Below are 288,358 nucleotides of genomic sequence, written 5' to 3' on the forward strand. Positions count from 1 at the left end.
ACTGTATTATCCTCAAAGCGAGAGAAGGAAGCAAGATGTCGGTGTCCGCGATGTGGCTGGTTTTCCTTTTATAATCCGTGATTGTCTGTAGACCCTGCCACATACGCCACATACGTCTCGTGTCTGAGCCGCTGAACTGGGACTTAACTTTGTCCCTATACCGACTTTTAGCCTGCTTGATTGCTTTACGAAGGGAATAACAACACTGTTTGTATTCTTCCATATTCCCAGTCTTCTTGCCCTGGTTAAATGCGATGGTTCACACTTTCAGTTTTGCGTGAATGCTCCCATCTACCCACAGTTTCTGGTTGGGGTAGATGTTAATAGTCACAGTGGGTACAACATCTCCTATGCACTTCCTGATAAACTCATTCACCGTATTGGTATACGTGTTGATATTATTTTCTGAAGCTACTTTGAACATATCCCAGTCCGCGTGATCAATAATGTAAATCATTATTTGAATATTTTGATAACCCATTGTATAAAAGTGATAATGCCCTCGGAGCCAGTGTTTGGGCTTAGTAACACCTGTGCCAACAAATCCTCCAAACACCAGCTTCTCGGGCATTATCACTTAAATAGCTCAACCTATTGGCTACAGCTGAAAATAGTGTATAGTCTTGCTGAACCTACAGCCCTGTCACTTTGATTCAGACATTGTTCAGGAATCTCATGTCATGGCTTTGTTGGTGATGAATTGATTTCATGCGCCATGTCATTTTTAAAGCGACAAGTCATTTACATTTTCCCCTTTTCAATTTCTGAACATGAATGTGCATCTTAGAACTTGCTCTTGTTTTCAGTGCAGTGCAATAAAGATGTTTTCATTTTTAATAAGCAGCAATGATACACTCTTAGAAAAAAGGTGCTATTTAGAACCTTAAAGGGTTCTTTGGCTATCCCCATAGGATAACCCTTTGAGGAACTCTTTTGGTTCCAGAGAGAACCCTTTTGGGTTCCATGTAGAACCCGTTCTACAGAGGGTTCTACATGGAACCCAAAAGGGTTCTACTTGGAACCCAAAAGGGTTTTACCTGGAACCAAAAAGGGTTCTCTAATGGGAACCTTTTTTTCTAAGAGTGTACTGAGCTCAGGTGCGAACAGTATAGTATTGAGTGGCTGTCGGGAAAATGAATAGATAGCAGATGATGATCACTCAGATAAGAGATACAGATGTTCTTCTAAATTGTATTCAATTCCATATGCAGAAGATATGACAGCAAATTCCTTGAACTGAAGAAGAAACTAAAGTAGTGCAAATACAGAGAGTCACTTCAGATCCATGATATCGCCATCTTTACAGAAGATAGTGCTACAGTTCAAACTTGCTAAGCGGGTTCATACATGATGCACCTTTGAGTTGGAATAGTACTGTTTGGGAAGTGTGGATATGGAGATATGAATATACTGTATTTCCTCAAGAGTGATAGATAAAAGGGTTCAACCATGGGTTGAATTGGAGAACAATAGATCATACTTCCTGTTCTAATTCAAGTAGACAGTGACTACCTCACACACACGGTCATTACCAGTGGCAGTTGGTGACATTTATATTCACTGTTTATCCCCGTTTGTTCCATTTGTTTCCTCTTACAGCTCCTTAAGGATAGGGGGCAGTATTGACAATTTCGGAAAAAATATGTGCCCATATTAAACTGCTTCCTACTCAAACTCAGAAGCTAGGATATGCATATTATTAGGAGATTTGGATAGAAAATACTCTGAAGTTTCTAAAACCGTTTGAATGGTGTCTGTGAGTATAACAGAACTCATATGGCAAGCAAAAACCTGAGAGAAATCCTACCAGGAAGTGGAAATCTGGATGCATGGGCTCTCTTCAAGTTGTTTCTTATTGAATACACAGTGACGTAGTAATAATTGTGCACTTCCTACGGCTTCCACTAGATGTCAACAATCTTTACAAAGTTGTTTGAAGCGTCTACGATGAACAGAGACCGAATGAGAAGGTGGGGAAGTTGTTGAGGCAAGGAATGACATCACTTCTTGGCGCGGGGGGTGGATCCTCCGTTCCAAAACGTTTTTCAAGACACAGGAACCGTCCGGTTGAAATATTACTGAATCTTCACGTTCTGAAGGCCCTAAAGATTGATGTTTTACAACGTTTGAACGAACGTAAATACAACTTTTTTTAACTTTTCGTCGTGACATCGTCCGCGCGCTTCCTACATTTGGAGTAGCTTACTGAACGCGCGAACAACAAGGAGTTATTTGGACATAAATTATGGACTTTATCGAACAAAACAACATTTGTTGTGGACCTGGGATTCCTGGAAGTGCCTTCTGATGAAGATCATCAAAGGTAAGGGAATATTTCTAATGCAATTTATGATTTTAGATGACTCCAAGATGGCGGCTATCTGTATAGCCTAGTGTATTTTTCTGAGCTCAGTACTCAGATTATTGCAAAGAGTGCTTTCCTCGTGAAGCTTTTTTGAAATCTTTCATAGCGTTTGCATAAAGGAAATGTTCATCTATAATTCTTTGAATGACAGTTTAATTTTGTATCAACGTTTATGACAAGTATTTTTGTAAATTGTGGTGCTGATTCACCGGCAGTATTTGAGGGAAAATATTTTCTGAACGTCACGCGCCGATGTAAAATGCTGTTTTTATATATAAATATGAACTTTATCAAACAAAAAATGCATGTATTGTGTAACATGATGTCCTAGGAGTGTCATCTGATGAAGATCGTCAAAGGTTAGTGCTGCATTTAGCTTTGTTTTGGGTATTTGTGATGCATGCTAGTTGCTTGGAAAATGGCTGTGTGGTTATTTTTGTCGATGTACTCTCCTAACATAATCTAATGTTTTGCTTTCGCTGTAAAGCCTTTTTGAAATCGGACAACGTGGTTCGATTCAGGAGAAGTGTATCTATAAAATGGTGTAAAATAGTCCTATGTTTGAGAAATAGATATTATTAGATTTGGTTTTGAATATGGCGCTCTGATTTTTCACTGGCTGTTGATCCCGCTAACGGGATCGAAGCTGTAAGAGGTTTTTTAAGAAAGGTTGTTCAACAGAATCGGCGGAATGAATACACCACTGATCACACTTACACCCCTGAACACACGTTCATAGCAGCCACATACAAACAGCAGGAACATTTTGCTTGTTGTATCACGTTTCAGGTAAGACCCAGATGCAGACAATGCCGAAGTAACAACAGTTTATTAATCGAACAGAGGCAGGCAAAAAGCAGGTCAAGGGCAGGCAGAGGTCAGTAATCCAGATAGGTGGGGCAAAGGTGCAGGATGGCAGACAATCACAAAGACAGATGAAACTGATTAGGGTGTGACACGTTGTATAATTCCTTCTATATTCTATGCACTCTCCTCCTATCACCTTTTCTCTTCGCTTCTGGACTTTATTGCACAACACATCAGCTCTCTGTAACCAGGCGGGAAAAAAACAGGAAAAAATCAAAATATATTTTATATTTGAGAGTCTTCAAAGTAGCCACCGTTTGCCTTGATGACAGTTTTGCACATTCTTGGCATTCTCTCAACCAGCTTCATGAGGTAGTCACCTGGAATGCATTTCAATTAACAGGTGTGCCTTGTTAAAAGTTAATTTGTGGAATTTCTTTCCTTCTTAACTTCTTAATGCGATGTGTTGTGACAAGGTGGTATACAGAAAATAGCCCTATTTGGTAAAATACCAAGTCCATATTATGGCAAGAACAGCTCAAATAACCAAAGAGAAATGACTGTTCATCATTACTTTAAGACATGCAGGTCAGTCAATTTCCAGAACTTTGAAAGTTCTTCAAGTGCAGTCGCAAAACCTTCAAGCTTTATGATGAAACTGGCTCTCATGAGGAACATTCGAGTTAACTGCACCTCAGATTGCAGCCCAAATAAATGCTTCACAGAGTTCAAGTAACAGACACATCTCAACATCAACTGTTCAGAGGAGACTGCATGAATCAGGCCTTCATGGTCGAATTGCTGTTAAGAAACCACTACTGAAGGACACCAATAATAAGAAGAGACTTGCTTTGGCCAAGAATCACAAGCAATGGACATTAGACTGTTGGAAATCTGTGCTTTGGTCTGATGAGTCCAAATTAGAGATTTTTGGTTCCAATTGCTGTGTCTTTGTTAGACGCAGAGTAGGTGAACGGATGATCTCCGCATGTGTGGTTCCCACCGTGAAGCATGGAGGAGGTATGATGGTGTGGGGCTGCTTTGCTGGTGACACTGTCTGTGATTTATTTAGAATTCAAGGCACACTTAACCAGCTTGGCTACCACAGCATTCTCCAGCGATACGCCATCCCATCTGGTTTGTGCTTAGTGGGACTATCATTTGTTTTTCAACAGGACAATGACCCAACACACCTCCAAGCTGTGTAAGGGCTATATGACCAAGAAGGAGAGTGATGGAGTGCTGCATCAGATGACCTGGCCTCCAAAATCACCCGACCTCAACCCAATTGAGATGGTTTGGGATGAGTTGGACCGCAGAGTGAAGGAAAAGCAGCCAACAAGTGCTCAGCATATGTGGGAACTCCTGCAAGACGTTTGGAAAAGCATTCCAGGTGAAGCTGGTTGAGAGAATGCCAAGAGTGTGCAAAGCTGTCATCAAGGCAAAGGATAGCTACTTCACCCTTCACTCATTTCGCTTCGTAGCACCTCAACATTATTCTCTCAGAAACTGGCCTGTAGTGTTTAAATATGTTTCCTAGTAAATTACAGAGTAGAAGTAAAACAAATCAGGTAAGTAAGCAGTGTGCTACTGAAGCACACCTGCCCATAATTTGTAGCTTCATGCATAATGGATTTATAATAGCCCCAAACCAGAGAGCAGAGATAAAGAGCTGTAGAGCTTGATATAAGAATAATGCTTGTCTGTTTGTCTTCCAAAATGTCATGAGAAATAGAGCTAACATAATTGAGCCAAGGGCATTCAGATTCATTCAAGATGCAGCTAACTACAGCTTATTCATATCAAACCACAGTACCTTTGACCTTTTTGTACCCCAGGGAACAACACTGCACCCTAACCGAACCCTAATTTTGAGTGTGTTGATATACAGTGCCAATAGAAAATCTACACCCCCTTGAACTTTTTCACATTTTGCTGCCTTAAATTTTTATCGAAAAAGGGATTCAATAAGATCATATTTCCTACAGATCTACATAATCTACTCCACATTTTCAAAGTGAAATTTATAGAACATTTTCCAAATTAAGAAAGAAAATAACTGAAATATCATAATTGGATAAGTGTCCACCCCCTTGGTGGAAGCACCTTTGGCAGCCATTACAGCTGTGAATCATTTCTACCAACTTTGCACTCTTAGGGCAACATATATCCATTGCTTTTATCAAAATTGCTCAGGCTCAGTATATTTGCTTGGGGATCATTGATATTTAAACCACTCATGAACACTCAATACCTCTTGGAAAGCCATTCTGGTGTGTCTTTGGCATGCAATTTCTTTGTAATTGTCTCTCTGAAAAACAACTATCCCATGATTAGGATTTCAGAAGACTGAGGCAGGTTTTCCTCAAACATTTTACCGGGACTATGCTCCTTTCAAATTTATTTTGACAAACTCCCTAGTCCCTGCCGATGACAAGCATAACCATAACATGATGCACCACAATTAAAATTATCAATGAAATCACCATTGTTCTAGCAAAGATGCGTCTGTAGCAGATTGCTGAACTGTATTTTATATGGATAATAATGTAGGCTACTCTGTTAATTCCAGGCAAAACTGGAAAAATTAAACAAGTGCTTTTGGTCATTAATCTGGATATGTGTGCCCGCCTTTGCGTGCCAGTGAAGATGCACAACGTTTTGGTTCTGAAGCACAGAATAGATGTTTTTGAAACAAGAATTTGGTGCAATGCTGTAGGCCTATGTTAGTGACCAAATCGGATAAGCAAAGGTATAAATATAAAATACAAATGGTAGGGCAACAAATGGTAGGGCATATGTAGCCTATTAAAATATGTATGAAAAAAACGACCCCCAAAACCTTCTTGTGACCCCCACTTAGAAAACCACCGTGCTAGCCATATGACCTGTGTTGATTGACAGTTTGCTGGTCCAATTAAAGGGCAGAGTGTGAGTTTCACTAGCCAATCGCTTGCACGTTTATTTTTTTGCAAGTGCGATGCTGCTGCTACTGTCTCTGGCTGCGTGGAGAGTAATCCACAGAGACTCTGTGCAACATAATGAGTAACAAAATGTTAAAACCTTGCCAGATAATTTCAAGTCTCAAGTCAATGTCGAATCCCAAGTCTTGAGGCTACAAGTCCAAGTCAAGTCTCAAGTTATTTTATTTTCTATCAAGTCGAGTTTCAAGTCATCAAATTTGTGACTTGAGTGAGAATCAGAAAAGTATAGTATAGTCCAGTACAGTACAGTACAGCAGGGGTTCCAAAACTGTGGGTCGGAACCCACAGGGTCACGGCAGGGGTCTAGGTGGGTCAAGGGATGACATGTTTTGTGCATTGCAAAAGTACAGTAGAGTAAAGTAATGAAAAGCTAATTTAGTGTTCTGTATTATACCCTATTTTAATGTACTCTACAGAACTAAACTGTACTTTACTCTACTGAATTAAACTATACTGCCGACGGTATTACCTCCCAAGAGATTCTCTTCGGTTATAGTCACAGCCGTGTATATTTTCCCTCAAGCCGATACCACGACGACCCTCAAAGAACTTCACTGGACTGTATGCAAACTGGAAACCACATATCCTGAGGCCGCATTTATTGTAGCTGGGGATTTTAACAAAGAACATTTTAGAAAAACGCTACTGAAGTTCTATCAACACGTTGACTGTCGTACTCGACCACTGCTACTCCAACTTCCGGGATGCCTACAAAGCCCTCCCCCACCCTCCCTTCGGCAAATCTGATCACAACTCCATTTTGCTCCTCCCTTCCTATAGGAAGAAACTCAAACAGGAAGTACCCGTGCTAAGGACTATTCAACACTGGTCTGACCAATCAGAATCCATGCTTCAAGATTGTTTTGATCACGCGGACTGGGATATGTTCCGGGTAGCCTCCGAGAATAACATTGATGAATACGCTGATACGGTGACTGAGTTTATTAGGAAGTGTATAGGAGATGTTGTACCCACTGTGACTGTTAAAACCTACCCTAACCAGAAACCGTAGATCGATGGCAGCATTCACGCAAAACTGAAAGCGCGAACCATCACATTTAACCATGGCAAGGTGACTGGGAAAATGGCCGAATACAAACAGTATAGTTATTCCCTCTGTAAGGCAACCAAGCAGGCAAAACGTCAGTATAGAGATAAAGTGGAGACGCAATTCATTGACTCAGACATGAGACGTATGTGGCAGGGTCTACAGACAATCATGGACTACAAAGGGAAAACCAGAAAATGCCTCCAGACGTCTTGCTTCCGGACAAGCTAAACACCTTCTTTGCCCGCTTTGAGGATAACACAGTGCCACCGACGTGGCCCGCTATCAAGGACTGTGGGCTCTCCTTCTCCGTGACCGACATGAGTAAGACATTTAAGTGTGTTAGCACTCGCAAGGCTACTGGCCCAGACGGCATCCCTAGCCGCGTCCTCAGAGCATGCGCAGACCAGCTGGCTGGAGTGTTTACGGACATAATCAATCTCTCCCTATCCCAGTCTGCTGTCCCCACATGCTTCAAGATGTCCACCATTGTTCCTATACCCAAGAAAGCAAAGGTAACTGAACTAAATGACTATCTCCCTGTAGCACTCACTTCTGTCATCATGAAGTGCTTTGAGAGGACTAGTCAAGAATCATATCACCTCTACCTTACCTGACACCCTAGACCCACTTCAATTTGCTTACGCCCCAAAAGATCCACAGACGATACAATTGCCATCGCACTGAACATTGCCCTATCCCATCTGGACAAGAGGAATACCTATGTAAGAAAGCTGTTCATTGATTATAGCTCAGCATTCAACACCATAGTACCTTTCAAGCTCATCATTAAGCTCGAGGCCCTGGGTTTGAACCCCGCCCTGTGCAACTGTGTCCTGGACATCCTGACGGGCCACCCCCAGGTGGTGAAGGTAGGAAACAACACCTTCACTTCGCTGATCCTCAACACTAGGGCCCCACAAGGACGTGTGCTCAGCCCCCTCCTGTACTCCCTGTTCACCCATGACTGCGTGGCCAAGCATGCCTCCAACTCAATCATCAAGTTTGCAGACAACACAACAGTAGTAGGCCTGATTACCAGCAATGATGAGACCGCCTTCAGGGAGGAGCTGAGGGCCCTGGAAGTGTGGTGCCTGGAAAATAACCTCTCACACAATGTTAAAAAAAACAAAGGAGCTGATTGCGGACTTCAGGAAACAGCAGAGTGAGCCCCCCCATCCACATCAACGGGACCGCAGTGGGGAAGGTGGAAAGATTCAAGTTCCTCGGCGTACACATCACTGACAAACTGAAATGGTCCACCCAAACAGACAGTGTGGTGAAGAAGGCACAACAGCGCCTCTTCAACCTCAGGAGGCTGAAGAAATGTGGCTTGGCACCTAAAACCCTGACAAACCTTTACAGATACACAATTGAGAGGATCCTGTCGGGCTGTATCATCTCTTGGTACGGCAACTGCACCGCCCGCAACCGCATGGCTCTCCAGCGGGTGGTGCGGTCTGCCCAACGCATCACTGGGGGCAAACTTCCTGTCACAGGAAAGCCAGAAAGACCATCAAGGACAACAACCACTGCCTATTCACCCCGCCATCATCCAGAAGGCAAGGTCAGTTTAGGTGCATCAAAGCTGGGACCGAGAGGCTGAAAAACAGCTTCTATTTCAAGGCCATCAGACTGTTAAATAGCCATCACTAGCACATTAGAGGCTGCTGCCCTATATAGACTTGAAATCACTGGCCACTTTAATAATGGAACACTAGTCACTTTAATGATGTTTACATATTTTGCATTACTCATCTCATATGTATGTACTGTATTCTACTCAATCTTAGTCTATGCCGGTCTGACATTGCTCACCCAAATATTTATATATTGTTATTTCCATTGCTTTACTTTAGATCTATGTGTATTGTTGTGAAATTGGTAGATATTACTTGTTAGATATTACTGTACTGTTGGAGCTAGAAACACAAGCATTTCACTACATCCGCAATAACATCTGCTAAACACGTGTATGTGACAAATAAAATTTGATTTGATTTTTACTGTACTGTACTCAATTGTACTGTACTCTACTCTATTAAATTGTACTGTACCGTACTGTACTGTACTAAACTGTGCCGTACTGTACTGTGATTTTCAAACTTGTGAAACATAGAGTAGACGTCTATGATTCGTTCAGATTTGGATCTGGTCTGTAAATAACTAAATACTATCCAGCATGCTTTACATTTATATTTTGGTCATTCAGCAGATGCTCTTATCAAGAGCTACTTACAGTCAGTGCATTCAACTAAGGTAGATAAACAACAACATATCACCGTCATATCAAGAAAAAAATTTTTAACCGTTAATGAGAATGTTATTGTAGTTGAAGTGTTCTGTGGGTTTATTCTCTCGGTTGGACGACTTTGAACATTATCGCTGCCAGTTTTAAAGCTTTTTAAAAAGCTAACATAAGTACATTTGACAGATGGGAGTAACTCTAAATGTTCTGTTGCAATCTTCAGCTGGCTCCTCTTTCCTATATTAAGAGGCTTGAAAAATGACGCTTACTTAATTGAGAATGTATGTGCAGTTGAAATTTGTATGTACAGACCTATTTTCAACGTCCGAAAATACTTATTTTCAACTTCCAGTAAATACGGATTTTAACCTTTTAATTCAGCACCTAAAATGCATCTAATGTTAGCTGGATATCTACAATACATCTCCATTACTGGAAAAAATTTATGGAAAAGGCGGATGCCACAGTTCAAAAGAAACTATCACCCCATTACAGCCTACGAAACACATATGAAGAATTAATGATAACTATCCATCCCCATCGAGCCATTCCAATACCAGACATTATCTGAGAATCACGTCTCCAGATTAATGGTGAAATAATGCAGTCTGGTGCTGCAGACACTTGCCTGCTGTCTGCATTGTCTCTATCCAGCACTAACCATCACTGTATTCCCAGGCCCAGCTGATACCTTTTTGATTCTGTCTGTATCAAAATATAATTATGGCAGCCACGCAGTGACATTATTGCTACCCGGCTTTCTATTTTACCCAAACAACATGATCCCTGGAATATAAATAATAAACAAAAAAAGCAAACTATATTTGTACTGGAGGTAATGAATAATTGAATCCAAGACAGAGGTAAAGTTCAGACTAGACAGGCTTCTCTTCTGAGCCTGCAGTGCTATCTAGAGGCCAACTGGGGAATAGTCTCATAGAACTCATTGCTGCATATGTATGTGCATGTGTACATGTTTTCCTACACTATCAGGACCAGAATGTCCTGATAAGTCACCAGAATGTCGTGACAAGGTAGGACATTTTTTTGAAGGATTTGGTTAGGGTTGGGTTATGGAAAATAGGATTTTGAATGGGAATACATTCTTACTCCCCAAAAAGTCCTGAAATTTAAATGTAAAAAAGCTGTATGTGTGCATGTGTGTGAGCATGCGCACTAGCCTACGTCCATATCTGAATGGGAAAAAAACTACCTCTTAAAAAGAAAGTGGTTAAACGGGCCGATGGAAAGATCAGAGTCCCGGGGTTGATTTTCATTCCAGGGGAATGTAGCCTAGATAATGTTATGTTATGCCTGGTGCCACAGAAGGTCTGGTTGGTGCACAGGCTGTCTACCAGGCTGCCTGGCCCAAAGGTGCCCCAATGCCCACTACGGGCCTCTACATCTGGCAGCTGCACCGCCGTCCAGATGGTCCTCTGAATAATGAGTAGAGATGAGTAGAGACACACAAACAAACAGAGAAACACATTCACACACACTCTCACTCACACACTGTATATGCACACAGACACACAAACATACGCACACACACATGCACATGCACACACACACACACACCGGCCTGCCAGCCTGACAAGGCGAGAAGCCATGCACAAAGTTTTATCAGCTTGTCGACACCAGCAGAGTGATTATCCCTCAGCACATTGGAGAGGCACTGCAGATAGATTTTTATTTGGTATCAACTCAAAGGGCAGTATGTTTCAGGCCTCCCTAGGTACGCTGTTGTCTCTCTCCTGTCTGTATCTGTGAACCTCCCTGTCCCTTACACATTTAAGACTTCCATCCTCCCTCTCTCCCCTGATGTTTTGTTGCCAAGCTGGGCACAAGGAACCTTTCCTGTATTGTTAACTAAAATTACCACCCCAGCCTGCTTTCCCTCCCTCCCTCCCTCCCTCACAGACACATACAGGCACACAGACACACCATCAACGCCACTTTCCTCTCTCCTGAGTCTTTGTGTACAGGTAGTAGGAGTTGTTCTGTATTGTTAACCACAAGCCTGCCCTACCTGACACACGTACAAGCATGCACATACACACACATACTCTTATACAAACACACAGCCTCTTCCACCCTCCCCTCTCCCTCCCCTAGGCACCAGCTTTTAGAGCCGGTTGTTGTTCCCGTAGACTCCATAATGGTTGTTGGTGTTTATTGCTGCCAAGGCTTGAGATTTCACTGACTGGCCACATTCCCAGATAGTGGGCAAAACTCCAGGGAAATGGCAGCCATTTTAACTTCCCTCCTCCCTATCTATCTCTTCCACTCTGCATTCAGTGCTTGGTTGGTCTGTTTTCTTTTCTTTTATGACAGTGGTGACATACATGCTGTTAAGAGTGACAGAACAAGAGTTTCCCCTCTCTCTGCTGGGATTCTCTGCCTCTAACTCTATTACAGGGGCTGAGTCACTGGCTTACTGGTGCTCTTCCATGCCGTCCCTAGGAGGGGTGCGTCACTTGAGTGGGTTGAGTCACTGACGTGATCTTCCTGTCTGGGTTGGCGCCCCACCTTGGGTTGTGCCGTGGCGCAGATCTTTGTGTGTAATACTCGGCCTTGTCTCAGGATGGTAAGTTGGTAGTTGAAGATATCCCTCTAGTGGTGTGGGGGCTGTGCTTTGGCAAAGTGGGTCGGGTTATATCCTGCCTGTTTGGCCCTGTCCGGGGGTATCGTTGGATGGGGCCACAGTGTCTCCCGACCCCTCCTGTCTCAGCCTCCAGTATTTATGCTGCAGTAGTTTACGTGTCGGGGGGCTAGGGTCAGTCTGTTATAGCTGGATGATTTCTCGTGTCTTATCCGGTGTCCTGTGTGAATTGAAGTATGCTCTCTCTAATTCTCTCTCTCTTGGAGGACCTGAGCCCTAGGACCATGCCTCAGGACTACCTGGCCTGATGACTCCTTGCTGTCCCCAGTCCACCTGGCCGTGCTGCTGCTCCAGTTTCAACTGTTCTGCCTGCGGCTATGGAACCCTGACCTGTTCACCGGACGTGCTACCTGTCCCAGACCTGCTGTTTTCAACTCTCTAGAGACAGCAGGAGCGGTAGAGATACTCTGAATGATCGGCTATGAAAAGCCAACTGACATTTACTCCTGAGGTGCTGACCTGTTGCACCCTCTACAACCACTGTGATTATTATTATTTGACCCTGCTGGTCATCTATGAACATCTGAACATCTTGGTCATGTTCTGTTATAATCTCCACCCGGCACAGCCAGAAGAGGACAGGCCACCCCTCATAGCCTGGTTCCTCTCTTGGTTTCTCCCTAGGTTCTGGCCTTTCTAGGGAGTTTTTCCTAGCCACCGTGCTTCTACACCTGCATTTCTTGCTGTTTTGGGTTTTAGGCTGGGTTTCTGTACAGCACTGTGAGATATCAGCTGATGTAAGAAGGGCTTTATAAATAAATGTGATTTGATGTATAAGATTGCAGGTTTGTTAAAAAGTCACTGATGCTGGGCTTTAGCCACTCTCCTCTATCCTCTTTGATCCTCTCCTGTCCTGTATCATAGCAGGGGTTTGGAGTGTTTGTGAGAGAGAGTGGCCGCCGCACCACACAGCACAGTACAGTACAGCAAAGCATCGACAGAAAGGGAAAGTTTTAATTGGCTACATGGAACACAGCTATGTTTGTTTTTTCTCTGAAAAAAACATATTTGTCAGAACTACAGACTGCAGTAATACTGAGGCAACACCTGAAACTAATACCAAAACAGTAAGCAGAAAAACTGGGGATACATCCCAAATGGTACCTTATTCTTTATATAGTGCACTACTTTTGACCAGGGACCATAGGGTTCTATATAGGGAATACCCACTGGGCAAAAACTGGTTGAATCAACGTTATTTCCACGTCATTCAACCCCAAAATTCATTGTGATGACGTTGAATCAATGTGGAAAACTGATTGGATTTGCAAAAACTCACCCAACTGTTAACCTAAGTCCAATGACAGGGTGACATATTTTGTTGAATTTACGTTAGTTGGCAACTCAACCAAATGTAAATCAAAACTAGACGTTGAACTGACATCTGTGCCCAGTGGGTAGGGTGCCATTTGTAGCTATTATTGAGTTATCAATCAGATTATATCTGTAGCACAGGGGACAATTTGTCTGTAAACTTGGGAGAGAAAGTTGGAGTAGGAACCCTCCCTCCTCTAAATAAAATCAGCATCATAATCATCTGTTCTGAGATAGGGCTTCTTTATAAATACGCTTATTCATTCAGTGTGACGGTGGTCATACAGAGGGTGGAATGTTGAACAGATTCCTGTTTCAATCAGTCAACTGTAGATACATCCCAAATGTCACTCTATTCCCTATATTACCAGGGCCCATAGAACTAGTATATGGGATAGGGTAGGGTGCCATTTGGGACGTACCCTGTGTGTTGCACCATTTCACTAATAATTATTCCGATGAAATTGATTTTATTCACCCTCCTTCTGAGCTTTCCTGTATTTTTACAACAGGGAGTTGGGAGGCTTTTTGTTATTTTGTATTATGCAGCCCCCCTGGGTATACTTGAACAGCTCTAAATCCTCCACAATAGCCTTATGAATGCAGAGGTAGTGGTATTTTCTTTCTTTGGCTCTCTGGAATTCACTGTCATAAAGAAAATGAAATCTACTTGATACAGGGCCTTTTGGATCATTTGCTCTGTAATAAAATGAAATATGACACGCCAATTTAATTACGGCTTCAGGAGGGCTTGTCTTCCCTTATAGTATAAATATTGAATCAGGGCTTCACTCTGCCTCTTTTTAAAGCTCCTCTCCCTCTCACACACACACTCTCGCTCTCCCTTCTTCTCACTTTCTCTCGCTACCCTTCTCTCCAAGCACTTGGTCTATCCCTCTCTCTTCTCACTCTCCCTTCTCTCTCTCTATCCCTCCTCGCTGTCTCGCTCTCCCTCCATCTCTCCTTATTTTATCTCTCTGTCTTTCCATCACTCCACTTCATTCCCCAGTCACTCACTTCACTCAGTATTCAGTAAACACCAGGTGATGGTGATGCATATCGTGCTGTGTGTGTGGGGGCCAGCTCATGGGTCTGCTTTGTAAAATCTCACATTCATAAGATTCCACCAAGGTTCTGGCCAAGCTGAATGTGATGATACCACAAGTCAGTATGCACGCACCGTGCTGCCCATCGTAAAATACGCACCATACCCTGAAAATACACACCATTTCCATAGCAATATGCTTTAGAAAATGTAAATGGTGCCACACAGGGCATAGGCACACCTTTAGAGGGGAGTCAGAATAACCGGTGGGGAGGAGAGCTAGGATGGCTCTACAGTAGTGTGTTCTGTGTGTGTGTGTTTGAGAGACTTCACACACAGCCTCTCTTCATCCCTCAGCAGTGTGTCTGGACTTCCATAAACTCCTTGACCCCTCCGCTCTGCCATTACCTCCTGAGTGTACAGTGGGTCAGACTCATAGTAGACCTCACCTGTCGGAGAGTCTCTGTGAGAGCTTCCCCGTTAAGAGGTATAGACCTCCTTATGCATTCACTGCCCATGTATGCGGGCGGCTGCCTAACCACCAGCGCCATTCAGAGAAGAAGAAGAAGCTTGCACAAAGGAAGGTTGTGGACGGAATGAAACACAATGAGCTGGAGGATGGATGCCCTTTTAATCATTTAAATAACGACACTACACACAGACACACACATACCACAGGCATGCTATTAGGGTACTTCCTCTCTAAACCTGTCAACCCGTTCGCTCTCAGGGTACTCAAACTTTCATTTTATAATGACTCACATGTGAATCATTACAATATAGCCTTAAGAAAGGGTGACAGAGCTTGCCAGCTTGACACATTGTTAACACCATGTCGCAGAGCGAGCAGAGACAGGGGTTTCATCCCAAATGGCACCACCCTATTCCCTACATAGTGCACTACTTTTGACCAGGGCCCATAGTCAAAAGACTCTGGTCAACAGTAGTGCACTTTGTAGGTAATAGGGTTCCATTTGGGACGTATCCAGGACCTGCCAGAGGATTAAACTGCCAAACATGGAAGGTCAGGGGCTGTCGATGTCGCGCTACAATCCTATTCAGATGCCTACCAACTCTGACTGTCAGTACAGGCAAATGTAAATGTGCAATTGGAGTGTACATGAATTCAAGCATACTTCTCTTACAGGGTGGCATGAGTCTTTCATAGCAGTAGCAGTTCTTTTTTTCAATTACTCGTTAGATCTCATTTATGGTTAGCGTCCCCTTTTAGGGACAGAGTCTAGGAAGATCCAATCACACTTCTGCCGTAGAAAGACAGGAGCAATGGCCAATAGTGGACCACTCCACTTCCCATATAAGGGGCTGTAGTCCACTCCTCTCTTAAATTTTTTCATCTTCCTTTACTAATTCGATTAAGATCCTCTACTCTCCTCACCTATCGACTTGGGCCTGATTTCCCGATAGCGATGGAACCAGCCTTCCCTATAGCTCAGTTGGTAGAGCATGGTGTTTGCAACGCCAGGGTTGTGGGTTCGATTCCCACGGGGGGCCAGCACAGAAAAAAAAAATGATGAAATTGTATGAAATGTATGCATTCACTACTGTAAGTCGCTCTGGATAAGAGCGTCTGCTAAATATGTAAAATGTAAACTTAGACTTACGAGTGTTTTAACAATGCATCGTTCCTACAACGGCCGAAGATGTAACATTAGTTTCCCAAAACACCACGCAGAGAGAAGGGTCACGAAGTGCATCTTAGGAGCATGTATCGATACTGATAGGATTGGAAGAAAGGGAGTGCTGCTCTCAGATCAGCTTTTTCGATTCAAATCTTTCCTTAACATAATTATTTCCCAATACTGATGTGAAATATCTCCTAGAGAGATATTACCACCTACAGCTGCAAATATTGAGGTGGCTTATTCTAATGTTTACCCAATAAAAATGCACTAAATCACCGATTGTGCACGTTAGGCTACACAAGTTAGGCTACACATCATGAAATATATTGAGACAAATTACAGACAGTAGCCTACAAGTGGCAAAACAGAACTCAAGTGATTGAACATGAATGTATTTCAATATGATTGAAATAGGCCTATAGTCTGTTTATATTTTAATATAGTCATCTCGGGTTTTTGTTTGTATCAATTACAAAGACATTGGCAACTTTGTATTTTGTAGTCAACTTTGTTCTGAAGTTATCGGTGGTCACAGAGAGATGGATAAACCATGTGATTCTATGTTTAGCAGAGTTCTTCTGTGTATAACAATGCACTTAGCTGTTTGCACTTACAATTGGTCCTAGGCCGGCGTTAGATTAGGAGCGGTTTCAAGTGCAACGTAAGAGATTTAACGATGCTCCTACAAAGGTTCTAACAATGAGCTTAGCCTTAAGATGCTTTTGGGAAACTGGGCCCTGGACCTCTGCTCTCCTGCTTACCTGTTCACAGGTAGAGCGTCAAGGACTCCACCACCGAGCGTAGGACAGCAGCTTCTCATTGAGAAGATTGAGCTCACACTCTGGCTCAGCTAACGCTACACAGCTAGCTCTCGTGAAATGTTTATGTGTCTAGCTCCAACAATATCTAGCAATACAATGACAATACACACATAATCCAAAGTTTAAAAAAAAAAAAAAGAAATTAAGACGTACTGAATCAGAACAAGCAATATCAGAACGAGCAATGTCAGAGTCCGGAATATAAATATATTTGTATGTGAATGGTGTGTATAGACAGTATATTAATAGAAAAGGTATGTATAGCAGTAGTTATATAGGATGAGCATTGACTCTAATACAGTATATACTGTACATACAAAGTGGGTAAAACAGTAAGTAAACATTATTTAGGTGACCAGTGTTCAATGACTATGTACAGTGCATTTGGAAAGTATTCAGCCCCCTTGACCTTTTCCACATTTTGTTACCTTCACAGACTTATTTTAAAATGTATTAGAAATAAATAAATCCCCTCATCAACCTACACATAATACCCCATAATGACAAAGCAAAAACAGGTTCAGACATTTTTGCAAATGTATTAAAAATAAAAATATCAAATTTACATAAGTATTCAGACCTTTTACTCAGTACTCAGTGTTGAAGCACCTTTGGCAGTGATTACAGCCTCGAGTCTTCTTGGGTATGAAGCTACAAGCTTGGCACAACAGTATTTGGGGAGTTTCTCCCATTCTTCTCTGCAGATCCTCTCAAGCTCTGGCAGGTTGGATGGTGAGCGTCACCGCACAGCCATTTTCAGGTCAGGTTCAAGTCCGGACTCTGGATGGGCCACTCAAGGACATTCAGAGACTAGTCCAGAAGCCACTCCTGCGTTGTCTTGGCTGTGTGCTTCGGGTCGTTGTCCTGTTGGAAGTTGAACCTTCTCCCCAGTCTGAGGTCCTGAGCGCTCTGAAGCAGGTTTTCATCAAGGATCTCTCTGTACTTTGCTCCGTTCATCTTTCCCTCGATCCTGACTGGTCTCCCAGTCCCTGCCGCTGAAAAATATCCTCACAGCATGATGCTGTCACCACCATGCTTTGCCGTAGGGATGGTGCCAGGTTTCCTCTAGATGAGACGCTTGGCATTCAGGCCAAAGAGTTCAATCTGGGTTTCATCAGACCAGAGAATATTGTTTCTTATGGACTGAGAGTCCTTTAGGTGCCTTTTGGCAAACTCCAAACTGGCTGTCATGTGCCTTTTACTGATGAGTGGTTTCTGTCGGGCCACTCTACCATAAAGGCTTGTTTGGTGGAGTGCTGCAGAGGGTTGTCCTTCTGGAAGGTTCTCCCATTTCCACAGAGGAACTTTGGAGCTCTGCCCTTCTCACCCGATTGCTCAGTTTGGCCAGGAGGCCAGCTCAGGAAGAGTCTTGGTGGTTGCAAACTTCTTCCATTTAAGAATGATGGAGGCCACTGTGTTCTTGGGGACCTTCAATGCTTCAGATATTTTTTGGTACCCTTCCCCAGATCTGTGCCTCGACACAACCCTGTCTCGGAGATCTAGAGACAATTCCTTCGACCTCATGGCTTGGTTTTTGCTCTGACATGCACTGTCAACTGTGGGACCTTATATAGACAGGTGTGTGCCTTTCCAAATCATTTCAAGTCAATATAATTTACCACAAATGGTCTCCAAGTTGTAGAAACATCTCAAGGATGATCAATGGAAACAGGATGCACCTGAGCTCAATTTCGAGTCTCATAGAAATGGGTCTGAATACTTATGTAAATAAGGTATTTATGTTGTTTATTTTTAATACATTTGCAAAAATTTCGAAAAAACTGTTTTTGCTTCATCATTATGGGGTATTGTGTGTAGATTGATAAGGAAAAAAAGAATGTAATCAATTTTACAATAAGGTTGTAACGTAACAAAATGTGTAAAAGGTCAAGGGGTCTGAATAATTTCCGAATGCACTGTACATAGGGCAGCAATCTCAAAGATGCAGGGTGGAGTACTGGGTGGTAGCCGAATAGTTGTCTAACTTAGCTACCTGATTCATGCTGCTTATTCCCACCAAGGTGGAGGAAAGGAAAGAGACTTCTGAGATTTGGTTAGCCACACTAAGCTAACCTAGCTAGCTGACGAAGAATGCACAGTGTGCTTGCTGTGTGCTTGCTATAGCTAGGCTATTAACCCTTGAGGTGAACTCTAGCTAGCTAAACGCCAGGACTAGCCGGCTACACAGCTAAGCATCAGCGAAAGCACACGACTAGAACTAGCTCCTTCACTAGCTCTCTCTACCTACATGCTAGTATTCTTCTCTCACCTAGCTTACCAGCGCCCTTGCTGGCCAGGCTGACTGGTCCTACCTTCCAGTACTGTGGTCTTGAAAGCCCTCTATGCTGTACAGCAACTCCACCTTGCGGTGCTCTCTGACTTACTGCGTGCCATTTATGACAGGTTTGGAGCCCACTCCACAGAGTCATGGCTACCACTTCCCCTTGTGAGGATGACCCAAGCCAGGCACCGGAGCCCCATCTCTGCCCCTGTGGCCTTCGCATCCCAGAGAAAGGCTTCCACCCTCTCTGCTTTGCCTGTTTGGGACGAGAGCATTCTCGAGAGGCAGTCGACTACCCAGAGTCTTGTCTGCACTGCAGCACACTGTCTAAGGTTAGCAGGAGAAGGATACTAAAAAAGACAACTCCTGCTCCACTGGCACCCCCGCCTCTGAGCCACCCCACAGGGTAGGGGACAAGAGCTCATCTGTACCCAGCTGGGCAGAGGTGATGCATAACCTTGATTATCTTCCTTCATTTACTGAAGACATGATCTCGTGAGAGGGGAGATAGGAGATGACAAGGCTCATGTTAATAGCAGCCTCTCCAACTTTGAGCCAGAGGATGGAGGGGGTGCCACCGCTTCCTCTTTCACAAGCACCTGCATCTGTCTCCAGGCGCCTCACCAAGCGCAAAGCTGGTGAAGAGGTAGCAAATCCCCTCCGGGATTACAAGCTCATCGACATCTGCAAGCAAGCTGCGGCCAAACTCGGAATTGAATTGCCCAATGTCTCTCTGACCAAGGGGGAGGCAGGGATTTGTACGATGGGAGAAGACTCCCACCAAAAACGACCACGACCAAACCTAACATTCCGGTGGTAGCATCTTGCCTAATGGAGGAAAAATGTTCCTGGGAAAAGCCTTTTTCCAGTAGACTAACCCCCAGTGGTGCCCCTACCCTGAACATGCAGGGTATGGATAAGTCCGGTTTCCATAAGTCCGGTGAGGCCCCCTTTGGCTAACTACCTTAACACTTTTCCGCCACCATTTGTCATAACCGCAGCCCATTCGGTCAGAGCACTTATTAACATGTCCACCTTACTTATGGCTTATCAAGCAGAGCTGTTGGAAAACATGGCAAGTCAATGCACAGCTGACCCTGCTATGTATATGGGAGGAAATCTGTGTCATCACAGATCTCAACCTCTGCTCCTCTCGGGACGCTGTACAGAGTTATGGCCGTACCATGAGCCTTGCGGTAGTAGGAGACAGGGCCCTTTGGCTGGACATAGCCAGTCTTACGGTCACGGTCAAATCTGGCTTTCTGAAATGCCCCTATTACACATAGTGGGTTGTTTGGAAAACATGTCAGAAACGTGAAATCCGTAGGACGGAGGACAACGTCTGCATACCCCGCAGTCCCGGGCCCTGTGGCGGATCACCAATGCCCCATGGGGGTGTTTGGAAAGGGACAACGGATAAGCCTCAAGAGCCCTAAAATCCTGGCCTCGCAGCGAAATATTAGTACCCAGGCGAAGCCCGACACCCAGGGCCGACCCGGACACAAACAGTCCTTCGATCCAATCACTACGAAATTCTGACCTCTCAAGCAGGTTAGCGTTTTTCGTCATGAATCTTGTTCTGGATGCAGCTCTACAGTCATAAAATCTGATTTTAAATCAAACCCTAACCTTAACCACACTGCTAACCCTAATGCATAACCCTAACCTTAAATGTAGACTAAAAAGCACATTTTTACAAAATAGCCAATTTTGACTTTGCAGCTGGCCTATCTAAAGGGAAATCGCTCAGTTCTGCCTCCAGGACAAGACTCAATACAATAAACGTCAACATGCACCTCTTTAGGTGCTCCCTGCCCTCCCCACTCGTTGATATGGAGAATTCCTCTACGTTTGTTCTATCTTTCCACTATACAGAAGCTCTTATTTTTGAACTAGCTACTCACTCATTCACTAGTTCTCCACCCACTTGGTTAACTTTCCTGCAGCATCAATTCCACTCTATTCTATGAACGAGGGTTTTTGGAATGCACTGATGACCCACAACCACTAAGGCGAGTTTGCTCCCTACGGACTCCCAGACTGTAAGACGCAGCAGGCACCTGTCACTTTTTCCCGAGAAAACTTTAGCGATAGCCACCACTAGTGTTGTACTAATATGGCATGGTGGCTATAGGACCATCTTATATGTGTTTCCAAGGGTTATGCCTCTGTTACAGATCTTCAGCTCTGCTCCCTGGTACAGTGCCTTCAGAAAGTATTCACACCCTTTTACTTTTTCCACATTTTGTTGCGCTACAGCCTGAAATTTTAATTTTGTGTCCCTTGATCTACACACAATACACCATAATGTCAAAATGGAATTTTGTTTGTGGAACATTTTTTAAATTAACTAATTAAAAGCTGAAATGTCTTGAGTCAATAATTATTCAACCCCTTTGTTGTCGCAAGCGTAAATAATTCATTAGTAACCAGTGCCCTTGTGCTTAACAAATTGCATAATAAGTTGCATGGACCCATTCCATGTTCATTAAGTTAATTAATTTAAGTGCAGGTGTTTGTTTACACGCAAGCACATATGTACGCACGCACGGTTGCACACACACAGATGCACAAGGACAGACACAAAAATGTCTGTAAGGTGCTTGTCAGCAGGTGGTAGCCTACTAGTATGAGTTCAGTAAACATACTACTTGATGAATTGTGCATGTGGTGCTCCCAGGTAAATATGGTTAGACAGCACTGTAACCGTTTCCTACAGCCGCTTGTTTCCATCCCAAACACAGCCCCTGCTCTGCTGCAACTTTACAGCACGATAAACACAAAAGGCTGATAATAGATTTCATTGGTCCTCCTTCTGTTACTGATCTGGGAGGATGAGAATGTATAAGAACAAAGTGACAGGAGAGGAAGAGAAAAGGTGGCATTATTGCAGTCTATTGTGAATTTTGCCTCAATGTCCTAGATTTAGTGGTTGATCTTTGATTCTAAATTCAAACCTTGTGAGTTGATTGTTGACTGCCTATAACAACATAACATGTATGATTTCAGTCCATGACATTCATGAAAAACTCATATACCATATTTGTTCAGTATATACCCCTGTCTGTGTGGACTTTGTGTGTGTGCGAGCTTTGTGGAGACATGTCTTATCATGTTATGAGAACATGGCCATGTCAGACCTCACGGCAGGTATTGAATTGATGTATTACGGGGCGGCACGGAAAAATAAAACCTTGGGCTTTTCCTCTGCCTGGCTAGCGTTATTGCATTTGACAGGACAGTGACCACATAACTCAATGCTGTCAACACTCAAATTGAGGCCCTTGAGAAAGTGTTCTGCCATTGACCTGCAAATTCTTTCTGAGCCTTGTGGCCAAGACCATGTTTGCTCACTTCACAGTTGTGGGTTGTGTGCAGATTTGGGTTCAAATAGTATTCGTTCTCTTTTCAAATACTTTGATTGTTTGATTGAGCCTGCCTGAGAATGGCAGATTTGACTGACTTTGCACTGTTGTGTCTATGTCAGTGTCTCAATCACACAAGGCAATCTCAATCAAGTGCAGCTGAAGTATTTCAAAGGACACAAATACTATTTGAAACACAGGTCTGGTTGTGTGTGTGTCAGGAGGGTGGGATGTGGGCTCTAGCCCTTCTAGTGTGATGCAGAATCAGGATGCTGAAAATAAGTGACAAAGCCCTGGTGATACTCGCTCAGTCTTCAGTTTTACTTTTTGCCAATCATTGGAGTAGAGCAGAATTAATCACTCTTAGAGCTGTCAGTTCCCGTCAGCCAGAAGCAATCCATCTCTGAACCGGCATCTGTAATTTGGCAATAACTGTTCTTTTGATTAATTTGCTGACTGAAACGGTTCCAGGACTTCCAGGAGATCAGCGACAATGACAGATTGATGATGCGTATCCTTTAAGTCAATGCCCCCAAACTTCGCAATGATTGGGCTATATAAAAGATATTACAGATATATGTTGTAACCCCTTAAATGTGATGATTTATGGATCACTGTGTTGGATGCTCCTTTGTAGCGTGGGGGCCTATACTTCATATGCACTTTGTCAGCGGAAGGAAGCTTCAAGCTTGTTGCTTCTTCAACAGGCACACTTTATCATTAGCCTATAGCTGTGACTGAGGGCTGAGCTGCTGAGTGTCTCAAATCACATCCTATTCCCTACATAGTGCACTACTTTGACTGGTCAGAAGTAGTGCACTATAAGGAATAGGGTGCCATTTGGGACACACATTTGGTGGTACTGGAGATACTTTACAGCGTTAGCTTGTTGTGTCCCGTTTTCAGACTTTGCGTTCTTGTTGCTGCTGGAGAAGCACATTTGGTGACATTCCTCAAGCTAACCACGTCCCTCCTGTCTTCCCAAAAGTACGGTATCAAAATATTTGAGCTATCCCACAGTGTTTATCAAAAGAAAAAGCAGATTCACCATGTGTTGTTCACATATTTTCTCTTCACCTTGATTATTTTTTTTTTTTTACAAAATTCATGTTCACTTTAACTTTCAATGTTGCTCATTGAAAGTTCAGAAATTTCTCTTTGAAATAATGCGCAGGTAAGATTTCGGTAGCTTAGTATCTCTAATGCAGACAATGGGACAATAGTCACTGAGCTCGTTAGCAAAGATTCCATTGGCTGTATACTTATGAGGTGTGTTTGTCAGAATGATATACAAAAGAGTAGATTTTTCAGGGTGTTTCAAGTTGATTTAGATATCAGTTGAGTTAAATTTAGCTCAGTACAAATATATTTCAATCTATGATACTGGTGTCAACCAATCCAGGTTAATATTAATAATTCAGATTTAGCATAGTTAGACAGCAAGTCAAACAATTTTCTATGAGCAATTAGGGGGGCGATAAACTCTCACTAACGTTAGTTGGGCATTATACAAAAAAAAAATGGTAGTATACCCAATGAAGAACACAGCATCATGAAAAGAGAAGAGGTTCAAAAGGCTACATCAGAGCCACCGACTGACACCGCTGTGAGATACACTGTGTAGGTAGAGGATGTCGGAAGGTAAGGAGAGAAAAAGGAAATCTCTCTCCAGGGGCAAGAGATTACCACACCACTACACCAAAGGAATGGCTGGTGGTTATGTTTTTATTCACACACCTCCAGTTTCAATCACCTTCAAAGGATCCTGGGAAAAAAAATTGTTCAAACAATATCTCAGAGGTTTCAATAGAATGTCGAAGTACTGTTAGATCCCTCTGAATTTTCCAGATGCACCAGAAGCCTGCTGCTCTGCCAATCGTTAAATAAAATCTGACCCGGAGCTCCCATAGGGAATACACACTCTTCAGAGGAAAGAGTTACTGTGATAGTCACCACTCCAGCTATTTGATACTTGTTATTATTGAATTTGCAGTGCCCATTTTGTTAGGGATCGATTTAGGTACAGCCTGAATTTCATCAGATCTTTCTATTGATTGGAATGCAACGCACCCACAGTCACCTTGTGATCATTTCTAATAGAGGGAGAGAGAGAACCAGGATGTTTTTCTGTAAACCGAAAGTATCCTAGTATTTATGATGTGAAGATACAATGTCACCAAGACGGTGTTAGGTGCCTGCATGCCACTTTGCTTCCTACCACAGCATCAAAGGCCTTTAATTGGTGCTGTCTACATCAAGTAGTAATTCAATATGATTTCAGGAGGAACACATAGGAGATTTTGGAAGGGCAATTGCCTAACAACTGGTTTTTGGAGGGTGATTACACATTCTGGGAAGGCAAGGATTTAGAAATGAAGTGACAGGGCCTGAGTCACAGAGCAAACACACACACAGTGTTTTCCAACTGTTAACGTGTTCAACCTGATTACTCTGAAAGGAACCACCAGCCTGCTGCAGTGAGAGTCTCTCTCCTCCCCCAGGAATGCACTCCTCACAAAGACACAGCCTGCAGTGTACAAAGGGGCCTGATTGTGCTGTATGTACAATATGAATGTGTTTTAAATGGGAAGAAATAACCCCTTGACAGCCTTCATATTTGTATTTATTATGGATCCCCATTATCTGCTGCCAAGGCAGCAGCTACTCTTACTGGGATCCAGCAAAATGAAGGCAGCCATACAACTTTAAAAACATTACAATACATTCACAACACACTGTATGCCCTCAGGCCCCTACTTCACCACTGCCACATATCTACAATACTATGTGTACGTGTGTGTATAGTGTGTATGTTATCAGGAGTGAAATTGCATGTGTCTTTGCCTATGTTTGTGTTTCTTCACAGTCCGCGTTGTTCCAGAAGGTGTATTGTTTTCTGTTTTTTAAATCTAATTTTACTGCTTGCATCAGTTACTTGATGTGGAATCGAGTTCCATGTAGTCATGGCTCTATGTAGTACTGTGCGCCTCCCACAGTCTGTTCTGGACTTGGGGACTGTGAAGAGACCTCTTGTGGCCTGTCTTGTGGGGTATGCATGGGCGTCCGAGCTGTGCGCCAGTTGTTCAAACAGACAGCTCGGTGCATTCAACATGGCAATACCTCTCATAAATACAAGTAGTGATGAAGTCAATCTCTCCTCCACTTAGAGCCAGGAGAGATTAACAAATCAAATCATATCAAATGTTATTTGTCACATACACATGTTTAGCAGATGTTATTGCGGGTGTTGTGAAATGCTTGTTATTATTGTTAGCTCTCTGTGTGCATCCAAGGGCCAGCCGTACTGCCCTATTCTGAGCCAATTGCAATTTTCCTAAATCCCTTTTTGTGGCACCTGACCACACGACTGAACAGTAGTCCAGGTGTGACAAAACTAGGGCCTGTGGGACTTGCCTTGTTGATAGTGCTGTTAAGAAGGTAGAGCAGCACTTTATTATGGACAGACTTATCCCCATCTTAGCTACTGTTGAATCAATATGGTTTACCGTGACAGTTTACAATCCAAGGTTACTCTAAGCAGTTTAGTCACCTCAATTTGCTCAATTTCCACATTATTTATTACAATATTTAGTTGAGGTTTAGGGTTTAGTGAATGATTTGTCCCAAATACAATGCTTTTAGTTAAAAAAAATATTTAGGACTAATTTATTCCTTGCCACCCACTCTGAAACTAACTGCAGCTCTTTGTTAAGTGTTTCAGTCACTGTAGTAGCTGACATGTACAGTGGTTGCTCCACTAAAAGTTTTGCGATTATGCTGCGGAATTTAGAGGTAATTTGTGGTTTAGTACGGTACCCTGCATCACCACTTCATTGCTCCAGACCAGCGCAAGGGGGAGTTAGAGCACTGATTATGCTTTTGGGTCCTACTGTGTCTCTAACTGACAATGAATGGGCGACATAAACCTAAATAGAAACTGATAATTGTGCACGACTTCAGTACTACCTACTAAAACTGTTGTTACACTAAGGTTTTATTATTTTATTTTGCTCTTACTGTAGTACTGTAGACCACTCCCGGCCGGTCATGTTACACAGCACCTGGGTGGCACAACGGTCTAAGACACTGCATAGCAGTGCAAGCTGTGTTGCTACAGATGCTGGTTCAATACACGCCCACACCCACGACTGGAAGACCCATGAGATGATTGTAGGTTTTTGGTTTCTCTCCCTCTAAAAACATAAACAAATCATTCCAAATAACAAACTGTCTTTATTTACAAATTAGTAACAATGTCTCACCACATGTTCAAGAACGGCCTTTTTCCTCGCTCATTTTACATTATTTGAAAACAAAATCTCCAAAATATTATTTTTTTAAACAAAGCAATTATTATTATTATTAATTTAGAATTATATAGAAGCCCGTTGGATATTCTCACAGATATATTATTAACCCTGTTATTAGCAGGACAATATATATTGTTCATATTGGTCATGGCTCCCGAGTGGCGCACAATGGGATTGCCTTTCAGTTCTCCAGCTATATCCACTGCGCGCGAGGTTCAAGGCACGAGGGCAGGGGGCATGGGATGGGCCACAGAGCCGTGCACAGAAGGCTGACCTAGCCCATGGTCAACACTTTTAAGGGGCATTGCACTAATAATGGCGCTGACTAGGGAAACGTTCCCGCTGTTCTGTTCTTAGTGCCAGTCTGCACGTTCAAACTATAACAATGTAACTAATAATGGCATCTTTATGCTTTCGTTAATAAAATAATGATAAATACTCTTTCAAAATGCCCATGTTTAGTTATGGATGCATAACGAATTACTATGGGAATAAATATCACTGAATTACAGAAATATCCTCCAATCCTCTATATGTAATTATTGGCGGAGAGTCACGTCATATTTTTCGATATACTGTCGGCCTACCATAGGCGACATGAGTCTCACTAGTGTTGAGTAATGTGCTGTTAAAAGTGGTGTAGGTCTTGTTTATTTAAAGAGCATATTGAAGTTAGAAGCAATAGGATTTGAAGCAATAGCCTACAACTATTTTAGCATCGTTTCGTGCTGCTCTGAGACAAGCATGGGGACTGGTCTTGATAAATCAATGAGATTTTTATTTTCACTGAATGTCTGTTTGGGTATTGGTTAGACTAGAATTAGAAAATTAGGATGTCGAAATGTTATGCTCTTAGTGTAACATTTATTTAACTAGGCAAGTCAATTAAGAACAAATTCTTATTTACAAAGACAGCCTGCTCCTTCCTCCCTGTTGGGGAATTGAACCCCAGTCTCCCGCGTGCCCGCACAACACAGGGATTCTTTAGCTAAATAACCCAGTACTTTACTCCCGACTGTCACGTTGTATAGCTCCATATTTTTATGTTCCATCCTAACGGAAACCCAAATTCTTATTTACAAGGACAGCCTACTCCTTCCTCCCCATCGAGGAATTGAACCCTGGTCTCCCATGTGCCTGCATTCTCTAGTACAGCCACTATTGAAGGCTATCAAATGCTTCTCAAAGATGCCCTCTGGTGGTCAAACTAGCACTAACTAGCATTAATGGTACCAGTGGTTCACACTTAAATAACATGCCATAGAATTCTGCGGCACCATGCAAGCTGCGCCGCAGTACGCTGCAACTTTTAAAGGACAAACCACTCTATAGTGTTGAGTCATCCACATACATAGACACACAAGCTTTACTCAAAGCCATAGAAAAAAGTAAGGGGCCTAGACAGCTGCCCTGGGGAATTCCTGACTTTACCTGGATTATGTTGGAGAAGCTTCCATCGGTTATGCAGCCAGATTTATTTGCCATTCCTTTTGCCTCATCCCTCTCAGCCATACAATTTTTTAATTCCTCATAAATCCACAGGGATTTAATCGTTTTTACAGTCATTTTCTTAATGGGTGCATGCTTATTAGTAAATGGAATAAACAATTTCATAAAAGTGCAGCGTCTGTTTGCTCCTCATTACACACCATGGACCAACAAATATTCTTTACATCAACAACATAGGAATCACTACAAACTTATTGTATGACCTCTTATACACTATATTAGGCCCAGTCTTTGGAACTTTGGTTTTCCTAGATATGGCTACTATATTGTGACCACTACATCTGATGGATCTGGATACTGCTTTCAAGCAAATTTCTGCAGCATTAATAAAGATGTGATCAATACATGTTGATGATTTCATTCCTGTGCTGTTTGTAACTACCCTGGTAGGTTGACTGATAACCTGAGCCAGGTTGCAGGCACTGGTTACAGTTTTAAGCTTTTTCTTGAGTAGGCAGCTTGATGAAAGCCAGTCAATATTGAAATCACCCAGAAAATATACCTCTCTGTTGATCTCACATACATTATCAAGCATTTCACACATGCTATCCAGATACTGACTGTTAGCACTTGGTGGTCTATAGCAGCTTCCCACAAGAACGGGCTTTAGGTGAGGCAGATGAACCTGTAGCCATATTACTTCAACAGTATTTAACATGAGGTCCTCTCTAAGCTTTATAGAAATGTGGTTCTGAATATAAACAGCAACACCTCCACCATTGGCTTTTCAGTCATTTAAAACCTTGTATTTCTACCACTGTATCAAAGCTATTATCTAAGTGAGTTTCAGAGATAGTCAGAATATGAATGGCATCTGTTACTAGCAAATTATTGATTAAGCTACATATGTTAACGTGGGCTATTTTGAGCACTTTTCTTCTGGGATGCTTACTTGTTTTCATTGTTTTACTGGCAAGCTTAGCAGAAGTAGATATGCTCATGTTATTTATGTTAGTGCAGGGTGAGCTGCACAAAGTGGACTTCCTACTAGGGCACACTGCCTCAGTGCTAACAGCATAAATCTGGTTCATAGGCACATGATTACTGCATGCAATAGCTGTAGGATCAGCAGAGGCATTCAGGGTAGTTAGAGGGACATACAATTGGGTTACTTACATTGTGTCTACCAAAGCCCCAGGTATCATGTACATTTGCTGAAGCATTATGATAACTCACCGTCACAATGGTAGGGATTAACGGAGCTGGGTTTGGCTCATTGATAAGTCCTTGTCTCAACGCAGCCTTATAATGTTGTGAAAGGATCCATGAACCCAAATTATTTGGGTGGATCCCATCCTACTAATAAAATATGTTTTGTTTCCAAAAGGTATCAAAATTGTCAATAAAAAAGTTACACCCATTGAGCTGCAATAATCACATAGCCAGTTGTGAAGAGACAGAATCCTGCTAAAGCGTTCAATTCCACGATTCATAGAGGGCACAGGGCCAAATATGTGTATTTTATTAGTGTCTATCAGAGAGTAAATCAGTGCTTTAAAATCCAGTTTCAACTGTTCAGAGCTGCCTTTCATAATGTCATTAAAACTCACATGGACTACGATAGAATCGATTTCCATGTCCTGAAGTAGTACATTCGGGAGCAGCTTAGTAATGTAATGTAATCGAACTCCAGGATAGGACATTGTTTTTGCACCAGGAACGGTCACATTTCTTACAATGGAGATGCCCAAAATCTCTGGGCCTCTCATTGGGAGTGTAGACTGCTTTGGGGAAGGCCGCTGCCTTCGGCTTCCCCAGCACATGACATGCGACCATCGTTGATTGCCTTGCTCCTCTTGCTGTGCTCCTTCGACTCCGCTATCAGATGGGGGAGCTCCGGGCAACACTGGCCAGATGGATAACGACAAGGCAGAGAACGCCAACAAGTGCGAACGCCGTCCAGCCACCGGCATAGAAAAGGTAAACATTCCACTCTGCGTTTTCCCCTGTTTCTTACGTAGGCTGGCGACCTGCGTGATTAAGGAAGCCACCTCAAGTCTATAATCCTTGGCAAGCAAACAATTGCCGCATTGGAACTCTGAGTGATCCGGTTTGTCCCGAAACAAAGCGTAGTAGATACAGCTCTTACAGCGCTGGAACCATTGATTTATTTCTCCAGACAAAGAGGGCTCCATTGCAAAACTCCTCTGGGACTAATGTTGTCAGCTTGATGGCTATCAGTTTAGCGGCTCTGTCAAGCAGGCTTCAACTTGTCTGTTAAGCGGGATTCCGGAACAAAAAATGCCAGTTCTAGCTGTTAAAAGCTAACCGCGTCGTGGAATCCACACAAAAATAAGTTTGGTATTTATATTTAACGAATATTGGTTATGTTTAGGTCAAAAATAACAAACCGAGTGTTTCCAGCATACAGTGTTCAGCTGCGCACCCTCACAGACTTGAGATCCTCAGTCTACAAGGGAATGGAACAGCAGGATAGGGGCAACGGCTCGAGTCACAACAACAAAATAAAATATAACATTGCGGATAAAGTTCGGAATGACACATTTCATGTGTACAACATTTAAAGACCTGTATCACTACACTGAGAGCTTTGTAGTTTCTAAAAGGACATATTTGTGTTTTTGGAGCCTTGGTTCATGTTATTTCAGGGCCCTCATACTACACAACGATGAGGTGGTGATTTTTGTTTCTCAAAAACAAGTAAAATCACTAAAAAGTCTATAACATACCATTTACATAAAAAAATTAAGATTTGCTTGTAGAAAAGAAAACTTTAATTTAACACCAAAATGCAAATTTTTCTTTCATGACTTTTTACGATATAACCAATTTTCACTTTGCAGCTGGCTCATCTAGCGGAAAGATTCATTACAATAAACGTCAACCTGTGAGCCTGGTCCCCTTCACGTTGAAAACAGACCCGGACAGTGTTTTTTTTTTTTTTTACACAAAATAAAAAACATAACTGCAGCCAGATACAATAGAGAATGAAATAGAACGCCTGTGGTCATGTAAAAAAATACTGTAATTGGAAAAACAACCCCACAACAAATGGTGAACATGAGTTGTATCTAAATGCGTTTGGCTCAGATTCAGATCGCCTATCATATATCACTGCATGTCAATGTTTACAAGCTTCCTATGCCTACAGGGCACAATTTTGATGGCACTGGTAGTACAAATTATGTACTGACAAACCACTTATTAATCTTATGCAATGATCCTATCATCCCACTGCCATCACAAGTTATTAGTCACAACTTCCTATCTGTGTTTAATGTTCCACATTAGAGGGAAAGTGGCATAGAGTATAAATAGCTCAAAATATGTTCAAAATGTTGTTTGTAAACAACAACAAGGTCAGGGTCAACAGAACAGACGCACTACAGCTTGAGTCCAGTCTAGTGCTGGCAGGAGTTCACTTTGGCCTAACACTATGTTGGGGTCCAGGGCCTCATGGCTAGAACCGGGATGGGTGGAATAACAAAGAGGACATATATGCACTCAGTAAGAGGTAATGCCATATTCATGAGAAGAACATAACAGTGAGGGAGGCCATGTAGTGCCATATTCAAGAAAATAACAACAGAAACTGATATGATAATAGGTTGGAGGCAGCATAGAACCTTTAACAATGGCAGATTATGTAAGGGATAAAAGCCAACTTTCTGTACATTACCTTAGAAACAATGGACAACGCAGTGGGATGAGGTGGATCCGGGTCCCTTCCCTTCGATGTGGTGGAGCCGGGTCCCTTGCCCGAGTACACATTCACCGGTAGAAATTACATGTTTTCATTGATATTTTTATTTTTTTAAGTAAATTCAAACTTTTCCATCCTCCCACCAAACCTGATTGATAGTCCATTGCCAAAGACGTGACCCAGTTGTTCATTATTTCTCTTCTACATCTATGGGTGCAACCCAGTGGTTTGTTATTTTTATTTGGTTGCCATGCTGTCAGGCAACGTTCTTATCCATTGCTAGCTGGCTAGCCAACTACGGCTTACACAGTCAAGTCAACCTCTGCAGCCAGAATAACAGCAAAGTAGCTGCATTTGCGTTTATTTAAGCTGTTTTCTTGTGACATTCATTTGGATGCATCTATAACAATGAGCTGATGATGCACAAATTTGCCTGGCATAGAAAGATTTTCCTTCTCGTCAGGACACTGTTCATTACGAGATCACATTGTATATCAAACCCTAGGCTAGAAGCTAGCTAAATAGTTTGTAGCTAGCAAACATGCCAATTTGAAAACACACACAAAATTTAAAAAAAACACACAAACATGCTGTGTAGCTAAGGTAACAGATATCCCAGCTGTTAAATCAGAGACTGATGAAGATAGACTATTACCTGATAATAAGACTGGTGGTGTTCTGTGAGGAACCAACCACACAGCTACATTCACACTTATGAGTCAAAGGACCAAATTCATTCTCCATTGGTCCAGACCTTAATCATAGGATTTTCTTGTACCTACTGTACTTAACCACCAAATACTAGTCCCCAAAAGGAGCAGCAGTGACAGCTAGAGTTATATGAGTGAATATGATCATTTTACATTCCTTGTTCTGCCACCATTTCCAATATCAGACGGTGAGCCACACTGGCAGAATCTGTATTTTTGGGTCCAGGCTGATAATTGGCTGTTTCACCTTTGGTTTCTGTCACTTTTGTGAGAAACTTACCATCGTTTTTTTTGTTGTTGTATCACTTTCAGTTATAACCCTCAGCTTGCCTGTAGCAGAACCAAGGAACTGACTAGAACCAAGGAACTGATTAGATAGACAAGCAAACAGTCCCGAAATTTTTTCACTTTCCAAGTCCAGGTGCCAATAAAGCAGCAGGAAAACATTTGATATTTTTACTCCATTTTCCTTTCCCACTCACTGCCACTAGCTAAGCCTACCTTTCTTAATCTAAAGCCACATGCACCTAGTTCATTCCACCATGCATTCCCATCCAAGTCAATTTTGCTCCACCCCCCCTCCCTTTTCTTTCAAATTACATTTCAAAGAGTCCTTGGAGACAGCAGTGGCCTGAGAGTTGGTCAATCACATTTTCTCATTAATATAGTGGCGCCGTAGATGCCTTCTGATTACAGCATGAATAATAAATAGGCCACTGCTGAGTCTCCCTCCAGTGGGTTAAGCCCTACTGTTTAATTCACAGTCAATCCAACAGTATTAGGGAAACTGCTTCTCCACAGTGGCAAATGGAACACATGACATTGTTGTTCCAGGCTTAATAAACAACCAGTCAAGTCCTGTAACTGTAGGGAAGGATATTCTCAGAGAATCACAGTCAGGGCTCATGAGAATAGTCCTGTGGCGTTTAACATGCTGTTTCGGTTTGACATAGATTTGAGAAAGTAAACTGTGTTCCTTAATAGCAGTTTCAGATTGTATGTTGAATGTCATTACATTCACAAATGAATTGGTCGCTATATCTTTATGGTTCTGGTTCTAATAGTTGCTTGAGTGCCTGTGTGCCATTCCTAAACTAGTCCATTTTCCATTTAGTCTGACAAATCACGTAACAAGATCTGTATTCACGTGGAGTTCCATAAAAGCAGAAATAAACAAAAGGGAATACATTTAAGCTTGATTTTCCACACTTCAATCCACTGCAGATGAAAAAACAACAAATGCAAAACAAGTGTCTGGGAGTGGTCCCTAAGCGATGGCTTCACTGGCTCAACATACAGTTCTTCATGAACTAACAATTACACGGAAATCTGAGGGCTTCTGAACATGCAGCTAATCTTTATTTATGTCTGATTAACATAATATTAATGGTATATGCTTTATTAGTCAAAAGTTTGGACACACCTACTCATTCAAGGGTTTTTCTTTATTTGTACTATGTTCTACATTGTAGAATAATAGTGAAGATATCAAAACTATGAAATAACAAATATGGAACCAAAAAAAAGTGTTAAACAAATCAAAATAGATTTTAGATTTTAGATTCAAAGAAGCCATCCTTTGCCTTGATGACAGCTTTCTCTCAGCCAGTGTCACCTGGAATGCTTTTCCAACAGTCTTGAAGGAGTTCACATATATGTTGAGCACTTGTTGGCTGCTTTTCCTTTACTCTGCGGTCCAACTCATCCCAAACCATCTCAATTGGGTTGAGGTCGGGTGATTGTGGAGGCCATGTCATCTGATGCAGCATTCCATCACTCTCTCCTTCTTGGTCATATAGCCCTTACACAGCCTGGAGGTCTGTTGATTCATTGTCCTGTTGAAAAACAAATGATAGTCCCACTAAGCGCAAAACCAGATGGGATGGTGTATCGCTGCAGAATGCTTTGGTAGCCATGCTGATTAAGTGTGCCTTGAATTCTAAATAAATCACTGACACTGTCACCAACAAAGCACCCCCAGACCATCACAGCTTGTCCTCCATGCTTCACGGTGGGAACCACACATGTGGAGATCATCTGTTCACCTACTCTGCGTCTCACAAAGACACGGAGGTTGGAACCAAAAATCTCACATTTGGACTCATCAGACCAAAGGACAGATTTCCACCAGTCTAATGTCCATTGCTCGTGTTTCTTGGCCCAAGCAAGTCTCTTCTTCTTCTTGGTGTCCTTTAGTAGTTGTTTCTTTACAGCAATTCAACCATGAAGGCCTAATTCACACAGTCTCCTCTGAACTGTTGATGGTGTGATGTGTCTGTTACTTGAACTCTGTGAAGCATTTATTTGGGTTGTAGTTTCTGAGGCTGGTAAATGCTAATGAATTTATCCTCTGCAGCAGAGGTAACTCTGGGTCTTCCTTTCCTGTGGCGGTCCTCATGAAAGCCAGTTTCATCATAGCATCATAGCGCTTGTTGATTTTTGCCACTACACTTGAAGAAACTTTCAACGTTTTTGACATTTTCCGGATTGACTGACCTTCATGTCTTAAAGTAATGATGGACTGTCGTTTCTCTTTGCTTATTTGAGCTGTTCTTGCCATAATATGGACTTGGTCTTTTACCAAATAAGGTTATCTTCTGTATACCTGTATACCACCCCTACCATGGCACAACACAACTGATTGGCTCAAAAGCATTAATTCCACAAATTGACTTTTAATAAGGCACACCTGTTATTGAAATGCATTCCAGGTGACTACCTCATGGAGCTGGTTGAGAGAATGCCAAGAGTGTGCAAAGCTGTCACAAAACAAAGAGTGGCTACTTTGAGGAATCTCAAATATATTTTGATTTGTTTAACACTTTTTTGGTTACTACTTGATTCCATGTGTTATTTCATAGTTTTGATGTCTTCACTATTATTCTACAATGTAGAAAATAGTAAAAATAAAGAAACCCCCTTGAATGAGTAGGTGTGTCCAAACTTTTGACTGGTACTGTATATGCGGCATACATAATCTTTCTAATTATGTGAAGGGCATCCTTTTGGTTCAGGCAGAGAAATGTATGTGCTGCTATTCTTCCTCCAGTATATTCAAGGAAGTATGTCTCCCGCTACAGGTTACAAGGGGTATATTCTCAACTCGCATCACTCCGTGTGACTCAACAACAGGCCGTAATAACAAACGCTATACTGATAGGCAAGATAATCATATGTAAACTTTGTGACTGTGCAGCATTTAAATCACTGACAATTACGTGTCTGTTTGTCATAGTAAATGATGCATTTAATTTTAAAGAGATTCTCTGGTACTTTTGTATAATTTTTAGTCAGTAGTTCTGAAAGTAGCACTCACAATCCAAAAGTGGTCCCACATCATTGCTCTCTCTCTATCCCTCTCTGCTGTGTCCACTGAGCCGTTGGGCCCACCCTGCAACCTCATTGGATAACGCTGGGTAGGCCTCTTGCTAGCTGTCACTCAAATGCGAGGGGCTGAAGCTCATTGGCTAAAATTCTAATTGCTAGGGGCTGGCCAACGTGGGGAGAAATGTAGGGAAAAAGGCACGGCACAATTTAAGAAAACAGTCGCTTCCCAAAGTGGGAGGTTTAAAAATACTTTCTTAGTCACCAAGTACCAGAGCATGAATTTTACTACACCAGCTTAACCCTCCAATGTTGTTACTGTATTCTTTACGGACACATCTATTGCGCAGGAGATAGTTGAGTTAAAAGCTTTTCATATAATATAATATTTTTAACATACTCAATAATTGACTTTTGAATTGATCCATCACACAAAAATTATGGCAATGTGTAACCTATTAATGTTTGACATTTATTAGTATACCTGAAACTTTAACAAATACTGTACATAATAAATAAATACTAATTTTATTATTAGAATTATTGAAGACATTCAAAACAACTTTAAAAAGACCCAAGAAGTATCAAAACAAAGTCAACAAAGTTTACATTAGCTCTGAAAGTTTTTCCTTCACCTTGTCTTCGATGTTCGCAAAGTATTTCATTTGGGCGAGAAGTGCTTTGGCAGCTTGAAGCTCTCCTGTTGAAAAGAAAAATACTGTATGTGGAGCAAAAGCAAAAAGAAAGTTGAACCATGTGACTCACAAGCACATCTGAAAGCATCTGAATTAACACCATAAGACTGAACAGTGAGTAGGAGGGAGAGAAACATAACACTCTAGTATCTGAGGGCAACATACCTTTGTGCAGCGATGCATCTATTTGTTCAGTCAAGTCTTTCAATTTCTCTGCAAGTAAATGGGGAGAAAAAAGTTGAAATACATTTTGTATTTAAATGCAATATGGTACAATTTCCAAAAATCATATCCGTGAGCATATCAAAGCCATTACTGGAAAAAAATAAACAATACACTGATTAATTTTGTTGAACTCACTTCCTGCAGATTCAAATCAACATATTCATGAAGAAAAGTAAGTAGGCTGAGTAAAATTACTTTTTTAACCCACACCTTTCATAGAGGCACCTATCTTGTCCGTTTCTTCTTTGCTCTGTGCCTCATCCAGTGCTTCGTTATCTCCATCAACTCCATAAGAAACATTATCCGTCCCCTCCTTTATGTGCATGATCTTCAGCTACAGCTGAAATAGAAGCAGGAAGTCACTTACAATGACTGATTCAACCTTTTCATTTTATGACATGGAAGGGAAGACAACATTCCACCGGTTGTCACAGATAGCATGCAGTCACATAAAAAGACAGGATTCAAACTGTTCATTTTCCGACATTGAAGGAAACAACACTCCACGACTGTCTAGGATGCTACAAAAACAACCAATTAAAAGTCTAGATGGACTGATGGAGGCATTGTGCTGCTGAATGCTATTTAGTGGGTCAAGGCTGGGTAAATGTAAAATACGTTGTGGCAAATAATGCTGTTAAAATGGTTAGGCTACATAAATACTATTTGATTAAATTGACTTAAGTGAAATGTTGCTAACATTAATTCAAAATGGGTCTATTTTAGGGCTCTCCAACCCTGTTCCTGGAGAGCTACCGTTCTGCAGGTTTTCCATCCAACCCAAGTTATTAGAATCAGGTGTGCTAGATTAGGAGGGTTGGAGTGAAAATCTACAGGACCGTAGCTCTCCAGGAACAGGGTTGGAGAGCCCAGGGCCTCATTTATCAACTGTGTGTAGGCACAAATGTGTGCATAAACCATGTGTGGGATCATTTCCATGCAGAGTGCACATATGAACGTTTGCTTGACAGTGTGAGTGAATTTATGCTCAGCCATGAGCATGCGTAAGCACAGTGCCAAATGGTAGAATAATCTGAAATAGCAGAATCCACAAATTTGAAGGGGTGTCCACACTTTTGTATGTATAGATAGATGTATAGATGGATAGATAGAATACAGTTGAAGTCGGAAGTTTACATACACCTTAGCCAAATACATTTAAAATCAGTTTCACATTTCCTGACATTTAATCCTAGTAAAAAGTCCCTGTTTTAGTCAGTTAGGATCACCACTTTATGTTAAGAATGTGAAATGTCAGAATAATAGTAGACATCAAATGATGTCAATTAGCCTATCAGAAGCTTCTAAAGCCATGACATTTTCTGGAACTTTCCAAGCTGTTTAAAGGCACAGTCAACTTAGTGTATGTAAACTTTTGACCCACTGGAATTGTGATACAGTGAATTAAGTGAAATAATCTGGCTGTAAACAATTGTTGGAAAAATTACTTGTGTCATGAACAAAGTAGATGTCCTAACCGACTTGCCAAAACTATAGTTTGTTAACAAGAAATGTGTGGTGTGGTTGAAAAAAAGAGTATTAATGACTTCTACCTAAGTGTATGTAAACTTCTGACTTCAACTGTATGAATTGCACCCCCAACTCTTTAACCTGTCTCCTCCCCTTCATCTACACTGTTTTAAGTGAATTTAACAAGTGACATCAATAAGGGATAATAGCCCTCACCTGGATTCACCTGGTCAGTCTGTCATGGAACGAGCAGGTGTTCATAATGTTTTGTACACTCAGTGTATATTCTTTTATCAGATCAAATTTTATTCGTCACATTCTTCATTAACAACAGGTGCAGAATACAGTGAAATGCTTACAATAATGCAGAGAGAGAGAAAATAGGGATATTTGAAAAGTAATAACATGTAATAATAAAAGTTATAATAAATACACAAGTAATGCTACCTTGGCTAATATATACACAGGGTACCAGTACTGAGCCATTGTGCAAGGGTACGAGGTAATTGAGCTAGATTTGTACATATAACTAGAAATAAAGTGACTAGGCAACAGGATAGATAATAAACATTATCTAACAAAGCAGCAGCATATGTGAAGAGTCAAAACATTTTAGTGCAAAAAGGTCAATGCAGATAGTCCGGGAAGCTATTTAGTTAAATAGTTAACCAAATAGCTACCCGGACTAACTATTTAGCAGTCTTATGGCTTGGGGGTAGAAGCCGTTCCGGGTTCTGTTGTTTCCAGACTTGGTGCATCGGTACTGCTTGCCGTGCGGTAGCAGAGAGAACCGTCTATGACTAGGGCAGCTGGAGTATTTGACCATTTTTAGGGCCTTCCTCTGACACTGCCTGGTATAGAAGTCCTGGATGGCAGGGAGCTCGTTCCCAGTGATGTACTGCACCTTACGCACTACCCTCTGTCGTGCCTTGCGGTCGCCTTGCGGTCGGGTGCCAAGCAGTTGCCGTACCAAGCGGTGATGCAGCCAGTCAAGATGCTCACAATTGTGCAGCTGTAGAACTTTGAGGATCTGAGGGCCCATGCCAAATCATTTCAGCCTCACTACAGCCCCGCGGTGTGAATAGGGGAGTGCTTGGCCCTCCATTTCCTGTAGTCCACAATCAGCTCCTTTTTCTTTCTGACGTTGAGGGAGAAGTTGTTGCCCTGGCACCACATTGCCAGGTCTCTGACCACCTCCCTATAGGCTGTCTCATCGTTATCGGTGATCAAGCCTACCACCGCCATGTCGTCACGAAACTTAACGATGGTGTTGGAGTCGTGCATGGTCATGCAGTCGTGGGTGAACATGGAGTACAGGAGGGGACTAAGCACAAACACCTGAGGGGCCCCTGTGTTGAGGATCAACGTGGCAGATGTGTTGTTATTCAATCATTTCATCCAAACTGCTAGCATGCATCAACGAGCGTCTGCGTAGCCAGGCGCTAAAATAGAACTTGGTTTTTCGTGATTGAAAGATGAACGAGGGCCACACTCCAGTCCATCTGGTGGTGGTAATACACTTTAAAGCTAGCTAAATGTCTATGAATGTTTCATGTGTGTTTCAACCTGTCCCCAAATTAATATAGCTGGTTCACAGTTGGTTTTGGTATTTTAACCTGCATGTCATGAACGCATCTGGTGTGACTAGACAAAATCAACACGCAGACGCATGGAGCCGGTTTGGTCAGCATGTAAAGGTGAGAACCCAACAGTTCACCTGACAAGACTGAATCCAAACATTACACTGTTGAATGTATGTGCATTTTACATTGACTGTACTTTTCACAGCATTTGTTGAAAAAAATCTGAAAATACTCTGGATACGTTCAGTAACATAATAATAATACAACATGTGGGGTAGGTGCAACATAAGACCAAACGATTACAAGGGTTTGAGTAAGAGGACTAACTGTTGTCTCCAAGGCCACACACCTCTCCAAAGTGTGCACAGTTCCAAAGCAATTTCAATGCACTTTGATGACTCAAGAAAGAGCCTTCAGCTATTAGTTGCCTTTTTTTTTTAGCTCTCCTAGCTGTGCCATTAGGGAACTAAAGCAAGGACACGTTTTGTTTTGAACACAGCCCTGCATCCCCACCATCACATAATTACTGTTGTTGTTTACGCAAGTCAAAAACGGTTCCTTATAAATTGTCATCTGGGTCCGTTGGACATCATTTGGAAGCATATTCTATTGCCAACATGACAAGCTAAGTTATAAAATAACATTTTACAGTGTTAGGCTTTCACAAGGCACTTCAGAGAAACAGATGGTAATTTTGGTGTGCATAGAATAAAGTTTTTCCGCAGCTAATTTTATTCATAATACAACAAACAGGCCAATTCTGTTCAGGACAACCCAAGGTTTGACACCATGTCATCATTGAACCTGTACATCAAACATAGCTATAATAAATGTTGATACCGTAAATAGCATGAGTTTTATCATATGGAAATGTTAAGTGCATATTTGGACTCACAGGTGTGTGGTTTTCTTGTATGACATCAAAATGGTATTTATTATAGTCCTCAACATCTCATGTTTCAGAACATATCGAGTCCTCTTGATTTACACCATCTCCTTCACTCAGACAACAAAACATTTGCATAAGTATCCCAATTAGCAGGAGGGATGGGAGCATCTTCCTTTTGAGGGTGGTCCTCACATGTGGGTCGTTCCATTTGAATTTGATTACTTTATGATCGTACCCCTTTTGATTTGAATGAAACCTATACATATTTGCCCATGGTAGAAGTGGTCAGAATGTGACTTTTTGGACCTGAATGCCAAAACATTCAGGATATAGAGGTGCTCAATGTTGCATTCCCCACAATACTGTGAGACAAGTCTTCATCAATGGAAAAGATGAACTGCTATTGTTAGCGGAGATGTTGAGGAGTGAGCTGAGGTAGAGGGGGGACTTGCCTATGAGGGACTTGTAAATAAATTGGTACCAGTGGGTCTGGTGTCGTGTATGTAACAAGGGCCAGTTGACCAGGGTGGAAATGTCACAGTGATGAGTGTTGAAGGGGGCACTGGTAACAAAGTGGATGCACAGCAAATTCTCCAGTGTTAAATTTATACTGACAGTATTCAATTTAAACCAAATCAAAAGTGGTGGGTCTGATTGAAAATTGCTGGGGCAAATGCTAGCTCGCCACACGCTTGCTGGCGACCCTGCTGTGCTGATCTTTGTAATGTGGATAGATGGAAAATTGCCACACAATTCTATAAATGAAGAAACATATCGTATATGTACGATCTACCATCTCAAGTTAGCATCTCAAAATGTTGATTTCTGTATATCGAAATATCAACTAGTATCTCCAAACATCAAGACAGTATTGAATAAAAATATACACTGCTCAAAAAAATAAAGGGTACACTTAAACAACACAATGTAACTCCAAGTCAATCACACTTCTGTGAAATCAAACTGTCCACTTAGGAAGCAACACTGATTGACAATACATTTCACATGCTGTTGTGCAAATGGAATAGAAAACAGGTGGAAATTATAGGCAATTAGCAAGACACCCCCGATAAAGGAGTGGTTCTGCAGGTGGGGACCACAGACCACTTCTCAGTTCCTATGCTTCCTGGCTGATGTTTTGGTCACTTTTGAATGCTGGCGGTGCTTTCACTCTAGTGGTAGCATGAGACGGAGTCTACAACCCACACAAGTGGCTCAGGTAGTGCAGCTCATCCAGGATGGCACATCAATGCGAGCTGTGGCAAGAAGGTTTGCTGTGTCTGTCAGCGTAGTGTCCAGAGCATGGAGGCGCTACCAGGAGACAGGCCAGTACATCAGGAGACGTGGAGGAGGCCGTAGGAGGGCAACAACCCAGCAGCAGGACCGCTACCTCTGCCTTTGTGCAAGGAGGAGCAGGAGAAGCACTGCCAGAGCCCTGCAAAATGACCTCCAGCAGGCCACAAATGTGCATGTGTCTGCTCAAACGGTCAGAAACAGACTCCATGAGGGTGGTATGAGGGCCCGACGTCCACAGGTGGGGGTTGTGCTTACAGCCCAACACCGTGCAGGACGTTTGGCATTTGCCAGAGAACACCAAGATTGGCAAATTCGCCACTGGCGCCCTGTGCTCTTCACAGATGAAAGCAGGTTCACACTGAGCACATGTGACAGACGTGACAGAGTCTGGAGACGCCGTGGAGAACGTTCTGCTGCCTGCAACATCCTCCAGCATGACCGGTTTGGCGGTGTGTCAGTCATGGTGTGGGGTGGCATTTCTTTGGGGGGCCGCACAGCCCTCCATGTGCTCGCCAGAGGTAGCCTGACTGCCATTAGGTACCGAGATGAGATCCTCAGACCCCTTGTGAGACCATATGCTGGTGCGGTTGGCCCTGGGTTCCTCCTAATGCAAGACAATGCTAGACCTCATGTGGCTGGAGTGTGTCAGCAGTTCCTGCAAAAGGAAGGCATTGATGCTATGGACTGGCCCGCCCGTTCCCCAGACCTGAATCCAATTGAGCACATCTGGGATATCATGTCTCTCTCCATCCACCAACGCCACGTTGCACCACAGACTGTCCAGGAGTTGGCGGATGCTTTAGTCCAGGTCTGGGAGGAGATCCCTCAGGAGACCATCCGCCACCTCATCAGGAGCATGCCCAGGCGTTGTAGGGAGGTCATACAGGCACGTGGATGCTACACACACTATTGAGCCTCATTTTGACTTGTTTTAAGGACATTACATCAAAGTTGAATCAGCCTGTAGTGTGGTTTTCCACTTTAATTTTGAGTGTGACTCCAAATCCAGACCTCCATGGGTTGATAAATTGGATTTCCATTGATTATTTGTGTGATTTTGTTGTCAGCACATTCAACTATGTAAAGAAAAAAGTAATTAATAAGATTGTTTCTTACATTCAGATCTAGGATGTGTTGTTTAAGTGTTCCCTTTATTTTTTTGAGCAGTATATATATAAAGAATAGTGGTGGAAATGGGCTTCCACACCATATTGTATAATATAATATGTGATATTTAGATTTGATTATTTCTCCGTTACTGGATCTAAAATAGGTTTCAGTGTCTGAAATGAAAACCCTTGCCTAACTTGTTCAAAACTTTTATCTACTTAAAATCATGGCCTTTATGCAAGTCCTATTGGAAACCCTAGCACTAGCCTCAAAACTCAAAGATTTACCAAAACCCCAACCCAAGTACTCCCAGCCTTACTTCTGGCAACTGACAAGACCTCAGCCCTCCATTCCTACCATAGTTTTCTGGCTGAAGTTGTCAGGGTGTAGAGACCGCTGGCGCTTCAGGTATGTTTTCTGCAGCCTTTGGGTATCCATTGCAAAGGTCTTGTCACTGAAGAAGCAATGGCAGTACAGGTTAAGCATCCATTGTACTACCTTTGGGTTATTTAGGTTGTGTCGAATTAAATGCCATGTTTTTCAACTGACCTCGACAACATGTGAATGCAATGAGTGTGAGCAAACTAAAGGGATGCCTTCCCTGTAGCTCAGTTGGTAGAGCATGGTGTTTGCAACACCAGGGTTGTGGGTTCGATTCCCACGGGGGGCCAGCAAAAAAAAATTATGAAATTGTATGAAATGTATGCATTCACTACTGTAAGTCGCTCTGGATAAGAGCGTCTGCTAAATGACAAAAATGTTTAAAAAAAATGGATAGGAATAGGCAACCTGGTGTTAGAGCACTTCGTATTATGTATGTAAATCCGAGATGCTCCATTTAGTATGATACGTTAAATTTTGTATGGTATGTATTAATTTGTGGATGTCCTTCATCCATTTTTTTGTATGATATGTTACGAATTTGCAAAATATACAATATGTTATGAATACTTTTTTTTTAAATTATAATAATTTGCAAAACGTATGATATGTTACAAATTCCAATTTTTGTGGCTAATGTTAGCTAGGTGGCTAATGCTAACGTTAGCTCGTTGGTTCAGGTTAGGAGTTAGATTAAAGGGTTAAGGTTAGGGAAAGGGTTAGCTAAAGGGGTTAAAATTAGGGGAAGGGTTAGGTAACATTCTAAGTAGTTGCAAAGTAGCTAAAAAGTAGTAAGTAGGTGAAAAATTCCTAATTAGCTAAAATGCTAAAGTTGTCTGTGATGAGATTCGAAAACACGCAACCTTTGTTTGCTTGACATTGGCGTTATACGCCCACCCATCCACCCTCCTTTCATTTTAGATTAAGTAACCTTCATTTTTATGTAACTATACCAAACATAACATATCATACTAATGTGAGTGTCCTGGATTTAAATGTACTAAATTACGTCTAGTCTATGAGACCAGGCTGGGATAGGTTGTGTGTGTGTGCACAAACATAGTTTATGCGTTAGAAATGCGATATGATCACTCACCAATCCATAATCTGGAAGAAGGATGCTCCCTCATCTGGAGGCTGGACAAAATTACAATATAAACAGAAGAAGGTTGGAGTTTGTTCAACAGACTACAGTTCAGTTTTACAGACGCTGTGCAGAAAGTCCTTTCCAGTGAATTGACATGTTTCACCTTACTTTCATTCTGTGATCTATCAGAAATCTATGCCGTTGTTGTGCCTTGTGTCCTTACTGCTAGTGAAGGTGATCGAGTTGTTGCATAGTTTTGCATAAAAAGAGGAAGCCTTAGATACGCATTGTCTGTTCACCAATAATTTAGGTGAATGCTGAAGTGCACATAATCCGCAAATTGTTCAGTGACAGCATTGTTAGCAGCTAAAAACGTGGATTAGCTCGCTGGTTATGATAATCTAAAAACATAGCCATTGAACATTTCCTGGAGAAGCACATGTTTCTTCTTCTATGGTGTGACAGGCGACAAAAAGCGTACTAGTGCCACCTATTGGAAACTGGTATAGATGCAGACGGCAGAATTCAGTTAAAGACAACAGATGAACAGAAGACAAGCTAGCCACACACCAAAATGTATTTCTGCTAGCAGTTAGCCTGTGGGGAGCCAAACTGAGTAAGTTTTCTAATAACTAGACTCTGGTTAGCTAAAACGATATTCAACACAGGCCTTAATTCTCTGGAGTTATTTGTACTTATGCTGGTCGATTGAACGTTCGCGTGCTGGCTATGCTAGCTAACAAACATGCTGACAAATGTCAGCTAGAAAGCTAAGTTAGCCAACTAGATAGCTATCTATCCATCTTAGCTATTTTAGCTACGGTAGTAAAGTAATGTAATGCACGCTATCACTGATATGACATCAAACACTGGCTAATTACCAGTCGATTGTAGCTAGCTAGCAGTTGAACTTCACAATCGTCTGCGCACCATAGACCCCACAGATAGAACAATGCGAGAGACCGGTTTTATCTGGCATGACTTGGCCAGCTAACATGGTGATGCTAGCTTTGCCACTAATTTAATAACAAGACAAAGGATAGCTATCTATTTACCGTAGAAATTGCATTTGTCGTTAGAATTTTTATTAGAGTATAATATTACTTGTATCATTTTTGTCCGATTTTGCAAACTTCATCTCACATCATCAGACTGCTGAATAAACTGTTAGTTATGTCAACGTTATGGTGTCACCCTTCAAGTGCTTAACATGTTTTCTTAAGGAATGGGATGTTAGACTTATGTAAGCTTAAGTTATTCGTGTTATACAAAAATATAATATTTTGAAAGTCTGACTGATATTAACTTACATACGGTAACTAACCCCAGTGCTACCAGACATCATGAAAGAGTTGCTTGCTAGGCCTAATTATTATTCACTTCTCTTTTTCTTTTGTTTTCAGATCAGCCAACCACCCATTCCTATGAAGATAAAAGAAACCTGGGCTCATGAGGTTTGCTGGGCACACACCGAGTGGGATATCCACCAAGCACTGGAGTACAGATAACACCGCACTACCACCACTGTGGTAAGAGCATCAGATGTCTCGATACCTGCCCAGTTCACATAAATCAAGCTAATCCCACAGAGATGTTGTCTAGACATATTTATTTACTCAGTTTTCTATTGTCTCTACAGTACTCTTATCAGCATGCTTGTGTACTTTGTATTACACAAGAATAGGAAGTTGAGTCATACATTTGGATACAGTCCCTTGCCGAGTGCTAATTTAATTGTGGTAATAATGGCCCTGTAGAAAGAAGTCTTACCACTAAATGCTTTTTATCAGCACTCTAATGGGATGTCTGGTCTCATAATAGGGTGAATTGGGCTGAATTGTGGTGACATTGTGTGTGGGAGTAGACTTATATGGGAGGTCTGAATGGGCTGAATTGGGCTGTGGTGGGGCCAGGCAGGCGACAGACTTCTCATCTCCACAGGAAGTCTGTTCTGTCTGTCTTCCTCGCTGAACAGATGAGGGGCCGGAATGGTACCCTACATTCTCAGGAATTTGGTCTTTAGATAATGTTCCAAAAACTTTGCAAATAACAGAGTTGGCAATAAAGAAAGCACATGTGGATTCTTCAATCCTACCGCATTGTATGTACTTTATTCTTTATTGGCATAGTTGCAGCAGTGTTTTTGGAACTGGTTTTAAACCACTAAATAACATGTTCCTGAAAATATAACCTAGTCTAATGACCATCCCGAGAGGAGAAGGGCCATTAGGTGAGGGCCGGGGCACAGCCAATGTTCCTCCCAGCAGGGAGACATCCAAGGGTAGGAGACACGGGGTACAGTGTTAGAGGAGGAGGCAGCGCTGGCTGTCTCCAGCCCCTAAGGTAAACAGGATCTTGTCCTGAAGGTCGCTGGGGTGCTTATTTATTTTAAAAAATGTGATACTGGACATATAGGATAGACTAGCTAGACTACAAAATAAATGTACTCATACGTGTTATTCGATTATTTCAACCAAACTGCTCGCATGCGTCAACAGGCCAGGCGCTAAAATAGAACTTGGTTCTATTTGAGATGCTTGATGTGCTGCAAGTCCCGCTTCTCCCATCTACTCATTGGTTTTCATGAGCATACTAACCCACGTGGATGATTGGAATATGAACGAGGAGAGACTAATCAAAGAAAACGAACTAACTAGGTTTCTCAAATAGGGTCATCTAAAAAGGATCCGCCTAAAAAGGACCTGATGTGTTTCAGGTAAAATAACAACCCAATGTTTATCTCCCAGGACAAATTACCTAGCTAAATGTCAATGAATGTTTCATGTGTGTTTTGATCTCTCACCAAATTAATATAGTTTTTTATTTTAACCTCTGTCATTCATGAGTCTGGTGGGGAAAGACTAAATCAACATGCGCACGATGGCACATGCGGTGTCAGTGTTTCTTTCTTTATAATTGAAGTGATTTAACAAGGTGGACCACACACTTAAATGACTAATCTAACCACTTATAAATTAGATTACTACTAAAGTGACTTTGGTCTTCTGAAACAACGTGTGTGTTTGCCGGGGTAATAAAAATGCTGTCCAATACCTTCCCTATGGGAGTTAGATTAATTGGACCTGCTTGACAATGGTGAAATCAATAGCAAAGCAAACTCCAGTGTAATGCATCAGAGATTCAGGTGTTAGACCATGCATGTGATTGTCAGTCTTTTTTTCATTTCATTGCTACACCTTTCAAATTAATAATTTGGTATTTTCTGATGGATGACCTATCATGATGCCATTGATTTATGTTGCTGCCAGTACATGCTATGTAGTACACATCATTCATTCAACGTAGAATGCTTATCTTTTTTTTTCTTATAATGCCAGAGGCAAGCTATGGTAGACTTCATTGATTTGAGTGTTAAATGGCTTAAAGAATGTAGCCTGTTATTAATTGCAGTATCTAATCTGTGTTCCATATGGCATACCATTTTTTATGGCATAATAGAGGCTTTCCATATTTTTGTTATTGTATTTCAAATTGGAGGTGGAGCCCACCATTATAAATGGCAAGTATTTCAGAAAATGTCTTGCTATTCTGTAATATGATCATAAGAACTTTAACAGATCATGAAACAGGCTGTGTTTCAAAATGCATACTTATGTTCTATCTAGAACGTTAGGCGAGTACGGACGTCAACTGTCATTTTTCAAGTGCGATTCCAAACGTAAGTACGTGAAAAGGCAAGTATATACTAAGTTTACGGGAAGTTCCATAAGCGTACTTGGGAGGTCTGGAAAACAAAGCACGCATGGGAGCATACTTTTTCGTTCCCTTCGCGAGGAGGCTATCCCATAACACCTTACGGCGCAGCAAACATTTTAAAAATTCCTAATTAATGGCAGACTAAAGTCCCGCTTGGAAGATCAATTTCCAGAGGATTAAGAAATACTTTTGTAAAATGTAAGTCTTGTGTTTTTATTCAACAAAATGTTAAAATTACTTTCATATGAATTTTGAATTCAAATGTTGAGTCTGGTGTTTATCAGCCTGATAGCCACGCAAGTTAGCTCGTCGGACGTCATAGGTAGCTAGCAGGCGATCTTGTCCTGCTAATCAGCTGTTTTAGAGATTAGCAACTAAACTAACTAATCGTAAAGTCGGCAATATGTCGATTGTGAAGACCCAGACAGTTTAAAAATCCTACATTTTTATACTTGCTAGCCAGCTAATGACAAATTGAAATTGTTTTTTGTCCATTTGTTTTCAGGGACAGATAGCAACTGATGCGTTCATTTTACTCCACGGCATTGGCTTGGCAGGACAAAAGTCATGCCCGATGGTTTGGAGGTAAGACATTTTAACAACAACTGATTAAAAACTTGGAAAATGCAGCTATATGTGTTTTGTTGCCAGCCAGCCAAGCTATTTTTGCTTTTTTTCATGATTGTTCAATACATGCATGTAGTGTCTGTTAACCTAACCTTAGTTAACTTTATTCTTGTTACTTTCCCCTCCCCTCTTGTGTTGCATCATTTGCCTATTAAGAAAATGGGTTGAATTATCATCTAAAAGTAAATCGGTGACCACTTGATCAAGCCTATGAATATTCAAAACTTTTTACAAACCATTGCACATTTGTAAAGGTAGTTGTTTCTCAGCATCTTGAAGCAGGGGTGTGATCATGAGTCCAAGCTAAAACGAGAGATTCTATTGGACAAATTCAGGTATGTTCCGCCCATTTAAGAAACGTTAAGAATCGTCAGAACGAATTCACCCCAGCACAAAAATTTGAGCAGTGAGGTTAATTTCTCCCCCCCTTATGTTTCTGCTCTGTTCTCCTCAGGTTGAAGCACATCCCACCCTAACACCTAGACACATGTAAAGAACTTGGAAACCTGCCGTCCACCAGGAAAATCATCCTATCCCAGGAGTTTATTAAGCCGTGTGCAACATCACTACAGTAGATCCATACATGTTATTTTCTATCATGTTACTTATGAAGCTCATTCTAAAATACAATGAGTTCTCTTGTAGGGGAACTTCACCGTGTGCAAGTTATTCCTGCACAAACACCTTGTTCAACTATTTGTGGTCTACAATTTACAGGAAAACAAATAAAAGCGATCATATTTATTAAAGATGACAAGTGTTGATGTCTCCCAACAGTTCTGGTTTTGAGGCTTGGCATCTGGGGGCTGCAGTTAATCTGTCTAATTCCCTACAAGGAGAGAGAAAAGCATTCATAATTTTACAATGGTGTAATTATTTAATGTAATTCCTGTTTGATATGTTTGCATATACTTAAAGTGGACATTGTCCTTTAATATGCCAGTGTTTGTTTTCTATCCAATGCAATTAGCTTACACTAGGATGAAGTGGCCTTCTAGTTATATTGTGTATCGCCTATCAATGTATAAAGTGAATGTAAAACCAAGCTATCTTGAACATCATATGCATGGGTGTTATAGTTGTATGAATTTAGCACTGAAAGCCTGCTCATTAGAAATGTAATGTTACATTCACAGTGAAACACAAAATGACAGAATATTGATCATTCTTAAACAGTAAGCAAAATAGTTTATTTAGCTTCTATTTTTTTTTGTTGCTTCAAGCTTACCTGTCATACGTCCACAACGATGTAGCAGCAGACCAAGTAATGTGCGAGAGGAGGACCCCACATAAAATATTGATTCTGGTCGGTGTCAGCTTAATTCACTAACCTGTACTGAGAACGATTCTGTGTAAACAAATGTAGCTAGCTGGCTGCATGGTGATGCGGTTTCCTGTTTAGGTCAGTCACATCGAAGTACATTTCAAATTGAATGGATTTTAAGCACTGTGCGTTCTCCATTCTAGACAGTATGCTCTCTCAGGTGTTCTTGGAAGTTTACCCTTGAAAGAACTGGTGAACGCAGGTGTGTATTTTGAAACATAGCCATACTGTATGTCATACTACTCTCCTCTTCCCAGGTAAACCATGATCCCCATCACTGAGCTGCGTTACTTTGTAGACTGTCAGCCTGCCTACCGTATCCTGAAGCCATGGTGGGACGTCTTCACTGACTACATCTCTATTGTCATGCTCATGATCGCCGTGTTCGGGGGCACGCTGCAGGTCCGTGAGCGGATATTCCCTTTTTTCAGTGTACTTGATCTTATTTTTGTCCAGTTCCTGTTACATTTGAAATTAAACTTGATTTGTTATGTGCACAGTAATGAAATGCTTTATTTAGCTGTTTTCGATGTATCTAAAATCCTCTCGTTTCATTCTGCAGGTCACTCAGGACAAGATGATCTGCCTGCCCTGCAAGTGGGTGGTCAACCAGACCTGCAGGAGGTATTTCAATGCCACCCTGTCGGCCCCGCCGATGTTGGAGCCCAAAGGGATCCAATACAACCTGGACCGCCACCAGTACAACTACGTAGACGCCGTCTGCTACGAGAATCGCCTGCACTGGTTCGCCAAGTACTTCCCCTACCTGGTGCTACTGCACACGCTCATCTTCCTGGCTTGCAGTAACTTCTGGTTCAAGTTCCCCCGGACTAGCTCCAAACTGGAGCACTTTGTGTCGATTCTCCTGAAGTGTTTTGACTCTCCCTGGACCACCAGGGCTCTGTCTGAGACGGTGGTGGAGGAGAGCGACCCCAAGCCGATAAAGATGAATGGCTCAATGGATAAGAAAGTGTCGTGTATCAGCGAGGATGTGGAGGCTAGCGTCCCCATGCTCCAAAGGACAAAGTCTCGCCTGGAGCAGGGTATTGTGGATCGCACAGAGACAGGCGTCCTGGATAAGAAAGAAGGTGAACAGGCGAAGGCCTTGTTCGAAAAAGTGAAGAAGTTCCGCATACACGTGGAAGAGGGAGACATTGTGTACAGGCTCTACATCCGACAGACTATTATCAAAGTCATTAAGTTCATTTTTATTATCTGCTATACAGGGTATTATGTGCACAATATTCAGTTCAGCGTGGACTGTAGTGTGGATATAGAGAACCTCACGGGGTACAGCATGTATCGTTGTGCTCATCCTCTGGCCACCCTGTTTAAGATCCTAGCTTGTGTCTACATCAGCTTAGTGGGGGTATACGGATTAATTTGCATGTATACCCTCTGTTGGATGCTGCGGCGCTCGCTGAAGAAATACTCCTTTGAGTCGATACGAGAGGAGAGCAGTTACAGCGACATACCGGACGTAAAGAACGACTTTGCTTTCATGCTGCACATGATCGACCAGTACGATCCACTGTACTCCAAACGCTTTGCCGTCTTCCTGTCTGAAGTGAGCGAGAACAAGCTGCGGCAGCTCAACCTGAACAATGAGTGGACTCTGGACAAACTGAGGCAGAGGATCACCAAGAACTCCCAGGAGAAGCTGGAGCTGCACCTGTTCATGCTGAGCGGCATCCCAGACACCGTGTTTGATCTGATAGAGCTGGAGGTAGTTTGTGTAGAATTACCAGTGTTCCTTGTTGGCTGTGCCTTGTTTTTGTCTATTTTTTTTTTTCAATGTCCACACTGTAGCAACTTTGACTTGTTGTACAGTTTAGGAAAGCACTCGCACATATGAGTCAGCTTGTTGAAGGTGTGTGGGAATAATTAGGTGATAGAAACAGAAACTCGCACATTGCTCTTGCCTGTGTGTGTCACTTCAGTTTATTGGGCTTTCGGCCCAAATTTATTATTTGTGTTATTATTGATGATATTCTAGGTGCTGAAGCTGGAGCTCATCCCAGACATCACCATCCCTCCCATCATTGCCCAGCTGGTCAACCTGAAGGAGATGTGGCTATACCACACCCCGGCTAAGATCGAGGCTCCGGCCCTGGCCTTCCTCAGGGAGAACCTCAAATCCCTCCACATCAAGTTCACAGACATCAAGGAGATCCCTCTGTGGATCTATAGTTTGAAGAACCTGAGCGAGCTGCACCTGACGGGGAACCTGAGCGCAGAGAACAATCGATATATTGTTATTGATGGGCTACGGGAGCTGAAGAGGCTCAAGGTAAAATTCACTTTTACAGACTAGCACACTCATCGATAGTCCTTATCAGTGAGGCATTTTTTAGCACCTACTATTGTTATTTTAACTGCCTTGTATTTTTTTCACTCTACGTACATAGAGCTTTGAGTTTTTGCTAACACTATAAAAATGCTACATACATTTAAATGCATTTATTATTAAGGTCCTCCGGTTGAAGAGCAACTTGACCAAGCTACCTCAGGTGGTGACGGATGTGGGGGTGCACCTCCAGAAGCTCTCAGTTAACAACGAGGGCACCAAGCTGATGGTTCTCAACAGCCTGAAGAAGATGGTGAACCTGACTGAACTGGAGCTGATACGCTGTGATCTGGAACGCATCCCACACTCCATCTTCAGCCTGCACAACCTGCAGGAGATTGACCTCAAGGTAAGTTTGTCATTGCTGTTTGTTACGTTCAGTGAACTTTTATGTGTTCTCGCAAATATTATGTGATTTTCTTGTTTTTAATTCATCTTGCTGATTTTATTATGTAAAGTGACTTTGGTTTCCCAGACACATTTAATTATAGTCCTGGACTAAAAACCATGCTCAATGGAGATTCTCATTTGGAATATTTTTTGTTGTTGTCCAGGGCTAAGCTTAATCTGTGTCTGGGAAACTGGCACTGGGTGTTTTGAAAAGTATGAATAAAATGTATTATTATTGTCATCATTGAAGGACAATAATCTGAAGACGATCGAGGAGATCATCAGCTTCCAGCACCTGCACCGTCTGGTCTGCCTTAAACTCTGGTACAACCAGATTGCCTACATTCCCATCCAGATCGGGACCCTCAACAACATGGAGAGGCTCTATCTGAACAGGAACAAGATCGATAACATCCCCAGTCAACTTTTCTATTGTCGTAAGCTACGCTTCCTGGACCTGAGCCATAACAATCTCACCTACATCCCAGCAGACGTGGGGTACCTGCAGAACCTCCAGTACCTGGCAGTCACAGCCAACAGAGTTAGTGCTTTCGTTTTCAGCTTTGGTTTGTTGTACTAGACATTTCTGATGGGTTTTAAATACAATTTATTCTGGTTTCATTATTTATGAGGAATGTGTTGTCTGTACTGTAGTTGTGTTTACTTATCTGACAATTGTGAATCAAATCGCATTAACACAGTGATTTGTTTCATTTATTTGTTTGGGTTTTCTTAATCTGTTATAACTAGGTTTAACTCCAGATGTTTTGTCTGATAATTACAGTTTTACACATTGCATTGTTTGTCACATGTCCACCTGATATTATCTCTCTATCCGACTTCTCCCTTTTTTTCTACCTCTACCGCGTTTAGATCGAGACCCTGCCCAATGAGCTGTTCCAGTGTAAGAAGCTCCGTACTCTGAACCTGGGGAATAACTGCCTGACGTCTCTGCCATCGCGCTTCGGGGAGCTGACGGGGCTGACCCAGCTGGAACTGAGGGGGAACAGGCTGGAATGTCTGCCCGTAGAGCTGGGGGAGTGCAAGCAGCTGAAGAGGACGGGCCTGGTGGTGGAGGAGGACCTCTTCAACACCCTGCCCACCGAGGTGAAGGAGCAGCTGTGGAAGGTGGACAAGGAGACGGCCTGAACAGATAGGGGTTGGAGGTGGATGTTAACTCCGTTGAAACAGCCAGGGCCCCTGGAGGACTGGGGAGGACTACACAGACCCAGACAGCACGCTAACCAAGCAGGACCTGCTCACTTTGACTGTACTCTACTGCAGGGCTGCTTTTCAAGGGAATTTATGCTAATGTCCCACCGCCATGCTACTTTTTTCCTGCTGTAACAGTTGTGAAATGCAGTTTTAAAAGGGACATTGGTAAGGAAAAGTGTTAAGTTTTACAACATGTGTGTGCATTGAATGAGATCAGATGTGTTGCATATGAGATTGCAAAATGCAAATGCAATTTTCCTGTAAGAGAAAGGACTTAAATAATTAGCCAGCAGATGCATTTTCTGGTGGGCAGTGTTATTGTCATTCAGACAGGGTATATTATCCTGTCATATCGTAACCCATTTATATAACACAATGCAGTAGACTACCCTTGATCCAGATTCTCTAGGGTGCTAAGGGATGGTTAGAGATTTACGGAACGGGGACATGGGGGAAGGCCTCAGGGCCATGCTTTTTACATTTCAGTCACGGGGAGGGTTTAGTATTTTTATTTTTTTCGAGTCCTGTAATTGATCAAGTTATGTTTTAGAATGAGTTGCTTACTATATAACGATGTGTGCCCGATGCCGCCCCAAAACCCTTATTCTCCTCTGGGCACCCAATTTCAAGTGACCTATAGTCTATTTGCTGTGATCCCAATCAAATGATCCATTGCTTATAGGCCTAGACTATACGAAGTGCATGCTTGGAGAAGCACAGGGCAAAGTTATATTTGTAAAAAAATGAACTTCCTGGATGTTTTGCGCTGCTCTGATGGTGTAAATAAAACTACACTACATTACACACTGCAATGGATATTCCAATCAAGAACCCTGCTCTTGCTGATCAAAACCTTTTTGTGCTGTCTAACCAATGGCTGTGCTGTGCAAGTTGGCAGTTCAGGAGGCGAGTCAGATTTCTTCTCAAAATAATTTAATTCCGGCTAATTTGAGTAGGCCTAATTCATTTCAAGTCTTCATTTTAATTTGACTTTATTAACAAGAGGGCTTTGTGTTGGAGCCTATTTCTTCCTATTTATGAAAAGAGGTAGGCGTACCTGTTTGACAGACGAAATCATAGGATGTTATAAATAGATTTTCTCGGCCAGTTCCTCCACCAACCATGCACTCTTTAAAAACCTCTGTCAGTGAAGGGCTTAGTGTGTTAAGTGAAAACCTTGGCTCGAATTGAGGGGGTATGTGAGAGTACGCCATACCTTTTGTTAAAGAAAATGGCAAAAAGCATAGAAAATAAAATAAAACGGACCCTATTATATAAAGCAATCTATAATGGTGCTTTAGTCCGTGATGCTTTATGCTAGAAACAAGCTGTAAAATACATGGGAAAGCCGAGACTCCGATGCATATGGGGATATATTTGGTTTGTCTATGACATTGAGGCTGAGCTACAACCTTCTATAGCCGACGAGACAAAAAATTGACTTTGCTTGGGAAGTAATCTAATATGTGTGATTCTGTCGCTATCAATTGAGCTATTAATTTTCTGTAAAATGTTTAAACTCCAACAGCTTTTAGGGAAGTATGCAAGGTCAACGCATTCCTCTGACACAGCAAAACACATGAATAAGAGGAGCCTGCTTGTCATCAGAAACGAGGATTATAACACAGCTGCAATGAGCATTACTATGGATGAAGACAAGATTAACAAAATATGGTCTTATGACAAAAGTACAACAAATACATCATAGGAATGATAGCTGGCTATCGCTATGTAAACCTGGCATTGTATGTCAATCACTAACTGCTACAGTGTGCAATACTACCTTTGCTCCTTCTAGCCAAAGGTTAATACAGTATGATCCCCCAAAAAGGGGATTCTTTTAAATAGGCAGTGCATGGACATTTTCACATTTCAGTTAATGGGAGGAGAGATGTGAATAAGAAGTCAAGAAGATTTAAAGGGATTTCTTTAAAAAAAATATATTGCACCAGATGGATGAAATCATCTTATCTACAGTAAGAGCATAGTCTCGTATTACACAGTCGAACAAATGCACAAAAAGCACAGTGTAGGCTATTTATGTTATTGGAGGTTATTATGAAATGCAAATGTCCTCAGCAATGCTGGCGTAGACAATCAACTCTAATTTCATGGTGTATTTTCAGTGACATTATGCATGTTATAATGGATTTATGTACATATTAATGCTAGATTACATAGAAAGTGAGACAAGACTAACAGTAAGGACCAGATTAAGCCTAGTCCAGGACTAAAAAGCATTCTCCGTCTCAATGGAAATTCTAATTTGAAAGAGGTTTTTATTCCAGGACGAGGCTGAATCTGTCTAGGAAACCGACCCTAGATGAGTCCTGCCCATCAAGTGTGGGGTGTCTTGAAGAAACTGTCCCCTTATGTCCTGTGCAATGCAGTTTTCAATATGGAAACTGCATTCAGTGCGCGGGGTGTTTGTTGAAGTCTGTGAATCAATGTGTCATCCCATAGAAACCCATTTAAATCTTTTTTTAATCTACTCTCACTCACTAGCCTAACTCACTAAATCAATCTTATTGGAGCCACTATTTTTAGGTAGGTTTATTGAGTGGTAAATGAAATGCAAGCAATACTTTATGATATTAATTTGAAAAACAGTCACACTTAGACATTCCATTTTTCTTCAGTGTTGACAGCTATTAGTACAGTACACCAAAACCTTCTCAGGAAATTGCCATTCAATTTTATCCTTGCATCCTTCTTTTGTTGCCATTTTTTTTATTCCACTCAGTATTTTGATGTTAATTTAACAGTTGTTATACCACACATTTTTATATTTCTATACTTTTTGAAATGTTGTTTTCTGGTTTTTATTAGCATTTAATATAATAAGAATTGCTGGTTCGAAATTGTCGAACTTTGAATAAAATAAATCTGAAATCATACATCACATGGGGCAATTCATTTCTATGTCTTCTGTTATATTCTGAAACAATACCGATTTAACAGTGTTAGAGGTTTCTTTTGGTTCTCACTTAAATTAAGAGTATGGAAGGAATGTATGTTTCATGTAGTTCTGTCTTTAATCTTAATTGTCATCCTTTCCAACATGTCATTTTGACACTATTGTTATTAAATCTCATTACTTTGTTGAAGACTGACAACCCCAGTTTTACTTTTCATTCAGACACAGTGACTAGCAGTCAGTAGTGTAGCAGCAGTATTACATTTATTATTTAAAAAAATAATTCAGCACTTTTGGAAAATAACTTTAAATGACATGAATGTTGTGAACTGTGTGTTATCCTAATTATCCCCTTAAGCATTATCACCATTCCCCTCCTCCTTTACTCTTTCATTCCTGTTATGAAATTATAGTATAATAAATGTAATTATGCACATACTGGTCTCATTTCACCATTTGTTTCCTGAATCAATTTGTTTTGATAAATTAGCAAAAATCAAGAGACTTTATATGGTTATGAAATTACTTTTTTGAAAAAGAGATTTCAGATTTTCTAATAGACATTTGAACAATTTGTACTTTGTGTACAGAGAGAACCAAAGGTCTCAGCACATCTAAGGAACTTGACAAAAACATTATTTTCATGGTGTTTCATTACTTTAACAACGTTTCCTTTAATTTTCCCAAATTTTTTGGTAATGTTTTTGGAACCTTCGCCAAGTGCTTTGACATGTATTCATATAGTTTGAGAATGTTAAAAAACAATATTCTTCTGTGAGAATTTCAGTACTTCAGAATGTTTTCTGCTGGTTTCGTTATGGTTCTATTTGAAGTCGTGTTTTCAGAACATTAAGAAAACTTTCGATAAAACCCACAACACAGTAACATTCAGAGAACATTCGAAGAATGTTATTTAAAAACATTTGCATTCGGTTCTCAGCGTCAACACAACTCTATCCTTGATCTTGTTAAATGTGTTCAGGTGTTTTGGCTGCACCCACTAATTGGTCACACCTGACCTTAATGAGTGCTTGTTTCCTTTGAAATGGGGTCTGTTTGAATATACTGAAATTAACAGCTTTGCATGAGTAAAAAAAACATTGCATGCTAGCTCCATACTGGTGGCACAGTGGACTAATTCCATGGCTAGAGAGCAAAATATCATAGGTTTGGAATCTCACTGACACCAATGCCACAATAAATAAGGAATGTGTTTGCATAATTAATGCCTAAGCAAATTACTTTCCATATGTCCTGTCTGTGCTTGGAGTTCAAAACAGTTAAGCTAGCAGCGTTATTAAAAGTCTTATTATAACATTTAGTGAAAGTTTTAAGGAAGTTATTTAAAAAACTCCAAATAACCTTTACATTTGGTTCCCAAAGATTCTCAGAACGTTATTTAATTACCTTCAAATAACCTATAATTTCCATTCTCAGAACGTTAATAAAATCTCCCAGAAAACGTTTAGGGGACCAGAGTAAAATGTTCTCAGAACCTTCCTGCAACCAAAAAAGTGTCGTTCCCAGAACATTCAGATGTACCGGTCAGGAAAGTTATGGATTTGTTACCAAAAGCAGTAGGAAACCAAACATGTACACTCCCACAACCAAATGTGCTAGCTGCGAGAGCTTGAGACATATGTTCCAAATGTGTATTTATATTCCTTTATCTGTGAATCAGTTTGAGTTGCAGCAGTAGTAGTCTTTGCATCATAGCACCATTGGTTCAGCTCTGAACTCCAAAACAGGGTGTAGTCCAAGGTTACTGTCACAGAGCTACTGGCAGTGCCAGGCTAAATATAACATAGTAAAACAAGGTATTGATTAAAACGGTTTACTTCAAAGATGTTTAGTAAATGCAGCAATGGTTCTCAGCAATATAAAAACATTTGATCACCTGTAAAAAGAAAAGAACACATGAGAGTTTGTGGTCTCGCGCCTATTCATTTGATTTAAAACTCAGACACTGGTAGGATTGTCAAACTTTTGCCTGCTGACAGTACTTGGCACCTCTGAACAGTGTCGGCAGTCAATCTCTTTGGTGTTCACACAGCAAAGACCCAATAATGTATATAAACCCTTGATTGCTAATGCTATGTATTGGCCATTGAGAAGCTTTGAAGCCACCGGTTGGCCATAATGGTACACCCCAGTAGGAGCAGTCATCCATAGGAATCAAGGGTCGGAACCGGTTCCGGGAACAGAACCGAAAACTGGAAAATAACTAAATTATTTGAGGAACTGAAAATGAAAGTGATCTATACTGTTCTGGAACAGAACCATTATTTTAAAAGCATGGAAACCGGTTAATAACGTTCTTTTACATTCCAGAATTTTTTTCCAGTCCCACAAAAATCACAAAAAAGCACCTATGCAAAGCCCTCACTCTGTCACTCAAAAACTTATTCCAGCATCTCCCTGCCAGCTAGAAATCTTTGCCTATGGGTGTGCGTGTGTGTAGGCTAACTGCCCCTCCCCTCTGAAGCATAGGTTACTGTAGCCTACTGATGATGTTACAAGCATAATTCAGAAATTAGGGAGAGATGTTTAATTAGAGAAGAATGTTTTGACTTTTTCAATGCTAGTTAAGGATACTTTAGTTATCACGTTTCACATTGGATTTATTAACTACAAAAAGGTAAGACGTGTTTTTAATTCTAGTGCTACTCTGCACACACAAGCTTGTTAGCCTCTCTAGGGTAGGGGGCAGTATTTTCACATCCGGATAAAAAACGTATCCGATTTAATCTGGTTATTACTACTGCCCAGAAACTAGAATATGCATATAATTGTTTGCTTTGGATAGAAAACACCCTAAAATTTCTAAAACTGTTTGAATGGTGTCTGTGAGTATAACAGAACTCATATGGCAGGCAAAAACCTAAGAAGATTCTGTACAGGAAGTGCCCTCTCTGACCATTTCTTGGCCTTCTACACTCTTTATTGAAAACTGAGGATCTCTGCTGTAACGTGACACTTCCTACGGCTCTCAGAGGGCGCCAGAACGTTGAATGATGACTTTGCAGCCCATGGCTGAAAAACAGTAGCGCATTTGGTAAGTGGTCGATCTGAGAACAATGAGACGGGTGCGCGCGTGCACGTGAAGAGGCCATTTTCAACTTTGAGTTTACCGGTCGGAATATTATCGCTTTTTTACGAGAAAAATCGCATAAAAATTTATTTTAAACAGCGTTTGACATGCTTCGAAGTACGGTAATGGAATATTTAGACATTTTTTGTCACGATACGCGTCCGCGCGTCACTCTTCGGATAGTGTCTTGAACGCAAGAACAAAACAGAGGATATTTGAACATAACATAATATGGATTATTTTGAACCAAAACAACATTTGTGGATGAAGTAGAAGTCCTGGGAGTGCATTCTGACGAAGAACAGCAAAGGTAATCCAATTTTTTTTGGTGAGTGCCAAAATAGCTAGCCCGTGATGGCGAGCTATCTACTCAGAATATTGCAAAATGTGCTTTTGCCGAAAAGCTATTTTAAAATCGGACACCGCGATTGCATAAAGGAGTTCTGTATCTATAATTCTTAAAATAATTGTTATGTTTTTTGTGAACGTTTATCGTGAGTAATTTAGTAAATTCACCGGAAGTTTGAGGTGGGTATGCTAGTTCTGAACGTCACATACTAATGTAAAAAGCTGGTTTTTGATATAAATATGAACTTGATTGAACAAAACATGCATGTATTGTATAACATAATGTCCAAGGAGTGTCATCTGATGAAGATCATCAAAGGTTAGTGCTGCATTTAGCTGTGGTTTTGGTTTTTGTGACATTATATGCTAGCTTGAAAAATGGGTGTCTGATTATTTCTGGCTGGGTACTCTGCTGACATAATCTAATGTTTTGCTTTCGTTGTAAAGCCTTTTTGAAATCGGACAGTGTGGTTAGATTAACGAGAGTCTTGTCTTTAAAATGGTGTAAAATAGTCATATGTTTGAGTACGATTTCGTCCCACATACCCTAGAGAGGTTTTAACTGTCTTGCTAAAGTTTGCTCTGGTCCAACGTTAAACCAACTCGGAAGTTCAAAGATTCTACAATCTAGAATCAGTAGGTTCGTTACCACTGGGTCAGTACCAATGATTTATATATACACTAGTTCTCTGATAGGGGGTGTTGTGTTGAAGCCACGGTGCCTCCATCTTGGCACTCCCACACCATTGTAAAAAATATACAAATGCATTTATTAAAGTCTACATTAGTTTTTGCCACATTTATTATATTACAGACACCTTTATGTATACTTTGAAATTATATTATGTGATCTAAACATACAAATACAAAAAATATATTATAACATTTTCCTTAAAGTATATATTATTTAGATTATTACTACACCAATACAATAACAAAAAATATTTAAATACATGTAATTTTGTCCTTGAAACATTTAATGTAAATGCTGTAGAATTCCATTCTTTCCTATGGAGGACTGCTCCTACTGGTGAATGCCAATATGGCCTACCGGTGGCTTCAAAGCCTCTCAATACATAGCATTAGCATTCCAGGGTTTGTATACATCATTGGTCGGCACCCAGCAGGTACCGCTTTTGTTTTAACAAGAGAAGGAACGGCTTGCCACTGTGATAAGTACCTGTTGGCAGTGAGATTCTCACGTGCATTTCATGCTTTATGCTCCAAACTTTTGTTTGCGGCTCCACTAGATACCCAGCTAGCACATTTGGTTCCTTGGAAGTTGTAGGAATGTACATGTTTTGTTTTCCATTGGTTCTGGGAATGAAGCCATACGTTTCCTGACCAGTAAAACTGCACATTTTTTTTTACATTCTGAGAACAGAAGTGAATTCTGGGAAGTAAATTTTTAGGTTTCAGGGAGGTTCTGAGACAGTTTTACTATGGTTCCCTGAAAGTTTTCCTGGGAGGTTTTATTAACGTTCTGAGAATGGAAATGATAGGTTATTTGAATTTTATTAAATAATGTTCTGAGTACGTTCTCTAAACGTTGTGAATGTTTTGAACAAAATGTAAAGGTTATAGGGAGGTTTTTTAAGAACTTCCTTAAAATGTTCACTGAATGTTTCAATCATACTTTTAATAACACTGCTAGCTAAGGTTAACTGTTTTGAACTCCCAAGCACAGACAGGACACATGGAAAGTAATTTGCTTAGGCATCTATAATCTTCTGTTCTCTATCCATGGAAATAATTAGTCCACTGCGCCACAAGGATGGAGCTAGCATACCATGTTTCCTTTTTACTAATACAAAGCTGTTCATTTTAGTCTATTCAAACAGATCCCATTTCAAAGGAAATAAGCACTCATTAAGATCAGGTGTGGCCAAGACACCTGATCCAAGGCCAAGACACCTGATCCGACTTAACAAGATAGAGAAAGTTTTGTTGAAGCTGAGAACGGAATGTATATGTTTTTAAACAACATTCTTAGAACGTACTTTGAACATCACTAGTGTTTTCTTGTGGTTTTTCTTGAAAGTTGTATTAATGTTCTGAGAATATGACTTTAAATAAAACCATGAGGAAACCTGTAGAAAATGTTATGCTGAAGTACTGAAATTCCCACAGAAGAATGTTGTTTCTTAACATCCTCTGAACTATTTGAGAACATTCCCAATGTCAAACCAGTTGGAGAACATTGCTAGAACGTTAAATGTTATTCAATGTAACCATGTTTGAACTTTTAGGAAACATTCTGTTGAAAGTAATGAAATACAAAGAAAATAAAGTTGTTTTTGTTTTCTTGGAAATGTTTATCATTATGAAACTGTTATTTTACAAATAAAAGCCCTCATCTCTGGCAGAAAAACTATACTATGCTTGTCTGCTTCCACCACAGATGACTAATGAAACTCACATCACAAATTGTCCACTGAGGGGTTATGGTGGAGGGAAGGAAAGGAAAGGAATTTGTTGGTCAGAAGACAAAACTGTTGACAGTCAAATTTTCTGATCCCTTGCCTGTAACTTGTCTAGTATCATCATCTGCTGTAGAGGGCCTCTCACCATCACCATAAAACAGAACCAACCAGTGAGAAAGATTAGATAACCCATGCATGCAGTCAGTATAAAGACTTACATACAATCAAATGTATTCATTAAGATATTTTTACATTAGCAGGTGTCACATGAACACTTCTACAATCCACATACACACATACATTTTACTGTCATACTTGTGTCTCAGCAAAGATAAGCATAAGAGAATAGATAAGGAGAGAAAGAGGACAGACAATCATGCCGTGACATAAACTGAGCATCCACCTACTCGAAGGAGCAGCTGGGCAAAGAGAGAAAGAGATACAGAAGGGGAGTCTCAATTGGTCTGTTTTTGTCCTCGACTCCTCCATCCTCCTCCCCTCGGTGACCCAGAAAGTGGACTCTATATGTAGTAGAGTGTAATGTACATTTGTTAATATGTGAGCATAGGAGTTTCATCCTCTCCTCGATTGCCTCCTTTGGCGGAGGATACTGAAGTGCATCCTTCTTGTATTGTTTTGAAATCTGCCACACCCACTTTGAATCAGCTGTTTACATGGAGGGAAAAAACATGCACACATTTAAAAACGGTATGCTACTTATCCTTTTATCTATAAAACGTCTAGCACAACTAGCTATATTTCTTTTGACCACTTTCAGTGGTTGAAAAAGTACCCAATTGTCATACCTGAGTAAAAGTAAAGATAACTTATAGAAAATTACTTAAGTAGAAGTGAAAGTCACCCAGTAAAATACTAGTTGAGTAAAAGTCTAAAAGTATTTTGTTTTAAATATACTTAAGTATCAAAAGTAAATGTAATTTTTTTAATGTACTTAAATAAAAAGTACAAGTATAAATCATTTCAAATTCCTTATATTAAGCAAACCAGACGGCATCATTTTCTTGTTTTATTAATTTACGGATAGCCGGGGGCACACTTCAACACGCAGACATAATTTACAAACAAAGCATGTGTTTTTTGTGAGTCCGCCAGATCAGAGGCAGTAGGGGTGACCAGGGATGTTCTCTAAGTGTGCGAATTGAACGATCTTCCTGTCGTGCTAAGCATTCAAAATGTAACGAGAACTTTTGGATGTCAGGGAAAATGTATGGAGAAAACAAGACTACAAGCAAGTTGAAAGAGCGTGCTTCTACTTGGAGTAGCTGTCCCAGCTAGCACATTTGGTTCCTTGGAAGTTGTGGAGTTGGTTTCACACTGGTGGTGGGAACGAAGCCATATATTCCTGACCGGTACCAGAAGTGAACATTTAGCCTGTTCTGGGAATGTTTATTTTTAAGTTGCAAGAAGGTTCTGAGAACATTTGACTCTGGTTCCTTGAAAGTTTTCCTGGGAGGTTTTATTAACGATCTCAGAATGGATCTCAGAGTTTTTTAATTACATCAAGATGGCAAGATGCAGTAGATGGTATAGCGTACAGTATATACATATGGGATGAGTAATGTAGGGTATGTAAACATTATATAAAGTGGCTAGTGATAAATTGATTACATACATTTTTCCATTATTAAAGTGGCTAGAGTTGAGTCAGTATGTCGGCAGCAGCCACTCAATGTTAGTGATGGCTGTTTAACAGTCAAATAGCCTTGAGATAGAAGCTGTTTTTCAGTCTCTCGGTCCCCGCTTTGATCCACCTGTACTGACCTCGCCTTCTGGATGATAGCGGGGTGAACAGGCAGTGGCTCGGGTGGTTGTTGTCCTTGATGATCTTTTTGGCCTTCCTGTGACATCGGGTGGTGCAGGTAGTTTGCACCCAGTGATGCGTTGTGCAGACCTCACTACCCTCTGGAGAGCCTTCCGGTTATGGGCGGAGCAGCTGCCGTAAAAGGCGGTGATACAGCCCAACAGGATGCTCTCGATTGTGCATCTGTAAAAGTTTGTGAGTGTTTTTGGTGACAAGCCAAATTTCTTCAGCCTCCTGAGGTTGAAGACGCGCTGCTACGCCTTCTTCACCACGCTGTCTGTGTGGGTGGACCATTTCAGTTTGTCCGTGATGTGTACACCGAGGAACTTAAAACTCTCCACTCTCTCCACTACTGTCCCGTCAATGTAGATAGGGGGCTGCTCCCTCTGCTGTTTCCTGAAGTCCCCGATCATCTCCTTTGTTTTGTAGACGTTGAGTGTGAGGTTATTTTCCTGACACCACACTCCGAGGGCCCTCCCCTCCTCCCTGTAGACCGTCTCGTCGTTGTTGGTAAGCAAGCCTATCACTGTAGTGTCATCTGCAAACTTGATGATTGAGTTGGAGGCGTGCATGGCCACGCGGTCGTGGGTGACCAGGGAGTGCGCACCCTTGTGGGAACCCAGTGTTGAGGATCAGCAGGGTGGAGATGTTGTTACCTACCCTCACCACCTGGGGGCGGCCCGTCAGGAAGACCAGTACCCAGTTACACAGGGCGGGGTCGAGACCCAGGGTCTCGAGCTTAATGACGAGTTTGGAGGGTACTATGGTGTTTAATGCTGAGCTGTAATCGATGAACAGTATTCTTACATAGGTATTCCTCTTGTCCAGATGGGTTAGGGCAGTGTGCAGTGTGATGGCGATTGTGTCGTCTGTGGACCTATTGGGGCGGTAAGCATATTGGAGTGGGTCTAGGGTGTCAGGTAGGGTGGAGGTGATATGGTCCTTGACTAGTCTCTCAAAGCACTTCATGATGACGGAAGTGAGTGTTACAGGGCGGTAGTCATTTAGCTCAGTTACCTTAGCTTTCTTGGGAACAGGAACAATGGTGGCCCTCTTGAAGCATGTGGGGACAGCAGACTGGGATAAGGATTGATTGAATATGTCTGTAAACACACCAGCCAGCTGGTCTGTGCATGCTCTGAGGATGCCGTCTGGGCCTGCAGCCTTGCGAGGGTTAACACATTTAAATGTTTTACTCATGTTGGCTGCAGTGAAGGAGAGCCCGCACGTTTTGGTAGCGGGCCGTGTCAGTGGCACTGTATTGTCTTCAAAGCGAGCAAAAAAGTTGTTTAGTCTGTCTGGGAGCAAGGCATCGTGAACCACGACGGGGCTGGTTTTCCTTTTGTAGTCCGTGATTGACTGTAGACCCTGCCACATACCTCTCGTGTTTGAGCCGTTGAATTGCGACTCCACTTTGTCTCTATACTGACGCTTAGCTTGTTTGATTGCCTTGCGGAGGGAATAGCTACACTGTTTGTATTCGGTCATGTTTCCGGTCACCTTGCCCTGATTAAAAGCAGTGGTTTGCACGTTCAGTTTTGAATGCTGCCATCAATCCACGGCTTCTGGTTGGGGAATGTTTTAATAGACGCTGTGGGTACAACATCACCGATGCACTTGTTAATAAACTCGCACAACGAATCAGTGTATTCGTCAATGTTGTTGTTCGCCGCAATGTGGAACATATCCCAGTCCATGTGATCGAAGCAATCTCGAAGCGTTAATAATTACAGGATGATGTATGGTGAGATGCCGGGGGAAGCTTTTTGTTATTTATTCATTCTTTATTTATTCAGGGAAAACCCATTGAGATCAGGGTCTCATTCACAAGGGTGCCCTGATCACAGCAACACAACAATCAAACACAAGACGAAACAAGACAGCAAACAAATGACAGCAAATTACCTTTGAATAATTGATTTATAAAGCCCTTTTTACATGAGCAGATGTAGAAAAACCCAAACAGCAAGCAATGCAGATGTAGAAGCACAGAGTAATATGAGAAGAATGCAATTGCTGAATTTATGTAGATATTCTAAACTAAGTGGTTTTAGTTTTCAAATGTAGTAACAAATCCATGTAGAATAAACAACCCTTTACATAATACTATAGGCACAGTATCTGTATCGGCTGGGATTGACAAGGAAAAATGAAAGGTGCACATTGTTATATTAGCAGAACACTGCTTCTATCTAAATTTTGTCTGGTGGCTCCATATACACTACCGTTCAAAAGTTTGGGGTCACTTGGAACTTTCCTTGTTTTTGAAAGAAAAGAAAAAGAAAAATCCATTAAAATAACATCAAATTGATCAGAAATACAGTGTAGACATTGTTAATGTTGTAAATTACTATTGTAGGTGGAAACTGCAGGTTTTTTATGGAATATCTACATAGGCGTACAGAGGCCCATTATCAGCAACCATCACTCCTGTGTTCCAATGGCATGTGGTGTTAGCTAATCCAAGTTTATTATTTTAAAATGCTAATAGATCAATAGAAAATAATTTTGCAATTATGTTAGCACAGCTGAAAACTGTTGTCCTGATTTAAAGAAGCAATACAACTGGCATTCTTTAGACTAGTTGAGTATCTGGAGCATCAGCATTTGTGGTTTCGATTACATGCTCAAAATGGCCAGAAAAAAATGACTTTCTTCTGAAACTCGTCAGTCTATTCTTGATCTGAGAAATTATAGCTTTTCTATGTGAGAAATTGCCAAGAAACTGAAGATATCGTACAACGCTGTGTACTACTCCCTTCACAGAACAGCACAAACTGGCCCTAACCAGAATAGAAAGAGGAGTGGGAGGCCCCGGTGCATAACTGAGGAAGAGGATAAGTACATTAGAGTGTCTAGTTTGAGAAACAGGCACCTCACAAGTCCTCAACTGGCAACTTCATTAAATAGTACCCGCAAAACACCAGTGTCATTGTCAACAGTAAAGAGGTGACTCTGGGATGCTGGCCTTCTAGGCATCAAAGCATCACCCAGGTGAGTGCTACACTGTCAGCAACGGATGATCGGCTACTATGGAGGAACTGGGAACGTCGGACAAAGAAATGGGCCCTGATGGCCTTGATAAAGAGCTCCTGGCTTGTCTGACTTTCTCATTGGCTGTACTGTACCATCGATGCGCCGTCTGCTCAGTCCATTTTGACTTTTCCGAACTGCCTCAACTCCATTCGATTTCCATCTTTAATTTGTTGTTCATTTATGAATAATGCATTCTGTTAACAAGAAGACCACAATGGAAAGAAGTTTAAAAATGTTTTTGTGTTATCCTCTATGATTTTTAAATGCATTGTATCCACATGAGGTTGTATTGTTTTTTTCTTTCGTCAAATAAATCAAATCGTACATATCCCGCGTCCGAAGCTACATCCATAATCAGTAGACCGTTCTGATTGGAGAATGAACAAGAAACTATGAAAATCAGTTTTTTTAGCTTCTATGTTTTGTGCTAAAGGTCTGCTATTGGGCCAACACACATGCTATGATTCTAAACACATTCGGTAATACAATGATTGCAGCTTTGTTAGTCCAATAATATTATTTTGGTTTGAAATATTACTTTGTATTTTACATTTTGTACCAAATAAAGTATTTTTAATAAGTGTGTGTTTTAATTTTTCCATCATGATGATACACTTGAATCGCCTTCGTTTGTGAAATCCACAAAGAAAACTGCATTCTGCCATTTATGGTCTCATTTTGATGACGTCAGAAATTTGCGTAAATAACTTGGGACGGAGTTGCTAAACACTGCCACGAGTGAACTTGACCGATTTCACTGGATTTAAACCTGGTTGTAGTAATTTAAAAGCAGTTATGGCTTCAGAGGAAGGATTTAAGGTGAGTCAGAATTATTTGTGCATGCTCATGTTAGATTAGCACGCTGTCAAACGCTGCCTATTGCCTTATCTGTCTGCTTAAATCTGTTGTAAACTCGCAGCAAGCAGCCTATCCAAATGGAATCTTCACTGGACCTTAATGTATTTGTTTACATTCATTTTTGTCTCTTTAGGTATCATCTTTGAAAGGCAAAGTGACTCTGATCACAGGTGCTAGCTCGGGCATCGGGGCAGGGACAAGCATGATGTTCGCTAAACTTGGTGCCTTGCTCGCATTGAACGGGCGCGACGTCGAAAACCTCACCCACATAGCCAAACAGTGCACGGACCTGGGTGCTGCCGAGGTACAGTCCAGTGTGCAATTCATGTCATTGTCATGTTGATACAAAGTAACAGATCGTTTACGCTGACATGGTGTAGTATTTGTTACAGAGTAGCTAACAATAACGTTCTACATTCAGTCCTTCTGCCCAGGTGGGTGGGTTGTCACTATAATAAAATTGTCTAAATTAAAATGTGCAAAATCCGCACCGAGGTAAAGACTCCGGTTGGATATTCGCCTGTAGCTTTCCTTACGTCCACCAACAGCAGTTAGGGACTGTCAACATAGTGACAAATACATTTTTTCAAATTTCAATAGCTCTTTAACCATTGCTCCTAAAACTTTAAAAACTGGTTCTAGCTAACCAGATGGCACACATTGCACAATTTTTTTTTTTTGTCGATTTACATCTCGCACTATTTTAAATTATTTATTTACATTTTTGAATTTCAATAGATCCTTGGTCATGTGACCTACTGACCTCAAACAAGGTTCAGAATTTCCACTGACTACCCTTCTATATTGCACACCCTTAAGTTTGTCCCTTTTCATCTCACACATTTTAAATGAATTTTTAAAAATGTAACATTTCAATAGTTCCTTGGTCATGTGACCTACTGACTTCAAACAGGGTTCAGAATGTACACTCAGTGGACCTACACATTGCACACCCTTTAGTTCGTCCATTTTCATCTCACACGATTTTACATTAATTTTGTAAACATTCTAATTTCAATAGCTCTTTGGTCATGTGACCTACTGGACTCAAACTACTTTCAGAATGTCAATGGACTGGCGGCGACGGGCGCCGCGAGGCATCCAGTGCGGTAACGCGACCGATCCCGGAGAAGCTGGCGGAGCACCGGGAGAGTAATCTTTTATTTGTGACGTGCAGGGTGCCCTGGAATAGGTTCGCCCCGAGAGAGGGGCCCAAGCCCTGGAAAGCGTTGCGGTTTCGGTGTCGTCCAGTGAGCTCTCCCTGGCCCTTGAAAATCCAGGGGAGAGGGTGTAAATCTTACGCCAGGCCGTACCCATATCCGCAGCAGGTCTCCAAGGTGAACAGTCTCTGGCAGGTGGGGAGTTTGACAGGTGCACCTCCCAGTCAAACGGTAATGCAGGTGTCCTAAGGTGAGCTTAGGAAGGACATAAACTTCCCGTGGAGCAGAAGGTCAAAAGCTCACTTGATCTTGATTTTCAGTATGAATACAGACAGTGAAAGCGGGGCCTCACGATCCTTCTGAATTTTTGGCTTTTAAGCAGGAAGTATTACATTTACATTTAAGTCATTTAGCAGACGCTCTTATCCAGAGCGACTTACAAATTGGTGCATTCACCTTATGATATCCAGTGGAACAACCACTTTACAATAGTGCATCTAAATCTTTTATGGGGGGGGGTTAGAAGGATTACTTTATCCTATCCTAGGTATTCCTTAAAGAGGTGGGGTTTCAGGTGTCTCCGGAAGGTGGTGATTGACTCCGCTGTCCTGGCGTCGTGAGGGAGCTTGTTCCACCATTGGGGTGCCAGAGCAGCGAACAGTTTTGACTGGGCTGAGCGGGAACTGTGCTTCCTCAGAGGTAGGGAGGCAAGCAGGCCAGAGGTGGATGAACGCAGTGCCCTTGTTTGGGTGTAGGGCCTGATCAGAGCCTGAAGGTACGGAGGTGCCGTTCCCCTCACAGCTCCGTAGGCAAGCACCATGGTCTTGTAGCGGATGCAGTGATAACTGGCTTGTGGCGGCCTAGCGTTCATAGTGACGTGGCTTTTTGATCCTTCGATGTCGGCTCTTCCTATCATTGTGAAGCAGAATTCACCAAGCGTTGGATTGTTCACCCACTAATAGGGAACGTGAGCTGGGTTTAGACCGTCGTGAGACAGGTTAGTTTTACCCTACTGATGATGTGTTGTTGCAATAGTAATCCTGCTCAGTACGTGAGGAACAGCAGGTTCAGACATTTTGTGTATTTGCTTGGCTGAGGAGCCAATGGTGCGAAGCTACCATCTGTGGGATTATGACTGAACGCCTCTAAGTCAGAATCCCCCCTAAACGTTACGATACCATAGTGCCGCGGATCTTCGGTTGGCCCGGGATAGCCTGCCTCTTTTGGCAGGTGAGTAGAGCCGTTCTTGACGGGGTTGGGGTGCAGCCAGATGAGTTGCTGCCCCTCTCCTAATGCGCACCGCATGTTTGTGGGGAACCTGGTGCTAAATCACTTGTAGACGACCTGATTCTGGGTCAGGGTTTCATACGTAGCAGAGCAGCTCACTTGCTGCAATCTATTGAAAGTCAGCCCTCGATCCAAGCATTTGTCAGGGACGGAAGGCGTCTTCCTCCACCATCCTCCTTTACTTACGGCTTACCAGGTCCACGGAGAAGGGCCAGAGGCCAGACACAGAGTGGGAGAGAGCCCAGGCAGGTGGGTAGAAGGCATAAGACATTGACATCGGGCTCTGGATAGGTAGGGGGCTAGGTGGTGGCCGCCCATCCGCCCGGGTCCGTCCTCTGGTGGGACTGTGAGTCAGGTTGGGACTCGCTGTGGAAGTCAAAAGGTCACCAGGTGCACGAGGAGGCCTCCCCCAAGGCGGAGGGCACTCAGAGTCCAAGCAGGGGCGGCCGGACTCGGGCTGGAGGCAGCACTCTGGCTGTGGAGGTTGGGTTGGGGACTTAGTCTCTGAGCGGATAAGAGCGGGCAGGTCACCAGGTGCACAGAGCTTATCTCAGGTTACCAGGTGCACAAGGAGGCCTCCATCAAGGCGGGGGGCAGTCAGAGTCCAAGCAGGGGCGGCCGGACTCAGGGGCTGGGGGCAGCCCTCAGGCCATGGAGGTTGGAGTGGGAACTTAGTCTGTGAGCAGAAAAAAGTGGGCGGCTTACCAGGAGCACATAGCCTGTTTCAAATTACCAGGTGCCAAGAGCCTGTTTCGGGTTACCAGGTGCACGTGGTTCCTGACAGCGGGACTATAGACAGCCAAGGGAAAGGGGTGTTGACCGGGTAGGGAGAGTAGGTGTGGAGGTCTGTAGTTCCAGGGAGTAAGCTATACATTCTCAGGCCCAGGGAGAGGGCAGGCAGGGAGTGTAGGCCTAGAGGCCAAGAGTCAGAGGTTACCAGGTCAATGTCTGCCTGGAGGTCAATAAGGCCAAAGTGAATAGGTGTGTAAGTGACACGGTCCTTCAGGGGGGCAGAGCAGGCAAATTAATGTAAAAACATATGTGAAATGAAAATGGACAAACTAAAGGGTGTGCAATATAGAAGGTTAGTCAGTGGACATTCTGAACCTTGTTTGAGTCCTGTAGGTCACATGTCCAAGGAGCTATTGAAATTCAAATGTAAAAAACGTTTGTACTTTGTTTGCGCTGCCTAACTAATTCAACTAGGAATACAAAATTCTGCTCACATTTCCTCGTTTATTGGCTTTGCAAAGCAAATTAATGTCCAAATCGTGAAAGTAAGACCTGTACAATGTTGTGCGCAATTTTTCCAACATCATGACACTTATTTGGAGTCTGTGGCTCAAGTGGTTTGAAAGCGTGAATATCCGTCAAATATCCAACCTGAAACTCTTTTCCTTGGTAAAATCCGCCCACTAGTTCCCGTGGCGAGCTATATCGAATGCTCCTAATTGCAATACCTGTATTATGACAGTACCACACTAACAAAAGTGATGAATGAGTAACATGATCTTGTCCATTGCTGCCCACCAGCCCTTGCTTGTACCAGGGGACCTGACTAATGAGGACACCGTAAAGAAGACAGTGGAACTGACCATTGCCCACTTTGGCCGGCTGGATGTGCTGATCAACAGCGCTGGCATTCTGGCCATGGGCAGCATTGAGACAGGTGACCTGGCTCAGTATGACAAGGTCATGAACGTCAACGTCAGGTAGGATTAGCAGACCTATAATACCCTGAAGAATAGACTTCATGATAGACTGAAGATTATATGTAATGTAGGGCGTTTGAATGACGTATCTAGGGCACCACAAACTACAAAGAAGCTTTCATTGGATGAAGCCTGAAATCCATGTTCTGTATTTATTAATTGCAGTGCATTGTTATGCAAAATCATGTACGAGAAGATCATGTCAATATTTTTCAGACACTAACATCTCTATTTGAACTGTTTCCCCCCCCTCCGCCCTTTTCTTTCTGAATGTATTTGTTATTCCACAGATCAGTGTACCATCTGACTCAGCTGTGTGTGCCTCACCTCATCAGGACTAAGGGTTCTATTGTCAATGTGTCCAGTGTCAACGGGCAACGATCAGTAAGTATTACCAGACCATCGGGGTGTGTGTGTGTGTTTCGTTGGCATTCTTTTGTAGCGGAGGCAAGTCAGACTCATGCTCTCATGATGAGGTAGCCCTGCCTTTGATAAAAAATAAATAATCAGTGTCACCTGCCCGAAATGGAAATGTACTCCTAGCCTTATGGTTAAGATGTTGGATTCCCAAACAGGAGACTGAGCTTCGGATCCCACCTGTGACACTATTCCAGTATGATTTCTGATGCACACAATTGTACATTTGTTTCTAGTTCCCAGGTGTCCTTGCCTATTGTATGTCCAAGTCCGCTATTGACCAATTCACACGATGCATAGCACTCGGTAAGAACGATTTGTTTTTCTCCCATTCACTTTTCATTCTATTTTCTGTAATATGTATTGTTATAGTGGGTGAAAACACTGGAGATACTCATACGACTCATATTTCTCCCAGAGCTAGCGTCGAAGCAAGTGCGAGTGAACTCTGTCTGGTATGTCAAGTCTATGTTTTGCTACTTAATTATTATTTGTTATGTAGTTATTACGACCATATTGATCTCTCTCTCTCTGTTGTCTTTCTCCTTCCAGTCCTGGTGTGATCATAACAGATGTCCACAGGAGAGCGGGGCTGGATGAGGAGCAGTATGCTCAGGTAACCTACTATGTTATACAGGGACCTAACACATTGTTTTACAAGGTTGTGTTCACTGGCTGGGGTTCCAAAATGTATGTACTGTATATTGTAAAATGTCAATGTTTTAGAGAGCTCATGGCTTACTATATGACAGAGAATGTTGTCAGTCACCTAGTTATAATGCAATATTTTTCTGTCTCACCGAACTCACTCACTTGCTCCCTCCTACCCCATCTCTCTTTCTCTCCATTTTCCTCTCTCCTCCCCCCTTCAGTTCCTTGAGAAGTGTAAGCAGACCCACGCCCTGGGGAGACCAGGTGAGGTGGAGGAGGTGGCCCATGCCATAGCCTTCCTGGCGTCAGATGCTGCCACCTTCATTACCGGGGTCAACCTACCTGTGGATGGGGGGCGCCACGCCATGTGTCCAAGATAATATCCTGTGACATGATCATTGACTGGCAGCCAATACAAACCTGAACTGCCTCACTTGGTTTGTGTCATTTGAAAAAATATATTTTGAGTCTAGACAGACAGAATATAATGAAATGTAGAGTATGGCCTAGTCTAGGGCTATAAAAGTGAAATCATGTCAAGATCCTTTAGTTCTTCTGTGTTCAACTAAATGACTGTACGCTTAGATGGGAGATTTGGGTTTCAAACTGGAACGTGAGTGCCCTCGTGGTGAAGGTGTGAAGTGTAAGAGTTTTTACACTTTAAAAGGGAACTTTTCATATTTCAGTTGCAATAATACGTTAGCTATTTTACAACGACAAAAAAGCCTCGGTGTATGCACTATGATAATAATGAATTCAATATTTTATTGACAACTTTTATTGAAAACTAACTCCGTTCAAGGTGTCTTTGTAGCTTACAATTTTAAATGTTAAAACACAATGATCTTCTTCGGTTTCAAATATTTATTGAACACCTGAATGTTGAAGTAAAGGAAAGTGAACTAGAAGCTGCAATATTTTGAAGCAGACAGAGGATCTGCAAAGATGAATGAATGAGCATTATAACCACTAACATCTATCCCTTCCCCTAAACAAAAATCTGCTGTCTCACTCAGATGTGTTAAAGTAATGAAATAAATGCAAATGGTGGGCTCTGAGTTGTGTGATGAGAGGTATTCTGAGTTTATGGTTGGTGTGATGAGAGGTATTCTGAGTTTATGGTTGGTTGGTCTGTAGAGTATCACAAACATGGTCAACAATAAGGTGGAAAACAGTAAGTGTAAAAGCATTGAAAACGGTCCAAATACAGTACAGTTAAAAAAATTAAAATAAAAAAAAACACAACGAAATCCATGAAGCCCCAAATGTATGGAAAATAAAAAATGCTCTGATGATGGGAAGTGTGATGGATGACAAAGTCGCAAAACCCATGGACATTAAATAACATAAATTAGCATGTTGGGATCCACTGTATACAACAAAAAGCTTTGCATAATTATATACATTTCAACAAGTAATAAAAACAAGACCTAAATCTTCAATAATAGCTTCAGACTCGTACAAAGGGGATACAATAATGATGCAGGGGGAAAACGCTGTTTTGCTAGCTTGAAAAGTGAATTTGATCAAAAAAATCTTTGCATTCATAATGTATAAAAAAATATTCCCTTTTGAAGTATAAAAGGCATGTAGATATATTCTGTCAAGATTAAACAAGACCCACCACAGGAGTCAGTTAATTATTTTAGCACCAGGTATCAGGTGTCATCTCTGTTTCTCTTTTAGTTGAAAGCACCATAGCTAGATGAGAGATGGGAGGTAGACAGACTGACACTCTTCTGGATCCACTCTCTTACAAGCTTCAATTCACTTGACTAGGGAAACGCCCATCAGAAATGTTTGTGTGTGAACGCAATCGTGTTTCGTAGACTGGTGGGCATTTCTTCTGCACCAAGTCACAAGTACAAGTAGATTCATACCTCATCTGCAGACTAGGCAGGAGAAGATGGCTGGAAAGCATACACCTGTGGATGTATGCTATGATCTATTCCTACACCTGAATGTTATGATACTATTATATCCAATGTTTTGAGATCACTGTAAACCTGAATTGCTTTGAAAAATTGCAGAACGAGATGTCTATTGCACTTTTATATTAAGATATACATATAACATGTATAAATAATATATGTGTATGTATGACATTTAACAAGATAAGATGTACTGCATAATATGCTAATACATGTATAATCGTTCCCTATTACTTTATACATCTTTCATTAAATGTTGAGTGCAGACCATGAAAAGGAATAATTTAAAAACGTTGTCCAAGTGTGATGTCAGAAGAGAGATTGTCATATTATTTTCTCTCACTCTGGCATTCAGGGCTCATACTGTGCAACAGTAAAACAAGTCCCTGAAAGAAGCCAAAGCTTAATATCTTCTCCTCGGGCAGGCGGTAGGAACTATAGTGCGAGATGCCCCAGTATCTCTGCAGTTTCTCCTGGTCAGTCCCTCAATGGCGCCCCCTTTCTGTTTCTGCAGTCCGAGCATATGCTGCAGGGTAAGGGACCTGACCTGCCCTGCATCTCCTGACGGGCCCCAGTATATGGGGACAGGGAGCCCCTCCTAACCTCCACCATCCCCCTTAAGTCACTCCTATGAGGAGGCTGTGTATGTAATGTATTTTGGGCTTCTATAACAACAGGCCTCTATAGGAAGCACACAGGACCCACCTCTAGGTGGTAGTGCGACCCAGGCTCTGTGGCTGGTAGGTTATACACGTCCAGGATGGGGAGTAAGTTGGGGTCCTGGGTCTGGAAGATGAAATGGGTCTGGTGCCAGTGGCCATCTTTGATCTGAAAGACAAGGAAGTTCTGCTGGTTAGAAAATCTTGGAGATAAGATATCAAACAATTTGAATATTGGAGCACAGAGTATAAAACATAAAATGCAGAGACTGAATAGTATTTGGTCATGCTTTGCACTATTTGCAGATTGATATGAAATACAGTGCCTTCAGAAAGTATTCAGTCGCATCTCTTGACTTTTTCCCGATTTTTTTGTTGTTACAGCCTTAATTTAAAATGGATTTAATTCAGATTTTTGTCACCATTTCAAAGTGGAAATATGTTTTAAATTTTTTTTTTAACATATTAATAGAAAATGAAAAGCTGAAATATCTTGACTCAATAAGTATTCAAACCCTTTGTTATGGCAAGCCTAAATATGTTCAGGAGTAAAAATGTGCTTAACAAGTCACAAGTTGCAGACTCACTCTGTGTGCAATAGTGTTTAAAAAGATTTTTGAATGGCTACCTCATCTCTGTTTTTCCCCAATGCCTCAGAAAGAAGGGCACCTATTGGTAGATGGGTAAAAAATGATTTACAAAAAAAGTAGACATTGACCATCCCTTTGAGCGTGGTGAAGTTATTATTAGTTACACTTTGGATGGTGTATCAATACATCCGGTTACAGAAATAATACAGGTGTCCTTCCTAACTCAGTTGCCGGAGAGGAAAGACACCGCTCAGGGATTTCACTATGAGGCCAATGGTCACTTTAAAACAGTTAGAGTTTAATGGCTGTGATAGGAGAAAACTGATGGATCAACAACATTGTAGTTACTCCATTATACTAATGTAATTGACAGAGTGAAATAGAAGCCTGACAAAACAAATATTCCAAAACATACATCCTGTTTGCAACAAGGCGCTAAAGTAATACTGTCAAAAATATATCAAATCCAATTCAACACATTACTGAGTACCACTCTCCATATTTTCAAGCATAGTGATGGCTGTATCATGTTACGGGTATGCTTGGAATCATTAAGGACTGGGGAGTTTTTCAGGATGAAAATTAAACAAAATACAGCTAAGCACAGGCAAAATCCTAGAGGAAAACCTGGTTCAGTCTGCTTTCCACGAGACACAGATGAATTCACCTTTCAGCATGACAATAACCTAAAACACAAGGCCAAATATACACTGGAGTGGCCGAGTTACAGTTTTGACTAAAATCTACTAGAAAATCTATGGTAAGACCTGAAAATGGGTGTCCAACAATGACCAACAACCAATTTGACAGAGCTTAACATTTTTGAAAATAATATTGGGCAAATGTTGCACAATCCAGTTGTGGAAAGCTCTTAGAGACTTACCCAGAAAGACTCCGGTCTAATCAGTGCCAAAGCTGCTTCTACAAAGTATTGACTTGGGAATGGAAATACTTATATGAATGAGATATCTTCAAAACATTTGCAAAAATGACAAAAAAACATGATTTCATTTTGTCATTATGGGGGTATTGTGTGTAGATGGGTGAAACATTATTATTATTTTTTAATTCAGGCTGTAACACAACAAATTGCGAAATAAGTCAAAGGGTATGAATCATTTCTGAAGGCACTGTACAACTGGGTAAATACATTCTGGTTAGATAAGTAATAATAGAGTATCCTTATTACATGGTATATTGGTGCATTTATGCAAAGTGTTGCAGAGCAATCTTTGACTGGTCAACATACCCAGCAGTTATCCCTCACTATGTGGGGCTCTAAGAGTCCTCCAGCCTGGATCATGTCTCCGCTCCAGGCCTTGAAGCGCACAGCGGTGGGGGAGGGCTCCAGGGAGGAACTGTTGGCCCACACAGGGACGTTCAGGCAGTGGATGGTGACGTGTTGCACTGCCTCAGAGCTCAGGAGGTGGAGGAAGTTCATTTGGATGCGACCTACACCAATCTCCAGCTGCAGACAGAGACAAACATCAACTACCATTACAATTCCATCCGTAGTCTCTTGTGACAGACGAAACACCAGCAGGCATGCAAGATTTGGTTCTAGGTGCCGAGATTACTAAATCCCCCCCAAATCCTATTTGAATTTAAAGGTTAGGGCTTGTCAGAAAACCACAAAAGACAGGAAATTCAAATGAGCCAGATAGTGAGAGCAATAGAAGTTGATGCTGACCTTGGATACTGTGATGGGTTTCAGACAGGTCTGACCGCCGCTGCTGAAGTTACACGTCACTTCGATTGTGTCAGCAGAGCAGCCGAGGTTTGGGTCGATCCAGTAAGTGCCTTAAGGGAGGAAAAATAAACTGAGTGAAAAGGGAGTTTGGATACAGGAGTAGTGTAATTTCACTAGAGTGGACACATATTGACAGCTGAGTTCTGAGGGGCTATGGCAAGGATGTGGTGCTTTTGGAAGAGGTGTCACTAGCTTCGTCAGATATATAGACTTATTGTTTATGCCGTAGTTATAGCACATATGAGCCCAGACTTTTTCCTTGTCAAGTCACATGCAGGTTAAACTATTGGACCTAGTAACTGAATAAATTAACTTTATATTTTTCTGTGGAAATAATGTCACAGCTTTTCATGTCTTTCAGTCGACATTAGTTCCAACTTCCTTACCATCGTTCATCCTCTGTTCACAGTCCTTGAGGTCTCGGCAGATGCGTGCTGGGTTGTCGTGGGTGCCTAGCGGGTTCTTCAGGCTCTGGATCAGTGTGCTGAGGTAGTGGAGGGTCTTGAAGATCTCTGTACCCTGGTGGTCCAACATGGGCAGGTCCATGTCATGGTAACTCTAGAATGGAACGAGGACAACGGTCACACAGCACCAATAGGAGATAAATTGCCTCTGTATAAGGCAGACACGATAATGTGCTAAAATGTATGAAGACAAAGTCAACATATGGGGAGCCTACAGAAGCCCATAATCATTGATTTGTAAGAGACTTCAGTTTTGTACATCTAACTCCATATAACGGCACCATGTTTGATGTGCACCACATTTTACACACCAACATTAACACACACAATTATCCTCTGGCCACATTGATGAATTCCCAAGGGATAATCTCACAGAGTACTCACCTCTGACCTCAGTGCAGCATGGGAATCAATAATGACTTGGAAAGCAGCTCCAATAGCCTCCTTTCTCTGGAAGAGATGACAAAATTACACAGTAAGACCACCCTGGAACACTTACTTTCACGCCTCCTCTTAATCCTTCCTGAGACAGTCAAGTTTTAACATAAGGGTAAAGCAGACTTACAAATGTCAGAGAACCAGGGAGACCCTAGAAACCAAAGGAAATAGAAAGGGGGTTTTAATGTATTGTACAGTCATAGTACAGTATACAAAATAATTTATATTCAAATTAGGTTAACACTGCCACAGAGTAACATAAATAACACAAAGGACTTACTGGGGGCCCAGGTGGTCCACGTGGACCAGGAAGGCCCCTTGGTCCTTGCACCCCCTGTTTATGAAAAGAAACAGAAACACGATTGGATTAATAAACCCCCAATACACTAGACAATAATACTCCTACTGGGGACTGGTCTTGACCAATCAATATCATGGATTTCATCATTTAAACTCCTTTACCAGGAGAAGCAAAAGCAGCAGCCCAACAGTCATCTCTCACTGTCTGAAATTTTTCTACAACAGAGGAGCACTAAGGGAAATGATAAGGGCTTTGGGCGTCGAAGCTAAATGTACTTTAAGTAGTGTGCTCTCCATACTAAGCATGGGTTGTGTCCAAAATGGTACCCACTATATAGGGAATAGAGTGCCATTTAAGACGCAACCTCGGTCTATAGGGGATAGGATTAATCAAAGATATGGACACGCACCATCTCCCCTCGACTCCCTTTGTCACCTTGGGGTCCCTGATGGAGAGAGAGAAAAGAAAGAGGGGAAATCCCTCCATTATTGCCAAATAAGAGAAAGGGTTAACATGCTTTGCATATCAGAAGGTATGAGATATAATGATGTACATACTGGACTACCACTGGGTCCGATGATACCAACTGGGCCTATGGCACCAACATTGCCCTGGAGAGAGAGAAAAACCATGGTGATAAAGTAGAAGTATAGGTAGATATCTGACAAGGCAGTGACAATAGACAGAGAATCATTTTTACCTGGCCTAACCAGGGGGAAAAAATGGCTTTGTAGTTACAGCTACGGCCCAGAGTTTTCCTTGTTCAGGTAAAAACTCAGGATCATAATGTCCACATTTTTTCTTTTCTCTTCTTACCATCAATCCATGTGGCCCTTTTGGTCCTTGTATCCCAGCTGGGCCCAGATCTCCTGGAGGTCCCTATGGAGATACAACAGCCAGGTCACTCATTATACAAGTCAGTATTCAACGTCCATCCATGTCTGAGGATGTCAGGAGATGTGGAAATCGGCCACCAGAGGCAACAATGAGCGCTTTTACCTTCAAGCATGTTTCGATTTTGCTAGGGTGTTTGAGAAACATGGATTAAGGTCTAATTCTGACATGAGACTGAGAACTTGTTGGATACAAATACATGTGTTGACAAACATACATGTTGATAATGCACACTGAATGTGAAGTATGATGATATGGGCCAAATGAGTGGAAGGTTGCACCATATGGGTATATCATCTGTTTAGCATCCTCTGTTGTGTGAATGTGCGTACACTGTATATCAAACTGAAACACTAGGAAAATCTCCAAGTGGAGCACTGGCAGTCATACGACACACTAAATTACTGCCTAAAAGTTCAGTAAAGCCTGCTAACGTCTCTGTTTTCTCAGCTGGCCAGCACCTGCAGAGCAACATCACTACAGAGTAGCAGAGTAACAAAAGTTATGGCGTGTTAAGTGATGTTATGTGTGGGTGCGTTAAACTTATTGTGGACCGTTCTGTCCCAATGCAGCAGTCTTTAATTCTGATTGATCCCTTTCAGAGCAAAAACAAAAAATGCTACCAAATGGTTTGAGGCTTTAAATTCCTCTCAAGCTCTCTAATAATCTCCAGACAATCTCTGATTTAACACTGAAAATGGGTTATGCTTTTTGGTGTTGTTTTATCAGAACCATATTTTTGGCCAACTGAGAAGGAGAGGGTCCTTCACTAGAGACATTTAACTATTTTAAATGTTTATGCAAGTATTAATTCAAGAGCATGATGTGTTTGTTGTGTTTCATTCATTCACCATTGCAGGATTTTTTCTGGATCAAAAAAGGGCTTAGGTGGTGGGTGTGACAGGGGGCGTGGTAGGAGGCGTGGCAATGAGCGTGGTCGGCCATTGCGTGGCTACATTTGAAAGAACATTTTAGAGGCCCCTTTCTTGGCGCTGCAGAGAAAATGTCCAAATTTTAAGCCAATTTCCTGCAATTCTACAAATTTCTCCCTGAAGCTGAGAATTTGTTTTGCAGTTTAAAAGCTAACTTCCTCCAACTCGACACATTTTGCCATGCAACTGAGAGAAAATGCTGCTGTTTTAAAGCTAATTTCCTGCGATTCAATATAATGTGCCATGGAGTTGAGATAACATTTTGCAGTTTTAAAGCTAGTTTCCTGCACTTCTATGCATTTTGCCATGTTATCCAGTTTTGCTGTGTTCTTTTGCTCGAACATAACACAATTAATACTGCTAAATTAATTGTTTTTGGAATTTTCAATTCTCCCTGACTGTCTAGCTTTTATTTTGGTGATTGTTAGTTGTCACTAGATTATATTCTAAAAAATATATATATACGTCCATTATCTTCTCTACACACTTTATATCTGGTTTTAGTCGTTTAAGTTTATATTTAAAACATTTTTCCATCCCGAAAATGAATATGAGAGAGAAAGAGAGAGAGAAAAAGAGAGAGAAAGAAAGAGAAAAATAGAGAGAGAAAAAGAGAAAGAGAGAGCAAAAGAGAGAGAGAAAGAGAGAGAAAGAGAACAACCACAATTAGTGAAAGAGAGAGAAGCTTCCATTAAAGAAAACCCTCTGAGTTATATTAGATAGATAGCTCTGAATCCACAATATGGCAGAGGTTGTAAAGCCATAATACATACTTTTTTCAACAACAGGCTATGGCCAATAATATCAAAGGCTGGACTGAAATCTAACATTACAGTTCCCACTATCTTCTTATTATCAATTTCTTTCAACCAATCAGTAATTTGTGTGAGTGAATGCCCTTCTCTACAAGCATGCTGAATGTCTGTTGATAATTCGTTTACAGAGAAATAACATTGTATTTGATCAAATACATTTTATTCCAACAATTTGCTAAGAACTGGCAGCAAGCTTATAGGTCTGCTGTTAGAACCAGTAAAGGCCGCTTTCCAACTCTTGGGTAGCGGAAATACTTTGGCTTCTCTCCAGGTCTGAGGACAAAGACTTTCCTCTAGGCTCAGATTAAAGATATGACAGATAGGAGTGGCTATAGAGTCAGCTACCATCCTAAGTACCTTTCCATATAAGTTGTCAATGCCAGGAGGTTTGTCATTATTGATTGATATCAATAATTTTCCCACCTCTCCCACACTAACTTTACAAAATTCCAACTTGCAATGCTTTTCTTTCATTATTTCCTTTTGTGTGCATGAATATGATGGCTTACTGTTCGTTGTTGGTATTTCCTGGCCAAGTTAGCCCACATTGCCAATAAAGTAATCATTCAAATAATTGGCAACATCAAATGGTTTTGTGATGAATAAGCCATATGATTCGATGAACGATGAGGTTGAATTTGTCTTTCTGCCCATAATTTCTTAGCCAAGAGAGACTGGCATGCATAGTATTTATATCAGCCCGCTTCTTGGTCACAGACACCTTAAAAAAAAAAGGTAGGGGTGTGGAGCAGAAAACCCGTCAGTATCTGGTGTGACCAGCATTTGCCTCATGCAGCACGACACATCTCCTTCGCATAGAGTTGATCAGGCTGTTGATTGTGGCCTGTGGAATGTTGTCCCTCTCAGCGAAGTTGCTGAATATTGGCGGGAACTGGACCCCACTGTCGTACACGTCGATCCAGAGCGTCCCAAACGTGCTCAATGGGTGACATGTCTGGTGAGTAAGCAACCCATGGAATAACTTTTTGTGTACAGAACCTTACAACATGGGGCTGTGCATTATCATGCTGAAAAATAGGACGATGGCGGTGGATGAATGGCATGGCAATGGACCTCAGGATCTCGTCACGGTATTTGTTCTACTGTAAATACATTTGTACACAACATTTGAGAGAAATAAGCTTTTTGTGCGTATGGAACATTTCTGGGATCTTTTATTTTAGTTAATGAAACATAGGACCAACATTTTACGTGTTACATTTATATTTTATTGCTTTCCACACCTGGATTGTAGAACATTTGCCCATTATTCTTTTCAAAATTCAACAAGCTACGTCAAATCGGTTGTTGATCATTGCTAGACAACCATTTTCAGGTCTTGCCATAGATTTTCAAGTAGATTTAAGTCAAAACTGTAACTCCGCCACTCAGGAACAGTGCTGTTGCGGTGACCGTATTACCGCCACATCGGCGGTCACAATCCACGAAGGCAGTCAAATTCCATATGACCATTTAGTCTCAGTAATTAGGAATCCAAAGTTCTGATGCTGCTGATGGTCATTAGTAGCCTGCCAAACTTGCTTAACTGCCTGGTACTCAGCACTCTGTTGTCCCTCTAATCACTCTGACATCAATGCAAATGTAATCGAAAATCTAATCAAAGACTTCATGAGAACCCATGAGCTCATGTTGCGCAACATTTCTATAGGCTATGCAATTGTGTGAGAAAACAGAGTGATGGCCTCTATTAAAAAGAGGTTCCCATCAGCTTTCTATAGGCTCGGCCTACTATATTTAGTTCTCAACTTTCCTACTATAAAGCATATTGTTTATCTTTACAACAGGAGTATAGCCTACCTGGCTGGCATGAAAATGAACCGCGGGAAAAGTCATTTTTTTGCGACTTTTTTGAATCATAGTTGCACACCTCATGTAGCCTAGCCCATAGTCCTATATGTTTTGATAAGGTTTATATCACAACTAAAGTGGCCAAATAACTTCTTAAAATTAAGCACATTTATCTGCTTTACAAGGTCTGTAGAGCCTAACTGTCATACAGAAGCAGCACGTGTGTTTATAGCCTACTGCCGTGTGCGCATTGCTGCGCTTATAATGTGAAGAAATACCATAAAAATGGATTAACATTTTAAGCTAAACGTTCTGCTCTGTTGCGTAAGCCTCATTGCGTAAAACAGTTTTTTTTAATGCCAATGGTTGTATTAATTTTGGATCTATCGCATTCCACAACTGTCCTAGACTATGTTTGGAATATTTATTTTTATCACACAGAATAAGTCAACTTTTGTACTATGGGAATAGTAGATTGACATAGGCTAGTGCTTTTGCTGTTCGTTAGGCCTACTCATCTTGTTGGCTGATTTGCCCAAAATATAACGCTTCAGGACAAAAATGTAATTGCTATGCCACATTTTTTGCAGTATTACTTTAATGTCTTGTTGCAAACAGGATACATGTTTTGGAATATTTATATTCTGTACAGGCTTCCTTCTTTTTACTCTGTCAATTGGGTTAGTATTGTGGAGTAACTACAATGTTGTTGATCCATCCTCAGTTTTCTCCTATCACAGCCATCAAACCATGTAACTGTTTTAAAGTCACCATTTGCCTCATAGTAAAATCCCTGAGCGGTTTCCTTCCTCTCCGGCAACTGAGTTTGTAGTGACTGGGTGTATTGATACACCATCCAAAGTGTAATTAATAACTTCACCATGCTAAAATGGATATTTAATTTATTTTTTATTTTTACCCATCTAGCAATAGGTGCCGTTTCTTTGCAAAGCATTTGGGGCTTGTAACGCCCTGGCCATAGAGGTTTTTTTTGTTCTCTATTTTGGTTAGGCCAGGGTGTTACATGGGTGGGCGTTCTATGTTTATTTTTCTATGTTGGTTTGTTTCTTTGGTTTGGCCGTGTGTGGCTCTCAATCAGGAACAGCTGTAGATCGTTGTTGCTGATTGAGAGTCATACATAGGCAGCCTGTTTTTCCTTTGGGGTTTGTGGGTGATTGTTTTCTGTTTAGTGTTAATCCTGACAGGACTGTTTGGCTGTCGTTTCTTTTCGTGGTTCATTTGTAGTGTTCATTCATTTATTAAAATTCCTAATGATGAACACATCCTCCGCTGCACCTTGGTCTCATTGCGACGACGGCCGTTACAGGGCTCCCGATTAGCGCAGCCGTCTAAGGCACTGCATCTCAGTGCAAGAGGCGTCACTACAGTTCCTGATTTGATTCCAGGCTGTATCACATCCGACCGTGATTGGGAGTCCCATGGGGCGGCGCACAGGGTTTGGCTGGGGTAGGCCGCCATTGTAAATAAGAATTTGTTAACTGACTTGCCTAGTTAAATAAAGGTTACATAAAAATAATAATAATTGAAATCCTCCCTGGTCTTTGTGTTTGAAATTCACAGCTCGACTGAGGGACCTTACACATAATTGTATGAGTGGCGTACAGAGATGAGGTAGTCATTCAAAAATCATGTTAAACACTATTATTGCACACAAAGTGAGTCCATGCAACTTATGTGATTTATTAAGCACTTTTTTACTCCTGAACTTATTTAGGCTTTTCATAACAAAGGGGTTGAATACTTATTGACTCAAGACCTTCCAGCTTTTCATTTGTAATTAATTTGTCAGGCTGTAAATTCAGGCTGTAACACAACAAAATGTGTAAAAAGTCAATGGGTGTGAATACTTTTTGATGGGACTGTAATTAGATTATTGCTCATGCCACAGCATAAAACAGGTGTGTTCCGAATGTTCTAGAGTCCATGTCTGAAAGGGGAGCTGTTGTTTTAGCACCTGATAATGCCAAGCTGTTATTGTTTTATCTTGCACAATAAATCAAGTTTTATTCTCAGTGTACGTTTTAAGCCTTTAAGCGCACAAGGTGACAGCCAGCCTTGTCACACCCATGTTTACGGCTCAGGTCATTCTTGTGGGGGAAACTTTCTGGATGATTAATGAATTGTTTCATTTGATCATGTGACTCAGGTGGGAGATGAAAACAGAGGGAAGTGTAGCGTACCTTTGGTCCGAACATTCCGAGAACCCCTGGGTACCCTGATTCACCTGTGTCACCCTGAGGAGAGGAGAGAGACGGAAACATCTTCATCACCAGCATCATCACATATTCTAGTCATTACCATAAGTCTATGGTCATTACTCATTACCAACCAAATAACCTTTGAGTTACAGATGCAAACGATGACAAATCGGTTTGGTGACCAAGAATTTTCAGTCAAGTGAGACTGAATAGGGCTACATAATGAGCAACTTCTTCTCTGACTCCTCACTATTGCTATGTTACTCACAGGCTGTCCTTTGGGCCCCTGGTGACCCTGTTTCCCTGGCAACCCCATTCCACCAATGTGGCCTCTTTTCCCTGAAGGTCCAGTTTGGCCTGGGAGACCCCTCTCACCCTGTGACACACACACACATGGACAGAAAACAGTTTTAATGGAATAACAAGCAAAGTGCATATTCCTTTTTCTTAACACCTTAAACAATGTCTAACATGGTAAACATGATGGGTCTCTATAGTTCATTGGAGCATGTTCTCTTCTCTCACACCTTCGATCCAAAGAGGCCCTGATCGCCTGGAAGCCCTGGCACGCCCGTTTTACCGTCGTTTCCAGTTTTGCCGATAATACCAAACTCTCCGTCGTCCCCTTGCTCCCCCTGAGGAGTGAACACACAGAGCTGATGATGACTGAAGCCTTACAGAAAACATAACTTGAGCATTAAGATGCATTGATATTTACGAGCCAACTTTTTAAGAGTGTTTCTCAAACAAGCACGTAGAGAGAACGTTCGCTATACGTTTTTTGTTAGACCATGTTTTGATACTGATAGGATCGAAAGAAAGGAGTGCTGCTCTCGGTGTCAGAAGGTGGGTGTAGCTGGTGCATGAAGTCAGGCGCAGGAGAGCAAAATGAGTGAGCGACGTACTTTACTCAAAAAATAAAGGCACAAGGTAAACAAATACACTTGACCAATAACCAACGGTAAACATTACGCACGGGTGAACACAGCACCCGTCCAAAAACCAGCCATCATGAACCGAACTGAACATATAAATAATCACCCACAACAAACATGGGGGAAACAGAGGGTTAAATACATGAACATGGAATTGGATAATGAAAAACAGGTGTGTAGAAAATAAAGAGAAAACCAATGGAAAATGAAAGATGGATCAGCGATGGCTAGAAGACCGGTGACGTCGACCGCCGAACGCCGCCCGAACAAGGAGAGGGACCGACCTCGGCGGAAGTCGTGACACTCGGATCAGCTTTCTCCATTTAAATCTTACCATAACATTAAAACTATTCCACAATACTGACAACGAATCAGCTCCTAGAGAGATATGACCACCTATGGCTGCAAATAGGCTATTGAAGCAGCTTATTGTGCTTACCCAATAATAGTGCACTAAATCATTGCACACATGTTATCACACATCATGAAACACATTGAGGCAAACCTTTTTTGTGAGTACATACCGTGCATAATGGCAATAATGACTATAGTTGCTCTGCGAAACTCCATATTTTGGTGAGTACCAAATGTATTTTGATGCTATAACATCTGCAGAGTAGGTTAATGGGACTTTGAATTGAAGGATCCTGGGTGTCAGAGGAGATCTCATCTCCGCAAGCCCAGGTACTGGTTCATTGTAGCCTACGTATTTATTAATGCTGTCATCTCGGTTTTCATTTGAAGCATCATTTTATCCTTCACTTGTTTGTAGCAATTGCAAATACTTTGTATTTTTAGTCAACTTCGTTCTGAAGTTATCCGCAGTCACAGTCAGATGGATAGCTTAAATATTTAGATTCTATATTCAGCGTAGATCTTCTGTGAACAAAATGATGTGTAAGGGCAAAAAAGCATCTAACGATGCACTTTGCACTATGAGTGTTCTGGATCACTCGTAGATGTACACCGGTTTTTAAGAGCCATGTTACCAAAGAAAGGCTCTGGGAAACACCTTGGCTACTAAAGATACATTCGTGTGGCTCAGTTGGTAGAGCATGGTATTTGCAACGCCAGGGTTGTGGGTTCGATTCCCATGGGGGACCGGTATGGAGAAAAAAATGTATGAAATGTATGCATTCACTACTGTAAGTCGCTCTGGATAAGAGCGTCTGCTAAATGACTTAAATGTAAATGTAAGAAGGTTCTAACGATGATCTTAATGCTACAAAGGCTCTGGGAAATGAGGCCCTGGTCATTTCAGTCAGTGAGGAGAACACAGTTATTGTCTGTTCTTACCTTTACTCCTTTGTCTCCGTCTTTCCCAGGATGGCCGTCCATTCCAGGCTGGCCCTCAAGGCCTTCTCTGCCCACAACTCCCTTTGGGCCAGGATGACCCTCTGGACCCTAGGAAATACACATAAATAAGCATATATACTGTATAATAACCTGCATTCTAGTACATAAGAAATCCCGCTATGCCCTCCGACGAACCATCAAACAGGCAAAGCGTTAATACAGGACTAAGACTGAATCCTACTACAAAGGGAAACACAGCCATGAGCTGCCCAGTGACACAAGCCTACCAGACAAACTAAATGACTTCTATGCGTGCTTTGAGGCAAGCAACACTGAAGCATGCATGAGAGCACCAGCTGTTCCGGACAACTGTGTGATCACGCTCTCCGTAGCCGATGTAAGACCTTTAAACAGGTCAACATTCACAAGGCCGCGATGCCAGACGGATTACCAAGACGTGTACTCCGAGCATGCACTGACCAACTGGCATGTGTTTTCACTGACGTTTTCAACCTGTCCCTGACCGAGTCTGTAATACCAACGCGTTTCAAGCAGACCACAATAGTCCCTGTGCCCAAGAACACCAAGGTAACCTGCCTAAATGACTACCGACACGTAGCACTCACATCTGTAGTCATGAAGTGCTTTGAAAGGCTGGTCATCGCTCACATCAACACCATTATCCCAGAAACCCTAGACCCACTCCAATTTGCATACCGCCCAAACAGATCCACAGATGATGCAATCTCTATTGCACTCCACTCTGCCCTTTCCCACCTGGATAAAAGGAACACTTACGTGAGAATGCTATTCATTGACTACAGCTCAGCATTCAACACCCTAGTGCCCTCAAAGCTCATCACTAAGTTAAGGACCCTGGGACTAAACACCTCCCTGTGCAACTGGATCCTGGACTTCCTTACGGCTGCCCCCAGGTGGTAAGGGTAGGTAACAACACATCTGCCACACTGATCCTCAACATGGGGGCCCCTCAGGGGTGTGTGCTCAGTCCCCTCTTGTACTCCCCGTTCACTCCAACACCATCATTAAGTTTGCCGACAACACAACAGTCTTAGGCCTGATCAGCGACAACGATGAGACAGCCTATAGGGAGGAGGTCAGACACCTGGCAGTGTGGTGCCAGGATAACAACCTCTCCCTCAACGTGATCAAGACAAAGGAGATGATCGTGGACTATAGGAAAAGGAGGACCGAGCACGCCCCCATTCTCAATGATGGGACTGTAGTGGAGCAGGTTGAGAGCTTCCAAGTTCCTTGGTGTCCACATCACCAACGAACTGTCATTGTCCAAACAAACCAGACAGTCGTGAAGAGGGCACGACACCGCCTATTCTCCCTCAGGAGACTGAAAAGATTTTGCATGGTCCTCAGATCCTCAGAAAGTTCTACAGCTGCACCATCGAGAGCATCCTGACTGGTTGCATCACTGCGTGGTATAGCAACTGCTCGGCCTCTGACCGCAAGGCACTACAGAGGGTAGTGCGTACGGCCCAGTACATCACTGGGGCCAAGCTTCCTGCCAACCAGTACCTCTATACCAGGCGGTGTCAGAGGAAGGCCCTAAAAATTGCCAAAGACTCCAGCCACCCTAATCATAGACTGTTCTCTCTGCTACTGCATGGTAAGCGGTACCGGAGTGCCAAGTCTAGGTCCAAAAGGCTTCTTAACAGCTTCTACCCCCAAGCCATAAGACTCCTGAAGAGCTAACCAAATGGCTACCCAGACTATTTTTATTTATTTATTGTTTACTTCAGTTTATTTAGTAAATACTTTCTTAACACTTATTTTCTTTCTTAAAACTGCATTGGTGGTTAAGGGCTTGTAAGTAAGCATTTCACTGTAAGGTCTACTACACCTGTTGTATTCGGTGCATGTGACAAATACAATTTGATTTGATTCAATCAGTGAATCAATCAATTAAATTAGGTACATTTTGCATTGCTTTACAAAGTAGGTGTCCCACTTACCAGTGGTCCTTTGGTCCCAGATTCACCTCGCTTCCCCCATTTGCCTTTCTGACCCTGGAGTAGATCAGCGTAAACAACAGTCAACAACCAACTGTGACATGATGTCATCATACCATAGGTTAAATCAATCACACTGTGTCATAGAGGTATAACAGTGGTTCAAACAGATGTCATGATGTAAAATGAACAGTTGTTATGGTATACAATGACACTGGATACTACAGATATGTTGTTACTTGTCAAGGTCTGTTGTCCTTACTTGATCACCTTTGGATCCTTTTGGCCCCTGTATTCCCCTTGATCCAGGATGTCCCTACAATAGAAATGCATACATGATGAATAGCTGGATACTGTATTTATGTGGATACTGTCAGTGTAAGTAATGACATATTAGCAAGTCATAAACATAACCATTGGCTCACAGGTAGTCCAGTTGCTCCAGCCTTGCCTCTTTCTCCATCCACTCCTGGCTGGCCCTGAGAAGTAGACGTGTGTTAACATTTCCACGCATGAAGCAAGTTTATTCAAGTAAAGTAACTTTCTTACTAGATTGGTTATTACCCCTGTTTTATACAGTATATCCTGGCCAATGAAAGAATAACATCAAACGACGTCCCACTCACTAAGTATCCGAGGTCACCTGGTTCTCCTCGGTCTCCCCTGTCTCCAGTTGGACCCTTGATTCAGATGAGAAACATACACAATGAAGCATATAGATAATTAGCTACAGCAGCACACCAACACCAAACACTGCTGTAGGCGGAGGGATACATGATGTGAGGAACTCACTCTGTCACCTTGTGGACCAGGAGGGCCTTCCACCTTACTGTCTTCCCCCTGTTCCCCCTGGAAAAAATTATACAGGAAAACAAATGTAGTTTTTTATGCATTTTATGTATGATCATTGCAGCAAAACCAATTTGCCTCCAGAATAATACGTTTAAACTTCAAACTTGAACTTGAGACTGTGTAAGGTGAAATTTAATTGGATTCCAAAACAATGGAGTATTCAAATAAATCGAGGGCTTTTGTTGACAGTAACCGGCAGCTTCCAATTAAATGGAATCAAGATTGCATTAAACGTTCCAGTGACTTTACAGGGACTGATGAATGATGTGGGATGCTTGTAGTATTATATAGTGCATGTGCTGTGATTGTTCTTGGTGATATAGAAGAGGAAACAGGGGAGAAGGGATCCAAAACTTAACGATTTATGAGCAGTGGCACAATTTGGGTCTCATTAGAAAGTAAGCAAGGTTGTCAAATGTCATTATGAGTTCATCATTATCGGTAAACAGGAAACTGCTTAATATCGAAGTCCTATTTATCACAACTGAACCATGATTGATCTGCTGAATAATGATGACATGGTGTATTCCAAAGCAGTTTGTGGCCAATGAGCTACGTTTGATAGCATGTCCCCTGAGTTAATGAGATGTGCCTTGGTGCATGCCATCAAACAATTATATTTGATCACTTCTTGCAGGATTATCAAACTATAACAGCAACACAGGCAGTGAGATTGACTCTCTCAGTGTATGCACACATGCAGCTATTACCAATGGGTAGGGCTAGGAGTTTTCCTGACCACCTGACCTGACCAGGAGAAACTCTGGGCCCTAAAGTTTTGTACCTACCAAGTCAAGAAAGACTAGCCATACCAATTTGTTAAACAGGATATGTGGGACATAATGTGGATTGACCATAGGACAGACAGACGAAATAACAGACAGTGTTGGGTCAGTCATCACTAAACCCAAACCTTTATAGGCCATGAGTCCAGACTCACTTGGATAGTAGAATTTGAGAGAGCTATTACAAACAGACAGGACTGTGGGAAGTGTACCTTTTCACCTTTTGGTCCAGGAGGTCCCAGTGGGCCCTGTCGTCCTGTGTGGCCCTAAAATAACAGATAGTGTAAGTCATCACGGAGCACAACTCAATACTTTTGACTTAGTTTGGGCAACCTATTGTGCAAAACATCACAGACGACAACGCTCTCTATTGATCAATCATCTGACTATCTTTAGTTTTTCTAGATTCTACAAAAATCTCAGTAATATTCAGTCAAAGACACCTAATTCAATGATATAAGAGTCATTCTTACCTCATATCCTGGCATGCCTGGTTCGCCTTGTTGGCCCATTCTACCCGGGGAACCCTGTGAACATCAGATGATCAGTCTTAGTGACCTACAGCACTAAGAAACCTCCACATCAGAGTCAGATCTGTAGAAGAGCCTTACCACTGGTCCAATGGTTCCTCTCGATCCTTTCGGCCCGACAAATCCTGCCTCTCCTTGTTCACCGATTGGCCCAGTCTCTCCCAGGTGACCCATATGACCCTTGCTGCCCTGGAGAAGGGTCGCCATAGAGCAGGCATACAAAATTAGCAAGGTCACCTTTCAGTCACTAGGAAGTGGCGTGTGGATAGTTTTACTATGTCAACTGTCCATTTTAAAACTGCCCATTGGCTGAGCACTTTAATCATAGTGTGGTGGCTTGGAAGGCCATTGACCCTTATGTCTGTTGACCACAATCACAAGCGGTCATCAAACTTTCTTTACAAAACAAGACTATGGTAAAACGACTAACAGGTTTCAGGGAATTAAACGAGTGTTAGACGGAGGCCTATTGAATAACTGCAGGCACTGAGCAGACATACAGTACATACCTTCTCCCCTGGTTTCCCTCTTTCACCAAACTTGCCAGGTTTACCCTCCTGACCCTGGAAGACATGAGTCAATAAACCATTACTTGAACTGCAATAAACATATAATAGCATATGACGAAGACAAGGCAATGGTCAGAACATTGTCAAAAGCAGTTTGCTTTCTACTCAAAGAAAGTAAAACAATAGTTTGTTGGAGAGACAAAGAAGTGTTATGAATCGTACAGTATTTGGCACATAGTAGATGACATTGTTCATCCCACAACCAGTGAGTTAAGTCATCAGTCTGACTTAAGTGAACCTGGGAGTCAACTACAGGAAATGTAAGGTTACATTTCGGAATGTAATAATCCTACATTTGGACACTCACCCTCAAGCCCACTAAGCCAGGAGGTCCAGGAGATCCTTCCTTTCCTTTCAGTCCGATCTCACCCCTCTCTCCTTTACCCCCCTCAGGTCCCATGTCACCCTTCTCGCCCTGAGCACAGAACCATAGGGAAGATGCACTCAGACGTGACCAGATACAATACTTCACTGGTGTAGATCTTGGTGGTAGCAACAAATATTCAAATAACTTTGAAGGCTGACGTGGAGAAGTGTTCCATGTGAACAGCAGTTGAATATGGTACAGACTTGCATCTGTGAGTTTTAAGGCGTTAATCCACTGCACTCATAGTAGAGTTGTCCAGCATCGTTTGACTGACAATTGGTAATATGTCGATTGCTGGAGAGAGGATGATGATGCGCGTGTGTGCGAGCAAGTGCTTCTGTATGTGTGTGTGTTCATGCACAACACAACACTTACTATCCAGCAGCTTGGCTCAGATGGATATGAAAGCTCCTTGTGCTTCTCTGAATCACCACTGTATTTCTATAAGAACTCCTGACAGACGGAAGAGCTCACAATAGGCCAGCTGCCTATTTATTTTCACTCAGTGTCAACAGCATACAGTACATATACAGTACTTGAGTCTGACTGAAAATAACTGTCATTCCAGCTAAGTGTACAGTACAGTTCATTAGCTTCATATGAATATAGCTTTGATGATCTGATAAAGGTTTGAATCGCCTTCTCTTGTGAATGGCTGATTGAAATAGTGAAAGTTATCATAAAAACACCCTCTTTGGATTTACAAATCATTGGCTATCAGACGGCTGAATCCTACTTGGAGATACAAGGGTGTAAGGCACTGCATCACAGTGGTAGCTGTGGCACTGCATCTAAGGCACTGCATCGCAGTGGTAGCTGTGCCACTAGAGATTCTGGGTTCGAGTCCAGGCTCTGTCGCAGCCTGCCACATCCGGGAGACCCATGGGACGGTGCACAATTGGCCCAGCGTCGTCCGGGTTAGGGGAGGGTTTGGCGGCCAGGGATGTCCTTGTCCCATCGCGCACTAGCGACTCCTGTGGCGGGCTTGGGGCAGTGCTGACACGGTTGCCAGGTGCACGGTGTTTCCGCCGACACATTGGTGCGGCTGGCTTCTGGGTTAAGTGGGCATTGTGGCAAGAAGCAGTGCGGCTTGGTTGGGTTGCGTTTCGGAGGACGCACGGCTCTCGACCTTCGCCTCTCCCGAGTCCTTACGGGAGTTACAGCGATGATACAAGACTGTAACTACCCATTGGGGAGAAAAAGGGGTGGCGCCAAAATTGTCCACTGATGTCAAAGTTTATACAGGCAGCCCAATTCACATCTTTTGCCAATTATCTGTATATCTGATACCTATCTGATTTTTTCCAGAATCTTTCCAGAAACATCAAAAAACACATGGAATCTGGTCTTTTGACTTCCGATTTATATCACCTTCTTAGGGTGGCTGTGAAAACACAGCCAAAGAGACAATGACTGTCAACTCTTGGCCGAGACTTTCAACTCAAGTTAGTCATTGTGATGGATCCTATTACCATAGTGTTATCTCTTACCTTAGGTCCATCCGGTCCACTCTGTCCAGCCTCCCCATCGATCCCCATCTCACCCTGAAGAAGAGGAGGGTTCAGCACAAGTTAATAAGGTCAAAGTTACTACTAGAAGAATCACCAACATGGGTACAAGTGAACTTTGGGGTACCCACCCTCTGTCCGATGAGGCCCTGCTCTCCGAGGTTACCTGCTGGTCCAAGGGCACCCTGTCACACAGATCAATAACACACTAAGCACATGGACACTTAACACAGGTCAATACTACACTAAACACATGGATTGTGTGGCCTATGGACATGCATACAGTAGATTGATATACAGACTATTACTGGTTCTGTAAGTTATGGCATTGGAAGTGAGATGTTGAGTGACCCTTGATAGAAGTGTTGTTGAATACATCAACTATTTTTCTGAGCAGTTGAGGGTATTATCTTACCTTCTCTCCTGGTTCTCCTGGCAATCCCCACTCCCCAACCTTTCCAGGGGGACCCTGTCATAGAAAAATCCCCATTGACAATCAAATTAGACAGATAGTGTTCAGGCTCCAGTGACCAATGCCTATGTGAATGGCACAGTACACGAGCAATTACAATAACCTTTAGAAGCCACAATACTACCGTTTGGCATGTTTATGGAGTGTGGTGAAACTTACCTTGAGGCCCATCTGTCCCAGGGGACCCATTGTTCCTGGTGGCCCAGTTGGTCCCTAAGATGATAAGACAGAGGCAGTGTAGTGATGACTGAACACAAAAATACATAGGCCTATGCAGCCCTTATATCATAGTAACTACACTTGAATAACTAAGTACATTGCGGATAAAAACTACACTAGAATAACTAAGTACATTGTAGATAATAAGCAAATGTAAGGGAACACAGCGAGGATAGAAATGTGAAACAGGCAGCAAGGATTATAACGTGAAAGGGGCAGCGAGGATGAAAATGTGAAAGAGACGTTGAGGGTAAAACATGGAGTGGTGGAGATAAATGAATCTAGACTTGAGATCCATATAAGCTCTTACTGCTAGAGACTTAGAACACAGAGCCAAAGCTTTTGTAGGCTATGTGGTGGAAAAAACCCAATGTTCACATAAAGCTGCTTCTCTGCCTCTGCAGGAAGCTCTGAGTAAATCATCTTATCTTACAGTATCACTGTATCTCTCTCTCTCTCCATAATGCAGGATTAGGCTTCCCTGGGCTACTCAACCAGCAGATGCTGCACCATTTGAGGTGTCGGAATGAAGACGTACTGTAGACGCACACCGAAGTTTACAACACATGGCGATGCAGATATTTTGGGAAAATTCCCCTAGTCACTTCCTCTCTAAGATGTTGGTTGGATCCAATAACCCCTGATTTCAAGTAGAGCAGTAGAGAGAAACCCAAGGAAGCGTATTTGTATGGAGACAATACAGTAAACAAAGTTAGGGGAAGTAATGAAATCAAAGACAGCTTTCTGGCTTGAAGGTGAAATATAATGCTAACCTGATGTGGCATTAAGTGTTGAGCTCTATAGGAATTTAAACACAGGATATAACTCCCATATCCCTGGCTGGGCCAGAGACACTTAGGACTGACAAGGATTTGGCAGATAAACCCTACAAATATTTAGACATAAAAGGACTTACCAGCTCTCCTGCTATTCCTTTGGCACCTGGAGGTCCTGAGAGTCCTTGGCGACCCTGAAATAATATAAACCGAGTTGTTATAAACACAGATAGCATTTAACTAAGGGCACAGGAAGACAGACCATTTCCACTATACACATCCCACCCCTTTTTATCCCCAATTTCATGTTATCCAATTGGTAGTTACAGTCTTGCCCCATCGCTGCAACTCCCGTACGGACTTGGAGAGACAAGGGTCGAGAGCCATGCGTCCTCCAAAAGACTACCCTGCCAAGCCGCAATGCTTCTTGACACACTGCTTGCTTAACCCGGAAGCCAGCCACACCAATGTGTCGGAGGAAACACTGTCCAAATGCCAACCGTGTCCTGTGCATGCACCCAGCCTGCCACAGGAGCCGCTAGAGCATGATGGGACAAGGACATCCCAGGCCAACCAAACCCTCCCTTAACCCAAGATTACGCTGGGCCAATTGTGCACCGCCTCAAGGGTCTCCCGGTCGTGGCCGGCTGCGACACAGCCCGGGATTGTACACGGATCTGTAGTGACGCCTTAGACCGCTGCGCCACTCGGGAGGCCTACTCATACACAGCTTTAATGTACTAAGTGCTACTCACAAGCCTCCCTTTTCCCATAGCTAATGTTTGTCCACAAACCCATAGCAACTCTCAACTTCATATTCTTTATATATATTTTTCCCGATATTCTTTATATATTTTCCCCCATATTTTACCAGGTAAGTTGACTGAGAAAACATTCTCATTTACAGCAACGACCTGGAGAATAGTTATACAACTGCATGCCCTACATGCTACACACAAGCCTCTCTTTTTCCATTGCTAATGGTTGCCCCTCCAACCTGTGTCCACCCTAAAGGCATGATTAACCTAAAAGAGCACTTTGTTAGCCCCAATCACTTACTGGAAATCCTTTAGGCCCAGCTTCCCCAGGCTCCCCAATATTTCCCTGGAGCAAAATAACATGGAGAGAAATAAGGGTTGAAATTAATATCAAGCACATAATATGGTCATTAAGCAGAAACATTATGGTTGTTTAGCAGACATATTTATCCAAAGTGACACACGGTTAACATTCAATTCATGTATTTAGTATGTGTGAATGTCCCATACAAGAATTAAACCCACAACCTTAGCGTTGTAACTTTAAAGCATCACACTCTAACTAAATGAGCCATTGGGCCATTGGAACCTCTAATGAAAATGTGTTAACAAGTTGAACATGATATGAATGTGCACTCATAGTCCTACATTATTCATTATCAGCCAGGAAATTATGTGAACACTAAATGAGGGGTAAAGCATGCAAAGTAAACATGCATAGTAAGGTAGAAAAGACTATACCCAAAAGCCCATGAGTTGGACATAGCCAGGAGTAGGAGGGTATGAGCAAAAAGTTATTAAAACATAGTGATCTTGAAATTGCCTCTACGTACCATCTCCCCTGGGAAGCCAAATTTTCCTGGTGGACCATCAGGACCCTGTAAGAAAACACTTGTCAATCTCCCTTACAGCTTCACACACTTTACACCCAAGAGCTCTTGTCTTAGATTCCCCCCTTGTGTAAAAAGTGTCCTTCAGATGTTGAAAATAATCAAACTATTTCAAAACGTGTGAACAAAGCCAATTGAAAAACTCTTATATGTACATATTTAAGTATCAATTTAAAACCTAAACCAATGCTGCATTGCAGTCCATAGCCATGTGAACTAGGGGTGCTGAAGGTACTGCAGCACCCCCTGATAAATTGAAATAATTCTGCCAAATTATACTGTATAATTACTCTTGTCTGAACACTGACTGAATTTGGGCAGCATGCTCGCCAAATATCAAACAGCTTGTTGTGTTGCAGCCATAGAAATATAATCCATAGAAGGGTTTTGGCTCACCCTGGCAATTTGACTGGTACATTCAAAATGGCTGCCAGTCCTGACTTGAAGGGGAACTTTCGTTCTATGGATTTTTTCTATGTATTCTATTTCTCTTTGCACTTTCAGTGAATAGCAATAGGCCTTTCACAAATTTCTAAATACAATTTTGGTAGAGCAAATGCCTACTGCTGAAAAGAGAAGACTAATCTGTCAGTCGAAGCTACCATTTTCTTTCACAACAACTCACTGATTTTGAAAGTAGCTCAGGCCCATCTTGAGACCATCACCAGTCAGAAGCCTACGCATTTTCATGCTATCTTCATCATTGGGTGAGTCAGTGCCCCTGGAAAGCTGATTAAGTAGCCTATAATATATAGTATATTTTCTTCTAATATTGTACAATCTGTGTCTCCCTTTTTTTCATCAGCCCCGGGCCAGGTCAAGACCAGTTCATTTGTATTGATCTGTTTGACAGTGTTAGAGAAGCCACTCATTTCAGTCATTTGTGTAGTATAAAAAAATATTCTGATAATGTCTGTTGTCACATAGGCCTAAATGACAAAGAATTGCATGATATGCGTTTATAAAGGCACTCCCAACTCAAAACATCTTCCCGCAGCTGTGGCAGTATCCATGTTTTCCATTGGCTGTGGCTAGTGTGTTCCGTAAAGGAATGATGAAGTCGTAGCATTCAGTAAGTGAGTCAGGTCAGATGAAGTGGAGCTATGGAGCAGAAATACTGTATTAATAGTGTAGCCTTTGACATATGAGCTTTGAACTTCATCCTCACCTTTCCACCAACTGACCCCTTCTCCCCAGCTGGACCATCAGGACCCCTCGGACCCTGTAGGAGAGAGAGGGAGGGAGGGAGAGGGGGGGAGGGAGAGAGAGACAGAAAGTGAGATTAATTCATGAAATATGAAGTATTCTCTTTTCCATGAAGGGCTCTTCAATCAGAAAGGCTTTAACAAACATCTAAATGTTCACACTTAAATGTTCCCATCCTAATGGCAGTGTTCATTTGGGAAATTGCTTAAAAACACAAATCCGTGGTTACTGAGAAGAAAGAGTTATTATTGGAGACAGAGGGAGATGTGACTGTGGTTGGTTCCGTAAACGCTAGTGGTTTTCCCTATACAATGCACACTGATGTCTATGTTCTTTTTTCCAAGACCAGCTATTGTATGACCATGGTATTCAACTGAACATTCGGAACAGTGCCACACAGAGAACACATGACCTTACAAGACTAGAGTCTTACTGCTGACTAATCCTGTCATGACCTTTTCCATCTGACTGCTGACTAATCCCGTCATGACCTTTCCATCTGACCCTACCAATTAGATGTGAATGCATATACGGCTCCATACTAGGATCACTGTGGAAAAACGTAGTCATATAATTGAATGGTTTCACAAATTCCTATTCATTTTGATAAAGAATTTAAGAAATTCTATCCATGTGCTTCAGGCATCTAGCATGAGTACATAGGAGATTAGATACTATTCTGAAACTTGGAAAAGTTGATAGATGGATAACCACAGGGGAAATAGGAGGTCTGGGAGCCATATCCAACAGTGAATTGGATTCAGAGTAGATAGTACTGCTAGAACAGCCCTGATATCCCCAAAGACATTTCAGTGATCTTGGGAGTGGTACTGTACTGCATGGCACAGGAACAGACAAGAATGTAAATACAGTGTGCTGAGTGCTCCCATCTCTCTCTCTCTCTTTCCTCTCCTGGAGGACCTGAGCCCTAGGACCATGCCTCAGGACTACAAGTACTGGCTGTCCCCATTCCCAATCCACCTTCATGCTGCTGATCCAGTTTCTGTGGTTCTGCCTGGGGCTATGGAATCCTAACCTTTCCCCCGGTCTTGCTACCATTTCCCGGACATACTGTTTCGACCCCCCCCCCCTCTCTTTACCACACCTGCTGTCTCGACCTCTGAATGCTCAGCTATGAAAAGCAAACTGATGTTTACTCCTGATGTGCTGACCTGTTACACCCTCCATAACCACTGTGATTATTGTTTGACCCTGCTGGTCATCTACGAACGTTTGAACATCTTGAAGAATGATCTAGACTTAATGGCCATGTACTCATATAATCTTCAGCCAGCACAACCAGAAGAGGACTAGCCTCCCCTCAGAGCCTGGTTCCTCTTTAGTTTTCTTCCTAGGTTCCAGCCTTTCTAGGGAGTCTTTCCTAGCCACCGTGCTTCTACATCTGCATTGCTTGCTCTCTGGGATTATAGGTTTGGTTTCTGTATAAGCACTTTGTGACAACTGCTGATATAAAAAGGGCTTTAGAAATACATTTGATTGATGGGAAATGGCCGGTCCTGTTTCTTTTGGAGCAGAGATGATCATGATGCTGACGATTCTTCCCTCACTACACTGGTCCATTCTCTCCACTAACAGGGAATGACATGATTCGTTCTGCATCGTATCTAGTCAACCAGACCATGTGTTACTGCTAGACTGTGTCCCTCGTTCATTTTCATCTCTGTGAATGCTACGGCTCTTGGTCTTAGAGACTGGATGTATGGTGGAGGTCAAAGATTCAAGGTGGCCAACATGTGCTTGGTAATTGCACACATAGGATTCAACGAAATGCATCCCTTGAGGATTGAAGAGTCATGAAGATAACTCACACCAGAGGGGGTTAGAGTCCACGACAGAGCTGAATGTATAACCTACTTGTTCCTCTCTAACCTAATTTAAAGCCTCACTGGCTTCGTCTGTCCAACCTCAACATACGCAGCAAACACACAATTAACAAAGGAGGACTTGGAATGACGCTATTGAGTAAACAGTACTATCTGTTGTTGGGACAGAAATGGTATGTCTCATCTCTCTCCCCAGTGCTGCTGTGGTATTATCTGGCAGGGTCTGAGTCAGGGCAGATCTTTGTTTGTGGTACTTCCCTGCCGTATATAACATATGATTGTTTCACTTCGTTCTTTCTCAGACACATACCGAATCTATCATCTCTCTCCCCAGGCTGTTGTGGTAGTGGCTTCCGGAGTCATTGCAGATCTTTGTTGGTGATGCTTTGCTGATCTAAAGGATATCACTGTCTGGCAGGGTTTGGGTAAATCTGTATTGGAGGTACTTTATGAATACTGATCTACGTATATACTGTAAGAAGATTGTTTCACCACTAAAGAATCTCTGCCCCTTTTCCATCGCTTAATGTGCCACATCTGAGTTTAATTGCATTGATATTCTATGGTTCATTTTTATAGACCTTTTTATAATTAACTGCTATTATAAGTTATTAAGTATTCAATCTGTGAATGCTTAGAATATTAAACAAGTTATGCAAAATTATTAAAGAATATCCCCAAATTATACCACTTCTGCATATTAGAGAGATCAGTCACACAGTTGAGCAGTCCTACAGTGAAATAAATGGTGAGGTAACCCTTTACCCAGGCAGTATATTGTACTTTGTTGTACTATATTGGTTCTCTCACACTAGCATATCTACAGTATAATGTTCTATGAATGGTGTGTCCAGATTTCCATCTAAATCAGTGGTTGCTAACTGGCCGATCACAATTGTTGGCGGCAGATGCACTTGATTCAGAAGCCCTGCGCACCGGGTAAGCAAATTGTACCCATTTTGAACAATTTATTTTGTCTGAAAAGACAAACTCTGCCTACCCGGTGGACCGGGAGATCTGTGGCTAAATCTTGGGTGCCTACTGCGCTGGTCAATTGGATAGCTCACATCACCATTCCTACAGAGCTTCCAGGACCCCGGCCACAGGTAAGTTTGATGCTAGCCTACGTAAGATTTGATAACTTTTAAAACCATGACCATGGAGAGAGACTGTCAAATAATACAGCAAAGAGCTGCTGTTTTTATGAGTAAGTTCATGTTAAAGTTTTTATTCAGCACTTTTAACAATGTTTTTATTCAACACTATTCCAAAACATAAAACGTGCTTCTCCGTACTTACACTCACACTGCAGCTGCAATTAATTAGTAGCCAAGTGTATCGATAGGCCTGCATTTGTATTATTATCAGCAGCTCGTCGTGTCTATTTTAATATTGAGGAATACTTCACTTTCTCTGGTCATAGGAACAACATGAAATTGTGCATGAGGCAGATACGGTGCGACTCGAGTTTCGCCATTAGGTGGAAGACGATATCCCATCTCTCTGGTCAGTATCACCGGAGGAAAGGAAGGACAGAGCAGGGACCGTGAGAGGCAGACCCTCTGCTGCTCTCTCCCTCCACTGAGACTAATGCCGTGTTCAAAACAACTGGGAACTCAGAACTCTCCGACTTCCGACTTCAGTGCGTTCAAGACAACTGAGAACTCGGAAATAATGAGATTAGACTGAGAAAAATAGTTTTGAACAGTCATCCAACTCGGAATTCCAAGTCGGAAACTCTGGCATCTTTCTAGAACTCCGACTTTCCGACCTGAAGATCACGGACATCATGATTTGACCTTGTTTTGTTCGGATTTCCCAGTTGTCTTGAAAGCACCATCACCATTATATGCAGATACCATCAGTCCAGTAAAATAAAAAAGCTAATTATTTCAATTTAAGCTCTGCAGTGCCTCGCAAGTGCTACACCAACTGATCTATTTTGTTATCAAAGCTCGAGCATTTAACACAAAATCCGTCAAGTGGCCAGCTGAGTATGAGACTGTATAAGATTGAGCCTTAGGGTACTCCCTTGGTGACAGGCAGTGGCTGAGACAGCAGCTTTTTTGACTTTATACACTGCACTCTTTGAGAGAGGTAGTTAGCAAACCAGGCCAAAGACCCCTCAGAGACACCTATACTCCTGAGCCAGCCCACAAGAATGGAATGGTCTACCATATCAAAAGCTTTGGCCAAATCAATACAAAAAGCAGCACAACATTGCTTAGAATCAAGGGCAATGGTGACATCATTGAGGATCTTTAAGGTTGCAGTGACACATCCATAACCTGAGCGGAAACCAGATTGCATACCAGAGAGAATACTATAGACATCAAGAAAGCCAGTCAGTTGATTATTGACAAGTTTTTCCAACACTTTTGATAAACAGGGCAAAATAGAAATAGGCAAATAACAGTTAAGATCATCTTGATCTCCCCCTTTAAATAAAGGATGACCTGTGGCAGCCTTCCAAGCAATGGGAACCTCCCCAGAAAGGAGAGACGGGTTAAAGAGTTTGAAGATAGGCTTGGCGATGATCGGGGCAGTCACCTTGAAGAAAGGGTCTAAATCATCTGACCTATATGTTTTTTGGGGGTCAAGTTTCAGGAGCTCCTTTAGCACCTCAGACTCAGTGACTGCCTGCAGGAAGAAACTTTGTAGCGGGGCAAGGGAAGAAGAGGGAGAAACATCGGGGATAGTCGCATTAGAAGGGGTGGGAGATGAGGAAATGTTGGACAGGCAAGGAGGCATGGCTGAGTCAAATAGGAATCCTGGCTTAAATGAAGTGGTGATTAGAGAGCTCAGCCCTGTGCTTCTTGTCAGTAACAACCACATCAACTTTATAGGACATGGGCAGCTGTGAGGAGGAGGGTTTATTCTCCAGGTCTTTAACAGTTTTCCAGAAATTCTTGGGGTTAGACCCACAGAGAGAGAACTGCTCCTTAAAGTGACTAACTTTGGCCTTCCGGATAGCCTAAATGCACTTATTTCTCATTTGCCTGAACGAGTGCCAGAGTATGCATGTGCTGAGCCTTTCGCCAAATGGAATTCTTGAGGTGGAGTAACTCTGAAAGATCACAGTCGAACCAGGGGCTGAACCTGCTTTTAATTCTAATTTTCTTTATGGGGGCGTGTTTGTTAACAATACCACTGAAAATATAAAAAAAGAAGGTCCAAGTATCTTCGACAGAGGGGATCAAGCTGATTCTATACCATTTTACAGAGGCCAGTTCATGAAAGAAAGCTTGCTCATTCAAGTTTTTTAGTACGCGTCTATGACAAATCAGGACAGGTCGTTTCACTGAGCAGCCATTACGAACACTGGCTGTAAAGCAGTGATCACCAAGGTCATAACAGAAAACACCAGACATATACCTATCAGGATTATTTGTGAGGATAACATCAAGAAGATTAGCCTTTTCTGGGTGTTTGGAGTCATACCTTGTGGGATTGGTAATAATCTGAGAAAGATTTTGGGATTTCCATTGCTTTAGGACTTGGTCAGTTTAGGTCACCTAGCAGGACAAATTCAGACTTGGTGTAAGGGGCCAAGAGAGAACTTAGGGCAGGTAGGGTACAGGCCGGTGCTGATGGAGGACGATAGCACCCAGCAACATTCAACAAAGAGCTATTTGAAAGTTGAATACATAAAACCAGCAAATCAAATTGTTTGGGGACAGATTTCGTGGCGACAACCCAGCACTGAAGGTGATCCTTGGTAAAGATTGCCACTCCCCCAACTTTGGAAGATATGTCTTGGCGAAAAAGGTTATAACGAGAAAGGTTAACATCAGTAATCAAAACAATCTTCCTTAGCCACGTCTCAGTAATGACCAACACATCTGGATTGAAGCTGTGAACCCACACTTTCAATTGATACATTTTAGTTAATAAGCTTCTAGTGTTAAGGTGCAGAAAACCCAGGCTTTTACGGGAGCAGAAATCAGTGAAGCAGATATTAGAGCATAAGTCAGAATTGGGGCTAGCAACAGTAGATTGGCCAGAGTGTACATGCACATTTCCAGATTTCATCAACAGTAATACAATCAAGGCACGGCAGAGTACAGGGAGAGCTCTGCAGTGCTGATTTATGACATCTGAATGTGCATCAGATGGCAACAAGATCATATTGTACAGCAATTTCATCAGGTAACATGAATACAAAGCCGGAGAGAGGTGGTTAGAATGGGATGGGAGGCCAAAAGTATGTGTAACCAATAGAGAGTCAGAGTCCCGAGTCCCGAGAGTCCCGACACTCTGAACTTAACAATATTGACAGGCCAGGCATATAGCCAATATGCTGTGATAATGTATTAAGCCTACTGCTTAAACCTCATTCCTACAGAACTGTTTTATTAGGTTAATGTTACATTTTTTTAAGTCATGTTAAAAAAAACTATCTGAGCGGTAGATTTCGGCTTGCTTTTTGACTGCGAAAGTGATCTTGGCTCCGAAAAGGTTGGTGACCACTGATCCACATCAATGCCACCTTGTGTTACACAGCAAGTTCATAACAACCATAGCAATTCATAGCAGAAAATACAGATGCTTTAAAAGGAAACCTTATTCCTTACCCTCCTTCCTTTGAGTCCTCTGATCCCACCGAGACCCCTTGATCCGGCTTGGCCCTGCAGGAGGAAGAACATACAACACAATTATATGACGGAAGGCAATAACGTTACAACACTCACTGAGACGAGTTATAGGACTGACTAATGAGAGTTGGACTGGGTCTCCAGGATGCTAGTGAATGCCATTCATCCCTATCATGACCAAAGAGCTGAGATCATGCACTTGAAGGACATGTGTTTAGTCATGCTTGTAAAAGAGATTCTATTGAGATGAAGCATTATTTTCAAAGAACACCTGTCACTCTCACTCCCCATCAACAGAGGTATGTGCTAGGAGGAATTTCTCCCAACCGCCCCTTGCGTGAAAAACTCTGTCTTTGGTCTCCAAATGAGCGAAGAGTAAAAGGACTTAGCAGTGTCACTACGTGGGCCTCATTACAGACCTTTATTGGCTATGTTTACGTAGCTGGATTCCAAACAAGGAAGGCAACAGACCTTTGAGGAGCCAGAATGGGTAGTAGACTTAGAGTTCTAGTCTGACCTTGAAAGACACTTTAATAAACTACACTCACTCTATGCCAAGCTGATGTGCCAAATAGGACACAAGTTCTAACTTGAAGTCTCATTCAGTTTGTGATTCAGTTTCTGTTTACAGCAGTGATGTCTTACTTCTGAGTTCATTCTGCCGTGCTGTATTTTATTTTATTTAACCTTTATTTAACTAGGCAAGTCAACAAATTCTTATTTAAAATGACGGCCTACTCCGGCCAAACCCGAACGACGCTGGGCCAATTGTGTGCCGCCCTATGGGACTCCCAATCACAGCCAGATGTGATAGAGCCTGGATTCGAACCAGGTACTATAATGACACCTCTTGCACTGAGATGCAGTGCCTTAGACCGCCAAACGCAAATTACAAAGGATGGTATTTTAGAGTAGTGTTGGTGTGATGGGGTTTGTTGTAAATCTAGAGGGCAGAGGACGTTTAAAATGGTACCATAACCTTATGGGCCGGTTTCAAAGACCCAATTTAAGACTACTCCATGGACAACAAAAACATCTCCATTGAAAGTTGTTTTTAGTCCAGGATTAGGCTTAATCTGGATCCGGGGAACCGGTCCTACAAAGGCAAAGTGAGCAGGCTTTACTTACTGGTATCCCTAGAGGTCCAGAGGGGCCACACTCTCCAGGAGTTCCAGGATGACCCTGATAGACAGACAGAACACCACAACACCATGAAGACATCCATCATACTTCAAACCCATTTAACCCCTTTTTTACATACTCTAAATAATACTGAAAGTGAACTGGTGACTATTGACAATATGTTGTCTGTTCAACAATTTTGATGTAATGTATCTTATCTTAGCCTGCATGAAGTGGCTGACTGGACAGTTTGTTAGTTTAGGTACTGAGACATACTGTATCTGGCCTACTCTAGTTCTCCTCAATAGCCGCATCATTATGTTTGTTGTCATACAATAAACAGCTTGAGTAAAAACAACTAAGTTGACTGAGAACACATTCTCCTTTACAGCAACGACCGCGGGAATAGTTACAGGGGATAGGAGGGGGGATGAATGAGCCAATTGGAAGCTGGGGATCATTAGTTGGCCATGACGGTATTTGGGCCAGATTGGGAATTTAGCCAGGACACTGGAAACACTTATCTCCCTCACTAGCTTTAAGCACCAGAAATCAGAGCAGCTCCCAGATCACTGCACCTGTACATAGCCCATCTATAATTTAGCCCAAACTACTACCCCTTCCCCTACTGTATTTATTTATTTTATTTATTTTGCTCCTTTGCACCATATCATTTATATTTTAACTTTGAACTTTCTTCAAACTACAAATCTACCATTCCAGTGTTTTACTTGCTATACTTTATTTACTTTGCCACCATGGCCTTTTTTGCCTTTACCTCCCTTATCTCACATCATTTGCTCACATTGTATATAGTCTTATTTTTTTCTACTGCATCATTGATTGTATGTTGTTTTACTCCATGTGTAACTCTGTGTTTTTGTATGTTGTCGAACTGCTTTGCTTTATCTTGGCCAGGTCGCAATTGTAAATGAGAACTTGTTCTCAACTTGCCTACCTGGTTAAATAAAGGTGAAATAAATAAATAAATAAATAAACACCGGGGTTAACACCCCTACACTTACAATACGTGCCATGGAATCTTTAGTGACCACAGAGAGTCAGACCTGTTTTACGTCCGATCCGAAATAATATATGATTTGAATATGTTGTGAAGATATATACAAGTAATTGCCAAAATAAAGGAAACACCAACATAAAGTGTTTTAATTGGGCTTGGGCCACCACAAGCCAAAACAGCTTCAATGCACCTTGGCATAGATTCTACTGGAGGGATGCGACACCATTCCTCCACGAGAAATTCCATAATTTGGTGTTTCGTTGATAGTGGTGGAAAGCACTGTCTTAGGCACCACCCCAGAATTTCCCATAAGTGTTAAATTGGTTTGAGATCTGGTGACTTATCAAACGATTCACTGGCCAATCGTGCCCTGTGGATGGGGGCATTGTTATACTATGGGGGCATAGCCATGGTAGTCAAAATAATGGCCAGCCCAAAATGTTTATACATGACCCTAAGCATGATGGGATGTTAATTGCTTTTAATTAACTCAGGAAACACACCTGTGTGGAAGAACCTGCTTTCAATATACTTTGTATCACTCATAAACTCAAGTGTTTCCATTATTTTGGCAGTTACCTGAAGACGCAAACAATATGGCACCTCCAGCTGTCTTTCTGCTGTGTAAGCAAATGTTTCTGCTTTTACCATACTGGGTATTGAGTTGAGAGGCTTGTATTGAGAGTAGATATAAAAATAACTTATTTGGAAACTTCTGCACACTTAGATCCAACATAAATACTATTCTCGCTACAGTTCATCTCAACATGAAGTCGGCCAGCATGACCTAACAAAAATGTAATTTCATACAAGATATACAAGCTCAAAACATAACTCTTTTTCAATGATACCTATCTTAGTACCCCATTCCTTATCGCCAAGCCATGACACCCTGTCCTAACCCTAGACCCCCACATGGAACATTACCCTACCCATATAGAGTTGAATGCCCCTGGGAAGAGAGACGGGGTCCAGACTTACTCCTTACCATCGCCCCCTTTTCCCCTGGCGGTCCAGGCAAGCCCATCTCCCCACGGTCCCCCTGGGAAAACAAACATAACTATAAGGACCCTGTATTACATAGGTAAGGCCAGGAGTTTTTCCTGACCACATGACCTGACCAGGAAAAACTCTGGGCCTGGAGTTAGTCCTAGTCAGGTCACAAGGTCAGGGGAAACCCAGGGTAATAGTTACAGTGCCTTCAGAATGTATTCATAACCCTTGACTTATTCCACACCTTGTTATGTTACAGCCTGAATTCAAAATTGATTACATCTTTTTTTTCTCACCCATTGACACACAATAGCCCAAAAAGACAAAGTGAAAAAATGCTTTCAGAATTATTTGCACATTTATTGAAAATTAAATACAGAAATATTCAATTTACATAAGTATTCACACCCCTGAGTCATGTTAGAATCACCTTTGCCAGTGAATACAGCTGTGAATCTTTCTGGGTAAGTCTAAGATCTTTGCACACCTGAATTGTACAATATTTGCACATTATTATTTTTAGAACTCTTCAAGCTCTGTCAAGTTGGTAGTTGATCATTGCTAGACAGCCATTTTCAAATCTTGACAGATTTTTAAGCCTATTTAAGTCAAAACTGTAACTATGCCACTCAGGAGCATTCAATGTCATCTTGGTAAGCAACTCCAGTGTATATTTGGCCTAGGTTATTGTCCAGCTGAAATGTTAATTTGTCTCCCAGTGTCTGTTGGAAAGCAGACTGAACCAGGTTTTCCTCTAAGATTTTGCCTATGCTTAGCTATATTCCATTTCTTTTTACTCCCTAGTCCTTGCCGATGACAAGCATACCCATAACATGATGCTGCCACCACCATGCTTGAAAATATGAAGAGTGATACTCAAGGATGTGTTGTTAGATTTGCCCCAAACATAACGCTTTGTTATCAGGTTCAAGTTCTTACTTTGCCACATTTATTGCAGTTTTACTTTAGTGCCTTGTTGGATGTTTTTGAATATTTTAATTCTGTACAGGCATCCTTCTTTTTTCTGTCATTTAGGTTAGTATTGTGCAGTAACTACAATGTTGTTGATCCATCCTCAGTGTTCTCCTTTCACAGCCATTAAACTCTGTAACTGTTTTAAAGTCAACATTGGCCTAAAGGCAAAATCTCTGAGTGTTTTCCTTCCTCTCCTGCAACTGAGTTAAGAAGGACGTTTGTATCTTTGTAGTGGCTGGATGTATTGATACACCAAAGTGTAATTAATAACTTCCCTATACTCAAAGGGATACTCAATGTCTGCTTTTTTCAAATGTATTTTTATTTAAAAAAATCACATTTAACACTATTATTGCACAGTGAGTTCCTGCAACGTATTATGTGACTAGTTAAGCACATTTGTACTTCTGAAGTTGTTTAGGCTTGCAATAATAAAGGGGTTGAACACTTTGACTCAAGACATTTCAGCTTTACATTTTTTATACATTTCTAAACATTTTGAAAAACATAATTCCACTTTGACATTATGGGGTATTGTGTGTAGGACAGTAACCCCAAAATCTCAATTTAACAAAATGTGAAAAAAGTCAAAGGGCTTTCTGAAGGCACTGTATTAACTCAAGACATCAACAGGAATCAATCCCAGCAAGCAAAACTAGTTGAAATTACTTAATTAGAACCAGATTACAACTGTCTGTAATAACATAATCTCAACCAGTTCAGCCCGCTGGGATAGTAGAACAATAACATATATGAATCAGAGTCTCTTTCAATATGACAACATAAGATATATGACATGAGAAGTCTTCCTGTAATGTCTAACGTAAAGATCTAACCTTTTCTCCTGCTAGACCTGTCTCCCCAATAGGCCCGATAAAACCCACAAGTCCCTGAAGAGAGCAACACAGGAAAAGACAGTCAAAGTCCTGTACTTACACCATTGCCTTTGGAGCAGTGGGGCAAAAGAAAAACACAAACTCACACACACACACACACAGTACACACACACAGAGTAAAGTAAACAAACAGAGAGAGACAGAGAGAGAGAGAAGCCTTTACCCTCTCTCCAAGCTTTCCGACCTCTCCAGTTATTCCCGTCTCACCCTATAGCAGAAGACTGAATTACCATTTCATAAACAGATTCAGACCTTTTTAAAGTCCAGATCAGCCAGAGAGAATGTGGTGAGAGGCCAGTTCACCTGGTAGTAGAAAATGTATGTCAAATTTACACAGTTAAATAAGACTTTACAGGTTGGGATAAAGAGAGACAGAAAGAGAGAAACAGGCCAAGAGAGAAAAAGAGAAACAGGCAGAGAGAGCATGGGAGACCATGTTTAACGACAGATGACAGTGATAGTGATAGACTCAGGCGGATGGCGAGAGAGAGACACAGCCAGTTGAATGGTGCATCATTTTAATAGGATCTGACCTTCAATCCTTCGGTTCCTGTTTCCCCCGGGAATCCATGCCTTCCAGGTCTGCCCTGAACAGAAAATAAACATGAACCATAGTACAGTACTTCATCAGATTCAGAGTGATTAATAGTCACATGTACAGGGTTGCAGGTGTGATTGCAGGGTACAGTGAAAATCTTAGGCTCCGAGCTCCAACATGCAGGACTAATTTTAATAAAATAATAAAAATGGCAATAAGAAAAACAATCTAAATAGAAATAGCAGTATATACACATAACAACTGTAGCAGTGATTAATAAATAAATGTCCATTGAGGGGAGGCAGAGTAATGACTGTTAAGGGGATGGGGGAGAATATCCATATGGGGAGTAGTAGGGGGAGGGGGGAGCAGGTAGCTGACTAGTGGTGGCTATTCAGCAGCCTGATGGTCTGAGGGTATAAACTATTGGCCAGTCTTCCAGTTTTTGCGATGATGCTCCTGTACTGCCCGTGTCAGATTGATTGAAGTGGGGAGAACAGGGCATGGTAGCTGGGGTCCCTGATGATTTTCTTGGCCTTCCTGCAACACCTGGTGTTGTAGGTGTCCTGTAGGGCAGGCAGTGTGCACCCAATGGTGCGTTCGGCTGCACGCATCACACTGAAGCGCATTGCGGTCCACAGTGGTGGAGTTGCCACACTAGGCTGTGATGCAGCCCAACAGTATGCTCTCGATGGTGCTCCTGTAGAACACTGAGGGCCCTCAGGGACAAGCTGAATTTCTTTAGAATCCTGAGCTTGAAGAGTCGCTGTCGTGACTTCTTCACCACGGTGTCCATGTGGTTACATAATTCATTGTAACGATGTGCGCTGAGAGTCGGGAAGCAAGTTCAAGGAGTGAGTTTTAATAAAATAAACAGAACATAATACAAACAAGAAACACTAACAGCACACAGACATGAAACTGAAACAGAAACAATGACACCTGGGGAAGGAACCAAAGGGAGTGACATATATAAGGCAGGTAATCAAGGAGGTGATGCAGTCCAGGTGAGTCTGATGATGCACAGGTGCGCATAACGATGGTGACAGGTGTGCTCCATAACGAGCAGCCCGGTGACCTAGAGGCCGGAGAGGGAGCACACGTGACAGTACCCCCTCCCCGACGCACGTTTCCGGCCGCAGGACACCAACCAAAGGGACAATCCCGGGGATCCGGCATGGACCGGTCGCCTCCGCTTAGTCGCAGAAACCTGACAAACCGGCTGAGGCGTGAGAGCCTGATAAACCGGCTGAGACCTCCCCGGTTGCCTCAGTCAAGGCACGGTAACCTGTTCACCAACTGAGGCATGGGAGCCTATCGAGCCAGCTGAGGCATGGGAGCCTATCGTGCCAGCTGAGGTATGGAAACCTGTCGAGCCAGTTGAGGCAGGGGAACCCAACAAACCAGCTGAGGCCTCCCAGGTAGCTCTGGTTCAGACACCCGGACCCGACATCACCTCCAAAACAAAATAAACCAAATAAAAATCACCACCTGATGCTTCCCTTTGGTGAGGTGTCATTCTGTAATGATGTGCGCTGAGAGTCGGGAAGCAAGTTCAGGGAGTGAGTGTTTTAATAAAATAAACAGAACCAAAGGGAGTGACACACAGTTGAAGTCGAAAGTTTACATACACTTAGGTTGGACTCATTAAAACTTGTTTTTCAACCACTCCACAAATTTCTTGTTAACAAACTATAGTTTTGGCAAGTCAGTTAGGATATCTACTTCGTGCATGACACAAGTAATTTTTACAACAATTGTTTAGACCTCCACAAGTCTGGTTCATCCTTGGGAGCAATTTCCAAACACCTGAAGGTACCACGTTCATCTGTACAAACAATAGTACGCAAGTATAAACGCCACGGGACCACGCAGCCATCATGCCGCTAAGGAAGGAGACGCGTTGTGTCTCTTAGAGATGAATTTACTTTGGTGCGAAAAGAGCAAATCAATCCCAGAACAACAGCAAAGGACCTTGTGAAGATGCTAGAGGAAACATGTACAAAAGGTTCTATATCCACAGTAAAACGAGTCCTATATCGACATAACCTGAAAGGCCGCTCAGCAAGGAAGAAGCCACTGCTCCAAAACCGCCATAAAAAAAGCCAGACTACGGTTTGCAACTGCACATGGGGACAAAGATCGTACTTTTTGGAGAAATGTCCTCTGGTCTGATGAAACAAAAATAGAACTGTCTGGCCATAATGACCATCATTATGTTTGGAAGAAAAAGGGGGAGGCTTGCATGCTGAAGAACACCATCCCAACTGTGAAGCACGGGGTTGGCAGCATCATGTTGTGGGTGTGCTTTGCTGCAGGAGGGACTGGTGCACTTCACAAACTAGATGGCATCATGAGGCAGGAGAATTATGTGGATATATTGAAGCAACATCTCAAGACATCAGTCAAGAAGTTAAAGCTTGGTCGCAAATGGGTCTTCCAAATGGACAATGACCCCAAGCATACTTCCAAAGTTGTTGCAAAATGGCTTAAGGACAACAAAGTCAAGGTATCTGAGTGGCCATCACAAAGCCCTGACCTCAATCCCATAGAAAATCTGTGGGCAGAACTGAAAAAGTGTGTGCGAGCAAGGAGGCCTACAAACCTGACTCAGTTACACCAGCTCTGTCAGGAGGAATGGGACAAAATTCACCCAACTTATTGTGGGAAGGTTGTTGAAGGCTACCCTAAACATTTGACCCAAGTTAAACAATTTAAAGGCAATGCTACCAAATACTAATTGAGTGTATGTAAACCTCTGACCCACTGGGAATGTGATGAAATAAATAAAAGTTGAAATAAATCATTCTCTCTACTATTATTCTGACATTTCACATTCTTAAAATAAAGTGGTGATCCTAACTGACCTAAGACAGGGAATTCTTACTAGGATTAAATGTCAGGAATTGTGAAAAAGTGAGTTTAAATGTATTTCGCTAAGGTGTATGAAAACTTCCGACTTCAATTGTATTTAGGGCAGGTAATCAAGGAGGTGATGCATTCCAGGTGAGTCTGATGACACGCAGGTGCGCGTAATGATGGTGACAGGTGTGCGCCATAACGAGCAGCCTTTTGACCTAGAGGCCGGAGAGGGAGCACATGTAACATTAATCTTCTCTGAGATATGTACGCCATGGCGGCCCGTTGTTGAGGATGGGGGCGTGTCCAGCCTGGTTCCTCCTGAAATCCACAATTAGCTCCTTTGTTTTGCTAACATTGAGAGAGAGTTTACTTGGCACCACACCTGGCTCGTCCTTGTAGGCTGTCTCGTCATTGTTGGTAATCAGGCCTACTACCGTCGTGTCATGAGTAGAACCATAGTATTGTACCTTACAGTCACTACTACCAAATCTACATTACTACACATAATACGGTAAGTAGAACCAAGATTCAAGACTTGATTTGTGTCTGTACTGATGTGTGCAAATGATGAAGTTTGCAATGATACTTTCATACAGCTCCATTGTGTGTCCAAGACGTGTCCCCTTACGGACTAATTCGTATACTGTCTTATCTTCCTGAAACCAGTGAGTGACATGATTAATGTCTTTATTATTTAGAATGAGTGATAAGAAAACATTCCAAAAAGTCATTAAGAGCGCCAACAAAGCACTCAGCTTTTACACACATTTGGTGGAATGTCTTCCGCTATTGTCAAAGTTTAACGTGCAAAAAAATCTGTGATACTTTTGTATGGTTTTTGCTAAAGGCTTTTTCCTGGCAGAGAATAGAAACATCACTATCCCACTCTATATTTTTCAATGACTCATAAACAATTCAGCATCAAAGTTCCCTAATGCGTTACAGTATTAAAGGCACAATGCAGACATTTTTATATTAATATGAAATCATTTCTGGGTAAAAACGAAGTACTTTACTAACTAGGTTTCTTTCCATCCACAGTTTTTATGTGAGTAAAGTCATGCCGCATTAAAAAAAAATCTCGACAGCTGTGATGGAAACTGGAACTTTGGATACTTTTTCAGAAATGCCAACAGATAATTTGTTCGTTTGACGCGGTGGGATCTTTTTGTGTCTGTAAAATTTATTATGCGATAAATGGCGATGGAAAAGCCTTTATGATGATTATTGTATCAATATTTGCCCATATCGAAGTAAACTTGGAGTCACACAATGGTATGGTGTGTCATCCTGCCACTATGACTCGGGAAACAATGCAATTTACTGTATTAGGCTACAGATGTAAGTTATGATGAACTTCACAGGGTGGTGAAACTGCACGGTGATGAGCTTGATGCTCCGGGGGTCTTATTCTGGTGACATGATGGTCAATGCTTGACTACTGTATGACAAATAAAAACATTCTTACACTTATCCATTCTAATCTCATCATGTATACTAGCCGCCTGCACTGTATCTGCAAACTGTTGGCTAGAGCGCAAGTGCCAAGACCAGAGTAGGCACATTTGCTATTTAATGCACCAGTGTTTCTGACAAAACTATTCGTAGTGTTGAGAATGCGATGGAAACACATTGAACTTCTAATTTGTTTTAAACAAAAGCGAAAAAGAAAATGTGTTCACTACCTCATTACACACAGTTTGGTGGAAACACAGCACTGGTGGGAAAATGCAAATGTTTTCTTAATGCAGATTTTAGAATATTCTGAAAATCTGTCGCCAATTGTTTGGAAACCTAGCTACTGTAATAGATTTCCATTGAAATGGTGCAAAAATTTATTTTTTTGCAAAAAACTAGTTCTCAAGCAAGAATTTTGCTAGGATTGTCTGGGAGTGGTCTGAGTGGGGAGGAGAAATTGGCAGAGTGTCACGATTCCCACCGACGGTGGCGCCCCCTCCTGCTCGGGTGGCGCTCGGCGGTCGTCGTCACCGGCCTATTAGCTGCCACCGATTCCCTTTTACTTTTCCCTTTTTTTATTTTGTGACACCTGTGGTCAATTAGCCATTAGAGGGGCTATTTAGTTTAGCTGGCCCGCTCCTGTTCGTGCGGGATTAATGATTGTTCCTTGTCAGACGGCTTGTGTTCGTGTCGACGTTGTTGGACGCCGTATGTATTTTCTCCCCTGTGTGTGGGAACATTTGTTTTTGTGTGAGTGTATATTAAAAACACCACTACCCTGTGTTCGCTGCTTCCTGCGCCTCATTCCTCCTCCAAGATTACCAAGCCGTAACAGAATCCCGCACCACGATAGAAGGCATGGAATCAGCGGGAGCAGCGGCCACTCCTCTGCCCTCGATGGAGGAACGCGTACTCCACCACACGACAGTCCTCCATCGCATCGGATCGGCAATGGACCAGATGATGGAGAGGATGGACCGATGGGAGAGAAGTGGTATCCTCTCTCCACCTCCACCTCCCCCGATACAGCCATCTTCGCCTCCCATGACGTCTGGCTCTGGCGCGCTTCGTCTGGCGCTCCCGAGGGAGTACGATGGGGCGGCGGCTGGGTGCCAGGGGTTTTTGCTCCAGCTTGAGCTGTACCTGGCCACCGTCAGACCTGCTCCCACGGGGGAGGAGAGCGTGAGTGCCCTCGTTTCCTGCCTGACGGTCCGAGCTCTGGAGTGGGCTAATGCGGTCTGGAACGGTCCAGACTCGGCGAGGGACCACTACCCAGAGTTCACCCACCGCTTTCGGGCCGTGTTCGACCACCCTCCGGAAGGAAGAGCGGCGGGTGAACGGCTGTTCCACCTCAGGCAGGAGACGAGGAGTGCCCAGGACTTCGCGCCGGACTTCAGGACCTTGGCTGCTGGGGCGGGGTGGAACGACAGGGCCCTCATAGACCACTACCGCTGCAGTCTCCGGGCGGACGTCCGCAGGGAGCTGGCCTGTCGGGACACAGCTCTGTCCCTGGACGAGCTGATAGAGATGTCCATACGACTGGACAATTTGCTGGCTGCCCGCGGGTCCTGCCCGTTCCACCCCCGTGCACCCCCGCCCCTACCCCTATGGAGGTAGGGGGGGCCGTGCCAAGGGGCACCGGAGGAGGTGGTTCCTCCTGCACCAGCTGTGGTCGGAGAGGACACACGGCCGACCGGTGCTGGAGGAGCCAGTCTGGGAGTCGAGATGGTAGGCAGAACACTTCTCGGTCACCTCAGGTGAGTCAGCACCAGATTCACCCAGAACCCCCTGTTGGTCATGTGTTTTTACCTGTTTTGTTTACTAAATTTTTTCCCTCTTCCCAGCATAGGGCGCTAGTCGATTCAGGCGCAGCTGGGAATTTTATGGACCGTGGACTTGCCATTAAGCTGGGCCTTCCGCGGGTGCCGATAGATTCCCCTTTCCCCGTGCACTCCCTAGATAGCCGACCATTAGGGTCAGGGCTAGTCAGGGAGTCTACGGTGCCACTGGACATGGTAACGCAGGGGAATCATAAGGAACGCATTAGTTTTTTCCTTATTGATTCGCCTGCGTTTCCGGTGGTGCTGGGGGTCCCCTGGCTGGCTGGTCACAATCCCCGTATTTCATGGAAACAGGGGGTTCTCCAGGGGTGGTCAGAGGAGTGTTCAGGTAGGTGTCTAGGAGTTTCCATAGGTGCCACGTCGGTGGAAAGTCCAGACCAGGTGTCCACCGTGCGCATTCCCCCTGAATACGCCGATTTGGCGATCGCTTTTTGTAAAAAGAGGGCGACTAAATTACCACCTCATCGACAGGGGGATTGTGCGATAGATCTCCAGGTTAACGCTGTGCTTCCCAGGAGTCACGTGTACCCCTTGTCACAGGAGGAGACGGCAGCTATGGAGACATATGTCACGGAATCCCTGGGACAGGGGTACATTCGGCCCTCCATCTCACCCGCTTCCTCGAGTTTCTTTTTTTGTGAAGAAAAAGGAGGGAGGTCTGCGTCCGTGCATTGATTACCGAGGTCTAAACGCTATTACGGTGGGGTTTAGTTACCCACTACCTCTCATCGCTACGGCGGTGGAATCATTTCACGGAGCACAGTTCTTCACAAAACTGGATCTCAGGAGCGCGTATAATCTGGTGCGTATCAAGAAGGGAGACGAGTGGAAAACCGCCTTTAGTACCACATCAGGCCATTATGAGTACCTCGTCATGCCGTATGGGTTGAAAAATGCTCCAGCCGTCTTTCAATCCTTTGTTGACGAGATTCTCAGGGACCTGCACGGGCAGGGCGTGATTGTCTATATCGATGACATTCTGATATATTCCGCCACCCGCTCCGCGCATGTGTCCCTGGTGCGCAAGGTGCTTGGTAGACTGCTGGAGCATGACCTATACGTTAAGGCTGAGAAGTGTGAGTTTTCCAAACGAGCCGTCTCCTTTCTGGGTTATTGCATTTCCACCACGGGGGTGGTGATGGAGTGTGACCGCGTTAAGGCCGTGCGTAATTGGCCGACTCCAACCACGGTGAAGGAGGTGCAGCGGTTTTTAGGCTTTGCCAATTACTACCGGAGGTTTATCCGGGGATTTGGCCAGGTAGCGGCTCCCATTACCTCACTGCTGAAGGGGGGGCCGGTGCGTTTGCGATGGTCGACGGAGGCGGACGGAGCCTTCAAGAAGTTGAAGACGCTGTTCACCGACGCACCCGTGTTGGCGCAGCCGGACCCGTCTTTAGCGTTCGTAGTGGAAGTGGACGCATCCGAGGCTGGGGTGGGTGCCGTGCTATCACAGCGCTCGGGTGCGCCATTGAAACTCCGCCCCTGCGCTTTCTTTTCGAAGAAGCTCAGTTCGGCGGAGCGTAACTACGATGTGGGGGACAGGGAGTTGCTAGCAGTGGTTAAAGCTCTGAGGGTGTGGCGGCACTGGCTTGAGGGGGCTAAACACCCCTTTCTCATCTGGACCGACCACCGAAACCTGGAGTACATCCGGGCAGCGAGGAGACTGAATCCACGTCAGGCGAGGTGGGCCATGTTCTTCGCCCGGTTTAGGTTTACCATCTCCTATAGACCGGGTTCCCTGAATACTAAGGCCGACGCGCTGTCCCGTCTCTATGACACGGAGGACCGGCCCATCGATCCAACTCCCATCATTCCAGCGTCTAGGCTGGTGGCACCTGTGGTATGGGAGGTGGACGCGGACATCGAGCGGGCATTGGTGTTGGAACCTGCGCCTGCGCAGGTGCCCGTGGGGCGCATGTATGTGCCGCTCGGTGTTCGTGATCGTTTGATTCGGTGGGCGCACACACTACCTACTGCGGGTCATCCTGGTGAGGCGAGGACAGTGGGGAGTCTAAGGGGGAAGTACTGGTGGCCCACCTTAGCTAAGGACGTGAGGTCCTATGTCTCTTCCTGTTCGGTGTGTGCCCAGAGTAAGACTCCTAGGCATCTACCAAGAGGGAAGTTACAGCCCCTCCCCGTTCCACAACGACCATGGTCGCACCTGTCCATCGACTTCCTGACAGATCTTCCCCCCTCTCAGGGGAACACGGCGATTCTGGTGGTTGTGGATCGGTTCTCTAAGTCCTGCCGTCTCCTCCCATTGCCCGGTCTCCCTACGGCCCTGCAGACTGCGGAGGCCCTATTTACCCACGTCTTCCGGCACTACGGGGTGCCGGAGGACATTGTCTCTGATCGAGGTTCCCAGTTCACATCCAGAGCCTGGAGAGCGTTTATGGAGCGGCTGGGGGTCTCGGTCAGTTTGACCTCCGGTTATCACCCCGAGAGCAATGGGCAGGCGGAGAGGGTGAACCAGGAGGTGGGCAGGTTCCTGAGGTCGTATTGCCAGGACCGGCCAGGGGTGTGGGCGAGGTATATTCCCTGGGCTGAGTTAGCCCAGAACTCACTTCGCCACTCCTCTACTAACATATCACCCTTTCAGTGTGTGTTAGGTTACCAGCAGGTCCTGGCACCATGGCACCGGAGTCAGACCGAGGCTCCTGCGGTGGAGGACTGGGTCCAGCACTCCAAGGAGACCTGGAGAGCCGTCCAGGACTCACTAAAGGAGGCCAGTGCGCGGCAGAAGAGGAGTGCTGACCGCCACCGCAGTGAGGCGCCCGTGTTCGCACCGGGAGACAGGGTCTGGCTCTCGACCCGGAACCTGCCCCTCCGCGTGCCCTGCCGGAAGCTGGGGCCGCAGTGTGTGGGGCCCTTCAAAGTCCTGAGGAGGATAAACGAGGTGTGTTATCGGTTGCAACTCCCTTCGTATTACCGTATTAACCCCTCGTTTCATGTGTCTCTCCTCAGGCCGGTGGTAGCTGGTCCCCTTCACGAAGATGAGGTGCCGGAGGTCCCTCCGCCCCCTCTGGACATGAGGCCTACAGTACCTCATGGACTGGGAGGGGGTACGGCCCGGAGGAGAGGTGCTGGGTGCCGGCGGCGGACGTCCTGGACCCATCTATGTTGAGGGAGTTCCACCACCTCCGTCCGGATCGCCCTGCGCCTCGCCCTCCGGGTCGACCTCGAGGCCGGTGTCGGCGCGCTGCGGGAGCCGCGCGTCAGGAGGGGGGTACTGTCATGATTCCCACCGACGGTGGCGCCCCCTCCTGCTCGGGTGGCGCTCGGCGGTCGTCGTCACCGGCCTATTAGCTGCCACCGATTCCCTTTTGCTTTTCCCTTTTTTTATTTTGTGACACCTGTGGTCAATTAGCCATTAGAGGGGCTATTTAGTTTAGCTGGCCCGCTCCTGTTCGTGCGGGATTAATGATTGTTCCTTGTCAGACGGCTTGTGTTCGTGTCGACGTTGTTGGACGCCGTATGAATTTTCTCCCCTGTGTGTGGGAACATTTGTTTTTGTGTGAGTGTATATTAAAAACACCACTACCCTGTGTTCGCTGCTTCCTGCGCCTCATTCCTCCTCCACGATTACCAAGCCGTAACACAGAGAGGTTAGGAATTGGCCTATTAGCCAATTTACTGCATGTTGATGTCACCATGGAAAGCCAGAATTTCCGTGCATGCAAACCTGCTGATTAGAAGGTCCTGTGTTGCATTTTCAACCAGCAATTATCAGGAAATAACACTGATCACATTTCTTCACACTCTTACAGTCTTAGTTTCATCAGCTGTTATATGATATATTTAAATACAGGAAAACGTGTGTGTTATGTATTATATTGAATCAGTATATTCAGTTAGTTGTGGTTTCCATCTTTTGGAGATGGCAGTTTAGAATCCTCTGTTCTTTAATGTGCTTAGTCAGATGTATGAGTATGAACTTTGGTGACTCCAGATTAACTCTCTATTCAGGCTATGATGGATGCAAATTGGATGTCTCTGCAGGAAGACGCAGTACGGTGGAATCCAAGGCTACTGTCTACTCCCAAATGGCACCCTCTTCCCTATATAGTGCACGATTTTTGACCAGGGCCACTAGACCCCTGGTCAAAAGTAGTGCACTTTATAGGGAATAGGGTGCCATTTGGGATGCATACACTAACTGACACAATCAGAGGTTTGGCTTTCAGACCTAGCTTAATGGATCTAGGAGAAGAGAAAGAGAGAGTCTATCCTCATAGATATCCAGATGTTTTTGATTATTTAGAGTAAGGAATGGGCAATATATCTGTCTACGTTGGAGAAGTTTGACTTAACAAGCTCACAAAATATTAGGCAAGAGAGATCGAAGAGTTATTATTTCACAACAGCCATTCCAACTGACGTTTTTTAAAATAAAATGTTCAGTATTTTAATGAGGCTTGACATTTACTATCAGTGTTTAGCAAAATGGCTGCATTCCAAAAGCAAACACTTTAAAAATGAATGCAGGAAGCAGATATTTGGACAGTTTCTTATTTCAAAGAAATCATAATTCTCTAACTGGGATAACTGACTAGGTGCATAAATGAGTGGCTTTATTTTCATTGGTTTAAAACCATAAAGCTTTGTTTTTTATAATACCATCTCTTACAATGGTGTTGTTTTTGTATCACAGATGAGCAACATGTGGTGGTAGCACAGCAATTTTACTGACCAAACCGTTGCCACAAATGCACAATAAGCTGTGAGCCATCTATCAAAATAGATTTTCTGCACAATAGACTGACAGCTAGCCAAGTGCTCCTGGTATGTAGCTAACCAGATCATAGTGATTCAGCTGGATTTAAACACGGACTGCAGCAAATTGCTTCCCACTCTGAAGTGTCATTGTTATGAAACAGGCTTTTGATGGTGGAGATGAACATTTGGGTGTTTTCATGTGCTGAGTGACCCATATTGTGTTTTCGGACTTCCTTGTTTTGAGCTGTCCAATCAGCACTCACCTCTGGTCCTGTTGGCCCATGTGGTCCCAGTGGCCCCTCATCGCCCTGGAAAACAATATGGAGACAGAGGGTCAAGGCAGGGACAAAAGCACTATGCATAAAAAACACTTTGTATTTTCACTGGCCTATGTGGCAATGCCAGATTTCTGCCTTATCTCTTACATACATACTACATACAAAGCCAAAGTAAGACTAAATATTGACATGTTTAGTAAATACAGAACACTAAAGACAATCCCACCTCTAGTCCAGCTGTTCCTCTAGGCCCTGGTAAACCTCTGTTCCCTGGCTTCCCCTGAGGAGAATGATACAGAATGTTAGATTGCGTAAGGAACCCATGTTGCTGTCCATGATGCACCACTGGCAGTAAAACAGGACTGGTCCCCAGCAGTCACCACAGTCCCCAGAAAAGGCATCCAAGGTCCATGCGCCTGCTCCTTGCCACCCACCGTTCTTTGTATTCACTAAAAACCAACTGAAACTCCCAGACCAATTCTCAACACTAAGGGCTACCATTGCTCATAGAAGTGCTTCATCCAGCCGACTACGCCAAATGAGGATGTTAAGTACACAACCATTGTTTTAAAACAAATGGTGTCATTCTAACCGACCGCATTGCCATGAACTATGCGAAGATGGAATCATCGCACCATCGGACATAAGACAACGGTACACTACTAGATATGCAGAAAGATAGTGCCAGTATAAATACCTTTGGGCCTTCAGGGCCATTGTGACCTGGTGGGCCGATGTCTCCTGGGAAACCCTGTGGACAACCAGAGAACAGGTTGAATATAATCCATTACATGATGTCACCATATAATGGCACCAGAGGACATGGCTGCCATATTACAGGCTCCTAACCAATTGTGCTATTGTGTGTGTTTTTTCACATTATTTGGAACTTATTTTGAACATAATGTTTCTGCCACTGTGTCGTATTACCGAAAATAGCTTCTGGATATCAGAACAGCGATTACTCACCTCGTACTAGATAAAGATTCTTTAATTAATGAGTCGGACACAAAGGATTTACTTCAGACACCGGACAAGGCCCAAATCCCCGTCATTCGCATGATTGCACGTTGGCTAATATGACTGATGGTAGAAGCGGGTTACCCACTCACCTTCGGATTGTTACAAGGCACACCGACCTATAACCCCTATATCTCAGTCAGTTATAGGTCGGTGTGCCTTGTAACAATCCGAAGGTGAGTGGGTAACCCGCTTCTACCATCAGTCATATTAGCCAACGTGCAATCATTGGATAATAAACTCCATGAACTCCGATCAAGACTATCCTACCAACGGGACATTAAAAACTGTAATATGTTATGTTTCACCGAATCGTGGCTGAACGACAACATGGATAACATACAGCTGGCTGGGTGCATTGGCAAGATAGAACAGCTGCCTCCGGTAAGACAAGGGGTGGCGGTTTGTGTCTATTTGTCAATAACAGCTGGTGCACAAAATCAAATATTAATGAAGTCTCGAGGTTTTGCTCGCCTGAGGTAGAGTATCTCATGATAAGCTGTAGGCCACACTATTTACCAAGAGTTTTCATGTATATTTTTCGTAGCTGTCTATTTACCACCACAAACCGATGCTGGCACTAAGACCGCATTCAACGAGCTGTATAAGGTCATAAGCAAGAAATAAAATGCTAATCCAGAGGCGGCGCTCCTAGTGGCCAGAGACTTTAATGTAGGGAAACTTTAATCAGTTGACCCTAATTTGTACCAGCATGTTACATGTACAACCAGAGGAAAATAAACTCTAGACCACCTTTACTCCACACACAGAGACGCGTACAAAGCTCTCCCTCACCTTCCATTTGGCAAATCTGACCATAACTCTATCCTCCTGATTCATGCTTACTAACTAAAACTAAAGCAGGAAGTACCAGTGACTCGCTCAATACGGAAGTGGTCAGATGACGCAGATGCTAAGCTACAGGACTGTTTTGCTAGCACAGACTGGAATGTTTTGGGATTCTTCCAATGGCATTGAGGAGAACACCACATCAGTCACTGGCTTCATCAATAAGTGCATTGATGACGTCATCCCCACAGTGACCGTACGTACATACCCCAACCAGAAGCCATGGATTACAGTCAACATCCGCACGGAGCTGAAGGGCAGAGCTGCCGCTTTCAAGGAGCGGGACTCTAACCCGGAAGTTTATAAGAAATCCCGCTATGCCCTCTGACGAACCATCAATTTGCAGTGATTGATGAACGCTAGTCGGATGTGGCAGGGCTTGCAAACTATTACGGACTACAAAGGGAAGTACAGCCGTGAGCTGCCCAGTGACACAAGCCTACCAGACAAGCTACAGTGGCAAGAAAAAGTATGTGAACCCTTTGCAATTACCTGGATTTCTGCATAAATGTTACATAAAATTGTATCTGATCTTCATCTAAGTCACAACAATAGACAAACACAGTGTGCTTAAACTAATAACTCACATTATTGGATTTTTGTTGTCTATATTGAATACATTTAAACATTCACAGTATAGGTTGGAAAAATTATGTGAACCCCTTAGTCTAATGACTTCTCCAAAAGCTAACTGGAGTCAGGAGTCAACTAACCTGGAGTCGAATCAATGAGACGAGATTGGAGATTTTGGTTAGAGCTGCCCTGCCCCATAAAAAAATCACAAAATTTGAGTTTGCAATTCACACGAAGCATTGCCTGATGTGAACCATGCCTCGAACAAAAGAGATCTCAGAAGACCTAAGATTAAGAATTGTTGCCTTGCATAAAGCAGGAAAGGGGTTACAAAAGTATCTCTAAAAATCAGTCCACGGTAAATCAAATTGTCTATAAATGGAGAAATTTCAGCACTGTTGCTACTCTCCCTAGGAGTGGCCGTCCTGCAAAGATGACTGCAAGAGCACAGCGCAGAATGCTCAATGAGGTTAAGAAGAATGGAAGGACACCATGGAAGAAGCCACTGCTGTCCAAAAAAAACATTGTTGCACGTCAGAAGTTCGCAAAAGAGCACCTGGATGTTCCACAGCGCTACTGGCAAAATATTCTGTGGACAGATGAAACTAAAGTTGTGGTGTTTGGAAGAAACATGTGGTAAACCGTGGGGTGTTGGGTTGAGCGTGCAGAGATTGACACAGAGACAGGGAGGCTTTAGTCAAAAAAACAACTTTACTTAAGACAGAAAATAAATATATCAAAGAAATAACTTAGGTTTTGCTCGGTCTTCCTTCTCTCTCTTAACTGGTCTCCGTCTCTCTCCATTCTCTCCCGCGGTGTGTAATCGTGCTTCTTTTATTTAGCCTCCACGGCTGGTTGGCACTTTCCTCTAATTACCTCCACTTAGCTGTCCGTGTCGGGGTGCCCAGCTCCCGTATTCCCAGCAGAGGGAGCCAACATCGCCTCACGTACCTCCCCTCTATTACCATCCCCCGGGGTAGACCTCCTGGGATACCACACATACAATACTATGTGTGGAGAGAAAAAAAGGCAAAGCACACCAACATCAAAACCTCATCCCAACTGTAAAGTATGGTGGAGGGTGCATCATGGTTTGGGGCTGCTTTGCTGCCTCAGGGCCTAGACAGCTTGCTATCATCGATGGAAAAAGGAATTCCCAAGTTTATCAAGACATTTTGCAGGAGAATGTAAGACTGTCTGTCTGCCAATTGAAGCTCAACAGAAGTTAGGTGATGCAACAGGGCAACAACCCAAAAGACAGAAGTAAATCAACAACAGAATGGCTTGAATAGAATAAAATACGCCTTCTGGAGTGGCCCAGTCAGTCACATCATTTTCACATCATTTTTCTTCCCACTGTAAATTCCTTCTATTCCTTCTAACACTGAAGCATGCTTGAGAGCATCAGCTGTTCCGGACGACTGTGTGATCATGATCTGCGTAGCCAATGTGAATAAGACATTTAAACAGGTCAAAATTCACAACGCCACAGGGCCAGACGGACTACCAGGACATGTACTCCAGGACATGACCAACTGGCAAGTGTCTTCACTGACATTTTAAACCAGTCCCTGGCCGTGTTTCAAGCAGTCACTTTGCCCAAGAACACCAAGGTAACCTGCCGAATTTACTTCCGACACTTCCGGCACTCACGTCTGTAATCATGAAGTGCTTTGAAAGGCTGGTCATGGCTCACATCAACACCATTAACCCAGAAACCTTAGACCAACTCCAATTTGCATACCGGCCCAACAGATCCACAGATCTATTGCACTCCAGTCTGCCCTTTCCCACCTGGACAAAAGGAACACCTACGTGGGAATGCTATTCATTGACTACAGCTCAGCCTTCAACACCATAGTGCCCTCAAAGCTCATCACTAAGCGTAAGACCCTGGGACTAAACACCTCCCTCTGCAACTGGATCTTGGTCTTCCTGATGGGCCACCCCCAGGTGGTAAGGGTAGGTAACAACACAGCTGCCACGTTGATCCTCAACACGGGGGCCCCTCAGGGGTGTGTGCTCAGTCCCCTCCTCTACTCCCTGTTCACCCATGACTGCATGACCAAGCACGACTCCAACACCATCATTAAGTTTGCCGTCGACACAATAATGGGAGGCCTGATCACCGACAACGATGAGACAGCCAGTAAGGAGGAGATCAGAGACCTGGCAGTGTGGTTCCAGGATAACAACCACTCCCTCAACGTGATCAAGACAAAGGAGATGATTGTGGACTACAGAAAAAGGAGGACCGAGCACGCCCCCATTCTCATCCACAGGGCTGTAGTGGAGCAGGTGAGAGCTTCAAGTTCCTTGATGTCCACATCACCAACAAACTAGAATGGTCCAAACAAACCAAGACAGTTGTGAAGAGGGCACGACAACGTCTATTCCCCCACAGGAGACTGAAAAGGTTTCGCATGGGTCCTCAGATCCTCCAAAACTTCTACATCTGCACCATCGAGAGCATCCTGACTGGTTGCATCACCGCCTGGTACGGCAACTGCTCGGCCTGCGACCGCAATGGTCTACAGAGGGTAGTGCGTACGGTCCAGTACATCACTGTGGCCATGCTTCCAGCCATCCAGGACCTCTATACTAGGTGGTGTCAGAGGAAGGCGCTAAAAATTGCCAAAGACTCCAGCCACCCTAATCATAGACTGTTCTATCTGCTACCACACAGCAGATAGAACAGCTTATACCCGAAATCCATAAAACTCATGAACAGCTAACCAAATGACACCACCTCATTTTTACGCTGGTGTTGGTCTTTGTTTATTATCTTGTTTATCACTTTACTTCTACATATGTACATATTAACTAGACTAACCTGTGCCCCTGCACATTGTCTCTGTACCGGTACTCCCTGTATATAGCCTTTTTATTGCTGCTCTTTAATTATTTGTCATTTTTCTATTTTCTTTTTTTCTTTTTTATTGTTTACTTCAGTTTATTTAGTAAATACTTTCTTAACTCCTATTTTTTCTTAACTGCCTAGTTGGTTAAGGGCTTGTGGATAAGCATTTCACTGTAAGGTCTATACCTGTTGTATTTGGGGCATGTGACAAATAACATTTGATTTGATATAGGGCATGTATAATCTTTCCACCCACACACAGATCCTTACCTCTTGGCCAGGAGGGCCAGGTATACCATCAGGTCCTTGGTCACCGATCACCCCCTAGGAGACAGTTTTGAAAAGTGATAACCTAGTAGCATACTTTTTATAGTCCCAGGTACACAGATAGGTCTCTATAAAGGTTTGTCATGACTGTCCTGTTCGGGTCAGGTTACCGTGGACCACACTCCTACAAGAGACATCTCTCACACCCGCCAGAGGGGGAGAGATCGAGAGGTATGTAGGTGGGGGGTTTTATGACACCTCACGCCCATTGTACATCTTTAGGCAGCAGACAAAATCCCTTTGTCCTCTCACTGTGGAGGAATGGAATGTATGATGGGCCTATGGAGAACCTACCTCAGAACAATAACATGCAATAAATGGACTTTGGGGCAATATGTTTCGTCAGCCAAAATGGTAGTAATGACGATAGATGGAATATGAAAATGAATGTCGTTTTTGTTATGTTATTAAAAGTTTAATGACGACGTTATAACGAAAACATTGTAACTTGAAGAGTTTTCACAGTGTACCTGATGTTTGCATAATGTACCTTGTGTGGAAAATGTCCAGATCAAAGAGAATGTTTTTGTAAAGATTAAATGTGAAGTTAGTTGTCTAAATTGGATCTGAGTAAAATATAGACCTTGCCTCGTAACTAGTTACTGTCACGCTCGTCGTAAAGATGGGACCAAGGCGCAGCGGGAATGTGTGAACTCATCTTTTTTTATTGAAGGAACGTGAACACTAAACAAAATAACAAACAATGACGACGAAGACAGTCCTGTCAGGCTAAACGCTAAACACGGAACAACTACCCACAAATCCCAATGACAAACACCCCTATTAAATAGGACCTTCAATTAGAGGCAACGAGGAACAGCTGCCTCCAATTGAAGGTCAACCCAACAAACTAAGCATAGAAATAAAAAAACTAGACACAGACATAGAAATAGACTAACATAGAACATTACCCCAAAAACCCCGGAACACATAAAACAAACACCTCCTGCCACACCCTGACAAACCTACAATAACAAACAACCCCTTTTACTGGTCAGGACGTGACAGTTACGCCCAGAGAACTTGCCCTAAAGGCGGAAACACCCATTTCTGACCCGAGGATATAAAACATGTGAGTTAAGAATTAACATTATGACTAGGTAACCACGAGCTGCAGCCAAGGTCCGATTAGTTGTAACCACAAAACGCAACACGAGGTTGAAGACGACAAAGGAACCTTTTAACAATCTATTCTACGGATGAGTAGTTGTGTCTAAGAGGGTGAATTCAAGCAGGACCACCCAGTTATTCTCTCCAAGGAATCGTGTGTCTACCCTGCTTTCATTCCCACACTGGAACCACCTATATGGCTGATTAGCCGTCCTCAGAAGACCCCTCTTTCAGAACAAGGGAGAGGAAACAGACCACTAAGAGAAAGGACACTGCCATTGTGTGGACAATCAGAGAGTTACACCCGGTAACAACAGAAGTGTCGCCATCAGAGGAGAAGTCATAACTCGGTCCACGAGGAGATACCCCATCGGAGACCTTCGACATGTAATTACATCATTATATTCTGACCCATAAGAGCGGCAGTTCGGGGCAAGGTTAGGGTTAAACTAAGCATAATTCACAAATGTACCTAAGTGTGCTTTTCTCTCATGCACTCTCTTGTTTGAAATCCCTATTTTGTGTAACACGTGTCATATTGTGTTGGCCTGCTAGGGACCTGTTTCTAATCAATAGCCTAGACTGTGTGTATGTGTATCTTATTTATCATTTTAGCTTGTTAGTAAATCAATAATCAACTCAATTGGTGTGGTACTTATTTAGTGGGACTCGGGTTTGTGCAGATTCCCAGATTATGCAACATTCAGAATGAGACTGTTGTAAAATCGATATTCTGATATTCTTTGAGTTAATTTGGGAAATAGAAACTCAATAAAGCCAAACTTTTCCATGGTGCCCCAGGTTACTGAGTTAATAATTACCTGATTCATTTAATCACGTAATTATGAACAGTTAATCATTCGATGAACAGCAGTCATCACATTAATCAATCCAACGCCACGACAGGTTAATGGACTCACCTGTTGCCCTGGTTTCCCTTGAATACCTAGTAACCCAGGTGAACCCTGGATACCCTGTAAAACAATGAGAGCACTTCTGTGAAAAGAAGTTATCCACAGTTAAAACCCAGACACAAAGACTCAGACGACAAACATCAGCACCATCTGTCAGGTGGTAGCGGAGTGAAATACCTTGTCACCTTGGAATCCATTCTCTCCTTGCTCCCCTGGAAGACCAACTTCACCCTGAAGAATGAGACAGAAGGTTAAGAATACACTAACAAATGTACACTATAAATCCTCATCTCTATTTATGAGTACTATAGCCAGCTGTGGGCATGAGGCAGATCCAGTATGCCCAGTAGGCAGCTCTAGGGATGTCATCTGGTGACCTGTCGACTGCATAGGAGCACTGCACATCTGCCATTGTTATACACATGCTGTACTCAGCCAATATGTGCATTTTTACTAAGAAAAGCACATATTTCTCAGTAGATTATACATATATGTGATACATGGAGCTTATAGCAAGCTCAAGCTCTAAATTTGCAGTGATTGATGATGAGTGTCATCGGGTAGGCTTCGGAAAGTTAAACTGTTCCTGAATCAGATTTCTAGAGATGTCTGTAGTTTTACCACATGTAACCTCATCCCCAGAGAGCCAGCTAGTGGACGAGACTATTTGGCATGCATAATTTGGTTTATTTAGGTACAGTAGGCTAATAATGAGGTATTCAGATCACCTTATCACCTTTCAGTCCTGGTTCTCCTGGATTTCCTGGTACCCCCTGAAATTTAACCAATCACTGATGAGCAAACAGGTCTGGTGTTGCCCCGAGAGAAACCCCTCTTGAGATTATGACACCTCCTGCATTGTATTACATTTACAACATTTTGTAACAGCATGTACAGTAGACATGAGTAAAGCAGTAGGTCAGTTACCTTGAGTCCACATGGTCCTGGCAAACCCATCATCCCTACAGGACCCATGTCTCCCTGCCACCAACAACACACAGAGCACACACTTAGAACACTGTAGACAGAAATGCAGACCTACAGCTGTAGGACAATTATGTCATGCACATTCCTAACATGTATACAGTAGTTAAGTTGAATGATAGAGCAAGAGTATTTCCATGTTCTTAATGGCAACATTTGGGACCTATATTTATCTGTTTATCATCAACAAGACAAATTATAAACTGGGTGGTTCGAGCCCTGCATGCTGACCGCTGTGGTATATCAGACCGTATACCACGGGTATGACACAACAGTAATTTACTGGTCTAATTACATTGGTAACCAGTTTATTATAGCAATTAGGGACCTCTGGGGTTTGTGTTATATGGCCAATATACCATGGCTTAGGTCTGTATCCAAGCAGTCCGCGTTGCGTCGTGCATATGAACAGCCCTTAGCCGTGGTATATTGGCCATATATCACACCCCCTCGGGCCTTATTGCTTAATTATAAACAGGCATCCCCAGACCGATCAGTGTCCTAGAGAGTGCAGTGGAGCAGAGAGTGACGGTGCACACTTAGAACAAAAAGTGCTATCTAGAAGCACAGAGGGTTTTACATGGAACTACAAAATGTTCTACATGGAACCCAAAAGGTTTCTACCTGGAACCAAAAAGGTTCTACCTTTAAAGAAAAAAGGGTTCTCCTATGGGGACAGTCAAATAACACTTTTGGAACACTTTTTTCTAAGAGTGCACATGTCACATTACTTTTTATACTCACAATGAGCCCGGGAACTCCATTAGGACCAGGGGCTCCCAGCTCGCCCTGAGAGAGAGAGAGAGAGAGAGAGAGAGAGAGAGAGAGAGAGAGAGAGAGAATTTCTCTCTAAGGTTATAGGCTCTATTCTAAACAAACACAGGCAGAAGAGAGGCACACTGTTCCTTACGCTTCTGGGAGAAGGAAGGGGATAGACCCTAGCTCTCAGAATGTGTGTGTTGGTGTGTGTTGTCCCCTGTGCCCCCCCCCCTGTTTGTGTAATCTCCAGCTCCCATCTCGCGGGTCAGGCCAGGCTAATGAAAGGGGGGCTGGCGCGACACACAGAGAAGGGCTTGTTGTCCCCGGTAACTACCCCACTGCTACGTGTCATGCCCACATCCTCTCCAGGTAGAGAGAGAGATACTTGATCTGTGAACTGAAATAAAAAGAAAGCTGAGCAAGCTTGGAAAGAGCTAGTAAAGAAATCAGCAATAGAAAATCTAAATGGAGATTATATACCATACGTCTGCTCTTTTAAAGGCAAAGGAAAATTTAGGAAAGTAAAGTAATGAGAGAATCACCCGAGACCTTGGTGGCAGACTTCTCAATACTATAGGGGAAGAAAACCACAACAAATCTCTTATTTCATACTGAGAGCCCCTCAGCCTGGCACCCTGTTGTGCACGAAATACCCAAAACATTGAAAAGGCAGACAGATAACAATTAATGAGGACAAACTGCCCCTGCCTCACCATTAACGTCAATCATATCGGCACCATCACGGTCCAGGGAAAGCAGCCTGAGGAAATTCCAGGAAGACTTATAGTCCCTAAGAGAAGAAGCAAAGGAGCAAGCAGCCTCTCCACAGATCACAATCCAGGAGAAGACAACCCCTCCAAGCCCTGACAGCAGACTCGTCTCTCTAAGACGCTCCTCTGACATCAAATCTTTCAGAAAGTCTATCTGTTCTAGAAAGAGACTTTTCTGAGTTCAGGGAGAAATCATTGACCTGCCAGAGCAGAGGCAGTCAAGAGCCGACAGAGGAGGACACCAGCCTGGTGACTCAGGGGAAACAGCAGCCCAGTGAGATCAGGGAGCTACAGTCAGCCACTAGAGAACTGGAGGAGGACAACCAGGCCCTCAGAATGTAAGTGCGTCGCCTGAGAGAGATGCTGGCCACCACTGTTGATCACAGCCACTTGCAAGACCTACAGAGAGACTAAGCTAAAACATCACCCAGCCTGCCACATCAGCCGCTCTCCTCTAGTTGCTCTCAAAAGACTGAAAGACAAACCTCCCTCCCTGAAGCATGCACCTCTCCTACCAAAGCTACCAAAGAGTTCGCTTCAGCCAGAATCATCCGTGAGTCATTGACACCATCAACATAGAGGTATCACAGGCCTGTTCCCCTCTGACAAAGGTGCATCTGGTTTATCACTAGGACATTCAACCTCATCACTTCTATGACCATGTGCACCTCAGCAAGAACAGAGTCAGGCTCTTCACAAAAGCCCTGAAAGACACTGCCGGGGACAGGTCCCCCTCCAATACCCACACCAAGCCCAGAGACTCTAATCAGCACTACAAGAGTCCCAGGGCCCCTCAACATCCAAGGAGCCCCAAACTACAGGGAGCCCAAATTCCCACTGGCCCCAGTCACCATGCTGCTCCTGGTCCTCATGTCCCCGATGAGTCATCCCTGACAGAGCACCCAACCAGCCAGCTAAAACAGGCAGTACAGAAGAGTTACGCAGTAGGGACTCCAACAGGGTCCTCAGTACAGGACAACCAGAGCCAGATAAGAGACCTGTTGGCTGTAATCTGCTTTAAGATACGCATACTGAACTAAAAACATACATCCACTACAGATTACATCCAGAGTAAAGTACTAATGTATGCATATGATATGTAGCCTAGATAATAATGAGAAAATAACGTTTTTTATTGTTTAATTATTAAATGTTTTCACCTATCTACTGTTATATCCCCATAACATGTTATAACACATGATAACACCCACAATGATAACAAATTGGTTCACATATTAAGCATTCCACTGTTAAACACATAAAGGAGCATTTGAAATATAGTATCCTTAAAGATAAGCAGCTATAACATTTAGTGTTTGTGCTCTTCAAACGTTGGTGTGAAAAGCACAGACCCAGACTTTGTAGGCACTGTAAAGTTTCCTGTTTCAGCGTGACAATGCCCCCGTGCACAAGGCGAGGTCCATACAGAAATGGTTTGTCGAGATCAGTGTGGAAGAACTTGACTGGCCTGCACAGAGCCCTGACCTCAACCCCATCTAACACCTTTCAATTGGAACACCGACTGCGAGCCAGGCCTAATCCCGCAACATCAGTGCCCAACCTCACTAATGCTCTTGTGGCTAAATGGAAATCCCCACAGCAATGTTCCAACATTTAGTGGAAAACTAGCAAAGGGGGACCAACTCCATATTAATGCCCATGATTTTTGAAAGATGTACACATACTTATGGTCATGTAGTGTATATACCCTCCACACCTTTGTCCCAAAAAATGTCCACCAAACTCACAAAGGAAAAACATTTGCCTGTTTTATTGATGTGATCTATAAGGAAACCAATGTTGTATAAAAGTTGACAAGAAAATAAAACTATTCTTTGGTCAGGACAGAGGAGTTAGACAAGGTTGCAATATTTGTCCAACTGTATTCAACATTTATATAAATGAACTGGCTATCATATTAGAACAATCTACATCTCTGGGACACCCTCAAAATAAAGTTTCTTTTATATGCTGATTTATATGCTGACAAAATGATTACAAAATATATGTTCCCACAATTATATTACTCCTGTCTGAACAGAATACTACACCAGCGAACATTATTTACTGTAGCCACAGAGGATCAATAGCTTCTACAATATTGCTGTGTATTAAGTTTTATTACAAGCACTTTCAGTCGTGAAGGCCGCAATTTGGGCAGTAAGCGTGACAAATATATACTGAACAAAAAACGCAACATGCAACAATTTCAAAGATTTTACTGAGTTACAGTTCATATAAGGAAATCAGTCAATTGAAATACAGTAAATTCATTAGGCCCTAATCTATGGATTTCACATGACTGGGAATACAGATATGCATCTGTTGGCCACAGATACCTTAAAAAAGATGTAGGCCGTGGATCAGAAAATCAGTCCGTATCTGGTGTGACCACCATTTGCCTCATGCTATGCGGCACATTTCCTTCGAATAACATTGATTGTGGCCTGTGGAACGTTGTCCCACTCCTCTTCAATGGCTGTGTGAAGTTGCTGGACATTGGCGGGAACTGGAACACGCCATCCTACACATCAATTCAAAGCATCCCCAACATGCTCAATGGGTGACATGGTGAGTAGCCAGGCCATGGAAGAACTGGAACATTTTCAACTTCCAGGAATTGTGTACAGACCCTTGCGACATGGGGCTGTGCATTATCATGCTGAAACATGAGGTGATGGCAGCGGATGAATGGCACAACAATGGGCCTCGGGATCTCGTCAGGGTATCTCTGTACATTCAAATTGCCATTGATAAAATGCAATTGTGTTTGTCTGTAGCTTATGCCTGCCCATACCGTAACCCCACCACCACCATAGGGCACTCTGTTCACAACGTTGACATCAGCAAACTGCTTGCACACATAATGCTATGCTCGTGGTCTGCAGTTGTGAGACCGGTTGGACATACTGCCAAATTCTCTAAAACGTCATTGTAGGCAGCTTATGGTAGAGAAATGAATATTAAATTCTCTGGCAAAAGCTCTGGTGGACATTCCTGCAGTCAGCATATCAATTGCACGCTCCCTCGAAACTTGAGACATCTTTGGCATTGTGTTGTGTGACAAGGTGCACCTGTGTAATGATCATGCTGCTTAATCAGCTTCTTGATATGCCACACCTGTCAGGTGGATGGATTATCTTGGCAAAGGAGAAATGCTTACTAACAGTGATGTAAACAAATTTGTGTCCAGAATTTGAGAGAAATAAGCATTTTATGCGAATGGAACATTTCTGGGGTCTTTTATTTCAGCTCATGAAACATGGGACCAACACTTTACATTTTTGTTCAGTGTAAAACAGCTTGTTGCATTGTGGCCATAGACATATAATCCATAGAAGGATTTTGGAACCTCTAACCTTGGCACTCTGACTGTTAAACTCAGTGGTACACTAGCGATGGCTGCCAGTCCTGATGTGAATGGGAACAGCCATCTATGGATTATATTTATTTGGTTTGTTGCGGCTGTCAATCTGTCAAATGCCCACTGCTGAAAAGAGAAGACCAATCTGTCCGTAGAAGCCAACAATATTTTTCACAACTTTTGAGCGATTCTGAGCGAACAGCACTGTTTTTCAAAGTAGCTTATCTTGAGGTGGCTATTGGCACAAGTGCATCGGCCATCACCAGTGAGTAGCCTAGGCTTCATCTTCATCATTGGGTGAGTCAGTGTCACTGGAAAGTTTATTTTGTAGCCTACTGTGGCCTATATATGTGTATACATATATGTGTGTGTGTGTGTGTGTGTGTGTGTGTGTGTGTGTGTGTGTGTGTGTGTGTGTGTGTGTGTGTGTGTGTGTGTGTGTGTGTGTGTGTGTGTGAATATATAATTGTATGTATGTATGTATGTGTATATATGAACTTTCTGCAAACTGCAAATACAAATAAAATTGTTAAATTACGAGTCTGTGGAAAACGACCGGGATGGATGCCGAGAGAAGTTTGGATTGGTCTGCCATGTAGCATGCTTCTGTCTATAACATGAGCTGCTCAGTATGTGTAGATAATCCTTTCTCCTGTGGCTTTTTTGAACGATATCATGAAGAACTGCAAAAATGTTGCTACTGCTTTCAACATTTCTGACCTGAATTTAACAGGCGCTATTGACAAAGGTCAGTGGGAAAAAGTTGTGATGGACTACTTTCTGGAGGACGATCGTGCCATGCTGACTCTATATGACTCTGAAAATGAATCAGACGATGAGGAAATCCCTGATTTTAGGTAAAAACATTTTGATTGAACCAGACATTGTAGAGTCTTCAGATGACAGTGATGGGAAGAAATGGTGATCAACAGTGTTGTTGTCACCATTTGCATTAATAGTTATAGCCTAATGTTTGCTAGCTAGCTAACATTGAACCTAGTTGGTTAGCTTTAGCTACCTGCAGATTCATGCATGGTGTATGGTAGTATGGGTTGGGATTATGGGTCTAAACAAAAGATTCCACTATGCAAGTAACCATTTAACTGTAATGTTTACACTTTCTGCATCCTGTGCATGTGACAAATAAACATAGATTTGATTTGATATAGTGTGTGTTTACCAGAGATGGTAATGTGAAGAACAACATGACCTGCACCAAAGTCTGATTAGGATATAGGCCAAGGACTAGATAAAGTGTATTTTTACTACTACTTTTTGCTACTACCTTCAACACTTTTACTCTTAATCTTTGGATGTTTACTACACTCAGTCTGTTTAGCACATGGCCTCACACGTGAATCCTTAAAGAGATGGGTGGGGCTAAGGCTTAAGAGGGTGTGAACTATGCTGCATGGGTGTAGACAAAGAGGTGCTCTCTAGTAGGTGTACCAAAACATTCACAGGCCATTTTCTAGTCTCTACTTTCATATAATGTAAATAAATAAAAATGTAATGTTGCTACATCTGACTGAATCAAGATGGTGGATCACATACAGTACCAGTCAAAAGTTTGGACACACCTACTCATTCAAAGGATTTTATTTATTTAGACTATTTTCTACATTTAGAATAGTAGTGAAGACATCAACACTATGAAATAACACATATGAAATCATGTAGTAGGAAAAACAGTATGAACAAATCAAAATATATTTGCCTTGATGACAGCTTTGCATACTCTTGGCATTCTCTCAACCAGCTTCACCTGGAATGCTTTTCCAACAGTCTAGAAGGAGTTCCCACATACTGTATGCTGAGCACTTGTTGACTACTTTTCCTTCACTCTTTAGTCCAACTCATCCCAAACCATCTCAATTGGGTTGAGGTCGGGTGATTGTGGAGGCCAGGTCATCTGATGCAGCACTCCATCACTCTCGGTGATCATTCTTGGTCAAATAGCCCTTACACAGACTGGAGGTGTGTTGGATCATTGTCCGGTTGGAAAACAAATGATAGTCCCACTAAGCACAAACCAGATGGGATGGCGTATCGCTGCAGAATGAAGTGGTAACCATGCTGGTTAAGTGTGCCTTGAATGCTAAATAAATCATTGACAGTGTCACCAGCAAGCACCCCCACACCATCACACCTCCTCTTCCTCTTCCATGCTTCACGGTGGGAACCACACATGCGGAGATCATCCGTTCACCTACTCTGCGTCTCAAAGACACAACAGTTGAAACCAATGATCTCAAATTTGGACTCATCAGACCAAAGGACAGATTTCCACTGGTCTAATGTCCATTGCTCGTGTTTCTTGGCCCAAGCATGTCTCTTCTTCTTAGAGTTGATGTTGAGATGTGTCTGTTACTTGAACTCTGTGAAGCATTTATTTGGGCTGCAATCTGAGGTGCAGTTAACTGCTGCAGAGGATAAGTTCATTAGAGGTAACTCTGGGTCTTCCTTTCTATGGCGGTCCTCATGAGAGCCAGTTTCATCATAGCACTTGATGGTTTTTGCGATTGCACTTGAAGAAACTTTCAAAGTTCTTGAAATGTTCGTCATTGACAGACCTTCATGTCTTAAAGTAATGACGGAACTTTTGACTGGTACTGTATATATGGCGCCAGACCAGGTTTTCCATAATGAAAAATGTGGCACCTGACATTTGACCTGTAGCATTTTAATTTACCAGACATTTGAGAAATTTACCGGGTGTGCTTAACCTGATTAGGGCGTCCACCCACAGTGCTCAGAATGACAGAAATCACATTTAGATTATAGTAATTCATCTTAATAGAACATGCAAGTCGAGGATGCCACAAAGTCTGTCCTTCCGATGCGCACTTTGAAGATGTTAGAATAACAGTCCACATTTAATTTTCCTCTGCCAACAAGATGAGTAACGAACAGCAAAATCACTAGCCTATGTCAATCTACTGTCCCCGATAGTAGAAAGGTTTACCCATTCTATTGGTCAGCTTGTCGAGAAAAATAGCCTATTCCAAACAGACTCTGTGACAGTTGTGGGACAATAGATTCCATATTCATACACCTAGTAGGCCTAGGATACATAAAAAAAAGTTTAAAAGCAATGAGTCTGATGCCTCAGATTAGGACATTTAGCTTAAATGTGGATAAACTATTAGGCCTATTTCTTCACATTATAAGCGCAGCAATGCACAAAAGACGGTATGCTAATGTTTTTTCATAATACAATTAGCGGGAAAGAAAGTTGAAAACCAATAGAACATGAGAGAAATAGGCTACTGGTTAGAAGACTGCCTTCCTGCCTATGCACTTGAATGGCGACCAGTTGAGAAAGAGGCCTAAAAATAGTAGTCACCAAAACTATTTTTAACACCAATTGCATTTAGAATTGTTGCTCAATGATTGGGCTTATAAAAGCGCTGTCTGACAAATTTTCCGCTCAAAGGCTCTGTATCTGTATGCTGTGCGTGTGATTAAATAATATACTGGACATAACGAATATACACGAGGCAATTTAATTCCACAAAATTATGCAAATTACCCCATAGACCGATAAGCATGGGTGAAATGTTTTTCCATCGACTGGTTTTCCATCAAGAATAGGCTAAAAAGCATTATTTCGCAATGGGATTTTTTTTCTTATCCTGAACAATTGGCCTATGCGCCAGATTTATTTATTGGCTTTAAAAAATTTTATCTGCTTAAAGCCGGCTATTACCTGCTAACAGAAACCATGCACTAGACAAGTGACCGGGAACATTTTAATTTATCGAATATTTGAGAAATTTTCCATTGACCTATACATTGGGTGGATAACCCATTAAGCCGTCCACCCACACAGCCAGTGCCATCAATATATTAGGGATATTGGCCAAATGATATGGCATCCACTGTATGATATGAATATTTAAAAAATCGAATATAAAGAAACAGAAGCTTAAGGCGTCAGCATGCTTCACTATGCCGACGAGGGGGCGTAGACTTTGGCTAATGAGTTCGGTGTGCCTGAACAGTGGAAAAAATCCTTGCTAAAGTCATCAAAATATCGTCATAATATATGCACAAACTGTTTCGCCCCAGAGAGAGAGAGAGCAAGAGGGAAAGTGAGAGAGCAAGAGAGAGAGAGAGCTGGTGGCATGCTACAAAACCAACATGCATTTATTTATCATTGTCAGGCTATTGATAGGCTACTGTGTCTGCTATACAGATATAGGCATACAGAAGGTGGCTAATTCGTACATTTTAGATCTGAATATTTTTTATAAAGAGAAGCATTATATTGTTTGATTATAGGAGTAACTCTGGTAGGACTAAAACATTCTTCCTCATCTCAAGTTCAACTGTTGGAGTCAGTTGGAGGGCTGACCCACACTGCCTTCATATCATAGGTCTGCAGTTTAATAGGCTAATAGCCACACCACACCAAACCTTCACAAAAGTTTCTAAACTTTATTAAGGTAACATCAAAAGTAAGTCAAGGCAATGACTCCCAAGTGGCACAGTGGTCTAAGGCACTGCATCTCAGTGTTAGAGGCATCACTACAGACCCTGGTTTGATCCTGGGCTGTATCACAACCGTCCGTGATCGGGAGTCCCATAGAGAGGCGCACAATTGGCCCAGCGTCGTCCGGGGTAGGCCGTCATTGTAAAATAAGAATTTGTTCTTAACTGACTTGCCTAGTTAAATAAAGGTTAAATAAAATGTTTATAGGGAAAATATGAAAAACTTCCTTTGGCCAAAGAAAATGGCTCAACATATTGAAACAAAACACTTGCAAACTGGTTTAAACCTTCTCAAATGTCACATATACTCCCTCTCCGGCGCTCGAGGTCGTCAGGCTGCTCATTATTACGCACACCTGTCACCACCGTTACGCGCATCAGCGCCTCATCAGACTCACCTGGACTCAATCACCTGCCTGATTACCTCCCTTTGGTTCTTTACCTAGGCGTTATTGTTTCTGTTCTGCTGTTTTATGTCTGTACGCTACACGTGATTCTTGTTTTGTTCCTTGTGTTATTTATTATTAAAAGTCACTCCCTGAACTTGCTTCCCGACTCCCAGCGTATACATTAGAGAATAACGCCTCACCAAAGGGGAGCACCAGGGAGTTTTTCTTTTTTTTGTGAGTGTAAGTCACGTCGGGTCCGGGTGCCGCTACCAGAGCAACCGGGGATGCCTCAGCTGGCTCGTCAGGCTTCCATGCCTCAGCCGGTTAGTCAGGTTTACAAGACCCAGTTGTCCCGTCAAGCGTCCATTGCCGAGTCTACCAAGGATGCCTCAGCTAGCTCGTCAGGCTCCCATGCCTCAGCTGGCTCGTCAGGTTCACAAGACTCGGTTTGCTCGGCAGGCTCCAATGCCTCAGTCGGTACATCAGGCTCCCGTACCTCGGCCGGTTCATCAGGCTTCCACGCCTCGGCCGGCTCGTCAGGTTCCCGCGCCTCAGTCGGCTCGTCAGGTTCCCGTGCCTCAGCTGGGTCGTCAGGTTCCCGCGCCTCAGCAGAAGCAACCGGCCCGCTCATGGTCCTCGGGACCGTCCCTCTGGTCGGTGTCCTGCGGCTGGAGCCGCACGTCAGGGAGGGGGTTCTGTCACGTATACTCCCTCTCCGGCGCTCGAGGTCGTCAGGCTGCTCATTATTACACACACCTGTCACCATCGTTACGCACATCAGTGCATCATCAGACTCACCTGGACTCAATAACCTGTCTGATTACCTTCCCTATATATGTCACTCCCTTTGGTTCTTTCCCTAGGAGTTATTGTTTCTGTTCCATTGTTTCATGTTTGTCCGCTACTCGTGTTTCTTGTTTTGTTCCTTGTGTTATTTATTATTAAAAGTCACTCCCTGAACTTGCTTCCTGACTCCCAGCATATACTTTACAACAAAGAAGTTTTGAACAGGCTATATTTCAGTAATTACCAAGAAAGGCTAGTGCCTACCGTACCCATCAAATGACAGCAATAGGCTAATTATATTTATTTTACAACAGGCCTACTTAACTATCTTAAACTAAATACAGAAAACACAATTCAAAAGACAGATCAAACTTAATTTAGCAAACGAAAATGTGTCAACAGAATGAAACAAAACAGGTTCTGCATAGGCTATTTAAAGAACTGGTTTAGATTTTTTTTTAAATAGGCTTACAATAATATCAATGATATACAATATAATCATGATAAAACAAATGATTATAAATACGAAAACATTTATAAATTAAGTTCCAAAATTGCATCCTACCTGAAGAGAGTCACGCATGTGGCCATCATATAAATGATGTAAACTGCATGAAATTTGTTTAACATTTTCTCCACATCCTGCTAAAAACTTTCCCCCATGTATGGAAGTCCTAAAAACGCGTCTGCTCAACGGTAAGCTAGTAAAATGTTATTATAGATGCGTGTAATGTGTTACTGTCTGTAGGGCAGAACTTGGGAGATTCCCCCTAGCACTCCAAATTGAGAAAAGAGCTACCAAATTCTGGTGACCCTAAGCAACTGGCCCAAAAGCACCAGCTAAATTAAACTATTCGACCACAAATAACAAAATTCAAACAAATACAAATCTCTAATCAAAATACATACACTAATCATTGGCAAAACAAAAGAAGAAGAAACACTACGTAAGAACTGTGGGTTGGGTGAAGTACAGAATGAGCCGCACTTCCTAGTCCACTGCCCAAAATTTAATTAAAGAGTTGCAGGATTTTTGGAACTGCCTGTTTAGGAGAAAATCTGCATTTTGTTAAAAGAAAATGTAGATACAGTAGATGTCCAGTTCTGTCATAATATAAGAGGGACAATAGCTTCAGCCATGTCATACACATGAACCCTTGTATATTAAATGTGTCAATTGTTGCTGTTCGTTTACTTTTTTCACAAATGATTTTACAAGCATAATTTTTATATTCCTTTTCATATACATTCCTCTGGCAACAGTGGCAACCACCCACCCTCCTCTCCTCTTCTAACTTCACTATGAAGGAGAGGTTATTCAGCCAACTGGAACTTGCCCTCTCTTTGGTTGGAAAGACACATGGTGTTGGAGAGGCCCGCAGAGGTCAGCCAATCACAGTATCACTATACAGCTGCCACTCAAGGAGATGTCAGGGGCAAACTAAGAGAGCAAATGTATCTGTATGAAGGACCGCATGTCTCTATGTCAAACTAGGATATTGTGTGGATAGAGTGGGATTAGATCTAAGGAATTGCTATGGTGAAGACATTATTCCCCTTTTGACCCTTCTGAAGTACAGTATCCGCTTCATTGCTTGGAGGGCAAAGTTCCCCCTACTGGCCTACAGACAGCATGTCCATCAGTGAGCTGATTTTCCCAGTCGTCCCCAATTCAGCTACTGAGAAGTGCATGGGAGTGCATACTGCTCTAGAAATAGCCTACAATACCTATAAACATACCTGGCATGTGAGTACTCAGTAACACTTCATTTTAAGGGGTCCTTATTACAGTGTTATAACCAATGTTCCCTCAACATTTTTTCATCATTGAGCAATTTTCAAGTCTGCTGAGGGCAAACTTGATCGTTGCAAATGAAAATTATGTGCAACTTCCAGTGCCTTTACTGTGAACACAGGCTGTACCCGCATTAGGTTAGTTTTAACAATGGTCAATTAGGCTACTGTGGCTATTTGATCATAATGTAGGCCGACCAGAGTGGCCTACCATCAAAAACAATGGAGAAAATGCATCCCATAACACTTTAACATGGAAATAGCTGTTTTATCGCATACAGTAGCAGCCAATGTGTGGTTTTCAATGTAGGCCTACATTCCATGAGACTTTTGAAAGAAACATGCAAGGCTTGACATTAACCTGTTTATACACTTATACACTTCAGACGGAGGTGACTAAAAATGTTGTGTTGTTTGATGCAAGAAACCACTTTACAAAATAAAATGCATCATTATTCCCATAGTGGTATTACAGAGAATCAGACAAATTATGCTACCCGTAGCAAATACAACACTGCCCCTTTAAGACAAAAAAAGCTCTTTATCTGACTTGCTTTTCAAAGTCTACAAATACACACATTTTTTAATCTTGTAGGAAGCAATCCCTCCCCCATTGTTGACTACAAATTAACTAACTAACTAGCAAAGGATATGAACACATGTACAAATGTGCACACATCGCTACATGTAGCTCTCACTTTGATCTCAAATCAAGCACATCTACTCACGACTGCTGATGCTGTAAAAACAGTCCAGTTCAAAGTGAATGGCACAGATCCATATATGCAATGGTCTATTTGCATATAGGCCTACTGCAGCTCTGATTGGTTATGGTGCACCGGTCTGTGTAGAGAACGTGCCTGAGCCGTGCCTGTCAATGCAATATATATGCCTGTGTTATATGTTATATCCTGCCTGTTTGGCCCTGTCCGGGGGTATCGTTGGACGGGGCCACAGTGTCTCCCGACCCCTCCTGTCTCAGCCTCCAGTATTTATGCTGCAGTAGTTTGTGTCGGGGGGCTAGGGTCAGTCTGTTATCTGGAGTATTTCTCCTGTCTTATCCGGTGTCCAGAGTGAATTTAAGTATGCTCTCTCTAATTCTCTCTCTCTTTCTCTCTTTCTCTCTTTCTTTCTCTCTCTCAGAGGATCTAAGCCCTAGGACCACGCCTCAGGACTACCTGGCCTGATGACTCCTTGCTGTCCCCAGTCCACCTGGCCGTGCTGCTGCTCCAGTTTCAACTGTTCTGCCTGTGTCTATGGAACCCTGACCTGTTCACCGGACATGCTACCTGTCCCAGACCTGCTGTTTTCAACTCTCTAGATGCAGCAGGAGCGGTAGAGATACTCTGAATGATCGGCTATGAAAAGCCAACTGACATTTACTCCTGAGGTGCTGACCTGTTGCACCCTCTACAACCACTGTGATTATTATTATTTGACCCTGCTGGTCATCTATGAACATTTGAACATCTTGGCCATGTTCTGTTATAATCTCCACCCGGCACAGCAAGAAGAGGACTGGCCACCCCTCATAGCCTGGTTTCTCTCTAGGTTTCTTCCTAGGTTCTGGCCTTTGTAAGGAGTTTTTCCTAGCCACCGTGCTTCTACATTTGCATTGCTTGCTGTTTGGGGTTTTAGGCTGGGTTTCTGTACAGCACTTTGTGACATCAGCTGATGTTCGAAGGGCTTTATAAATAATTTTGATTGATTGAATATAACCCTACTCCGATGCGTTCTGCCTACAAAATCTCTTGTATAGTTAGTTTTGCATACTAAGTCTTGCACAGTTCGTTTTGTTTTGGTATGTTGCATTGAAAGTGGATTATACTGCGTTGATTCGATCACAATTCCCACATTAAAGGGAAACGTTGATAGTGTTACGAACGGGGAAAACTCTAGAAAGTTGACTGAAGTTCAAACTCATACTTCTCTGCCCTCACTGATATTTCTTCTAAGTGGCAGTACTGGGAGCTAGACAGAACATTAGATATAACATATGTAATTATTGTCGTGTTTACCGATTTCTATTAAATATTACTTATAATTACTTAAAGTATGAGTGAAATAGTTTTCCTTACATTTTTTTCATTAAGCATGTTACGCCAACAACAGAATGGTGTGAGCATATATAGGTCATAAAAAATATTCATGCAAGTAGACCACTGATGGGCCAATTCATCCCTCCTCTTGACCGCTGATTGGCCAGCTCATCCTCCTCGGGGAGATGACGACATATTCTATGAGGAAATACCAAGCATTTGTTTGAGGTGGGGTTTTTGAAGTGTTCTTTTCTCCAACTTATACTTTGGCCACAAATACCAGTACAGATGTCGGATTTTAATATGACTCATTTCGTCACAGATTGATTGATGAGGTTTTGATGTTTGTGTGCTGTGCCTTTTTTTCTCCACACATAGTGTTGTGTGTTCCTTCCAAACAACACAACTTTAGTTGTCCACAGAATATTTTGCCAGTAGCGCTGTGGAACATCCAGGTGCTCTTTTGCGAACACTTTTGGACAGCAATGACTTCTTCCATGGTGTCCTCCCATGAACACCATTCTTGTTTAGTGTTTTACGTATTGTAGACTTGTCATCAGAAATGTTAGCATCTTCCAGAAATTTCTGTAAGTCTTTAGCTGACACTCTAGGATTCTACTTAACCTCATTGAGCATTCTGCGCTGTGCTCTTGCAGTCATCTTTGCAGGATGGCCACTCCTAGGGAAAGTAGCAACAGTGCTGAAATTTCTCCACTTATAGACAATTTGATTTACCGTGGACTGATTTTTAGAGATACTTTTGTAACCCTTTCCAGCTTTATGCAAGGCAACAATTCTTAATCTTAGGTCTTCTGAGATCTCTTTTGTTCGAGGCATGGTTCACATCAGGCAATGTTTCTTGTGATATGCAAACTCAAATTTTGTGAGTGTTTTTTATGGGGCAGGGCAGCTCTAACCAAAATCTTCAATCTCGTCTCATTGATTCGAATCCAGGTTAGTTGACTCCTGACTCCAATGAGCTTTTGGAGAAGTCATTAGAGTAAGGGGTTCAAATACTTTTTCTAACCTACACTGTGAATGTTTAAGTGATGTATTCAATATAGACAAGAAAAATACAATAATTTGTGTGCTATTAGTTTAAGCACACTATGTTTGTCTATTGTTGTGACTTAGATGAAGATCAGATCAAATTTTATGTCAAATCTATGCAGAAATGCAGGTAATTCCAAAGGGTTCACATACTTTTTCTTGCCACTGTATCTGACACGAATAACAAGTAACAGAATCAATCTCCTCAGTACCAATTAATGAATGAAGTTGACACCGACCAGAATAATTATCCTATGGAATAAGGTCCTCCTCTTGTATATTGCTTGGTCAGCTGCTCCATCATTTTGAACATGACAGGTAAGCTTGCATGCATGATATCGTACAGGCTACGATTTTTTGAGATTTTACTGACTGTTTAAGAAGGATTAATAGCCAGAATAGTGGTGTTTCAATGTAAAGCTAATATTGCATTAGAGCTGTTCATATTCTGTTTTCTTTCTAATGTGTAGGCTTGCTTTGTGACTAATTCATACAACTATCACAACCGAGCATATTATTAAATGACACCAATGTTCAAGATAACATGGTTGTATATTCATTGAAAACTAATATTGAAAGGTGATATGATGCAATCTAAATAGATTAGGCCTAGGCTACTTTATCCTAATGTAAGCTAAATGCATTGGCTATAAAACAAATACTGGCATGTGATAAAGGATAACATAAGTATATAAATGCATATCAAACAGGAATATATATTCAGTGAAATGAATACAGTATTGTCATATTATTGATAACTTTCTCTCTCCTTGCCGGAGATTAGACAGATGAACCGTAGTCACTGGATGCCCAAGCCCCAATTTTTTTATTTTACCTTATTTAACTAGGCAAGTCAGGCAAGAACATATTCTTATTTTACAATGATGGCCTACTCTGGCCAAACCCGGGCCAATTGTGCGCCGCCCTATGGGACTCCCAATCACGGCCGGATGTGATGCAGCCTGGATTTGAACCAGGGCCTGCAGTGACACATCGTCACTCGATGCAGTACCTTAGACCGCTGCGCCACTCGCCAATGCAATGGAGTAAAATGTGATTACAGTTACTCAACAGTTGAATGAAAAATTCATATGACAGTCATTTGTTGAACATTTTAACATAATTTGGTGAATAAATAAACGTTATACCTACATTTTGCAAAGTTATTACTTATTCTTCAGAAATATGTTATATAACATTAATTATATAACATTAATTATGATTATTATAATATTTTTTTTTCACTGCACCGCTAAGTGTTATGGGATAGCTTCCCCGACTAAGGATACATGGGATTGGGACATGCCAATTTTGACGTCCTGCCTAGAAATCCTGCCTCAAAAGGAAGCATCCTTATTATCGCCAGCTAATGTCTCGTTAAACCATCAATACGCGCTAAATTTACCCGCACAGCTGATCTCAAGTGCAACCATTATTGGTCACCTCATTATCGCTCCCTAAAAGATGATGACAGTGTCCTGCTTGCAAGTCTTTCAAGATATGTTCGCCCTCTGGTTGGTATTGTCATCTCAACTTATGTCATAGCCTAATGGAGACCAATATCTATCTTGTGTTATTAAGATATATAAAATGATGGTTGTTGATGTGTATGGCTGCATTTCAGATAAATGTTTGTACATTTGAATGTTGCAGTAATAGGACCTAGGCCTAGTATTTGAGCGAGCGAGAGAGAACATTATTTTGATAGCAAGCCCTGATCCCAATGACTTGACTGCCCTCACATGGAGAGAAAGAGAACTGCTCATATTCAGCCACTCACGAGGCTGATCTGAATTTCCTGATGGATCACGCAAATTCTCAGCGAAAAAAGAGTGATCAAGTTAAGATCCGACATCTGTATAGGACTAGTCAACAACATTATTTGGATATGAGTTAACAGAATAAGAACTTTTAAAAGTGAGATTTTCACTGGGAAGTTAGTTTAAGGCATCACGTCAAGATCTGCCCATCTGCGCAATGCGCTCGAAATATCGTCAAGATCTGCCCATCTGCGCAATGCGCTCGAAATATCAACAACCTCGAAGATGCCCACAATTTGTGTTTACACTGACTCCTAGTGACAGTGTGCAAAGAACCGGGATCAATAAGAAGGTAATGTGCAAATCCAGACATAAGAGATTGCTGCGAAATAAACAAAGTGTGGTAGAGAAAAAAATGTACACACAGGAGAGAGTAGGTAGGCTTTCCATGCAATTTTTTTGCTTTTTTGTATACTTGTGGTAACTCACCTATGAGTAGTTCCTTTTCGATGTAAACACTAGCTAGTTTATTAATGTTAGCAAGCACCATTATTAGTATAATGATAGCTGTGTACCATAACAACTAGGTAGCTAGGCCTAGCAATAGGCCTAAACCCTAAATGATAGAAATCATGATAATAATGATAGCAGACATATTGGAGGAAGGAATCTATACCGTCTCTGATTATAGCTAGCTAGTAGGCTAATTGTTGTGTATTTGCTAAATTGTCATACATTATTTTTCTCCACCACAGATTTCCATAAGATCTCAGAGTCCAGAAAGAAACAGATGAAGCCAGATTGTTGTCGATTTCCTAGCCTTTACAAGTGCTAGCCTAGACATGTGCACTATCGTCTAGGATCAATGGTTCTTCACAGGTCACAAAAGGGTTCTTTACTGTTTTAATGATAATTGAAATGTAGGGGAGGCGGCTTATTCAAATATGTGGGTGTGTGTCACGTCCTGACCAGTAAAAGGGGTTATTTGTCATTGTAGTTTGGTCAGGGCGTGGCAGGGGGTGTTTGTTTTGTGTGTTTTGGTGTTTTTGGTTTAGGTTCTATGTTTTCTATTTCTATGTTTACATCTAGTTTTCTATTTCTATGTTGGGTTTTTGGTAATGACCTCCAATTAGAGGCAGCTGGTTGTCGCTGTCTCTAATTGGAGGCCATATTTAGTTGTGTTTGTTTCACTTGTGTTTTGTGGGTGGTTGTTTCCTGTGTAGCCTGTGTTGCCTTACGGAACTGTTTCGTCGTTTTGTTTATTTTGTTTAAGTGTTATCTTTAAATAAATTAAGAAGATGAGCACTATACCTGCTGCGCCTTGGTCCAATCCTTACGACGCCTATGACAGAACCACCCACCAAACAAGGACCAAGCAGTGGGGATTGGAGCACCGAGGAAAAGGATGGACTTGGGAGGCGGAACGACGTTTCTGGGAGATGAAACTAAGGGAGCTACATGAGGCCGAGAGGCATCCCCCAACAACAATTTGGGGGGGGGGGCACATGGGGAGTTTGGCAGAGTCAGGGTGAAAACCTGAGCCAACTCCCCGTGCTTATTATGGGGAGCGACGGATCAAGCAAGCACCTTGTTATGCGGAGATACGCACTGTGTCACCAGGGCGCAGCTACAGCCCGGTGCAGTCGGTATGGGCTCCTCAGCATTGCAGGGCGAGAGTTGGCCAGCAGCCAGGAAGAAGTGCGCCGGCACAACGGATCTAGTCTCCAGTGACGCTCCCCGGCCCGGAGCCTCCAGCGACGCTCCCCAGCCCGGAGCCTCCAGCGACGCTCCCCAGCCCGGAGTCTCCAGCGACGCCTCTCAGCCCGGGGCCTCCAGCGATGCCGCGCAGCCCAGAGTCTTCTGGACGGGAGCTACGCCCAGAGCCACCTCCATAGTGGGAGGATTGGGAAGGGGGGGTGTAGCACAGGGACCGTCGTTGACGGTGGCCACCCTCCCTTCCCTCCATTTAAGTTTGGGGTTGTTTTTGTTTTTGAGGTGCATTCGGGGTCTGCACCTTTGGGGGGGGGTACTGTCACATCCTGACCAGTAAAAGGGGTTATTTGTCATTGTAGTTTGGTCAGGGCGTGGCAGGGGGTGTTTGTTTTGTGTGTTTTGGTGTTTTTGGTTTAGGTTCTATGTTTTCTATTTCTATGTTGTGTTTTTGGCAATGACCTCCAATTAGAGGCAGCTGGTTGTCGCTGTCTCTAATTGGAGGCCATATTTAGTTGTGTTTGTTTCACTTGTGTTTTGTGGGTGGTTGTTTCCTGTATAGCCTGTGTTGCCTTACGGAACTGTTTCGTCGTTTTGTTTATTTTGTTTAAGTGTTATCTTTAAATAAATTAAGAAGATGAGCACTATACCTGCTGCGCCTTGGTCCAATCCTTACGACACCTATGACAGTGTGTGGTTTGCACACAGCTCTTTTTGTTCTTTATAGAAGCATTCTGCATAAAGGTTCTATAAAATAACCATATATAACCCCAAAAAGGGTTGCAACCAAAGCAGAACCGTTTGTTAATATGTAACCTGTTACATAAATGTAATAATGCCCTCGAAGCCGGTGTATGGAGGACATTTTGGCACGGTTTGCCGGACCTTGACGAACAATATATCCTCCAAACATTGGCTTCTCTGGCATTATCACTTAAGTACCCCTCAAGATACACAGGATTTAGCTCGTTAACATTAAGTGTAACAACTAGTAATTACATTTCACTTATCCAGATAGTACTCTGTGGTGTACTAGTAGGTTTATCTTCCCACTTGGATGGTAAAGGAGACTCAGGATGTCATAATGGGAAACATATACATTAATTATAAGTCATTTTTAAATGTATAATCTGGGATGACACCCATATGGTAGACCCCAATCAGAGAGGTTGACGTAGAACCTTTATGCAAATCTGATCTGTTTTTGTAAACTCAACCAAGTTAACCCAGATTATACACTTTTGGGGTTCATTTCCTAGCAACAATGTGGAGATTTTAAAGAGTGTACATTTACGGGTTGGTAATTAGAGCCTAGTGAGCCTTCAACCGTTCTAATCTTGGACACCCAGTGCAACTGTCCACAAGAGATTACAACCTTGTGAAAGTTGTTACTGAATCGGATGCTGTCGAGAAGAAACAAAACACTAAATTGGTGAATTTAGTGGAAACTTGCCTACATGTAAAAAGCATGGTAACACGCATTTGTTGTACACCTCTGTAATTACAGACTGTAACAATCACAAGTTACATGCTGTTTTTATAGCGTACGGAGCTGTGAGGGGAACGGCACCTCCGTACCTTCAGGCTCTGATCAGGCCCTACACCCAAACAAGGGCACTGCGTTCATCCAACTCTGGCCTGCTCGCCTCCCTACCTCTGAGGAAGCACAGTTCCCGCTCAGCCCAGTCAAAACTGTTCGCTGCTCTGGCACCCCAATGGTGGAACAAGCTCCCTCACGAGTCAATCACCACCTTCCGGAGACACCTGAAACCCCACCTCTTCAAGGAATACCTAGGATAGCATAAAGTAATCCTTCTAACCCCCCCCCCCTAAAAGATTTAGATGCACTATTGTAAAGTGGTTGTTCCACTGGATATCATAAGGTGAATGCACCAATTTGTAAGTCGCTAAGCGTCTGCTAAATGACTTAAATGTAAATGTAAATTATTATGATTAACTACAATACTTGTTACAGTGTAATTATGCATGTTATTACATTGTAATAAGGACCCCTTAAAATGTAGTGTTACCAGGTACTCTATGTCTCTAAGCATGTCAATGAATGAGCATACATATGAATGTGCAATGAACACGCCAGGTTATAGTTCACACCTTCTCCAGATATCACTGAGTCCACAGAAAGCCAAGTTAATAAACAGATCACCGACCATTCCGAGTCCCACCATACCTTCTCTACTATGCAATCTGGTTTCCGAGCTGGTCATGGGTGCACCTCAGCCACACTCAAGGTCCTAAATGATATCATAACCGCCATAGATAAAAGACAGTACTGTGCAGCCGTTTTCATCGACCTGGCCAAGGCTTTCGACTCTATCAATCACCACATTCTTATCGGCAGACTCAATAGCCTTGGTTTCTCAAATGACTGCCTCACCTGGTTCACCAACTACTTCTCAGATAGAGTTCAGTGTGTCAAATCGGAGGGCCTATTGTCCGGACCTGTGGCAGTCTCTATGGGGGTGCCACAGGGTTCAATTCTTGGGCCTACTCTTTTCTATGTATATATCAATGATGTTGCTCTTGCGGCTGGTGATTCTCTGATCCACCTCTACGCAGACGTCACCATTCTGTATACATCTGGCCCTTCCTTGGACCCTGTGTTAACAAACCTCCAAATGAGCTTCAATGCCATTCAACACTCCTTCCGTGGCCTCCAACTGCTCTTAAATGCTAGTAAAACCGATTGCTGCCCGAACCTGCCCACCCGCCTAGCATCACTACTCTTGGACGGTTCTGACTTAGAATATGTGGACAACTACAAATACCAAAGTGTCTGGTTAGACTGTAAACTCTCCTTCCAGACTCACATTAAGCATCTCCAATCTAAAATTAAATCTAGAACCGGCTTCCAATTTCGCAACAAAGACTCCTTCACTCATGCTGCCAAACATACCCTCGTAAAACTGACTATCCTACCGATCCTCGACTTTGACGATGTCATTTACAAAATAACCTCCAACACTCTACTCAGCAAATTGGATGTAGTCTATCACAGTGCCATCCGTTTTGTCACCAAAGCCCCATATACTACCCACCACTGTGACCTGTATGCTCTCGTGGGCTGGCCCTCGCTACATATTCGTTGCCAAACCCACTGGCTCCAGGTCATCTATAAGTCTTTGCTAGGTAAAGCCCCGCCTTATCTCAGTTCGCTGGTCTCCATAGCAACACCCACCCGTAGCAAATGCTCCAGCAGGTATATTTCACTGGTCATCCCCAAAGCCAACACCTCGTTTGGCCGCCTTTCCTTCCAGTTCTCTGCTGCCAATGACTGGAACAAATTGCAAAAATCACTGAAGCTGGAGACTTATATCTCCCTCACTAACTTTAAACATCAGCTGTCAGAGCAGCTTACCGATCACTGTACCTGTACACAGCCCATCTGTAAATAGCACACCCAACTACCCCATATTATTATTATTATTTTTGCTCTTTGCACCCCAGTATCTCAACTTGCACATCATCATCTGCACATCTATCACTCCAGTGTTAATGCTAAATTGTAATTATTTCGCCACTATGGCTTATTTATTGCCTTACCTCCCTAACCTTACTACATTTGCACACACTGTACATCGATTTTCTATTGTGTTTTTGACTGTACGTTTGTTTATCCCATGTGTAACTCTGTGTTGTTGTTTTTGTCGCACTGCTTTGCTTTATCTTGGCCAGGTTGCAGTTGTAAGTGAGAACTTGTTCTCAACTGGCCTACCTGGTTAAATAAAGGTGAAATAAAACATGTAAACATGTAAAAAGTCCAGAGCTTCTTCATGGTGTGGAGGGCTGTGGTATAAATGATCAAAGACCAAACAGTGAATGGCTTGTGGCATATAACTATGTAACTAACGGTAACATTTAATAACTAATTATGTAACAAAGTCTCAGACTGGAATCATTATCCGCTCAGGACTCAGGAGTAGAGAATCTTCAGGTCTTACTTTCAGAAAGAAACAAGTAAGATCAAATGCAGTGCGAGGTCTGCATATTTTCAATTCATCAAGTGTGACTTATGTTTAGCATGTCTTTCACCATACACATTTTGTGTGTGTGTGTGTGTGTGTGTGTGTGTGTGTGTGTGTGTGTGTGTGTGTGTGTGTGTGTGTGTGTGTGTGCATGTGTTGAGTTAAGGACTGCCTGGAAGCAAACAGCCATGGTGTGCAGTTTCACTACTTCAGTGCACTCGTGAAGTGATCAAGTACTCTTAACTGCTGTACTGAAATTATGTAAATCAGTCATTCAAATTCTGTAAATAGATCGTTTCTGTTGTTTTGCTAATCATTGAATCCAAACAAAGATATTAAATCAAGTAGACCTATGACTATAAAAACAACAAGAGAAACCTTCAAAAAGACATGCTGAACCTAAAATAGCATTTGTTTTCTCTTTGATTGAGCCTGCCTGAAGTGCCAGATGGGCAGTCATTTAACTTTTGGGACTATTCCAGTTGGTCCATTGTGCCAGGCAGACTCTATCAAGTGCAGCTTAAGTATTTGAAAGAAACAATATAGGCTGTTATTTGAACCCAGGTCTGGAGTGATGGACAAGGGTGTTCAAGGGGACAGGGGTAGACCTGCTGTTTCACTTACTGGGTTTCCGTCTGGTCCTGGTGGTCCCCGCTCGCCAAAGTCCCCGGGAAACCCCTGAGTAGACAAACACAGAGAGAGGAGAGAACAGACATGTTATCACTCTGTTTATTACAGTGGTAGCACAGAGCTGTTACACACTATGGAAGAAACATAGAAACACAACAGTCTGCAATGCAGCAGGCAACCAAATAGCAGTAATAGAAATAGAATGTACTAGACCATAATTGACATGGCCAACCATTACATACCATTATTTTCCCAAACCCAGAGTTGACCGTGAGAAAATGTTCTTGGAATATTAGGTTTCAAAGTATTAATCACATTGGTGTGGCTATTATCCACAAAGCTACAGTATTCCATAAAGTGCACTATTGTGTTTTATGTTGCTTAACATTCAGTTCAACACAGCAGCAGATAAAAACACCGTGAGTGATGATCATAATTATACTCATAGTGGGTGTTTATTAATGTATGATTAACACATTTCCCACTGTTTAGTTACTGTACATATTGTCACGGCTGTCGAAAGGAGCGGACCAAAGTGCAGCGTGGTTGTAGTTCCACATTTGATTAAATCCGTGAAACTTTGCAATACACAAATAACTGAAAATGACAAAACACCCCCTGTCGCACCCTGACCTACTCTACCATAGAAAATCACATCTTACTATGGTCAGGACGTGACACATATTGACAAAATACACTGAACAAAAATATGAACAGTAAAGTGTTGGTCCCATGTTTCATGAGCTGAAATAAAAGACCCCGAAATTTCCATACGCACAAAAAGATTATTTCTCTCAAATTTTGTGCACAAATTGTTTCCATTTCTGTGAGTGAGCATTTCTTCTTTCCCAAGAAAATCCATCCACCTGACAGGTGTGGCATATAAAGAAGCTGATTAAACAGCATGATAATTACACAGGTGCATCTTGTGATGGGGACAATAAATGGCCACTCTAAAAATGCAGTTTTGTCACACAACACAATGCCACAGATGTCTCAAGTTTTGAGAGAGCATGCAATTGTCCACCAGAGCTGTTGGCAGATAATGAAATGTTCATTTCTCTACCATAAGCCACCTCCAATGTCGTTTTAGAGAATTTGGCAGTACGTCCAACTGGCCTCACAACCTCAGACCACGTGTATGGCGTTGTGTGGGCAAGTGGTTTGCATGTCACCCATTGAGTATGTTTGGGATGCTCTGAATCGACGTGTACGACAGCGTGTTCCAGTTCCCGCCAATATCTAGCAACTTTGCACAGCCATTGAAGAGGAGTGGGACAACATTCCACAGGCCACAATCAACTGCCTGATCAACTCTATGTGAAGGAGATGTGTTGCGCTGCATGAGGCAAATGATGATCACATCAGATACTGACTGGTTTTCTGATCCACACCCCTACCTTTTTTAAAGGTATTTGTGACCAACAGATGCATATCTGTATTCCCAGTCATGTGAAATCCATAGATTAGGACCTAATTCACTTGACTGATTTCCTTATACGAACTGTAGCTCAGTAAAATCCTTAAAATTGTTGCATGTTGCATTTATATTTTTGTTCAGTATACATTCACATTCTCAAAACACAAATTGTTATCACCACTAGACCCATGTTTCTCCACACTGCAGTTTTGTATGTGCCAAAAATGAACCAAACCCAAAGTCAGCACTCAGTTAACAAACTACATCCCCTTCATAGAGGTTTGCAGAATAAAACCCCAAGCAAGCAACAATTCAAGCTGCACCCTACAAACAAGCTCCTCGGTCTCTTCATTCCTATTAGACTGCATGCGGCGGCATGAAATTCCATGGCTGAGTGTTTGGGAGGGCTCCATGCTGCGCTGAGCCTCGCTGGCAGGAGCCCTAACCAGCCTGGGGACTGACTGGCCTGGCTCTGGATCTGCTGACTGGGCTCTTCCCTTTCCTCCTCCTGGCTCCAACTGTTCCATTATAGAATCAGAGAACAAGAGTGTGATGCTCCGATAGGCTAGACTAAGGCTCTGGGAGGCTGAGGGTTCTGCTAGGCCACACGCTCAACGTGTGCTGCTTGTCCCGTTGCCAAGGTCAACAACAACCTGCTACTGCTTCAGCTTCAGTGTTCACCTTTCTCCACCACAGGAGACAAGTTAGTCTATATACTGTCTGTATGATGAATGGCACTATTAGTAGAGGTCTTCTAGCCCCACAGAGTGGGATGGAAAATGTAACATTAGATGAAGCTATGGAGATCTTACAGGCAGTTCTATTAGATGAGATATTATTCAGATATATAGTCTAGATGTTTCTTTGGCAGGCAATCTTGAGTAAAGCATTAGTCAAAGATCTGGGGGAAAGTAATAAGTTGGTAATTGCTGCAATGGGATGCCATTGAAAATGTGGAAAACAGCACTTCTCTCCAAAACTCCAATAGTGCACTCTTTAAAAAAAATTGCTATCAAGAGCTTAAAAGGGTTCTTGAGCTTTCCCCATCGGATAACCCTTTAAAGAACCCTTTTTGGTACCAGGTAGAACCCTTTTGGGTTACATGTAAAATCCTTTCCACAGAGGGTTCTCCCTGTAACCAAAAAGGGTTCGACCTGGAACTAAAAAGCGTTCTCTTATGGAGACAGCCAAAGAATCGTTTGGAACTTTTCTACGAGTGCACTGGTTTAAATAAAAACATATGGCTCCTCCTCAGCTCTTGCACTGTTTTTTAACTCAAAAATGTTACTTGAAAGATTGTAGGTAGTATGACCTCTGCTGCAAGGTAATGCATCTGATTCCACATTTGATTAACTGTCATATGCAAGTGCCACTGAACTTCCGCTAGTTACTGTGAAAAGATGTTCAAAGGACTGAATGTAAAGAGGCAAAACTAGCTACTGAAGATGAGAAGGAGAAGGAGAAAGGCTGGTATGGCAACACAGAGACAAACACACAGAGATGCCATCATAAAATGCTGAAGCAGCACTCTCCTCAACATCTATTGCTGTTCTGTGCCAGCTTTAATTGTTGTTCAATGACCATCATCAGCTTAATAAACCACTTCATCATGTACGATTGTAAAGCTATGCTTGGAAAAATATCTCTATTACATAAGTCATTGGGAACATCAGGATTTTCCATGTAAGCACAACTCAATATGTTTATGGGAGAATTGAAAATTCCCATGCAGGCGCCAATGAATATACTTCCCTGGTCTGTGGCTAGCTGCTCTGGAATTTCAAAACCAAAAGTTCCTTCACCAAATTGCTCATTGCTCCAATGTAATGGACTTTGTAATAGTCTTTAGATGAACAAAATACAAAACACAGATAAGCTCTGTGAACTACCCTTTGAATGAATGCCATTCAGATCTCAATGATATCAATGTTCAACATTAAATGATTAAATAAATAAGTAGAACTTGGTGTTAATCATATGTAATAATATACACTGAACAAAAATATAAACACAACATGCAACAATTTCTAAGATTTTACTGAGCTACAGTTCATATAAGGAAGTCAGTCAATTTAAATCAATTCATTAGGCCCTAAACTATACATTTAACATGACTGGGAATACAGATATGCATCTGTTGGTCACAGATACCTTAAAAAAAAGTAGGGGCATGGATCAGAAAACCAGTCAGTATCTGGTGTGACCACCATTTGCTTCATGAAGTGTGACACATCTCCTTCGCATAGAGTTGATCAGGCTGTTGATTGTGCCCTGTGGAATGTTGTCCCACTCCTCTTCAATGGCTGTGCGAAGTTGCTGGATCTTGAACACGCTGTCGTACACGTTGATCCAGAGCATCCCAAACATGCTCAATGGTGACATGTCAGGTGAGTAGCAGGCCATGGAAGAACTGGGACATTTTCAGCTTCCAGGAATTGGGTACAGAGCCTTGCGATATGGGGCAGTGCAATATCATGCTGAAACATGAGGTGATGGTGGCGGATGAATGTCATGACAATGGGCCTCAGGATCTCGTCAAGGTATCTCTGTGCATTCATATTTTCAGCAATGAAATGCAATTGTGTTTGTTGTCTGTAGCTTATGTCTGCCCATACCATAACAATATCATGGGTCACTCTGTTCACAACGTTGACATCAGCAAACCGCTTGCCCACTTGACGCCATGCACGATGTCTGCCTTCTGCACGGTACAGTTGAAACCGGGATTTATCCGTGAAGTGCACACTTCTCCAGCATGCCAGTGGCCATTGAAGGTTTGCATTTGCCCACTGAAGTCAGTTATGACGTCAAACTGAAGTCAGGTCAAGACTCTGGTGAGAATAACGAGCAAGCAGATGAGCTTCCCTGAGACAGTTTCTGCAGAAATTCTTTGGTTGTGCAAACCTACAGTTTCATCAGCTGTCTGGATGGCTGGTCTCAGATGATCCCGCAGGTGAAGAAGCCAGATGTGGAGGTCCTGGGCTGATGTGGTTACACATGGTCTGCGGTTGTGAGGCCGGTTGGACGTACTGCCAGATTCTCTAAAACAACGTTCGGAGGCGGCTTAGTGTAGAGAACTTAACATTTAACATTCAGCATTCATCTCTAGTGGATATTCCTGCAGTCAGCATGCCAGTTGTACGCTCCCTCAAAACATCTGAGGCATTGTGTTGCGTGACAAAACTGCACATTTTAGAGTGACCTTTTATTGTCCCCAGCACAAGGTACACATGTGTAATGATCATGCTGTTTAATCAGCTTCTTGATATGCCACACCTGTCAGGTGGATGGATTATCTTGGCAAAGGAGAAATGTTCACTAACAGGGATGTAAACAAATTTGTGCACAAAATCTGAGAGAAATAGGCTTTTGTGAGTATAGAAAATTTGTGGGATCTTTTATTTCAGCTCATTAAATAAGGGGCCAACACTTTACATGTTGCGTTTATATTTTTGTTCAGTGTATAATCACTGGGATATTTGGCAATAGTGTCAATTGGTGCCATAGCTGTACTCCTTCCAACTCTCATCCTATATTTACTAATGATATACTGAATAGACTATGGAAATATACAGACTTATGACTCAAGGGGTAGCCAGCCATCTCCAGAGTGACAAGACAAATCTTCCCCTCTGGTTGTGTGGAGGTTACCACAACATAAATCACAGATTTATGGCTAAAGTCAAGGGGGCTCCATACACACTCAAGACTTCCTGTGAATAAGAGACATGCCATGCCCACTAAATTATCCTAGACCTACAACTTCTAGGTATCAGAAAATGGAAAAAATAACAGTTTGATTTCAAAGTATTGGAATTGTTATAAAAAAAGGTATTTTGAGAGAAAACTTTACCGGCCTACCCATCTTGCCCTTCTTTCCACGAACACCAGGAATACCCTAAGGAGGTAGAGAAAAATAGGGATGAAAGAAGGAAGGAAGGAAGGAAGGAAGGAAGAAGATGAAAGGTAGAAGAGAAGAAAGACCAAGAAGAGGAGACAAAATGTAAATAGTATTTCATATTTATTTTACAAGTAGATTATGAATGGTTCTTAAACGTAGCCTCCTAAAACCAATACAAATATCAAACATGTCCAAAGAGACTCTCTCTACTATAGACTACAATTTTGCACCACTGGCCTGAGTCCTTCTGGGAATATGAGTCTATGAGTTCTGGTCAGGCTAATCCGAAGCAGCTCTTGCTCCAGCTCCTGAGTATTATCCCAAACAGTAGGGATGGCTGGAATTCAACCAGAGCTTGATCCTGTGCAAATATTGTGAGAAGGGCCTAGGGCTACTCCAGTCATCTCTTGGTGGTTTGGTGGAGCGTGCCTACTGGTAGCATTTCATCGAGCGTAAGCACCTTTATTTCACAAACGTTTAAACTCACTAAGAGTCAGACCTGACAATCGTGACTGACAACTAATGCCCATAGGAGGGTTTTCAGCTATTGTGCATTTCCCCCCATATGACTAAGACATGTACAGTAGGGTGTTGTTTGCCTTGCTAATGCATGAAGTAGTAGTAGTAGTAGTAGTAGTAGTAGTAGTTACAAGAGGTAGAAATCATCATTTTCTTGGAATGTAATGCTTTTAGTATCTTTGTCATATTCCTATTTTGAGTACTGTATTAAGAGTTATTTTGGACTACTTACTCTCTCACCATCAGGTCCAGGAAGGCCAAAAAGCCCCGCGATTCCTATGAAACCCTGCAAAGAGAGTTGTGGAATTGGGGCGAGAGGAGGTGGGGGGTGAAGGGAAAGGGGTGAAAATAGGGTAGAGTTAGAGCATAGGAAAGAAGTGAAGAAAGGGATAGGATGAAAGGGTTTGAAAGGGATTAGGGATGATATACAAAGAAAATATACATTAGAATGAAGTGCTATACATCTCTTCTTTGGTATCATCCCATCATTGTTGCTTTAGTCATTTTTGGGATCTTCTGTTGGCTCCAGGCAGGTTGCTTTTCATGAAGAATCAAGCCTTGAGGCAAGTGTATATGCCCATGGACTGCATGGTGCTGCCTTCCACGATGTAGTCCAAGGGCACATACCCTCACGTCAGGGATCTCTGATGAGTCCAGGCCAAGGGGGCTGCTCAGGGATGGAGGGTGAGAGAGATGGAGGAATGGAAGGAGGAGAGGGAGGAGAGAGAGGGGGAGAGCAGGGGGAAGCACAGGGGAACTGAAGAACAACGGGTGATACAAATGTTAAAGGGAAAAAATACATGAACTGGACCATGTTGAGATTCAGATCAGCTATACAAGCAACAACAACAACACCAGCAGCAACAATTGACATCCAGGCAACAAGTGATTCAAGACAGTATTCAACAGAAAGTATTTTCTTGCTAATTGCTTTACATTTCTTGTTATACCAACATCACCACATCATCATCACAGAAAACTCTGCAATTGTAATCATACCCAGCTAGCACATTTGGTTCCTTGGAAGTTGTGGGATATGTTTTTGGTTTCACATTGGTTGTGGGAATGAAGCCATTTTCTGACCGGGAAACTGAACGTTTTTTAAACAGAAGTGAAAAAAGTCAGAACAGAATTGAACATTTTGGCTGTTCTGGAAGAAATTAAAAAGTTAAGTTACATGGAGGTTCTGAGGGCATTTTACTCTGGGATGTTTTATTAATGCTCTGAGAAGGTAAGTTATAGGTTATCTTTAGGTGTTTAATTAAGACTTTTAATAACTCTACTAGTTTAATATGGGTTAATGTTTTGGAAGCACAGATGGATATTCATTTCCTTAGGCATTAGTCATGTGAACACATTTATTTTTTTATTGTGGCACAGCATCAGTGAGATTTGAACCTGAATCTGTTCTCTTTCCATGGAATTTATCCACTGCGCCACCAGGATAGAGCTAGCATGCCCCCCAAAAAATTATGCATACAAAGCTGTTAATTTTAGTACATTTTTGGTATTTTACCCCCATTTTCGTGATATCCAATTACGATCTCATCTCATCGCTGTAACTCCCCAACGGTTTCAGGAGAGGCGAAGGTCGAATCATGCGTCCTCCGAAACATGACCCGCAAAACTGCGCTTCTTAACACCCGCCCGCTTAACCCAGAAGCCAGCTGCACCAATGTGACGGAGGAAACACCATTCGCTAGTTCTGTCGTTGAACTGAAATTCCCACAGAAGAATGTTGTTTCTTAAAATTCTCGGAACAATTTAAGAACATTATTTTAATCAGAACCATGAGGAAACCCGTAGGAAATGTTATGCTGAAGTACTGAAATGCCCAAAGAAGAACGTTGTTGCTTAATGTTCTTGGAACTATTTGAGAACATGACTTTAAATAGAACCATGAAGAAACCAGTAGGAAACGTTATGCTTAAGTACTGAAATTCCCACAGAAGAACGTTGCTTCTTAACACTGAACTATTAGCGAGAATTCCCAATGACAAACTAGTTGGAAAACATTCCTAGAACATTACCAACATTGAAATTAAATGTAACCATGTTTGAACTTTTCAGAAACGTTCTGTTAAAGTAATGAAATAACAAGAAAATAACGTTTTTTTTTGTCAAGTTCCTTAAATGTGTTAATAATGTTACAAAGCCAAGCAACTATCCTTCACCATGTCCAGAAAGTTCTGGGAAGACTGTATGCAAAATAACCATAGGACAACTGGGCTCTCACCAAGCTCTAAGAACGTTATGTGCTAGCTGGGTGGTGAGTTAACAGGGCCGTCTTGGACAAATGGCGTTTAAATAATGTCTATTTTTATGTGACCACTCTGGTTCTGTTGATTCATATAACATGCTTTTCACAGTTCATTTAACACAGCAATTGGCAAGAGACCTCTGGAACAAAGTAATCTTCAGAGTGGGGTGTACTTTACTGTAAAAACAGAGGAATTGACTGTACGGCTTTTATCTTTGTCTGTATACACCTTACTGTGAATCTGACCTGGGTTCAAATAGTATTTGTTTTCTTTCAAATACTTTGAGCATTTAATAATATATGCCATTTATCACAGACGCTTTTATCCAAAGCCACTTACAGTCATGCGTGCAAACATTTTACATATGGGTGACACCAGCGGGAATCGAACCCACGACCCAGCCTGTCTAGGGTATCAGATGGATGGGTTTTGCACTTTTGGGGCTCAATGAAGTGTAGCTAGATTATTTATAAGAAAACAATGAATACTTAAACCCAGGTCTGCTGTCAATCTGTTACATGGATATGTTGAGCATGCAGGCACTTTGGCTGACAGTGATGCTCTTTAGCCATTGAGAGAAGTCAACATCTTCTAGTGATGACTGTATAGGCAGTGTATTTATACTGTAAGTAAACAGAACATGATAAAAAATCTAAACAAACAGGGCTCATTTAGTAAGTAGGTTCATCCTGTATATATCATTCTATTATTACAAAGATATAACATATCAGATGGATTGCACTAAAATACTTAAACAGAACAAACAGCACACAAGACATATCTTGAAAAAGGGTTAACCATTTACAGTACAGTACAGAGATATTACTTTGTTAATGAACATTTGTAGATCACTCACCCGGACCCCTTTAGACCCCATAATTCCAACAGGTCCAGGTAAACCCTACAGAAAAAAGCATACAGAATGACATTAGAAATACATTTAGATAATGCATTCCCTAATGCATACAACACTTTAAATGTACAGATGAAAGTGTAAGTGGATTGGACTCAAATTGTGATTAGTGCTTTCACCATAATAACTGATTGACAATAATTGGTGTTGGCTGAATATTTCCTAGATGTGTTTACCGGCATGCAGATCAGTGGAGTGATAGTCTCCATTCTGTAATCTTGAAGATGAGCAGACCTTAATGAACATGGACTCTATTTAGACTGTCTCAACTCCTAAAGGAGACCAAGTGGTCCAGTGATTCACAGTCTACAGATGGAAGGGGGTGCTAAAACCTAATCCATCAGTCTGGAGTGTGTATCTAGCTAGGGAGTTACAACAGCGTGTGCGAGTGTGTGCGTGTGTGTGAGTGCCCACCCGTGTGTGAAGTGTGTGTCTATCTGGGGAGTTACAACAGTGACAAGAGTTAGAGCACCAAAGGACCAAAGACCCAGGCCTGAACTCTAAGCTATTATAAACATTGTGTAACAAGCCAAGCTGAGAGCTATTTCCCAGCTGCGCGTTTATGTCGGCGGCTTTACAAATGTGCGTTCTGGAGAGTAGGGAGGAAGCATGTTTTACAGTGCAGAGAAACCCACATACTACTCATGAGGGACTTTATCAAATGTATTCAAATGATTTTCCCAAAAGTGTCACAGTTACACACTCACAGTGACACTCACAGTGTCAGCTCCTAAAGACTGACGAAAATGTATTTGCATTGAGGGAGCAGCTTACATTAATCACAGTTTAATTGCAGTCACATTAATTTTTCAGTAAAGGTATAGCTTACTAAGTAAAAGCCTTTGGCACTTTATTTTAGTCCAGGGGCACCAATAAGCAACCAAAAATGTGCAACCCTAATCCTGACACAGGTGCTCTTGACAGTCTTACACTTGTGTGTCACTCTTCCAAAGACTCTCTTTATTTCAATCACCTACAAAAGTCTCAACAGGTTGTACTGTTTCCATTCCCAATCCCAATCCCAGTACCACTCTCTAATCACTCATTGAAATGGCCTTAGTGTGTTTGGTGTGTGTCGCCCTGCTTAGCCTTTCTGTAAAAGTACGGTATGGTGTGGGTGGACCCTTAACCAGCACTGCAACACTAGATTTACTGCACCTGCCTGCCAGGATAACCTTTGGCCCCTGGGCTTCCGTGTGTTCCTCGCTCACCCTGCAGAAAGAGAGAAAATAAGGAGTGAGTGAGACAGAAGACACGGAGTGAGACGAATAGCTGTTTCATGCCACATTAGCTGTGTCATTCCAAATGCCAGTTTCCCTGGCTTTGAATTGAATCTGTGTAGTATAGGAAGAGAATAATGGAGAAAGAGTGATTAGGCACTTGATAAAGAGCCTTTGTGTGGTCAGCAGTGCATTTGGAAGGCAGCAGAACCATTGCTGATATTGGCACTATCTACAGTATAGGCAAAAAATTGCCAAAAATATCGTCAATAGAAACAGAATGGGCGTCCCCACTCAAGTCAATGATATCATAATGGGTGGAATGGCGGCCATTGCAAGTGTACACATAGAAGCAAAGCAGGAAGTAAAATCAGGAAGTAAAAGCAGGAAGTGTTTCCATCAATATGTGCTCTGATTTGTTAATTCAACTCAATTCGACATAACAAAAAATACATTCAATTGCATGAGCCACATCAGTTAACATCATTTGAATTAACATTCTACATTACCATGGGCATTATTGCATCACAATACCAGGCAGCCATTGCTAGTGTACCCATTAGTTTACCAGTCAACTTGCCAGGGTTAGAGGTTCCAAGCCTGTTCTATTGATTTTTATTTCTATGCGTGTGTTCGTAATTTCGCTCAGAGTGTGCTCTGGGAGTTCGTAAATTCAGACCGCTGTCAGATTGTCCGTTTGTAAATTCAGAGCGTTAAGATCTGGCCGAGGAGTAGGTTTGATCTGAGCATTCTGACCTCACAATGGCAGTCAAGCACCCAAGCTAACTGGCTAAAGTTGGCTAGCTTGCTAGCTACCTCCAGACACAAATGAGACACCTCACTCTGACCATTTTACTCCTTCTAGTAGAGCTGGTTAGGCTGCTTTTATGTTATCTAGAGCAGTTGGTGACTGTAGCTGTGCTATTGGCAAAAATATTTTTTGTTGATATATATATATATTCTGTTGATATATATATATATATATATATATATATATATATATATATATATATATATATATATATATATATATATATATATACATTGCTCCAAAAAATAAAGGGAACACTAAAATAACACATCCTAGATCTGAATGAATGAAATAATCGTATTAAATACTTTTATCTTTTCATAGTTGAATGTGCTGACAACAAAATCACACAAAAATAATCAATGGAAATCCAATTTATCAACCCATGGAGGTCTGGATTTGGAGTCACACTCAAAATTAAAGTGGAAAACCACATCACAGGCTGATCCAACTTTGATGTAATGTCCTTAAAACAAGTCAAAATGAGGCTCAGTAGTGTGTGGCCTCCACGTGCCTGTATGACCTCCCTACAATGCCTGGGCATGCTCCTGATGAGGTGGCGGATGGTCTCCTGAGGGATTTCCTCCCAGACCTGGACAAAAGCATCCGCCAACTCCTGGACAGTCTGTGGTGCAACGTGGCGTTGGTGGATGGAGAGAGACATGATATCCCAGATGTGCTCAATTGGATTCAGTTCTGGGGAACGGGCGGGCCAGTCCATAGCATCAATGCCTTCCTCTTGCAGGAACTGCTGACACACTCCAGCCACATGAGGTCTAGCATTGTCTTGCATTAGGAGGAACCCAGGGCCAACCGCACCAGCATATGGTCTCACAAGGGGTCTGAGGATCTCATCTCGGTACCTAATGGCAGTCAGGCTACCTCTGGTGAGCACATGGAGGGCTGTGCGGCCCCCCAAAGAAATGCCACCCCACACCATGACTGACCCACCGCCAAACCGGTCATGCTGGAGGATGTTGCAGGCAGCAGAACGTTCTCCACGGCGTCTCCAGACTGTCACGTCTGTCACATGTGCTCAGTGTGAACCTGCTTTCATCTGTGAAGAGCACAGGGCGCCAGTGGCGAATTTGCCAATCTTGGTGTTTTCTGGCAAATGCCAAACGCCCTGCATGGTGTTGGGCTGTAAGCACAACCCCCACCTGTGGACGTTGGGCCCTCATACCGCCCTCATGGAGTCTGTTTCTGATCATTTGAGCAGACACATGCACATTTGTGGCCTGCTGGAGGTCATTTTGCAGGGCTCTGGCAGTGCTCCTCCTTGCACAAAGGCGGAGGTAGCGGTCCTGCTGCTGGGGTGTTGCCCTCCTACGGCCTCCTCCACGTCTCCTGATGTACTGGCCTGTCTCCTGGTAGCGCCTCCATGCTCTGGACACTACGCTGACAGACACAGCAAACCTTCTTGCCACAGCTCGCATTGATATGCCATCCTGGAAGAGCTGCACTACCTGAGCCACTTGTGTGGGTTGTAGACTCCGTCTCATGCTACCACTAGAGTGAAAGCACCGCCAGCATTCAAAACTGACCAAAACATCAGCCAGGAAGCATAGGAACTGAGAAGTGGTCTGTGGTTACCACCTGCAGAACCACTCCTTTATTGGGGGTGTCTTGCTAATTGCCTATAATTTCCACCTGTTGTCTATTCCATTTGCACAACAGCATGTGAAATTTATTGTCAATCAGTGTTGCTTCCTAAGTTGACAGTTTGATTTCACAGAAGTGTGATTGACTTGAAGTTACATTGTGTTGTTTAAGTGTTCCCTTTATTTTTTTGAGCAGTATATATATATACCAAACCCTCCCCTAACCCGGACAACGCTTGGCCAATTGTGCACCGCCCCATGGGTCTCCCGGTCGCAGCCGGCTGCGACAGAGCCTGGACTTGAACTAGAATCTCTAGTGGCACAGCTAGACCACCGCACCACTCGTGAGGCCTGCTGGCGACAATTGAATTACGTTATTTTGTCGACGTTTACTGACACTGGTCATATTCAACAGATGTTGCGCGTTCATAAATTCATTCACACTCAGACGAGAGTGCTCTGAAATCGGAGTAGATAGCCAGAGGGAATTTACGAATGCACCCTATGTGTGCTGCTCCTGCATTGTGGGGGGGAATTGCCTAGGCAACTGAAGACTGTTTGCTAGTTTCTTGTTTCAGCAAGGAGCAACAAAGTTTCATCACGTTGTTAAGAGTCCATGTTACAGTATATCCTGTATTTTAACGGTTATGACGGTTATTTTATTTTCATGACGGTCTTCATCCATAACTGTCGGTTACACTGTTATTCGGTAATTGTCCCAGCCCTAAGAACTGTGGGCCAGAGTTAAAACCTTTAAAGGGATACTTCAGGATTTTGGCAAATAACCTTTATCTACATCCTAAAAGTCAGATGAATTTTTGGATATCAGTTTTTATCACAGACAAAACAATGAGAGATATTTCACCGGATGTATAAATGTGAAGCATCCTCTTGGCATTTCTATTCACTACCAAATATGGTAGTGAGAGGAAGCCCGCTGGCCGGCAGTGAGAGAAAATTTAACGATATGGATTTTGGCCGCACATTCTGCACATTTTGCACATTTCCTCATTGGTGAAACATTTGATCTCAATACAGTTTTCTGTTCCCAAAACTAGAATATGTTATGAACAGAGTGGACTAAGTTTTGTAGACTACCCCTTGAAAAAGTTTTTAAAAGTCTCATTATTTGGAAGGAGTGCAAAAGTGAATTGAGTTATTGCACACGCGCACTTCACAGAGTAGGCGTGACCTAACGGAAATATGCAGATGCATTCTAGAATGCACCAATAGCATCTTGCTAGCTCGTGCTTGGCTCTGCCCACCTCCTTGCTTGTTCTGCCCACTATGACTCATTTGTTCCCATTGGAAACGGCAGGCTGTGGTCTATCTTGGCTTAGTTAAAATATCTTTGGTTTTCTGTCTCTATGTCCAGTATAAAGGAAGTTAAAGGTAGTTGCAAGCAGATACCCATATACAGTTGAAGTCGGAAGTTTACATACACCTTAGCCAAATACATTTAAACTCAGTTTTTCACAATTCCTGACATTTAATCCTAGTAAAAATTCCCTGTCTTAGGTCAGTTAGGATCACCACTTTATTTTAAGAATGTGAAATGTCAGAATAATAGTATAGAGAGAGATTTATTTCAGCTTTTATTTCTTTCATCACATTCCCAGTGGGTCAGAAGTTGACATACATTCAATTAGTATTTGGTAGCATTGCCTTTAAATTGTTTAACTTGGGTCAAACGTTTCAGGTAGCCTTCCACAAGCCTCCCACAATAAGTTGGGTGAATTTTGGCCCATTCTTCCTGACAGAGCTGGTGTAACTGAGTCAGGTTTGTAGGCCTCCTTGCTCGCACATACTTTTTCAGTTCTGCCCACACATTTTCTATAGGCTGGGGTCGGGGCTTTTTGATGGCCACTCCATTACCTTGACTTTGTTGTCCTTAAGCCATTTTGCCACAACTTTACTTGCAAGTGTGTTTGGGGTCATTGTCCATTTGGAAGACCCATTTGTGACCAAGCTTTAACATCCTGACTGATGTCTTGAGATGTTGCTTCAATATATCCACATAATTTCCCCACCTCATGATGCCATCTATTTTGTGAAGTGCACCAGTCCCTCCTGCAGCAAAGCACCACCACAACATGATGCTGCCACCCCCGTGCTTCATGGTTGGGATTGTGCTCTTTGGCTTGCAAGACTCCACCTTTTTCCTCCAAACATAATGATGGTCATTATGGCCAAACAGTTCTATTTTTGTTTCATCAGACCAGAGGACATTTCTCCAAAAAGTACGATCTTTGTCCCCATGTGCAGTTGCAAACCGTAGTCTGGGTTTTTTATGGCGGTTTTGGAGCAGTGGCTTCTTCCTTGCTGAGTGGCCTTTCAGGTTATGTCGATATAGGACTAGTTTTACTGTGGATATAGATACTTTGGTACCTGTTTCCTCCAGCATCTTCACAAGGTCCTTTGCTGTTGTTCTGGGATTGATTTGCACCAAAGTACGTTCATCTCTAAGAGACAGAACGCATCTCCTTCCTGAGCGGTATGACAGCTGCGTGGTCCCATGGTGTTTATGCTTGCGTACTATTGTTTGTACAGATGAACGTGGTACCTTCAGGCGTTCAGGCATCAACGTAGTGTATGTAATCTTCTGACCCACTGGAATTGTGATACAGTGAATTATAAGTGAAATAATCTCTGTAAACAATTGTTGGAAAGATTACTTGTGTCATGCACAAAGTAGATGTCCTAACCGACTTGCCAAAACTATAGTTTGTTAACAAGAAATTTGTGGAGTGGTTGAAAAACGAGTTTTAATAATGACTCCAACCTAAGTATAAGTAAACTTCCGACTTCAACTGTACTTCCCAGCCATTGCGTTAAGGCTGGTTAGCATTGGGTCGCAAAACTACCTGTAACTTCCTTCATACTGGACACAGAGACATAAAAATGGTATCCACGAGTTCATCTGACTATGGTGAAGTAGATAAAGGGCCTCATTGCCAAAATCCTGAAGTATCCCTTTAACTAGGCCAATGTTCTTCCCTGGTCAGGCCATGTGGTCAGTGAAAACTCCACGCTCTTTGTACTGATAGTACACTACAAATTGCACATTCTTCAGTACACTTAACACTATTTGTAGTTTTTTAAGGAATCCCGCGGAGTAGTGACCTTAGGGTGTCCAGACTAATTGGCCCACTTTAAGCTCTGCCAGAAACTAAATTTCTCTGGCCAAGATTCCTTAGGTACTAATCTGTTCATGTGTAACATCCAACCTTTAGAAGAATTCGTTTTCTCTCTCTCTCTCTCTCTCTCTCTCGCTCTCTCTCTCTCTCTCTCTCCCTCTCTCTCTCTCTCTCTCTCTCTCTCTCTCTCTTTTCTTCTCTCTTTTCAGGAATTTATGTTTTGGTCTTCTCGGAGCAATGTGTTCTGACAGCCGAGCCATAGCTTTAGCTTTGTTGGGTAAACAGATGGAGAGTCTTTTGTCTGATGTATTCCACTCTAACAGCAGTGGTTCAAACTTCAGACCCAGTCAGGTAGACAGACACATTAACACCAGTAGAGACGGAAAGACGGCAGCTGTTAGAATAACCACTGAAAAATGTACAACCGTATGAGGATGTCATTCATTATGCTAAGTTTTATGTAACTGCATTGTTGAAGCTGCCCTATATGTTTATGTATTGTTAAGTAGAAATTATTGATAAGATATGATCACAGAGGAAAGATAAATGTCCTTCTCATACAGTAGAAAACAGAATACTCACAGAATCTCCTGGTTGACCGGGGGGACCAGGGTGACCTTTCTGTCCCTGCAGAGGAAAAACATTAGACAACGTTGAATGGATATTATTTTGATCACCTAACTCCCCATAATATGTACTGATAGGCTATGCTTCGTTTCAATTGCTGCGTACTACCAAGATACAGACTCACATGTACTCAATCAGAGCCCTCTGGAAAAAGAGGATGGTAATATTAACCTCCCTGTAGAGGATATGGAGTTTCTGATGATCACACTTCTTATGTAAGTATACAACACACACACACACACACACACACACACACACACACACACACACACACACACACACACACACACACACACACACACACACACACAGCACTGCAGGGTGCTGAAATCATGCCCCTCCTCAGCATTAAATGGTGGAAATTCCTCACCTTATTAGCTTGTAAAGGCACTCATAAACTGTTTATTTAAGAAGCTATGGATGATTTGGCTTAAATAAACCCCAAAAATCAACGACAACAAACAACACAGTCCAATGGTCGTGAAACAGCAGGCCATTAATCAGCCATAAGGTTGTGAAATTGTCTCAGTATACGCTACACAGGTACAATGCTTCTATGTTCAGCACACTACAAATTTAAAATATCCTTGAATCTTGCATATTACATATTCTAATATAATATTAACATTGTTGATTACATATAGTACTAAAGTGGTAGCTATTCAGGATTTGCATAGGCTCTTGGGGAACTCATACACCTCTGTAAGCTACAAAACTGTCAGTGTTCAACCTTAACATGTGATGACAATACAACATAAGAAATGAACAGGACATTTACTCTCACGGGTGGCCAAACATAAAAGACACGCCCCTACCAAGACACGCCTCCAGTTTTCTGATCTGTCCCGCTGGGTCATATCTTAATAACCCAGCATCAAAAACCCAACCTGGCTCTTTTTAAATAAAACAACCCAACTAAGTGACCCAATGCCTGCAACCCAGCAGTTGGTTCATCCAAACAACCAAGCATTTGTAAGAGTGTATGCTAGGTTGAAGATACTGTAGCTACAGTGCATTCGGAAAGTATTCATACCCCTTGACATTTTCCACATTTTGTTACATTACAGCCTTATAAAAAAATAAATAATAATAATCTACACACAATACCCCATAATGACAAAGAAAAAACAGGCTTTTTTTTTTTGCAAATGTATTAGAAATACAAAAATGAAAAACCTTGTTTACAATATTATTCAGACCCTTTGCTATGAGACTCGAAATTGAGCTCAGGTGCATCCTGTTTCCATTGATCATCATTGAGATGTTTCTACAACATGATTGGAGTCCACCTGTGGTAAATTCAATTGATTGGGCATGATTTGGAAAGGCACACACCTGTCTATATAAAGTCCCACAGTCGACAGTGCATGTCAGAGCAAAAACCAAGCCATGAGGTCAAAGGAATTGTCCGTAGACCTCAGAGACGGGATTGTGTCCAGGCACAGATCAGGGGAAGGGTACCAAAACATTTCTGCAGCTTTGAAGGTCCCCAAGAACACAGTGGTCTCCCTCATTCTTAAATAGAAGAAGTTTGGAACCACCAAGACTCTACCTAGAGCTGGCCGCCCGGCCAAGCTGAGAAGGGTCTTGGTCAAGGAAGTGACCAAGAACCCAACGGTCACTCTGACAGAGCTCCAGCGTTCCTCTGTGGAGATGGGAGAAACTTCCAGAAGGACATCCATCTGTGCAGCACTCCACCCATCAGGCTTTTCTGATAGAGTGGCCAGACGGAAGCCACTCCTCAGTAAAAGGCACATTGGAGTTTGCCAAAAGGCACCTAAAGACTCTCAAGACCATGAGAAACAAGATTCTCTGGTCTGATGAAACCAAGATTGAACTTTCTGGCCTAAACCCCAAGCGTCACGTCTGGAGGAAACCTGGAACCATCCCTACAGTGAAGCATAGTGGTGGCAGCATCAAGCTGTGGGGATGTTTTTCAGGGACTGGGAGACTAGTCAGGATAGAGGGAAAGATGAAGGGCGCAAAGTACAGAGAGATCCTTAATGAAAACCTGCTCCAGAGCACTTAGGACCTCAGACTGTTGCGAAGGTTCACCTTCCAACAGGACATCGGCCCTGAGCACACAGCCAAGACAACACAGGAGCGGCTTCGGGACAAGTCTTTGAATGTACTTGAGCGGCCCAGCCAGAGCCCAGACTTGAACCCGATCGAACATCTCTGGGGAGACCTGAAAATAGCTGTGCAGCGATGCTCCCCATCCAACCTGACAGAGGTTGAGAGGATCTGCAGAGAAGAATGGGAGAAACTCCCCAAATACAAGAAGACCTGAGGCTGTAATCGCTGCCAAAGGTGCTTCAACAAAGTACTGAGTAAAGGGTCTGAATACCTATGTAAATGTGATATTTTAGTTGTTTTTTTTTCTTTATAAATTTTCAAAATTAAATAAAAACCTGTTTTTCTTTGTCATTATGGGGTATTGATGAGGCAAAAAACCGGTTTAATCCATTTTAGAATAAGGCTGTAACGTAACAAAAATGTGGAAAAAGTAAAGTGGTCTGAATACTTTCCAAATGCACTGTAGCTAGCAACCTAAGCCAACACCTAATAATTATCCTCATAAACAAATGCCATTACCATCACAATAATCTTTTCGGAATTGAAACAGGCTAAAGTCATATAGTATAATTGGGAAAGGGGGATACTTAGTCAGTTGTACAAGTTGTCTTCCGCATTTAACCCAACCTCTCTAAATCAGAGAGGTGCGGAGGGCTGCCTTGATCGACATCCCCATCTTCTGCGCCTGTGGAACAGTGGGTTAACTGCCTTGCTCAGGGGCAGAACGACAGATTTTTTACTTGTCAGCTCGGGGATTCGATCCAAGCTCCTACCCGCCAGGCTACCTGCCGCTTGGCTTGACAGACAATGTTGTATTACTCAACATTGCTATTAAAATAGTACTCATATAGGGATGTGTAATTGTTTACAAGTTGCTTGCTATCGCATAAAGCCATCGTCATATTTGCATCTTTTTCTGAGTCTGGCAGTGCAACAAATCCAACGGCAAAATAAATTCTAAGTGCTCCGCATGCGCCAGCAAAAAGGTTCCTCCAAGAACCCCTCAACTAACCAGAGGTGCAAATATGAACCCAGTGACTGCAATGGTTTCTTGAAGAACTCCAGGGTTCCTCAAGTCACCCCTAATTCTAAGAGTGTGTACAAGTGCAATACTTTTAGACAATAAGTAGTCTGCACAAGGCTTTGGCATGCTTTAACACCAGATGGTACTTACACCTTATTCTGAGAAACATACTATAAACCGTAGTATGAAAATGCCCCGAGGCCAACTGTCAATCAGTGTATCAGGGGACAGTTTGGAAACAACGAGCTGCAGTAGCAAGACTGAGGGCACTTCTGTTATTTCAGAACCTGCATATCTGACTCCTGATGTACTTAGCTGACAAACTCCTGGGGAGACAGAGAGACAGGAGTGTATCCCCTGTGTCTGTGTCTGTGTGTGTGTGTGTGTGTGTGTGTGTGTATGTGTGTGTGTGCATGTGTGCGTGCAAGCATGTGTGTTATGTGTGCATGTGTGAGTGAATGTATCCCCTTCAGCTGTGCCTGTGGCTGTCACTGCAGGCTCCTGCTAATTAGCATGCCTTTCAGCAGCAGCAGCCACACTGAGTAAACCACTGCATGCCAACACCACCATTGCCAAGTCCCACAGTGTTACGCGGAGTGGAACAGGGGAACCCAAGAGCAGACTCAGACGAGGAGACTGGGATAAAGTAACCAAGGTATTTATTGAAACACAGGGGGAAGATGGAGTGCAGGTCAGGGGAAGCTCGGGCGGGTTGATGGAAACCAGGTGTGGAGGCTGAGGCTGGAGCGAGAGGGGTTGAGACAGAGTAAGCAGGTCCGGAGGAGAATCCAAGGGAGTAGTAGAGTGGGGAATCCAGGACAGAGTAGCAGGATGACGAGATGTGGGACTGGAGACAGGGACCAGAGTCAGAGCAGGCAGTACTGTAGCGGAGAGGAAAACAGCGTCAGGCAAGGAAAACAGGCACAACAGGATCTGCATAGTAACAAACTGCTAGAAACATAGACTGATTGAGCAGAGATTACGATCTGGCAGCGTGGAAGTGGCAGGGCTGAGTATTAGTAGAGGTCTTGATTATGGAACAGATTGCAGCTGGTGGGGATCTGTTCTGACTCCAGCACACCTGTCTCCACCCACACAATCACACACACACACACACACACACACAGAGAGAGAGGGAAAGAGCACTGGGGAAGGCGGCAGGTCAGGGAGACACAGGAATAGCAGTAGAGGGTGTTGCAGGAGCAGATGTGACACATAGTTTACATACAGAGATGTTGAGATACTTCTATGAAGCCCAGTCGTTGTCTTCAACGGGTGATTCTAAACAGAAGGTCCAACAGATTATTATTATAATTATTATTATTTTTTACAAATAGTCCCTGCAACCAATCAGCCAGCACTTGAAGACAGAGATAACAATTTCCCAGCCTCAGCAGTCCTGGTTTGTGTCCCAAATGGTACCGTACTATATTCTCTTTATAGTGCACTACTTTTGACTAGAGCCCTACGGGCCCAGCTCAAAAGTAGTGCACTACAAAGGGAATAGGTTGCCATTTGGGACTCTGGAAATCTGTTCTATAAAAGCGTCACTACCCAGCCCCCTGGAGCAGAGTAAAAAGGCATGGCTGAGCCACTGCACAACCATGGACAAGGGAAGGGGGGAAGAATGCGTCTGAGCTCCAGAGCCAGCGACATACAGCTGAGTATAGTAAAAGGAGGGAAATGCTGCAGTCTCTGATCTGAGAGTCCATGCCAGAGAGACAGAGGAGAGGAGGAGCAGTGTGTGAGCATGTGTCTGAATGTGCAGTCCCGTGCACATAGCCATGGCTCACAGCTCCAGAGAGGAATATTGGTACTCTCTCATTCAAGATGAGTTTATTTATTAGACTAGTGGATGTGTAATCCATGGTCCTATTACAAACATTTGCCCAGTTTTGCATCTGTTGGTATACATTGGAATGTACCTTTTTCAGATTTTTTATTTTTTGGGAACAGCATACTTATAACTCAGTAAGGTATTGTATAACCCCTCTTGTATGAAGCAGTAAAATAACTTTAGCAGACAGAAAATATTCTTTCCATTGGATTTATATATTTTAAATGAGAGACTGGTTTCATATTCTCAACTCTTTCATCCCCACTATTCAATATTGACTGTGAGAGGGATTAGAAAATGTCATTTTGCACAAATTACACCTCTACATCAACATCTCCTGAAGAAATAGGAAACCTAACCAAGGCCCTGCCACCAAATGTATCAGACCATCACCTACATATAGTCGGGAATATGAGAGGAAAGTCTAGGAGAAAAAATACCTAGTATCTAATAAAAAGAATTCCACCGTGCCAATGCCATCACGGCTGGGCTGGCTGTGAAAAGAGCAGGGTCGGTCAGGACCAGACCCATGTGAGCGAGCATGCACACACACACACACACACACACACACACACACACACACACACACACACACACACACACACACACACACACACACACACACACACAGACAGAGCTCCAAAAGCGTCCAGATGCTCTACATAGTGTGTCAGTTTCCCCACCGCCTGACTGCCTCTTCTGATTTGCCAGACAACCCTGACTGCAGGGTAACTTCGCCCATTACATCTTTTACACGTTTCCCACCGAGGGAGAGGCTCTGCCAGGGACAAGGGCATGGAGTACAACTTCAAGGGGGGCGGAGGGGACTAGATGTTTAGGTAACAAATGCACCATTTAACTGCAACAAATGAAAAGTGTGAGATTGTCATTGCTTTACAAACTATCGTTTTATATTCCAGCAATGATGCAATTTAAAACATACATAGTAACTGTCAGTCACCTCCCTCTTTAATGGAAACTGCTATGTTCCCATAACTCCTCTTTCCATTACTCACATCATACAGGCTGCATTCCAAATGGCACTCTATTCCCTATGTAGGCTCTGGTCAAAAGTAGTGCAACAGGGAATAGGGTGGCATTTAGAAAGTAGTGCAATGGGGAATAGGGTGCCATTTAGGACGCGACAACAGAGCGAGCTGAAAGAGACCCCTTCTTCCCTATTCAGATCTGAGTCTATTTTAGAGTGAATGAAACAACCTTGACTGTAGCCTAGACCAGATGGTCTTTCACCGCCAGCTTGTCCTATTACGTAACAGATTGTTGTTACGCCAGGTTTAGACTTTACTGCTCTCGTACAAATGTGTCCAAAACAGACTACATGAGCATTGTGTGTGTTGCTAAACAGATCATTACTGAGCCGGCGATAACTTCTAAATTAGCACCGGATCAGCCCTCAGGTTAAATAGTAGAGCCATCTGTCACTTCAGGTCGACTCAACCATAGGCTCAAAGTATCTGAAAGGAAACACATACTATTAGAACCCAGGTCAGCACCAGTTGGTTCGAGGCCTAAAGTTCCCCTGGCTGTACTGTACCCAGAGTTTCTGTTTCTTCCTGCATTCACAGATTTCTTCTCCCTCTGGCAGTGGACCATGTGTGGAATAACCATGAATCACTGCCTGCCAGCAGTAATTTAGGAGAGGTATTGTCTCCAAGTCTTTTTCCACCAGCTTTTATTGTATTTTCTGGTAATGAATAACATGTGTTTGCTGTAAGGCAATCAGGTAACTTGAATGTAATATTTTTTGCAATGATGTTTAAAGTAAAGTTTTGTGTTGAGTCTTGTAAAAATCCATACAGCTAATTATGTTTTCCATTAGTCAACAAATATCTGTATCCCTAACATGAAATATACTGTGTGTGTGTGTCTGTGTGTGCGCGTGTGTGTGTGTGTCTGCGTGTTTCTGAGTGCATGTGTGTGTGTGTGTGTGCGCATGTCTATGTATGTGGTTGCATGTGTGTGCGTATCTACTCATGCATGTGCCTGCGTGCGTGCTTGTCACTGCATGATGAGTATGTGTACGTGGGTACGGAGCAGTTTTCCTTCTTCACACCTGAGTGTGTGTAATAGTCTCCCATGGTAAGTGATTACGCTGTATTACAGGCCCAGGGCAAGGCCAGGACTGGAGTGAAGCCCGCAGAAGTGCATCTTAAGACAATGACCTATGGATGAACACATACTGCATGTACACTAGCAATAGGATGTGTGTAAATTGAGTTGAGACAGTACATGAAAAAGAACTCAAGCTCTATAACAAAATGCCATTAAGATTTCAGCAGAACACTACTGAGTATTGAGGACAATTGTCAAAGAGAGGGAATTACATCATGTATTTTACACGGCATGTGATTCCCACTGTAAATCCTTCCCGCTCAAAAAAGACTCTCCTCAATCGCCCTCATCGTGTTGGAAGCATTGACGATGAGGTCACAACCCAGCTAGTATATTCCAATCCAGCTATTCCAGAGTGTGAGCCCGAAGAGTCTGTCTGAACACAGGTGCACTAATTTACAGTACTACTACGCCTGCACTATGTTAGGCTCCTCTCCAAACAAGAGAAGAAACATCCCGTGAGAAAAATGCTATTGGCTTCGGGTCCTCCTAAACAGTCCTTTTTGAGAAATTCCTGCTGAACGCTGCTCATAGGGATTTAGGACTGGGCAGGCAGGGTTGGGGTGTAGCGTATGATTTAGTGCACTTCAATGTGGCCCTCTGTACTCATTCGAAGAATCTGATTCATACAGTATCATGTGTGGCAGGATTAAGGGTAAAGTGGTTTCCTACCTTTCTGCTAACTTGACCAGTCAGTCCAGGGGGTCCTGAAGCACCACAGTCTCCCTAGAAAGATAAGAATGAGTTATACAGTATATACCGTTAAGTCAACTTCCTACTCTTCATTCTCAGGCTAATTGTAAAGTAGCGAATACATGTAAAACCGGTGATGTCATGGAACATGTCTCTGCTACTTTAGTTGCTGCCTGCCAGCTAAGACAGATAGCACAGTAAGTCATATTGGACAATTGAAAGAATTGGGTTATCGCAAAGCGTGTTTCCATTTTCTCGAGTAACTCTCTATGACCGAAGCAAAATTCTCTGTAACAGATAACTTATTACATTATTGAATTATGACATTATCCGGGAAATTATTACTTTATCCGGTGTTACACTCTCCTTTTCAGAGAACGACACAGTGAACCATGAAATACAAGATGCTCACTCTTTCTCCTTTTGGTGCTCTGCCAGGTGAAAGGCCAGGGTCTCCTTTTCGTCCCTTGAACACACACACACAGAGACAGAGAGAGCAAAAAACAAATGGTTTAGTTTAGACAGATTCTGCTGATTCCCATGACGTCTTAGTCTCCAAATAATGAACAGATGTAGATTTCTGAAATATTTAAAGAAGGTTCAGGACGGAAACTTCCCCTCAATAATATTAATTGCTGATACGTTTTGGTGCAAGCTGCTTTGGCAAAGCCCAGATGTTGATTTCTCCCTTATACCTAGACTTAAAGAGCCTACTCAATGTTATGAGTCAATGTTAGGTCTAAATATAATGGCTTTATTTACATGTTCTCTGCCATGGCATGTAGAACTCAAGCACTAAAGTTTACATGAAGGTCTACGGTACTCACTGTTGGTCAACGTTAGTGATCCGGTACACACACAATAGCTTGACGTAATGGTGCATTTACACATTCTCTGCAAAGCTATGCTATTTAATCACACTGTCACGCCCTGACCAGTAAGGGGTCATTTGTAATTGTAGAATGGTCAGGGCGTGGCAGGGGGTGTTTGTTTTGTGTGTTTTGGGGTTTTTGGTTCTAGGGGATTTTGGTTCTAGTTTTCTATTTCTATGTTTCTTTTTCTATGTGTGGCCAGGTATGGCTTCCAATCAGAGGCAGGTGTCTTTCGTTGTCTCTGATTGGAAGCCATACTTAGGCAGGCTGTTTTTTTTTGTGGGTGGTTATTTTCTGTATAGCCTGTGTACCTTATGGAACTGTTTCGTCGGCTGTTTATTTTGTTTTGAGTGTTCTTTCAAATAAAGAAGAAAGATGAGCACTATACCCGCTGCATTTTGGTCACCGTTCATCGACGCCTATGACACACACAAAGGTGGAGCATTACAGTATACATGCTTGCATGCAGTGTAAGGGAGGGAATGGGTTCACACACAATAGTAGCAGTTGTATTTACACAAGACAGAGTCCATTCATATTTTAGTTTACAGCAAGCCTCTGAAAAGCCATTGGGACTGACCAGGCACATTCCTTGTCCTTTTCAGGCAGCAGTGGGATGTTGTCTGACTGCTGCTGTACTCCAGGGAACTGGGAAGTGCTTCCTTTTAAATCTTACTACTGTACCATAAAGACGTCGGACACTATTAATCTATGGCCTCAATCATATATAAAGCCAGGAACCTTGTGGGGGCCCTCGTAATGACCTTTAATTTATAAGTAGGGCCCAGAGTTTTTACTGGTCAAGTCAGGTGGAAAGGAAAACAACCTACATCACATGTTAACGGGGCCATTCAAGGATTAACACAGAAACATTTGCAACCAGCTGTAAAATATGTGTTTGTTCAAAGGAATTGGATCAAAGGAAAATTATTTTACAAACACTGGGCTTCTGAACAAACACTGTATGTGAGTAACTTTTATGAATGCTCTCCTGCAGTTAACGACTTTCGCCTGTGTGCCTACAATAAAAAAAGTTTGGGGAGCAATTTACATCTCCACCTCTGAATGCACCAGGCCTATTTCAGCAGGTACTCTAGTTAACAGTCACGCTCCTGTTGGTTCTAAAACTGTGAAAAGGCATAAACGGACACAAAATAATACAATTATTCTACAAGGTTATTGATGGTGGAAATATAGGCTTCTCCATTATCACCTTCATTGCACCATTAAATTCAACATTTTCATATAAGCTCCAACTTGGCATGAAAAGGGTATGTGTCCCAAACAGCACTCTATTATCCTTGTAGTGCACTACTTTTGACCAGAGCCCCTGAGCCCTGGTCAAAAGTCATGCACTATAGTATAGGCAATAGGGTGCCAATTGGGACACTACCAAGGTCTTTCTTTAAATATCCTCCAGACCAGCCTCACCTGGACAGGACTAGGGAAAGGAGGTTGTAACTGGTGCCAACATCTACACTCAGGAACATTGTAGGATTTCACCGTCCATCACTCTCTTTTATCTGAGAGGAAATTTAAAACAAGTGAAGTAGTTTATTTAACCTTGAGGGCCAATTGTAAATAAAATATAAGTTATTTAATTGTTTGTCTTAAAATCTACAAAAGTCTGCTTTCTCCCTCTCACTGTCTTTATCAGAACTGTCACGGGCACAGTTCTAAGAGGACAAGACCACATACTGGGTAATTGCACTGGGGTTGTGTCAAAAGGGACAGGGGTTGCACACAAATGAGCTTTTTCCATCTTTCAAAAGTTGCGTGTATATACAGTAGGTCAAAGTGAGATGGACTACCTTTGGTGACACGCCAGCTCAACTACTACTCGCTATATCCTCTTTCTCTCTCCCTCTCTTTCAATCTCAATTCAATTTCAATTCAATTCAATTTGCTTTATTGACATGATGTAACAATGTACATCTCTCTCTCTCTCTCTGCCTCTCTCTCTTTCTCTATGTTCGTCTCGCTCTCCCACTTTCTCTAACTGTCTTTCTGTCTCTCTGTATCGCTCTCTCTCCTTCTCCCTCGCTTTCTCTTTTTCCATTCTAACACATAAATAAGAGTTATGGTGGTATGAACACAGGCTCCAGTCAAAGGCTGGTATCGATTACGTTTTACTATTGTGAACATGGAGTGGAAAAAATACCAGTTGAAATTCAATGTGCCCATAAGGATTAAGTATGGAATAATAACATGAAACTGTTTCCATTCTAGTTTAGTAACTTATTACTTGTGAATTCATAAAAGACACAGTCAATAGTCTTGCAGTTATCCATCCATCAAAGATTCAGAGAGTGTGGAACAGTAGGCCATGTTTTATGAGTGATCTGGGTGTACATGTAGTGAATTTTAACAATCTATACACTATCTATACATTAACTATACATTAGCAATACATGCCAGGGACATTCAAAGATGTCATTCAAGTACAGTAACCTCCGAATGTATTGGCACCCTTGATAAAAATGAGCAAACGATATTATAAAACTGGTTGTTTGGATCCTGGATGCTGCTTGGACGAGCAGCGTTCCAAGCCGTGCAGTATTGGCCATCACAGACACACCTACAGTTTGTCTGCGAACAGTTCCATCTGAAAATGATAACTATGACTCCATAAAAATATCATATTCATGTCCTTTCTCTCCAAAACTCTTGAACGCGCCGTCCTTGGCCAGCTCTCTTGCTATCTCTCTCAGAATGACCTTCTTGATCTTAATCAGTCAGGTTTCAAGACTGGGCATTCAACTGAGACTGCTCTTCTCTGTGTCACGGAGGCTCTCCGCACTGCTAAAGCTAACTCTCTCTCCTCTGCTCTCATCCTTCTAGACCTATCTGCTGCCTTTGATACCGTGAACCATCAGATCCTCCTCTCCACCCTCTCCGAGCTGGGCATCTCCGGCGCCGCCCACGCTTGGATTGCGTCCTACCTGACAGGTCGCTCCTACCAGGTGGCGTGGCGAGAATCTGTCTCCGCACCACGTGCTCTCACCACTGGTGTCCCCCAGGGCTCTGTTCTTGGCCCACTCCTATTCTCGCTATACACCAAGTCACTTGGCTCTGTCATATCCTCACATGGTCTCTCATATCATTGCTATGCAGATGACACACAATTAATCTTCTCCTTTCCCCCTTCTGACAACCAGGTGGCGAATCGCATCTCTGCATGTCTGGCAGACATATCAGTGTGGATGACGGATCACCACCTCAAGCTGAACCTCGGCAAGACGGAGCTGCTCTTCCCCCCGGGGAAGGACTGCCCATTCCATGATCTCGCCATCACGGTTGACAACTCCCTTGTGTCCTCCTCCCAGAGTGCTAAGAGCCTTGGCGTGACCCTGGACAACACCCTGTCGTTCTCCACCAACATCAAGGCGGTGACCCGATCCTGTAGGTTCATGCTCTACAACATTCGCAGAGTACGACCCTGCCTCACACAGGAAGCGGCGCAGGTCCTAATCCAGGCACTTGTCATCTCCCGTCTGGATTATTGCAACTCGCTGTTGGCTGGGCTCCCTGCCTGTGCCATTAAACCCCTACAACTCATCCAGAACGCCGCAGCCCGTCTGGTGTTCAACCTTCCCAAGTTCTCTCACGTCACCCCGCTCCTCCGCTCTCTCCACTGGCTTCCAGTCGAAGCTCGCATCCGCTACAAGACCATGGTGCTTGCCTACGGAGCTGTGAGGGGAACGGCACCTCCGTACCTTCAGGCTCTGATCAGGCCCTACACCCAAACAAGGGCACTCCGTTCATCCACCTCTGGCCTGCTCGCCTCCCTACCTCTGAGGAAGCACAGTTCCCGCTCAGCCCAGTCAAAACTGTTCGCTGCTCTGGCACCCCAATGGTGGAACAAGCTCCCTCACGACGCCAGGACAGCGGAGTCAATCACCACCTTCCGGAGACACCTGAAACCCCACCTCTTCAAGGAATACCTGGGATAGGATAAAGTAATCCTTCTAACCCCCCCCTTAAAAGATTTAGATGCACTATTGTAAAGTGGTTGTTCCACTGGATATTATAAGGTGAATGCACAAATTTGTAAGTCGCTCTGGATAAGAGCGTCTGCTAAATGACTTAAATGTAAATGTAAATGTAAATGTTGCTGTCCGAATAGTCTCTTGTATTTATCTCAACTCGCACATTAATTCCCCTTGCTTCCAGCCTAGCAATTAGTTTGGTACAGCCAGGGTTAATATACTGTATGCCTCGCTGTCTGCCTGTCCGACCTCAGAAACAATGTTTCACTTTTGAACTTTGTTCTCTGCAGTACCATACATAGATTGAACATTGTACAGACAAGACAACTTATACTGAGCCAGTCGAAATCACACATCAACGTCATTATCATGGACATATCCAAGTAAATGCCAATAGAAAAAAATCTCAAACAAACAAAAATGCAGCTAGTGTACCGTCATTCCAGGTTCAATGTATGACGTGACTGAGTTAGCTGAAGTTGGCTAGCGCAAGTGATAAGAACTTTTTATTACTAAACCTTATTGTTCTATCTGTGACCAGTCCTTTGCATAGCACCTACAGTTGAAGTCGGAAGTTTACATACACTAAGGTTGGAGACATTAAAACTCGTTTTTCAACCACTCTGCAAATTTCTTGTTATCAACTATAGTTTTGGCAAGTCGGTTAGGACATCTACTTTGTGCATGACACAAGTAATTTTTCCAACAATTGTTTAAAGACAGATTATTTCACTTATAATTCACTGTATCACAATTCCAGTGGGTCAGAAGTTTACACTAATTTGACTGTGCCTTGTAAACAGCTTGTAAAATTCCATAAAATGATGTCATGGCTTTAGAAGCTTCTAATAGGCTAATTGTCATAATTTGAGTCAATTGGAGGTGTACCTGTGGATGTATTTCAAGGCCTACCTCCAAACTCAGTTCCTCTTTGCTTGACATCATGGGAAAATTGTAGACCTCCACAAGTCTCGTTCATCCTTGGGAGCAATTTCCAAACGCCTGAAGGTACCACGTTCATCTGAACAAACAATAGTACGCAAGCATAAACACCGTGGGACCACGCAGCCGCCATACCGCTCAAGAAGGAGATGCGTTCTGTCTCCTAGAGATGAACGTACTTTGGTGCAAATCAATCCCAGAACAACAGCAAAGGACCGTGTGAAGATGCTGGAGGAAACAGGTACCAAAGTGTCTATATCCACAGTAAAACGAGTCCTATATCGACATAACCTGAAAGGCCACTCAGCAAGGAAGAAGCCACTGCTCCAAAACCGCCATAAAAAAGCCAGACTACGGTTTGCAACTGCACATGGGGACAAAGATCGTACTTTTTGGAGAAATGTCCTCTGGTCTGATGAAATAAAAATAGAACTGTTTCGCTATAATGACCATCATTATGTTTGGAGGAAAAAGGGGGGGTTTGCAAGCCAAAGAGCACAATCCCAACCATGAAGCACGGGGGTGACAGGATCATGTTGTGGGGGTGCTTTGCAGCAGGAGGGACTGGTGCACTTCACAAAATAGATGGCATCATGAGGCATGAAAATTATGTGGATATATTGAAGCAACATCTCAAGACATCAGTCAGGAAGTTAAAGCTTGGTCGCAAATGGGTCTTCCAAATGGACAATGACCCCAAGCATACTTCCAAAGTTGTGGCAAATTGGCTTAAGGACAACAAAGTCAAGGTATTGGAGTGGCCATCACAAAGCCCTGACCTCAATCCTATAGACAATTTGTGGGCAGAACTGAAAACGTGTGTGCGAGCAAGGAGGCCTACAAACCTGACTCAGTTACATCAGCTCTGTCAGGAGGAATGGGCAAAATTCACCCAACTTATTGTGGGAAGCTTGTGGAAGGCTACCCAAAATGTTTGATCCAAGTTAAACAATTTAAAGGCAATGCTACCAAATACTAATTGAGTGTATGTAAACCTCTGACCCACTGGGAATGTGATGAAAGAAATAAAAGCTGAAATAAACTATTCTCTCTACTATTATTCTGACATTTCACATTCTTAAAATAAAGTGGTTACCTAACTGACCTAAGACAGGGAATTTTTACTAGGATTAAATGTCAGGAATTGTGAAAAACCGAGTTTAAATGTATTTAGCTAAGGTGCATGTAAACTTCTGACTTCAACTGTATGTAAAAATAATTAATGACTGGGTTGCGTCTGTAGCAACATGACCAACCAGATTTTTGTCCAGACTATATATTCTAGTGGAAGATTAAAATTGTGTGAATTTACTTATTAAAATAACATTTTTATGAAAAGAGGTAATAGAGCACTGCCCCACGTGCCTTATTGCTTAAATACAAATGCTGAGCTATATTGTATGCTCCCCAAAAATGTTAATATCTTCTTTTATACTAATACAATTGCTAAGAGAAAATTATTTTGTTTAACAAGTCGCAATGGGAGGGTGCCGGATAATAATTTTGACCACTATCTTAATAAAAACATTTTATATATATATATATATATATATATATATATATATATATATATATATATATATATATATATATATATATATATATATAACACTGCTCAAAAAAATAAAGGGAACACTAAAATAACACATCCTAGATCCTAGATCAGAACAACTCCTTTATTGGGGGTGTCTTGCTAATTGCCTATAATTTCCACCTGTTGTCTATTCCATTTGCACAATCACAGAAGTGTGATTGACTACATTGTGTTGTTTAAGTGTTCCCTTTATTTTTTTGAGCAGTATATATATATATATATATATATTACTTGTTAAACAAAATATTTTTCTCCTCGCATATGTATTAGTATAAAATAATATAATTTCCACATTTATTTTAGCATACAATACAGCTCAGTATTTGTATTATTTATTTTATAAAGTATTTTTGGCTCATCTTTATCAAGGGTGCCAATTATTTTGGAGGTGACTGTACATTACCAAGCTCTCCAGACAATCTTAGAGCATGGTGTGAACCCGAAAGAGAGAAACTATTCATTCTCACCCATACACTATCACTTATATCAGTCTCTATATTGTCCCTCTAATATTGTCCCAATCTAATAAATACATACCTTGAGTCCAGGGGGTCCGGGGCGACCAGGGTTTCCATGGGGACCAGGAGGACCCTGCAAAACAGGAAGACACAATGTTGAGGAAAATTAAGATTAAGGAGAAAACGGGTTCATCAACCACACATTTGTTTCAAAGGAGTCACTGGAATCACTGTCTGAGTAATGTTACCGCGTGTGGAGTTTCCACTCTCTGGTCAGAGCTGAGCTCTCTCTCTCTCTGTGTGTGTTTCTGTAGGTGCTCTGTGGGCCATATGCCAATGCCTGTCTGTCTTTTTGTATTACTGTCTGTCTGTCTGTCTGACTGTTTCTCTGCCTGCCTGCCTGCCTGCCTGCCTGCCTGCCTGCCTGCCTGCCTGCCTGCCTGCCTGCCTGCCTGCCTGCCTGAGTTATGACATATGGATGTGATTTTCCTCATCACTTTTCCACCAGCATCCCAGAGGCTCACAGAGCAGAGTGAAGGCAAGGCCAGTCACCCATTCCTATAGTCACAGTGGATACTCTGTCTCTCTTACAGAAGTTGTACCACAAACTGTGGGTACATGTATACACCTTTTGGACCAGGCCTGACAAATGTTTTAGCAGGGGACAAACTAAACATAACAACCAGATATAAATCCACTGGTGATTAATGGTAGGATAAGTCCTTTTGGGGAAACAGAACATAAATTCCAAACTAACCAAGTCGGCCCCATTCAACAGGGACAGGGACCGATAAGACTAGGGCTGTGCAGTCACCGTATTACCGCCACACCGGCAGTCACGAGTCATGAAGGAAATCAAATTCACGGTAATTAGGCTTCTCCAAGCTCTGATGCTGGTCATTAGTAGCCTACCAAACTTGCTAACTGCCTGGTACTCAGCACTCTATTGTCCCTCTAATCACTCTGACATCAATGCAAATGTATTTTTGAAAATCGAATCAAACAGTTCATGAGAGCCCATGAGCTCACATTGCGCAACATTTCAATAGGCTATGCAATTGCACAAGAAAACAGAGTAATGGCCTCTACTAAAAATAGGAGGATCAGCTTTCTATAGGCTAGGCCTACTATATTTATTCCTCAACTTTCCTAATATTAAGAACATTGCTTATTTACAACAGGAGTATAGCCTACCTGGCTGGCATGAAAATAAACCATGGTGGAAAGCGTCCTCCATTCGCTATTTAAGTGCATAGATGACATGTATTTTTTTCCCCTGCTGACCCTGATAATAATGGTCCATTCGAAATCAAAACAAATTATAACACATATATTATTTAGTATATGTAAAGACAAGATTAAATGAAGAATAGTCTGATGGGTGACAATATTAGCCTATCACTTGTGAATTATATATTATCACTTGACAATGATGCCCAGCATAAGAGACAATGCCTTTTTTTGCGACTTTTTCAAATCATAGTTGCACCCTTAATGTAGCCTAGCCCATAGGCCTATATGTTTCATAAGGTTTGTATCACAACTAAAGTGGCCAAATAACTTCTTAAAATGAAGCACATTAATACGCTTTACAAAGGGTGTAGAGCCTAACTGGCATACATAAGCAGTGTGCGAGTTTCAATTTTGGGGAAGATAATTTTCAATATAAAAATGCACCTTTATAATTAAAGCATTACATTTCGATTTAGAGCATTAAAGAAATGTAATAATTTATCTGAGCAAACCAGAAACCTTTCAATATATACATTCAAACAATACTTTAGAACCATTTAAATATAATAAATTGGAAGGTGGTGCGGGAGTATGGTAGATGAAGGAATCAATCTATCTTTTTAGACTGTTAACCTGTTGGGTCTAGGGGGCAGCATTTGCACGTCTGGATAAAAAAAATGTACCCGATTTAATCTGGTTACTAATCCTACCCAGTAACTAGAATATGCATATACTTATTATATATGGATAGAAAACACTCTAAAGTTTCCAAAACTGTTTGAATGGTGTCTGTGAGTATAACAGAACTCATTTGGCAGGCAAAACCCTGAGACATTTTCTGACAGGAAGTGGATACCTGATGTGTTGTATTGACTTTAAACCTATCCCATTGAAAAACACAGGGGTTTAGGAATATTTTGGCACTTCCTATTGCTTCCACTAGATGTCACCAGCCTTTACAAAGTGTTTTGAGTCTTCTGGAGGGAGATCTGACCGAACAAGAGCCATGGAACGGTGATGTCCCATTAGACACCTGGCGCGCTACTTCATGTTGGGTACCCTCGTTCCAATACGTTATAAAAGACTATGCATTCGTCCACCTTGAATATTATTCATGTTCTGGTTAAAAAAGGCCCTAATGATTTATGCTATACAACGTTTGACATGTTTGAACGAACGGAAATATATTTTTTCCCCTCGTTCATGACGAGAAGTCCGGCTGGCTTACATCATGTGCTAACGAGACGGAGATTTTTGGACATAAATGATGAGCTTTTTTGAACAAAACTACATTCGTTATGGACCTGTGATACCTGGAAGTGACATCTGATGAAGAGAATCAAAGGTAATGGATTATTTACATAGTATTTTCGATTTTAGATCTCCCCAACATGACGTCTAGTCTGTATCGCAACGCGTATTTTTCTGGGCACAGTGCTCAGATTATTGCAAAGTGTGATTTCCCAGTAAGGTTATTTTTAAATCTGGCAAGTTGATTGCGTTCAAAAGATGTAAATCTATAATTCTTTAAATGACAATATAATATTTTACCAATGTTTTCTAATTTTAATTATTTAATTTGTGACGCTGACTTGACTGCCGGTTATTGGAGGGAAACGATTTCCTCAACATCAATGCCATAGTAAAACGCTGTTTTTGGATATAAATATCAACTTGATAGAACTAAAAATGCATGCATTGTCTAACATAATGTCCTAGGAGTGTCATCTGATGGAGATTGTAAAAGGTTAGTGCATCATTTTAGCTGGTTTTATGGTTTTGGTGACCCTGTCTTTGACTTGACAAAACATTACACACAACTCTTGTAAATGTACTGTCCTAACATACTCTAAATTTATGCTTTCGCCGTAAAACCTTTTTGAAATCGTAAAACGTGGTTAGATTAAGGAGATGTTTATCTTTCAAATGGTGTAACATAGTTGTATTTTTGAAAAATTTGAATTTTGACATTTATTTGGATTCAAATTTGCCGCTCTTGAAATGCACCTGCTGTTGATGGAGTGCACCACGGGTGGCACGCTAGCGTCCCACCTAGCCCCAAGAGGTTAAGAGTATTTATCTGGTCTATATATCAGTGTATTATGTCTGTTTGTAACAGTGTGTTATATGTGAAAAAGTGATCGTATTATAAATTGTATTTTAATGTTTAAGGACTCTTGGAAGATTAGTCCAAATGAGGACTATGCATAATTGCATTCGCGGTCACTTTTGATAATGGTGTTTTCTGCTAATGGAACATTCGCGCTCATAGCCTACTGCCATGTGCGCATTGCTGTGCTTATAATGTGAAGAAATAGCCTAATAGTTTATCAACATTTTAAGCTAAACGTTCTGATCTGTTGAGTCAGCCACATTGCGTAAAAAAGTTTCTTTGATGTTAGTGGTTGTATTAATTTGGGATCTATCGCATCGCACAACTGTCCCAGACTATGTTTGGAATATTTTTTTCTTGCACAGAATAGAATAGGTTGACCTTTGTACTATGTGGGATTGCAGATTGACATAGGCTAGTGCTTTTGCTGTTCGTTAGGCCTACTCATATTGTTGGGTGACGAAAAGTAAATGTGGACAGTTTTTCTAATATTTTCAACATGCACCTCGAATTGGATAAGGACGCGCACAGTTGCATCCCCGATGTGTCTGTCTTCACTTTTAGCCTGTGAGAAAGACACGATCACGTGATGGAACGTGCAGCACTCAGGGAGAAGCGCACATCGGCCACTGGCCGCAAAAGGCATGGATGTTTTTAGGGTGCATTAGAGCCACACAAAGGGTATTCCGCCATGATATTCTTGGCATTATGAAGTGGTTGTCAATTTACTGATGTAGTGTGTACAGCCTGCACAAAAAACAAAGCAGAGCTCAAGCAACTTTTTCAAATCATCATTAGAGGCGCATCATGCAGCCTTACAATGTATTAAAAATCTAAATATATAGCCCAACGTTTGTAGAACAACTAAAGTTGCATTAATAACTCTAAATTAAGCCTTTACGAATACCTATTTCTTTATTAACCGTTCAACACAGAATAGCCACGTGTGCACTCCCTCAAATCATTTGTAGAAAATATCCTTTCTATTTTATTCAGCTTTGTTAAATTTTATTCTTCATACTATAAAATAATGCCATGTAATTCTAAGCAAATCTTATCTGCTAAATGAACTAATGTAGCCCACTGCCATTTGGCATAGCCACATCAGGACCTAACATAAGGACAACTCAGAGTATGCTATTCTGTTCTTCTGAAATAGACTACATATTCTTCATGTCATGCTTCTTTAGACCTGTCTAAAATAAATAATGAATTTAATGGGAAGGTGTAGGCTATATTACATGGATTTATTAGACTTTTTAAAATGTAGATGTTCCAAAGGTATGCATCAGTTGATTGTGTGGAAGCCAGGAGATGCTAGATGTGTTTATGTTAATTACTGTTAATTGACAGTTATTTGCTTGACAATCACCAGCTGACAACATTTTGTGACCGCCACAGCCCTAGATAGGACCCTTTGGAAAATAGCATAGTGAAGGTGTCTTGTGAGTAGCCTGATAAAAAAGTCAATATTAAATTATGTTGGAGAGAGATTAACTGCTGAGTTTAGACAACGTTGGTCGTGCTGGGGTTATGTCCATCACAAACACCTCTGGTGACAGGGATGGTGACAGTTGAAGTTAAGACTTAAATGTGTTTATTTAGTTGTACATGAAAAGAAATGAGCTAAAAGCATTCTTGAACACAAAACCCTCTGACTCCCCAGGTTTCCTTTGTGGAGGAGAGAAGAGATATGGGGAATTAATTTCAACCACATCCAGAGGATGAGGAGAGACAGAGGAGAGACTGACGAGGGACTGACAAAACACAAAAAAGACAGTGGAGAGACAGGGAATGGCCAAGTGCAAGTGTGTGGTTTACTAATCCCGCCTGTCTCAGTCTCTGTTATTATCTGTGCTTTATTATCAGCCTACAGAAAAGGCAGCAGCTCACTCTCTCCTCCACATGCTGCCATGTCCCCTTAGCCCCAGTCCCAGCACAATAGTTGCACACAGCACACTGGCTGGACATATGGAGACACTTACCAGAAGCTCATCTACAGATTTTCTCTATTCAACCATTCAGTGCATCTCACTGGATTTGCATTAGCTGGATATTATTAAAACATATGGAAATCATTATCTCCAAATACAAAGAGGGTAAAGAAAGGGAGTGAGGCAGGGAGGGAGGACGAGAGAGCGAGAGAGAAAGAGAGAGAGAAGGGTGGAGAGAGATACAGAGAGAGCGAGAAGACAGAGAGAGACAGAATGGTGGAGAGACAATATCGTTAGAAGTAGACACACATGCAGAAAGTAACAGATTAGTTTACACATGGTGCAAGTAATCAGAAGGTAGAGATAAATTACTCTGATGGAGGTATGAGAAGAATTACTCAGTCTATCCTTCAGCCATGCAGTGTGTGGCCTGACATGGGAGGAGTGATCCTCTGTTCTCCCCTGAGTCCTGATAGTATTTGCTGTGATCCCTGTAAAAAGAGGCCTTTGGCTTGCATACAAGGGAAGACCTCTGCCCTGAGTGTGTACATCACACACACACTCACACATCAGCTCATGCCTAACACATTCGTCACATGCACACACACCCATACACACACGTGTACACACAAACACACCTGACTCTCTCACCCTGGCCTGGGCCTGGCCAGGTTTACAATGTGGACCAAAGATTTTTACAGGGATGACGCGTAGAGTGTTATAGTCTCTAATAATAATAATATACTTTACTAATAATAATTTTATTTTAAGCGCTTTTCAAGACACCCAAAGTCACTTTAAATACACAAGAAAGTCAGCAGGATAAAAAGCAATACAATCACACATTAAAATAAGTAAGTACAGCGCATTTGGAAAGTATTCAGACTCCTTGACTTTTCCCACATTTTGTTACGTTACAGCCGTATTCTAAAATGTATTAAATTGTTTGTTTTGCTGTGCCTGGACACAATACTGTCTCGGAGCTCTACGGACAATTCCTTCGATCTCATGGCTTGGTTCTTGTTCTGACATGCACTGTCAACTGTAGGACCTTATATAGACAGGTGTGTGCCTTTCCAAATCAAGCGATTGAATTTACCACAGGTGGACTCCAATCAAGTTGTAAAAACATCTCAAGGATGATCAATGGAAACAGGATGCACCTTAGCTCAATTTCGAGTCTCATAGCAAAGGATCTGAATACTTATGTAAATAAGGTATTTCTGATTTTGTTTAATTTTTTGAAACCTGTTTTCACTTTGTCATTATGGGGTATTGTATGTAGATTGATGAGGAAAATGTATTATTTAATCAATTTTAGAGTAAGGCTGTAACGTGACAAAATGTGGAAAAGGTGAAGGGGTCTGAATACTTTCTGAATGCACTGTATATTAAAAGTACACTAAACATTAGGACAGAATAAAAAATGGAGAACACTAAACAAGATGACAGGCTAACCAGGGAAGTGAATTAGAGAGAGAGTAAAAGCTAAGACAACAGATAATCAGGTAAGCCTGTACGAAGAGGTGTGTCTTTAGTGTGGACTTGAAAATGTGTATCGATTGTGTGGTTCTGACATGGAGAGAGAGGGAGTTCCAGACTTGGGAGTCTGCACTGCTAAAAGCAGTTTACAGCCCATTAATACAGAGCAGACATTCTAACACACTCTGAGGCCAAACGGATCGGAGAGAAACATGACGCCTGGAGCCAGATGACTTGAAGTCAGATAACAGACTTCTCAACACTCAAATGTGCTCTACAACACGAGTGTTTAGATCACATGAAATGACATCAAGGAAGTAACATAATGAAACTGTTAAATACAGTTAACTTAATATTGCAGTGGTTGGTTTTTCCTGGAAGACAATGTGTGCGTACTGTATAAACAATACCCAAAATGTTATAAACAGTGAATGGAATGCAAGTACGGTGCTGAACGGCACTACGATTGACCTGCATCAGCATTCTGTCAGAACCCACTGATAGGCAGCTCCCCTTGGAAAGAACAGCAAAGTCCTGATTTGGACACAGGAACAATCATTTTGACATCCTCTTCAGTGGCACTATCAGGCTTCACTACACTCAGTTTCACTTTCCTTTCTACAGTCTTTTCTTCATGACACAGTGAGCGTAATAATTCAATTAGCAATTATGCTAATGCCCTTCCCTCACTCCATTCAAGACCTACTGCAGCTACTGCACTGCTAGCTACTGAACTACAACATATATACCGCCTTTACACTGCCCCTGCTGCCTGCACTGCACTGAGGGTCAGTTCCCTACCACAAAGCCTCCTTTGACTGCGGCCCAGGCACCAGGCCTTTCCCTATAGGGCTGGGTGATATCCTCCTCAGGCAGGGCTTTCTTTGAGCGCTAGCCGGCTAGCCGCCCGCAGGCTTGACGACTGGGCTGAGGAACGCAGGTGTGATGCTATCACGTGTCTGAAGAGGAAGAGGTGGAGGAGGTAGTGGTGGAGGTGGTGAGACTGTCTACCCACAGTCAGACATGGCACCTCTCTGTCAAGAAGAGATAGCGCTTAGTGAGCTAGCAAGCTAGTGAGTTTGCTCACGTTCACACAGCACCGACTGCCACCAACGCTCCTACAGAAGCTGAGCTGTGAAGATAAATGGGGGATAGTTATACGTCTAGACGGCTCACGTGTGCTCTCTCCCTGTGTGTTGAGCGACGGTTGCTAGATTACATATCACGTGAAAGGTCAAATGAGGTCAAGGGCTTCTAAAGCTTAGGTTTCACTACTTGCTACAGTCCTGTGAAAACAGTTTTTATAATCAGTATCCACCTTCCAGAGCAATCAAGGACAGTTTCAGAAAGTTTACGAGGGTCATAGAAAAGAAGTCTTACTGCAATGCCATTGCACTATTTAAACGATTTATCATGTCTTTGTCCAGATTAGAAGAATCAAAGTGGTTCTTTGTGTTTCTGTTTGCTGAGCCAAAGAGAAGAGATATCCAGATCCACTTGACAGGCAAGCAGAAACTCAACCACTTACTTTAGCCGTCATACAGTCTTGGGGGCGAATCTTAACTTTCACTAAAGTCACATTTTCACTTAGTCTCCCATTGACATCAATGCATGACTAAGTGAACATTTGAGGATTCGGCCGCCCCATACAGTATAAGATATTGCACCGCCAAATCACTCAAGAATCATTCATTCCATAGTGAATTGGAGTGTGGTCTCAGGCTCTTGATCATGAATGAACTGTATGGAGGTAGTGTACTGGAGGGAGGTGGTAGTGAGCACTAGGTTAGCTCTTAAATGAATTTAATAAGATGGGGACAAAGCCCTCTTTCTTCAGTTAAAGTGATTGGGTTCCCACAGCCTACCCCTCTGAGGCCTCATCCCAGCCCCCAGCCCAGATACACAGGGCAGGCATAGTAGCACAGTCTCACAGAGTAGGCAGGTACTGTAGCTCCGGCACACGCACATACAGTTCAACCGAGCCAGATGGCATCTGTCTCTTTCTTAACTCACTTCCTGTACTCCATCCTTGACATCTATTTATCCCAAACACAGAAGATGCAGTATCTTGTTTTTCTAAAATAGAAAATCCCTGACAAGCCAAATAAAAGAAGAGCTGATGCTCTATCTTACATATCAACTCTTGATCCACTGATCCACTAGTTTCCTGTGATACTGATATAACTCTGCTGGGGGTGGATTTAGTCCTGCTTAAAGTCTATACTGAGCATCTATTTTAATATGGCATGGCTTAGATGGGTTAACATGGGTTAGATTGAAAGTGCAACAGCTACAGAGAAAAGAATAACCCTATTAGGTCACAGAGAGTCTAACCCCAACAACATCAACCGTCAGAAAGACAAAGCATCAACACGTTTTTATTCATAATCACAAACAAACTCCTATACTGTTCTCAAACGCAGTCAACGATTAAAAATAGGTCCCCAAGTGGAGAAGACTGGCAATAGTGAAGGATTCGATTTACAGCACCAACACACTGAAGATACTCATACAAGTAGAAGTACCTAACATAGAAGCTAAGTGAAAATGAAGCACTAGCACTGTATAAATACCTGATAGTATGGTATTTTCATACTAATCCAGAGATCTTTATCTCAGTTTTGCATAACGTACTCATTCTCTAACACCTGAATTGCTCCTATATTCCCCATACATTGAAGACCTTATGGGATAAACTCAATGACTAGGTTTCACTCACTCATTCGACTTTGGCGCCATTGACTATCATAGTGCTACAGCTACTTCTTGTTCTCCAGCTTTAGAGGCATACTTTGGCAGCAGACAAACAGTGTGATCAGAGCCAATGGAAACTAAACCTAGGATGATTTATGCTCCATAATCCAAAGATGTTATTGAGTACTTAATCATAATGCTCAAAAAGCCTGTCTGTTTCAAGTCACTATTAATCAAATTAAATCAAATCAAATGTTAAATCAAATCAAATCAGTTAAATGCTTACTTACAAGCCCTAACCAACAATGTGGTGAAAATGTTTTTTTAAATACCTTGAAAAAAAAATAAGAATAAGAAATAAAAGTAACAAATAATTAAAGAGCAGCAGTAACATAACAATAGCAAGGCAGTATACAGCGGGAACCGGTACAGAGTGAATGTACAGGGGCACCGGTTAGTCGAGGTAATTGAGGCAATATGTAAATGTCGGTAGAGTTATTAAAGTGACTATGCAAAGGGAGGGGGGGGGGGGCAATGCAAATAGTCTGGGTAGCCATTTGATTAGATGTTCAGGAGTCTTATGGCTTGGGTGTAGAAGCTGTTTAGACTTGGCGCTCTGGTACTGCTTGCCATGTGGTAGCAGAGAGAGCAGCCTATGACTAGGGTGGCTGGAGTCTTTGACAATTTTTAGGGCCTTCCAGTGACACTGCCTAGGATAGAGGTCCTGGATGGCAAGAAGCTTGGCCCCAGAGATGTAATGGGCCGTTCGCACTACCCTATGTAGTGCCTTGCGGTTGGAGGCCAATCAGTTGCCATACCAGGCAGTGATGCAACCAGTCAGGATGCTCTCAATGGTGCAGCTGTAGAACCTTTTGAGGATCTGAGGACCAATGCCAAATCTTTTCAGTCTCCTGAGGGGGAATCGGTTTTGTCGTGCCCCCTTCACGACTGTCTTGGTGTGCTTGGACCATCTTAGTTTGTTGGTGATGTGGACACCAAGGAACTTGAAGCTCTCAACCTGCTCCAGTACAGCCCCGTAGATGAGAATGGGGGCGTGCTCGGTCCTCCTTTTCCTGAAGTCCACAATCATCTCCTTTGTCTTGATCAAGTTGAGGGAGAGGTTGTTGTCCTGGCACCACACGGCCAGGTCTCTGACCTCCTCCCTATAGGCTGTCTCGTCGTTGTTGGTGATCAGGCCTACAACTGTTGTGTCATCGGCAAACTTAATGATGGTGTTGGAGTTGTGCCTGGCCATGCAGTCATGAGTGAACAGGGAGTACATGAGGGGACTGAGCACGCACCCCTGAGGGGCTCTGGTGTTGAGGATCAGCGTGGCGGATGTGTTGTTACCTACCCTTACCACCTGGAGGCGGCCCGTCAGGAAGTCCAGGATCCAGTTGCAGAGGGAGGTATTTAGTCCCAGGGTCCTTAGCTTAGTGATGAGCTTTGAGGGCACTATGGTGTTGAACGCTGAGCTGTAGTCAATGAATAGCATTCTCACATAGGTGTTCCTTTTGTCCAGGTGGGAAAGGGCAGTGTGGAGTGCAATAGAGATTGCATCATCTGTAGATCTGTTAGGGCGGTATGCAAATTGGAGTGGGTCTAGGGTTTCTGGATTAATGGTGTTAATGTGAGCCATGACCAGCCTTTCAAAGCACTTCATGGCTACAGACGCGAGTGCTACTGGTCGGTAGTCATTTTCGCAGGCTACCTTAGTGTTCTTGGGCACAGGGACTATGGTGGTCTGCTTGAAACATGTTGTTATTACAGACTCAGACAGGGAGAGGTTGAAAATAGCCTTCCCCGTAGCTCAGTTGGTAGAGCATGGTGTTTGCAACGCCAGGGTTGCGGGTTCGATTCCCACGGGGGGCCAAGTACGAAGAAGAAAAAAATTGTATGAAATGAAATGTATGCATTCACTACTGTAAGTCGCTCTGGATAAGAGCGTCTGCTAAATGACTAAAATGTAAAAAAATGTAAAATGTCAGTGAAGACACTTGCCAGTTGGTCAGCACATGCTCGGAGTACACGTCCTGGTAATCCATCTCGCCCTGCGGCCTTGTGAATGTTCACCTGTTTAAAGGTCTTACTCACATCGGCTGCGGAGAGCGTGCTCACACAGTTGTCCGGAACAGCTGTTGCTCTCATGCATGTTTCAGTGTTACTTGCCTCGAAGCAAGCATAGAAGTATTTTACTTCACCTGGTAGGCCCGTGTCACTGGGCAGCTCTCGGCTGTGCTTCCCTTTGTAGTCTGTAATAGTTTACAAGCCTTGCCACATCCAACAAGCGGCAGCTCTACTCTTTAGGTGAGTGCGAATGTTGCCTGTAATCCATGGCTTCTGGTTGGGGTATGTACGTACAGTCAATGTGGTGACGACGTCATCGATGCACTTATTGATGTAGCCAGTAACTGATGTCGTGTACTCATCAATGCCATCGGAAGAATCCTGGAACATATTCCAGCATCTGCTTCATCTGACCACTTTGTTATTGACTGAGTCACTGGCGCTTCCTGCTTTAATTTTAGCTTGTAAGCAGGAATCAGGAGGATACAATTATGGTCAGATTTGCCAAATGGAGGGCGAGGGAGAGCTTTGTCTCTGTGTGTAGAGTAAAGGTGGTCTAGAGTTCTTTTCCCTCTGGTTGCACATTTAACACACTGGTGGAAATTTGGCAAAACGGATTTAAGTTTCCCTGCATTAAAGTCCTCGGCCACTAGGAGAACCACCTCTGGATGAGCATTTTCCCTGTTTGCTTATGGTGGTATACAGCTCATTGAGTGCAGTCTTAGTGCCAGCATTGGTCTGTGGTGGTATGTAGACAGCTACAAAAAAATACAGATGATAACTCTCTAGGTAGATAGTGTGGTCTACAGCTTATCATGAGATACTCTACCTCAGGCGAGCAAAACCTTGAGACTTCCTTAGATATCGTGCACCATCTGTTGTTTACAAATATATACATTTCGTCGTTCAGCCACGACTCTGTGAAACATAAGATATTACAGTTTTTAATGTCCTGTTAGTGGAATAATTTTGCACATAGGTCATCGATTTTATTTTCCAATGATTGCATGTTTGCCAATAGAACGGATGGCAGTGGGGTTTTACTCGCTCGCCTACGAATTCTCAGAAGGCAGCCCGACCTCCGCTCCCTTTTTCTCCGTCTTCTCTTTACGCAAATGACGGGGATTTGGGCCTGTTCCCAGGAAAGCAGTATATCCTTCACGTCGTACTGGTCGGACTCGTTAAAGGAAAAAGCTTCTACCAGTTCGTGGTGAGTAATCGCTGTTCTGATATCCAGAAGTTATTTTTGGTCATAAGAGATGGTAGCAGCAACATTATGTACAGAATAAGTAAAAAAATAAGTTACAAACAATGTAAAAAAACGAACAAAATAACACAGTTAGTTAGGTAGGAGCACATAAAATGTCAGACATCCTCTCCAGAGCCATTCTAATGGTGTATTTGTATGTATTGATGTTGGAATATAGACAGTACAATGGACCAGACAAGGGAACAGGATCCACAGAGCTTAGCATAAAGGATGTAGCTAGCTACAGTACGTGATTCTGAATGGAAAGAAAGACTGAAGGATGGGAGTTTTTTTATGAAGCTTATCTGTCATTGGTTATAGTGCATAGGTTCTCAATCTTTTTCATTTCGAGGTCCACTGAAACTCCCACAGGGGTCATAGGCTTCCTGGTTGAGAATGACTGTTTTAGTGTACACCAAGAGAATCAAGAACGCAACAAAGAGAAACTCACCCGTGACCCACTCTTCCCTGGCATCCCTGTCTTCCCAGGAGGTCCTCGAAGTCCCTGGAAGGGGAAAATAAAAGATGTCAATGAATTAAAGCATGAAGTAAGAACACTAACCAACTGTTTACAGGAAAGGGCTTGAATTGATTGATTGAATCCACGTGGGAGAACAGTACTTGAATAAAAATAGTTGTGAAAGAACTTGAGAGTTGGAAATGTAACATGCAATCCACATAATGACATGTCATTGCTAGGTAAGCTAAATGCCTTCATTAGCCTTAATTAAGTTGGCAGTAAAACACCTATCCATCCACCCAGTACTACTATACTTGGCAGCCTCAAAACCTATTTTCAGAAATGCATATCGAAACAAGGCTTCGTTCTTTTCCTTGCCATTCTGTTTAGGCTATTACATTCAGTACAGCTTAGGTCTTTGATTTAAATGTTGGCAGAGTCGCTGAGAGTGTATTGTTAAGCCTGCTATGGCTCACTCCCACTGAAACCAATATTATACCAGTTCCAAAACCACTACAGTGCTTGGATATGGAAGTGTGAGTCATTGTGCTGGGAGCAAGCAGGGGGTCCTGGCCTGGACGGTGGACCAGGGCCTGCGTTGCTCGAGTCCAACCACAGCCACTCTTGTTAATTACGAGCATCAGCTAGCTTTAAACCAATTACACACATGGATTAGCCCAGCTCTCAAAGGTCATTGCTAATGAGGGGTCAGCCTCTGCAAATCCAAGCAGAGCAGACTATTAGTTTGAAATGTTAGGTTTGGTTCTCATTTCCACATTTCCACTAGCACCAGGCTCATAAAAACACAGAGGAAAGAGGAAATGAAAAAACAGCTTAATATGACATTCGGTTTTGTTAATAACCTGTTGGGGCTACAGGTTAGCAATGAACCCCGAGTCGGGATTGCTAACATGGCTGGAAATTCAAAACATCAAAAATCTAATAATTTCAATTTCTCAAACAATCAACTATTTTACACAATTTAAAAGATAAACATCTCCTTAATCTAACCACATTGTTCGATTTTCAAAGAGGCTTTACGGCAAAAGCATAAAGTTAGATTATGTTAGGACAGTACATAGCCACAAAAGTACAAACATCCATTTTCAATTCAAGGTCAGGCGTCACCAAAAGCAGAAACCAGCTAGAATTATGCACTAACCTTTGTCAATCTCCATCAGATGACACTCCTAGGACATTATGTTATACAATACATGCATTTTTTGTTCCATCAAGTTCATATTTATATCCAAAAACAGCATTTTACAGTAGCGTGAAATTCAGATTTTTTTCTTCTCTGAAATGCTTCCGGTGAACATAACAAAATTACTATTCGAAAACATTGGTAAATTATAATATTGTCATTCAAAGAATAATATATTGTCATCTCGTAATTGCTACCGAATGGCCAGATCTCAAAATAACTTTACTGGGAAATCACATTTTGCAATAAACGGGGTGCTATGCTAAGAACAATAAGCTATGCTATACAGTTAGCATCATCTAATATCGATAATAACATTGTAAATATCCCCTTACCTTTGATTATCTCCATCAGAAGGCACTGCCAGGAATCGCAGGTCCAGAACAAATGTGGTTTCTTTTGACAAAGTTCATAATTTATGTCCAAATAACACCAAGTAGTTAGCGTTCATTATGCTCCCACAAAACGTGGTGGGGGGGGGTGAAAATCACGCCCGAAAAGCTAAAAAAACCTAGTAAATAATCTATTTACGTTCGTTCAAACATGTCAAACATTGTTTAGCATTAATCTTTTGGTCCATTTTTTAACGTTAAACATCAGTAATATTTTCACACAACCTATCCTATGTCTAGATAAACAATTATGACAAACTCACGCTTCTCAGATTTATGCGCAGGCGCAAAAAAATGAAGTGACGACATGTCAACTTCCTTGCATTCTAATTTGCTCTCTGTTTATCATAGACGCTTCAAACAACTTTATAAAGATCGTTGACATCTAGTGGAAGCCGTAGGTGTTGCGAAATGAATCCTTTCTCACTATGGTATCTATAAAACAATGACACTAAATAGTACAGTCTATTTTTCACAGGTTTTTGCCTGCAATATGAGTTTTGTTATACTTATACACACCATTCAAACTGTTTTAGAAAATTCAGAGTGTTTTCTATCAGAATGTGTTAATAATATGCATAACCTAGCTTCTGAGTTGGTGTAGGAGGCAGTTAAAAATGGGCACATATTTTTTTCAAAATTTCTCAATACTGCCCCCGAGCCCCAACAGGTACATACAGTAGGAACTTAATGGTGTACATATAACAGACTTGCTCCGGAGAATGCTTGATATTTCATAGAATTGGTGATATTTGGACACTTTAACTACCCTACTAAAACTTTAACTTCTAATAACTTTTGGGGGGGCTTTTTTTCGGAGCTGGAGCTGAGTCTGAAAATGCACCACAAGACTACTACTAAGACTTATTTAAACAGATATAGAAACAAGTCTCTATTGAACAATCCTGTAAGTACCCATTGAGGAGACCTGTTCTCGGAGAGTGCTGCTGGAGTACAGTGCTGAAAGAAGGCTGTTTATGCTCTGGTGTGGTCCACAGTTGAAATGACACTGACAGCTTGAATATATCAAATACCATTGTGGGCTATGCCAGGACCCATGTGTAGCCTCACAGATGCCAAGCTTGCACTGCAGTGGGGTTCAACAGTGTTTGAAGACTACAATAGTCAGACTGCGGTCACAAACTCACACGTGAGTAAGGCCCTCAAACGAAGATTGGCGACAGTTCTATCAAAATTCCAGTAAATTTGTAGAATTGCACTGCATGAAGAATGTCTACTCTATAATTCTACTGACATGAATAGAAACAAATTGTAGTTGTGGGATTTTTCGTTCTAAATTACAGAGTTTTTCTAGCTGGTGTAAACCTAGGAAAACAGACCTGTGTTTCATAGCAGTGGAACTTGAAAGGCATTCTTACACATTATCATGCCAGAAGAGACACACACTAGGCCTAGATCCTGGTAACGTCAACCTTGACCAAGCATGAGGAGGATGGATCCAGCTCTGCATCAGCTAGCTCTCCAATAAACATGTTCCTCACAGCTTTAGGTGGCTATGACGTACATAGCAGTGTGGATGCCCTCACTGCAGAAGCACAAGCGAGGCTCTTTGGGCCTCAGTTAACGATGGAAAATGTGGGTAAACGTTATCAGTACCTATATTTCTTCAATATAATGAGTGACGGGCCATTATATATATATATATACATACATCCAAAAATGAGCTATGCCATACTGACAAAAATATCTGAGATCAATATTTGATTTAGCTTTGGACAGAGTTAAGGGCAGACATTGACTTAGTAGCACAAGCCATTGTTATCATCTACTACATAAACATAAGACATTGTGAGTAGATTTTTGGTCGCTTTGTATCTTGACGCCACAATACAATACATGAAAACATCTGAAATAGTCTATGACATAGGGGACACATGGTGAAGGCCAAGAAGTGTCTGAAATGACTGATAACTCACATTTCATGAGATCGTTCAAAACAAGCAAAGCCTCAAGCCTGCAATCACATCTGGGCACCATAACATTGCAAGGTTCCAACAAGAACAAATGACCTACACGCTATGAGCTATCAATGGTCTGTTATGAGCTGGACAGTCATGCTTGTTATAGTTTTGAAAGCTGTTCAAACATCTGACATGAGTCATAAAAAGGTAATTTCTCAATACAATGTGAGTTTGCTTTCTTGGAAATCCATTTATAATTTTCATTGTTTTCCCAAGACGAGAAAGACACTTCTCAAGACACTTCACCTTAAAAACCTCCATCTCAACCTCCCAACACAGGTTTAACTCAACAAAATGGACCAGAATCGTAATTTTAACACACTCAGCAAATCCCATTCCAATCCCAACCATCAAACCAAGCATTCCTTGCACTTCATATTAGAACCCCAAGGACTTCATGCAACGTATGGTTGGTTCCCGAAGCTGTCAAATGTTCCGAGGTGCTTCATCCACCATGACCTTTGAACCTGCTCTAAAGGTCTCCATTCTTTCTACAGTCACACACCCTTCTGGGAGGAATCTCTCACCCCGGCGTCAGGCCCTCAGTTCAGACACACAGACCATTGGCTGGCGGGGCCCTTCTGTGGGCCCGACTATTTCTACCCATCCCGCTAAAAAGGAAATCTCACATTAGCAAGCAACACTCTGAAGAGTAGCTAGCACCGGCCCACAAGCCGTTTATACTTGATAAGGGGGGCGCTAGCGAGCAGGCTATAAGGGTAGGTCACATTTTGGTGAGCTCCTGCTGAATTACTAGATAGAAGAATAAAATAAAAAAAGAGATACTGCAGATGAAGCCTATGCAATGTGTTCCAATAAACCGAACAGATGCAAAACTGAAAGCCGGTTAACTATTAAAAGTGACACTTCTAAGTGGCACCACACAGACAGGGCTCAGGGGGGCACTTCGATGGCTGTAACCCATGGAAGGACTTCATGTCAGGGGCTTTTTAAGAGGGCTGAACCTACTCCACCCACCCAACCCCCTACCGCCTCACCATCCACTGAGCGATTTAGCATCAAGCTCCCTGCTTGTTTAACATAATGGGCGGAGAAGGGATTAGGGGCAGAACAGTACAGAACAGCTCCCAAAGCTCACTGTGAAATATATCAGGAGTTTAAAACATCAGCCTGCTGCCACACATGCCAGGCAGGTTAGGAGTCCCTCCTGTACATTGAACTATATATATACATACTGTACATACACACACACCAGTGGAGGCTACTGAGGGGACAATGGCTCATAATAACATCCAGAACGGAGCAAATGGAATGGCATCAAACACCTACAAACCATATGTTTGATGTATTTGATACCATTCCAATGATTCCACTCCAGTCATTACCACAAACATGTTCTCCCCAATTAAGGTTCCGCCAACCTCCTGTGACACACATCTCTATTTAAAAACATGTTCTTACCGCTGGTCCCGGTTCTCCCTTTAGTCCAGGTGGTCCCGGCCCAGCCAGCAGTGAGAACTGGGTCGGTTCCAGGTCCCAGGTTTGGAAGCCATCTGTGGCAGGCGGAGTGACAGAGATAAACAAGGTGGGTTTGACAGCCTCCACACTGGTCACTCTGGGCTCAGGTTTCTTTGCAGCCAGCACGGTCAGCTGATTTCTCTGGATGTAGAGGATGGAGGTGTTTGACTTTGAAGAAGAGCCTTGTTTGGATGCTGCCGTGGTTTGGAGGTCTGGCTTCTTCTTTAGTGGCCGGGTGGTGGTGGAAAGGGTTGGTGCAGCAGCCAATCTGCTCCCTATGGGCTTTGGGGTTTTAACACCAGGTTCCACTGCCATGCTCTTTTTAGCACTGCTGTCGCCACGGGATGTTGGCTTTGGGGATGTTTGTGTTCCGCTGGTCCTGAGGGGTACAGTAACAGTTTGAGTCTTGGCCACTAAGGGGTGCTCTAATCCTGGCCTGGCCATTGTCGGGGCGACAGTCGCAGGAAGGGACAGGGACATAGTTCCAGACTTTGGTGTGACAAAACTCTCACGCACAGAGAGGGTTGGCGCCACTGTGGGGCGGTTGGTCGGGACAACAAGCTTAGTCCTGGTTCTGTTCCCAGCCAAGACCAGACTAGGACTCTGGACTTTCCTGGTTAACTCAGTCGGCAGCAGAGGAGTGTGGAGGGTGACAGTAAAGTTTGGGTTTGAGGGGATCAGAGGTAGCAGGGGTGGGAGATTTACAGGCCTGTAGGTGTCGGCCTCCCTGCAGTGTTTCTTTATGTACTTACAATAGTTATGAGCTGCCTTGGCAGAGGGGTAAATATCAAACTGGCAAATGGCACCCTCAAACTGCACTGAGTTCTGGGCTATCTTACCCAAGAGGAAAGAGCCCTCGGGATCCAGGGCCTCTTCTTTTTTAGAATGCAGATCTGCATGTACACTAGTCTTCCCACAAGAAGTATATAACGAGACCCTCTGGCCTTGGATGTCCAGGGCCAGGCTGTGCCACAGGCCGTTGTGAACGTCATAGTCAAAATAGACAAAGTCCTTCTGGCCAACGTAGACCAGGACCTTCCCCGGGATGAACTGGACCCCCAGCTGCAGTCTCTTCCTCTTGGACAGGACGGTGAAGAGGAAGGCGCTGTTGATGCGGTGGGAGCTCAGGCTGAGGATCAGAGAGAGATTGGTGGTGGGATAGGAGGCAGTGGGGAGGATGGAAGACAGGGGGGCCTGGACCCGGGCCCGCTGGGTGAGAATGACCCCAGACTTAAAGGGGATGACCCCCTGGGGAGCAGCACGGGCCCCTGAGGACGATGAACCCCCTCCGGTCCTTGTCCCTGTGAGCCCCAGCTGCTGTAAGACGTCCACATCTACAGAGAACCAGAAGAAACACACCATCAGACACATCACACAATGGCCATATCTACAGAGAAAGAGGACAGAGACACACAGATCACAGAGATCCCACCCTGTCTACATCTATAGACAAGCAGAAGAAACACACTATCCGACAAGTCACACAATGTCACATATCTACAGAGAACCAGAGAAAACACACCACAGATCACACAATGGCCATATCTCATACAGTAGGTGTGCAAAACATATTCAGACAGTCTAGACAGAGAATGGAAGTTCAATAGGGTTAAAAAGTGTTCCAAAACGAGCGTGTTTTAGACACAAAGACTCAACATCAGGGTGCTTATAGACCGTTTACAGATGGTGTCAGATTACTGGTTGCAAAGGTGTGATGTGACAGCAAGGTGGCATGGTATTTATCATGATGTTTGTCTTTTCTGTCTGCCCTCACTAAAGAAGGAGTGAGTAATAGTGATGTGGACTTGACAGAGGAGATCTATGCTAGAAGGACATATTCCAGGCGTTCCGCCATCTTTACAGGATTTTTGAGAGATAGAGAGCCTCTTCTGAGTTGCAAAATGTAAATAACGTGTTTGGTTTAATTCAGTAGTGGCATTCAAATGTTGTCAAACTCATAGACTGGCAAGATGGTCCATCAACCATGGCACGCTTTAAGCAAAACAAAAGTGAAGATGCAGTGAAAATCTGAGAAGCATAGTTTGATTGTGAACAATGCATTGATTTTCTGATACCAGACATCACTCATGCACTAAAATAGATGGAGAATGCCTTTCTGATACCTTGTGGACAGTGCTCATTGTATTCAAGTACAGTTGCAGGATCAACTCATTTTATAGTCTTATAGTCCACGGGCCAAAGTTAATTTGTGGAATTTCTTTCCTTCTTAATGCGTTTGGGCCAATCAGTTCTGTTGTGACAAGGTAGGATATTAGACCGGTGAAAATCTGTCCTTTGGTCGGACGAGTCCAAATTTGAGATTTTTGGTTCCAACCGCCGTGTCTTTGTGAGACGCAGAGTAGGTGAACAGATGATCTCCGCATGTGTGGTTCCCAACATGAAGCACGAAGGAGAAGGTGTGATTGGTGGTGCTTTGCTGGTGACACGGTCTGTGATTTATTTAGAATTCAAGGCACACTTAACCAGCATGGCTACCACTGAATTTTGCATCGATACGCCATCCCATCTGGTTTGCACTTAGTGGGGCTATCATTTGTTTTTCAAAAGGACAATGACCCAACACACCTCCGGGATGTGTAAAGGCTATTTGACCAAGAAAGAGAGTGATGGAGTGCTGCATCAGATGACCTGGCCTCTACAATCACCCAATTGAGATGGTTTGGGATGAATTGGACCGCAGAGTGAAGGAAAAGCAGTCAACAAGTGCTCAATGTATGTGGGAATTCCTTCAAGACTGTTGGAAAAGAATTCCAGGTGAAGCTGGTTGAGAGAATGCCAACAGTGTGCAAAGCTGTCATCAAGGCAAAGCATGGCTACTTTGAAGAATCTCAAATATAAAACATATTTTTATTTGTTTAACACTTTTTTGGTTACTACATTATTCCATGTGTTATTTCATAGTTTTGATGTCTTCACTATTTTTCTACAATGCAGAAAATAATACAAATAAATAAAAACTTTAGAATGTGTAGGTGTGTCCAAAATTTTTGACTGGTACTGTATATATTTCCATACTATGAGATAGGAATAATACTGTGAAATTGTGAACATTATGATAATACCCTTTTAGCGTAAGAGCTGTTTGAAAACACCACCTGAAATTTCAGCCTGTTTTTGTGGGATGGAGTTTTGGCCTACCTGGTGACATCACCAAGCGTTAAATTAGTTTATAGACTAATAAGAAAGAGAGCTCCAAACCTCTCTGCCAATAACAGCTTGTTTTTAGTTTTCCCTTCCCCACTCAGAACACTCCCAGATAGTCCTGGCAAAATTGTTTGTTGAGAAATTGCTCTTTGCTAAGAAGCAATTTTTTGGTTTGTTTTACCATTTTCATTGAAAACAATAACAATACGGTACCGAATTGTTACTCAGAAATTATTTAATGTTGATAATTTGAAAATATGAATATGAATATGTTCTGCTGAGTACAGTGTAAAGATGAGGACTGGATTGAGGCCAGATTTAAGGGTTATTAAGTTGTATTGTGGAAACATTACAGTAGCATGGATATTCCATGATTTAATTACATTTTATGGGAATGAATGGAGGTTAAATATAATTGTTGTAACCATATGCCAGTTACAGTGCTTTGTTTAAAGTGTTAGTTATTCCATAAATATTTTATATGTGCAGATTTCAAATCAGTGCATATTTCAGGTGAATTGAACTCAAATATAATTTCTAGCAACAACCATGACTCCTTCACCAAGACTAGAAATACTCTATAGTGAAAGTCTGAAGTTTCATCTGCCATCATCTTTTTATTTAACTAGGCAAGTCAGTTAAGAACAAATTGTTATTTACAATGACAGCCTACCTACAGGTTCAGCCCCTGGAGCAAATTAGGGTTAAGTGCCTTGCTCAAGGACACATCAACAGGTTTTTCACCTTGTCGGCTTGGGTATTTGAACCAGTGACCTTTCGGTTACTGGCCCAACGCTTTAACCGCTAGGCTACCTGCCACCTCTGCTAGTAGGAAACACATTTTTTTAAAGCAGCTTTACTTACAGGAGATCAAATGGTCCAGAAAGTTTCTAATAAATCAGACGAGTTGTTGTAGCAAAACGTTCAACACTTGTTACAACATTGTCACACCTCACTTGGGTTTAAATAGCTGATAGGAGATCAACCAGATAAAGTCCAGTCCAGTCTCTACACTAGGGGTATTCAACTCTTACCCTACGAGGTCCATAGTCTGCAGTTTTTCTGTTCTACCTGATAACTAATGCACTCACCTGGTGTCCCAGGTCTAAATCAGTCCCTGATCAGAGGGGTACAATGAAAAAAAAATTCAGTGGTACTAGCTTCAAGGTCTAGAGTTGAGATTGAGGGCTCTACACTGTTAAAAAAGCATGACTCAAAACACCCTCATTGTGAAATAAAACCATGAAAAGTAATACACCTAAGCTGAGATCTGGTGTTTGGAGGGTGTTTGAATGTAAACCCAATTTAAGGGTTATGATACACAGAATGTGTTTGAAAACAGAGTGGATGTGCTCTGAAACATCCACTTGTTCTTCAATCTGAATATTGGTGTGTTTAAGAGAGTGTTGTGAAAAACATTTGCGGTTTCAGTGCATGTAAAAAGCAGCATCAAAACACATACAATCAAATGGTTTAGAAATTCAAATGGTTTATAGCCTAAATATTGAATGATGATCATTTTCAATCAATATTTTACTACTTATTGTAGGCTATTACAGTTAGTGGATATTTAACTAGTGGATAACTAGTGGATATATGTGGATATATGGATGCTTAAATATCTGGATCTAGTGAGATATACATGGCGGAGGCTCGATCAAGCTAGTCATCTTGACTACTTTCTTATGCCATTCTCGCTGGCACCAAAAGTTTAAAAAGTGTTGATAGGGGACATAATGCAGTCGGACCATCAAATAACTGGCAAATACATTACTCTTACAGAATTTCCACATGGGAGAGGATATTGTAAATGTAATAAAAGCCTATTGGATGATAACATGTTTTAAACTAGGACAGAAGAATTTATAACATACTTTTTCTAACATAACATAGGTACAGCAGATCCCTTTATTGTATGGAACACTTTTAAATGACTTAAATAACTGTGACTTGCTTTCCTCTCTGGAGCAGGGCACTGTCAAAAGGAGTGGTCCCGTGTGGCTCAGTTGGTAGAGCATGGTGTTTGCAACGCCAGGGTTGTGGGTTCGATTCCCACGGGGGACCAGTACGGGGGAAAAAAACGTATGAAATGTATGCATTCACTACTGTAAGTTTCTCTGGATAAGAGCGTCTGCTAAATGACGAAAATGTAAATGTGCCTTTAGAGGCCATGAAATTCAATACTCATCTTTAAAACAAAAGCAATTTAGGTCAAAAGAGTTCATATTAACAAAGGAAATAGAAGGACTAATAGTACAGATAGATAGCAATAAAAACTGTGCCATGGAGGCACAGAATAAGTTAGAGGAAAAACAAAAAAATTGAACTTATTCAAGAAAGATCAAGGGTAATATATTTAAAACATTAAGCCAACTGGATGGAATATTGGGAAAAATGCACCAAATTATTTTTAATCTTCAACATGCTACCAAAAATAATTTACTGAAACTTGTTATAAATGACGGAGTAAATGATTCACCAAACAAATCCTAAAGAAGACACTGGGAACTGAATACTTTTCCTAGGGTAGACAATGGCACTAACTATACTGCCATACCAAGCAAAAAGGCAGTAACAGCTCATTTGTTTGAAAATTAGTTAATGTCATTTTTCCTACATTAAATGCATGCTTAATCATGTGGACAAGTATCCTGTCTCTATTGTATTGTGTTTTGGGGAAAATGGGGGTCATGTTAGCAGTAACTGCATAAAGTTACTGTGAAACCAAGGTAAATAAAAGCAATTTTTCTCAGTTCCACGTCATGAGCAGTTACTGTCTTTTTGCTTGGTAGGGCAGTATAGTTGTCAGGCCCATTGTGAGATTTAAATGATGTTACAATCAAAATGTTTAGGGCTATGTAAGTTATAGCAGAAGTAGCATGAGGTAACATACATAATGTGGGCATCTGATATTTGTGTGACAAGGTGGATTTGTATCTGATTGTCAAGACACTGACTTCGTCCACTCAGACAGTCTTCAGGAATCAACGGTCGAACTGAACCACCACTGTTACATGACCATTGACTTAAGTCAATATTTTTTTGCTGAATACTTGAACTTTTCTCAAGTTTAAATAGATGGGTTGGTTGTTTAGCAACAAAGCCAATGTGTGTGCAACTATGGGGCAAAACAGACGGGATTGACTTAGATTGTTGACAACATGTAAACTATATTTTGTCTCCAATGTTTATTGAAAACATAAAGACATTTGCACAATGAGCACTTGTGGTCTATACACTATATCGTTACAGTTGTTGGTTAGCTAGCTAGCGAAATCCGTCAAAATAACTCTAAACAAGACATGGTATCAAGAACAAGATGAAACTAGCTGAAACAAGTCCCGATTTCTTACGTGGCAGTTTCTTGCGTGGCAGTTACGTGGTAGCTATCTGGCCATCCACAATCACAGCAATTAACAAACTTCTGCCCCATTGAATCGTGCGCATCGTTTTCGTGACGTTGCCAGCTAACCCATCTACAGGGCCTATGGAGAATATTTTTGTGGTAATTCATTATTTACACAGATTAGAAACAGGAGGAGACAGAGAAGAAGTGGGACAGATTATAGCGGGAATTTATTCTGCGACTTCTGGGGCAGTAAAATGTCACATTTTGTAATGTTACCCATTCAAGTACACGTTCCATGTGAGGAACTTGTTAATCCCATTGAGGTAAAGCCTGGGCCCCCATATCAGAAGACACATTTTCCAATTAAAAGCAAAATGTGAACTTCAAACATTGTTCTGTTGTACTGTTCAGAATTCCCCCAGTCTTGGGCATGGAGGCGGATGAACCCTCTACTAGCAAACTCTATTGTCAAGGATAAAAACAGGCAAGTTTGCAGCCACCTCCCCTTGGGCCATGAGGTGGGTGTAAAATGGCAGACAGGAAAAAAAAGAGAAAAGTGGAAAACGTTGAGTGAATAAGGAGTGGTGGATCACGCAGGTTTTGTAAGAGATACAGAAGGAAATTGAAAGTGACGAGAGTGAAGATGAATTAACTGGCAGGTGTGGTGAAGACCGCCGAGTTTGAGCCTCATCCTGATGATGAAAAACATGATTCTGGCCAAGTGGGAGAGATTTTTGGAGAGAATGGATATTTGCCTTCTGGCAGATCCATACAGTATGTGTTGTCGGGTTGGGTGGAGAAGAGGTTAATGAATGTTGTGTCTGTGAAAGAGACTTGAAGTGGAATTGTTTCTATTTTTTCTTTTTTTATTATTCCTGCCATCCAGAGGGAGCATGCTCTCCGCACCACACGATTGGGGACAATAACTGTGACTTGCTTTCCTCTCTGGAGCAGGGCGCTGTTGAAAGGAGTGATAACTGGAATGGGGTTAAGTGGATCGACTGAAGTTGAAGATTCCCGGTGTCTGTGACGCCCGCAGTTTAGTGCGACACAGACCCAGTGGACAGCTTGGTGAAACAAAGATACTGTCTGTACTACTGAGTTTTGATGCAGAGTCTTTATCAGATAGAGTTAAGTTAGGATTTGTCCGTTATACTGTGAACTTTTGTCCCGAATCCATTAGTGTTTTAGGTGTCATGTGGCAGCAGAGTGTAGGATGACATGAGACAAAGGAATGTGTAGTATCGATGGAAACAGTTGTGTGTGTGTGTGTAAACTTTATGGGTAATCAAAAGGGGACCATCGATCTCTACCAGAAGCTTGGCTGGTGCGTAAAGCCTGCAAATTCAGACAAACAAAAGGTGTAATGGGTCCGCACTAAGCTGTATGGGTACCCATTGTGCTGGAGATCAGAGGTGTCCGTGAGAGAAAGGCAGCTTGAGGTTGCCAAGATCAGAGTAGTGCAGAAGGTGTCATATGCTGAGGCAGTGAAGAGAGTAGTAGAGGAAGATAGGGTCCCTTACCCTGGACCTAAGAGGATCCCTGTGAGTAGGCTGAGGCCAAAAAAGAGTGATAGGAATAACATGTGCTTCGATATGATTGTTTTTTTGGCCCTCATGGCCATGGTTGCCAATTGTACCGCAGGAATGGAACATAAATCAGAGGATAGATGTTGTGGTGGCAGCGGCAGAGAAGTACTTGGGAAAACAAGATTTTACTGCAGAAGAGTTACAAGATGTTTTGAACGATAGTGTCCCATCCTCCCAGGCTGCTAGCCTGCAGTAGGATTAGAGTGTACCAAAGTAGTAGAATAGGTGAGGTTTTAATGGGTGCAGGGTTAGTTGGTAAGGCAATTTTTTCACAAAGTGTAATGAATTCACACTGCAGAATAGTAGGCTGATACACAGCCAATAGAGTAGGTAGCGTCATTCACCTATATAATAATTATTTTGGGGGACCACCATAATACTAAAGAAGTCACCTCCCTTCAATATGGGTCCTTCACGAATACAGAGAGGTGAGGGCACACCAAATACACAGGTGAAACTCTCCAAAACAATCCAAGAAAGTATGCGTCAAGGAAAACGTGAGTATCACATTGAAGAAGTCAACAGAAAAGGAATTCACAAGGAATTCAACAAGAACATTTGTTTTGTGTAGCATGCTAATAGTCCAAGTCAAGCAGCCATTTTGATTAATTGATCAGTTTTGTTGATGCTACATGTAGGCTGATAAATTGATACAGTACGTCATTGTTTGAACCTTTCTTGCGTTCATTTTTAAAATAAAAATTAACCCTGATTTGTAGTTAATACTGCTGGCTTGTTTTCCTACTAGCTTAATGAGCTTTATCTATTGTTTGATGTTTTACCCACATGTTACATGCTACACTAAATAGCCACTGCAATTAAGCTTGTTCTAGCGTTGGTTTACTATGCTACATGTTATTGCATCCCACTTTTGACATTCATATTGTTATCTTGTTGCTATATTTGCATAGCTTTATTCATTATGTATTTGCATATTGCTATTGATATGTTTAAGTATTGTATATTAATTTAGCAGTTTATATTACAACAATTAGTTACTAATTATGCATTTGTGTACTGTCATTATTGCTCTCCCTGCAGAAAACCATATTCAGCCACCGGCTGGTCAATCCTATCCAAAGCCAATCAAGGATCACAGACTAATGCCAACTGAAATGCAGTGGTCTAAAGTACTTAAGCAAAAATACTTTAAAGTACTACTTAACTAGTTTTTTGAGGTATCTGTACTTTACTATTTCTATTTTTGAAAACTTTTACTTCACTACATTCCCAAAGAAAATATTGTACTTTTTACTCCATACATTTTCCCTGACAACCCAAAGTACTAGTTACATTTTGAATGCTTAGCAGAACAGAAACATTTTGAAATTCACGCACTTATCAAAAGAACATGCGATCATCCCTACTGCCTATGTTCTGACGGACTCACTAAACACAAATGCATCTTTTGTAAATAATGTCTGTGTTGGAGTGTGCCCCTGGCTATCAGGAATTTTTTTAAACAAGAAAAGGATGCCGTCTGCTTTGCTTAATATAAGGAATATTAAATTATTTATACTTTTACTTTTACTTTGATACTTAAGTATATTTAAAACCAAATACTTTCAGACTTAGTCAAGTAGCATTTTACTGGGTGACTCACTTTTACTTGAGTAACTTTCTATTAAGGTATCTATAGTTTTACTCAAGTATGACAATTGGGTACTTTTTCCACCACTGCTGAACTGTTAATCGTCAATCATATCATGTAACTCAACTGTACTGTGATTCAATCCATCTGAATATAATGTATATATGAATATATCTGAATATTATAGAGCCCCACAGTGGAGGTGTCATAATACCCATAAAACCTAGCATTCAAACAGGGAAATGGTTCCAATAGTTTTTCCATCGTTCATTTTTCCCATAGGGAATTTTAGAAACGCTTCAAATAAGGGCTGTGTTTCGTGTAGGCTTTCCCTGGTGTCACGTTTCGATAACCTTTGATAAGTCTCTCTCGGACAAGGTGACTTTTATCAATATATTCAACTCTATTTACTCTCAGATAAAAAAAAGAAGCTAATTACCATCAAAGTAGACATCATGCAAGACTGCAAATCCCTGCAAGCTCCTGCACATCATCTCTAGCTGACACCTTTGCTTACAGGTATTGTGTCCATTTAAAACTTGCACAAGACAGTTCACAAAATTGTCAATTTAACCCTCCTGTTGTGTTCGTTTCATGTTAATGAATTCTGTGTTCCCGGTCCAAAATGACCGCCCCATTATAGCTGATTATGAATCCATAATAATACATAAACAGTATTAACACCTAATGTTGTGTGTTAAATCTTTTTATCAACTTAATTTCTTGTGAACATTACAAGTTTTTAACTTCTATTTGCTATTTATGGCCTGTAGGCCTCATTGACCTGAGCTCAAACAACTCATTTTTGAATAAATAAAAAGCATAATGTATGGATTATTTTGGCTATAACAAATACTCAGATGAAACATATTGTGCTATTTATCATAGACTACTTTGTGTCAAAGTTTAACAAGGACTCTCTCCTCCTCACCAGTGTCATGATCAAAGATATGATCAAGATCCTCACATACAGCATATTGATTGGTCATTGTGCTGCCACAGAATGAATTGTGAGCAAGGCCTCAAAAAAGCTTTATATACCAGAGCTGCGAGAAAAGTTCTATATATTATTGAAACAATGTTGTGATTGTTTGTGAGAATGCCAACAGGTGTGTTCTATTGGGGAAAGGTTCCTGTGGGGGTTGCCATGGAAGCCAAGAAGGGGAGTGAGGTGTGTGTGTGTGTGTGTGTGTGTGTGTGTGTGTGTGTGTGTGTGTGTGTGTGTGTGTGTGTGTGTGTGTGTGTGTGTGTGTGTGTGTGTGTGTGTGTGTGTGTGTGTGTGCTCAAACGCACATGCGTGTGGGGGTCTGGGAGAGGAAGTGTGTCCATTTGATGAATGGGAATGTGGCTGAACTCAATTTTATACACTAATTGTAGTCTCACCCATTAATTTCTAATGACCGGTCATTTTTGTACAAAAGTGTACAAAAGTTAAATAAAACACCCAAAATGTAATGAAAATCATCCAAATGTATTTTGTGTGTTCAGATGCCCTGTGTGGACAAAGTCATGGAACCTTATGAAAATAAGATGAAATGAACTACATTTTTCAGAGAGAAAACTTCGGTCCAATTCAACCGGAACACAGCAGGAGGGTTAAAGAAATGTAGCCAATTTATTAATTACTAAATTTAGCTGACATTAGATAGATAATCCAGATATTCTAACTTTTGCCTCGATTCGGCAGTCTCATCCAGATCATCATGGCATTTGTAGTTCATTATGATAGCCACATTAGCAGCTAATTAGCATTTAATTTCTGGGGGGGGTAAATACAGGTGAATATATTGATAAAAGTCACCTTGTCCTAGAGAGATTTACACGGTTATCAAAATGTCACACCAGGGGAAGCCTACACAAAACGCAGCCCTTATTTTAAGTGTTACTAAAATCCCTTATGGGAAAAATGAATGGTGGAAAAACAATTGGATCCATTTTTTCTTGTTTGACCGCTAGGTTTTATGGGTATTATGACTCCTACTGTGGTGCTCTGTAATCACAGGAGATTGGTGTCACCTTAATTGGGGAGGACGGGCTTGTGGTAATGGCTGGAGCGAAATCAGTGGAATGGTATCAAACACATGGTTTGATGCCATTCCATTTACTCCATTCCAGCTATTATTATGAGCCGTCCTCCCCTCAGCAGCCTCCACTGTCATATTCTCTTGATTTTGAAGAATATGATAAATACCTTACAGATCTTAGAACTGTCTTACTTTATCAATATACCATGTGAAAGACCTGTTAATGTTTTGTTGTCATTGGATAATTTGCAAAGAAAAAATTTGATGCTTTAAAATCAGGTCTTGAAAAAGTACTATGTACTTTAATTATTATCCTGGACAATCTCATTAATTTCTATTTTTATAAAGCTATCTTTTCTGGTGTCTTTTATTTGAGAATAATACTTAACATTTGACCTTTTGGTGTTACCAATGAGGAGTTTATCAACACACACCATATAAGACACACCATATAAGAGCAGGGAATACAAAATAAGAGAAGGGACTCCCATTTACAGTATTTGGAAACTCCAGAAGAAGGGATATAATTCTGCACTGGACAGGATTTGAAACGCCATAATAGTGTTTTCAACATTTTCCAGTAGCTTTCCCAGTCTCTGGCAAGGTATTGCACAACTCTTGATTAAGTGGTGTTACAACAGCATGTCATGTTCCAGAACATTTCAGGATGATGTGTTTTAACAACTAGCAAAGTTAAGGTTTCGTCTCCTTAACATTGGTGGCAGCTCAGTTGTCACTTGTTGTAGTGTTACAAAACACTTTTAACAGTGTATGGCTCACCTAGAGTAAATGGTGTATTGCTTTATACAAATCATCTCTCCTTCATCTCTGTCTAACATGGAGTAAGGTAGCTGAAATATGGTACCGTAATAAACCATCTGGCTACCACCAGGTACAGTGGTTGTACCATGCTGTTTGAGGCCAATAAAGGCTGAATCTGGTGTTTAAAACTTCTTAGATCAGCATTAAAAGAACCCCCTGGTTCTGCAGCTTGGTCTAGAGGTAGCGCTGCCGCCCCTACACCACACATTGTCCCTGGAGGAAGTAGTTTGATTGCTGTTTATGCCACTCACTTTCTGTGATATCTCTTTCTCATCAATCTCCCCATCTCTGTATCTGTCCCCCCCAAAAAAATGTTTAACTCTCTGCACCAGGTTGAAGTAAGGTGGTTGAAACGGTTAATCCTCTTTGTGACCCACATAAAGACTACAGTACATGGCTTCAGATGTGAAAGTACAACTTCCCCTTGACTAATGCAAAACAAATGTGGGCAACAGTCAACTAAACACTGAGTTGAATTATAGTGCTACAATAGAGAGGAAATACAGAACAGTACAGACACTGCAGCTATGATTCTTAAAGGCTGTTGAGCCATAAGTCATGTTAGGGGGGAAGGAAGGGGGTGGGCTGTATATTATGCAGCATCCCAAATGACACCCTATTCCCTATTTGAATCACTACTTTTGACCAGGGCCCTTAGTGGTGCACTATATAGGGAGTAGGGTGCCATTTGTGACATTTCTATGTGCAGGCAAGTGGGAGGCAGGGAGGGCATGATCACTGGACAGACCCCCCTACACATGGAAAGGACATCAAACTGAAGCTGAACTTGAAGACAAGAACAAAAACTTACTTCATCAGCAGAATATCCCATGATACTGTAGCTTACAATTATCTGTATAATGGTTCTGAGAGATTATTTTACAGTCTGCTATTTACCTAATAAGTGCACATAAAAGATACATGATGAAATATAATAACATAATAGGAGTAAGTAGTCTGCTATAGGAAGGGGGACAGTGAATGCCAAAACTCTAGGTTTGACCCTATTACATCCAGATCTCCACAAACATCCTTTATTAGAAAATCTCGGCAGAGTTCCACAGTAAATGCAGCCGTTGCATCAGAGACAGAAGAGGGAAGGATATCAGAAGATTCCGTATAATTCCCGCAGAATCTTCAGTACATATCTCCCACTCCCACAATAGAAATAGAACAGAGAGTGTTTTATCTCCACAATCTCTACACTTCCACACCAGAAAGAGGTAAAGGAGATAGCCACTACTGTTGGAGATAGGGTTGTTACCTCCCTCAGAATAAACATGCTTCAGCTGAGCCTCTAGACTAGACTAGACTAGACTAGACTAGACTAGACAAGACAGACAGACAGACAGACAGACAGACAGACAGACAGACAGACAGACAGACAGACAGACCCCGTCACAGTTCATCCTAAAACAACTTCACAAAACACGTTAAATGATTAAGGACTTATGTTTGGATGGATTGAATGAAGTAAAGCTGTTTCAGCTGGGTTATGATACATTTTACAGTCCACATTTCACCCCTTTACATTAAATCATACACGTTTGGCCCCAGCTCTTTCCAAGTGTGTTTTTACAAGGCTGTACCAAATTCAAACTGACAATATGCAAAAACGATGTTCTGCTGTACAGCTATACTAAAACTCAATAAACATGCATGATTTGATTTCTGAATCCTTACTTCAGAATGAAATAATGAAACCTCACCTTCAGGATGTGCTTGAGCTAGCCCCAGGAAACAGGTACAATAGAGAATAGTCCAGAGTATCAGAGTTCTCCTGTGGGGTAGAGAGAGAATATGGTTACACACACTCATCCATAGGGAAGTGGTGGAAAAAGTACTCAATTTTCATACTTGAGTAAAAGTAAAGATACCTTAAAAGAAAATGACTCAAGTAAAAGTGAAAGTCACAAAGTAAAATTCTACTTGAGTAAAAGTCTAAAAGTCTTTGGTTTTAAATATACTTAAGTATCAAAGGTAAAAGTATAAATAATTTAAAATGTGAAACCAGACGACACAATTTTCTTTTTTTTAAATTTACGGATAGCCAGGGTCACAGTTCAACACTCAGACACAATTTACAAATGAAGCAATTGTGTTTAGTGAGTCTGCCAGATCAGAGGCAGTAGGGATGACCAGGGATGTTCTCTTGATAAGTGCGTGAATTAGACAATTGTCCTGTCCTGCTAAGCATTCAAAATGTAGCGAGTACTTTTGGTTATCAGGGAAAATGTAAGGAATACAAAGTACATTATTTTCTTTAGGAATGTAGTGGAGTAAAAGTAAAAGTTGTCAAAAATATAAATAGTCATATAAAGTACAGATACCCCAAAAAACGACTCATTTTTACTTAGGTACTTTACACCACTGCCATAGGGTATAGGTTATAACAGGGTTTGTAGAAGGTTTATAAATTAATTTCTGCACTCATTTAATCCTTAGTTTATAAGTAGTATATACATGGTTTATGACGTCATTGCTCTTGGTCAAATCTCATGCATAGTAACCCATGGAGGCACCAGCATCAGAAGCACCAGCATCAGAAGTACTGCTTCTACCCAAAGCCCATCCAGCTGGTTCAAGTCACTGGGGCGGGCACTGTCCTATCCACATGGCAGATAATCTGACCCACAGGGGGGGCTAGGTGAGTACTGCTCCCACTTAGTCTCCCTCTGGCTGCTTTGCATCTGAGCCCATATTCCCTATATAGTGCAATACTTTTGATCAGAGCACATAGGGCTCTGGTCAGAAGTAGTGCACTACATTATATTCGGAAAGTATTCAGATCCATTGACTTTATTCACATTTTGTTACGTTATAACCTTACTCTAAAATTGATTAAATTAACTTTTTTCCTCATCAATCTAGACACAATACCCCATAATTACAAAGCAAAAACATTTTTTTTGTCATTTTGCACATTTATTTAAAAAAATACAGAAATACCTTATTTACATAGGTATTCAGACCCTATACTATCAGACTCAAAATTGAGCTCAGGTGTATCATGTTTCCATTGATCATCCTTGAAAAGTTTCTACAACTTCATTGGAGTCCACCTGTGGAAAATTCAGTTGATTGGACATTACCTGTTGGCCCCACAGCTGGCAATTGCATGTCAGAGCAAAAACCAGGCCATGAGGTCGAAGGAATTGTACGTAGAGCTCCGAGACAGGATTGTGTTGAGGCACAGGTCCTCAAGAACACAGTGGCCTCCATCATTTTTAAATGGAAGATGTTTGAAAGCACCAAGACCCTCCCGGGAAAACTGAGGAATTGCGGGAGAAGGGCCTTAGTCAGGGAGGTGACCAAGAACCCGATGGTCACTCTAATAGAGCTCCAGAGTTCCTCTGTGGAGATGGGAGAACCTTCCAGAAGGAGAACCATCTCTACAGCACTCCACCAATCAGGCCTTTATGGTAGAATGGTTAGATGGAAGCCACTCCTCAGAAAAAGGCACATGACAGCCCACTTGGAGTTTGCCAAAAGGCACCTAAAAGACTCTCAGACCATAAGAAACAAGATTCTCTGGTCTGATGAAACCAAGATTGAACTGTTTGGCCTGAATGCCAAGTGTCACGTCTGGAGGAAACCTGGCACCATGCCTACGGTGAAGCATGGTGGTGGCAGCATCATGCTGTGTTTTTTTTTTCAGAGGCAGGGACTGGGAGACTAGTCAGGTTCAAGGGTAAGATGAACGGAGCAAAGTACAGAGAGATCCTTGATGAAAATCTGCTCCAGAGCCCTCGGGACCTCAGGACTGGAGTGAAGGTTCACCTCCCACCCGGACAACGACCCTAAGCACACAGGAAAGACAATGCAGGAGTGGCTTCGGGACAAGTCTCTGAATGTCCTTGAGTGGCCCAGCCAGAGCCCAGATTTGAACCCTATCGATCATCTCTGGAGAGACCTGAAACTTACATAACTGAAAACAGTGATGCTCCCCATCCAACCTGACAGAGCTTGAGAGGATTTGCAAAGAAGAATAGGAGAAACTACCCAAATACAGGTGTGCCAAGCTTGTAGCGTCATACCCAAGAAGACTCGAGGCTGTAATCACTGCCAAAGGTGCTTCAATAAAGTACTGGGTAAATGGTCTGAATACTTATGCAAATTTGATATTTCAGTTTTTTTTTATACATTTGCAAAAATACTAAAAACTAGTTTTTGCTTTCTCTTTTTAGGGTATTGTGTGTAGATGGATGAGGGCAAAAAAACAATTTACTCAATTTTAGATTAAGGCTGTAATGTAAGAAAAAAAGTCCATTTGGGACACAACCTCTGATTTAGGCCTCCAATGGCTTGTAATTGCATTACCCCCGCCAATGGTTTTTAGAAATCAAGTAGGCAAAGATAAGGGGAAAATTAGGAAAAGTCCTTCATTTACAAGGGCAAGGGGAGACAAACATCTGGAAACATCAACACTAAGAAACTCAGCACACTAAATCATCAGTCAGCACTTCCAGTTCAGAGTCAGACAGTGACGTGACATACATAACGAGGTTATATTATCCTGTGAGTTTGTTTTTCAGCACCATGACTACGTACTTCAAACTTAAGATACGGAAAGTGGTTGTGGCCAAAGGATGAGTCTCAATGATGGACTGGGAATATCACTAAGTAGTTTTCAGTCTGGATGTTAGCCTGGATAAGTGTTGGAATCCATCAAGACCAAAGTGTAAAAGTGCATGTTATGCATGTATTTGGTTTCGCCAGCAATGCAGTATTCACCAGCAATGAGTATTTGAGCTGGATGAGAACGCTTTACAGTATGTGGTTACGGCGCAGCTACTTGTCCACTATCTGAAAAACTCATTGACTTCTGCGGTTTCCTCTTACAGAGTGAGGCCTCTCAATGACCTGCAGGCCTGGAGATTCCAGCCAGGCAGCCAGGGAGACACTGAGTGCTACTCCAGCGCCCAATAACAGCAGAAAGTCACCAAGTGACCACAGGCTTATTACACTTACTACTACTATAGTCACTTCTACATCCTCAGCTTTCTGCACCTTTGCCTCATTCAATATTTTAACACAACATTCAACATTTATATTTGCAGAAAAGCATATAAGGCATCGAGGTTTGCTGAGTTGTGATGACAACTAGTTTGAATGTAATAAACTCAGCAAAAAAAGAAACGTCCTCTCACTGTCAACTGTGTTTATTTTCAGCAAACTTAACATGTGTAAATATTTGTATGAACATAACAAGATTCAACAACTGAGACATAAACTGATCAAGTTCCACAGACATGTGACTAACAGAAATTGAATAATGTGTCCCTGAACAAAGGGGGGGGTCAAAATCAAAAGTCAGTATCTGGTGTGGCCACCAGCTGCATTAAGTACTGCAGTGCATCTCCTCCTCATGGACTGCACCAGATTTGCCAGTTCTTGCTGTGAGATGTTACCCCACTCTTCCACCAAGGCACCTTCAAGTTCCCGGACATTTCTGTGGGGAATGGCCCGAGCCCTCGCACTCCGATCCAACAGGTCCCAGACGTACTCAATGGGATTGAGATCCGGGCTCTTCGCTGGCCATGGCAGAACACTGACATTCCTGTCTTGCAGGAAATCATGCACAGAACGAACAGTATGGCTGGTGGCATTGTCAGGACAGTCATGTCATGATGAGCCTGCAGGAAGGGTACCACATGAGGGAGGAGGATGTCTTCCCTGGAACACACAGCGTTGAGATTGCCTGCAATGACAACAAGCTCAGTCCGATGATGCTGTGATACACCGCCCCAGACCATGACGGACCCTCCCCCTCCAAATCGATCCCGCTCCAGAGTACAACCCTCGGTGTAACGCTCATTCCTTCGACGATAAACACGAATTCGACCATCTCCCCTGGTGAGACAAAACTGCGACTCGTTAGTGAAGAGCACTTTTTGCCAGTCCTGTTTGATCCAGCGACGGTGGGTTTGTGCCCATAGGCGACGTTGTTGCCGGTGATGTCTGGTCAGGACCTGCCTTACAACAGGCCTACAAGCCCTCAGTCCAGCCTCTCTCAGCCTATTGCGGACAGTCTGAGCACTGATGGAGGGATTGTGCGTTCCTGGTGTAACTCGGGCAGTTGTTGTTGCCATCCTGCAGGTGTGATGTACAGATGTACCGATCCTATGCAGGTATTGTTACACGTGGTCTGCCACTCTGAGGACAATCAGCTGTCCGTCCTGTCTCCCTGTAGCGCTGTCTTAGGCATCTCACAGTACGGACATTGCAATTCATTAACGCCCTGTCCACATCTGCAGTCCTCATGCCTCCTTGAAACATGCCTAAGGCACTTCAGGGGACCCTGGGAATCTTTCTTTTTGTGTTTATCAGAGTCAGTAGAAAGGCCTCTTTAGTGTCCTAAGTTTTCATAACGGTGAGCTTAATTGCCTACCTTCTGTAAGCTGTTAGTGTCTTAACGACCATTCCACAGGTGCATGTTTATTAATTGTTTATGGTTCATTGAACAAGCATGGGAAACAGTATTTAAACCCTTTACAATGAAGATCTGTGAAGATCTGTTGTTTGGATTTTTATGAATTATCTTTGAAAGACAGGGTCCTGAAAAAGGGAAATTCTATTTTTTGCTGAGCTTATGATGCATTGATGAATTGTGTATTCCCCCATCCACTCACTGAACTAGCCAATCAGCAGAGTGAGATTTAAGAATACGTTGTTTTGTGATTTTTTAAAGAACTCAGTCAGGGTCTCAAATAGGGCTATGGCAGTCACGAAATTTCGTTAACTAACATAAACACATTTAGCATCTCCTGGATTCACACATAGCATACAAGCCATTTTAAAAAGAATAATAAATCCATGTAATATAGCCTACACCTTCACAATAAATTCATTTTTTATTTTAGACAGGTCTAAAGAAGCATGATATGAAGAAAATGTAGTCTATTTCAGAAGAACAGAATAGCATACTCTGAGTTGTCCTTATGTTTGGTCCTGATGTGGCAATGTCAAATGGCAGTGGGCTACACTAGTTCATTTAGCAGATAAGATTTGCTTATAATTCCGTGGCATTATTTTATGGTATGAAGAATACAATTGAACAATTCTGAATAAAATACATATTTTCTCCAAACGATGAGGGAGTGCACGCATGCGGCTATTCTGTGTTGAGCGGTTAACAAAGAAATAGGTACTCCTATATCCTTAATTTAGAGTTATTCTTTAGTCGTTCTACAAACGTTGGGCTATATTTTTATACATTGCAAAGCTGCATGATGAGACTCTAATGATGACTTGAAAAAAGTCGCTTGAAAGGCATAAACTCAGCTTTGTTTTTTGCACAGCCTCTACACACTCAAATAGTCTCTCATTCACAATTTGACAAGCACTCGATAATGCCTCGAATTTCACGATGGCATCCCCTTACTGGTTGAAATGCACCCTAAAAAAGCCATGCCTTTTGCGACCCGGAGTACTGCGTTGTGCCCTTCTCCCTGGGTGTGCTGCGCAATCTAAAGTGTCTCTCACTCACGCCGCTCTCCGTCACGTGATTGGGTCTTTGTCACAGACTACAAGACACATCCGGGACGCAACTGCGCGTGTCCTTATCCAATTCCGAGGTGCATATTGAAGATATTGGAAGAACTGTCCACATTTACTTTTCGTCAGCCAACAAGATGAGTAGACCTAGCGAACAGTAAAAGCACTAGCCTATGTCAATCTACTATCCCCCATAGTACAAAAGCCGACCTATTCTAGTCTGTAAAAGAAAGAAATATTCCAAACATAGTCTGGGACAGTTGTGGGAATGCGATCCCAAATTAATACAACCACTAGCGTCCCAAAAACGTTTTTATGCAATGTGGCTGACGCAACAGATCAGAACGTTTAGCTTAAAATGTTGATAAACTATTAGGCTATTTCTTCACATTATAAACGCAGCAATATGCACATGGTAGTAGGCTATAAGCGCGAATGTTCCATTAGTGGAAAACACCATTATCAAAAGTGACCGCGAATGCAATTATGTATGTAATACTTTTATTATTAAGGTGCATTTTATAGTAAAATTATCTTCCCCAAACGTGGAACTCACACTCTGCTTATATATGCCAGTTAGGCTCTACACCCCTTGTAAAGCAGACTAATGTGCTTCATTTTAAGAAGTTATTTGGCAACTTTAGTTGAGATATAAACCTTATTAAAACATATAGGCCTATGGGCTAGGCTACATGAGGTGTGCAACTATGATTGAACAAGTCGCAAAACAAAGGCATTGTTTCTTATACTGGGCATCATTCACAAGTGATAATATATCATTCTCAAGTGATAGGCTAATATTGTCACCCATCAGACTAATCTTGATTTATTCTTGTCTTTACATATACTAAATAATATATGTGACATTTGTTTTGATTTGCACCTGTATTGAAACAGGGGCAACGAGAAAAGAATACATGTCATCTATGCACTTAAAAAGCGAATGGAGGACGCTTTTCCCTGTGGTTTACTTTCATGCCAGCCAGGTAGTCTATACTTCTGTTGTAAATATAAGCAATGTGCTTAATATTAGGAAAGATGAGAAATAAATATAGTAGGCCTAGCCTATAGAAAGATGATGAGCTCCTCCTATTTTTATTAGTGGCCATCACTCTGTTTTCTCCCGCAATTGCATAGCCTGTAGAAATGTTGCACAACATGAGCTCATGGGCTCTCATGAAGTGTTTGATTAGATTTTCGATACATTTGCATTAATGTCAGAGAGATTAGAGGGACAATAGAATGCTGAGTATGAGGCAGTTAGCAAGTTTGGTAGGCTACTAATGACCAGCAGCAGCATCAGAGCTTGGAGATGCCTAATTACTGTGACTAAACAGTCATGTGGACTTTGACTAACTTCATGACTTGTGACCACCGGTGTGGCGGTAATACGGTCACCGCACAGCCCTAGTCTCAATTTACTGTTGCAAGTTACAATTGTAGAATACACAAGGTGCAATTTACAAATGTGATTGTGCATCAGCAGTTTTTCTCTTGTTATGTCAGTCACTTAGCCAATGTCAGCAAAAAAAACATCTAATTGCTAAATTAGTTTAGCGGTCAGCGATCTAAACTTGTTATCATGGTCGAATTACCGGCCGGGGTGCCCACATCGATTTTGTTAGTCAGTTTCACTCAGATAGCATATTAAAAACTGCAAACATTTCTCTCCACCAAAATGTGTAGAATTGCAGGAAATGAGTTGTAAAACAGCTGATTTTCCTCTCTGCCCCATGGCAAAATGTGTAGAATTGCAGCAAACTTGCTTTAAAACTGCAACATTTTACCTACACACCATGGCAAAAACAATGTAATTGCACAAAATGAACTCTAAAACTTAAAAAATGTCTCTCTGCTGTCAAGAGGGGTGCCACTAAAATGCTTTGCTCACACTGTGTGTGTTTATGGGTACGCAGACCCACAAGCAACTTCGGCCCGTTAAGATGAGTTCAGATTTTTTGTGGCCCCCATCGCCATCAAAGTTTCCCATCCCTGCTCTAAACCATCCCAACAACTCACGAACACAGCATTCATTTGGCAGCAGTGCACAACTGCATAAGCAGCAGAGTGCAACTTCAAGTGCATTGGCAGAGTTTATAAAAGGGGAATGCTTACACTTTCAAAAGAAAATGTTTTGAATTGGAAGTTGTACCTTACTTAGACATTGCAATGCACAGTCTGAAATCCAAAATGTGTTATCGCTATCGTTAATAACTATAATGATTATTGATAGTATATAGCCACCAGATCTACTGGAATCCAGAACACTTTTCACAGGCTATTCAACTTTTCTCTAACAATGTTTCTGCAAGCAGGGCCGGTTTAATGCAGGGCCTTACAGGGCCTAAAGCCCCTGGGCCCAGTCCCGTGGTGGGCCCAAGAGGTTGAAAAAAACCACAAGATGTTTCAGGAGCCTGCTCTCAATGAGTGTACAGCCTGCTGCTGCTCTGCTAATCATCAGATGTGGGAGGAGAGGAGGTAGGGGGCACACGTGGGTAACTGTGGAGCCCTGCCTTGATTGGGTAACTGATTAATAAAATGTTTTAAATAAACTGCATAATAAATAAATGTGACTGGACAATTGACTGAGTCAGGGGAAGGCACAAGTCCACAGGGTGCCCAAGAGGCAAAACATAAAATCAAATAAATCACATTCTTTTTTTATACAACCACAGGAACCCGTTCTCAATGGTCAAAATATACCAGAGAGCATAATTACTGTGGATTACATTTTATCACCAGCACATGTAGGTAACTGACAAAATAAAGGAAACACCAACATAGTGTCTGAAAGGCGCTGCATGGTCAATCTGACGTCAGCAGTGGCCGTGCAGCATTTACGCTGATACAGCCTCTGCAGTAGCCAGGGCATTCATACTTCTTGCGCTTCGCGGAGCAGGGCAGAGCTGTTGAGCAGAGCTGTTGTGAAGGAAGTTAGTTTGTGTTTATACAGGACCTCCCTCCCCCACCTACCATCAACCAATCATGTCAATGCAGAGCTATTCGGAGGCCTCCGCATTGTTACAACATTTGGGAAGCATACGGTGATGCTGTACGGAGCTCAATTTGGCCTCTGCATGCCTCAGGAGGCTCCGCAATTGTGTCACACCCTCCATATGGACCCTCCAACCACATTTTCGGATCAAGCATAAATGAGCTTTTAAAGTGTGTTTGGCCACCATCAGCTGCCAGAACAGCTTCAATGCGAGTTGGCATAGATTCTACAAGTGGACCTAAACCATGCCAGGAAAATGCACCCCATTCCTTTATTTTGGCAGGTACCGGTTGCCTACAGTCGGGAAGGCCGCAATTTGGCCAGCATGCTTGCCAAATATACAACTTGTTGCGTTGTGGCAATAGACATATAATCAATCCATAGGAGGGTTTTGGAACCTTTTATCCTGGCAATTTGACTATTAAACTCATGGGTACACTAGCAACGGCTGCTAGTCCTGACTTGAATAGGAACTGCCATCTATGGATTATATTTCTATGGTTGATTGTGGCTGTCTGTTGGCCTTTTGCAAAATTCAAAACACACCTAACACCTAACACACCTAACTCTTAACCCCTGGGGAAAAACATACAGTTTGGAAATGCCTACTGCTGAAAAGAGAAGACGTGTGAACCAATAGAAATATATTTTTTATCAATAACCCAATTGTTTGCAAACAGCAGCACTGTTTTTCAAAGTAGCTCATCTTGAGATAGGCTATTGCCAAGACGTGTGCATCGGTCATCACAGTGAGTAGAAGCCTATGGCTTATTCATCATCATTAGGTGATTCAGCGTGCCACTGGACATTTTATTTAGTAGCCTACATAGCATATATATATATATTTCCAAACTGTATGTTTTTTTCCCAGGGGTTATATACTGTATATTAACTCCTAATATTGTACAATCTCTTTGTCGCTTCATTGGCCTGGGCTATTGTTTGTTGAATTCAAGACCAGATTGATCTCAGTTTGTCAGTGTCAGAGTAGCCACTCATTTCGGTCATTTGTGAGGTATTAAATAAGATTCAGCTAATGTCTTTTATCAAGTAAATGAAGTTCGTTTTTAAAAGGCCCATTTTTTTCAGACCCTGCTAACAAATGTTCCCCATGTGTGGAAATCCTAAAAATGCCTCTCCTCAACAGTAGCCTAGGACACATGACAAATGTTATTATGGCTTTATTAAAAGGGCTTTTCTTCAACAGTATTTTTTTTTTAAGGAACTTTCAACTGACTCTTCAAAGTTGTAATAGTAGGATGCATTTTCAAAATTGGGTAGTGCATCACCAGCTTTCCTCTTGTCATGCCAGTCAGTGCATTCCTTAGAGCAGGGTTTCCCAAACTCGGTTCTGGGTCCCCAGAACCAAGTTTGATGGCGAGTTGGTTATTTGAATCAGCACCAGGATTGAGTTTGGGAAACCCTGCCTTAGAGAGCTATTTATAACCTGTCAGAAATGTCCAGATCAACTAGCCCATGTCGGCTAGATTTTTTTGTAATATTTGAGTCACTCAAATATCACATGAATACACATTAGACATGACAAAATGTATAGAATTGCTACAAAAAATTGCTTTAAAACTGCTAAATGTTCTCCGCACCCCATGATGAAATATGTAGAATTGCAAAATGTTCTCTCTGCCAACATGAGGGGTGTGAACAGTTTGTGTCATGAACAGTGCTTGTGCCCACAGAAATATAGATCCCCAATGCTGGAAGGGGGGCTTCAGTAAAAAATGTTTTGGAACCCATACTCTAAAATATAGGCTTTTAGTTCAGACAAATAACGTGTTTATGTCATAGCTGAGAAATCCAAAATGAAAATAGTAAGGAAAAAGATTAGCCCACACATTGGGATCACATAATAGGGATCATTCATTCATTGACCCAGACATAATTCCCACTTTGAGTTCTTGCGTGCTCTCAAGAAAGTAAACATGCATTTCTTCTGGAATGTATGGAAACACATTGGAGTTAAAACAGCTGCACTGATGTTCAGAAGTGAGTTAAATCGTGATCAATCTGATAGATAAGAGATGAAGGGGAGAGCTGTTTTGTTTGGATAATTTGTACTCACCCCCCGACTCCAGCTGTTTTGAGTTTGGAGTACAGGGCATTGTCAGGCTCCATAGCGGTTACTTCATTCTTTCTTAAGAGTTTTTACAACGGTCCAGAGTGACAGGAGACATACGCAAATCATTTCCATTGCATGTGATCCTTAAAACTTCTAAAGGGAACCAAAAAAGCACCGGTAATAAGAGATCAATAACGTGTCTTCCTCCTTTCTCAATGTCGTTCCGTTATCTACCTTCAGGAGTTCTTTACATAGAACAAACTTCGACCTACAGAGCTCCATCGGAGTGTTACTTTTCCGCGCGAAAGAACCGACTCCAGGTAAATTGTCTGTGGGGAGAAGTACAGTCTCTTACACACTCATACGAGCACGGTGGAATGAATGTATGGCGACCGCCTTGTACGCCGACGTTTCTAATATACAAGATATCGTGGAGTGAGTGAGTGAGTGAGGGAATTCTCTGCTCGAGACTCAGAGAAACACCTCCTTTCGCCTCAGCTGATATTGAAGGAGGAAACAAATGTAACACACATGAATGGTGTAAAGAAGAAGAGACATTTCATTGGAAGGTGTGTCTTGCTTGAAAAGCAAAACCTTCTAAAATTGCACTTTTCCTTAGTAAGTAGACCATGTATGCAGATTTAATTTAGTGCCATACATGACCTAGACCTCTGACTTCATCAGAATCAGTCTTGTCAGCCTGGTCTCATAGACTAGACTTAACATAGTAAACGTAAATCCATTACACGCAAATTAGTATATTATGTTTGGGATGGTTACACAAGACTGTTGGGTACTTAATAAGGCAAAAACGAAAGTAGGATGGTTGGTTGGGCATACAACTTGCAACCCAAAAGTTGTGTGTTTGAATCTCATCACGGACAACTTTAGCATTTTAGCTAATTAGCAACCTTGCGACTACTTACTGCTTTTGAACTACTTTGCAACTACTGTGTTAGCTAACCTTCCCCTAAACCTTAACCCTTGAACCTAACTCTTAACCCTAACCTTAACTCCTAACCCCTAGCATAGCTAACGTTAGCATTAGCCACCTAGCTAACATTAGCGACAACAAATTCGAATTCGTAACATATCATATGTTTTGCAAATTGTAACAATTTGTACGAATTTCAATTCATAACATCATACAAATTGTAATACATATCATATGAAATGGATGATGGACATGCACAAATTAATACATACCATACCTATCATACTAAGTGAGTGTTGGATTTACTATGTTACGTCTACCCCTGAGTCGAGGTTGGCCTTGTCTCTGGGTAGGTAAGAGTAGCCTTCAGCTGTCCAGTTATTTATGGGCCAGGTGACAGGTCTAGACTGTAGGCAGCTGCATGGCTGATTGTTTGTTTACCCAGCACACTTGTTTTGTCTGGGGCAAGGTGCCTGGTGCCACCTTGGTGTTTCACTTCTCTCCAACACAACAAATGTACATTTACATTAGGGGAAATGTAAAAGAGAAACAGGTATAGCTTAAAAAAAATCAATACCTGCTACAAAAAAAGTATCTCGTTATTCCTTCTTAGTCCTTGCAGTACCATGATAGTTAGATAGTGCATTTTGATTTCAATACACCAGCCAATTTTTGGTTGTTTCTACAGTCTCCTGACCCAATGAAGAGGACTACAATGCATGCCTGACGAGCTGACAGTGACGATTTCATTGCTCAGGAGATTTCCGCTGAAGTTATGAATAGCCTGTCATCATTATCCTGTTCTACACAACCAGAGAGTCAATTGCTACGGAGAAGTCACAGTCTAATGGCGGGGTGGCGAGGCGCCTGTGAGACTCCTTCAATGAAGAGTGAACTGTGCTGTCTGCCTGCAGCGGACATGCTCATCTCCCCTGTTGACCTCCTGCCTCTGGTTCCATCTTAACTGTCGCTCCATCTGTTGGAGGCTTGAAAACACCCAAAACGTTAAACTCAGGCTCAAAATCGTTCTCCTGACCTACTCTATCATATATCTGTATTAATTGATTCTTGTTTGTTTTGCTTTTTCAAGTGCTTTGAGATAACATTTGTAATGAACAGCGCTATAGAAGTTGAATAAATTATTCTTAAAAAAAAAAAGTTTATTGTATCCTGTGCTGTATCCTGTGCTGCACTGACTTTTTAGTGTTCCAGGGCATATAGCTGCCTATCCTTCCTGCCCACCTTACCCACAGTCAGTACTGTTTGTACGCTCATGTCTGTGAGCTGGAGCCAGAGTAGAGCTCTGCTGCCTACCTAGCCCAAAGTCCGGCAGATGGCGATATTGAGTCGCTTCAGTCTTACCATCCAAACGCATTGTATGCAGCTGGCAATGCACTCCTATACCCCGTGGACCGGTTTGAACCTAAAACATTCTCCATTTAAGCTGCAAAGGCATCGATTTCCTCCTTAACTAGATTCATTGGAGAGAAGGTGAAAAAAAAGGGGAAAATATGTGGACATTATAAAACACAATTTTCCATCACAATGCTAAAATGGCTAAAGCCTAGGAATGTGAGTTCCAGAGCGCAACATCAGGAGTACTATTATCCACTAGCATGTTGGTGGAAAATGGTGTTTCATAAAGAAAGTATGCATGTTTTCCCAGTTTTTTTCTGCCTTGACATTATCTAAGGAGGAAATCGATGCCTTTGCAGCCTGAATGGAGAATGTTTTAGGTACTAACCAGTCCACAGGGATACGAGTGTATTGCCGTCTGCATACAATGCGTTTGGACGGTAAAATGAAACCATCAATACCAGATTAAATGTCGCCATCTGCTGGCCTTTCGGCTACTGCCTACCCTGCTGCTGCTGCAGTCGTGTGCTGTGAAATTCCTCTGTCCTCATTGACCCGCCCTCAACAAACACGCAGTGACAGTGTCCAGCCGAGCCCCAACAGAGCGCCGATTCAGCTCCCTGCAACTGGATCCCCCGTTCCTGAGCCTGGGCTCCCAGCACACAGAGCCCCTCACAGTTCTCCACTCACAGCCAGCTAGGACTAGGGTTGCGTCCCAAGTGCCATCCTATTCGTTATATAGTGCACTACTTTTGACCAGCTCTGGGCACTATAAGGGGAAAAGGGTGCCATTTGGGATGCATCCCAGGAAGAGTGCACACCACCTTGAAAGAGCACATCCCATGTACCTGTCTGAGCTTACATGTCTGATGGTAGATTTTGTTACTTCAAACTTATTTCACAGACAATGGAGGCAATGTCCAAGAAGTCGAAGCAGAGCAGGCACAGCAGAGCAGTTAGGTTTTGAGTGTTGAGGGTTTTTTGTTTCAGCACTGTAGGTTTGCGATGAGTGATAGCTTAGGTTACTGTACGTGACTCGTGAGAGCAAGCAAACTGAGAATGGATCAACATTGTAGTTACTCCACAATACTAACCTAATTGACAGAGGGAAAAGAAGGAAGCCTTTACAGAAAAAAAATGTATACTGTTTGCAACAAGGCACTAAAGTAATACTGCAAATAATTTTGCAAACCTATACATTTTTTTGTCCTGAATACAAAGTGTTATGTTTGGGGCCAATCCAATACAACACATTAGTGAGTACCACTCTATATTTTCAAGCATAGTGGCGGCTGCATCATGTTATGGGTATGCTTGTAATCATTTCAGGATAAAAAAGAAACAGAATGTAGCTAAGCACAGGCAAAGTCCTAGAGGAAAACCTGGATCAGTCTGCTTTCAATCAATTCACGTTTCAGCAGAACAATAACCTCAAACGCAAGGCCATATCTGCACTGGAATTGCTTACCAAGAAGACAGTGAATGTTCCTGAGTGGCCGGATTACAGTTTTGACTTAAATCTACTTGAAAATCTATGGCAAGACCTGAAAATGGTTACCTAACAATGATCAACAAGCAATTTGACAGAGCCTGAGGAATTTTTTTAATAATAATGGACAAATGTTGCACAATCCAGGTGTGGAAAGCTCTTAGAGATTTACTCAGAAAGACTCACAGCTGCGATCTCTGCCAAAGGTGCTTCTACAAAGTATTGACTCAGGGGTGTGAATAGTTATGTAAATGACATACTTCTGTATTTCATTTTCAATAATTTTGCTAACATTTCTAGAAACATGTCTTCACTTTGTTATTATGGATATTGCATGTAGATGGGTAAGAAAAATAAAATAAATAATTTAATACATTTTGAATTCAGGCTGTAACACAACAAAATGTGGAATAAGTCAAGGGGTATGAATACTTTCTGAAGGCACTGTAGCAAACAGCTCCAACAAATATCATACAGTAAAACCAGGTTTTTAAAAGAGTGAAAGGCTAAGACCTGGAGGCCAGTTTATCTATAAGTGTTTTATGAGTTGATTTTCTACCACTAATCACATATGACTGCCATGTTGGAACCCCTGTCTTTAACTATTGGCAGGTGTGGACGACTCTGTGATCATTCTTTATTCCAGACTAGCGGAGGTAATGGAAGTCATCTGGCCGTTTATACCCTGCTATTACAATGGAAGGTAGAAGTTCCATGTCTGCAGGAAATTGGAGGATTTTCCTGCAGACAGAGTCAATGTGTATGGCCAGTAACCCTATACCCTATCTGTCCAGTGTCCATATGGATCACATGCACATACTAGACCAGTCATGTTTAGAATTGATGAGTTAAATTTGATTGATATACAGCGGGATCCAAAATTATTGACACCCCTGATAAAGATGAGCAATAATGACGATGTAAAATAAATAGTTCAAATACTAAGCTATTTGTATGCTCCAAAAAAATGGGAAATTCTATTATTTTATATGAATACAATTGCTCAGAGAAAGAGATTTAGTTTTTTCTCAAAAAGTTAGGGGTCAAGGTTTTGACACCCTTAAAGATTCTTATAAATAAAGTAGTCAAAAATGTAGTATTTGGTCCCATATTCCTGCATCGAGCTTGTGACTCTACAAACATTTTCAGTCCGTTTTGGTTGTATTTCAAATAATTTTGTGCCCCAAATATTTTTATTTATTTAACCTTTATTTCACTAGACAAGTCAGTTAAGAACAAATTCGCTCTAACCATGAGTCTACCTGCCTCCCCCGAAATGAATGATAAATAATGTATTGTGTCATTTGGAGTCACTTTTATTATAAATAACAATAGAATATGTTTCTAAACACTTCTACGTCAATGTGGATTCTACCATGATTACTTATAATCCTGAATGATTCGTAAATAATGATGATTGCGAGTTACAAAGGGTCAAATATCATACCCTCAAGACATGCTAACCTCACCATTACCAATAACAGGGGAGATGTCTTGGGGGTATGATCTTTAACCTCCTGTTACTTTCTCACTCATAATCTGAAACACAACCAAAAACATTGCAAATGCATCCAACAAGTTTGCAGAGTCACAAGCCTGATGATGATTTTTGCTAAGATCCTCATTAGCCGACGCCAATGGCAACACCTAGTCTTCCTGGGGTCCGACACATGACGAAAAAGACAATGACTTTAAAATGTACGTACATTTAAAACATTAACATAGACATTACAGACTTACACTACCGTTCAAAAGCTTGGGGTCACTAAGAAATGTCTAGTTTTTGTGAGAAAAGCAAATTTTTTTGTCCATTAAAATAACATCAAATTTATCAGAAATACAGTGAAGATATTGTTAATGTTGTAAATGACTATTGTAGCTGGAAACGGCTGATTTTTAATGGAATATCTACATAACCGTACAGAGGCCCATTATCAGCAACCATCACTCCTGTGTTCCAATGGCACGTTGTGTTAGCTAATCCAAGTTTATCATTTTAAAAGGCTAATTGATCATTTGAAAACCCTTTTGCAATTATGTTGGCACAGCTGAAAACTGTTATTCTGATTAAAGAAGCAATACAACTGGCCTTCTTTAGACTAGTTGAGTATCTTGAGCATCAGCATTGGTTGTTTCGATTACAGGCTCAAAATGTCCAGAAACAAAGAACTTTCTTCGGAAACTTGTCAGTCTATTCTTGTTCTGAGAAATGAAGGCTATTCCATGCGAGAAATTGTCAAGAAACTGAAGATCTCGTACAACGCTGTGTACTACTCCCTTCACAGACCAGCGCAAACTGGCTCTAACCAGAATAGAAAGAGGAGTGGGAGGCCCGGGTGCACAACTGAGCAAGAGGATAAGTACATTAGAGTGTCTAGTTTGAGAAACAGACACCTCACAAGTCCTCAACTGGCAGCTTCATTAAATAGTACCCACAAAACACCAGTCTCAACGTCAACAGTGAAGAGGCGATTCAGGGATGCTGGCCTTCTATGCAGAGTTGCAAAGAAAAAGCCATATCTCAGACTAGCCAATAAAAAGAAGAGATTAAGATGGGCAAAAGAACACAGACACTAGACAGAGGAAGATTGGAAAAAAGTGTTACGGACAGATGAATCTAAGTTTAATTAAGGTGTTCGGATATGTCTGTTGCCCAAAATAAATTCAGTTCAATTCAGTAACAAAGAAGAACATTCGTGAGACGCAGAAAAAATGGCCAGTACAGTCACCGGATTTCAACCCTATTGAGCTGTTGTTGGAGCAGCTTGACCGTATGGTACGTAAGAAGTGCCCATCAAGTCAATCCAATTTTTGGGAGGTGCTTCAGGAAGCATGGGGTGAAATCTCTTCTGAATACAAATTGACAACTAGAATGCCAAAGGTTTGCAAGGCTGTAATTGCTGCGAATAGAGGATTCCTTGACGAAAGCAGTTTGAAGGACACAATTATTATTTCAATTAAAAATCATTATTTATAACCTTCTCAACATCTTGACTATATTTCCTATCATTTTGCAACTCATTTCATGTATGTTTTCATGGAAAACAAGGATATTTCTAAGTGACCCCAAGCTTTTGAATGGTAGTGTATATATAAAACATATAAAAAAATCTACTACAAGTAAGTACACAAATAAAAAAATAAACAATACAACTAAAGAATAATAATGTATGGGTGAGTGTAAAGTGTTGAGTGCGTGTTTGTGCATCATCAGTTACACATAAATGTCAGTACATACCAGGGTTGGGGTCAATTCCATTTAAATTCCAGTCAATTCAGAAAGTACACTGAAATTCCCATTCCAATTCTCTTCAATGCTTTTCAATGAGGAAAATGTGGAATTGGAATTTTGTTTACTTTCTGAATTAGGCCACATGGGGGAGAGGCGTTGTGCCGTGAAGTCTTACTTTATTTGTTTTTTGAAATCAGGTTTGCTGTTCACTTGCGCTATATGAAATGGAAGGGAGTTCCATGCAATCATGGCTCTATATAATACTATACATTTCGTTGAATTTGTTCTGGACCTGTGGACTCTCCAAGCTATATGTAAGTTGATTATACAGACAATTTGGAGTTTTCAACACATTCATATTTATTACAAAAACAAGTATTGAAGCAGTCAATCTCTCCTCTACTTTGAGCCAAGAGAGACAGACATGTATACTTTTGACATTAGCCCTCTGTGTACATTGAAGGGCAAGATCTGCTGCTCTGTTCTGGGCCAGCTGCAGCTTTTCTAGGTCCTTCTTTGCGCCACTTGACCATATCATTGGGCAATAGTCAAGATTAGATAAAACTAGAGTGTGCAGGATTTGTTTGGTCGACTGTGGTGTTAAAAAATGCTGAGCATCTCTTTATCACAGACAGACCATCTTTACAACAATCAAATCAATATGCCTTGACCATGACAATTTACTGCCTAAGGTGACACCAAGAAGTTTTGTTTCCTCAACTTGCTCACCGGCCACATAAATCATTACCAGATTCTGCTGAGGTCTAGAACTTAAGGAATGTATCAATTGCAATGCTTTTAGTTTTAGATATATTCAGGACTAGTTTATTACTAGCCACCCATTCCAAAACTGATTGCAACTCTTTGTTTAGGGTTGCAGTGATTTCACTAGCTGTGGTTGCTGACGTCTATAATGTTGAATCATCAGCGTACATAGACGTACAGACTTTGTTTAAGGCTAGTGGTAGATGATTTGTAAAAATAGAGAACAGTAAAGGACCAAGGCAGCTGCGTTGCTGAATTCCACATTTTACATTTTAGTCATTTAGCAGACGCTCTTATCCAGAGCAACTTACAGTAGTGAATGCATACATTTCATACCTTTTTTTTTTTCTGTGCTGGCCCCCCGTGGGAATCGAACCCACAACCTTGGCGTTGCAAACACCATACTCTACCAACTGAGCTACAGGGAATATTGCATTACATTAGAGAAGCTTCCATTAAAGAAGACCCTCTGTGTTTTACTGGCTAGATAGCTCTCAACCATAATATGGTAGATATAAAACTATAACACATATGTTTTTCCAATAACAGATTATGTTCAATCAGTTACTGCTCATCAACAACAACATTACTGCTCATCAGCAACTGTTCTGTCTATGTTATCTCTACACATCCTAGTCTAGCTTTACCCCCCTCAAGGCCAGTCTATCTACTGTATAAGACATAATCTTCACCAGAGCTCACTGAACACTGACAACACACATGGTGTTGATCTCAAAGAAAAGTAGGGGTTGGGTGGGACCGTACCCATATTCAGCCCTTTATTTATTTTTAATTTAAGGCTCTAGGTGGGAGCTTCAAGGAGAGAGCCTTCACTGTACAGTATCTTAACTCAAATTAGAAAAACTTTGAGGCCAGGAAGGTAAACAAGGTATTTGTGTTTGCTTACTATAGGTGTGGCATGTTGTGCTGTAAATAGGGTGTGAACGCTTTCATCCCAAAATCATTTAATTTACAAGCATTCCTAGTCTATAGGTACTGGTAAGTACAGTTGAAGTCAGAAGTTTACATACACCAAATACATTTAAACTCAGTTTTCACAATTCCTGACATTTAATCCTAGTAAAAATTCCCAGTCTTAGGTCAGTTAGGATCACCACTTTTTTTAAGAATGTGAAATGTCTGAATAATAGTAGAGAGAATGATTTATTTCAGCTTTTATTTCTTTCATCACATTCCCAGTGGGTCAGAAGTTTACATACACTCAATTAGTATTTGGTAGCATTGCCTTTAAATTGTTTAACTTGGGTCAAACGTAGCCTTCCACAAGCTTCCCACAATAGGTTGGGTGAATTTTGGTCCGTTCTTCCTGACAGAGCTTGTGTAACTGAGTAAGATTTGTAGGCCTCCTTGCTCGCACACACTTTTTCAGTTCTGCCCATACATTTTTTATAGGATTGAGGTCAAGGCTTGTGATGGCCACTCCAATACCTTGACTTTGTTGTCCTTAAGCCATTTTGCCACGACTTTGAAAGTATGCTGATGGTCATTGTCCATTTGGAAGACCCATTTGCGACCAAGCTTTAACTTCCTGACTGATGTCCTAAGATGTTGCTTCAATATATCCACATCATTTGCCTTCCTCATGAAGCTATCTATTTCGTGAAGTGCACCAGTCTCTCCAGCAGCAAAGCACCCCCACAACATGATGCTGCCACCCCCGTGCTTTACGGTTGGGATGGTGATCTTCGGCTTGCAAGCCTCCCTCTTTTTCCTCCAAACATAACAATGTTCATTATGGCCAAACGGTTCTATTTTTGTTCCATCAGACCAGAGGACATTTCTCCAAAAAGTACGATCTTTGTCCCCATGTGCAGTTGCAAACCGTAGTCTGGCTTTTTTATGGCGGTTTTGGAGCAGTGACTTCTTCTTTGCTGAGCGGCCTTTCAGGTTATGTCGATATAGGACTCGTTTTACTGTGGATATAGAACCTTTTGTACCTGTTTCCTCCAGCATCTTCACGAGGTCCTTTGTTGTTGTTCTGGGATTAATCTTCACTTTTCGCACCAAAGTACGTTCATCTCTAGGAGACAGAACACATCTCCTTCCTGAGCGGTATGATGGCTGCATGGTCCCATGGAGTTTATACTTGTGTACTATTGTTTGTACAGATGAACGTGGTACCTTCAGGCATTTTGAAATTGCTCCCAAGGATGAAACCAACTTGTGGAGGTCTACAACTTTTTTTCTGAAGTCTTGACTGATTTCTTTTGAGTTTCCCATGATATCAGGCAATGAGGCACTGAGTTTGAAGGTAGGCCTTGAAATACATCCACAGGTACACCTCCGATTGACTCAAATGATGTCAATTAGCCTATCAGAAGCTTCTAAAGCCATGACATCATTTTATGGAATTTTACAATCTGTTTAAAGGCACAGTCAATTTAGTGTATGTAAACTTCTGACCCACTGGAATTGTGATACAGTGAATTATAAATTAAATAATCTGTCTGTAAACAATTGTTGGAAAAATTACGTGTGTCATGCACAAAATAGATGTCCTAACCGACTTGCCAAAACTATAGTTTGTTAACAAGAAATTTGTGGAGTGGTTGAAAAACGAGTTTTAATGACTCCAACCTAAGTGTATGTAACCTTCCGACTTCAACTGTACCTGTTCTGATCAAAACAAATGTGAAAAAGTATTTATCCCCTAGTTGCACAATACATGACTGTCAAATACTATTAGTGTAAAATGTTGAAATATTGATATGTACATTTAGGCAATTCTTGAAGGTCTGTAACAGTTGCCATGATAGATAGCCATTGATATATTGCCCCATGTAGCTTTTGTAGAGACAGAAATTATATGTAGTTGCCAAGTCATAGAGATTGCTGTGGTAACATTTTATGGGCGGATCAAACACAAATAAACTACTGTACATTGAAAGCATGTTCTTTTTGCCAAATATGAAAGAGTAGCATTAGCCATTGCTTGTAAAACAGGCCCTTGTCATTTACCAGTGAAATTACTAGGATACGGTCGTGAATAGAAAATGAATGGCAAAGTGGCATACAAACTTCCAATAACCCATATCCGGGAGTGGGACATGCCTCAATTTCAGATTTTTACGTTTCACTAGGTAGTAATAAAATAAAATAATTGTATTGATACATTCTCTCGATATGGAGAAAACAAACTGATGATTGAATTCCAAACCTCAACTAGTTATTTTTTGTTTCAAACAAATATCCCCCAAAAGCCATCTATTAATATCTCTGAAGTCAAGTGTAGAATAGCTCAATTTTCATGATGTGTATTTTCTATTTGTTTTGATTTTACAGTACCCCAGTGCGTCATCGTCTGACCGTTCTACACAGAGCCGGATCCCTTATATAAATCACTGTACAGTGAGATCTTTCCAAAATCTTTCCAAAACCCGTCCCAGCCGGAGCCTTCATCCCTCCCCAGCCGGAGCCTTGGTGGTGGGGTGCCCAGCAGATAAACAGCCCTACCGACGGGAGAAATCTCACTGTAGCGCTACATCTTACAGATATATAGATCCCTTTCTCTCATCCTCAGCCAAGGCTTAGCCTGTTCACTGGCATCCTCTAGCTATTCTATGATGGCTGGGCCAGTTATGGGACAGCTATTTTTCACATACTGGATGGAACTCTTTCTTCTTGGGGTGATTATGATGAGGAGGAGGATGATTATGATTATCATGATGAATAGAGAACTTCATCATTTGTTGGGAGATGGAAGAGTTCTGTAATATCATCCTAACGGTTACCCGATTTTGTGTCAACCTATTAATACCAGAGCAATATCAGGCATACAGTGTCAAATGGAAAACTTTTACTGCATATTTTATTCCTGCATCCACTGAATGGTAACACGAATGCCTTACTGTTACACAACTAACTAAGTGCCATTTAACTGATAGGCTACCGAAAGCACTGGCTCTGCTGGCTCTTCACAACACTTGTTAAATAATTATTTAGAGTTGAAATTAAACAACATGTGTTGGTCAAACGATGCCAGTAACATCTGATTGGCTCCGACCAGACAAAAACAAATGAGGCTGGTGTACGTGTAGAGCCAGTACAGCGTGAACCCAAATGGACCCAACAGAGGCTCTGCTGTTCAGCCACAGGTACTAGTCTATACACCGCCTCCAGGCCTCTGTACACACAAACACACTGACTGGCTCTTTAAATGGAGGGACTGGGAGAGACCAGGTCTACAGTACAGTACAGCACACACACACACACACACACACACACACACACACATACACACTCCATCCGACCCCTTTCCTGTTCAGAGACAGAGACAGAGGACTGACTGACCCTCAGTGGCCACACTGACCAAAGAATGGGCACAAACCGTCCTCTTATGGTCCCTACTATTTGTTTATGGTGGTGCTGTGAATGGGATGGTTGTCTGAAGGTATTGGTATGTTCTATTAACCACACTGGACAGTCACATTATTATGTCTGTCTTTTATTGAGTGTTTGATGGCATCCTACTGTTTACAGTTGGCTGAGGGAGGTTAAGAGAAGATTTTAATTACTGGAATAAACCAACTTTATTTTCTCATCTAAACCTCATTAAACTTGTCTCAGTCAGTTTGTTGACATGTCTGTGTTTTGCTACTGTAAACCTACTGTAGAGCAATTCTGATTTCACTCACTACGGGCATAAACTCTCACCTGCTGCCCAGACAGACATCCACACATTGACAAAAGAGGTGTAACCAGCTCAGACATAACCATGAAAGGTCAGACGGATTCACGCACAGAGAGACCTGTGTGCGTGCGTGGGTGCGCGCGCACGCGGACTGACTGACTGACAAAAACTGAAGCTAAATATTAAGTCAGTCACTCACTCAACCTGCCATTTGAAACTAAGAAAAATTGTTAATCACTTGAGGCTATGTTGAGGCCTATATTGAATGGAGGCTGTTAATGTCTATAAAAAGGAAGGTTTTGTTTGTTACAAAGATGCTACATTTTCTTCTGGGTTATTTTTCACTTCATACTGTGTAATGTCTGTAATCATGATGAAGTCAATTACAAGTATTGTACCCTGTAGATGCAATACCAAGCATTAAAGAGAAAGCATACCTGTAAATGCCTTGAAGATGGAGGTTCTATTATCGGGCCCTGTATTTGGCAGAGAGAACAGTTGAAAGAGTATCGAGAGCCTTGTAACATTACAGTAGTCTGCAGGCAGCGAGAGAGAGAGCAGTTGAATGAGCCTTGTAACGCTACAGTATTCGTTTGAGGGCTGATTTAGATAACATTGGTGGGGAGACAATGGGGTCACTCATATGGGTCCAGCTGTAACAGAAAAGTCTGAAGGTCTTATCTTTCGTCAGCGGATTACAGTCCTTCTCCTTGTCGACCGGGCTGGTTTAACAATAAGAAACAATGTTAATGCATTGGAGTGAGACAGTCATTTAAGTTGTGAGACATACAGACAAAATGAAACATGGAAAAATAGATAAAAATGAGTGTTCATATTTATTTAGCTGGGTTCTATTGTTTTCCCACCACAGAAATGATGATACTTCCTGAATGTGCTTTCATTGTAGGAAGGGGTTGTTTTCTTAAATGGAGAATTACAACAAACTAACAGGTTGGAAAGGGATATCACAGACACACAGAAAACCTTAAATAAAATAAGAGAATTTAACCAGGACTATAAAATAATTAAGATAGGTTTTAAGTATTTTATTAATTTATATTTTCTCATGGATGTTGATGAATAAAACCCAGGGACATGGCAAAAACACCTACATCCACTGATTTTTTTTTTCAAAATGCGTACAAATCCTTTCAAGATCCATATTTTGTGTTTCTGAAGTAAAGGTCAACTGATACATTTGACACTAAATAATTAGTGAGATTTCCTGGGGACAGAAAAGGCACTGCAGAGTAGGAATGACCCCTTTGACGATTAAGGTACACTGCTCAAAAAAATAAAGGGAACACTTAAACAACACAATGTAACTCCAAGTCAATCACACTTCTGTGAAATCAAACTGTCCACTTAGGAAGCAACACTGATTGACAATACATTTCACATGCTGTTGTGCAAATGGAATAGACAACAGGTGGAAATTATAGGCAATTAGCAAGACACCCCCAAATAAAGGAGTGGTTCTGCAGGTGGGGACCACAGACCACTTCTCAGTTCCTATGCTTCCTGGCTGATGTTTTGGTCACTTTTGAATGCTGGCGGTGCTTTCACTCTAGTGGTAGCATGAGACGGAGTCTACAACCCACACAAGTGGCTCAGGTAGTGCAGCTCATCCAGGATGGCACATCAATGCGAGCTGTGGCAAGAAGGTTTGCTGTGTCTGTCAGCGTAGTGTCCAGAGCATGGAGGCGCTACCAGGAGACAGGCCAGTACATCAGGAGACGTGGAGGAAGCCGTAGGAGGGCAACAACCCAGCAGCAGGACCGCTACCTCCGCCTTTGTGCAAGGTGGAGCAGGAGAAGCACTGCCAGAGCCCTGCAAAATGACCTCCTGCAGGCCACAAATGTGCATGTGTCTGCTCAAACGGTCAGAAACAGACTCCATGAGGGTGGTATGAGGGCCCGATGTCCACAGGTGGGGTTTGTGCTTACAGCCCAACACCGTGCAGGACGTTTGGCATTTGCCAGAGAACACCAAGATTGGCAAATTCGCCACTGGCGCCCTGTGCTCTTCACAGATGCAAGCAGGTTCACACTGAGCACGTGACAGACGTGACAGAGTCTGGAGACGCCGTGGAGAACGTTCTGCTGCCTGCAACATCCTCCAGCATGACCGGTTTGGCAGTGGGTCAGTCATGGTGTGGGGTGGCATTTCTTTGGGGGGCCGCACAGCCCTCCATGTGCTCGCCAGAGGTAGCCTGACTGCCATTAGGTACCGAGATGAGATCCTCAGACCCCTTGTGAGACCATATGCTGGTGCGGTTGGCCCTGGGTTCCTCCTAATGCAAGACAATGCTAGACCTCATGTGGCTGGAGTGTGTCAGCAGTTGCTGCAAGAGGAAGGCATTGATGCTATGGACTGGCCCGCCCGTTCCCCAGACCTGAATCCAATTGAGCACATCTGGGACATCATGTCTCGCTCCATCCACCAACGCCACGTTGCACCACAGACTGTCCAGGAGTTGGCGGATGCTTTAGTCCAGGTCTGGGAGGAGATCCCTGAGGAGACCATCCGCCACCTCATCAGGAGCATGCCCAGGCATTGTAGGGAGGTCATACAGGCACGTGGAGGCCACACACACTACTGAGCCTCATTTTGACTTGTTTTAAGGACATTACATCAAAGTTGGATCAGCCTGTAATGTGGTTTTCCACTTTAATTTTGAGTGTGACTCCAAATCCAGACCTCCATGGGTTGATAAATTGGATTTCCATTGATTATTTTTCTGTGATTTTGTTGTCAGCACATTCAACTATGTAAAGAAAAAAGTATTTAATAAGATTATTTCTTTCATTCAGATCTAGGATGTGTTGTTTAAGTGTTCCCTTTATTTTTTTGAGCAGTATATATATAAAAAAGCTCTGCTGGTTAGAGCACAGATGCATTTTAGTTGGCCCCTAAAGTGCCACTATGAAAATGGTTCAGAAATGAATAGAACATAATAATCTTTTGACTTTCCTATCAAAGCGATACAATATCCATCCAGGATCTATATACTAGGTGGTATCAGAAAAAGGCTCTAAAAATTGTTAAGGACTCCATCCACCCAAGTCATGGACTGTTCTCTCTGCTACCACACGGCAAGTTGTACCGATGCACTAAGTCTGGAACCAACAGGACCCTGAACAGCTTCTACCCCCAGGCCATAAGACTGCTAAATAGTTAGTTAACTAGTTAACCAATAGCTACCCGGAATATCTGTATTGACCATTTTTTTACTTGTTTGATTCATCACATGCTGCTGTTACTGTTTGTTATCTAGCCTGTTGCCTAGTCACTTTATCCCTACCTATATGTACATATCTAACTCAATTACCGCGTATCCTTGAACATCGACTCGGCGCTGTTACCCTGTGTATATAGCCAAGTAAGTTACTGTTAATCATCCAGGTAGCTATTTATTCCTCGTGTTATAATTTTTTTTTCTTTTCTATTATTTCTCTCTGCATTGTAAGTAAGCATTTCTCTGTTAGTCTACACATGTTGTTTACGAAGCATGTAATAAATGACATTTCATTTGATTTATGAGGAGTTTCACAGAACTGAAATAATGGCCCAGTAAAGACACAACGAAAGTTGTAGAAAATGTATACCATGACTGAAAGAGCATGACGGTACAAAATCAAGACAATATACACTACCGGTCAAACGTTTTAGAACACCTAGTCATTCAGGGGTTTTTCTTAATTAAAAAAAAAACTATTTTCTACGCTGTAGAATAATAGTGAAGACATCAAAACAATGAAATAACAGATATGGAATCATGTAGTAACCAAAAAAGTATTTTATATTTGAGGTTCTTCAAATAGCCACCCTTTGCCTTGATGACAGCTTTGCACACTCTTGGCATTCTCTCAAACAGCTTCATGCGGTAGTCGCCTGGAATGCATTAAAATTATTAGGTGTAACTTCTTAAAAGTTAATTTGTGGAATTTATTTTCTTCTTAATGCGTTTGAGCCAATCAATTGTGTTGTGATAAGGTAGGGGTGGTATACAGAAGATAGCCCTATTTGGTACAAATAAAGAAAAACCCTTGAATGTGTAGGTGTTATTAAACTTTTGACCAGTAGTGTACATTCCAAAATTATTCCTACACCATCCTGTCAGTGTGAGCTATTGTACAAACATATTGAGCTAACCAATTGAGCTAACTGAAATCCTCAGCTAAGCTCTGTAATCTTCAGGTGCACCAGTCAGTCAGTCAGTCTCATCCATCCGTCTGTCAGCCCACATAGAGGCTCATAAAGGATCCTTATCAGGGGCTGCAGAGAGGAAACCAAGCCAGGGGAGGAGGACTACAGAGGAAGGATGGAGGGATTGGTTTCAGAAGCATGGAGGAATGGAGGGATAGAGGGATTGGTTTCAACACAGCAACTATTGGCAGCAGCCCTGACCCTGAGCCTGGGGGTAATCACTATGACGACAAGCTTTGATCAGACGAATACAGTCATTCTACAGTTATTCTCAGTATGTCAGTTGGTCCAAAGAACAATACCATGGTCCATACCGGGGCCAAAACTCTCTCTCTCTGATAGCCTACATTTTGTGCTTGTTTTCGTCTGATTCTGAAAGGAAGTATTGTATAACTTATGAAGGACTGAGAACACTGAAATTACAGTAGGCTATACATGACCTGGTTTGTTCTTAGTAATCCCTTTTTGATTTGTAAAAAGTTTGTTTTCTTAGACCGGAGACAATGATCTATTGACTGACAGCTATTTAAACCCTATATCCCTATTCTCAACCAGCTGGTAGAGCATGTTTTTACAATGTATTTAGAAGTGGATATATATTTTTTTTCTTCACTTAAACTTGATTGGTCAACTCTCCCAGCCCTCCTTCACCAAATAACATAATTTGTATCCTTTTGGGTTGCTGCAGTTCAGTGTTGTGGCACTCTAACTTTGCCCACTTAGAGGGCTGTAAAGAAACTCAAAATGAGTCACCAAAGACAGTAGGAATTCAGTTGGTGAGGAGAGCTGGAGAGCAGGAATATGATAATATATCATGTAGAAGTGTAGAAAGTGTAGAAAGTGTAAAAAACGTTTGACTTTTTGTAAGATATGCTCAACCAAACGGTTCATATGTGAGTAAAAAGTACAGCGGACTAAGAATAGGCTACATTTATTTTTTATATAACATTTTTCATTTTAGTGAAAAATATGATTTGAATTGTTGACAACACTATATTAGGCAACATAAATAGGTTAAACTACATTTCGTGACCCACGGGGTCAATGAATCATTATTCAGACTTAAGGTTGCCTATAAAATAATGCCTTGAATATTAATACAAAACTGCACTATCTAAAAATGTAGTCTGGATCATTAGAAATGTAAGAAAACCATTTTGAGGGACACCACTTGGAAATGCATTCATTTCAATGTAATTTAATATGTTTGGACATACAAAATTACCCTCATTTGTTCAACTTTGACATCAATCCTCATTTAACAATGCTTCCCTACCTATAAGCCACTGACGCAGACCTAAAGTAATTTTTGTAATATTGTTGAGATTAGTAAAAATGCTATGCAAATTGACATTCTATTATGGCATTGCTGGTATGACCCTATTTTGACTTCTCAACTGCCTTGAAGAGCTCTGTTATTTCCAAAATAAACATCAAGTTGAATTTTTTTTATTGGAAGTTCATATTTGAGTTGTTAGTTACAGGAATTTAAGATGAAATATTTTTTTCAACATGTTTTTCAAGAATAGACATTTAAAGGGTTAAAATACGGTATATAGCGCACATTTCAGATTTAGATACAGAAGATAGAAGACACAGTATTACAAAATACTATCACATTGTAAACAGTAAACAGTTAGTGCCTTGCAAAGAAAGTTTTGTAAGTCTTTATTTACCTAGTGTCCACTAAGCTCAAATATCCCTTAAAAGTAGTTATTTGGTAATTATTGAGTAATTACCATTTTAAAGTGTAATTTCGAGGTAAATACCATGTAAATAGCACCCTATAATGTAAAGCATATCCAAATGCTCTACTTAACATTTCTAAATGTGTGCCCCACTGAACACTCACCCACCTATGTGACTTTTTCGCCTCAAATCTTGAGCCACATATAATAAAAGCATTGTGCCTTTTTTTTAGGAAAGAAAAAGGTATATTTGAACCAGCAGCTTATTTTGGGCTAAATTTGAGTATTACAGGGTCTTCATGTTCCCACTATCCACCATCTCATTTCACTCGAAGAGACAAGTGACTTTGTGTGTTTCTTATGACTCCACCTTCAGTCCACCTTAGGCTGCTCTGTCAAGTGCGCTTCCTACTGAAACCAAACATCCTGCATCTTGGAAGAACTCCCTGCCCTATACCCTCCCTCTCCCATCTTTCCCTCTCTTTCTCCCTCTCTCTCTCCGTCTCCCTCTCTCCATTGACACACACAAACACACACAAAACACGTTTGGTCATTATGTCAACAAAATTATGGATATATTGTGTGATGGATATATTTCTTTATTTGATTTTCTTCATTCCTGCCTTTAAAAAAATACAGTAGATACTGTAAAAATAAATGATTACATTAGTATCTAATAGGAAGTACTGTTTAATTGTGCCACTTTATGTTTGCATCACCATGGTTACGAGATATGGACACTTCTCCAAATTTTCCAGGGGATTACTAAACATTAGGGAAAAACAAGCGTCAACAAGGAGGAGAGTGTGGTCCTGAGGGCAGCATTTGTGCATAAATCAGGGTGGGAAGAAAATAGCACAAGGTAAACATCCTGGCCTGGCCTCACCACAGGTTCTGGGAAGAAAGACTTACTTGACAGGGCTTTTCTCTGACGTCTCATCTATACCACAGAGCAGCCTAGCTAAATCCCAACGCACTCCTAACTGCTGAGCTGATGGCCGTGTCTGTGAGCTCTACAACGATATTTAAATCAGGGCCACCAGTAGCAGAGGGAAAGGCCCTCCATGTGTGTTGGCGAAGAGAGTCAAATGTTTTTTCCAGTTTTATTCCACTGACCTGCAATTTACACTGACTGAGCTCCAATTGAGATGATTCAACGTAGATGTGAGAAGTAATTTATTAACAGTGAGGAATAGTCTAGTCTCGTGTACAGTTGTCATGTTCGTCGTAAAGATGGGACCAAGGCGCAGCGGGAATGTGTATGCTCATCTTCTTTATTATGAAGAAAAACAAAACAAACACTTAATCAAAAACAACGACGAAAAAACAGTCCTGTGAGGCACACAGCTACACACGGAACAACTACCCACAAATCCCATAAAAAAATTAAAAAACTCTATTAAATAGGACCTTCAATTAGAGGCAATGAGGAACAGCTGCCTCCAATTGAAGGTCAACCCAATAAACTACACATAGAAATAGAAGACCTAGAAAGAACATAGAAATAAACTAACATAGAACATACCCAACAAACCCCGAAACACATAAACAAACACCCCTGCCACGTCCTGACCAAACTACAATAACAAATAACCTCTTTACTGGTCAGGACGTGACAACAGTAGCTAGATGCTGATCTTGTCTAGAAATAGTCAGACATATCCATATTATTTTGTCTTTTCCGCAACATCTATTATGACTGTTCCTCTTTTGTACTATGGGCTGTGCCCTACCTTGTTCATCATTTTGGATAAATTCCAGTGCTGTAATATGTCAAAAAATATGTTTCTGTCCGTTAAATCTCACTTCCTGTTGAATTCTACCCATTAGTCCGGTGCTGATACCATTCCCCTCCAGACTCAGGTGTCTCAGCGGAAACTGTGTCCTACAAAGCAGTGCCTTTATGATTTCACTTCCTCCCACCTCACCAATCCCATTACTGTCCAGATCCACCTGCCTCAGGCTCTGATTGGCTCTCAGCGTGTCAGCGAATAGCCTGGCTCCCTGGTCTCCTAGGTTACTCTCATCCAGGATAATATGGCTGAGTATCACGTTTCCCTTCAGAGAGTCAAACAGCTCCCGCCATGCCTCTAGGTCCGCACCAGTGGTCCGGGCCAGCCCCAGGTACTGCAGTCTTGAGTGGAGTCTCATGTAGGATGTCAACATCCTCAGGCCATTGCTGCTCAACCCGTTTCCTCCTATGTCCAGCTCCAACAGTGAAAAGGGGTAGAGAGTGCCCCTTGTGGTTGGAGGGAGGGGGACAACTGAGTGTGTTAACGGGTTCTGGCCCTGGACCTGGGGGTCTTGAATCCATGGTAGTGATGTTGGGTGTCTCGTTGTTATCTCCTGGAGTTGAGCCAGTCCACTAAGTAGTGTCAGAACTCCAGGGTCTCCCAGTTGGTTTCCAAACAAGCTGTAGAGAAGAAGAAGAATCAGCAGTCAATCACAACTTCCAACTAACATTTTCATTTTTCTTTGAAGTGGCTCACCTAACATGCACTGAACACAACATTTCACCTTACCATGGAATGCTTACTTACAAGCCCTTAACCAACAATGCAGTTCAAGAAATAGAGTTTCTGGGATGATGGTGTTGATGCGTTGGTCATTTAGGCAGGTTACCTTCGCTTTCTTGGGCATAGGAACTATGGTGGTCTGCTTGAAAGATGTAGGTACTACAGACTCGGTCAGGGAGAGGCTGAAAATGTCAGTGAAGACACTTGTCAGTTGGTCCGCGCATGCTCGTAGTACACGTCCTAGTAATCCATCTGGCCTTGCGGCCTTGTGAATGTTGACCTGTTTAAACATTTTGCTCACATCAGCTACGGAGAGCGTGATTACACAGTCGTCCGGAACAGCTGGTGCTTTCATGCATGCTTCATGCATGCTTCAGTGTTGCCTCGAAGCAAGCATAAAATACATTTAACACATCTGGTAGGCTCGCATCACTGGGCAACTCGCAGCTGGGTTTACCTTTGTGGTCCGTAATAGTTTGCAAGCCCTGCCACATCCGACGAGCGTCAGAGCCGGAGTAGTAGGATTCAATCTTAGTCCTGTATTGACGCTTTGCCTGTTTGTTCATCTGAGGGCATAGCAGGATTTCTTATAAGCATCTGGATTACTGTCCCGGTCCTTGAAAGCGGCAGCTCTAGCCTTTAGCACGGTGTGGATGTTGCCTGTAATCCATGGCTTCTGGTTGTGATATGTAAGTATGGTCATGTAGCATCCGTGTCATCTGACCACTTCCTCCTTTAGTTTTTGCTTGTAAGCAGGAATCAGAAGGATGGAATTATGGTCAGATTTTCCAAATGGAGGGCGAGGAAGAGCTTTGTATGCGTCTCTGTGTGTGGAGTAAAGGTGGTCTAGAGTGTGTTTTCCTCTGGTTGTACATGTGACATGCTGGTAGTAATTAGGTAAAACAGATTTAAGTTTGCCTCCATTAAAGTCCCCGGCCACTGCTTCTGGTTGAGCATTTTCTTGTTTGCTTAAGGCATTATACAGCTCGTTGAGTGCGTTCTTCATGCCAGCATCAGTGTGTAGTGGTAAATTGACGGCTACGAAAAGTATAGATGAAAAAACTCTTGGTAGATAGTGTGGTCTAGAGGTTATCATGAGGTACTTTACCTCAGGCGAGCAATACCTTGAGACTTCCTTAATATTAGACATCACGCACCAGTTGTTATTGACAAATAGATACACACCACCACCCCTCGTCTTACCGGATTTAGCAGTTCTGTCCTGTCAATGCACAGAAAACCTAGCCAACTGTATATGATCCGTATCGTCGTTCAGCCACGACTAAGTGAGATATAAGATATTACAGTTTTTAATGTCCCGTTGGTAGGATAGTCTTGAACAGAGCTCATCCAGTTAATTCTCCAGTGATTGCACGTTGGCCAATAAAACGGATGGTAGGCTGGTTACCCACCCGCCGATGAATTCTCACAAGGCACCTCGATCTCCGCCCTCTGTACCTCTGTCTTTTCTTCACACGAATGACAGGGATTTGGGCCTGGTCTCGGGGAAACAGTCTATCCTTCACGTCGGAATCATTAAAGAAAAAATCTTCTTCCAGTGTAAGGTGAGTAATCGCTGTTCTGATATCCAGAAGCTATTTTCAGTCATCAGAGATGGTAGCAGCAATATTATGTACAACATAAGTTACAAACAATGCGAAAAAACACACTAAAAAGCACGGTTTGTTAGGAACCCGTAAAATGGCAGAGATCCCCTCCGCTGTTACCAGGTTTTCCCATTGAGGTCCAAACATCTATTTTTCAAGGGAGCACTGAGGGCATTCTTACCTGACATATCTTCTTGAGAGATATTTTCTTTTACTAGGCAAGTCAGTTAAGAACAAATTCTTATTTTCAATGACAGCCAAGGAACAGTGGGTTAACTGCCTTGTTCAGGGGCAGAACGACAGATTTATACCTTGTCAGCTCGGGGATTCGGACTTGCAACCTTTCGGTTACTAGTCCAATGCTCTAACCACTAGGCTACGCTGCCGCCCCGTGTATGCTTGTGCGTCCATGGGTCAAGCAATAGTTGCTAAAAGTATGACGTATTAGCTGGAACTAAACATCAAAGGCTTTGTGACACAGTCAGAGCAGCCCTCTGACCTAGGGCTTGGCCCACGGCAGGATCTTGTTGGGAGATATGGAGCCTACACTTGTCCTGATCACTTGTGTGTAAATGCGTTTACAGTATGTCATTGGCGTCCTGGAAAAACCTTGTATCTTCAAAAAGTCAACTTCATTCACAATGTCCTAGGCTCATGAAACTTTCACAGAACAATTTATGTAAAAAAGAGAGATAATCTGGGTTTTCTACAGGACACAGATTTATGAATAAGACACACGAGCTGGAGCTAAACAAAGACAATGAATGTCACCTACAGCAGGTCCTTTGACCTGGGGCTAGACCATCACACACTCACTCACTCACTCACTCACTCACTCACTCACTCACTCACTCACTCACTCACTCACTCACTCACTCACTCACTCACTCACTCACTCACTCACTCACTCACTCACTCACTCACTCACTCACACACAGTGACTCACAGCAGTCCTTTGACCTGGGGCTTGGCCCCCAGTAGGTCCAGGAGGATGTGGGCCCCTTGGGGTCCGAGGTGGTTGAGGTTGAGATTGAGGAATGTGACCTCCGAGGGGCTCCTCTTCAGGGCTGCGGCCAGGCTCAGTAGGAGTGCGTCTGTCAAGCCAGTGTTCCTCAGCACCAGCTGCTCCACCTCGTCAGACGTGTTCAACACTTGCATCATGACATCCAGCTAGAGACAGAGATAAAGGCCGTGAAAAGTAATCAGAGCTAAAACAGAGAGACGGATGTCAATGAAAGCAGAGAAATTGTTTCGTTTTTTTTTATTGAATGAAAAAGTAGTCCCCTCATGATGGGTCCAGCTAGGGAGATGACAAGGAGAGTAGGCAGTGATAACTCTTCTATTTAGACTGGTCATTAGATCTGTCAGTGGTTGTTTGTGTTATATGATTTAGAGAATAAGCAGAACTCATCATCAACTTATGACATCCAGCTATGTGTTTTGGAAGGTTCTACAGTGCGCACATTCTGAAATATGTCTGTCTCATCCTATTGAGGAATTACAATCCATATCTACTGGCTAGAATTATGTAATACTGAGACTTTTCAGAATTCAGACAGGAATTCCTCATATTGGCACAGAGTTCAATAAATCCAGCGATTCCTGTCGGCACCCCAGACACATTTGATCGATATTAAACAGATTTTGGACCCTTAATCTGTGAGCAGAGGATCGAGGCATTTTCTGTTTGTCTGTGAGGATAACTGAGGAATGTCTTAGACAGGGATCTGACTGGGATTGTGGTGGTATGGACATTTACATTACATTTACATTTAAGTCATTTAGCAGACGCTCTTATCCAGAGCGACTTACAAATTGGTGCATTCACCTTGGACCAAAGAGGTATGGAGGTATGGAGTGAGCAGACCTGGGTTCAAATACTATTTGAAATGTATTTAAAATACTTACTCAAACTGTGCTTGATTAAGATCTGCCTGTTGCAATGGAACCAATATAAAAGTCCCAAAAGTGCAAACCCCGCCGATCTGGCACTCCAGACAGGCATAGCAAAAGCTCAAAAATATTTGAAAGATTTCATATAGTATTTGAACCCAGGTCTGGTCAGGGGGGAGACACTACCTAACTTGAGAAACTAACGTTATGTCCACATGCAACAGGCCATCTTGCTAGACTGTGTGGAATGTTTCAGCATGCTATATATGATGGACGCGGTTGAACTGAATGCTCCTTCATCATCTGAGGGTGATGATGAGGCAAGCGCCTGTTGACCCCACAGTAACAAACACAGACAGATGCCCTATAACAAACTGCACTGTGTAAATGTACTGTATTTAGCTTCATGTCATTATGGGGTGTATTTTGGAGTACCTTCCAAAGGCAGCTTCTAAAGGTTTTTCTACACCTGTTCTCAACAAATCAGCACCATTTTTATTTTTGGTGATTGTTCCGTTGATTTTCACTTCCTAGAAGTATGAGTACAGAGTTACTATAATCACAGCCTGTTTATTTCACACCATGTAGCCTACCTGGGCCTGTAGATCTTGTTCTATCGTTGAGATGTGTGTTTGACTCGTGTTGAGTAGAGCTCTGTCCTGGTCCCCTGGCTGCCTGTCAGGGTGCAGAGCACTGTCACTCTCCTCACTTAGCTCCACATCTGAGCCTGAGGGGTTGGGACAAGATGACAACTTCTTCTCCAGACGCCGCCTTTCCAGTACTGCACACACAGACATGGAACACAAATAATGCACCACCTGTTCACTGATTGTATGAAATGGAAAAGTGGTGGATGTCAGCATGAAACACTTCATCATTCTCAATTCAGAAAACCATTGATTTTAGGTTTATATTCTAGATAAGGCATTAATATGTGTATTACAGTGTATATAAATCAGTTACAGTAAGTACTCTGGGGGTATACCAGCCCGTATTGAGCCGTGGTTTATTTACTCACAGTTTGCCTTGAACCAGCGCTGTTTGTTTGGGCTCAGATCCAGCCCAGTGCTCATTTCCATACATTCTTCATAGAAGTCCTTCAGTCTTTCCCCATTTCTGCTTTTCCCATTTGATGCCAAATCCTTATTTTTCTTCCCGTTCTGCTTACTCAGAGCTTCCTCATCCTGCAATGAATCTTTAAAAAGCAACACTCTGATTCATTCCAATTCCTTTCCAACTCACAAAGTACATAAATGGAAATACCTTCATGAAGATTAATGGCGGGTCATCTGTATCTTAACTTCAAAGTACGGTAGCATGATGCCAGACTCTTCTGCCATTAGCCATTCTCTCATCTCCAGGAATGAAGAATGACACCCATGCGCGCACGCACGCACACACACACACACACACACACACACACACACACACACACACACACACACACGCAGGAGGTAAAAATAGTAAAAGAATACTCACCAGGGATGTTGACTCTGTTATTGGACTCTTTTTGTGGGGTCTTGGAATTGTCTTTGTCTTTCTCTGGGGTCTTCTTAACTTGTCTGATCTTTTTCTGGTGTGTTCTGCTCTCTGGGCCAGACAGGGATAGGTCCTCGCACTCACCTGTGAACCCTGACCCCTTGCTGTCTTCTCTCTCATTAACCAGGGCCTTGCTGTCATCTCTGTGATTGGCTGGAGCCTTGCTGTCCTCTCTTTCATTGGCAGTGTCCTTGCTGTCTTTTGTCTGATGGGATTGGCTCTTGCGTCTTTTGGGCTTCCTTGCCTTCACGTTCTCCTTCACGTTGGTACAAGCAGGATCTTCAGTGTCTGTAGACCAGCTGCCAGTGCTCCAGTCCTTCAGGTTCTTCCTAGTTCTCCTCCTCACAGCCTTCTTTGGCTTGGCTTCTGGTTTGGCCGGGAGAAACATAGGAGACGAGGGACAAGACTCAACTACTGTGCCTGTACAGAAGACATATTATTATGGTACAGTTTTTATCACTTTGGTGCAAAGTACAGTATATGGTACATTTTCACAACTCTTAGTACAAAATTCAAAACAGATCATCAAAGAGGCAGTTGTTTCAAACACAACACAAAATCATACAGTCACTTTCACCAAATTAAATCAGTGGTTCATCTAGAAATACATGAAGAATTTTTTAATAAAGTAATTGCCTTTCACAGTACAATTATCACATCATTTTTATATGATTGTCTTGTCTTTTGTTAAAAGACATTTTACTCTAACTTAATCTGACTGGTCTTAATTGATGATCACGTAAACATTTGGTAAACCTATAGATTTTACATCTGGTTTGTCTACTACAAATTTTGAGAACAATATACAGTTCAAGTCGGAAGTTTACATACACTTAGGTTGGAGTCATTAAAACTAGTTTTTCAACCACTCAACAAATTTCTTGTTAACAAACTATAGTTTCGGCAAGTCAGTTAGGACATCTACTTTGTGCATGACACAAGTCATTTTTCCAGTGTATCATAATTCCAGTGGGTCAGAAGTTTACATACACTAAGATGACTGTGCCTTTAAACAGCTTGAAAAATTCCATAAAAGTATGTCATGTCATGTCATAAGACAGGGAATTTTTACTAGGATTAAATGTCAGGAATTGTGAAAAACTGAGTTTAAATGTATTTGGCTAAGGTGTATGTAAATTTCCGACTTTAACTGTAATGAAAATGTATGTTTGTAAAGTAGAAACATAAAAAGTATAATAAATGCTTGAATATACTATAATGATGATGACTATTATAATTTTACTTCACAGTAAGTTAAACCATGTATATAAAGTGCATTCGTAAAGTATTCAGACTCCTTGACCTTTTCAACATTTTATTACGTTACAGCCTTATTCTAGAATGGATGAAATATTGTTTTTTCCTCATCAATCTACACACAAAACCCTATAATGACAATGCGAAAACAGGGTTTTCAACATTTTTGCAAATATATTAAAAATAAAAACCATAAATACCTTATTTACATAAGTATTCAGACCCTTTAAGAAGAGACTCAAAATTAAGCTCAGGTGCATCCTGTTTCCATTGATCATCATTGAGATGTTTCTACAACTTGATTGGTCTCCACCTGTGGTAAATTCAATTGATTGGACATGATTTGGAAAGGCACACACCTGTCTACATAAGATCCCACAGTTGACAGTGCTTAATATCAGAGCAAAACCAAACCCGATGGTCACTCTGACAGAGCTCCAGAGTTCCCCTGTGGATATGGGAAAACCTTCCAGAAGTCCAACCATCTCTGCAGCACTCCACAAATCAGGCCTTTATGGTAGAGTGGCAAGACGGAAGCCACTCCTCAGTAAAAGGCACATGACAGCCCGCTTGGAGTTTGCCAAAAGACACCTAAAGGACTCTTAGACCATGAGAAACAAGATTATCTGGTCTGATGAAACCAAGATTGAACTCTTTGGCCTGAATGCTAAGCGTCACGTCTGGAGGAAACCTGGCACCATCCCTACGGTGAAGCATGATGGTGGCAGCATCATGCTGTGGGTATGTTTTTCAGAGGCAGGGACAGAGAACCTAGTCAGGATCGAGGCAAAGATGAAGGGAGCAAAGTACATTTCTGGAGAGACCTGAAAATAGCTGTGCAGTGACACCTCCCCATCCAACCTGACAGAACTTAAGAGGATCTGCAGAGAAGAATGGAAGAAACTCCCCATATACAGGTGTGCCAAGATTGTAGCGTCATACCCAAGAAGACACAAGACTGTAATCTCTGCCAAAGGTGCTTCAACAAAGTACTGAGTAAACGGTCTGAATACTTATGTAAATGTGATATATTTCAGTGATTTTTTTTTATTTTGGTGGGGGCAAAATAAAAAAATAACCGTTTTTGCATCGTCATTATGGGGTATTGTGTGTAGATTGGTGAGGAAAGAAAATTATTTCATCAATTTTAGAATAAGGCTGTAACATAACAAAATGTGGAAACAGTCAAGGGGTCTGAATACTTTCAAATGCACTGTATGTACAAGATCAGAGATCAAATCAAATTGTATTAGTCACATGCGGCGCAAATACAACAGGTGTAGACCTTCCAGTGAAATGCTTACTTACAAGCCCCTAACCAACAACGCAGCTTAAAAAATACAAATAAGAATAAGAAATAAAATTAACAAGTAATAAAAGAGCAGCAGTAAAATAACAATAGCGAGACAATATACAGGCGGTATTGGTACAGAGTCAATGTGTGGGGACGCCGGTTAGTCTAGGTATTTGAGGTAATATGTACATGTAGTTAGAGTTATTAAAGTGACTATGCATAGATAATAACAGAGAGTAGGAGTGGCGTAAAAGAGGTGGTGGGGGGGTGGGCAATGCAAATATTCTGGGTAGCCATTTCATTAGATGTTCAGGAGTCTTATGGCTTGGGGATAGAAGCTGTTTAGAAGCCTCTTAGACCTACAGTAGACTTGGTGCTCAGGTACCGCTTGCCGTGTGGTAGCAGAGAGAACAGTCTATGACTAGGGTGGCTGGAGTCTTTGACAATTTTTAGGGCCTTCCACTGACGTCGCCTGATATAGAAGTCCTGGATGGCAAGAAGGTTGGCCCCAGTGATGTACTGGGCCGTACGCACTACCCTCTGTAGTGCCTTGCGGTCGTAGGCCGAGCAGTTTCCATACCAGTCAGGATACTCTCGATGGTGCAGCTGTAGAACCTTTTGAGGATCTGAGGACACAGTTGCAGAGGGAGGTGTTTAGTCCCACGGTCCTTAGCTTAGTGATGAGCTTTGAGGGCACTATGGTGTTGAACGCTGAGCTGTAGTCATTGAATAGCATTCTCAGATAGGTGTTCCTTTTGTCCAAGTGGGAAAGGGCAGCATGGAGTGCAATAGAGATTGCATCACCTGTGGATCAGTTGATGCGGTATGCAAATTGGAGTGGGTCTAGGGTTTCTGGGATAATGGTGTTGATGTGAGCCATGACCAGCCTTTCAAAGCACTTCATGGCTACAGACGTGAGTGCTAAGGGTCGGTAGTCATTTTGGCAGGTTACCTTAGTGTTCCTGGGCACAGGGTCTATGGGGGTCTGCTTGAAACATGTTGGTATTACAGACTCAGAGAGGGAGAGGTTGAACATGTCAGTGAAGACACTTGCCAGTTGGTCAGCGCATGCTCGCAGTACACGTCCTGGTAATCCATCTGGCCCTGCAGCCTTGTGAATGTTGACCTGTTTAAAGGTCTTACTCACACTGGCTGCGGAGAGAGTGATCACACAGTTGTCCGGAACAGCTGGTGCTCTCATGCATGTTTCAGTGTTATTTGCCTCGAAGCGAGCATAGAAGCAGGTTAGCTCGTCTGGTAGGCTCGTGTCACTGTGTAGCTCTTGGCTGTGCTTCCCTTTGTAGTCTGTAATGGTTTGAAAGCCCTGCCACATCCGACGAGTGTCGGAGCAGGTGTAGTACGATTTGATCTTAGTCCTGTATTGGCGCTTTGCCTGTTTTATGGTTCATCGGAGGGCAGAGCGGGATTTCTTCTAAGCTTCCGGGTTAGAGTCCCACTCCTTGAAAGCGGCAGCTCTACCCAACAGCTCAGTGTGGATGTTGCCTGTAATCCATGGCTTCTGGTTGGGGTATGTACGTACAGTCACTGTGTGGACGACATCATCGATGCACTTATTGATAAAGCCAATGACTGATGTGGTGTACTCCTCAATGCCATCGGAATAATTGTAATTATTTTTATTGATTTTCCCTTTGTTTAACTAGGCGAGTCAGTTAAGAACAAATGTTTATTTTCAATGACGGACTAGGAACAGTGGGTTAAGTGCCTTGAATCCCGGAACATATTCCAGTCTGTGCTAGCAAAACAGTCCTTTAGCTTAGCATCGCCTTCATCTGATCACTTTTTTATTGACCGAGTCACTGGTGCTTCCTGCTTTAATTGTTGCTTGTAAGGAATCAGTAGGATAGAATTATGGTCAGATTTGCCAAATGGAGGGCGAGGGAGAGCTTGGTACTCGTCTCTGTGTGTGGAGTAAAGGTGGTGTAGAGTTTTTTCCTTCTGGTTGCACATTTAACATGCTGATAGAAATTTGGTAAAACGGATTTAAGTTTCCCTGCATTAAAGTCCCCGGCCTCTAGATGAGCAGTTTTTTTGTTTGCTTATGGCGGAATATATCTCATTGAGTGCGGTCTTAGTGGCAGCATCGGTCTGTGGTGGTATGTAGACAGCTACGAAATATACAGATGAAAATTCTCTAGGTAGATAGTGTGGTCTACAGCTTATCATGATATACTCCACCTTTGGCGAGCAAAACCTCGAGACTTCCTTAGATATCGTGCACTAGCTGTTGTTTACAAATATACATAGTCCGACCCCCCTTGTCTTGCCAGACACCGCTGTTCTGTCCTGCCGATACAGCGTATAACCAGCCAGCTGTATGTTGATAATGTTGTTGTTCAGCCACGACTCCGTGAAGCATAAGATATTACCGTTTTTAATGTCCTCGTAGGTTGTCGATTTTATTTTCCAATGATTGCATGTTAGCTAGTAGAACGGAAGGCAGTGGGGGTTTATTTGATCGCCTTAGAATTCTCAGAAGGCAGCCCGACCGCCGTCCTCTTTTTCTCCGTCTTCTCTTCATGCAAATGACGGGGATTTGAGCCAGTTCCCAGGAAAGCAGTATGTCCTTGATGTCGGGCTCGTTGGACTCATTTAAAGGAAAAAAGATCTTCTGCCAGTTCGTGGTGAGTATTCGCTGTTATGATGTCCAGAAGTTATTTTCGGTCATAAGAGACGGTAGCAGCAACATTATGAACAGAATAAGTTAAAAAAAAAGAAGTTACAAACAACGCAAAAAAACAAACAAAAAACACATTCGGTTAGGAGCACGTAAAACGTCAGCCATCTTCTCCGGCGCCATCATACAATGTACTGTACTGTAAATGTAAACATACTGTATGTAACAAATACCGGTTTTTTTTTTGGTACTATTTTCACAAGTACAATACACAATTACAATACAGGTGGAAGATGCATGATTGCTATCCTCATGAGCGTACCACCCTCCTTCAGGCCATGGAGGAGGCATGCAATGATTTCAATCCAGACCTACTGTATGTCAGGCTTGGATTCGCCATGCCAAAATGTTTTTCCCCAAGAGCATGATGAGAACCTGTGGCCAAATGATCAAGACAAGCTTGATGTAAACTAGTGCCTGCTAAACATTGTTTCTTTCATTTCTTTTCATTGGATTACATTCATTGATCTAACCTTCGATCACACATGGAACAGTGATGTTCAGTCAATTGTAATGGGTAGTGCAAGTGTATTGCCTAATCGAAAAAACAGTGTAATGTACTGTAATTTACAGTACTGTAGCATACGACATTCGAAGGGCAATTTTGAAACATGTACAGTATCTTACATTTTTTGCTATTGGATTAACTGGTTGTTAAAATAACTAAATTGAGAAGATATCATTATGTTGTGTTTGGTGAATAATTCAATGTTCTCATTATATTTTACAGTAAAATTATGTTCTGGATAAATGGTTGTGTGGTGAAAGATATCTACAAACAAAATGAATGCACATTGAAAGGTTTTGAATCTAAGACTACAAGTGTTACCAGTTTGGAGTTTTGTACGACTTTTCAAAATTCAGCACATACTTGTGAAGTAGTATCAAAGCGATAAAAAAAACTAACTTAGGGGGACAAGATATTCAATCCATTCATACACATAGCATGCAATTAGAACAATAAAATAAATAACACAATTGAATGTGTCATTTATTTAATAAATAACTTTCAAAATGTTTGCTGTGCTTTGTTTCTTAAATAGCCTACAGTATGCTAAAACAGAGACTTCTGAGAGGCAGCGGGTTTGTTTCTGAAATGATGACTATACAGAACATTAAAAACAGGAATTGTTGATGAATGAGTAGGAAAGTTGATGACTTTGAGACAGCCTTTTATTCAATGCTTTATACCATTGCCAGGGTTCTGGTCTGGAGGCAGACTGAGGTTCTCTTGTGTGCCATTGTTCAGCTGCTGGTAGGAGCTGTATTTGTTTCGGAAACTTGTACATCTGAAAATAATGAAAAATACCTTTTGAACATGACTTGGAATATTTCCGCTGTAGGTCGGTCAATAGGAACACAGTGGGTGAAGTCATTGCTCACTGCCATAAGACATGGATCTTCTTGCTTTCTGTCAGTCTGTATTCAGGTTTTTATAGTAAACATAATGTCACCGTCATCAATGTCACCGTTAACCAAAGCCATGGCTATAACATTGTTATAGCCATGGCTTTGGTTAACGGTGACATTGATGTGTAGGCTAGAGGATAAAGGGATACTTTGGGATTTTGGCAACGAGGCCTTTTATCTACTTCCTCAGAGTCAGATGAACTAGTGGATACCATTTTTATGTCTCTGTATGAAGGAAGTTAGAGGTAGGTTTGCGAGCCAATGCTAAATAGTGTTAGCGCAATGACTGGAAGTCTATGTGTATCTGCTAGTATGGCAAAATCCCGAAGTATCCCTTTAAGCGGAAATATCCTATCATATATAAGCAATTTTGACTGACTATTTATTGATTGATTGGTTTTGTGTGTGTTTATTGTTTGAGAAATGGAACAGAAAAATCCAACAAATGGCTATAAATAAGCTTAAACTAGGTTGCATGCTTACCTAAACTGACAATAATTTGTAAGTGAAGAAGTTGCGCTGACATTATATTAATTTGTAGTCTTACTCCATCATCTGAGAGAGGTTGAATCATATATATAATATCAATATATTGTCTATCTATGGGTTGAATGTTCACCTATAGCAGGGCGTCCCTCCAGCCAGCCAGGTGAGTCTGAAGCAGCTCTTCTTGCCCTGCTGGAAGCCCAGGGCATAGCGGTACTCACAGCAGGAGCTGATCCTAGCAGCGATGAGGCTGTTCACATACATGGTGCTGCTAAAGGGGTAACCCCGGTGCCTCTGGGAGACCCACTGGAACTGCTCTGCAGGAGGGGACACAGGAGACAGAACAGGGAAGTTAGAGGTGAGGATATAAAGGGATATAAGAGGATTAGTTCAACAAAGTCTACATGCTACAAACTTTACCTTGGTTCTCCCGTAAGACATTATTTTCTCCCCTCACCCCCTTTATTCCCAATCCCCTGAGACACACACATAAAAACAGCTCACAGAGAGGCTGGAGTATGAGAACAGAGTAAGCCACAGTGCACCTGGATTTAAGATTAAGGGCTGTGTCATCTACAGGACGCACTTTTTCCCCAAAATAATTGAAATGCAGTGCTATAGGGAGAACTCCACATACAGAGAAGCAGTGTGGAATATTATGTTTTTTGTTTTTTGTTGAAGCTAAGTTGAAATGCCCCAAAATAAAATCAACAACATTTTGGTCGCATATGCTGCTAGCTACTTTTGCTGTGATTAGTAATTTTGATTTGGTAGTGGTGTGGAACACTTCAGAGCCTGGTTCCCCTCTAGGTTTCTTCCAAGGTTCATGCCTTTCTAGGTAGTTTTTCCTAGCCACCGTGCTTCTACATCTACATTGCTTGCTGTTTGGGGTTTTAGGCTGGGTTTCTGTACAGGCACTCTGCTGATGTTAAAAGGGCTTCCTAAATACATTTGATTGATTTGGTAGCACTGTGCGCCTAACAAATAATTCACCCAGATAATGGCAAAATTATATGTATTTTAAGAGTTGTTACATTTGTATAATTTGAGCCGATACTTTGTATTATATCACCTCACCTGAAAGAGTGGAGGTGGACTGGAGCATCAGCCTTCATCATCAACTCAAGGTGATACAGACCAAGAACTGAAGGAGGGTTTACATATTTCAAACTGGCCTAAATTCAGGGACCAATCACAACGGGAATAGAAAACAAAACATGATGTGAATGGTAAACAAAAAAAAAATCTGACCAACAGCATGCCATTTTGAAATATATAAATATATACAAGCCTTTCCGAACTGCAACACCGTTCTTTGAGGTGATAGGTGGCACTGGGAGATGGCGGAAGCAGAAGTGTCTTTTTTAGCTGAAAGCACGTCGAGTACAGTTAGCCAGAAAAATGAGTGGACAACAGTGAAGTCCAAGAATGGAACAAAAAGGTCTAAAATCATGTGTATCTACAGAGAAAAAGGAGAGTGAGTCGTCCAACAGATTCCCATCCAGAGCAACACACAGAAGCAACCAGGGCCAACGCCCTGCTCAAGGGCACGTCGACAGATCCCCCACAAGGCCAAAAACGGGGACCCGAACCAGTGATCCATCAGCCACTTGCCCAAACTCCCAACCGCCAGGCCACCAGCCCTCCAAGATCTCCCCCACAGTTCCCAAGAGCTGCCCCTCAACCATTCCAGACGCCTCCCACAGTCCCCCCACCCCCCCTGAGAAAGCAACATAAAAAATAAATACAAATCCATTCCTCACCCCCACGACCCCCCCCCCCCCCCCAAATAACCAATAAAATGAACAAAAGAGAAAAGAGAGAAAGACAAAGGAAAACAGAAAACAGAAAACAACAATGGAAAAAACAAAATACATCAAGGACAACAAAAATCATAACAGCAAGGCCAACTGAATATGTTTGAGTGCATGTATGGCACTATTTACATGTGTGTGTGTCCGTGTAGGTGCACATTTATGCATTTGAATAAGAGTGTGTGTATATGCATGTGTACAAACACCTGCATGGCATCAGCCACAGGCAAACCAGCATTAGCTGTAAAAACACTGCCCCTCAGTGTCATTCAAACTTACTTTTTGTTATGTTTTATTGTGACTTTATTTTTTATACTTTTATCTTTGACCGTGATTCTATTCCCCACCCAGCAACTCCACTCTCCAATTCCACATCCCAACCCTCAGCTTCCCTCAGCCTATCCCACCTATCTCTGCTGGCAAACCCTCTTCGGATTTCTATGCACCAAATATCTTTCAACTATTTATCTTTCAACATACAATTTCAATCTATCTAATCGAATAGAATCCACAGACTGCGAGTTGAAGATAAATACTTTTACTAAGAGTATTAGTATATTAGGAATTGACTGACCCGGTCTCTCCAGATCTCACAACAGTACTATTTCTAGGGTCAATTTTAGACCCGTGTTATGCATTTTCAGCCATTCCTGAAACTGAGTCCAGAAACAGGCTACCTGAGGGCAATACCAAAATAAATGGTCTATTGATTCTGTATCCTCACAACAAAATCTGCAAAGCTTCGATGATTGTGTGCCCCAAATATTCAACATTTAGTTGGTGGCAAGAATTCTACTTAGCCACAGTTATTAATTGTACTGCACAAGTGTCCAAGAATTCCAAGAAGTTGGACATCATATCTGCAGCCGAGAAGTTTTTGGGCCTCCAAGACTTAACGGCAGAAGCACTACAAGAATTACTGTCACCAGGAAATGTCCCGCCATCACAGGATCCTTCTTAGTCTGTGGAGGGACCTGATTAGAACAGAAAAGCAGGCTGATTTAGTTTCATAAAAATGTTGATATTGACAGTTTGTATGGATTTTTTTGATTTTGTAAATGTAATATGAATAAAATAAAAATAAAATATTATCCCACATGTTTTACTTTTGGGATCTTTATTATCCACCTGTACAGTAGGTGGCATACACCATTATATGGCTGAAGTAAAAAATGTATATTTGAAAGTTGCTGGAAAAGATGAGCGTGAGAATGAGAAAGGAAACAAAAGAAGTAGCGTTACGGTGGAATCTAGTAAAACCAAGCCTAGTTCTGGATCGTTTTTAAGTCGGACCAATGGAGTTACATGGAAGATCTTTTTTTAGTCTCAAGAATAATCAGTGAGAATAACAAGAACTGGACATATTTTGTTTTTTCTGTGTCCCCGGAACAGCGTGGACGCCCCTTCAAATTAGTGGATTCGACTATTTCAGCCACACCCATTGCTGACAGGTGTATACAAATCGAGCACACAACCATGCAATCTCCACAGACAAACATTGGCAGTAGAATGGCCTTACTGAAGAGCTCAGTGGCTTTCAACGTGGACAGGTCATAGGATGCCACCTTCCCAACAAGTCAGTCCGTCAAAGTTCTGCCCTGCTAGAGCTGCCCCGGTCAACTGTAAGTGCTGTTGTTGTGAACTGAGCCACAACGGCTCAGCCGCGAAGCGGTAGGCCACACAAGTTCGTGTAACATGTAAAAACCGTCTGTCCTCGGTTGCAACACTCACTACCGAGTTCCAAACTGCCTCTGGAAGCAACAACAGCACAATAACTGTTCATCGGGATCTTCATGAAATGGGTTTCCATGGCTGAGTAGCCGCACAAGCATCAGCTAAGGTAGTGAAAAGCTCACTGCCATTGGACTCTGGAGTAGTGGAAAGTCATTCTCTGGAGTGATGAATCATGCTCCACCATCTGGCAGTCCGACAGACGAATCTGGGTTTGGTGGACGCCAGAAGAACGCTACCTGCCCAAATGCATAGTGCCAACTGTAAAGTTTGGTGGATGAGGAATAATGGTCTGGGGCTGTTTTTCATGCTAGGCCCTTAGTTCCAGTGAAGAGAAATCTTAACGCTACAGCATATAATGACATTCTAGACAATTCTGTGCTTCCAACTTTGTGGCAACAGTTTGAGGAAGGCCCCTTCCAGTTTCAGCATGACAATGCCCCGTGCAAAAAGAGAGATCCATACAGAAAGGGTTTGTCGAGATCGGTGTGGAAGAACTTGACTGGCCTGCACAGAGCCCTGACCTCAACCCCATCAAACACCTTTGGGATGAATAGGAACGCAGACTGTGAGCCAGGCCTGTTCGCCCGACCTCACTGATGCTCTTGTGGGCGAATGGAAGGAAGTCCCTGCAGAAATGTTCCAACATCTAGTGGAAAGCCTTCCCAGAAGTGTGGAGGCTGTTATAGCAGCAAATGGTGGACCAACTCCATATTAATGCCCATGATTTTGGAATGAGATGGTCGACGAGCATGTGTCCACATACTTATGGTCATGTAGTGTATATTTAGGCTTTGTGAGATACTTATGCCCAAGCCCATCCACAGTGGGAATGGGCTTGGTGGGAAGAATATTATGGGAAGAATATTATAGCAAACGGTGGGACAGGGAAGCAAACCCAGGTATCTGGCATGAAAGGCAAACACCCTATGCACTGCGCCAATAGAGTTAACCCACTTGGTAGGAATTGTAATGTGGCTCATATAGCAAGGTTCGGTACACTGCCCCTCCGAAAGGGAAGGCATGTCCCCATGGTTCGACTGCTCAGCCCCCTCACATGTCTGGGCCATGCGTTCCGATGGCTTCACATTTAAAAAGACATTAGCTTGAAAAACAAGAAAGAAAGTGGCAATATTACTGTTTGCACCTCTTGAGACACCGTATCAACAACATACTTCGTAACACTTTCTCAAAATAGTTCGTCAATCTAAGATAAATCAAGAAATCAGTCATTTATTTTGATATTTTTGCCAAGGAGGTCTTAGTAATGCAATTTTACGTCTAAGATGTTTGGTGCAATATTTCTCAAGCAAAAAAAATTGCATGACAACTAGTCATCTGTCGTTGAATAACAACAAATCCTAACCAAAGCAGGAAGTATCAGTGACTCGCTCAATACGGAAGTGGTCAGATGACGCGGATGCTACGCTACAAGACTGTTTTGCAAGCACAGACTGGAATATGTTCCCGAGATTCATCTAATGGCATTGAGGAGTAGACAACCTCAGTCACCAGCTTCAAGTGCATAGACGATGTCGTCGTACCCACAGTGACCGTACGTACATTCCCTAAGCAGAAGCCATGGATTACAGGCAACATCCGCACCGAGGTAAAGGCTAGAGCTGCCGCTTTCAAGGAGCTTATGAACTAAGCCAAAAAAGAAATATCCTCTCACTGTCAACTGTGTTTATTTTCAGCAAACTTAACAAGTGTAAATATTTGTATGAACATAACAAGATTAAACAACTGAGACATAAACTGAACAAGTTCCACAGACATGTGACTAACAGAAATGGAATAATGTGTCCCTGAACAAAGGGGGGGGGGCAAAATCAAAAGTAACAGTCAGTATCTGGTGTGGCCACCAGCTGCATTAAGTACTGCAGTGCATCTCCTCCTCATGGACTGCACCAGATTTGCTAGTTCTTGCTGTGAGATGTTACCCCACTCTTCCACCAAGGCACCTGCAAGTTCCCGGACATTTCTGGGGGGAATGGCCCTAGCCATTGCTCTCCGTTCCAACAGGTCCCAGACGTGCTCTATGGGATTGAGATCCGAGCTTTTTGCTGGCCATGGCAGAACACTGACATTCCTGTCTTGCAGGAAATCACACACAGAACGAGCAGTATGGCTGGTGGCATTGTCATGCTGGAGGGTCATGTCAGGATGAGCCTGCAGGAAGGGTACCACATGAGGGAGGAGGATGTCTTCCCTGTAACGCACAGCGTTGAGATTGCCTGCAATGACAACAAGCTCAGTCCGATGATGCTGTGACACACCGCCCCAGACCATGATGGACCCTCCATCTCCAAATCGATACCGCTCCAGAGTACAGGCCTCGGTGTAACGCTCATTCCTTCGACGATAAACACGAATCCGACCATCACCCTTGGTGAGACAAAACCGCGACTTGTCAGTGAAGAGCACTTTTTGCCAGTCCTGTCTGGTCCAGCGACGGTGGGTTTGTGCCCATAGGCAACGTGGTTGCCGGTGATGTCTGATGAGGACCTGCCTTACAATAAGCCTACAAGCCCTCAGTCCAGCCTCTCTCCGCCTATTGCGGACAGGCTGAGCACTGTTGGAGTGATTAAGGGGTGTTCCTGGTGTAACTCAGGCAGTTGTTGTTGCCATCCTCTACCTGTCCCACAGGTGTGATGTTCGGATGTACCGATCCTGTGAGGTTGTTACATGTGGTCTGCCACTGCAAGGACAATCAGCTGTCCGTCCTGTCTCCCTGTAGCGCTGTCTTAGGCGTCTCACAGTATGGACATTGCAATTTATTGCCCTGGCAGTCCTCATGCCTTCTTGCAGCATGCCTAAGACACGTTCACGCAGATGAGCAGGGAACCTGGGCATCTTTCTTTTGGTGTTTTTCAGAGTCAGTAGAAAGGCCTCTTTAGGTTCCTAAGTTTTCCGAACTGTGACCTTAATTGCCTACCGTCTGTAAGCTGTTTGTGTCTTAATGACCGTTCCACAGGTGTCACGTCCTGACCAGTAAAAGGGGTTGTTTGTTATTGTACGTTGGTCAGGGCGTGGCAGGGGGTGTTTGTTTTATGTGTTTCGTTTTTTGGGGGGGTAATGTTCTATGTTAGTCTATTTCTATGTCTGTGTGTAGTTTTTCTATTTCTATGCTTAGTTTGTTGGGTTGACCTTCAATTGGAGGCAGCTGTTCCTCGTTGCCTCTAATTGAAGGTCCTATTTAATAGGGGTGTTTGTCATTGGGATTTGTGGGTAGTTGTTCCATGTGTAGCTGTATGTCTCACAGGACTGTTTTTCGTCGTCGTCGTTGTTTTGATTAAGTGTTTTGTTTCGTTTTCTTCTCATTAAATAAAAGAAGTTCAGCATACACATTCCCGCTGCGCCTTGGTCCCATCTTTACGACGAACGTGACAACAGGTGCATGTTCATCAATTGCTTATGGTTCATTGAACAAGCATGGGAAACAGTGTTTAAATCCTTTACAAGGAAGATCTGTGAAGTTATTTCGATTTTTACGAATTATCTTTGAAAGACAAGGTCCTGAAAAAGGGACGTTTCTTTTTTGCTGAGTTTATATACACTACCGTTCAAAAGTTTGGGGTCACTTAGAAATGTCCTTGTTTTTGAAAGAAAAGCACATCTTTTGTCCATTACAATAACATCATATTGTTCAGAAATACAGTGTAGACATTGTTAATGTTGTAAATGACTATTGAAGCTGGAAATGGCTGATATCTACATAGGCGTACAGAGGCCCATTATCAGCAACCATCACTCCTGTGTTCCAATGGCACGTTGTGTTAGTTAATCCAAGGTTAATTGATCATTAGGAAACGGTTTTGCGATTATATTAGCACAGCTGAAAACTGTTGTTCTGATTAAAGAAGCAATAAAACAGGCCTTCTTTGGACTAGTTGAGTATCTGGAGCATCAGCATTTGTGGGTTTGATTACAGACTCAAAATGTCCAGAAACAAAGAACTTTCTTCTGAAACTCGTCAGTCTATTCTTGTTCTGATAAATGAAGGCTATTCCATCCGAGAAATTGCCAATAAATTGAAGATCTCGTACAACGCTGTGTTCTACTCCCATCACAGAACCGCACAAACTGGTTCTAACCAGAATAGAAAGAGGAGTGGGAGGCCCCGGTGCACAACTGAGCAAGAGGGCAAGTACATTAGAGTATCTAGTTTGAGAAACAGGCGCCTCACAAGTCCTCAACTGGCAGCTTCATTAAATAGAACCTGGAAAACACCAGTCTTAATGTCAACAGTGAAGAGGCGACTCTGGGATGCTGGCCTTCTAGGCAGAGTTGCAAAGGAAAAGCCATATCTCAGACTGGCCAATAAAAATAAAAGATTAAGATGGGCAAAATAACACAGACACTGAACAGAGGAACTCTGCCACGAAGGCCAGCATCCCAGAGTTGCCTCTTCACTGTTGACGTTGAGACTGGTGTTTTGCGGGTACTATTTAATGAAGCTGCCAGTTGAGGACTTGTGAGGCGTCTGTTTTGAACCGAATCTTGTTTCTCATGTTCTGAGAGTCCTTTAGCTGCCTTTTGGCAAACTCCAAGCGAGCTGTCGTGCCTTTTACAGAGGAGTGGCTTCTGTCTGGCCACTCCACTATAAAGGCCTGATTGGTGGAGTGCTGCAGAGATAATTGTCCTTCTGGAAGGTTCTCCCATCTCCACAGAGGAACTCTGGAGCTCAATCAGAGAGACCTCAATCAGAGAGTCACCTCCCTGACCAAGGCCCTTCTCCCCTCATTGCTCAGTTTGGCCACGCAGCCATCTCTTGGAAGATTCTTGGTGGTTCCAAACTTCTTCCATTTAAGAGTGATGGTTACCCTTCCCGGATCTGTGCCTCGATACAGTCCTGTCTCAGAGCTCTACAGACAATTTGTTCAACCTCATGGCTTTTTGCTCTGACATGCACTGTCAACTCTGGGACCTTTTATAGACAGGTGTGTGCCTTTCCAAATCATGTTCAATCAGTTGAATTTGCTACAGATGGACTCCAATCAAGTTGTAGAAACATCTCAAGGATCATCAATGGAAACAGGATGCACCTGAGCTCAATTTTGAGTTTCATGGCAAAGGGTCTGAATACCTACAGTAACTCACAAAAGTGAGTACACCCCTCAAAGTATCATTTCTTCAGTGTTGTCACATGAAAAGATATACTCAAATATTTACAAAAATGTGAGGGGTGTACTCACTTTTGTGAGATACTGTATGTAAATAAGGTATTTCTGTTTTTTTATTTCTAATCCTTCATTTCTAAAATGACATTATAGGGTATTTTGTGTAGATTGAGGAGGGAAGAAAATTATTTAATCCATTTTAGAATAAGGCTGTAACATAATAAAATGTGGAAAAAGTCAAAGGATCTGAATACTTTCCAAATGCACTGTATATGTATATATATATATATGCCGTTTTATATTTTTTCCATTATTTTACTTAGTATTATTACTATTATTATTGTTTCACTCACATCTCTTTGACCTGCACTGTTGACGCTTGGAACATAAGAATTTCACTGTACCCTGCAATTACATCTGCGACCCTGTGCATGTGACTAATAAACTCTGAATTGTATTTGTATTTATTATGGATCCCCATAAGCTGCTGCCAAGGCAGGGGTCTGTCAAAATTAAGGCAGTTCTACCATTTTAAAAACATTACATTCATAACAGATTTCACAACACACTAAGTGTGCTCTCTCAGGCCCCTACTCCACTACCACATATGTACAATACAAAATCCTTGTGGGTATAGTGCATACGTTATCGTGTGTGTATGCATGTCTGCCCCTATGTTTTTGTGTTTGCTTCACAGTCCCTGCTATTCCATAAGGTGTACTTCTATCTGGATTTTAAATCTGATTCTACTGCTTGCATCAGTTACCCAATGTGGAATAGAGTTCCATGTAGTCATGGCTCTATGTAGTACTGTGTGCTAGTGGTTTAAACAGACAGCTCGGTGCTTTCAACATGTCAATAACTCTCACAAATGCAAGTAGTGATGAAGTCAATCTCTCCTCCATTTTGAGCCAGGAAAGATTAACATGCTGATTATTAATGTTTGCTCTCTGTGTTCATCCAAGGGCCAGACGTGCTGCCCTGTTCTGAGCCAATGGCAATTTACTAATGGTTGGTAAAAGGCTGATTGGTCGGCTATTTGAGCTAGTAAAGGGGGCTTTACTATTCTTAGGTGGCGGAATGACTTTTGCTTCCCTCCAAGCCTGAGGCCACACACTTTCTAGTAAATTGAAGATAGGAGTGGCAATATCGTCCGCTATTATCCTCCAATTTTCCATCCAAGTTGTCAGACTCCGGTGGCTTGTCACTGTTGATAGACACCAATCATGTTTTCACATCTTCCACACTCACTTTATGGAATTCAAAATTACAAATCTTGTCTTTCATAATTTGGTCAGCTATACTTGGATGTGTAGTGTCAGCGTTTGTTGCTGGCATGTCAAAGTTTGCTAATCTTGCCAAAGAATAAATCATTAAAGTAGTTGGCAATAACAGTCGGTTTTGTGATGAATGAGCCATCTGATTCAATGAATGAGTTGACTTGTTGGCAGAGAGAAGAAAAAAACATTGGGGCCAATTTTCTGCAATTCTACACATTAGGCCATGGAGCGAAGGGAAAATGTAGCAGTTAAAGCTAATTTCATGCAATTCAAGACATTCTCCATGGCTTATGTGTGTTCATATGATACCAGGAGTCAAAACCCGACCGAATGCCCCCCCCCCAGTCCTTGTTTTACCCATTCTGGGTCGGGATTATGACCTGCGGTCCACCAGTTGAGAATGTACTGTGACCGTGCCATAGAGCAGCCATAGGGGAAAATATACTGCTCAAAAAAATAAAGGGAACACTTAAACAACACATCCTAGATCTGAATGAAAGAAATAATCTTATTAAATACTTTTTTCTTTACATAGTTGAATGTGCTGACAACAAAATCACACAAAAATAATCAATGGAAATTCAATTTATCAACCCATGGAGGTCTGGATTTGGAGTCACACTCAAAATTAAAGTGGAAAACCACACTACAGGCTGATCCAACTTTGATGTAATGTCCTTAAAACCAGTCAAAATGAGGCTCAGTAGTGTGTGTGGCCTCCACGTGCCTGTATGACCTCTCTACAACGCCTGGGCATGCTCCTGATGAGGTGGCGGATGGTCTCCTGAGGGATCTCCTCCCAGACCTGGACTAAAGCATCCGCCAACTCCTGGACAGTCTGTGGTGCAATGTGACGTTGGTGGATGGAGCGAGACATGATGTCCCAGATGTGCTCAATTGGATTCAGGTCTGGGGAACGGGCGGGTCAGTCCATAGCATCAATGCCTTCCTCTTGCAGGAACTGCTGACACACTCCAGCCACATGAGGTCTAGCATTGTCTTGGATTAGGAGGAACCCAGGGCCAACCGCACCAGCATATGGTCTCACAAGGGGTCTGATGATCTCATCTCGGTACCTAATGGCAGTCAGGCTACCTCTGGCGAGCACATGGAGGGCTGTGCGGCCCCCCAAAGAAATACCACCCCACACCATGACTGACCCACCGCCAAACCGGTCATGCTGGAGGATGTTGCAGGCAGCAGAACGTTCTCCACGGCGTCTCCAGACTCTGTCACATCTGTCACGTGCTCAGTGTGAACCTGCTTTCATCTGTGAAGAGCACAGGGCGCCAGTGGCGAATTTGCCAATCTTGGTGTTCTCTGGCAAATGCCAAACGTCCTGCACGGTGTTGGGCTGTAAGCACAAACCCCACCTGTGGACATCAGGCCCTCATACCACCCTCATGGAGTCTGTTTCTGACCGTTTGAGCAGACACATGCACATTTGTGGCCTGCAGGAGGTCATTTTGCAGGGCTCTGGCAGTGCTTCTCCTGCTCCACCTTGCACAAAGGCGGAGGTAGCGGTCCTGCTGCTGGGTTGTTGCCCTCCTACGGCTTCCTCCACGCCTCCTGATGTACTGGCCTGTCTCCTGGTAGCGCCTCCATGCTCTGGACACTACGCTGACAGACACAGCAAACCTTCTTGCCACAGCTCGCATTGATGTGCCATCCTGGATGAGCTGCACTACCTGAGCCACTTGTGTGGGTTGTAGACTCCGTCTCATGCTACCACTAGAGTGAAAGCACCGCCAGCATTCAAAAGTGACCAAAACATCAGCCAGGAAGCATAGGAACTGAGAAGTGGTCTGTGGTCCCCACCTGCAGAACCACTCCTTTATTGGGGGTGTCTTGCTAATTGCCTATAATTTCCACCTGTTGTCTATTCCATTTGCACAACAGCATGTGAAATTTATTGTCAATCAGTGTTGCTTCCTAAGTGGACAGTTTGATTTCACAGAAGTGTGATTGACTTGGAGTTACATTGTGTTGTTTAAGTGTTCCCTTTATTTTTTTTAGCAGTGTATATTCTTTATCACATTTAAAGAGTTGTAGCATACACCTGCAATTGACACAAACTTCCATGAAAGGATGGAGGCACTACAAGGACAGTGAGCAGTTGGTTTTCAGAAAGCAGTGAATGGTAAACACACAAAATTAGCACTCCCGCGCATCAGGTAAATTCAAAACTTCTATTGGTATTAACAAACTTGAGAAGTGATGTTGCAAGGCTTTTCACATTTTCCACCGTTGAGGAAAATGTACTTATTTCCCTCATTAAAATGTAAATCAATTTATAACATTTTTGACATGTGTTTTTCTTGATTTTTTTGTTGTTATTCTGTCTCTCACTGTTCAAATAAACCTACCATTAAAATTATAGACTGATCATTTTTTTGTCAGTGGGCAAACGTACAAAATCAGCAGGGGATCAAATACTTTTTTCCCTCACTGTAAATGACTACCGCCCCTTAGCACTCATGTCAGTAGTCATGAAGTGCTTTGAAAGGTTGGTCATGGCTCACATTAACACCATCATGCCGGAAACCCTAGACCCACTACAATTTGCATACCGCCCCAACAGGTCCACAGATGATGCAATCTCAATCGCTCTCCACACTGCCCTTTCCCACCTGGACAAAAGGAACACCTATGTGAGAATGCTGTTCATTGACTACAACTCAGTGTTCAACACCATAGTGACCACAAAGCTCATCACTAAACTAAGGACCCTGGGACTAAACACCTCCCTCTGCAACTGGATACTGGACTTCCTGACGGGCAGACCCCAGGTGGTAAGGGTAGACAACAACACATCTGCCATGCTGATCCTCAACACAGGGGCCCCTCAGGGGTGCATGCTTAGTCCCCTCCTCTACTCCCTGTTCACCCATGACTGGGTGGCCAAGCACGACTCCAACATCATCATTAACTTTGCTGACGACAACGATGAGATAGCCTATAGGGAGAATGTCAGACACCTGGCAGTCTGGATAACAACTTCTCCCTCAACGTGATCAAGACAAAGGAAATTATCATGGACTACAGGAAACGGAGGGCCGAGCATGCCCCCATTCTCATCGACGGGGCTGAAGTGGAGTAGGTTGAGAGCTTCAAATTCCTTGGTGCCCACATCACCAATGAACTACCATGGTCCAAACACACTAAGACAGTTGTGAAGAGGGTACAACCTCAGGAGACTGAAAAGATTTGGCATGGTTCCCCAGATCCTCAAAAAGTTATACAGCTGCACCGTCGAGAGCATCCTGACCGGTTGCATCACCAACTGCTCGGCATCTGACCATAAGGCGCTACAGAGGGTAGTGTGTACGACCCAGTACATCACTGGGGTCAGGCTCCTGACATCCAGGACCTATATACTAGGCGTTGTCAGAGGAAGGCCCCAAAAATTGTCAAAGACTCCAGCCACCCTAATCATAGACTGTTCTCTCTGCTACCTCACGGCAGGCGGTACCGGAATGCCAAGTCTAGGACCAAAATTCTCCCTAACAGCTTCTACCCCTAAGCCATAAGACTTCTGAACAGTTAATCAAATGGACACCCGGACTATTTACATTGACCCCCCTCAACAGCTGCAACATCGAGAGCATCCTGACCGGTTGCATGACTGCCTGGTATGGAAACTGCTCGGTATCTGACTGTAAGGCTCCACAAAGGTTAGTGCATATGGCCCAGTACATCACTGGGGTCATGCTTCCTGACATCCAGGACCTATATATAGGCGGTGTCAGAGGAAGGCCCAAAAACGTTTCATAAACTCCAGTCACCCAAGTCATAGACTGTTCTCTCTGCCACTGCACTTTAAGCGGTACCTGAGTGCTAAGTCTAGGACCAAAATTCTCCTTAACAGCTTCTACCCCTAAGCCATAAGACTGCTGAACAGTTAATCAAATGGACAACCGGACTATTTACATTGAACAAGCCCCCCCCCTTCTTTTTACACTGCTGCTACTCACTGTTTATTATCTATGCATAGTCACTTTACAAATTACCTCGACTAACCTGTACCCCCGCTATACACTCATTATTGTTATGTAATTTTCATATGTTGCTTTTAGATTTATTTAAAAAACAAAATCACTTTAGTTTATTTAGTAAATATTTTCTTAACTCTATTTCTTGAATAGAGTTCTGTTTCTATTTCTTGCATTGTTGGTTAAAGGGCTTGTATGTAAGCATTTCACTGTAAGGTCTACACCTGTTGTATTTGGCACATGTGACAAATACAATTTGATTTGTTGACCAATCACCTACAAAAGGGCGTAGACTTCGGATACCGAACTTCAGCTTGCCTCATGACAAAATGTTGTGTGCTCAAACAGCCGACAGAAAACCCTGCCAAAAGGTGGCGAACACCAAAATGAACAAAAACGTCTTAAACTTTCGTCATAATATATGTGCGAACTATTTCGACTGGGAAACATATGGTAAGCTTTATTGTAAACTTAATCCAATTCACCTAACCTGCTATGTAAATTCACCTAACTGTTTTAGTTCTCCTAACATTTGTTGTTAGTTCCCCTAACCGCCAATGTAAATTTACCACATAATTCTCCTTTGCTGTTACCTGCATGCAACAAGCAACCTGGTATCAGATAAAGATGTGTGATACTATACGTCCTCCAAGATGCATGATAACTTGCATCATCCAATTTGTATGCTATTGTACGAACGCTATTCCATTCAGAATGTAACCTAATGTAATGTAACATATCATACATATCAGATTTTTGGGACAATTTCAGGATTGTTAACAGGATTCCTTGCAACAACTGTTCTGCCCTCACAGGCCCTTGAGCCTGTGTAGGGATGTGATTTGGATTGGACTGTTGATTTATTTTCGGGTGTTGATTTTTTTATTTCATCTGATGTCAATTCCTCTCACAGGTGAGGTGAAACGATACAATGTATCAACCTTGCTCAAGTTGAAACCTGATACTGTATATGGTCTGTGGTTGCACCTTTTACAATGCTGCTATTCTAGCCCAACACCCTTCAAAAGTCATATTAGCAACCGGAGCTACATTATCTTTTTTCTATTGCGGTTTCACGGGTCACTTTTTTTTCGGAAACCATTTTACAGGAAGTTAACTATTTGTTTGATAACAAACAACCTTGTCCAGTCATATTACTATCTAGATGGCTACATGGTAGCTCTCAAACCCTTATTCTCGGTATGAGGGTTTTCAGCGCTTACATTCACCCACGGTTGGCTCTGTGTGAACTACAATTCCAATGCTTTGTTTTAACATTTAGAAACATCAATAATCATCGCTTTCTAAACGGTTTTCTAAACATATGCTGATATGCCCCTTATCCTTCATGTCAGTGAGAAATAATATTTAATTTTTTTGTTGTTGTTGTAATAATCAGTTTTGCACAGATCCATAAATGGTGTGGCTCCAGCTGACGAAACTACACTTCCTCCCCAGTTTCACTCACACACAGGTGTTCGGAGCACGCTAGACAGGTAATTAGCACAGTTGGCAGCCTATATATTCTGTCTGTCTCATGTAAAGAAGCACTGTAGCATGGAGATATGGCCATGTGGGAACACTAACCCTAGAAAATGATTTCTCGCTGATATGAATGATACGTTCCTTAATTTGCATTTTCTACAAGAAATCTGCCTCCCAAGTGGGTGTGATACCTACTGCCGCTGCCTGCTGCACTGCTGCTTAGATTCCACCTGGCGATCTGTTCACCATCTGCCCTGGCTTGTCTTCCCTGCTGGAGGCTTTCGCTTGCCTCCAGCACACAGGCACTGTTGTGGCGAGTGACTCTGAACTTACAATGGCTTGCCCCAAGTTGTTTTTTTTTTTCTTGTGCATTTTGCTATTTGCCTCATGACTCCTGCATGCTTTGTTGACTACGAACTTTCTTGTTTACCCTACCGTGGGATAGACTGTTTGTTCCCACACTCGGGACTCTGACTCTCTATTGGTTACACAGACTTTTGGCCACCCATCATATTCTAACCACCTCTCGCCGGCTTTGTATTCATGTTACCTGATGAAATTGCTGTATAATATGATCCTGCTGCCATCTAATGCACATTCAAATGTCATAAAGCAACACTGCAGAGCTCTCCCTGTCCTCTGCCGTGCCTTGATTGTATTACTGTTGATGATATCTGGAAATGTGCATGAACAACCTAGCCCATTACTGTTGCTAGCCCCAATTCAGACTTGTGCTCTGATATCTGTTTCACTGATTTCTGCTCTTGTAAAAGCCTGGGTTTTCTAAAATGGATAAATTGAAAGTGTGGGTTCACAGCTCCAATCCAGATATGTTGGTCAATACTGAGACATGGTTAAGAAATAGTGTTTTGAAAATTGATGTTAACCTTTCTGGCTATAACCTTTTTCGGCAAGACAGATCTTCCAAAGGTGGGGGAGTGGCAATCTTTACCAAGGATCACCTTCAGTGCTTGGTTGTCTCCACCAAGTCTGTCCCAAAACAATTTGATTTGCTGGTTTTAAGCATTAAACTTTCAAATAGCTCTTTGTTGACAGTTGCAGGGTGTTATCGTCCTCTATCAGCATCAGCCTGTACCCTAAAGTACCTGCCCTAAGCTCTCTCCTGGCCCCTTACACTGAATTTGTCCTGCTAGGTGACCTAAACTGGGACATGCTTAAACCACCTGACCAAGTACTTAATAAGCAATGTGACTCCCTAAATCTTTCTCTGTTTTCTGTAACGACCTTAGTGATCACTGTTTTACAGCCTGTGTTCGTAATGGCTGCTCAATGAAACGTCCTAGATGCTTTATCATAGACGCTTGCTAAAAAACTTTAATGAGCAAGCCTTCCTTCATGACCTGGCCTCTGTATACCAGTTTACAATCAGCTTGATCCCCTCTGTCGAAGAAGCGTGGACCTTCTTTTTTTATATATTCAGTGATATTGTGAACAAACACGCCCCATTAAGAAAATTAGAATTAAAAACAGGTTCAGCCCCTGGTTCGACCGTGATCTTGCAGAGTTACTCCACCTCAAGAATTGTATTTGGAGAAGGCTTGGCACACGCATACTCAGGCTGACTGGCTCTCATTCAGGAAAATGAGAAATAAGTGCACTCAGTCTATCCTAAGGCCAAAGTTAGTTACTTTAAGGAGCAGTTCTCTCTCTGTGGGTCTAACCCCAAGAAGTTCTGGAAAACGGTTAAAGACATGGAGAATAAACCCTCCTCCTCACAGCTGCCCATGTCCCTTAAAGTTGATGATGTGGTTGTTACTGACAAGAAGCACATGGCTGAGCTCTTTAATCACCACTTCATTAAGTCAGGATTCCTACTTGACTCAGCCATGCCTCCTTGCCTGTCCAACAATTCCTCATCTCCCACAGCTTCTAATGCAACTAGGCCCGATGTTCCTCCCTCTTTTTTCCCTGCCCCGCTACAAAGTTTCTCCCTGCAGGCGGTCACAGAGTCCGAGGTGCTAAATGAGCTCCTTAAACTTGACCCCAAAAAAACATTTGGGTCAGATGGTTTAGACCCTTTCTTCTTTAAGGTTGCTGCCTCTATAATCGCCAAGGATATCTCTGACCTTTTTAACCTGTCTCTCCTCTCTGGGGAGGTCCGCATTGCTTGGAAGGCAGCCACGGTTAGTCCTTTATTTAAAGGGGGAGATCAAGCTGATCCTAACTGTTATTGGCCTATTTCTATTTTGCCCTGTTTATCAAAAGTGTTGGAAAAACTTGTCAATAATCAACTTACTGGATGCAATCTGGTTTCCACTCAGGTTATGGATGTGTCCCTGCAACCTTAAAGGTCCTAAATGATGTCACCATTGCCCTTGATTCTAAGCAATGTTGTGCTGCTATTTTTATTGACTTGGCCAAAGCTTTTGATATGGTAGACCATTCCATTCTTGTGGACCGGCTAAGGAGTATTGGTGTCTCTGAGGGGTCTTTGGCCTGGTTTGCTAACTACCTCTCTCAAAGAGTGCAGTATATAAAGTCAGAACATCTGCTATCTCAGCCAATGCCGGTCACCAAGGGTGTACACCAAGGCTCGATCCTAGGCCCCACGCTCTTCTCAATTTACATCAACAACATAGCTCATGCAGTAGGAATCTCTCTCATCCATTTATATGCATATACAGTCTTATACTCAACTGTCCCTTCCCCAGATTTGGCGTTAAACGCTCTACAACAAAGCTTTCTTAGTGTCCAACAAGCTTTCTCTTAGCCTTGTTCTGAACACCTCCAAAACCAAGGTCGTTGTTTGGTCGTTGTTTGGTAAGAAGCATGCCCATCTCCCCACAGATGTGATTACTACTTCTGAGGGTTTAGAGCTTGAGGTAGTCACCTCATACAAGTACTTGGCAGTATGGCTAGACAGTACACTGTCCTTCTCTCAGCACATATCAAAGCTGCAGGCTAAAGTTAAATCTAGACTTGATTTCCTCTATTGTAATCGCATCTCTTTCACCCCAGCTGCCAAACTAACCCTGATTCAGATGACCATCCTACCCACGTAATTTATAGATCGGCAGGTAAGGGTGCTCTTGAGCGGCTAGATATTCTTTACCATTCGGCCATCAGATTTGCCACCAATGCTCCTTATAGGACACATCACTGCACTCTATACTCTTCTGTAAACTGGTCATCTCTGTATACCCGTCGCAAGACCCACTGGTTGTTGCTTATTTATAAAACCATCTTAGGCCTCACTCCCCCCTACCTGAGACATCTACTGTAGCCCTCATCCTCCACATACAACACCCGTTCTGCCAGTCACATTCTGTTAAAGGTCCCCAAAGCACACACATCCCTGGGTCGCTCCTCTTTTCAGTTCACTGCAGCTAGCGACTGAAACGAACTGCAACAAACACTCAAACTGGACAGTTTTATCACAATCTCTTCATTCAAGGACTCAATCATGGACACTCTTACTGACAGTTATGGCTTCTTTGCGTGATATATTGCTGTCTCTACCTTCTTGCCCTTTGTGCTGTTGTCTGTGCCCAACAATGTTTGTACCCTGTTTTGTGCTGCTACCATGTGCTGCTGCCATGTTGTGTTTCTACCATGTTGTTGTCATGTTGTGTTGCTACCATGCTGTGTTGTCATGTGTTGCTGCCATGCTATTTTGTCATCTTAGGTCTCTCTTTATGTAGTGTTGTGTTGTCTCTCTTGTCGTGATGTGTGTTTTGTCCTATATTCTTATTTAATTTATTTGTATTTTTAATCCCAGCCCCCATCCCCACAGGAGGCATTTTGCCTTTTGGTAGGCCGTCATCGTAAATAAGAATTTGTCCTTGCCTAGTTAAATAAAATAACATTTAAAAAAATATTTCCAAAACAGTACCACAAGCAATGTGTGTTAACTTTCAGACTGAGAGTCGGGGCTCCTAACAAAACTCCCCCGGTAAAGAAGATACTATCGTCAACAGGCGCTAAATTAGTTAGAGTCTATGAATGGGGTAGATACCTGGTAACTTGACGGCACTGGAAGAAGGGGGGCTCCTGGATAGTTACTAATGTAAGCTTGGGTTAGGCTATATAATCAATTTAAATCAAAAAAATGTTTTGCGCTAAATACTATTTTGTGCTTCTAACTTTTTAAAGTTAGTTTAGAGCCCTGTATGGATTTAAGGGGACCTACCTCCTGATTGTACCAAGCCCTTGAAGACACAGATGTTCTCTCCTCCACAGATCTGCTGGAGCACTTTCAGCTCGTCCTGCTGTGACCCTGCAGACCCCATGTGACCAAGTGACCCCAGGTAGGTCATCGTCACGGTGACATTGGATCGCTTGGCCTCCTTCAATGCCTTTAGGTTACTCTGGTACACCGGACCAAGGTGAGATGTGATCGAAAAGAGAACATTTTCTCATATTTGTTTGAATGCATCTCAGTATCTCAGTTATGAGTCTGTCAGACTAGTTATCAAATCAAATCAAATTTTATTTGTCACACGCGTCGAATACAATAGGTGAAATGCTTACTTACAAGACCTTAACCAACAATGCAGTTCAGGAAATAGAGTTAAAAAAATATTTTCTAAATAAACAAAAGTTACCTGTTTGTTCTTGTTATAGTCTGCAGTTCTCTGTGAGCCTATGGAAGAGAAGGATCCTCGGTGTTTGCTGTACAGATAAGGGCAGGAAGCGCTCAGAGAGCCTCTGACTGAAGCCAGACTGGAGACCTTGGCTGTGACGGCAGGGAGGTAGACATGTCCCATCCCTCCTACCCCTGGGTGCGCCACTGGTTTATTAAGCTGTGAAAAATTATGTCACAACCTGTTATGGTGAAAGCTGAAACAAACCAAGAGACCAGAGTGAGTATTTTGACTATAATTAGTGTGGAAAGGATGTTTGATTATTTGAAGTGCTTTGACATATTTTGGTTATATGCCCTTACACTCCTTACGGTAGACTGGATTTGAATCTTTCAGACATGCACCTTCAAAACTGGAAAAACAGTCTGACTTATGACCTGGTCCGTCATAATGAGAATAAGACAGTAAATACAGAATATTTTTTTAAAAATGTATCTGTTTTATTGTCACATACACCGTAGATTTCCACAGTGTCAGGGCTTTCCAGCAGAAGAAGCTTGCTCTTCCCACTGATGATGCTGGCAGCTACAGTCTTATTAGCAGTTCCATATTGTGCTGGTATCTGTAGGAAGATGGAGAAATCACATACATGTCAGGTCAAGATTTTTCCATCTTATTTAACCTTTATTTAACTAGGCAAGTCAGTTAAGAACAAATTCTTATTTAAAATGACGGCCTACCCCACCCAAACCCTAACCCGGATGACGCTGGGCCAAATTGTGCGCCACCCTATTGTCACAGTTTTCGTCGGTAATGGAGGACCAAAACGCAGCAGGTATGTGTAAGCTCATCTTGACGTTTATTAACTTCCAAAATGAACACCAAAATAACAAAACAAGAGAACGAACGATTAACAGACAGTCTGACAAGGCACAAGGCTAAACACAGAACAATCTCCCACAATTAAACAGACAAACACACCCAACTAATATAGGACTTCCAATCAAAGGCAACACCACACAGCTGCCTTCAATTGGAAGTCCACCCCAATTAACCAAACATAGACATACAACTAACTAGATCAACATAGAAATACGTAAACAAGGAACAGTGCCCAAAAACCCCGGAATAATAAATCAAACGCCCTCTTAACTAACACACCACCCTGAACCACATAAAACAAATACCCTCTGCCACGTCCTGACCAAACTAAAATGACAATTAACCCTTATACTGGCCAGGACGTGACACCTATGGGACTCCCAATCACAGCCGGTTGTGATACAGCCTGAAATCGAACCAGGGTCTGTAGTGACCCCCTCTAGCACTTATTAAGCATTTATTAAGATAAATACAGAGACACATTTTTCCACCCCCTTGACATATGCACTTACAGGTGTGTCTCTGTCCCCAGCTTGAACACCCTTGTAGAAGAGATTCTGAAGGAGACTCTGGCTGTGTCTTCTCATCCACCGCACAGACTCCTTCTGATCTAACTCCATCATTGCTGGTTGCAGTTTCCCTTGTCTGCAGGAAACCACACTGTATTCAGACACAGAAATATCATAGTTTTGCCTAACTCTCTTTCAATTTTGAAGCTGGTCAAATTCACTAAACAAGAGGAGAAAGAGATGAGATGCCACTCAAATTAGCATTGTCACTGACATGGCTAGTGAATTAACAAAATGTGCTGTGTTTGTAATCTAATCTCAGGCCGTCATCTGCTAGACAGATAGGAGGAGTAGAGTTGGAACAGGAGGCAGCAGGCTGCCAGCATCCACACACACAGACATTCATCTCATTTGGCCCAGCGCTTACATTACAGTATGCATGAATGACCACAGAATCAGATGTATGGTAACAGGTATTGACTGTAGGCTGCTCTTATTAAGAGACAGGACTAATAGCCCTTCGTTGTGTTTTTGCTGGTGACCAGCCATTGCTGTGTTATTGCTGGTGACCAGGCTTTGTTGTGTTTTTGCTGGTGACCAGCCTTCGCTGTGTTTTGGCCACAGATGATGCAATCTCTATTGCACTCCACACTGCCCTTTCCCACCTGGACAAAAGGAACACCTACGTGAGAATTATATTCATTGACTACAGCTCAGCATTCAACACCATAGTGCCCTCAAAGCTCATCAATAAGCTAAGGAGCCTGGGACTAAACACCTCCCTTACAACTGGATCCTGGACTTCCTGACGGGCCACCCCCAGGTGGTAAGGGTTGGTAACAACACATTCACCATGCTGATCCTCAACACAGGGGCCCCTCAGGGGTGCGTGCTCAGTACGCTCCTGTGGTCCCTGTTCACTCACGACTGCGCTGCCAGGCACGACTCCAACACCCCCATTAAGTTAGCCGATGGTCGCCTGATCACCGACAACGACGAGACAGCCTATAGGGAGGAGGTCAGAGACCTGGATGTGTGGTGCCAGGACAACAACCTCTACCTCAACGTGATAAAGACAAACGAGATGATTGTGGACTACAGGAAAAAGAGGACAGAGCACGCCCCCATTCTCATCGACGGGGCTGCAGTGGAGCAGGTTGAGAGCTTCATGTTCCTTGATGTCCATGTCACCAACAAACTAACATGGTCCAAGAACACCAAGACAGTCATGAAGAGTGCACGACAAAACCTATTTCCCCTCAGGAGACTGAAAAGATTTGGCATGGTCCTCAGATCCTCAAAAGTTTCTACAGCTGCACCATCGAGAACATCCTGACTGATTGCATCACTGTCTGGTATGGCAACTGCTCGGCCTCCGACCACAAGGCATTACAGAGGGTATTGTGAACAACCCAGTACATCACTGGGGCCAAGCTTCCTGCCATCCAGGACCTCTATACCAGGTGGTGTCAGAGGAAGGCCCTAAAAATTGTCAAAGACTCCCGCCACCCTAGTCATTGACTGTTCTCTCTGCTACGGCAAGTGGTACCCGAGCGCCAAGTCTAGGTCCAAGAGGCTTCTAAACAGCTTCTACCCCCAAGCCATAAGACTCCTGAACACTTAACCAAATGGCTACCCAGACTATTTGCATTGCCCCCCCCCCTTTACACCGCTGCTACTCTCTGTTGTTATCATCTATGCATAGTCACTTTATTAATTATACATACATTTACATATTACCTCAACTAACCGGTGCACCCGCACATTGACCCTGTACCGGTACCCCCCTGTATATAGTCTCGCTATTGTTATTTTACTGCTTGCTCTTTAATTAATTGTTACTTTTATTTCTTACTCTTATCTGTATTTTTTTTAAACCGCATTGTTGGTTAGGGACTCTTAAGTAAGCATTTCACTCTAAGGTTTATACCTGTTGTATTCGGCGCATGTGACTAATACAATTTTATTTTATTTTATTTTGGTGACCTGTAAAAGTTGGTCATGAGACACTACCAGCATCAAATCACATTATGCTGGCTTGCAAAGTGATGTTTAATTCCTATTGGAATCCAGCCAGAGTGGGGATATTCAAAAATGTGAACTTTTTTTTCACCCACAATCTGCATTCAGAATAACTGCCATGTTTAGAAAGATAAATACATGAAACTGGAACAACCATTCAGTAATGGGTGCAATAAGTCTAACAGATTGGATAAATACACATTTTTTATGTTATTTATCTTTGTGTAGCGTAAGTTGAATTAAGTCGTGGCCAAATGTTTTGAAAATGACACAAATATTAATTTTCACAAAGTCTGCTGCATCAGTGTCTTTAGATATTTTTGTCAGATGTTACTATGGAATACTGAAGTATAATTACATTTCATAAGTGTCAAAGGCTTTTATTGACAATTACATGAAGTTGATGCAAAGAGTCAATATTTGCAGTGTTGACCCTTCTTTTTCAAAACCTCTGCAACCCACCCTGGCATGCTGTCAATTAACTTCTGGGCCACATCCTGACTGATGCTTGGAGTTGTCAGAATTTGGGGTTTTTTGTTTGTCCACCCGCCTCTTGAGGATTGACCACAAGTTCTTAATGGGATTAAGGTCTGGGGAGTTTCCTGGCCAGGGACCCAAAATATTGATGTTTTGTTCCCCGAGCCACTTAGTTATCACTTTTGCCTTATGGCAAGGTGCTCCATCATGCTGGAAAAAGGCATTGTTCGTCACCAAACTGTTCGTGGATGGTTGGAAAAAGTTCGTCTCGGAGGATGTGTTGGTACGATTCTTTATTCATGGCTGTGTTCTTAGGCAAAATTGTGAGTGAGCCCACTCCCTTGGCTGAGAAGCAACCCCACACATGAATGGTCTCAGGATGCTTTACTGTTGGCATGACACAGGATTGATGGTAGCGCTCACCTTGTCTTCTCCGGACAAGCTTTTTTCCGGATGCCCCAAACAATTGGAAAGGGGATTCATCAGAGAAAATTACTTTACCCCAGTCCTCAGCAGTCCAATCCCTGTACCTTTTGCAGAATATCTGTCTGTCCCTGATGTTTTTCCTGGAGAGAAGTGGCTTCTTTGCTGCCCTTCTTGACACCAGGCCATCCTCCAAA

At 42.3% G+C, this 288,358-nt stretch overlaps 4 protein-coding genes and 1 long non-coding RNA gene across 15 annotated transcripts; 2 read left to right on the forward strand and 3 right to left on the reverse strand.

Annotated features, from left to right (window-relative positions):
• Positions 1 to 36,551: 36,551 nt before the first annotated feature.
• On the reverse strand, positions 36,552 to 45,305 carry LOC106584944 (uncharacterized). The gene is made up of 5 exons (XR_006761833.1): positions 44,846 to 45,305; positions 43,726 to 43,822; positions 37,231 to 37,360; positions 36,961 to 37,008; positions 36,552 to 36,800 (listed from the first exon to the last, which is right to left on the reverse strand). It is a non-coding gene; the product is annotated as an uncharacterized lncRNA (long non-coding RNA).
• A 22-nt stretch (positions 45,306 to 45,327) lies between these two features.
• LOC106585226 (volume-regulated anion channel subunit LRRC8A) lies at positions 45,328 to 57,353 on the forward strand. Of its 11 annotated transcripts, none has more exons than XM_045707108.1 (12): positions 45,328 to 45,452; positions 46,240 to 46,365; positions 47,507 to 47,552; positions 48,463 to 48,515; positions 49,059 to 49,138; positions 49,337 to 49,515; positions 49,635 to 50,906; positions 51,067 to 52,230; positions 52,501 to 52,794; positions 52,976 to 53,200; positions 53,492 to 53,782; positions 54,115 to 57,353. In XM_045707108.1, the coding sequence occupies exons 7-12, from the start codon at positions 50,769 to 50,771 to the stop codon at positions 54,388 to 54,390; spliced, it is 2,388 nt and encodes a 795-aa protein (XP_045563064.1). In that variant the 5' UTR covers positions 45,328 to 45,452; positions 46,240 to 46,365; positions 47,507 to 47,552; positions 48,463 to 48,515; positions 49,059 to 49,138; positions 49,337 to 49,515; positions 49,635 to 50,768; the 3' UTR covers positions 54,391 to 57,353. The 11 variants fall into 11 exon arrangements, with proteins under 11 accessions (XP_045563064.1, XP_014026678.1, XP_014026679.1 ...); XM_014171203.2 differs by lacking the exons at positions 47,507 to 47,552; positions 48,463 to 48,515 and having other exon boundaries at positions 49,635 to 49,751; positions 50,404 to 50,486; positions 50,762 to 50,906; XM_014171204.2 differs by lacking the exons at positions 47,507 to 47,552; positions 48,463 to 48,515 and having other exon boundaries at positions 49,635 to 49,733; positions 50,404 to 50,486; positions 50,762 to 50,906.
• Positions 57,354 to 68,771: 11,418 nt separating this feature from the next.
• On the forward strand, positions 68,772 to 74,608 carry zgc:101858 (SDR_c11 domain-containing protein). Its single transcript, XM_014171200.2, has 8 exons — positions 68,772 to 68,912; positions 69,085 to 69,255; positions 72,932 to 73,110; positions 73,401 to 73,494; positions 73,764 to 73,833; positions 73,946 to 73,982; positions 74,080 to 74,143; positions 74,400 to 74,608. The coding sequence occupies exons 1-8, from the start codon at positions 68,889 to 68,891 to the stop codon at positions 74,556 to 74,558; spliced, it is 798 nt and encodes a 265-aa protein (XP_014026675.2). The 5' UTR covers positions 68,772 to 68,888; the 3' UTR covers positions 74,559 to 74,608.
• A 419-nt stretch (positions 74,609 to 75,027) lies between these two features.
• col27a1b (collagen, type XXVII, alpha 1b) lies at positions 75,028 to 231,359 on the reverse strand. Its single transcript, XM_014171199.2, has 60 exons — positions 230,859 to 231,359; positions 219,999 to 220,069; positions 205,693 to 207,083; positions 200,684 to 200,737; positions 187,540 to 187,593; positions 180,018 to 180,071; positions 179,585 to 179,638; positions 171,798 to 171,842; positions 165,605 to 165,658; positions 164,390 to 164,434; positions 161,505 to 161,558; positions 160,706 to 160,750; positions 155,427 to 155,480; positions 132,649 to 132,693; positions 131,848 to 131,901; positions 131,649 to 131,693; positions 131,098 to 131,151; positions 130,927 to 130,980; positions 128,840 to 128,893; positions 123,965 to 124,018; positions 123,494 to 123,547; positions 123,253 to 123,297; positions 112,108 to 112,161; positions 111,738 to 111,782; positions 111,515 to 111,568; positions 109,699 to 109,752; positions 107,696 to 107,749; positions 106,547 to 106,600; positions 100,091 to 100,144; positions 98,866 to 98,910; positions 98,334 to 98,378; positions 97,415 to 97,468; positions 96,439 to 96,492; positions 96,223 to 96,276; positions 95,939 to 95,992; positions 95,790 to 95,843; positions 94,240 to 94,347; positions 93,873 to 93,926; positions 93,445 to 93,552; positions 93,307 to 93,360; positions 93,046 to 93,099; positions 91,989 to 92,045; positions 91,823 to 91,876; positions 91,622 to 91,675; positions 91,459 to 91,512; positions 91,200 to 91,253; positions 89,212 to 89,319; positions 87,508 to 87,615; positions 87,249 to 87,356; positions 86,963 to 87,016; positions 81,128 to 81,190; positions 80,869 to 80,922; positions 80,721 to 80,756; positions 80,291 to 80,344; positions 80,138 to 80,161; positions 79,957 to 80,022; positions 79,495 to 79,666; positions 79,049 to 79,158; positions 78,608 to 78,826; positions 75,028 to 76,937 (listed from the first exon to the last, which is right to left on the reverse strand). Exons 1-60 carry the CDS (start codon positions 230,909 to 230,911, stop codon positions 76,791 to 76,793), a joined length of 5,190 nt encoding a protein of 1,729 aa, XP_014026674.1. The 5' UTR covers positions 230,912 to 231,359; the 3' UTR covers positions 75,028 to 76,790.
• A 19,342-nt stretch (positions 231,360 to 250,701) lies between these two features.
• On the reverse strand, positions 250,702 to 257,128 carry LOC106585222 (uncharacterized). Its single transcript, XM_014171194.2, has 5 exons — positions 256,675 to 257,128; positions 256,214 to 256,390; positions 255,789 to 255,976; positions 254,249 to 254,472; positions 250,702 to 251,592 (listed from the first exon to the last, which is right to left on the reverse strand). The coding sequence occupies exons 1-5, from the start codon at positions 257,120 to 257,122 to the stop codon at positions 250,953 to 250,955; spliced, it is 1,677 nt and encodes a 558-aa protein (XP_014026669.2). The 5' UTR covers positions 257,123 to 257,128; the 3' UTR covers positions 250,702 to 250,952.
• Positions 257,129 to 288,358: the final 31,230 nt, after the last annotated feature.

This window comes from Salmo salar, chromosome ssa24, assembly GCF_905237065.1.
Source record: "Salmo salar chromosome ssa24, Ssal_v3.1, whole genome shotgun sequence".
NCBI lineage: Eukaryota > Metazoa > Chordata > Actinopteri > Salmoniformes > Salmonidae > Salmo > Salmo salar.

What these genes read in the sequence shown, in the direction of transcription:
- LOC106585222 (XM_014171194.2), bottom strand. Translation starts at nt 257,122, where the DNA reads ATGTTTCTCCCGGCCAAACCAGAAGCCAAGCCAAAGAAGGCTGTGAGG. An exon ending in TAACAGAGTCAACATCCCTG is followed by an intron (nt 256,391 to 256,674) that starts GTGAGTATTCTT and finishes TGCTTTTTAAAG; the next exon opens with ATTCATTGCAGGATGAGGAA. An exon ending in AACAAGATCTACAGGCCCAG is followed by an intron (nt 254,473 to 255,788) that starts GTAGGCTACATG and finishes CTCTGTCTCTAG; the next exon opens with CTGGATGTCATGATGCAAGT.
- zgc:101858 (XM_014171200.2), top strand. Translation starts at nt 68,889, where the DNA reads ATGGCTTCAGAGGAAGGATTTAAG. An exon ending in CTTCAGAGGAAGGATTTAAG is followed by an intron (nt 68,913 to 69,084) that starts GTGAGTCAGAAT and finishes TTGTCTCTTTAG; the next exon opens with GTATCATCTTTGAAAGGCAA. An exon ending in CGGACCTGGGTGCTGCCGAG is followed by an intron (nt 69,256 to 72,931) that starts GTACAGTCCAGT and finishes GCTGCCCACCAG; the next exon opens with CCCTTGCTTGTACCAGGGGA.
- LOC106585226 (XM_045707107.1), top strand. Translation starts at nt 50,769, where the DNA reads ATGATCCCCATCACTGAGCTGCGTTACTTTGTAGACTGTCAGCCTGCC. An exon ending in TGTTCGGGGGCACGCTGCAG is followed by an intron (nt 50,907 to 51,066) that starts GTCCGTGAGCGG and finishes TTCATTCTGCAG; the next exon opens with GTCACTCAGGACAAGATGAT. An exon ending in GGGAGCTGAAGAGGCTCAAG is followed by an intron (nt 52,795 to 52,975) that starts GTAAAATTCACT and finishes TTTATTATTAAG; the next exon opens with GTCCTCCGGTTGAAGAGCAA.
- col27a1b (XM_014171199.2), bottom strand. Translation starts at nt 230,911, where the DNA reads ATGGAGCCTGACAATGCCCTGTACTCCAAACTCAAAACAGCTGGAGTC. An exon ending in GTGGACCGGATGGACCTAAG is followed by an intron (nt 94,348 to 95,789) that starts GTAAGAGATAAC and finishes TTCTGTGCTCAG; the next exon opens with GGCGAGAAGGGTGACATGGG. An exon ending in GAGGGAAACCAGGGGAGAAG is followed by an intron (nt 93,553 to 93,872) that starts GTATGTACTGTA and finishes ACCCTTCTCCAG; the next exon opens with GGCAGCAAGGGTCATATGGG.